The sequence below is a fragment of the Lepidochelys kempii genome, chromosome 4 (assembly GCF_965140285.1).
Source record: "Lepidochelys kempii isolate rLepKem1 chromosome 4, rLepKem1.hap1, whole genome shotgun sequence".
Taxonomy (NCBI): domain Eukaryota; kingdom Metazoa; phylum Chordata; order Testudines; family Cheloniidae; genus Lepidochelys; species Lepidochelys kempii.
In genome coordinates this window covers 135,092,567-135,380,924 of record NC_136383.1, presented here as the reverse complement: position 1 = coordinate 135,380,924, position 288,358 = coordinate 135,092,567, and the positions used below count along the sequence as shown (strand labels likewise).

The following is a 288,358-nucleotide window of genomic DNA, read 5'->3' as shown; positions in this document are numbered from 1 at the left end:
TTTGTAGTGATGATCAAGATGAGCCATTTCCAGCAGTTCACAAGAACATGTGAGGAACAGTGGGGTGGGGTGGAGGGGGGGGGAATAAACATGGGGAAATAGTTTGTTTGTGTAATGACACATCCACTCCCAGTCTTTGTTCAAGCCTAATTTAATGGTGTCCAGTTTGCAAATTAATTCCAATTCAGCAGTCTCTCCTTGGTGTGGGGTTTTGCACTCACCACAGTAACCTTCAGTTGGGCTGTTTGTGATATCTTTTGATCTAGGCATCTAAATCCGTAACTTTTTAATGTCTCCAGGCATATCTTCTGAGATTTAGTCAACTCTTAAATCATAGTAGTTGTCAGAGTCTTCCATTTTATGTAAAACTTCCGTTCTAGTCTGTCTTTTGTCCTGCCATTTCACTACCAATGCTGTCAATTATGTCTCCCTGCCTGATCACGAGTCATCCCTCTGAGATTTTTCACTCTGTCAAAGTGGTATCCCAGTAAGTAACCCCTTCTTCAGTGATACCATTCATACGTGTAATTCTGCTTCTCTGACTGTATCCTCATACACGACTCCCACTCACCTCCCCTAAGAGGCTCAGGTTTCTATTCTTATGTGGTGGTGGAATTAATGGTTTATATTATGGTAGTATGCAAGTGCCCCAGGTGAGACTGGGTCCTCTATGCTAAGCACTGTATATGCACGTGGTAAGAGATATTCAATATAAATTCTACAGAGTAGAGATTATACTCAGGACTGACAAAGGGTGAGAAGAGAAAAATCCAGTAAATTCTCTTGCTAACACTAGTTCAATTTCACAAGTAAGGCATGGTGTAGATGGGTCACTGTGTTTCAAGCAGTATGTCTGTTAGTCCTACTCAGAGCAAGGTTTGATGCTGTGGTGCTAAAAACAGTGGTAACAGTCCAGCCTAGGGATCCTGATATTCCGAACACGGGTGGAGCTCATCCTAGATTAGCAATGGGTGGAAATCTTTGGGAAAACTTTCCCTGTCTAGGATAGATCCAGTGTTGCTTTCAACGTCGCAAGATAAGGCAACAAAACGGTGAAGGGGTTAGTTAATGCTGCTGCTATGTGGCAGGAGATCCTTTCTCTGCAAAGCTGAGTTAGCCTGGCAGCAATGCATTGGTTTGCACTGTGGATGGCTACCGCTTGGCAACTGGAAAAGACTTGTATCTTTTTTTTTTTTTTTTTTTAATGAAAGATTAACACTTTTTGGAAAATGCAGCAGAAATTGAGGGAGTTCTACAAAGCCAAGATCTGCAATATATATTATAATTATGTGAGCAAAAAATTTTCCCTCATGATCATGGGATGGCACTTTGTCTTTGGAGGACTGTGCTTGGATGTGTCATCAATCCATTTATAATCTTCCTTGTGCAAACTGTTCCAGCAGTCCCTGGCTGGCTGGACAGGAGAAGGTACATTATGATACCAAAGATGGCTCTATTTATTTAAAAACCTTAGCTCCTCAGGGACCACAACTGACTCACGGTTTTCAGAGTTCAGCTGTGTTTGAGTCATCTGTGTATTTGGAGGGGTGGGAATGGGGGGCTGTGTGTCAATAATCTTTTTTTATAACATATGATTCAGAAAGTGACAGAGTTTACATTTTTACAGAGTGAAATAATCACTTGTAATATCCTGTCTACTAGTGCAGTTACATGAATCCAATGAACCAGCCTCTCTTTCTGACACGATTGTACCTCTTTGGCACATCTCACCTGTGATATAGCTCCCCTGTACAGTTTCTGAATATCTTTCAGGTATCTATCTGTAACAGGTGCAACTAACCCCATGTCCCCTTCCTGGTGTCTCTGAGAGCACCCCTCCTTCAGGTGCTGGGCCTCCTGCCCTTACCTGTCTTGGGATGGAACCTCACAAGTCTTCCACTCAGACAGGGACCCAAATACACTACTCCAGGTAACAACCACTTATCATCCTGCAGGTCCAGCTGGATTTCAGGCATCTGGAGAACCTGTGATCAGTGACGTAGGGACCAACTGCCTGCTGAAAACATACTAATTTATGTTAGCAATTGGAACAAAGCATTAGAGAAGAAGGATTTTAAAACAACAAACAGCCTGAACATGTATTTGGTCTTCTCTACTCTTATGCATCCTTTCAAGCTTAGATAGAGAAGCTTTTCTTTTTAGTTACAGAAATAGAACTAAACTAACTCACATTCTCCTTTTGTTCAGCCCAGATCTTCCTGTGGGTCTCTCTGGTTATCTGTCTGACTCATCCTGTTCAAACTGGTTTGGGTGCTCCTGAGACTTTATTTAAGATTTTCTCCAGGACAATGTGGACTAGCCAGTTGTTTTTAATATTTAAGTTAAAGTTGAGACTCTTGCATAATAGAACTCCAGGAGTGGTGGCTTTAAGGAAAACCTCAAATATCACAAGAATCAGCAAAACTATGAAAATGAAAGCTACAGGTACGGTTTGCTGGGGTTTTTCCTTATGTATAATCCCCAGTTGTAGAATGTGTAGCCAAATAGACTCCTATAACTTTCAAAAAAAGAAAAGGAGGACTTGTGGCACCTTAGAGACTAACCAATGTATTTGAGCATAAGCTTTTGTGAGCTACAGCTCACTTCATCAGATCTGTAGCTCACGAAAGCTTATGCTCAAATAAATTGGTTAGCCTCTAAGGTGCCACAAGTACTCCTGTTCTTTTTGCGAATACAGACTAACACGGCTGCTACTCTGAATCCTATAACTTTGCAACCCTATTGCCTTCAATTACATCTGTGTGGTTACATTACCCTCTATGGGATCACACAGAAATAACTAAGGGCAACATTTGGACCTGCAGTTGGAACGTCATTTAAAATTCTGTTGCTGATGCAGGGAAAGGAACAGCGAACCACTCAGTCTCATAACCATGTGGCTCAGCAGTGCTAGAAGTAAGAGAGTGGCAAGTCTGTTGTTAAATTATTCAGCTATGATTATCCTAAATACACACTGGGAGGGAGCAGCTCTGAATCAGACAGTGCCATATCTACATGGTTGCTTCTCTGAGGTCTTTAATGCCTTCCTTTAGTAATCTAGAAGAGGGACTAAACTGGTACACTAATGAAATGTGTAGATGGTAAGATGATTTGCATTTACTGGTTCCTGGCCAGACAAATAACACTACCTAATGAGATTAGAAATATGAGCTGAAAATAACAGCATTTTGGGGGAATGCAAAGTAATACATACAGGAAAAAGAATCCAGAAGACACATTTTCAATGCAAGGGAGAAACATGACCAGCCATAATCTTGAAAGCGCTGGGGAAATAAGACATTAGTTAGTAATGTGATATAGCTGAAGAAAAGGCCAGTACAATTCTGGGCTCCATAAAGGCATCACAGAGAGAAAGGAATAATTATTTCTGGTCCATTGGCTCAATTTTCAAATACAGGCGTCTAAATATTTGATTGAAGACCCTAAAATAGAATGAGAGACTTTTTAAGGTCAGAAGGGATCATTATGATCGTCTAGTCTGACCTCCTGCACAATGCAAGCCATAGAATCTCACCCACCCACCCCTGTAATTTATGTCTGAGCTACTGAAGTCCTCAAATTGTGGTTTAAAGACTTCAAGGTGCAGAGAATTAGGCATCCATGTTTGAAAATTAGAATTTATATGACTCTGGTGCTATTGCACCTGTATAGTTGTCCAACTCTGCCTGCAATGGCACCTGTGTAATGCTACTGAGGATAGTGGGGCGGTAACAGTGTAGTTTTGACTGTCTGGGTTCAATTCTGTGCACTAAATCACCAAAAAGATTAGAGGAAGTTCAGAAAAGATAAGTGAAAAAGATCTGATTCATTATCAGGAAAGATTAAAGAACAAAACACGTGTTTTAGCTCAAAAACAAAGGTGGCAAGAAGGGAAAATGTGTTTAAACTTACAAATATTTGAATACTGAAAACTCCAGGAACGAGGAGGAATTATTTAGCCTAACACATAGGCGTAGAATGAGGTGCAATAGGAGGAAACCAAGAAAGGGGGAAATTCATTCTGACAGTGTGATTCTGGCAGTGGAATAGGATCCTATGAATTAAGACCTCCAAAAATAAACTTTTATGATTGATTGTTGGGAAACAGGCACCAAAATCCATGGGAGTTCCTTTGTATATTCTGGGGGAATATATTGTCAAAGCAATAGAGAATATACCATAGGGACTATTTCAGCAGTTGTGGGAAGATGAGCTGGGTGGATTTTGTTCTGTAAGCCTTTCCCATCTCTAACTTGTATGATTTTTGTGATCTTTGATAGTGGCACTGGTGAGGCCACACCTGGAGTAGTGCGTCCAGTTTTGGGGCCCCCACTACAGATGGGATGTGGACAAATTGGAGAGAGTCCAGCAGAGGACAACAAAAATGATTAGGGGGCTGGAACACGTGACTTACGAGGAGAGGCTGGGGGAACTGGGGTTATTTAGTCTGCAGAAGAGAAGAGTGAGGGGGGATTTGATAGCAGCCTTCAATTACCTGAAGGGGGGTTCCAAAGAGGTTGAAGCTTGGCTGTTCTCAGTGGTGGCAGATGACAGAACAAGGAGCAATGGTCTCAAGTTGTAGTGGGGGAGGTTTAGGTTGGATATCAGAAAACACTATTTCACTAGGAGGGTGGTGAAGCACTGAAATGTGTTACCTAGATGATAGAATCTCCATCCTTAGAGGTTTTTAAAGCCCAGCTTGACAAAGCCCTGGCTGGGATGATCTAGTTGGTGTTGGCCCTGCTTTGAGCAGGGGATTGGACTAGATGACCTCCTGAGGTCTCTTCCAACCCTAATATTCTACCGAAGAATCTGGCATTTCTGACTTATTTAATAAAAAGATAGCATTTTACTTGGATGTTGTCCCCGGTAAATTCCTGGCTCCAAAGAAGTCCTGCAGGCAATGGTGGTACTGGGTGATAAGGGTCTGATTCTTCATCTATTTACCATTCCTCAGACCCCAGCAGGTCTCATTTTGATGCAAATGTATATAGAACATTATATATGTTACTCATGATTCTGAAGTTCTTGTCAAGGCTGATTCCCCACTCTGGCACTTGGAGTGCAGAAGGTGGAGGCCTGCAAGGATTCTAAAAATTAATACTGGCCACTCCAGCCTTGTATTAAACTCCCAAGGTTACAGCTTCTCTCTGAACTTGGATGGGTAGATGCTGCTGCCATCACCCAAGTGCAAAAATCCCTTTGAGAACCCAGAAAGGCGCACTTGGGAATCCCTTCCTGTGGGGGTACCTTCAAGCCCTTTCCACCACCACCCACTCTGGGGAAGAGCTGAGAAAGAAACCAAGGAAATCAGCTGTTGCCACCAGCTAATTAAACAACATATGCACAAACCTCTTATGACACAAAACTCCAGTCCTGTTCTTAGAAAAGAAAAAAAAATACATCTGAAGCCTCAGGCTATTGCTAGATTTAAAAAGAGCAAATACAAAAAATAAATCAAGAATAGCTTTCTTGAGGTCCAGCTTAAAGTTACAAGCAAAACAAAAGCACCTCAGGTTAGCACAGAGGAGTCCACTGGCCATAAATTAAAGAAGAGATAAACCTAATCACATCTTCCTAGACATTTCCTGATTTCCTTAGAGATCTGGGGTTTCAAACGAGTAGTTTCTAGGTATGATCTGATGATTTTTTCATTCCTGGCCCAAGCTCTACAGCATAGTCCCAGCCCTATCCCTGCTCTTCAGGAAAACAACACAGACAGACAAAAGGGAAGTGCCCCCCACCCCAATTTTAAAAAGTTCTAGCCTTCCCATTGGCTCCTTTGGTCAGGTGCCCACTCCCTTCCTTTTACCTATGCATTATAAGAAGTGGAAAACAAGAAGTTTCAGCTTCTAGACAACAAAAGCTACCTCTTGGCATCAACTTTTTCAGCTTAATCACAGTCAGGAGGAAAAAGTGACTTTACAGTAAGCATTTCTTTAGAACATAAAACAATTAGATTTCGTAAGCAATTGTGCTGTTGTTGTTGTTGTTGTTGTTAAAGAATTTTATATGGATAGCCAAGCAATGAGACAAAAGAAGTTGGTTGTTTTCTAGAGTAACTTTCTGGATTTTTTTCAGGTCTGGATGACTTAAGCCTTCCTTTTTAAATCTTCACTGATTGACTGTATTTTATTTGGTGATGTTAGGACATTGGAATGATGATGATAAACAGATTTCCTTTCAACTATGCACATATCTAAAATCATGTGATTTTTAAATTGCTTTATGTATATTTCATTATGTGCTCACGTAACGTTTGAGCTGGTTGTGTAAGTTGGTTTAGATTTGGCTACTTGGGAAAACCTAATAAATTTTAAGGCAAGAAGAAATTTGGAGTATAAGTCCATGTCTGTGTAAAACTTGAGCTGGAATAGTCACATGATGCTGATGTCAGTAGAGTTGGTCGGGATTTTGGGCAAAACACATTCCCGTTGAAAAAGGTCTCAACCAAAGCTTTGCGGGAAAAGCTTGACGTGTTTCAGCAAATTTCTTGCCTCAAAACCTTGAAGAAAAAGTTTCAAAATTGCCAAGATATGATGTTTTGACACTTTCAAAATGAAAAATTCCAGTTTCCTGCTTCAAAATGACTTTCTGAAATTTGAGCCAATTATAGTGAGTGGGAGGGGGAACAGGCAGCACTGTGGAAAAATTGGGACGGAGGTCATAGGGGCAATAGGCGCCTTATAAGACACAGCCCTGAATATCGGGACTATCCCTATAAAATCAGGACAGCTGGTCACCCGAGTGGGTGTGGGTGTGAAATGCACAGGCAGAGTCAACTCAAAATGTATAGATTGACCTGAACCAAATTTTATCAATTCATGAAAATGTTTTGATTGGTGATTGGTTTTTGGTTTGTTTTGTTTTTTTTTACCCCTCATGATTTGGGATGTGAAACTTTTGAAATCTCCCTGCTTGCCCATCCGTCTCTTGTGGCCAATTTTATTTGTTACATGAAAATGCAGTTATTTTTGTATCCTTAATGTTCATAGGCCTTAGAACTTCTGGTATGCATTTCCCTCTTCTTAAGCATGATTTATAGGAAAATAAGAATTGTGTTGTCTCTTATGCCTCACATCCCTGACCAGGCTGCTAGTGACCATTACCCACAGTGACCAAAAATCGGTGATCATGGTGCATAATTGTACAGAAACCACCTTCACATTCAAGTGCATGTTCACAACCCGACAGGGCAGTGTTGTTGACTAGCATCACTTTCATATCTCTGAATTGTAGGTCTACTGGTGGCTCTCATTTAAAATGTTGAGAATAAGAGTTTAGTCCTTGATAGTCATGTTCTTGACTTTTGTGTGAGGTAAGCCGTGAAGGGGATCACTCCCTGCCAGTGCCACCTAGTTGTCAGGCTGTGGCGGGGCAGGTCGCCTTCCTCCCAACTGTTCCCCCTTCTCATTATAGCTATACCCTGTGCGGCTGTCCTTTAAGTAATTCAGCCTTCTAGCCAGGTCACAGGTTCAGGGCCACTTGTTTTAGGGTACACATAATGAGTCCAATAATATGGAAATCTTCAGAAGTCATCAAGGGCTTCCCCCACTTTGTCAGGGTCTTGGGGTCTGGACCCTTGTAACTCCAGGGTCTTCCCCCAACTAGATTCTGTGCCACGAGAGAACCTTGTATTGTCCCCTCTTTTTAGGCATTGGTAGGGGAGCCAGAGCTCACTCTCTCCCATTGGGTCCTGGATTGGAGCCCAGTGTAGGCATCTGAGCCATGCCTCTTGGGGTGCTATGTAGCTGACTCCCTGGATCACTTCCTACCAGTGCCCTCTCTTCCCCCAGGATAAAGGAAAGAACTGAACACAAACATAAAGTTTCTGACCTTCAGAAGTCACCAGTCCCTCCTTTTCAGGCTTGGTCAGGTCAGTATCGCAAGGTGTCAGGCAACAAGAGATCCTGTGTTGCTCCTTCACAGAATTCAGTGCACAGGTCAGCTACCTCCCCTGTCTGCCCAGCCCTGAGCTACTTTGCTTCCCTTGATAAGTTTTCCCACCAGTTTGTCAGGCTTTGCAGATGCAGTGGCATGGGGAGGTTTGGGCCCAGAGCAATTCCTTCACCACTTCTCCAGTGTGAGGTTTGCATACCTCCATCACGTAAGTGCGTGGTTGCTGACTGTCTGGGAAAAAATATGATTTGGTCTGGAATGTAGCATTGTTCTCCTTCAGCCTCTAATCCACTGTTGGTATAAACCCCTTATTCCACTTTTATCCTTTAAAAATGACTTAGGTGAAATCCAGCTGGGGTGTTTGCATCACCGAATCACTTAACAGTAGGTTGAAAACTTGCATGTTCTTCACTATCTAATAAATGAGGAGGTGACTGGCAAGGTTACTACACACATGGGCTTATGTAAATGGTTTAATGCAAATCTCAGCATTCTAATATGTGGATTTAGGGTAAACCTTGGAGGATTTTAGTTCTATAACTTTTTATTTTTGCCAGAAGCCTGCTTTCACATATTGCATATCCAGTAACTTTAAAGGGAAGCTGTATCCATGTGCTTCAGTCCAACACTGTGACATTTCAGAAGCTAAGAAACACATCTCTATAAATAGGATAGAGTGGAAGTTTTTATAAATCTGTTGCAAGTCACAGGTACTTGAAGAGGGAGTAAAGAACAGAGGCACAGAGATGTGACTTTGACTTCACTGATGCCAATGCCATGAACTCTTGAGACCTTACAGGCCATGATACAGTGATGGCAATTTTGAATGACTGAGCTTGTCTCAGTTTTATGATGCAAATTGCTTGGATGACTGAAAGAACATACAGCACCCTTCAATCGCATGCAGCCTGTTTGCCGCCCTGGTGGTCTGTGCTCCATGGGCCAGTTTGCGTTGATTGGCCTTTACAGAGAGGCCGGTGGCCTGCAGTGTAGACCAATGTACTGAGGTGGTGGTATTTGATTATGTGCTACTGCTTGGTAGAAGGGTTGAAGCAAGTGTATTTATGTCCTGCGGGGGGAGAGAGGGGGGGAGAAATTTTTAACAATTGGAGGGATGCTCCGAGCCTGTGTGCGGATACTTTTTGATTCAAATCGAAAGACAATACGTTCTTACGTCCTTAATATGTTGCATCATTCGTTGTTATTTCTCTTCTCCCCACCCTCTGGTGCACAGGACATTTACCGAGTTCCACCATTTATTTCAGTCTTGCATTGTTATTAAGTCTTGCACTATTAAGTCCTCAAGACTAGTAGCACATGAAGTCCAGGGGAACAGAATATTTGATCAACTTTGACTCCCTCCAGTCTCTGTATACAAACTGTAGCCAATTAGTTCATTCTTGTTTAGTGTGATGGTCAACTCATGCTATTTCCTATATAATCAATGTATGCTAAATAGATTTCAACTGTGCGATTATAGAAGTATAAGACAAGTATTTAGGAGTGATGAGTGTGTATTGCAGGGCCTACAGGCTGAGGATTTACAATGCAGGGGTAACTGTAACTTTAATAAAATTTGTAGTACAAATACGACTTTACTTTTGCTTGTTTCTGTGTCGCTATCCTCAGACTTCATGTGTATCTGGAGTCTCCAAATTTGAGAAAAGTAAGAGAGGTGAATTTCACTCTGTCAAGTTGAAACTGCAGCTGCAGGAGATGATCTCATTGTAGTTTAATACAAAATCACTGAATTCAATTTAAATAAAAACAGGCTACAGAACCTGTTATGATCCTGAAGGTCTCTCTCGACTTGAAAATCTTTGAGCCTATTGACCAAGTCTAAAACAGTTTCTACATCAGCTCTTTGAAATCTCTCTCCTACAGAGAGACAAAAGGAAGCTACTTGCATTCTTTTTTACTCTTCTTCACGGCCTTAATCTCTCAAAGCTAGAGATGATGCCCGGTTCTGGACAGATGTTCTGCAAACTTTATTTACCCAGCACTCCACTGGCCAGGGGTGCCGGAATAGAGTGGGCCAGGGAGCCATGACCCTCCTGCTTTCCAGCAGCGCGCACCCCCCCGAGGACCCATCCCTCCCACCTCAGCCAGGCCAGCAGCCACAGTCCCTCCACCTGTCCAGGGTGAGGGGTTCGAGAACAGCCCCCGGCCCATGTCCCTGCACCACAGCATGCCCCCGTCACACCCAGGGCAGGAGGGTCTGTTGCTTCCCACAGCTGTCTGCAGATCTTACCTGGACCCAGCTCTGGCTGGGAGGTCACAGCCCAGCCATGGTAAGAGATGTGCAGGCAGCTGTGGGGAGCCGCACCGTGGACTCTCTACCTGCTCTGGACAGGGGGCCCACAGGGTGGGGACATGGATCGGGGACTGCTCTCAACCCCCTCACCCTGGGCGGGTGGAGGGTCCACGGCACAGCTCCCCATGTGGCTCTTACCATGGCCGGGCTGTGGCCCCCCAGCTGGAGCAGGGTCCAGGTAAGAGCTGTGAGCAGCTGTGGGGAACCATGGACCCCCCTACCCTGGCAAGGGGCTTGTGGGATGGGGCCATAGACAGTGGGCAGGGCCTCAGGCGGAAGAGGAGGGGTGGGGAGCTCTGCCTCCCCAATTTTGGGCAGGCTGTGCTGCCCTTGCCATGGACCCACCTTCTTTTGGGTAGTATTTCTGCTAGTTAATGCCCCAAGAAGGGGATCTAGTTCGAAAATACTTAAATGGAAACTAACCCTTTTCCTCCATTAACTCCTGATTCGTCTGAGTAGCTTGTCAGTATAGATTCACTTGCCCCATCTGTTCTCGTGTGGCGTATTTGGCATGAAATTTGATTGTGGATGGGAGGGAAGGGATTTGGAACTGTAGCTTGTAATAAACCTTAGTGGGCAACTGGAGCGTAGTCCCGATATTCCCTCTTCCAGAGGGTTCTGACTTTGGTGCCAAGGTATACGTCCAGTGTGGCTGTATGCTGACCATCTACTTGAGGGATTTTTAACTGATACTGAAATGCAGCAATTAAGTCTGCTAAAAAAAATAAATTGGAGAAAACAGTATTCCTGGCTTTTACTTGTTTTCATGGACGGCAGACTGTTAAGCAGATCACATGATTTCAGTGTGAATTGTGCCAATCATGTGGGTGTTTTGTGTTTGTTTTTGAACTACACAACACATCCACAGGAAGGTCATGGGACCATAAACTCCTTGTTGGCCCAGTTTGGAACTTAGCAGCAGGATAAACACACAATTGCGTCAACCACCCTGACCAGGTTATCGACTAGTTGGCAAATTTTTTTTCTTGTGCAGTGTGCTTTTTTTTTTTTTTTCAGGCAAAACAATAAGCTTTTTCTTCTAATGATCAATGGATGGTCACAGGGAGGAGTATATGAAGGAAGTTTTATTTCATGTGTGACTTTCTGAAGACCCTTCAGGGCTGAGTTGATCGGTGTGTATTTAAACACATGGTAAGAAGCCCCTGAGTTTGAAACTGGCAGGACTTAAGTGGTTTTTAAACTAGATGAGAAGAGGGATCAGTGGGACCTTTCATTTAACTCCCTCTGCCACATACTTCCAATCTTAATAAGAATCCAAGAATATCAGGGTTGGAAGGGACCTCTGGAGGTCATCTAGTCCCACCCCCTGCTCAAAGCAGGACCAATCCCCAACTAAATCATCCCAGCCAGGGCTTTGTCAAGCCTGACCTTAAAAACCTCTAAGGAAGGAGATTCCACCACCTCCCTAGGTAGATTTTCTGCAACAAAAAATGAAAGTACTAATGTACAGGGCGTGGGAAGTGAGTATCACAGGAAACAGCCAGGTGTGGCACCCCCTCCCCCCGCTTCCTCTCTGGCACCCCATGTGTGGTGGCCCTGGCTCAGGCTGGGGCCGCGCCACGCGCCCTCCTGGCACTCCAGGGCTTGGGGGAGACCTGGGGGTGCTCCAGGGCTGGGGGTACTAGCCTGGGGGTGGGGGCCGGCGGCCACTGTGCAGGGGTTCTGGGCTCCGGTGGGGGGGGCATGGAAAGGGGCGGGGCTCTCAGGTGGAAGGGGCGGGGTTAGGGGCTAGCCTCCTCCAGCCATCAGTTCACGCGTTGCCCATGGTATAGGAGCGCAAGACATGTATGGGGAATGAACCAGAAGTGATGTAGATGATAGGAAAGGCTGACCTAATGAATCTAACTGAAGTTCAGTGGACTGACTTTCACAAGTGGAATGTCAACGCTGATCGGTACAATATAGGTAGAGGAGAGGAGGAATTAGAGCATGCTCTGAAAACTATTTACAGACCCAATGGAATAAAATTTCCATAATTGAGGCTAGTGGCAAAATATTTTGGGAAGTGATAAAATGGAAGAACAAAGGCTGTAAGTAATTGCTATATATGTCCCAGGATTGAAAGGGAATGGACATTTCCTAAGCTAGCTGTTCAAGTTGGAAACCATTGGAAAATATATTTGAATGCTCGGGCATCTCTGACAAATGCAGATAGGCCTGGGTCACTGCAGAGGTGCTTAAATTACTCTCATTATTATTAATCTGTATTTCTGTAGTGCCTAGGATCCCATGGCGCTAGGTGATGTACAAACACAGAACAAAAACACAGTCCCTACCCCAAAAAGCTTACAATCTAAATATAAAACAAGAGGCAATGGGTGGATACAGACAGATTGTTTGCTTGTATTCCCCCATCAATCTATGAGACGTTCATCCTCCGATAGGCTGTGGTCTCCACAGACCAGCAGCCTAACTGTTAAATTTTTTGTAGGCATCACAGCAAAGAAGGGTTTTAAGGAGGGATTTGAAGGAAACCGAAGTAGCTTTGCAGATGTTCATAGAGAAAACCTCCCAAGTGTAATGGACAGCAGCCATATATCCATGTAGGGGACAGATGTTTGGTGGGGTGCCGCTGGGACTGATGTTAATCTGGGTTTTCTTGGACGTATTTATCTGGAAGAATAAGTAAATGACGTGTTAACTAACTCGTACCACCACAACCGAAGTGAACTCAGTAAAAAGTTAATTAATGTCATGCTTTTAAATCTGGTTAAGCAAGGTTCAAAGGCTGGTGTTTCAGACAACAATTTTAGTCCTTTGCGTGTCTTCTACTTTAATTATCCCCCAAAATGCAACTGTATTAATGTTCTCATTGTAAAGTCAAGCACTCAAAAGATAGAAAATGCCAAAATGAGGATGCCTGTGCATATGCACTATGATAATTACATGATCACAAGCTCCTCTCAATCCCCTCACTCCTCCACTATCTTTGTGTGCAACTTCCTAGGTTTTAAAAAGAGCCAACTGGAAAAAAACAACTTCCATCATGTGGCATTGTATTGACGAGCACGTGGTTCCTTAGCAGGGTTGGAGTCTTTATACCCGCTGCACAGACTTCTGACATTTGAGCTACTGAAGTAATTGTTAGCAGTAGTAGGTTGCTACCTTTAACACGTCTTATCCCCACTCTAGTTCTGGTCCCCATAGTCAGTGGGTTTCACGTATTTGTGACAGCAGAGGAATGGTGAGACTAGGGCATCTTGGAGTCCCTTCCAGGCGCTGGCTTTGGAGGGGAGTGTTCTCTAGTGCTCACAGACTCTTCTGCTCATTACCTGCAAGGTTCACCACTTTCTGCTCTGTCCCCTCCAACCTGTCCCTGTCCAGGTCCTGGGTCCTTCTTCCAATACCAGCTTCCTTGACTAGACAGTCATAGTCTCCCCCTCCATGCTAGTCACCCAATCTCTGTCCCTCTGATCCCACTCTTCTCCCTCAAGCTCCTCGTCTGTTCTGTGTTCCTCCCCTCTTTCTTCCTGGCCCCCGACTCTTGAGCATGCTCAGTGATGATGGAATCTTTGGAGATGTTAGCTGTTAAAATTGAAGAGTTCTGTATGGAGCATGTGAAAATTGTGACTTTTTCCCCCCACCCCCACTCCCCGGGCTTATAACTTGGGTGGGTCTCATGGGGATGGCAAAAGGCAAATCCCTGACACAAAGGCCACTCATGCCAAAGTTCCAATCCCTGCTCCAAATCATAGAATATCAGGGTTGGAAGGGACCTGAGAAGGTCATCTAGTCCAACCCCCTGCTCAAAGCAGGACCAATCCCCGATTTTTTTCCCCCAGATCCCTAAATGGCCCCCTCAAGGATTGAACTCACAACCCTGGGTTTAGCAGGCCAATGCTCTGAACTATCCCTCATGGGGGCACTAGAGCTTTTCAGAGAGGAAGTCACCAGAATTTTTTTAACATGGACAAAACATATTTCTCCCTAGTCATCTTCTCAGAAATGGCAGAAGCTTTTGGCTAAAATGTTCCAAAACAATTCATCCCGAGACAGACACCTGGCATGTGAAACTTCAGCTTGAATGGTTAAAGTTTGACAAACTTTTATAAGCAAGTGAAAATGGGTTTATGTAACGGGAGGTGTCGGGCAACCTTAATATTGTTTCAAAATCAGTAGTTTACGGGACAAATATTTTTAGGCTTCTTTTCAGTAGAAAATATTGTTATGAGCTGGATGACACTTTTGTTATGGGATTGAGATTGAGAGGTGTGAACTCACCATTCAGTTAACATAACTGTAAACAGAAGCCCCACCTAACGTCAAAGGAAAGTGTGAAGGCAGAACACAAAGAAACTGAGGGCATGTTTACGCTGGCAGAGTTACAACGCTGCTCAGAGAGCGCTGAAGGGAAACCGCTGTTGTGTGTTCACACTGTCAGCTGCCCGCGCAAGAGCATGTTCACACTTGCGGCACTTGCAGAGGAATTCGGAGCGGTGCACTCTGGGCAGCTATCCCACAGAGCATCTCTTCCTCTTCTGCCGCTAAGACTTGTGGGAAGGTGGTGGTGGGGTGTCGTAGAGCATCCTGGGTCCTGTCTCAATGCCCCATGATGCATTTGCTTCACATCCCAGCAATCCCTGTGCTTCAGTCTGCATTTGGCGCCAGCTTTCAATGGTTTGTGTATTGCGTGCCCTGTCCTGCCTCTTCTGTCTGCAGGAATGGATCCCGCACTGTTGACCAATATGCTGCTCGCTCTCCCTAACACGTCACGAGCGGCAGTGGAGTTATTCCTTAAACGACAAAGGCAAGAGGAGCGTGACATTGATCTCACCACGCGTAGTAGCTACGATATGAGATTGCTTGTGGCATTCACAGAGGTGCTGATCACAGCAGAATGCCGCTTTTGGGCTCAGGAAACAAGCACTGAGTGGCGGGATCACATCATGATGCACGTCTGGAATGACAAGCAGTGGCTGAAGAACTTTCGGATGAGGAACGACACATTCATGGGACTGTGATGAGCTTGCCCCAGCCCTGCGGTGCAAGGAAACAAGAATGAGTGCTTCCAGTTGGAGCTGTGGAAGCTGGCTACTCCAGACTGCTACTGATTGGTCGCTAACAAGTTCAGAGTGGGGAAGTCGACCGTTGGACTCATGTTGATGGAAATATGTAGGGCCATTAATTGCATCCTGCTCCAAAAGACCATAACCTTGTCGACGGCTTTGCACAAAGGGGCTTCCTTAACTGCAGAGGGGTGATAGATGGCATGCATATTCCAATTCTGGCACCAGATTACCTAACAACTGGGTAAATTAATCGCAAGGGGTATTTCTCAATGGTTCTCCAGGCGCTTTTGTGGATCACCATTTCACAGACATAAACACAGGCTGGTCCAGAAAGGTGCATGACGCACGCATCTTTTGGAACACTGGCCTGTTTAGGAAGCTGCAAGCCAGGACTTTCTTCCTGGAACAGAAGATCACCTTGGGGAAGTCGAAATGCCCATTGTGATCCTGGGAGACCCCACCTACCCCTTAATGCTGTGGCTCATGAAGCCATACACGGGGCAACTTGACAGCAGGAAGGAGTGGTTCAACAACAGGCTGAGCAAATGCAGAATGACTGTTGTGTGCTTTTGGCCATTTAAAAGCCCGCTGGTGCTGCCTCTATGGGAAGCTGGACCTGGCCAATGACAGTATTCCTATGCTTATAGCCATGTGCTGTACGCTTCATAATATTTGTGAAGGGAAGGGTGAAAGCTTCACTTAGGGCTGGAGCGGAGAGGCTGAGCTTCTGGTGGCTGAATTTGAACAGCCAGAGACCAGGGCTATTAGAGGGGTGCAGCATGGGGCATAAGGATCAGGGATGCCTTGAGGCAGCAATTTGAAACTGAAAGCCACTAATTGTTGCCACACTCAGGAGTGCAGTACGTGTAATGCTAGGAGGTGTTTGGTGCCGATGATGCAATCTGTGGATTTAACATAATTGTATGTTGCTTTGCAGGGCTCTTTTTGCTTTCAATTAATAGAATAAAGATTGCTTTCAAACCAACACAATTCTTGTATTAAAAGACAACAACAAGAGGAGAGAATCGAACAAAAAACAAACAGCAGTGAGGGGGATGGGGGAAAGGAAGGTCCCAGGCAGAGGAGAGAGGGTCCGGGATGGCTAAAGATTTGTGTATGTTCAGGTATCATATCTAACCTTCTCCACTGGAGTACAGTGCAGCAGGTACTGTACTGCAGCAGGATTAAACTGCGGAGGGCCGGGCGTTGAGTGCAGTGGGTACTGGGAGTCCGCAGTGCTGGACTATGACGGGGGAGGAGTGGAATGCCGCAGGTACAGACTGCAGCCAGGAGGTTGATAACCATGTGTTGGCCGTGTCTGAGGAGCACATGGGAAAGAGTTTTGTGACAGCAGCTGCAGGGGAGGCCGAGCACAGAGCTGCTCGGTTTGAAGAGCTAGTATCGTCTGGAGCGTGTCCGCTTGGCGCTCCATAATGTTTAAGAGCTGCTCCATGGCTTCGTTCTGGCGCGCCACATTCTCCTTTTGGTCCCACTTCTCGCTGTCCCGCCACTCCTTCGATTCCTGTTTCTCGGCAGTGGAGTGCATCATGACCTCACGCAGAAAGTCCTCCTAAGTTCTTCTTGGCCGCTCTCTAATTCTGCACAGCCTTTCAGCCGCCGATAACAAAGAGGGAGGGTGGGCTCCCAAGGTCATCCCTGTAAAGTTTAAATGCAACATTTTACGAAGCAGTATTGTTTGCAACACACAGAATACTGATTCAGTGATTTAAAACACACCAGTACTCTCACACCTGTCGCTAGCTGGCTGACCCCAGGCAAGCACACATGAGCCACAAGATTCCCAAAATGGTGAGTAGCCCCAGGGGTAGGGGGAATCGCTCTTCCCGGACTGTGCTGTACACGGGGCATGTGGCTCTTGGGGAGAGCCAGCACTGTAGTGGCGGGGGGGCTGATCATCATTCCTGTCCCCACACTTTCCACAGGATGCGATCATTATGGAAGGTATCTCGCTGCTGAGGGTCAGCAGGAAATCAAGGGAGGGTCTTCTCCAAGACTGTGGCTTCCGCCCTGGCCCCTATGCAGCTTGCCCGTGTGTAGTAATGGTTTTCCCCACCCCTGTAATGGCACAGTGGCGTGGGAAAATTACCATTAATGGACGAAGAAACAAAGCAGCTCTGCCGAGGAACCTGCGGCAGCGGATTGCCCAGTGTCTCCATGAGAGCGTCCTGGAGATCTCTGCGGGAGATTCCCGTGAAGTGCGGGAGTCAATCAGCGGCCTGTTTCGCCGCTCAGACTCGGCATGCGGTGGGAGACAAGCCTGCTTTCTGCAGCCCTCTTTTCCCCCAACTCCTCGCTTCAGCACTGAGACCACTGCACGCGCCACCGAGTAAACAGGAAGGCGACTTTCCGAAGGAACGTGTGGGGTGGGGCCCACGGTTGGTCACCTGAGGGCCAGGCAGTAGAGTTCAAACCAATGACCAGAGAGGCGAGAGCAGGCATTGTGGGACACCTCCCAGAGGCCAATCGCAGGGCTGTAACTGCCTCCGTGTCCACACTGGTACCACAGCACTGGAGCCCGAGCACGGAAAGCTGTCTGCCTCTCGTGGGGGGGGTGTGGGTGGGTGGGTGGGTGTGGTTTTTTTAAAGCGCTACAACTGCACGGTTTCTGCACACTAAGTGGGTTGGCAGTATGTAAACCTTGGGAGTTACAGCACAGACAGCTGCTTTACTGCGCAGAAACTTCCCAGTGTAGACAAGGCCTGAGCCCAGCAACAAAAACCTGATAGAGGGGCAGCCTAAAGGAGCAGCTGAAAACACTGTGGCTTCCCCTGGAAGAAACCTGGGGAGAAGGTTTGGGGTCAGGGTGCTCTTGGTGCTGTGAGCTCATGAAGCTGTTTCCTGCTTTTTGATTCCTTGCGTGTTCAGAGACCCAGAACTTTGTACGTTTCTTTGTAAATAAACAAAATTGCACCAAAGAAATGCCTGACTACCACCAATTTCTGTTCCAACTGGCGCACGATCAGGGCCCCAAACTTTGACTAGCCACTCAGGCTCAAAAGGGGCGACAATATTTTGCAGATATTGAGTCCTACTGAATTTTCTAAAAACTTGTTTGACAAATTCAGATCTCTCTGGGTTTCTGTCTGCCCAGAATTGTAGCTTTGTTGCATCTTTCGAGGTTGCATCATCTGTGTTGAAAGAGTACATTATTCTTGACTTTACTGCAATAGTAGAAAAGACAAATAGTGACTGTCTATTAAAAATACACTCATAACGCATAATTCAAGGGTCATGGGTCACGTGATCCTCCCATAGATATACAATCAGTCCCTGAAAGAACATTGTCTGCCTGAGAATTTCCTCTGACACACCACCCTGCTGAAACAGCATGACAGCAGTCATGTTTCATTTTTCAAAGAGCAGTATTCAGCCAAGTTTGTAATTAGGACAATGAGCCTTGCATATCTGTAAAACAACATGTCTTTTAAGGGTTGATTTATTTTTAAAAGCGGATATGATTCCGAAACATTTTATTCCCATTTCACTTACTCTTCTTATTGAATCTCAAAGGATAAATGTGATGTTGACATACCGAGATCCTTAAATGGAAGCCTACAGTTGGCTGGTTTACTACTTCTTCAAATCTAGTCTCCTTATCAGCACTACATCAGTGTCTTTTATTTTTTGAGATTTGCTGTTTGGCACCTCATTACTATCTGGGGTTATTTTAGGTTCTATTCATTTGACCTGCTAAAGCAAGCAGCATATTGTAAAGAGATTTCCCCTTGACATAGGCTGACCAGATGTCCCGTTTTTATAGGGACAATCCTATTTTTTTGGGGACTTTTTCTTGTATAGGTGCCTATTACTCCCCACCCCTTGTCCCGTTTTTTCACATTTGCTATCTGGTCACCCTACCTTGAAGTCTATTTCATTTGAAAGGTTGGGAACATTTCTCTAATCTGCCATCCATGTAAACAATGCACAGTAGTCACTTTCCAGGTCTCTTTCAGTTGGGCTATAACAGCCTATTAAACTTTGGAGGGAATACTATCAGGTAGTCTAAGCTCTAAATTTAGGACTGTTACATAGTGGCTAGAGCAGGACACTGGATTCAAGATCTGAGTTCTCTTTCAACTCTGCTGTCTGTCTCTATTTTTCCCAGTTGCATAATGGGTATAATTCAGGGACAGCTTTACAGTGAATTTATGGGTTCAACTGAACCCACAGAAAAGACACCTATGCCACTCTAGGTCTTGCAGCCTGGAGCATGGGATAACAGTGCCACTCCGCTTTGACCCAGATGCTCCTGTCAAAGTGGTCGAGCCAAACCTGAGTGATGCTGCAACCTCATGCCCCAGGGTGCTGTCATGGGACAGGAGCCACCGCTGCGGGATGAGTGTGGAGCAGGCTTGCTTTTCCGCCTTCCGCCTCACTGGGTGGGGATTAGGGTTGCAGTGCTTGGACATCCCACAGTTCGGGACCACTGTGCTAGACAGTCCATTTAAGTCCATTAGATCACTTGAACCTACAAGATTCTTGACCCCTCAAAAGAAACGGGCGTTCCTTGTCTCCTTTCTCTGCGTTCTTTTCAAGTTGGGCACTTGCCTCTGGTATTCCGGACAAGGTGGTGTTTTATAGAGCCAACACACAGTCGTTGCATTATGCCATGTGTCTTTCACAAATTGTATAGAATTCTATGTTACTGAAAGACTAGATGACTTGCTATAGGCAAGTTAGAAAAAACATTTTGTTTTAAATCACGCTTTGTCTACGCAGTCTGTTTTTTGTTTCACTGTTCAAATTTCTCTGCTCCTTCCTTACCTGATGCCTTAATTCTTGTCTGTGACATCAAAATAGATTGTCATGGAAACAATTGTGATGTCACAGATTATTATTTCAGGTAGGGAATACGCAACAAAGCAAAAATCAAAAGTATAATAATCACAATAAAGAACTATTCTACCTTTTTATGTGCATGCATAGCTCCTATTTTGTTGAGGAGACTTAAATGTACAGGTCAAGGGAAGAAAAGGCCTTTAAATGTAGATGTTCAAACTACAGGAAGCTTGGAAAAGGAGAAATTTTTGTACCAAAAAGCAACTTGCCCATTGTTTCTAGGTATCTTTGCTACTGAAATTTTTTTGTGCTATTCTTAAAATGACTTTCTGGCTTACAGGCCTTTGTGATAGCCCTTAAATGTCACTTTATCTTGCCTGCTCAATGCTTTCACATTACATTCATCCGTGCTGCCTCTTGTAGTGAAATCATATTTATGTCCAGTGGCAGCAAGGGATTGTGATGGCACAATTCAGTATTATGATTTCACTGCACATCAAATAGGAGAAAATGGGCCATGATACATGGAGAACTATGTAGCCTAAGTGTAGAACAGACACAAAATAGGGGGAAACAACAAAAATGTCAAAGGAAGCTTGAAATGCTGTGGCCCTAATTCTTTGAAATAGTAAGGTTTCTATAAACCTAGTTTTTGAGAATCAGAGTAACTAACCTTCAGCGATATTGAGCTAGCCATGGGTATGTCTGATGCATAAAATTGGGTCTAAAATGAGTGACAAGCATATTGCAAGCTATGAATTCAAGGAAAACTGCATTATGAGGAAGGAAAATCCTTCTTTATGAATGCATACTGTTAGTTAGCAAATGAGATCAATACAGTAATGAAAACAATCAGAAAAAAAATGAACATAATGTTTGTCAGCTATATGAAAGTTTCCTCAGGGTAAAATTACTTTGTTCATGTGAAGATCCTGTTGAACATTTGCTTTTCAAAGAGCATTTTTTTTAAATGAAAGGAATTTTAGTGAGAAGTTCAGTTTTCATCAACACTTCTCATTTAATTTTGATGGAAAAAATCACTTTTATCCTATGGAGGGGAAAAGCATGGAAGGCAATAAATCCCTTTTTTCCACAGAAATTAATTTTCTCAAAATTTTTTGTTTTTTAAAAAAACTTTCAGTGAAAAATCTTAGATTTTTTTTTTAAATCACAATTACTTCCAATGGTTATCTCAAGTTATAAATACAGGGACATAAAGTTATAATATATGTGATGAAAATCTGACTTCTAGGGGAAATAAAAGTTTCATCTCTTAAAAATAAATAATACCCAAACCAAAAAGTTCTCCTGTAGAATGGGGGCTTTTTATTCAGTTGTAAAAACTGTGAAACAAAGTGCTAACTGATCTTGGAATACTTACAAGAGAGTACCTGCAATATCTGAAAGAAAACTGAGCCAGTACATCTACCGCTGGAATACTGTCCCCAATTCTGGTGTCCACAGTTCAAGAAGCGTGTTGATACATTGTAGAGGGTTCAGAGAAGAGCCATGAGAATGATTGACTAAGAGATTAGAAAACATGCCTTACAATGATGGACTCAGAGTTCAGCCTATTTAGCTTAACAAAGAGAGGGGTAAAGCTGAGCTGATCACCTCTATAAGATCCTACTTGGGGAATAAATACTTAATAATGGGCTCTTCAATTTAACAGAGAAAGGTACAACCTGTTCCAATGACTGGAAGTTGAAGCTAGACAATTTCAGACTGGAAATAAGGTGTAAATTTTTAACAATGAGAGTAATTAACCACTGGAACAATTTACATAGAGTTGTGTATTTCTCCATCACTGACGATTATCCAGTCAAGACCAGATGTTTTTCAAAAAGATCTGCTGTAGGAATTATTTTGGGGAAGTTCCATAGCCTGTGTTATACAGGGAGGTCGGACAAGATGATCGCAGTGGTTCCTTCTGGCCTTGGAATCTATGAACTACTGTCTCTTGCCATCCATGCGTGCTCTCAGCGAGTGTGTAGAGCTGAAAGGGAAGTACCCTTAGCCATTAGTTCACTACTGCAGGTTAAAGAGATCAAAAATTTGAATTCTGTCATTTAGGGCAACAGGATTTCTCAATAGGCTTCTATGTGTGTGTAATATATATTCATTCTCTCTAGCTTGATGCCATATATATATATATATATATACTGGATCTTAACTTCGCTTTTTCTGTGTTTGGAAGTCAGAATTAACACTAGGTGCTACCTTACTTCAACAGTCTTACCCCCCTGTGCTTATGATCTTATCAAATCTCACAAGTTATCAAGGCCTGGATGGGCCAGTAGCTGAAAGGGAGAACTCTAGAAGCCTCAGGCCCCGACCCTGCAAAGACGCAAGCACATGTTCCACTCCGCACAGCGTGAGAAGACATTGAAGTCAATGGGATGCTCACAATGCATGAGGTTAAGCGCAGGCATAAGTCTTAGCAGGATTTGGATGCTAGTTTGCCCCATGGAAGCCGTATTGGCAATTCAGGTAGCACTCTACCCACTGAGTCAGTACTGAACCAATGCCCCCCAACACAAAGGGTACGTCTACACAGCAAAGAAAAACCCACGGCTGGCCCGTGCCAGGCAGTGTGGGCTCTCGGGGCTGAGGCTGCAGGGCTGTTTCATTGCTGTGTAAATTTCTGGGCTCAGGTTGGACCCTGAGCTCTGGGACCCTCCCACCTCACAGAGGGCTAGAGCTTGGGCTCCAGCCCAAGCCCGGACGTCTTTACAGCCTTGAATCAGCCCCGCAAGCCAAACTGGCTGGCACAGGCTAGCTGCAGGTTTTTCTTTGCTGTGTAGACCTACCCAAAGTTGTGAGACACTGTGCTTGCTGCTAGAGATTCTGGAAAATTGATTTCCCGGCCAGATGTGGTTATTAAAGTCACTGCAGCACTTCTTGAAAGAGCAGGGATATTAACTCCAGATCCTGGCCAACTTCTAGTTGAACACTAACATTCTGCCTGCCTAAATGTTCTGAGGTGGTTGTATATTGTGTCTGCTTGATGCCTTAAACTATTGTGTGACTATTTCTGTGTGCTGTTAAATGTTGTCTTGTTCTATAACAGAGGTGACTGCCATATACAGTAGCTTCTTCACTCACAAAGTGCAATGTTAGATTTGTTAGGTTTCAGAGTAACAGCCGTGTTAGTCTGTATTCGCAAAAAGAAAAGGAGTACTTGTGGCACCTTAGAGATTAACATCTCTAAGGTGCATCTGATGAAGTGAGCTGTAGCTCACGAAAGCTCATGCTCAAATAAATTGGTTAGTCTCTAAGGTGCCATAAGTACTCCTTTTAGATTTGTTAGGGGGGTTTTGTGTTGGATTCTTGTAAGGCACCCTACATTGTTCCATATGTCATGTCAATTACTCATTATTGATGCTGTTAAATAATAGTCTTGCTATTAACACCGTTATTGTAACGCTGGTAAAAATGCCATCAATTATTTGTGTAAGTTGTTATTCTTCAGTTAAAATCTAATTTTGATAGGCTTTAAAGAAAAATGTTCAAATTTAATGTTAAAAGTATCCCTTTGTCATTTGATGCTTTGATCTTTCTGCTTCGGAGATGAGAGAAAACAATGACTGGAAATTACATGTTCTGGACAACTTTTAAATAGGGCAGACTGGCCAAGCATTTAAATTTGCACCTGGGGAGAAGGATGTGGCTTGGAAAGGAATGCATGCCCACTAGATCACTGGGGGATGAATTGCTTGAGCCGCTGTCTGTAGCATGAAATATGAATTTGAATTGGATTTAATAATGTTGCTGGAATAGCTTCCATGACTATAGGCAGATGTCAGTGTAATTTATTGTATAGACCACTCTTTCATTTATTTAAAAATGTGCATTTGAAAAATAAAGTCTTAAAAGAACTGATGGGTCTGAGGAAGCGACTTAATTATATAAACCCTGATAGTTCTTATGAAGCTTTCTGAATTGCAGCTTTCTCTCCCTTCTCTTCTCTTCTCCCCCTCCCTCCCCCCCTTCTAATTTTGGCTACATTTCAAGAGCTTTTTTTAATATAAAAGAATTGAGATGATGGTGGCATGTCAGGGAATTCACAGGAAGAAATTACCTCACTGCAGTGATCCATGCTTTGGTCACGTCAAGTCTGGGTTATGGCCATGTGTGCTCTACACAAGGCTACACCTGTGCATCCCTTGGAAACTTCTGTTAGCGCAGAATGCATCAGTACATTTGCCTAGCAAGGAAGCACCTCAGTGCTCCAGTTTAGATACTGATTTCTGGGTGCACCTTGAGGTGCTGGTATTGACTTTTATTAAGGGCTTGTCGTGTTTTGACAGTAGGTGAATAGGGTGTAATGCTACACACCATCTATCTATGCAAAAAATCTAATCATTTTGTTCTCTGCCATGTGCATTCAGTTCTATTAGAACATAGAACTTCAGGGCCATTTAGGAAAACTTGAACTTACCTGAAAATTTTACCCTTCTTCATGAAATTAGCTCCACAGATCTGTTACAATGGGAACTCAGCCTGTTCACAGCTGGGGGACAGAACCAGCCCTGTCAGTCACTGGCAGTCAGGAAATGTCCCATCTCTGGAGTTCCCACTTGTTGAGACACCTTCTAAGGCCAGGATAATTCCATTCTAATATCCTTAATAAGAGATTATTAACCGGGCTTTAAAAAAGACACAAGCTTTTCCTAATGCAGAGAACGGGAATGAAGTCCCCTAATGAAATAAACCTGAATCTTTGGATGTCAATTTTCATCTCTGATTCTGGGTGATCCCTTTGTTGACAGGGTAGAATCTGTGGAAATTATTTCTTCAGAAAGGGAAACTTTTCAGGTAAATTTTTTTTCTAGTCATTGTGATGGGGTACGCAGGTTGGTTACAATGGGAGTTGTTGTTTTTTACAGCAACATGCCTTCCAGGGTGGGAAGCAGGATCATCTTTTAACTACAGACATCTAAAAGTAAGGTCATCTATACACACTCAATCTTTCCCTTACTAGGGCAACACAGTGTGGAGGTGACTTCTGCTGAAAATGGTGGCACTGGGTAAAGTTTAGAAGACCGATCTGTAGAACTGGGTCACATGTGCAATGAAGCCCCATGAAAATCCATGAAATTGGATTAAAAATCATGAGATTTCTTCTCCGTAACCATTAGGAAGGCAAAGAAAACAGGAGGGATATTCAGGAGGTGGGGCTTTCCCCTGCTGCTAACGATTAACAGGTCAAGCAGGCTGATCTATGGACTGCACAGTGAAGAAATTGATGCCGTTAGAGACCAAGCCCAAACTTGGGATGACTTGTACCCTATACAATTCTATTAACTTCAAAAATCCATAATTTGGCCCATACAAACTACAGTGATTAGCTTTATGCTTGCCAATTGCCGACAGAAGTAAACATTACTTCAGTGTTTGCAGTAACTTCCTATAGCAAGTATAGGGAATTATTCTGATACCAAGGTAACCGAGGAAACTAATAATTCTGTTAACAAGGTAACAATTATCTGGGAGGTAATAGGCAAATTTCTAAAGGTGACCACTATAATCAATTTTGCATGTCACTGTCAGTTTAAAGACTGCCTTCTTTTAAATCCTGTTCAACAGCCTTTTTACTGTCTTGAGCTAGATGCTGCTGCTTGGGAGGGGAAAAGAGAGAGCAGTCCATGGACTAAGCATCTCCTCCCCTCCCATCTTCTTCCTCCCTCACTGTGAAAAGAAAAGACCAGTCTGTTAGAAATGTTATCAGGAGGAAGCAGATGAATTGTTCTGCAAGTTAAAAGTATCTCACCAAAAACAAAGCAAATCTGTCTCTGAGGCTTCTGATGGATCTGCTAGACAGTCCCCTATTCTTGCAGCACTTCAAGATTCTCCATGCTTCTAGTTTCATTCAGAAAGAAACTGCAGATACTACCATGTGAGGCCCCTTGCTCAATTATCTGTAGGGCTATGAGAATAGAATCATAGCATATCAGGATTGGAAGGGACCTCAGGAGGTCATCTAGTCCAACCCCCTACTCAAAGCAGGACCAATCCCCAATTTTTGCCCCAAATCCCTAAATGGCCCCCTCAAGGATTGAACTCTCAACCCTGGGTTTATACCCTTTCAAATCTTTTTACAGTACCAAGATTTGAGTGATGAGATGGACCCAGAGGTGCTATAACCATACAAATAACATTACTGAGAGCATTGCTGCCTCAATGAGACCTGTCTGAAATGACCACTCAGGGAACCAAGAAAAAAGGTCTAATAAGGAATGGGGTCTCTTCTTTTTCTTTCTTTCTTTTTTTTTTTCTTTTTTAATTCAAGGTATCTGAGACTGTTACTGGAACAGTTCAGGCGAGCCCAGTGTCTAACACAATGGGGCTCTGATTCTGGATTGGGCTTCTCAGGCACTATCTTGATACCAAAAATAAAAATAAGACTGAACCATACTGGATATAAAATTATCTCTTTTGTACAATATTTGAGGTATTTGTATTTACCTGTGTTTTAAGCATCTTGGATGTAAGCAGAGTCAGGATGAGCTCCACCCTGACATCTGGTGGTGAGGTGTGGCAAGTTGTGGAAAAGAACTTCAGGGGCCAATCTCATTTGCATAGGCACACCCACCCCACCTAGAATGAGGCCATAGCTGCCCAAATGGTCACTTTGGCTGCTGTGGGATCCCCAGTGTCTCTGTTATTACCCTGATTATGGGAATCAAGGACAGTGGAACTGTACTTGGCCTTTTGTTATGATGGAGGGACTCGCCATCAACTAAGTAGCACTCGCTAGGCAAGGGACATGGGTTCCAAAACTCTAAATTGGGAGAGGCTGGGGACAGGTATTAATACTTGATGGCATGGGCCCCCTGATGAGGGCCTTACATGCTAATTGCACTTCCTCCTCTCTCCACTGTGGAATATCAGAGCTAATTTTGTTTCAGAGTAGCAGCCGTGTTAGTCTGTATTTGCAAAAAGAAAAGGAGTACTAGTGGCACCTTAGAGACTAACCAATTTATTTGAGCATGAGCTTTTGTGAGCTACAGCTCACTTCATCGGCCACTGAATGCATCCAATAAAGTGAGCTGTAGCTCACAAAAGCTTATGCTCAAATAAATTGGTTAGTCTCTAAGGTGCCACTAGTCCTCCTTTTCTTGGAGCTAATTTTGATTCCATTAGGAGTCTAGTTACAGGCTGCTGAGCTGAATTCACTTTGGGCGAATGGTGCACCAGCACTGAGGCTCCCCTACTACAAGCTGAAATCACAAAAGAGCTAAACTTACTTAAAGCTGAAATCACTGAGTGTTGTGTTAAGTAGTGGGGGAGCCTGAAGATATATGGTGGGGCAGTTTGCGGGACGGCGAGCAGAGCAGTTTGTTGGATGCCTAGAGCAGCTCATGGGGTGGCTGGCAGAGCGGAGCCCTATGGAGAGGTGGGGCCATCAGCTTTGGACCACGTAAGGTGCCCCTTAAACCACACACCCTCCCCAGTCTCCACCCAGGTTGGGAGGTAAAACTCTGCAGATAAACTTTCAAACTCTGGGGCTGCCCTGACCAGGGACAGAGACTTTTGGGTTGTTGGACTTTTGGGACTTTGGGTGATTTTTGAGTTGCTGGATTCAAGAACCAAAGGGAAAGGACATACCCCAAGCAAATTGGGGCGGGTTTTTTCCTCATGGGTTGTGTTATGAATCCTGTTGGTGGTGTTTCCCCAACATAATGCCACATTGTTTCTCTCTGTTATTAAAGGGCTTTTTGCTACACTCCAGACTATGTGCTTGCGAGAGGGGAAGTATTTCCTCTTGGAGGCACCCAGCGGGGGTGGTATATATTTGTCCCAGGTCACTGGGTGGGGGCTCGAGCCGGTTTTGCATTGTGTTTTTGGAATGGAACCCCTAGATACTGAACCCAGCCCTCGTTGCTGCCAACTCTGACAGGTAGAAGGGTTGCATGTATTTAAAAACATTTGTAATTGTAGTTTTGCAATACTCTTACAGAACCTCTACTCTCAGTGCATGTAAAATAATTCCAAAGGAGCAAATAAGCCAATAAAAAGTTAGATTTAGCTGGTCCCTCAAGAACATCCGTATCCATCAGGGTCTTCAATAATGTCATTGACTACACATACCCCTTCCTTCCCCTCCGCCTTCTCAAAAGCCTGGGGAAACAGATCAGCCCTGAAGGTGGTCAAATTCAGACTGTCAATCCAAGGCAGGAAGCTTATTCCAGATCCAGGCTTTGTGTGTGTATGACCGTGTAAGTTCCCTCCCTTTTTCTCCCCCCCCCCCCGCCTCCTTTCGCTGATGCTTCATCTGTTGTTGCAGAGAGGATGTGGGTGAGGAATACTTTCGCTGTTTCTCCACTTGAAAAATGATCTGGCGTGGAAGAGGTGGCTTAGGTACTTAACAGCATACGTCCCATTGACCTTCCTTCACTGACTGGAAGGGTAGAGGATATGTGATGTTAGTGGCTCAGTGTTGTATATCCTTGCTTTTGAGGGTTTGTCAGGTTTGGGGGGGTGGGAATTAGAGCTGGTCAGGAATTTTCCAGCTAAATGGGACCATTTTTTATTGGAAACCGAAGTGTTCATAGAAACCGAAAGTTTTCCTTTAAACTTCCACCAAAACACAGGCACAGGGAGCCAGCATCAGAAACCTGCCTGGTTTCCCCCCCAAGCTCATCCAGCAGGCTGCTAGGGAGGCTTTCAGAGTTGGTGATGGTCCCATCATGAGGACTGCCTCAGAGCTGGGGATCCCAGCACTTCCCAGCCAGGAGCCTGGGAGCTCCAGCTGGAGCCGACGTACTGTGGCGGGAGGGCCCCCCGGATGTTAGTGGACTCCTAGGGCTGCTCTCCAGAGGCAGGGCAGGATGCGACTCAGGGCAGCCAGATGCTCCAGTGGGTTTCAGAAAATTTGAGTAGAAGACTTCAGATTTTTTTTTCCAAAATGAAAAATCTACGGAATTTCCTTCCCATGGGAAACTTCGAATTTTTTAGTTTCGTTCCAAATCAGAACAAAAAACTTTGTTTCAAAGTGTCACAATTTCCCATGAAACAGAAATTCTGAGCAACGAAATTATGACCAGCTCTAGTAGGAACCATAGCTGCTTCACCAACTCAGATTGTACTGCCTGAATTTCCTAGAGGTTTTTTTAATGCGTAATTGGGAATGAGACTGGACAATGTGTGGGGAAACATGGACTTATGGGGGGTTAGAAGGGCAGCTCCTGACAAAGAATATTTCATGCCTGCAAATCCTTATGTTACAGCAACAGCCCAAGAGCTCTCCTATGCTTTCACTGTTGTTGGATAAAGTCTGACAGGATAGCGTAGCTCCTAACAATGAAAGTTTTGTGTGTACCCAGTCCCGGTCGGTCAGGCTTGTGTGCCCAAACACAACCCGTTCAGCTGTAACGTGACCAGCAGCTAAAAATTACTCGAAATCCAACATTAAATATTTGGATTTAACCCTCCACCCCCTCCCCCCCGAAAGGATGTATTCCCCAGTTCTACTCATTTGTACCTCTCCAATGTATGTAAACAGACCATAGTTTTGAGAGATACCTGTCAATAACTTAAAGGAGAAGTGCCACTGAAGAATTTTTGCCAGACTCCCTACCTAGAATGAGAAACCAGACAAAAAAACCCACACAGATCATTCCAAGTGCATGGAAATCCTGAAACATCAATTGCCTGCCTGCCTGCCTGCCTGCTTTGGGAGAAAAACAGGACTTTATGGCCCATTTTAGAATGCATCCCTATCTATAGAGTTTTTGTCAATAGCCTCCATAATAAGGCCCCTTCCTCGAAGACCCTACTTTCCATCTGATTGGAGAGAAGGTGCAAGGAGTGGTTGTGACAAACAATAGGAAGGCGGGAGGGAGGAAGTATGAAGATAAAAGTTATAAGAATATGTGCTTATAGAGGCCAGTGATATACATCACTTCAAAGTTCCAAGTCATTTAATTTGTTGCCTCTGTTGAATATAACTTAATACGGGCAATATCTGCTGGCCCTCTCCTATGACAGAACTGGCTGGGTCATCTCCTAAGACTCCGTGGCTATAGTAGCAGTGTATTCTTCTGAATAACTTGATTTATGTTTCTTTTATTATGATCCCTCGTTCTTCTGGGGAAAATAAATTTTTGTTCGCTTCTTGTGCGACCAGAACAGCCTCCAAGATGCATTTAGAGGGTATTTATACTGAGGTGGCTTTTTCTATTGAAAGACCTAAATTGTTTCTTTTCAAATTACCCAACTTCAAGACATGCAGAACAAGAACATAAATCATATTGGAACAGGAGTCTGATCATAAACAAGAACATATGTATTATGTACTCTGCTGCCTTTTGCTTTCTCATCGTTCTGTTCCAAAAATCATTCATGACAGCAGAAAGAAATATACTCCACTGAGTGCCTCTTCTTGTTTGGGGGAAAAAATTTAATTGCATCGTGCAAAGAGAGACTATTTTACCATTTAAGAATTGTATAAGTTAATGACAAGAATTTTGTAATCCTCTTTCAGTGACGTTACAGAGTAACTTTTTCATTTTAAAAAACTGTTAGTTAAGAAGGCTGCTGCTGAATATTTGTTTGGTTTTTGATGCGGACAAAATGTATTCCTAATGAAGTAATGTCATGTCTTTTACAAACCGCATCTAACCATAGATACCTGCAGAAGCTGGTCACTCACCACTGAAGTGCAACTGTCTCTGAGGTGGAACGCAGCAGCTCCTTCTCTTGGGTCCTCTTTAACTGCTGGTACTGCTGCTGAGGACAAAGGCTCAGTGTTCTGCATAGAGTGGTTCCTGCAATTGCTCCAGTGTGGGAGTGAAGAGGAACAATGGTCAGCAGTGTGGGATGGCCTATAGAGGCCACTGTTGTGTTCTCTCTCTGGAGTAAATATTTGGAAATGAGTTCTGAAACATGCATGCAGGCCACCAGTGGGAGTTAGGAAAGGCAGTTTCAGGTAGCTCTGTTCCTATCTCATCACAGGAAGAGAAAAAGGAAGGGTGAAGCTTGGGGCACTTGTCTCCCATAAGCACAAAGCAGGTGGCTACCATCTTTAATCTCCACTCATGGCTGGATGCCTTCCTGCAGGAAGCATGCTGAAGGAGAGAGGAAGCAGAGGCCTTTTCTCCCCTATCCCCTCCTTTGCTGTAGAATAGTAACCAGGAGTCCCTACTCCTTGCCTAATGTTAATCACTTCCCCCTCCCACCATTAGACCTTGCCCAGAGATTCTGAGCATCCAGAGCTCCCACTCACTGGAATTATTTAGGTGCTTAAACATCAGTTTAGGTGCCTCACTTATGCATTCAAATCTATAAATGTGGCTTACATGCTTTTTCTTGTTACACATCCTGAGTTGTATCCAGGGTCCATATCTTCAGCCTTCGCTATTTGGCTCCTATGTTCATGTTCGTTCAATACTTTTTGGAAGTTGGCTTTTTACTGGTGGTGCGAATACTGTGAAATTCATTAATAGCTACGGGCAGGCTAGTATGTAATAGATAACTACAGCAATTCTTAAAAGAATTCTCTATCATCCTTAAGCCAAAATTTGATATCTTTCGTTGTTGTGTTGTAGCTGTATTGGTCGCAGGAGATCAGAGACACAAGGTGGGTGAGGTAATATCTCTCATTGCACCAACTTCTGTTGCTGAAAGAGACAAGCCTTCGAGCTCCACAGAAGAGCTCTGTGTAAGCTCAAAAGCTTGTCTCTTTCACCAACAGAAGTTGGTTCAATGAAAGATATTCTCATCCACCTTGTATCTCTAATCTCCTGGGGCCAGCATGGAGCCAACATAACATTCAAAGTTTGCAACGCCCATTGAGGGGAGGCCATTTGACAACCTCCTGGGTTTGAAGACCTGAAGTACCCACGTGGACACTGGTCATCTCAATACGTGTTTATCTGTCACACCAATTGAACTGGTCCTCGGCGGTGAAATCTTGAAGTCAGCAGATCAATGCACCGAGCCTCACATTAGGGAAGACCTTCTTCTGGCACTCTATAATTTGCTACATTCACTGAATTTAAAAGACTATTTCCAGAAGGGATGACTGAATGACATACAACAGGGAAAGATCACTTCCTGGTGACTTCACAGAAGTTTTTGCTTCTCCTATACTACATTCCAACCCCCTGCCCAGTTCAGGGAGTGCTGCTTGGAACAAAAGCATATTGGGCTAGATGGTGTCCCTAGTCTCTGTTTGCCAGAAGCTGGGAATAGGCAACAGGGGATGGATCACTTGATTACCTGATCTGTTCATTCCCTCTGGGGCACCTGGCATTGGCCACTGTGGAAAGACCACATACTGGGCTAGATGGATCATTGTTCTGACCCAGTCTGGTCATTTTTATGTCTACACATCTAAATCCCCTTCATCTCTCTGCTATGGAAGTCTCTAGAACTGAAAGGAAGGGGGCATGCAGGGATCTGTGGACTATGAATAACGAATAGAGTTCACATCCTGTTTCCTAACAGGTGGAGGTATAATGCTGAGTGGGTTGCCGGGTGCGATGGGAGAAGAACCCATAGAGGTGAGGGAATTACCACAAAGTAACCTTCCTTCCCTCAAATGTCAATAAGCCTGGATACGTTGCTCCCTCATTAAACTCCTCAGTTCCATTCATCCTCTGTTGCCCTAGGTTGTACCTCCCTGATCTATCTAAACTGCTTTGTATTGGGTGACCAGACCCGGATAGTGCATTCCAAGGCTGGAGTAACTAGCGCTTTATAAAAGGAGACGCATGGTATTTTAGGATTTATAGTCCTCTTGATACCAGCCAGCATCCTACTAACCTTTTTGCTGCTGTCGCTCACTGAGTGATGATTTTAACGTTTCGGAGTAGCAGCCGTGTTAGTCTGTATTCGCAAAAAGAAAAGGAGTACTTATGGCACCTTAGAGACTAACCAATTTATCTGAGCATAAGCTTTCTGAGCTGCAAAATCTCATGGTCCCTGAGAATCAGGGAAGGAGCAGTCCTCTTCTTCATACCCTCTGCTGAGTCTGTCCCTGCTGCCTGCCAAGTGATTTGCCCCTGGATGGGGAAGCCAAACATCAGGAGGTGGCGTAGCAAGCTCGGCAGCTCTTTGAAGCTGTGCTACCCTGTAGCTGAGCACGGTGTGACGGGAGAGAGCACCTCAGGCAGCCACTACCAGCCTACAGACCCTGATGCTTTGACCCAAACCCAGCACCCCTACTGAGGACCCGCCATTCGCAGCACCCTCCGTTACCTCCATCCCCATAGGCCCAACTAAAGCCAGCACCTCCATTACCCACCATCCACAACCCCCGTCCTTGCACTTAAATATCTGGGGTTTCTTTCCAGGACCAGGACCCCCTTTGACTGTGGGATCTGGGTGGGGAAGTCATGCCAAGAAACCATGAATAATTAATGCATCCTGGGTAGGAATAGATTGAGCATGGCTGGCATTCATTAGCATCCTGATCTAATACATAGCCCAGTGGAACTCCACTCCTTGCTAACATCCATGAAGGATACCATATTTAAATTCTACTTTTTGCTTTCTGGCTACTAATCAATTCATTATCCATGTTAATAATGAATTAGGTAATTTAGAGAATGAGGAGTTGCAGTTGATGGATTATTGTATCCAAAGCTTTCTGATTAGCCATATTGGCACTGCCCATGCTTGTGTTTGCCCTGTGAATTGAGAACTTCACTTCCCAGTGGCATTAGCTTGGTGTCTCTCGTAAGCAATAAAACTAAAAACAGCCCTATGGATCAATACACTGACTGGCTTCTAGCTTCTGGGGACTTGGGTAATGCTAGTCTAGGTTATGAGTGAAAATTGATTTAGAGGTTTCAGCTAAATTTGTCCTTGTTATCACAGGGTTGTACTAGTTTGACGTAACTTATCATGATAGATCAGGAACGGAAGCGGTAAGAGAACTTCCGATAGAGGTGTATGGATAGGAGATGCTTTCATTGCACCTGCCTACGTTGTCCCTGACCCTAGCAATACCTATAATCCCTTGCATGACATTACTTGTACTGACACCACTCCTTTTTTGTTTTTATTGACACCTTGAACATTTTATTTTGTCTGATTTAGTGATGTTGGCCAGCCATGTGGCAACACTGAGAGATCTTCTAGTACCATTCATCTGGTGGGTTTTGTGCTGCTCCAAACATCCTGAGGGGTGTCCATGCTTCCCTGCTAGATCTTGACCTGTCCATTTCCGAGCTTACTTTTTTCCCACTGTGCTCTTCAGGCTGCATTCAAGCTCTCTAGGAGGAGGTGTTTGGCTATTTCTGGATCACTGGATTTTTTTATACTGTCTGTGGAAGTTTGCACATTCCTTGCCAAGAAAATGGTTACATAGGTTTTTGACAGTCATATGGGATGGACTTGGGGCGGCCTTAGAATCATAGAATATCAGGGTTGGAAGGGACCTCAGGAGGTCATCTAGTCCAACCCCCTGCTCAAAGCAGGACCAATCCCCAATTAAATCATCCCAGCCAGAGCTTTGTCAAGCCTGGCCTTAAAAACTCCTAAGGAAGGAGATTCTACCACCTCCCTAGGTAACGCATTCCAGTGTTTCACCACCCTCCTAGTGAAAAAGGTTTTCCTAATATCCAACCTAAACCTCCCCCACTGCAACTTGAGACCATTACTCCTTGTCCTGTCATCTTCTACCACTGAGAATAGTCTAGAACCATCCTCTTTAGAACCACCTCTCAGGTAGTTGAAAGCAGCTATCAAATCCCCCCTCATTCATCTCTTCTGCAGACTAAATAATCCCAGTTCCTTCAGCCTCTCCTCATAAGTCACGTGTTCCAGTCCCCTAATCATTTTTGTTGCCCTCCGCTGGACGCTTTCCAATTTATCCATATCCTTCTTGTAGTGTGGGGCCCAAAACTGGACACAGTACTCCAGATGAGGCCTCACCAATGTCGAATAGAGGGGAACGATCACGTCCTTCGATCTGCTGGCTATGCCCCTACTTATACATCCCAAAATGCCATTGGCCTTCTTGACAACAAGGGCACACTGCTGACTCATATCCAACTTCTCGTCCACTGTCACCCCTAGGTCCTTTTCCGCAGAACTGCTGCCAAGCCATTCGGTGCCTAGTCTGTAGCGGTGCATTGGATTCTTCCGTCCTAAGTGCAGGGCCCTGCACTTATCCTTGTTGAACCTCATTAGATTTCTTTTGGCCCAATCCTCCAATTTGTCTAGGTCCCTCTGTATCCTATCCCTACCTGCCTCCGTATCTACCACTCCTCCCAATTTAGTATCATCCGCAAATTTGCTGAGAGTGCAATCCACACCATCCTCCAGATCATTTATGAAGATATTGAACAAAACCAGCCCCAGGACCGACCCTTGGGGCACTCCACTTGATACCGGCTGCCAACTAGACATGGAGCCATTGATCACTACCCTTTGAGCCCGACAACCTAGCCAACTTTCTACCCACCTTATAGTGCATTCATCCAGCCCAAACTTCTTTAACTTGCTGACAAGAATACTGTGAGAGACCGTGTCGAAAGCTTTGCTAAAGTCAAGAAACAATACATCCACTGCTTTCCCTTCATCCACAGAACCAGTACTCTCATCGTAGGAGGCGATTAGATTAGTCAGGCATGACCTTCCCTTGGTGAATCCATACTGACTGTTCCTGATCACTTTCCTCTCGTGTAAGTGTTTCAGGATAGATTCCTTGAGGACCTGCTCCATGATTTTTCCGGGGACTGAGGTGAGGCTGACTGGCCTGTAGTTCCCAGGATCCTCCTCCTTCCCTTTTTTAAAGATTGGCCTTTTTCCAGTCATCCGGGACTTCCCCATTCGCCACGAGTTTTCAAAGATAATGGCCAATGGCTCTGCAATCACAGCCACCAATTCCTTTAGCACTCTCGGATGCAACGCATCTGGCCCCATGGACTTGTGCACGTCCAGCTTTTTTAAATAGTCCCTAACCACCTCTTTCTCCACAGAGGGCTGGCCACCTACTCCCCATGCTGTGTTGCCCAGCGCAGCAGTCTGGGAGCTGACCTTGTTCGTGAAGACAGAGGCAAAGAAAGCACTGAGTACATTAATTGCTCAATGTACATTAATGTACTCAATTACTTAATTGCCTTAATTGCTCCATACTCATCCCGCAGCGGTGGCTCCTGTCCCATGACAGCACCCTGGGGCATGAGGTTGCAGCATCACTCAGGTTTGGCTCGACCGCTTTGACGGGAGCATCTGGGTCAAAGCGGAGTGGCACTGTTATCCCATGCACCAGGCTGCAAGACCTAGAGTGGCATAGGTACCTTTTCTGTGGGTTCAAGTGAACCTTGAATAAGCTTGCTCTGTTCACATGTTATATGGGATACAGACTATATATTGGTCAATGAGCTTAGTGTAACTTTCCCAGTCTGCCTTTCTGTAGTTCCAACATAGCCTGGGGCTAGTAGTCAGCATATCTATGAAAACCCCTATTTTGATGAGCATGGGGTGATGCTAGCTGTGGGGGAAATGTTTAAAGACCCGGTAGATGGCTGGCAGAGGGCTGTCTCCAGTAGAAGTGACCCAGCTGAAGTCAGGGGAGTAGCCCTGGTTCCAGCAGGCACAGTGAAGAAGTTGTTTAGGTTCATGAAGATGTCATTTGTTGAGGGAGGCCCAGTTTGCAAGGTCTATCCCACCTTGATCAGATTCTCGGTAGCCCCAGATGGCATGTTGGGTTTAGTCTCTGAAATAGAAAAGGTACTGAAATCAATGAAAACAAGGAAATCCTGCAGTTTTTGACAATGTATTGCCAGAACAATGTAAGAAAGATAGGGTATAAAACAATTGATTACCAGTACCGCCTTCCTTCACATACTTTCAATTACTTAACTAAAGGAAAAGGATTCTAGAGTTGAAGTTAGTTTTTAGAGAGTTTTATTAAATATCCTTCACAATAACAACTAATAGTATAGGATATAAGAAGGCACAGATAGTATTGGACTATAATTTGGCTACATAAATTAGAAAATTGGTCTACATAACAATTCACGTTTTCAGAATCAAATCCTACAACCACAATAGAAAATAACACTTCTACTCAATTACTGCCTTGGGAAGGTGACTCTTAGATTTTTTTGATCAAGTCCCTCAGAATAGGGCCTCACTTGTGACAATTGGTTATCAACTCTGGTGTTGCTAACACAACAGAGGAAAGAAAATCTAAAGCTAGATAACAAGACAATTTGGCCAGTTACTGATCTGCCGATTCACCAAGGTAGTCTTCCCAATGGATCTACAGTAGTCAACTTTTGTTATCTATTTTCCTACATATTATATTAGCCCCAGGATCTAACTAACACTCCTAAGATAAATGCTTGCATTTATGACAAATTGTGTAGACTGTGTGCAGTTCAAGAAGCTTGCATGCTTGATCTCATTTTATGTCTGATGCACGTTGAATATGAAAGGAGGTATGAAAACATTAACTGTGGTAGATACATTTACAGTGTTCCACAATTTTAGTCAACAATCATAATTTGTTAGTTTCAAAGTTACTTTACAATAATCTGAACTGGAACCTGTCACAGTTAGTGTCTTTATTTTGTAAAAATCTTTAAAACGCATACGCAAGAGTATGTATACTTTTTTACTAATTAGTTTCAGGAAGTGGTTAATGATTGATTTTTTTGGGTCAATACCCACAGGTATATCTCTGTGTTGTGTATCTCCAGATCTTGCTCAGCTGTCAGCTTTCAGCTCAGTTACTGTTCAAAGCAGGAGATGACACTGCAAACACAGATGGAGCAAAGGATGGACACAACTCTAGTCTTTCTCTGGTCCGCTAGCAGGCAACTTGAATAGCTGGAAAATAGGCACTTTTAACTGTCTCTTTCTATCTGAGATAGGTACCTGAGAGCACCAGCAGGGCTCCCAAGCGGCCATCCCAGGACCTAAGTTTTCTCCCTTCCAAGTCTCTTTGGCTTTCAGGATGTGCTGAAGGAGACAGGCCATTTTGTCCTATTTTGTTGGGCAGTCCAACTTGGTTCCTCCTCTTGGAGGCATTGGTGTGGAGCAATTAGATTGTGATCTATAATTCTTCCAAAGATTCAAAATGTCCAGACAAAATGAGTCTCCCCCTCTTACAATCCAGTCAGGGAATGAGACATCAGCTTTTGAGTTCTTGTGATTTAGGATTGGAATTTTGCAGTCTCTTTGGCAATGCATCTTGTCACACCAGCTTGTGTAAGACAAGTTAGACCGTAACTGCTGGTAAAACTATCTTGGGACATACCTGAACACCAGCTGGTTTGCTCTGGTCAGCAGCTTACCTCTGCAAGTTGCTTTCTGTGGTCCATTTTGTAGTGCATCCCTTGGCCATCTTTGCAATTATGCTTGTTCAAGTTGCACTTTCTCCATCACACACTCAGCTGAAATGTCTAGTTCAAATTTTGTGTAATTTATAGAGTCCCTCCATATTTTTGAGGCTGTTTAAATTAATTTAAACTGTCCATTATACAATGCAAGAGAAGTTATTCTCCAGTGGACCAGAACAGCTGTATAAATATTCCATTTCTGTTCTATTTGTTTTAACAATGCTGGTGGGACCTTAATATGTATGGCTGAGCTGAATTTGTGCACTAACCAGATACATTTCTGATTTATTCCATTCTGTGGTCAAGTGTCCTTATAAACATGCTGTTCTGTTTTAGTTCCTTTTTATTTACTGCCCATTTCAGCACTGATGTATTTTACTGCTTGATGGCAAATATTGGCCATACTTGTTCACTTTATGACTTAAACTAAAAGAAATTTCTTCACACAGCGCACAGCCCACCTGTGGAACTCTTTGCCAGAGGATGTTGTGAAGGCCAAGACTATAACAGGGTTCAGAAAAGAACTAGATAAATTCATGAAACATAGGTCTGCCCATGGCTATTAGCCAGGATGGGCAGGGATGGTGTCCCTAGCCTCTGTCTGTTTGCCAGAAGCTGGGAATGGGCGACAGGGGATGCATCTCTTGATGATTACCTGTTCTGTTCATTCTCTCTGAAGCACCTGGCATTGGCCACTGTCAGAAGACAGGATACTGAGCTAGATGGACCTCTGGTCTGACCCAGTCTGGCTGTTCTTATGTAAATCAATATGAACACAACCCCTTTCTTCCTAAAATGATTACCCAGGAAGTAAACCCTGTCATTAAAGTTTACAGTATTTTGCCGTGAGTTGTATCATTTATAGTTGACTTTGCTTTTATACACATTTGACTTATAATATTCCATTAAGATTCCTATTTACTACTGTATCTGGGACATCAGATAATATTAGTTTAATATTTATATTTCATTTCTTATTCACAGACAGGGAAAAAAGGAAGTCTCTTTAGCTGCACCAGCAGTATACTCTTGCAAAAGGCTGCAGCAGCTCTGAACTTCCTCAGACTATTGAAGAAATCCAGCCATTAGCCCTTGGGTTTTTATTCTCTTTGTCCTCCAGTCTGTCTCTTCTAAAAGTCTTGATGCCTGACCAATTTTAAATCCTAATAATTCATAATTTTGGGGCCATAGTTACTTCAAGTACTACAACATCTTGGGAAGAAAAGCCAACACTAGCTGTCCGTCCCACATTGTACAGGATAACATGATACCCAAGATAGGTCAAAAAGCTAAGGTGATAGCTTTACCAAAGCCAGGTAAAGATCACTCTTTAGCAGCTAGCTATTCCCCAATGTCACTTCTGAATTGTAACTACACATTCCTGGAGTGGATGATCCTGCAGAGAATTATGCCCACAACAGAGCAATTTTTGAGTGATGATCAAGCAGGTTTCCTACTAAATCAGAGCACTTGAGACCAAGTGTTAGCACTTGGAATCCATTCTCCATTTACATACTAAGAAAAGAAGCAAACTGGAGCTCTCTTTTTTTTGACCTTACCTATGATGACATGACATGTGGCACACTGGTCTGCTGTACAAGATGTCAAGAGGTTTTCCTAGATGGGTTGCCATGGCAACTGAGCTGATGTTCCAAGGTAGATGTTTTCAGGTGGCTCTCGGCCACAAACCCAGCACCTAGAGATTCCAAAAGAACGGACTTCCTCAAGGTTCAGTGCTGACATCACCTTTATTTAAGGTATTGACCAATAACCTCCCCCACACCGTCTCCAGGGGGTTCATGTACACTGATTGACATCTGGTTGGCCTCGAGGGACTATGATTTCCAAAAGTTTGAAGAGAACCTGCACTGTGATATGGTTGCCGTGAGTCCCTTAGGTGAGTGATTCATTTAACTAACTTGTCTCTGCCTTAGTTCTCCATCTGTAAAATGGGTTGCGTACCTCACTGGAAGCTCGTACCATTTAATGGATCAAATTTTGCCCTAACTTTCCCCACATTCAAACCATTTGAAATACTGTGGTTGCATGGCACTTCTCAAGAGAGAATTGGTTTGTATCTTTTCAAAGGCTATTGAAAGAAATGGAGACTGAAATCAAGTACATCAAAGACCATGCCAATATGCTTCCACCTACACTATGTTTGGAGTCAACTTGAGATTAACATCTTTTTGAATGGTCAGCAGTTGGCACCACTGGCTTTGGATGGTTTCTTTAGATCATATGCTCACATACAAATGCCATCTCACTAAAGTAGCTCAAATGATCAAAAACAGAAACGGTCTCTTAACAAACTGGTAGGATTCTCGTGGGGAGCCAATACACAGACATGAGTAGTTTTGGGGTTCACTCTCTGCTACTCAATGCTGAGTACTCCCTTGGCGAACACTGTTCCCCAGTTTAACCAAGCTCTGCACTACACTAGACTAGCAGACATATAGCTCATTCATATTATCAAAATAATCCTAGGCACATTGAAGCCAACAAAATTTGTACGGTTACCAGTCCTAGCCAATATTTCTCCACCAAACAGCTGTTGTTAGAATGCAGCCAACAAACTGATCACAAAGGTAGAGCAAATACCATGCTTGCCACTGTTCAGGGATATATGGGATGTTCCTCGCTACTCACTGGATAGCAGGAATCCTACGTGGACATTGCTTGTCCAATTTCCCTCCAGCTAATAACATTATCATCTTCCTGTGGCAAACAGAATAGGAGAGAGCCTCTGCCATTATCAGGAACAAACACATCATCATCAGGCCAGATGAATGGCTACCTGGCTTTGGTTTCCATGCCATCTCTAGAGCCTGTTTAACAGGTTCAGGTGTGGCCAGGTTCACCCTGCCAAGACCAGCCATGCTGCGGGAACCACGTGTGTGGTGCTGTGCAGAGGATGTTGCACCTATGCTGGATTGTTGTTCTTTTCATTCTGGGCTCCCTCGAGGTCTTCCCAAGCTGAACACTGCTGACTAAGGAGCCGTTGACTGGATCAAGACTATTTAGCTTTTGTTTTTTGATTTTGTCTTTTTCCCAGCCTTGCTTGTCTTCCCAATATGCAATTGCACTCATGCTCGCTCTCGCTTTCTCTCTCTCAATAAAATATAGCACAACAGTTACCAATCTAGGCAAAGAACAGTCTCCTCACTATTCCAAGAGCCTTTAGGGCTTTGTGTCCAGTTGGGGTCCCAGGACACTCCTGCACCCCACTCCTCATTCTCTGTCTTCCTGTTCCTGGTGATGGATGGCCAGGGAGAGAACCCCTGCCCCTCAAGAAGATCCAGTTAAATAAAGCTCTGGTCTCCTTTGTCAGGTGATGCCCCCTTCCCGAGCAGCTTCAAATCCCAGGCTGGGTGATTAGGAAAAACTTTTTCACTAGGAGGGTGGTGAAACACTGGAATGTGTTACCTAGGGAGGTGGTGGAATCTCCTTCCTTAGAAGTTTTTAAGGTCAGGCTTGACAAAGCCCTGGCTGGGATGATTTAATTGGGTATGGGTCCTGCTTTTGAGCAGGGGCTTGGACTAGATGACCTCCTGAGGTCCCTTCCAACCCTGATATTCTATGATTCTATTATGTTTAACTCCAGTCAACCTTCCCCTCCCATCCTAATAATGGGTGCCCTAGATTGCAGAGAGCCTGTTGTTCCAGCTCAGACCCATTTGAGTGGATGACCATTGACGCTGATGTCCGCTCCCTCACACGTAAGGATTTCTCCTGACACCTTATAGGTGTCCTAGCTCAAGACTGAGGCTCAGGGCTTGTCTATGTGACCAGTTAGACCATGACAAGCTGGAGTGTGAACCTAGCGGCCGCTAGTTTGCCATGCTCTAGATGTTCATGGCACCCTGCTAACGCGCTTTAACCGTTCGTTAGAGCGCTTTGATCTAGTGCTCTTTGGAACAGGACTAGACCAAAGCATGGTAGCGGAGTGTTAAAAGAAGATCAGCAGGGTGCTCACAGTTAGACTGCAGCAGGCTAGTGCAGGCTACATCCACACGCCAGCTTGGTGTGGCCTAATTGTTCATGTAGGCAAGCCCTTGGTACAAAAGTGACAGGCATGGGACAGTTTACAATCAAAATGGCATTCGGAAAACGGAATGGGGTTAGAAGATTGGTGTAAACATGTACAGACATGCTAATCTGTCATGTGACTGAATTCCAAAACCAAAATCCATCCAAATCAACTGTGCATTTGAACATTTTTTGTTTGTTTGTTTTTTAGAGGTAGGAAACCACTAACTCTTCATTGAAGGATATTAACTGCTAAATTTCAGTCTTCAAACTTCAGCAGTTTTTGAATCAATCCTGTCAAGTAGAAAGTGATCTATCGACTTTATATATCTTGTTTATTGTATAGTAGAGTTTTGGGGTATTTTTCTTGAATAAATAATAAAGAGAAGATGGTTTTAAAAGGGGGTGAATGAAAGATGAGTATGGGACACCCCAAAAATGTGGCTAGAATTTTTTTTTAAAATGTATATTAAACAGCACTAGATATCTTTGCAAGCTGATATCAAATCCAGCTTGGAAGTTTGAAAGTTGTGTATATAGAGTGATATGTTGTCAGAAATCTATCAATTACACATTTGGGCGGGTTCCTGTGTCTTTAGTATTTCACTTAAAATGTTCCTGATGTACCAGATGTATAGGTAGGATAGTGCATGAGTAATAAGGGCGTAGGGTTCACACCTTCCATTTAAAACAAACCACACCTCGCTGCGAGAATCTTGGAACACAAGCACAAATAAAATATATGGAGGCATAGCTGTCCAAGGGCCGATAGTTTTAGGAAACCAGAATCCTGCACATCTCCATTGACTGGGCAGGTTGTTTGCACCCCTCAAATACACTGATTATTTTATTCTGGGGAAAATGATTGAATTTAGAATCTCAAGGCACAGAATTAGAATCGAGCCATTGAATTTAGAGAGGAGACCCACTAACTTTTCCAATCCATTACCTGGAGACTACAGGTTTGCTTAGACCTGACAATTGTTACCATTTTTTCCCCCAGCCCAAGTTTTGGAATAACTTTAGTTTTTTGGAGGGGGAAGACTAATTCATAATTTAATAGAAATTCCTGATGATTAAATCATTCTCCTGATATTTGCCATAAAGTACCTTCTTCAGTTGTGTTACATTACTTCTCGTGTTCTCTGTGAATTGCCCTGAATGATTCTTCTCCCTTCCATAACGTTGGCTCCCTTCAGACACTCAGGCTAATATTGTTTCACTCTTTTCCCCATAGGTACCCTGAGACCTTAATCACTGTATTGTTCATTCTCTGGATTCTCTCCAATTTGTCAATATGTTCTGAAATGGGGGCACACCAATTTGCAGCCATTAAACATACTTAAATCAATGCTGTATATTAAGTAATGTCTTGGACATTAAAACAACGTCCACTATTGCTGCAATGCACCATCTCTTATTAATGAAAATAAGGCCACAACAAGAGACTCTGAAATGGCAACTTTTTTAAAGCAAATGTTTAAAAGGTTTGACTCAGTCTGGTTCACATTCTGTGGGCATTTCCGGAAGCTTCTAAATTGTAGGGAAAGTATTAGGTAGAGTGGTTTGTTTTTGTTTTTTTCCTTTAAAAAAAAATGGAATAGCAAAATATAGTACATCCTCTATCACAATTTCTTTACTTCATGATTTTTCTATTCTGTTGGATTGTTTAAAAGAGGGATGTTTTCTAATGCTAAGAAACCGTAATTGCATCGGTGAAACGTGTCTGTTTCTACAGATAAGGGCTTGTACTGGAATATAGCTTGGCTTCTTTAAAATCAATATATAAACCAAACAGTATAATTAGCCTGTGCATCCTTTTAGGCATAGTATACTTACCTTTGAAAAGCTTTGCAGGAACTGTGTTTTTAAAAGGCAAGGATCAGAAGAAGAGTTGAGAATTTCAAGGATACGGATTGTAATGTTTAAGAAAGCAGGGAGAATCCAGAAAAACACACACACACACATATGATTTTAAGCACTTTCCTGGCTGTTACTCGGGTCTGTAGCAGTACAGGTGCCATCAATCCAACAGCACCACAAGATCGCTTCATGATGATGGAGGACAGTGCTTTGTTTCTACCACAGTCCTCTCTCGCAGACAAGTGAGTGAACAAAGTGCCTGGTTCATATAATTGCAGTCTCAACCTCTAATCTGTGGCTGCTTCCTGAGGAAACCCATCTTTGCTGGAGTCTGTTGTTCCCCATCTCAGGGTGCCTCTTGGGGATGGCTGGTTGGTTCCATGAGTTCTTTGGATTATTCTTGTTACCATCTATGATGGAGTTTGGAGCAAAGCAGGGGACACTTAGCGATGGGACCTGATCCTTAGTCTGGGCCTTCCTACTCTATGCCTAGGAATTTTCTCTGTCCTCCACTACAGCAAGGTCGAGGAACCCTATGTGAGCCCCACATGCTTTGTGTTAGCCTTCTGGGAAAGTTTTGTGAAGGCTGCAAAGACCAGGTGTTTCTATTTCCTTGTCTCAGGATGTACTATTAGGATACCCACTGCCACTTCTTTTGTCCCATCCTACTATGACTATGCACATGTCTGTGCTTATGCAGGTGCTCCTTCTGATTGATTTGATAGTGCAAGATTCTGACTAGTGTTCCTTATCTCCTCCTTTGAATGCCAATATGAGTTCATCTTCGTCATCTCAGCCAGGTGATTTCCAGAGCTTTCAAAATCTGCTTGGACGAATGGCAAGGACTATGGATCTCAGAACTTTAGTGGTTCAGGAGAAGATGTGCTGCTTAGTTGAGGTATTTGAATTATAATGGAAAGGGAAAATGATCAGGACAATTAATTGGGATAAACCAGCATGCTATCTTCCTGTTCATCCTGATCAGGAGAGCAGATAAGATGTCTCCAGCATGGATTGAAGTACTGCTATCCTTACCCTGGATCACTTGTCCTATCAGCAGTCAGATCAGAGGGTCAGACGAGGAATGGCTTCCAGAATCTCCTGCAGAAGGAGACAAGATGGCTGGATTTATTTGCACTGTTACTTATCAGCCAGCAACACTGTAGTTGCACATTGCAAATTCTTAGGAATTGTAAATAAGGGATGACTCCTCTTTGCAAGGAAACTTTCTTTGTTTTGAATTTTTGGAACACCAGACAGAGAGGTGATGGGCCTCAAATCCATCTTGATTGTAGGATATCATGTGTTGAGAGCCATAAATCACTTATCAATACTACAATTTGGGTCTGCTGACGCAACTGAACAAGTTGTCAACAGAAGATGTACAGTTGTCAGAAATTTATTTGTTCTTTCTGTTGATCTCTCACCCACACAAGCCTGGTCCTTGGAAATTTCACAAAGTTCATTAGACCTCTGGTCAACCCTACCGAGACTGACAGATGATCCTGAGGTTCTAATGCTGTACTGAATGTCAAAACTAGGTATACTAAGTCTTGGTAAGGGCTCCTGAACAAAGCACATTCAAATAGGTTAGTCTGTCTCTCAGATATGAAGGGTTAAAACAGGATTGAGAATTTCTGAAAACGTGATTGTCCCCTATATTTGTGAGTCTGGTATCTCTGACATGGCTTATCTGATTAACCTAAAGAATTTGAGGTTTCCTCAGGCCACACTTGCAAAATTTTGAGTCAAAAGGCCATTTCTGAGGAAGCTAGAGACTGGCCAAAAACTGGTTTGTAATGGAAAATGTTTAAGACTGTCTTAATTGGGTATGGGTGGGTCTAAAATGTGGGGCAGCCATAGCTGTTTTGGTTAGTGTGCAGTTCCACAGCATGATTATCTGTATTAACCATCAAGAAGCGTTCACTTGAAAAGCAATGTGTGGTTTAGAAGCATTAAAAATAGACGTACTTCCTTTACGCCTTCTAGCTAATCTGTATTCAAGCCAAGCAATGGACGTGCTGCCAAAAACAATCATTTACGTTCTTCTTTTAAACAAAGAAAAAAGTATTTTTGCGCTACTACTGAGTCGTCATCTAATGCAGACATTTTTTTTTACATCAAGTGCTCCAGGCAATAGGATTCATACTTGCCTAAAATAGCTTTGATGCCTAAATGCCATTTAATACAATTTGTGGTTGTAATAGTTAAAAATGCAACTTTGTAACTTCAAAAGAACTTGGTTTCATTTAACTTGCACAGCAGTGTGATTGTTTTTGAGGCTGGGAGTCTGATTCCAAAATTCTAAGTAATTTTGAATTTATTATTATTCGTTCCTTTACTTAAGTGTTTATGTTTAAAATTGTGGTTACAGATATAGACTGTAATGTCCCATAAGCAGTGTAAGCTGTTAATTTCTGGCCATGACGACATCTATTAAGGCTACATAAAGCAAAGCTTCCCAATAGTTTCAGGGCCCAAATTTTGGGCTCTATGCCATTGATCACTCAGCAATTTTCATAATTTATTTAAATGGAGAGTTCGCTTTAACAATCAATAGCCTGATATAGCCCTTTGATTTTGTTGGTGTGTATTTAAAAAACAATGTCTTACAACTCTTAATAGGGTATGTTTAAATTTAAGTAACTCTGAAACTGACTATAACCAAAAATTAAACCAATTAAGTTATTTTCATTGTCCAAGATAAGTGATCTGTAGAAAGGAAGTATAACTTGTCATCTCTAGTGAAGTCAAGGAAGCAATGACAATTTACACCAACTGGTGATCTACCCCATAAATGATGAAAATGAAATCTGTGTGTCTATATCAATCCATTTCCTATTTTACAGTCTAAGATGTTACTAACCTAGATTTACTCTTGATGGTATTCCAAAAATTCTGCTTAAAGGAACTCCATCCATTTAAAATGTGAATAATTAAAAAAAAAAAATTAAGCTTCAGGCCTTACACCTGCCCTCGAGGTGCTTTACCATTTTGTGTGTATTTAAACTATCCTGTTTAGTTTCTTAGTTTAAAGTGCTTTCCCCTCCCGTGTTGCTGCATCCTACAAACATACAGACAGTGAAACTGACTATATAAAGTGCTGCAGGAAGTAAACAGTTACAGAAATCTTTGCTGTTTACATTTTTGCTTTTGATACAAGTGTCAGGCATTGTGGGGGAGTTTTTTGTTCGTTTTTTACAGTTGATGTCCCCCTTGAAGTGACACCTCGATATGCATTGGGTCAAGTTCCCACCTGAAAATGGATGCAGCAATCATTGTATTCAATAGGAGCTGAGAGAACAGAGGTGCTCCTAAGTACCTAAGACAGAATTGAGCTAATTGGATATGGTGCAGATCTAAAGTGAAACTGTGATGCCAGATCCTGCAAAACAAGATTTTGGGGCTGGTTATCTTGGCTTCCTCATCTTTCTGAGGCCTGTTTTTATTGTATCCTATTTTACCAACTATCACAGTGACATGGAATTGTAGAGTTTTCGGATTAAATATGTACAGTTACAGCCACTTAGCTTGGGAATCCAATGCATCCCCACTACATGTACCCCTAATCTAATACTAGTGTCTAAGTGCAGCCTATAGAAAAGAGAAAATTAAAGAATGGACTTTCACCTTGGGTTAGGGGAGAAAGATCCGACAAAATGTTCTCAACAAACCGCAATGTGGTGTGTTGGCAAGTGAACCGCTGTCAGACTTTGACGTTGTTTTGTACCGAGCACCTTGATGTGAGTTAGTTATTTTGCTCTTCTTGCACTCACTGTTAGCAGACTGCCAGCAGCTGTTAAGTCTCCTCAGCAAGATGAAAGGCACCATTGCCAAGTACGAAGATGTTTCAAAACCACATCCCAGCATATGATTCTTCTTCGTCTTAGATGAGTATTTAGCTGATCTAAAAACTGCTCGAGTTGTTCTGTGACTGTACTGCTTTTCTTCATTGCAAGTCCTTGTGAACCTGCTGATAAGGAGCCTTGGGCTGCTGCAAGCATCGTTTTACATGGAAGATGTCTTTCCTGTTTAGGTTTTTGCTCGCCATTTTCAATGCATTCTTTCTGCTCCACATAAAAACGCAGTGTTATATGGCTCTCGGCTCTCCCTGATGATGTTTGTGAAGGTACCAGGTAAAGTCTGTTTCCTCCTCTATCTTAATTTAGTATAATCTGGCAAGGAAAACAAGTATTTTTACACACAAATGTTTTAATATAAGAATAGAAGTAGCAATTTTTGTTTGTTTTTTTTAATAACTAAATAAATTAGAATCTTGTTTTAGGTCATCAGATGTCATTGCTAATAATGTAGTGTTCTTCCAGTTATTTATCACTTTTACAGCTGGGTTGTTCTTTAAGTTGCACTAGTATATAAAATACACATGACATCATTTTGGACTTGATCTGGTTGTCTGAACATTGAGCTTTATAATACCTTCAGTAAAGGCAAATCTTAGATAAGGACCATCCTTTATTATTCCTAGATGATGCATTACCAAGTTCTAAAATAACTAAACAAACTCCACAGTAACTCCTTAGCTAGATCAAGCTGCCTCCAGCAATAGTAAAAGCCAGCCCATAGTTGGAGCCAAAGCTAATAGGAACGAAGAACAGATTGCTGACAACAGGACCCAGGTAATTTGAAGTTTTAAATTCAGCTTTTGCACAAGAACAGCTGGTGACTTCTTTTCAGAGTAAGGGAAAAATTTTCTACCGCTGCCCAAAATAAGGTTGAAAAATCAGCTACCCGCCTTGTGCAGTTGCAGCTTTTGTACTGGGATCTATATTGTTATCATTATGAAGGAAATAGCCATATTAGGCTAATTTGACTTCACCCACAAGAAGCAGCATAATATAAACTTCTTTTTCTTTTCTGGATGAGAGACTATGCCAGACAAAATAAGTGGGAAGTAACTTTCCTTTAGGCTACATGTAAGTGGTAATATGTAATTTACATACAGTATATTTCTCAAATATTTGAACTCCAGTTGATACATTAGACCGTAATAATGAGAAGCATTAAAGCTCTCAAGAGCATACTAATGGCAGAGAAATGGAGCCATTGGCATCTATCATGTCGATAACCTGTATATTTAAAGACCCCTTCCCCCTTATAGCAGCTGCTTACAGGATATAGTGAGTTATGGCTCAGATGGAGACCCTGTATTCTATTGTGTCAATCATCCATGAATATAGACGTGCCTCAAAGGACTTGATAGTGGCTGTCTTTATTAAAATACTAAAAACATCTTAGTTAAAATAACAGCTACAACAAGGAAATGTGATGTTCAAGCCTGTACTCTTGCCATGGTGTGTAACCCATGCGGTTGTTCCTACTCTGTCTCTAATGTTTCCTTAAGCCTAACTATGGGCCAAATGTTGCCTTTGTCTGGAGATACAAAACTAGGAGTCAACCATATCCATGTATCTGAGGCCAGAATTTGGCCACTGGCTGTTTTCCACGAGTATATCCTGCAGCAGTGAGTTCCACAGGCTAGTTATTTTTTCCCATTTTATATGTTCTATAAATTTGTTGCCTTTTTAATTCCATTGTATCCTTTCACTTGCCTAATACAGAGCAGGGCAAAGAGGAACAGCAAACTGACCACCCCTTTTGTTGTTTGACTCATCCATTTATACCCCTGCCACAACATGATGGTTCTCTACAAATACCCTTCAGTGTTTTGTCTAGTCCAAGGCTTCCTATAACAGGTGGCACAAGGATCTTCTACTTTGTATAAATAAATATTCAGTGGGCCATTGTAGAACAGCATCAACAAGAAAGTTTGAGACACACACTAGAATATCCAATAGGCTGGTGAGTTAGGGGCCTAAACTGGGGTGTGGGAGATTTGAAATTCAAATCCCTGCTCCGAATCAGGCAAAGTGAGGATTTGAACTCTAGCCTTCTACATTCCTAGGCGACCACTCTAACCACTGTGCTCTTGGGAGCGATGCCACCTATTGGGTAGGTTGTGTATTCACAGCACAGCTGATCAGACCCTGCAGGCATGATAGGTGGGGGGAATGCCTAGCTTGTGACTCCCACCAAGCAGCTTGGTGGTGTCAGGATCGTGGCAGCTTTGTGCAGAAATGGAGGTGCTGAGGGAACGTTGCCAGTGGAAACACAGGCACCCAAATTCCGGAGTCGGGCAGCACTTGAGCAGTAGTTTTGTGCATGGCCGTAGCACCTAAATGTTGGACGTGAGCTCCTAAGTCCCGCTTGTGAATCTAGCCCCTTGCTGTAAGCTGCTTGTTTCAGAGGGAGAGCAGAAGCTGACTGCACAGGGCTATTACCTTGTCACATATCGCTAACGAAGATCTGGCCTGGCGAGTACTCACTTGACAGACTGTCAGTGAACAAACCTGTCCATAGCATACACACGTACCTCTTGCGTACCAAAAGGTAGCTGGTATTTTGTCTCCTATGGGACCACTCCTTGTAGTAGCCATTGTTCCTCCATTTTCCTTCATCCCTTATTTTTCATGTGTAATAGCATCTAGCGCTTCCAAGTAGGCTATGTATCCAAGTAGGATAATGGGATATCTTTCAACGGTGATAGTGGGGAATTCAAGGGTGTTTTGTCCAAGTAGAAGGCAGTGCTGATTGGGTTGGGAGTGCTTGTGGTCCCCTCACCCCTTGCTCCTTTCCTTCTGAGATTTGGTGTGCTCTATTTGTAAATGAAGGACGTTGACTGTGTTCTAAGAGGGGGCAAAAAAGTCAAGTTAAGCTTGTGAATTTAAATACAAAAATGGTGGGTAAATGTTTTTCAACTCCTTTAACTTTTCCCCATGCGTATACTTAGCAATAGGATCTTTTAATTTATGCGGGATGTGTGATACCACGTGTGTGTCTAAACTCACAGAGAAATGTACATTCTTCTGCGAATGAACTCCCAAATCCTACCACTTACACGGGAAAACGTAAGCTGGTGTTGGAGTGCTAAAAAAGTCTTTATCCAAATATTCTGTTCAAGAGGATCGTAAGCCCCTAGCCACTGTGTTAAACTCTCTGAAGTAAGCTGCGTTTTTGTCATCCTCCACTCCGAATCAGTGATATGCTGAAGAGGGTAAAGGGGTCTCACTGGATCCTGGAGTTAAAACTCTTCTACTGACCTGAAGGGGTGGGGACTGGGTTGGGTTCCCTGTCTCTCAAGGAGCTTGCTCCCCTGCATTGAAATGACTCAATTTACCCCTATGTGGATTGTATCTTGGGGCTCATAGAAATACACATGAAGAGCAGGATTTGAGCCTTTTGGAATGGACCAAATTGAAGGTGGAGGGTTTTTTTTAAGAAAAGAAAAAACCTCTCCACTTCAGTACCCAGCTTTAGATGACAGATGCTGAACATGAATTGGAATTCATTTGCAAATTGGATACTATTAATTTAGGCTTAAATAGAGACTGGGAGTGGCTAAGTCATTATGCAAGGTAGCCTATTTCCCCTTGTTTTTTCCTACCCCCCCCCCAGATGTTCTGGTTTAACTTGGATTTAAACTTGGAGAGTGGTCAGTTTGGATGAGCTATTACCAGCAGGAGAGTGAGTTTGTGTGTGTATGGGGGTGGGGGCGGGGTGTGAGAAGGCCCACCTTGATTATCATGCACATTGTAGGGAGAGTGGTCACTTTGGATGAGCTATTACCAGCAGGATAGTGAGTGTGTGTGTGTGGTTTTTGGGAGAAGGGTGAGGGGGTGAGAGAACCTGGATTTGTGCAGGAAATGGCCCAACTTGATTATCATGCACATTGTGTAAAGAGTTGTCACTTTGGATGGGCTATTACCAGCAGGAGAGTGAATTTGTGTGGGGGGGTGGAGGGTGAGAAAACCTGGATTTGTGCTGGAAATGGCCCAACCTGATGATCACTTTAGATAAGCTATTACCAGCAGGACAGTGGGGTGGGAGGAGGTATTGTTTCATATTCTCTGTGTGTATATAAAGTCTGCTGCAGTTTCCACGGTATGCATCCGATGAAGTGAGCTGTAGCTCACGAAAGCTCATGCTCAAATAAATTGGTTAGTCTCTAAGGTGCCACAAGTACTCCTTTTCTTTTTGCGAATACAGACTAACACGGCTGTTACTCTGAAACCTATCATAATCTAGTCACTCTGGAGCGCAGGAAGAAGGCTAAACATTTCCAGCAATGTCTGACAGGCCAGGGGGAAATTTTTATGGGAGACCCATGTTGAATTATTACCAGCATATTACTGCCTATTTCATATGGTTAGCAAAGAGAAGGGGACTGGACTGTTCAAAGGAAGTCATTCTCCAGAATTAACCAGCCATACTTTGACCTACTGCAGATGCAGCATTTCCTTTTTCACCATTTCTCAGGGTGCAGTTTTCCCTCATTCCAACACCCTCCCTCCTGCCCCCCTGTTTCTGGATGAATTTATTGTCCAGGTTGATGTCCTGTCTCCACAGCTTCTCACTCATGCCGCCTAACTTTCTCCATCTTACTCCTAAGTCTGGGTCTATTCTGCCACTCACCAGTTTAGCTAATTCTCTAGTTCCCTCAGTCACTGAGTTGCATCTTTCTGACCACATTTTCCCTACAGTTTTGCTCTCTCCTCACCTGATCACTCAGTCCTCTTGTCCTTCAGTCCATAAGTACCTCTGACTTCTTTGCTGCTCTCTATCTGGACCCTTCCTGCAGTCAGTCAGCTGAGCACACTGCCCCTCTCTCTGAGGCTTAGTCCACACTGGCAAGTGAAAGACACAACTTTTGTCATGCAGAGGTGTTAAAAAAACACACACACACACAGACAAAAGTTTTGTCGACGACAAGCGCTGGTGTGAACAGCACTTTGTCGCTCGTTGGGGGTGGAAATTTTTTGTCAGCAGGCGAGCTGTCTCTTGCCAACAAACAGCGGCGACACTCCACACCTTTTAGCAGCACAGCCATGTCGCTAAAAGCTGCGTAGTGTCTCTCTCTTAACAGATTCCCGCCTTTTTGATTCTTTCCTCAAACCTTCTCCTTCGCCCTCCTGACTGGATGCCCAGGATCATCTTGGGAGGCAGCCATTTTCTTATTGAAGAAGTTGACAAATACTTACCCATCTCTCTCTCCCATCTGTCCTTTCCTTCCTGCCCTGCGTTCTTCCTTCATTCTTCCCAGCTTCTGATAACCTCTCCTACCGCTAGCCATGCCTCACCAGTCAGCCTTTAGCCATGACCCTATCTTGTCTATCTGTTGACCACTCATGTGGTCTTTCATTTGTATCGCAGGCCTTGTTTACATGAGAGAGGTTCCACCGACTCCTTAAGGTGATTTTTTAAAAAATCACTTTAGTTAAACTGCAAAAAAAGAGGCTGTGTAGACACTCTTATTTTGGTTTAGCTTAGGTCGATTAGGAGCTGGTTTAAGGTAAACGGAAATAAGACACTCAAAGTATATCAAAGGTCCACACAGAGGTATTCAAAACCGACTATAACAGGGTTCAAAAAAGAACTAGATAAATTCATGGAGGACAGGTCCATCAATGGCTATTAGCCAAGATGGACAGGGATGGTGTCCCTAGCCTCTACTTGTCAGAAGCTGGGAATGGGCGACAGGGGATGGATCACCTGATGATTCCCTGTTCTGTTCATTCCCTCTGGGGCACCTGGCATTGGCCACTGTCGGAAGACAGGAGACTGGGCTAGATGGACCTTTGGTCTGACCCAGTCTGGCCGGTCTTATGACTAAAGTTAAACCTGCAACTTTCTGGTGTGAAGCCTTCATGGCTTTTTTTTTTTGTTTACTCCTGCAAACATTCCCTGGTTTGCCTTAATCTAAAAACCCCTCAAACTCTTTCCTTAATCCTTCCTACCCTTCCAGTTACAGCCCCGTCACCCACCATGCTACCTGAGCACGCTGTATTTTTCACTCTGCATTGGCTTTCTCCTCGATTCCCCTGCAGATTTGCTTCTGCCTCGTCCCCGTCACTGAACCGGTTATCAGAAGTCTCCCACCTCCTTTTAACCAAGCCAAAGTGTTTGTACTGGAAGTTAGAGAGAGAATGTTGGAGGAGGAAAGTGACAAAATCAGAATGGCAAGAGGAAATTATGAGGTGCAGAACTTCAGATTGGTTGGAAGCGGGAGAGGGTGAGCCCAGAGAGCAGTAACTTAAAGCAATTAAGATCAAAGGTGACCAAGAAGTGAACCAAGTTTTATCACTCTGGGTGGAAAGGAAAAAGGAAGTTGATCATTTGTCACCAATATAATTTTAGTTACCAAATAATAAAGAACCCTGCTCTGCTTTCGATGAAGTGCACATGCTTCCCCTTCACCATCAAAGAAAGCTGCCTGGTGCCTGAGGACGGAATTGGCTCTTGGCACTGTTACATGAATCTTTAAGTTATTTGCAATGTTCTTGTAGCTGTGTTGGTCCCAGGAACTGAGAGAGACAAGCTGGGTGAGGTAAAAGATATTCTCTCTCCTACCTTTCAGAGTAGCAGCCGTGTTAGTCTGTATTCGCAAAAAGAAAAGGAGGACTTGTGGCACCTTAGACTAACCAATTTATTTGAGCATAAGCTTTCGTGAGCTATAGCTCACTTCATCGGATGCATACCTTGTCTCTTTTTGATTTCATTACATGAAAATACCATACAAGTAATACAATTCTATTTGACTGTCTGATGTCTGCTGGCTTTCTTTTGGTCCATACGCTATCCAAGGGACTGATTTCTGCAAGGCCATTAATACCCACTGAAGTCAATGAAAGCTAAGAACTCACCACTTCCCAATATAGAACCCCAGGTGATTCTGAATACTTCCACTAAGTAGGTTCAGGTATAAACCAGATCCAAACTGGAAATGAAGGTTAAATTGTTAAGACCGCAGGTTTTAAGCCATTAAACTAACAATCATTAATTTATGCAACATCAGAGAAATGTTAGTGGAACCACAAATCAGTATTTTAAATGAATTCATCAGCTAAAACGAAACACGATCTGATCAAAAACAGAGCACCCAACTCTCCGTCCCATGTTTACTTTGGACACAAGGAGTCTAGATTTTTCTTGTGTGCTGGAAGTGGTTACGCTTGTCTGTTTGGAGAGTGAACTTCTTTGCCATTTGGAGCCAAAAACTAGTTGACTCCAAATGGATTTAGGTGCTAGATCGGTGTGGGTTTCTTTTTTCCCCCCAGTACCCTTTACCAGGATGCTATGGGGTCCCTATGTTTTCGTTGGACTAACACCAGGGCTATTTGCTTTTTTGGATGGTACAAAAAGTTAGCTGGATCCAGGTGCCAGATCAGGGTTTTTGTGGTGCTGTTATGCCAGAATGTGTGGGGGGGCCTGGTTTTTCAGAGATTCATTTTTCAGGTGGACTCATACTAGCCGTGCTTGGCTAATTTAAGTGAGTAGAAGTTTGGGGTTCCAGGCAAAAACTCCCCACAAAACTGGTTGGATCCAGGTGTTTGATATGAGTTTTTTGTTGCAGTCTAGTGCTAGGATATGTCGAGGTCTGGATTTTTGTGGTGTAGTTGCTGTAGCTACATGAGGTCTATTTAGAGAATATGATTTTGGGGTCCAGGGCCAAAAACTGGTTAGATCAAGCTTTTATGTAGACCCTGAAACTCTCTAACTTTACTTCTATATATTTTAAAGATGACATCCTCTTTCCCTGGCCAGTCCTTAAATTCAGAACTTATTTCATTTCAGAGTCTGAGTGTTAAGTTTCCTTCCATTTCTTTATAGTGCAGCTTTGAATGCAATACTGAAATGTAACAAACAGACCTTTAGCCACGCCCTCTGTCTTTTATATTCCGCACTCCCTGGAGTTATTCATCTATCTATATTCTTTGGTGAGAATGCATAATAGCGAGGCAAATCAAACACTGCTCAGGTGGCAGACAAATAGATCATGATGGTGACTGCCAAACGAGTTCTCTTGAGTCCCAGGCATGCAAGTTAAGACCTGAAAACGTGCCTGGGTGTCCTGCTTTTTAAAGTGAAAGGGGCATTGTCAGATTTAAAAGCACACGTGTGTCCGAGCATTTAGTACCTGCTGTTGTTACAAGCCGCACTCAAGATCATGTTTCTGTTGTTTTCCGTTCTGTTTTGTGCATTTGATTGCACTTTGTGTGTAGTCGGTTTCACCATTTCCCTAGTCGTTGGCGAAGGGGAAACTGATTACCCCCAAAGACCTTTACAAACCTGAGCAGGAAAACAAGTCCTGCAACAGCGTCTCTTTTCAAAAGACAAGACGCTATTTCCGGAACTGCTATTTAAAGGGGGGGGGGGGCGGCGATCGGAAAACGTGATTTTTGTTGTAATTAGTCGGTTAAAAACATGCACGTTGCCGGTGCCCCTTCAAGGAGCGGGCAAGAATACTTAAAGGTAGGGGTGGGTTTGCAGATGAGCTCCTCCGCCCATCGCTGCGGTCCTGCCGATGGAGTGGGGAAGGGGGGGGGGGCGCGGAATCGCCATTCGCCAGCGTAGGTGGGGCTGCCACCGCCTTTCCGCGCCAGGGGCAGAGGCGAGCGAGGAGGGCTGGATCCGGGCTCGACCGGGCAGAGGCGCGGCGCACTAGGACCCTGGCCGGGGTTCGTCCCTGCCGCGCTCAGTCTCTTCCCCTTTCAGCCCGCGCGAGTTCGCGCACAGGGACTTTCAGTTTTGGCTGCGCTTCTTTCTTTCTTTTTATTTATTTATTTATTTATTTTTACAAGTCTTCAAGTGTCAGGGACAGGATGGGGACGATGGGGTGAGAGAGACGCAGAAATGGCAGCAACAAAGCGTGTTTTCCACCTCCAGCCATGCGGTAAGGAGCAACGACCCGGGCGCTAATCCGGGATGAGACGGCGGTCGCGAGTTCAGATCGCGACGTGCAAGGCTGGGGGGTGTGTGTGGGGGTGTGTGGGGGTGTGCACGCGTGTGTGCGCGCGCGTGCAACTCACGGGCGCGACGCGCAGTGCGGACGGGGGAGGGTTTTCCTGCATTGCACCGAGACGGGCTCCCGGGGCGGGCGGTTTCGGCAGCCTCAGCGCGAGCGTTTCGTGGCCGTGTGCAGCTTGCCCCCCCCTCCTTTCCCCTGCCCCCGAATTGCAAAACCGCGCTTAAAAGTTTTGGCTGAGCTGCATCACTGTTTACAGCCCTTTTTGCTTATACGCGGGCTGTGGCCTGATGTAAGGTAGAAGAGACCGTGTTTGCAAAATGGAGCTAAACTTGACAGCGGTTCAGGCTATTTAAACAAAGCTGGTGCAGACATGACATTGCAATAAACAACCGCTTCCTTCGGACGAGCAGGGGGATAAATTAGCAGTCGAAGCGTTCCTGTTGTGCTTGCATATGTTGTAGTGGAGGGGAAGGAGCATTAGCATCGGGTGTCTTCTAACTAAACTGCAAGACCGTAGGGAGAGATGAGAGCCTGGCTTCTCAATTGAGGTAGCGTTTATAAAAGTAGTCTGAATAAAAGTTGTGAGGTGACCGGTTTCGCCTGGTTGCAGATGGTTAGAAGGTGCGCGGGTGTGCTGGCGGAACCCCAGTCATGCTTTCTGAAGTTGAGTTTTGGAAAGGCTGTTTGGAAACACATACATAATTTTAAATGCAGTTTGAAATAAGGTTCTTGATGATCCTGAACTCTTCACAACCAAATGGACGACAAATTTAATGTTGTGCGATTGGGGGTCCCCCCCCCATCCATTAAAAATAAATCATCAGCACTTCCTTGAAAAGCACTATGCACTATGCTCTAATGTTGCTTTTTATGTGAAATTCAATGGGGTTGGATTTACAGCTGTTTCTCAATGGAAGTTCATTCCGGAATAAAAGGAATGGTTTAGTTCAGAGGTTGCAATAACGCTGTCTTGGAACTGGGACTCGGACTTTCCTGTAGATTTTTTTGTTTTGTTTTGTTTTGGTGGCGTTTGTGTTTTTTCTGATCAGTTCATCGGTGATCTTTGTGTATCTCTTTAAATTGGTTAGTCTCTAAGGTGCCACAAGTCCTCCTTTTCTTTTTGCGAATACAGACTAACACGGCTGTTACTCTGAAACCTATCCTTAACCTGCTTTGAACACCAGTTTTCCAAAGAATTATGCTTCCCCCCCCTCTCTCTGGCTACCTACTCATCTCTTTCTTTACTTGTTTGCTCTGTTAAAAATCTTGTCAGGGTAGAAGTTTGGGGACCCGCCTGTGTTAAATGGGAGTTTGGTTGGAGTTCTGCTGTTATCCAGATAGATGATGATGATGGTGCTAGAAGCGTGCATGTGAACAATCTCTATCTGATGGCATCTGGATTTTTTCCAAGCTTTCATCCTCATCCTTGTAGATGACCGGAAAAGTTGCAGTGCTTGTTAGTATAGAAGTTTACTATCGATCATTAAGTCTTTTAGCTGAGATTTGAAATGTGTTTTAGCAGCCCGCTAAACAGAGTGTATTATTCTTCCACATAGGGTCTGTAGTTATGAAAATAAATTACTTTTACTGCACTCATGGAATATGCTGTCGAGCATGCATTTATTTTGTTCCTTTGACTCTTCTCGCCTCGATTTCTGTTGGAGTCTGTCATGTACACAGATCTCAGGCTTTTAAATACTGTGTCATCTATCACTGCTTGGAGAAGGACAGTGCTAAAATACTTAAGCCTCTTCTACACTACAACCTCTGCCATTCCCACCACCGGTGGTGGGCTTTGTAACTTAACTTGTAGTGTAGCTCTCTCCCCTAAGTCATGCCAGCCACCACTCTCTCTAACACTTCAAGTCTCTGAGCGGCTTTCGTGAAGCTGCCATTTTGTAACAATTACCTGCAATGGAAATATTTTCTTCACCCTTGCTCCAAAGGCAGACAGGTTTGAAGTCCCAGAATTGGCAAGTCCATCCTTGACAGCTTGAAGGTCTGATATCCCATGATTAAACATGGTTAGAAACACCAGCTTTACACCAGAACTGTGCTTCTGGCTTTCCAGATAAATACAGAACTTATTTGTAGGGCTGATGGGTCAGGAGACGTTGGCCTTTAAAATGGTGATGCCTTGGCTTATAGCAAAGCTATAGTAGAGACCTTGAGGCTTTCATAAGTTATTAAACCAACTTTTTTACACTGAATGAGGCTCACAATAACTAAGGCAACCCGGCTTTAGAAGCAGAGGGGTACAAAAGGAGTACCAGTGAACTTTTCCAAACTGTGGAATAAACAAAATACATGATGCTTTTATTGACGCTTACTGGGGATGATCAGCAGACTGGATCACGAGTAATGTGTTTAACCCAGAGTCATGTCAATGACTTTTCCTGACACATCGTATATTTGTGTGCGATTATTTTTATATAATTGCCCCCCACGCCCTCATTAGTCACAGTACATATGCTTCTAAGTGAATTATGAGATTGTCCCTCCTCCACACCGTTTACCTGGTACATGTGTGTGCTAAGTATATATGGGACAAAAGCGTTACGCTATATTACATAAATTGAGATTTCCAAAAAATAAAAATGCATATGACATTAACCTTTAGGGGTCTAGGACTCTGGGAGGTATTTGTGAAACCTAGTGAATTCCAGTAGTGTCCTGTCAGCTAATGCTCAGGAGTTATTCTCTGAACACCTGCAATGATGCCCTGCTGACCAAGAATCCCATGGATACAACAAATGTTTCTTTGAAGTCCTGATTCCTTCTGGAATGTTTCGCTGGGCATAACCATGTCCTTTAGGGCAAACTGTTTGGATATTTTTAATGACACATCACTTGAAACTAAGTCCTCCGCCCTCTAATTACATATATGTAAAATCGCCATTAATTACACCATGAGAGGTGAAATATGTGCATGTATACAGTATATCTGTAGTGATAGCCAGATAGGGAAACTGAGGCACTGTGGGGTGGATTTAGCCTATTATTCATATGTGTGAAAAGAGGCATTGATATGTGTCCTTTTATAAAGGGCTTTGTGATCTAAGGAAGAAAAGTGTTAGATGGGAGTACTGTTGATTTGACTACTATACTAATGCTAATATGCATTTAGGCTTGCAGAAATCTTCTGCATCTGTCATCCGCCACTGTTGGAAGACCGGATACTGGGCTATACGGGCCATTGGTCTGACCCAGTGAGGCCGTTCTTATGTTCCTATGTACTGCCTGTATTTGAAAAGCAGATGCTTGATAGCTCTGTGCTGAGAGCTATTGCAGCAGGTGGTGAAGATTTAGCAGAGGGCAGGTTTTCAATTTACAGCAGAATAGTTTTTTGTTGGAAGCGAGTCTGTTTTGTTAAAATATTCCTGCCCTGTGAACAGGAACTGTAACCATGGCACTGTGGGGTTCCGTGTCTGTCAACTCTACTCGATCTACAGCTAGAACAATGTCTTTTTCTAGCTTCCAGCCCTGTAACCTCACCCTGGGTTCTGGGAGTCCAGCTGTATTCTTTCCTCCTTTCTCATCATCATCTGTAACACAGATCCTGCAAACAATGGCTGTACTGACAAACACCAGTGCAACCCCATTGTCATCAAATTAAGCTGAGTGCCACCTGTGCAAACCTATTACTTTCAGTGGGGTTTGTCCAGGTGTAACTAATCTTGTGTCCTGTCCACAGAATTGTTTACTTACTTAAAAGGGATTGGAATCCAGTTCCCTCTCTCATAGTGAAGCTGGCTCTTCAGAGCTAATGGTTTTTGATTTTGTTTTTAAGGCAAAAAAACACTGAAAGCTGACTTTAGCCATTCAAGTACATGGGAAAACTTTTGCTTAGATATGGACAGATACGTTTACTAAGAAGTATCCACGTTACACAAGCAACTGTCAAGTAGGCATCCCACTTTAAGGAACTTTGTTTTTTTTACAGTAAATAACTTGCCTGTTGTGGTTCCTAGGCGTGCTCTGGTGTGATGTGTCTTACTGTGGCAGAGATTGGCCTGGGGTAAATTCGAGAGAGCCTTGGCTGGCTGGCTCACAGCATGGGTATGGAATCCAACTTCGAGAAGGTTACAGAAGATGCCAATGGCAGCAGGGTGAATAAGTAGTACAATGTTTTGTCATGGAGTGGAGTTAGCTCCCTCCGAGCTGAAACTTGCTTTCCATTGTAACCTGATTTTTAAAATTACTCCTCTCTCTACATTGCACCGACTGTCCCTAAGGTAGTCAGCTGTTGTATCCTGCAGATTTTCACACATCCCATATCATCCCACTGTCGAATCTTTCAGAGGGACTTGGGGGCACGGGAGAGAAATCAGAAAATGTGTTTTTAAAGAGACCCTGCATACTGAGTAAAAATAGGGAGGCTCCTTCTGTATTTGACAATGGTGCGTTAGGACTATTTACTCTGTCACCAGTTCTGGTGCCTGCAATTCAAGAAGGAGGTTGATAGATTGGGGACGATTTAGAGAAGAGCCGTGAGCATGATTGATTAAAGGATTAGAAAACCTGCCTTCCAGTGATAGACTCACGGAGCTCAATCTACTTAGTTTAACAAAGAGAAGGTTTGGGACCCTTAATGCAGGGCTATAAAATGAGGCAGTAGAAGGCTGAGAAGGATGCCTGGGGATTACAAGGATGTTCTCTCTCACTTCCCTTCCCCTTGAAGCCAGGGAAGAAGCAGGGCCAGGAAGCTCTCTGGATCAGGCCAAGGAGCAGCGAGGAACTGGAGAGGGGGGATACTGGCCATCTGCTTCTTCCACAGAAGGACTGTGTTCCTCACAACTCAGAAGACCCTGTAAGTTAGGGACTGATGTTTTGTGCCCCCGCCCCCAGAGCTGGGGCAATCCATCCCTTAGTGTCTTTTGGAACCAGTCTATCTAGTAGGTAGCCCCTGTCCTGTATTCAGCCTGGGTGGCGAGACGCACCCCTGCGTGAAAGTGGCAGGAAGGCTATTTTGCGTGACTCCCCTCCCACCCTTTTGTTGTCTGTCTTTACCCTGTCACCCCTGGGTCGCACTCTGGCTGCTTCTTTTAAACGTGTATATTGAGGAATAATTAAAATCATGTTAAAGTGGCAAAGAGTCCTGTGGCACCTTATAGACTAACAGATGTATTGGAGCATAAGCTTTCGTGGGTGAATACCCACTTCGTTGGATGCATCATATTAACATTCAGAAACGTAAATTGACAGACCGACTCCATTTTGGACTGAGCCAGAGGCTGGTGGTGGGGCGGGTACAGATCGCAGTGCGGTAGGAATCGGTGTTGAAATGGGGAGGGACAGGGTTCGGAGCAGGGTCTGTGGATCCGGGGATGTGGAAGGGGAGATGCGCAGAGGTGCGGCTTGGGGACTTGCTGCTTGACTCTTAAAAAGGGGGTGGCAGGCTGAGGAAGGAGTGACAGGAGATGGTAGCTAAACGGTCGCTGTTGGTACAGACACAAAGAGTATCGTTTGGATTGTAAGCTGCCACGTTATCCCCACTGTATATGCATGGGGGAGGTGGGAGAGAGGGAGTCTCCTCTCCCATCCTTGAGAAACGGCTGTAGTCTGGCTGCTTGTACTCCGGCGTGGCTGGGGACAACTGCAGTACGACTGGTGGTTTTCTCTTCTCCGCCCTGGACCCTTTTGATCAGATCCCCCCTGCCAGCGTGTTGGGAGGAGCAAAGAGGACTCCTGTTGTAATGGTGTCATGTTGTAAGAGTGCCATACTCTGCAAGTAGTTCCATTTTAAGGGTTGCATATTTATTCCTGGTCTTCCCTTTATGATCTCTGCTCTCCCAGATGCTGCACTCGTCTCTCTCATTCCCTACCTCTCCTTGAGGTTAATTGAGCCCCAGGGTTTAATATGCATGTATAACACAACAAACATGTGCGCAGCCCATTCCAGTGGGAATAGATAGATGGGTTTTTTTTAGGGTCTATTTTATGCTTATTGTACACAACAAACATACGCCTTGAGATATTCCTGAAAACTACCGTAGTGCTGCTAACTCTTGAATATATTAACCGGGCTTATCAGGCTTTTCCTGTGCTGTCTCTTTGCATTTGCACGGTGTTTAAACGTAGGCTAGAAAAGCAGCATTTCCAGATACTTTGCCCTGTTGTGTATTGGCATGCAGGATGTGTTTTGTTTTGGTTTTATATTATTCCCCTCCAGAAAACTTGAACTGACAGCTAAAGGTTGCTAGATTGCATATCCTACCAATACAAACCATAAGCAAGTATTCCACACTCCATCAGTTTATTCCAGACCCTACACTCCGTTCTTCAGTTTCCCTTCTTAACCTGAACTAACCCCCCTCCATATCTCTCTACATTCTTCCTGAACAGCCAGGCAGGAGTTCAGTCTTAACTCTCTTGACCATGTTTATCAGTTACATGCTTATACATTTTCACAGAGAGCTACCTGGGTGGTGTTTGATAGGGCTGGGGGACTGGGAGGAGAGGGTTTTTGGTTGGGGAGTGGGGGGGGACTGTATAAGTGGCCTGGGTTGTGGGGAAGCCCAGTGATTTTGCTGTGGCATGCATCGGTGCCAGCTGGCAAAGGGCTCGCTACTCTGCATGAGTAACTCCCAACAGGCTGAACAAACTCACTGCACCTAATGCCATTTTCATTGTATTTATCAGTCAGGGGTGTCTTGCAAGGTATCAAATGAAAACTTGTATCATGCTGGTCATGGATATCTTTGAGAAATGTACATACTGATGATATTTTTAAGAGATATGTAGACCTACTGGCATTGTGTTTTAAAGCCTGTAACGAGGTGTTAACTTGCAAGGCAAAGAAGGGGCTAGCCAGAGCCCTGAGGAGATTATGTAGGTGGCGAACAGCCTGGGCGGCATCAGGGAGCTTGATACCCTGTTTAGCACCACAAGTCACTCTCTTTCTGAGGCGGGGGGTAACATGATGACTCTCAGTCCTAGATGCCCCAAGACGGCGTCATGTCTGGTCTGAGGGATTGGTACTTGAAAGTTCCCCCGTACTGCTGGCTATTGCTCTGGGGAGCAGAGCATTCCTGCACCAAGCACTGGCCCTTGGATGGCTCCTGACTGAGCTGCTGTTTGGGCGTAGCAGAGAACCACGGCCGTGGCACCGGAGGAGCCCTACAAGCCTCAATGCCTTGGCGCAGCCATATTGAGCTTCCCCGCACAACCCAGGCCTCTGCTCTCCCCTCTATCTTTTGCGTTTAAACCTCGTCTGTCTCCCTCAGCCCCCACGTGCATCCCTGCCAAACCATTTAATCCTTCCTTGGCCTTGCTATCTCCAGCTGTTCCCACAGCGCCTTCAGAGTCCCCTGCCATACTCCGGCTACTGAGCCTGGCTCAGTAGAACGCAGCAGGGGAATCTGGGAGTCAGAACCAGTTTATGAAAACAAAATCTCAGCCAAAAAAAGGGCAAAAAATTATAGACCATCTGTATGTTTGTGTGAAGCTCAAATATCAGCCTGGCAGTGTTGGAAATGAGAAATACCTGATAGATCTGGGCAGTACTGTTGGTTAATCTTGGTCAAGCTCAATTAGTATTTGGTAAAACTCAAGTCAGTATTTCATTTTAGAAGTTCAAAATGGTCTTCTGTCCCAGATTTTATCAGAAGACCTTAGTGTGGCAGCCTGTGGCTATTTAAGTGGAGGAACCCTAATAAATGTGAGGAAAACAGGAAAAACGGCAAAGAGGAAGCTTTTATAAGATATTTCGGGGCTAAAACTTGTAAATTTGCATACCATGGAAAATTCAACTAGCAAATCAAATTCAACCACGAATGTGTGAGCCGGAGGGCAAATTTAAACAGACCATTAAAGATAGTGTCACTACCATAATTAAATCCTTAATTGTTTATTGCCTATTCGCTTTTAAAAACACAGGTTTATCAAGATTTATCTTATAGACAAAAGCCTCTGCTTCTATTTTGAGCACCTCCTATTTCGTGATGACACAACGTGCTCAGGGTTAAACAAGAGAGCCCCAAAGAGCTGACCTAATACACAGAAATGGAGAAGATGTGATGTTCTGGGATCCTGAAAGGGAAAACAACTAAGGAGGGTTGTTTTGGTTTTGTTTTTATAAAGAAAACAAAACAAAAAAGGCATTTTGTTCATTTACATGCGGTATAGTGCGTAGGAAGTACCTGTACAGGAGGGACTTGCCTGTGGGTTGCTGGGGTGTGTGGCTTTCACTTGAACCTGGAGTTGATTTCAGAAGTGCGGCTGCCTTTAAGTAAACTGCGCGTGCAAAAGCAAGCCTGAATAGAGAAGATCTGTATTCTCCTCCTGTCTCTCTACAGTAGATCCTTTTGTAGTTCTGGTGGATCTGGTCCTAGAGTGCAATCTCTAACAAACTCAGACTTCCGTTGAGACACAAATACTAAAACATCCGATGAAGTGAGCTGTAGCTCACGAAAGCTTATGCTCAAATAAATTGGTTAGTCTCTAAGGTGCCACAAGTCCTCCTTTTCTTTTTACAAATACTAAATACTCTAGTTGTGCATATGTGGCCCCTTTGTTTTATCTGAACATCGGCTAAAATAATTTAACATGAGCTAGAAACAAATCTAAATTAAATATTTCTTCAAAATTCTCTCTCAATGGTAAACATAGCCTTTGACTATATGAAATGAATTTTGGTCATCATAGGGCATTTCCTAATGGACATCACAAAACTCTCTCTTTACTGTACTTTATGTGTCCATTAACCCCCTGTGTACTGTCAATAGCCTCTCTGCATCCAGGAAATTCTGATTTGTTTCTGAGTTTGTGTATACACATAACTGTATGTATTGCTTTCTATGTAGCAATTTACTATAATACTGTAGGTTACAAAACGTCTGGCAAAGAACACGTTGTCAGACTACAGTGGCTGTGTCTTTAAGAGATCTCTGCTAGATCTACCTTTTGGCAGCAGTTTTTCCTCCTCTTGCTACATCTTCACAACCTTTTATTGTCATCTTTGTAATTCTGTTTGTCCTTCTGTCTGTAGCTCACGAAAGCTTATGGTCAAATAAATTTGTTAGTCTCTAAGGTGCCACAAGTACTCCTTTTCTTTCTGTAAGGTACAGTAACTCCCCACTTCAGTCGGTGCCTGAATGCTACCAGGTTTCTTAAGGAGGAGAGCTAGCTTTCTCAATACGGTATCCAGCAAAAAGCATTAGCTCGGAAGTGCAGGGTCACTTTAATTGAATTGTTCTATTTTTCCTCCTCTGTACCAGAGGCAAATAGCTCTGAGAGACAGTAAACCTCGGTGGCTGCAGGAGAGAGATTCCAAGTTTAGGATAGCTGAACCTGCCGTGGAATGTAGATTGCTTTGAATTAATTAGCTTACTGGATCTCCAGTATCTTCATTCCCTCGTTGTTTTACTTCTGCAAACGGTGATCTCTCTGAAAGCAGAGTTGGAGGATATCCCTCTGGAATCTAATGGGGCATGCTCTCACTCCACCCATCTGCCACTCTCCAATGGGAAGTGAGGGAGAAAGATGCACTGGATTCGTTAATATTGGAGCCACTGCGCAGCCACGAGCCATTGCCTCTCGTGCCACCTGAACATAAGTGGTGTTAGAAAACAAGTGTTCAGGCTTATTGAAAGCTTTAGGGAAAGCAACAAATGAGCTAAAGCTGTTTGCAGTTTAGCAGCATCTTTTTGTTAAAGAAGTAGTGCAGGTAAGTTAGTCTAAAAAAAAATCATAGCCTGCATAGAGGCGCTGTTGTTGCTGGGTGATGGATTTAACCAGGAAATTTAGAAATCAAGTAATCTGTCAGCTCTTTAATTATTTAATCGACCAAAGAAAGGCAATACTTGTTGTGTTTCCATGGGTTTTGCTGCTTGGTAATGAAACCTATTGCTTGTTTCTCATGTGCTAGATGCCTGTGTGTTTAGGGATGCAGAATGCCTTTTTTTAATCTAATTAGACATCAGTTTACTGTATGTATCCAGAAAACAGTTACAGAAATTGCATGGGGACATACCAGCAAGGAGACAGGTTTTGTTTTTTAAAAAAACTCATAATGCTAAAACATTGTAACAATCTGTCCTAGGCTTTACATATTGTGAAGTGTAAAAAGAATGAATATATAAAAAACGAATGAATGAAAGTATTAATATATCTATATCTGTCTAAGATGCTGGTAGAACTTCCCTGCTACAGTGGCCGTGTAACCGATTTTGATGAACTTAAATAAATCTGTCATGTTTAAATAACATTCCAGAAATGTATGTTGTTAGTCTAACGACATTCTTTTACCTGAATATCAGGCCGCCTCCTCTTTCCACTGTATTTTTGTTTTTTTTTTTGCTGTTGCTTCATGGAGGTTCATAGTATGTCAGGATGTTGAAATTCCGTCTATGTGTAGTGTGGTTTTGTTTGTTAGCCTGCCTAGTTGGTTGCTTACTATAAATTTTTCCCATTTCTCTGGTTTATGTAGTTTTTTGAATGTGCTGAGGCTGTCTTGTTTGCTTCCATAGGCTGCTTTCAGTTTTATGGGTAAGGAAAAATTCTGCCTTTCCACATGCTGTATTTATATGTCTTTTTTTTTTTTTTTTTTTTTGTTCTGAAGCAGGGCTGAAGGTACTTTGGTCAGCTCGTGAGGTAATTCTGTCGGCACTCGGCAATGCTGCTCTAGTTTTGATCCTTTCAGTGTTTCCGTTATAAAACTTGTTTTATGTGGGTCTACAGACTGGTCACTTTGAGTTCAGTGTGAATTATTGTATAGTTGGCCACAGGTTCAGACCAGATGGCTTTTTTGGTTTGCAGAATGTAAGTTTTATAATAAAATTTGTCCAGCCACAGTTGAAGATGGAAACGCCTTTTGGTGCTCTTCTCCCTTTTTTGTTTTGGCTTTTTGTTTTAATTAAAAAAGGTTTTTATTTTAAGAATGAATATTTCTCAGTAACACATTATATGGACTCAAACACACACCAAAAATCTTAGGACCCTGGGTGACTGTAGTTTTACAAACTGTTCTATTCTGTGAGTCCAAGATGAGGACTTTAAGGCCCATATTTTATTTTAAACTAAATCAGAGAACAGTTTTAGCTGTCTTGCACCACTGTTTTCACAATACTCATAACCACAATAGGAGAGTTACACAAAATGAATGACTTCACTGAGACTTTCTCAATTGAGACTTGCCTTTTACCGGATTGTTTGGAGCTGGTAAGCGCTTGCATTGGGTCCTGCGTAGTAACAATAGAGCACTCTGCACATGGTGGTCCCTAATATGAAAAAAGGCCCGTAGGTAAAATGACGGCATGTCATAACAAATTTGTACGCAATACTGCCAGAAGTCGGATATTATGCTTGAAGAACCCCAAATCCCCAAAGTCAGTTTTTTCCGAACAAAGTTAAAATACCATTACGAGATTGATAGGCCTCTGTAAGTACAGTCACTGGATGAAAGAGGGACTTTCAATGGCACCTGTGCTCCTAAGTCACTTAAGTGCTGTTGAAAATTCCACCTGAAGTGAAGAGCTTTAACTTGGACAGTGTTTGGGTCTTGTTGGATGGCTGTATCTCTGATGACTGGGTTTTTCCCACCCTCTGAATGCAGCATTATGTCTGGAATTCAAGCCACAGATCCCAGGACACCGTGACTATGTTTTAAGGATTGAATGAAATTGTACTAGACAGCAGCACTTGCTTTTCCTTTCGTTCCGAGAACAGTAAACGGCCCAAAGCTTTTATCTGTGTGTCAGCCAAATCCTGGGCGGTCATTGTTCCCTGGCTCCTCTTCTTTTTCCTGATCACCTCATAAAAGCCCCTCTTGTGCGTAAACCCCACGCAGTTGTGCTGGACAGTAACTGCTGTAAGAAGCGCAGGAAGTATGGCGGTGCTATAGTTCCTCTTGCTGTGGTGGGAGCTGTCGCTCCTACGTGACACCTGTATGGGAATGCTGGCCAAGAGAGTGAATTCCCCTCTTTAAAAAAAGGAAAGAGTAGACTGTATTCTGCTCATTAAGCAGCTGCACGGATCTCGGATTCTGAAAAGGAAGTTGTTCTGTAATTACCTCTGGGCGGCACCCTTGCGTGTTGAGCTGTCTGGTGGGCTAACTTGGTGACTCCGCTTGGGCAGTCTGGTGCTTTTTGGAGAAAAATCTATCAACACAGCCTTTTTGCTTTGTTATTACTGCAGACGGTGACCTTTTTAAAGTGGTTTTATTACTACTAAGGGTGCAGTCCAGCAAGCTCTAAAAACTCCCGCCAAAAACCACAAGAAGGAACAGTAAGGAAAACACTTTGATACCAGACCAGGCTGATCCCTGTGTTTGTGTGTGGGTGTATGTTTGCTTGTGATTGTGCCATTATGAGGGGATTGCCTGCTGCATTATTTCAATAGGATGTTTTCTCTCTTCACAGCCAGCAGTTGTGAAAATTAAAGCTCCTTGGCGCCACATACACATACTCACTCACTCTCACTCTCTTGTGGGTTGGGTTTTCACACTTACCAGAAGGATGTCCACGATCAATAAGATTTAACAGCCTTTTCTTCTTGCAGTTGAAATGGGGGATTTTAAAAAGAGCATTGAATGTACTCTTGGAATAGAATCCCCAGCCTAATAGGTGAATGTCCGATAGGCTGTAAAAATACATTCATTCCCCCCCCCCCCCATATTCATGTGGTAGACTTTAGGTCAAAGATGTAACTATGGGACATGGTGATTATGGTGGTGGGTGGGTATCGGGCTCTGGTTGCCTGCCATGTGCTCTTGAAAATTGTAGCTGCTTTTGCAGTGCACTTTCTGGGGAAGCCTGTGAAATGGGAGTGGATTATTCTGAGACTGACTGACAAACCAGTTTAAATCTTCTAGTTCTAGGTGAGCGAGGTCACTCCTGCAAATGCTGGAAGTAGGTGCATTCTGTATTGGGTGGGTTCATTATGGGATTGGAGCCCATTGTTAAGAACGGTGAGGAGCATTTTACATAAAGGGGGGGAACCCCCCTAGGGAAAAGGCTAGAGAACATATTAAATGTATGTAGATATGGCTGTACGGGTATTCGATTTAAAAGTGCCCAAGATGTATTGAAATGTCTGCTTAGTTTTCAGTAACAAACACATTTAACACGATAGGCCCGTTCCTGCCATAGCCCCATCACTTTTTACTAGCCATGAGGGTGAAGGGAGTGAGAGGGGCAGGGCGTGGCGGGGGCATGGCCATGGTTCGGGAGCCAGTGGCCCCCTCACTTTTAGGGAGCTTCTGTTGCCTCTGGGTATAGGTGAACACTGCTCTGGGCAGGATTCATGGAGGGAGGGCTAAGGTGGCGTTCCATTCTGCCCCCAACCTTTGCATGTCCCTTGTTCTAGGGAAGGGAGTTGTGCTGGCCCTAGGTGTAAGTTAAAAGAGCCTAAGGAGTGCCCTAACTTGTACCTGGCAGCCTGTGGTTCCAAGAGGCTGTTGATTTAGAGGAAAATGAAAGATGCACGTACATCCAAACACATCTATGATTCACAGAAGGATCAAACGCTCTAATTACTTGTCACATTGAATTGGGCTATTCTAAAACCAAAGTTCTTTTTGGTCCATGCTTTGGCTGTCGCTTAATTGGTAAAAGATGCCTATAGTACCTTGCATATAAATCTCACTATGCAACTCTTTCATAGAATTGTAGGACTGGAAAGGACCTTGAGAGGCCATCTAGTCCAGTCCCTTGCCCTTGAGACAAGACTAAGGGTATGTCTATGCTTACAGGGGGTCAACGCTGCGGTGATCGATCCATCGGGGTCGATTTACTGGGTCTAGTGAAGACCTGCTAAATTGACCACAGATCGCTCTCCCGTTGATTCCGGTACTCCACCGGAATGAGAGGTGTGAGGTAAGTCGATGGAGTCTCCTGTCGACCCAGCGCAGTGTAGACATCTCAATAAGTCAATGTAAGCTACATCCACTCCACCGACATTCTTCACAAAGCTGGAGTTGCGTAATTTATGTTGACTTAGGGCAGGTCTACATTACAGGGTTAAGTATGATCTAAACCCTCCCTGGCAGATAATTTTTTTTTAACCTGCTCTTAAAAATTTCCAATGATGCGATTCCACAGCCTCCCAAAGCAATTTCTTCCAGTGCTTAACCACCCTGACAGGAAGTTTTTCCTAATGTCCAACCGGAACCTCCCTTGCTGCAGTTTAAGCCCATGGCTTCTTGTCCTAGCCTCAGAGGTTAATGAGAACAATTTTTCTCCCTCCACCTTGTCACAAAGTAATCTCAAAACACTTTCCAGAGTTAACGGGCAGACACTATTTGTATCTGCATACGGATCACTCACCGAAATGAGCCACCTCTGAAATAGAATACCTAACGAGTAGGTACCATGTTACTATCACGGGAGTGATGTTGCAAATGAGGTGATGTGGTGATATTTGAGGAGGGGGCAGAAACTACCATCCTAACAGGCTCTAAGCCTCTGAGCATGCCAAGTAGGAACGTGGTTTTTCTAGAAGCCTGAACGGACTCAGTGAGTTGCATCAATACATTTAGTAGGAGAAATGTAGTGCATCTTCCCTACTTGAGTACTTACAGAACATAGCAGCTGATGAACAGTGCACAGCACCAAACTGTTTAGGGCATAAAATGAAGACCAGAATAGCCAGTTAGAACTGCAGGAGGAATTTGGGTAGGTAGAACGTACCGAACACCCTACTGTTTCAAAGAATGCCATAAGGTATTTGAGGAGCAGTAGGGATCAGGAATGTGGTTTTATCTCTCTCCAAAAAGACTGCACCTCCATCAGCTCATCACCCTCTCACAGCAACATATTGGGGTTTGATACTGACTCGGGTCCTGTCTTTGCTGACAAAGGAGTGGCTTTTAGTGCAGGATAACTTGCTGCAAAAACACAGTGGAGACAAAGCAGTTTAGTTTTACCACAAGGTAGACGAGGTGAGGTCCAGCAGGGAGTAGAGGGCTGACCTTGCGTAGTGACCTCTTAGTAAACAAAAGTGCCTCGTCACCAGTGATTTTTACCAAGAAGTAACTATCCCGTGTTTAAAACAACAACACTGTTTAAAACAACAACCACCACCTCTTTTGTGTCAGTGAAGAGCAGGGCCGGCTCTACCATTTTTGCCGCCCGAAGCAGTGGAAAAAAACCTTTTGCGGACGGCAGAACGGAGAAGCTGCCGCTGAATTGCCGCCACCGTGGAAACTCTGCTGCCCTTTTCTGACTGCCGCCCCAAGCACCCGCTTGGAATATTGGGGCCCGGAGCTGGTGAAGAGACCGTCCCAGAGGAAGAGTCCTACCTCTGAGTGACTAACACCGCTTATTGTAGTATCTGAGTGTTTCTTGGAGGGCTCCCATCCAAGTACTAACCAAGCCCAATTCTTAATTTGTGAGGAATGAGGAAGTGTTATATGAGAGAGCTGCCCAATTTTGAAACATGGTACTGTTTGTTTCTGGCCTGTGTGCCAATCCTTTTTCGTTGTAAGGTAACTATGTACAGTAGAGCGTGAGACTTGTAGGGCTTTGTCTTTGTACCTAAGTGTAGCCTGTGAATTTTTGGACAATTTTTTGTGGATATTGTAGACTGTGTGTATGTAGCTGTCTCCGTAGAGACAGAGATGCATTCATATACAAATCTCTAAATATGTGTCTGTATATTATAGACAAATAATATTGTTGATAGTGTGTTGCCTGTCTACAAATGTAGAGGATGTAGTCCTTGCACCAATGGTCCACAATCTAAATTAGATGCACAATATAGTCAAATATATAAAATACATAAGCTGTGGGTTGAAAGTTTGAGTGGCGCAGTATTTAAAGGTAAACTGTAGAATTTGAAATATTTCTTAGACGTTAACTAACTCAAGAAATCAGCAAAAATGAATCACAGAGTCATCGGACTAGAAGGGACCTTGAGAGGTCCTCTAGTCCAATCCCCTGCACTCATGGTAGGACTAAGGATTATCATTCTAGACCATCCCTGACAGGTGTTTGTCTGACCTGCTCTTAAAAACTCCAATGATGGAGATTCCACAATCTCCCTAGGCAATTTATTCCAGTGCTTAACCACCCTGACAGGAAGTTTTTTCTTAATGTCCAACCTAAACCTCCCTTACTGCAGGCTGCGGCCAGTATTTTCAGTATGGGATAGTGCTCTCATGCTGGTCAAGAGCCTGAAAATAGTGTTTTACAGACATGTCCAGCTTCTCTTGCACTTAAGTAGACAGTGCTACTGTACTGTTACCATGTTGACCCAGGTGGTTAGCCAGTGTTTGGGGTCTTGCAGCTTGTTTCCATTTAGGTAGAGAAATTGATAGAGTCCAGTATTTTGTGTGTGTGTATGTGTGTGTGTACACAGCTTTGGTAAATAAGCAGGAATTATTAGTCCTGTTTTCTTGAACACAGTATGAATCAATCAGGAGACGTTTTCTTTGTTCACAGTTCCAAAACTCTTACATCCAGCACTCTGCCCTAAAAGCTCTCTCTAGCTTTTTGCTTACGGTCTTGCTCCCAATGCTTGTTCTGGCTGTCTCCTCGGCTTTCTGCTGCTCTTCCTCAGCTTCTCTGGTGCTTCTGCTGCATCTCTCCCACACATACAGCTGGAAATGAGATCAGTCCTTTGCCCCCCCGTATTTATTATCAGACCCCTGGAAAAACCCTAGTGTTAATCTGTATTCGCAAAAAGAAAAGGAGTACTTGTGGCACCTTAGAGACTAACCAAAACCCTGGAATTGCATGGTGCAGCCACTGGCCAGGCTTGCATGAGGTCTAGTCCTTGAGTGGTAGTTTCCTATAGTTACAGCTACCCCTAAACACAGGGGCATTTGTTTCCTCATTTTGCCTGAATGGAAGGCAGTCACCATGCCCAACAGCCTCAACCAGCTAGCCCATCCCCAAGCATAGCATACATTCTACAATAGCTGTCTTACTGATGAAGCTGTGTATTTCAGAAAGTGACTAGTGCTTTTAAGGTGAATGGTCCTGTGTTTTCAAAAATTACTGTGCATTTTCCATATATAAATGAGGCCCCTTCTTAAGGTGTGCCAAGCAGAATAGCTAAAAACTTAAGACCCTCCCCCCAAATCAATAATAACTTCTGAAAATTTAGGCTGAAAGGTTCTCCAATTAAAGTTGAAGCTTTTGTCAAGGTTACCACAAAGGCTCTTGCATCCGATGAAGTGAGCTGTAGCTCACGAAAGCTTATCCTCAAATAAATTTGTTAGTCTCTAAGGTTCCACAAGTACTCCTTTTGTTTTTGCGAATACAGACTAACAGGGCTGCTACTCTGAAACCACAAAGGCTTTGACATTCAAGGAATCTGCATATTTTAGCAGAAGTTCCTTTTTGTTTTGACTTGGTTGGCCTTTTTTAAAGTTGCTTGTGATGATGGGAGTCAGTAATCTAATTATCAGAGACCCAACCATCTTATCTTGGAGGCATTTTGGCAAAGAGCGAGTTTTCTAGGAGATCTGATATTAAAGCATATCCTTGGTCAAAGCTAAGTGCTCCCGTCCGTTAATTTTAATGATTTGAAGCAAATTAAGGTTATTTAATGGCTTTTGATTGACCTGAAAGGGTATTTTTGTGGTACAAAAGAAGCACATATCTGGATACTCTTTATCTTCTATTGCAGGCAGGCTGGAGATGCCACCAATGAAGACATATCAATATATACTTAAACATTTGGCATGCAGACATCCTGTTTCAAATTTGTGTGTAGCCTGAGTCTTATTTCTTCTTAAGAAAGCAATTCTTTCATTTTTAAAAATGAGGAAACGTGATATATCATTAGCAAAACTTATGGGAAAAACTTTCAGTATTTATTGAGCAGATGTAAGAAGTCTGCAGTAAATTTTGGACATTGCTTTCTTTAACATGGAAGGGTGCGTGCTGGCAATCCATTAGACAGAGAATTATGTTTTACATCAAACAAGATGCTTGGGTTGGAGGAAAGCTGTTGCCTCAGAAGATGCCAGCAGCAGAATTTTTTTTTTCAAAGTATCCAGAGAATGTGTTTTTATTTGTAATCTAGTAATATTGCGGGGCTCAAGAGAGCTTATTACTAACCTTGATAACAAGAAAGTTAAAACTGGTTATTAAGGGAATTGCTAGGACACATCTCCCCGAGGAATTTAATAATGGGAGATGGCATAATGGATTTTTGTCTTTTCATTGTTGTTACATGCAAATGTAAAAATGTAAGAAATCAGGAAGTACAGATATTATTGTCCTGATCTCTCTCTGCTGGGATTGGCCTATTCATCTTTATTGTGGGCTTTTCTGTTTTTTGTTTTTGAGACCAAAAATCCTAAACAGTGACATAAGTTAGTTTCCTACCTGACCGGCAGTGCCAGGAATTGAACCATCAAATTCTTTTAAACTTTGTACGTTACATCTGAGTCACTGAAATGGCTTGAAGTCAAAGGGCGGTTGTTTTTCTGAATGTGTATCTTTTAAATCTACAGAATGGATATTACCATTTGCAGCTTTTAATTAGAGGGCAATAACAAGCTGTGAACTGAATGTACATAAAATTAGTGTTTCAAAAAAAAGTTAAAAAGCAAGGAAACGATACTTCATTTTCTAAATTAATCATAATTTAAATAGATACTCTCTAAAGAGCAAGAAGAGTTGGTTATGGATGTTTTTGACTGATGAAAAGATTGAAAAATAAGAAACACAGTTAAATTGCCAAAAAATTGAAGCATGATTAGTAGGATTTTGTTGGCAAATAAATAGGAGGAAGGTAATATTTTCCTTTAGTGAGCAAAGAAGCCAAAGACAATTGTTTCTTCCTAGAGCAGCTGGAATAATCTACACATTTAACTGTTAGAGGAAGAAAAGATTTTTTTTTTCCTATTGATATTGTCTTTCCTAAATACTTGAATTTAGTATGTTGCTTGCAAAGTCCTTGTCTGTAAAACTGAAGTGGGCAAGGTAGTTTCTTTTAATGTCATTGAAACCATTTTTCTTTATGGATCACTGTGTGTGTTTCTCTCTTTTTGTCTCTGATCTAATCTCTCATTTTATAGCATTCATAAGTATGCTACTTGCTACACAGATGAGGTTTTTCTTCTGAGTTTATAACTTGGGTGACCAGACAGCAAGTGTGAAAAATTGGGACGGGGGTGGGGGGTAATAGGAGCCTATATAAGAAAAAGCCCCCAAAATTGGGACTGTCCCTAAAAAATTGGGACATCTGGTCACTCTATTTATAACCTAAATTTTAGACTCAAGACTGGCAAACAGCAGGGACGGAATGGGGAGGTTAAGAAGGACCACTGTTCTTGATTCTGTGTGGATTTTATTATTTTGGTCTTCTTTTTTTCGGGGGGGGGGGAGTGTTAAGAATTAATACATAGTAGACTTGATGGAAATCTTTTAAATGTTTGAAGACACAACAAGAAAATTATGGCAAACTATTGTGCTAAAACCTATCCCCCTGACAGAGCTTGTTCGTTTCCACTGATCTCAAACAAGCTAATACAAAACTGTGGACACTTCAAGGGAGAACTTAACCGTTCAGTTACAGAGCTGAAGAAGAGCTCTGTGTAAGCTTGAAAGCTTTCTCTCACCAACAGAAGTTGGTCTCATAAAACACATTACTTCATTGTCTCTCTCATATCCTGGGAGCGATACCACTACATACAGTTACTTCCCTGTACACTTTGGATTGTGTTACTGTATTATTTAAAATATTTGTCTAAAACAGGACCTCTTGCTTCCTGATTCCATCTGCTTCTGCTACTTCTATCCCCACCTGCAATCAGTCTTTCCGCAGCTATGTCATAACTGGTGTCTGCTTGTAGGACTATGATGTACAAATAGAGATTTGTACCTTCAGATGAGATTAAAGCAGGAGACGCAGATGAACTCTCCTTGCTTTACCCTCAGTAGCAAAGAGTAAAAGGGAAAAACATAGAAAACATCTATGAGCAGATTTGTTTTAAGTCGCAGGTTCAATATTTTCCATAAGACACTGCTGGCTCTTTGGTGTATTAGAGGGTGATGTGAGAGGGGCATTGTGGGATTGTTCCCTACAGTATAACTGGCTAGTGTTTCATTGTCAAGATTTAATCGTCTGAAGTGATTGTGCTGCCATCATTACCCTTTGAAGATTATTCTTATACTCTGTCAAAACCTTTCCATTTCTTGGTTTCTTGTGCCACCCTAAATAATTGTTCTCTCTTCACTGTTTACACCCTGCAAATACTTGCAGATAGATCTGTTCCATCTGAGTCATTGCTTTGCCGTATACTGTATAAAGAAGTGTGATCAACGGGTAAGGTTCTAGACACAAATTATCCATATACATAGGTTTCCGTATAACGAAAAGAGACTATGCTTTGTGTACCATCTTAAACAGAATTTTTTAAATATTTATTAGATGCAGAATGCTTTTAGAAAATAAGATTATGCTGAAAATGTACTGATCCCCCTGGATGCTGAGAGAGAAAAGAGATGGACCCTAATTCTGCAAACATTTATGTAAGTGCTTAAATTTAAGCACATGAGTAGTCCTGTGCATGTATGTCGTGCGGGACTGGGCCTATAATCAACACGTATGTAAACATGTTTATCTCGCAGGCTCCTAAAGCATATTCCAAACATATTGGGATACAAAGTAATAAGTTCAGCCACTTCTGTGTGGGTTGTAATAGCTGTTCATTGCTATGCAATAGTTTTAAGACTTTACCCAATTGAAACTGTAGGACAATTTACATAATGAGAAGGCAATTACCAGAGTTGAAATTTAGCCAGGACATTCCAGGGTTAACACCCAACTTTTTCAAAATGTGCCATTGGACCTTTAATTATGAGGTTAAAACCTTGGTTTTATGACTCATCTGAAAAACAGCATTTCCAGTATAACTGTCCCCTAGGCCTAGGCAACATGCTTGAGCATTGGTTCATGATTTACTCAGGGGAAATAGTGCCACCTAATGAAAGACAGCTGCTTATTGTAGTGCCCTGGCTTTTCCCTTTTGTTTCCCATCCAAGTAGTGATCACAATGCTACTTAAGTTGTGATAAAATCACAGTCCAGGAGGGATGCTGCAGATATGAGGCACTTTTAATATAGAATGCAACGGACTTTGAACTCCTTTCATTCATCAGGTTTTATATAGATCAAGTATACAAACTCCTTACTCTGCTAGACACTGAACATAATGGATTGAACAGAGACACTGAATTTATGGCTTATTACAACAATCTGTAACCCACTAAGGGCTAGTCTATACCGGCAACGCTAAAGCCCTGCCGCGGCTTGTGTGGTCACGGCGCAGTACTGGGAGAGAGCTCTCCCGGTTCTCTAAAAAAGCCACCTCCACGAGGGGCGCAGCTCCCAGCGCTGGGGCACTGTCTACACTGGCCCTTTACAGTGCTGAAACTTGCAGTGCTCAGGGGGCTGTTTTTTCACACCCCTGAGCCAGAAAGTTGCAGCGCTGTAAATTGCCAGTGTAGACCTGCCCTAACCCCCTCTTTTGTCCTATGACTGCAGAGGTGTTAACAGGCCACTCGACCATGAATACTCTCTTACAATATGTGCTAACTACTTTATGCTAAACAATCTGTTCCACCTTGCATTTTGCTGTGATGCTAGGAAGCATGTTTCCCAGACCTGAAGAAGAGCCCTGTGTGGCTCAAAAGTTTGTCTCTTGCCATCAGAAAGTTGGTCCAGTAAGATGATCTGATTGCACTCATCTTGTCTCTCTAATACACACACACATTTTTATCATAAGTATAAGCTTTGGTTAAAATAAATGCAGACTCATATATTTATGTTATTACGGTGGTCATCAGAGGATAACAATGTTATTGTTAGTCTCTAAGGTGCCACAAGTACTCCTTTTCTTTTTGCGAATACAGACTAACACGGCTGTTCCTCTGAAAAATGTTATTTCAGGAATGCAATGGAAACATAATCAATGTGATGTGGAGCAGGCTAGAGAGTTGAAACAGAGAAGAGCCCTTTAGTTCACACTCTGTCTGGATTTGGCCTGCGTTCCGCCTGTTGACTATCCCTGGTCTAGGCCTTCACTATTTTGTGGCTCTTCCATCAGGATATCTTATTTTTTAACTTATGTTTCTTAAAATGTATGTACACAGCAACTGAAAAGAAGTGCCTATCGATTGCTCTAGGTGCTTGACAGTGCCTTAGAAATGGACAGCTCCTAAATCACCCTTCAGTCATTTAACATAAGAACCATAGTTTCTGGTTCCCTCCCAGCCAGATAAAACAACTGACTCATTTTGGGGAGACCCTGGTTCATTGCTTGTCCAGCAGCCTAAGTGTTTTTCTTACTCCTCACTCTCCCTCTTGGGGAAGCACATGGTTATTGCTGCTTTGTCCTGGGCTGGTCTCCAGGTTCATCCTTCTTAACTTGTGTTTTTTAAATAGCCCCAAGGATATGCACACTTGGAGCAAATGCAGCCAAATGGAAGTCTCTGGGACACATTTGGCAGTGACCGATGTGCTGAAGTTATAAACTGGATGAAAGTTGGTTAGAAAATGAATATAAGCAGTGAAGTAACGTAACTTGTACCCTTCTGGCATTTAATGTGCCCGAGTTTCTGCTGGCATAACTCGGCTAAGTCAAATGGAGTTCTGCCAGCAGCAGATTTGGCCCTAATTGTGCAAAATGAGTGTAACCTCTGTTCTATGTAGGCTGTGGGAGAAGTGTGATGAGTAGGGTATTTGTAGCAGCAAAATTAGGTACCAGGATCCTATACTGTAAATTAGAGACCTGCTTCACATTGTTTTATATTATCTCTAATACCCCTAGGCCCAAATTTCTGTCTATGGCACTTATTTTGCACACCTGCTGAATGCAAAATTACTGCAGGTTATGCCCTTCTGCCTCTTTCACCTGTCTTCTGACTAACTTACACCACTATTTACAAACCAGTGAATTTGGCCCTCAAATGCTGCATGTGGCTGCTATGTGAAGTGTTGTTCAGGAGAATGTTCTAATGTATTCACGAGTATTTAGAGCTCCATTTCCACACCTTTTATGGCGAGTTGAACTGAAGAAGGGTTGCACCTTAGCCAGTCTCTGCTATAAAGCAGGTCCTCAGTGGCCCTTAACTGGGGTGATCACCCATCCCAAATTGGACGGGACAGTCCCAAAATTCAGACTTCAAGTCCGTGTCCTGGGCTGAATAACTTCGGGACAGCAATTGTCTTGGATTCCCTGCAGCGCCACCCTATGCCTGCCCGAGGCTCAGTCTCTTCTCGTGGCGGGGAGGGCTGAAGTGGGCAGGTGGGGGAGTCTGGGGCTCCCCACAGTGTCCTGGGCTCCCTGGGCAGCGCAGCTCTTACTGTGGCCCAGCTCTGGCTTCCACCTGGGTCAGAGGGTGGGGTCTCGGTGGGGAAGAGGAAGGGTAGGGGGCAGGGTCATGGGGGGGCAGCGGGGCTCCTCCTTGAGTCCTGCTTTCACCTTTTGAAAAGGCAGCTGTTCTATCCTAAACCAGCAGTCTGAATTGTTTAGGGTGGGTTTAAAAATTCAACCTGGCCCAAATGCCAGAATTACACACAGATGTCTAAGAGTAGGCAGCTAGCCCACATCATCCTTCAGAACGGATAGGGCAAATTTCAGCTGGCTGTTAAACCCTTTTGTCCTATGTCTGCCAGGTGTCAATCATACTTTGAGTAACTGCTGATAATGAGGTAAACCTAGCCATAGTGGCGAGTAAACTGCTTTAAGCACTGGTACGCAGGGACCCATTCCTGACATCAGTTCAGTTCCCTAGTTGTTTGCATGTGAATGTGACATTGCCTCTTTTTTGGGACCCTGTTGGAACAAACGGGATCTGTCCGCTATATCCGGGGTCGGGCAGGAGAAGACAAGAGCATGTTTGTCATGGGGCAGCTGAACCAGAGCTTTGTCCCCCCGATGGCTTGTTAAAAGGAGCAGAACGGATTGTAAAATCAAGCTCTCATTGAGGTTAAGGTTTCATTAGAATTAATTATCCAAGCAAACGGTGCCATATTTGTACGTACCGTCTGGATGCCATTATTTACTCATTTTAATAGGATCGTCCCTTAGCAGACTTTTGTGTTAATTCTTGCACCCATGTGGTCCTTCAGATCTGACGTGTCACGCCGATGTAATTAGGCTTGCGCAGATGTTTACTCATGTGGTATCTTGTGCTGGAAGATCTACATGCATACAGGACAGCTGAGCACAGTTTTTTATTTATTTATTTTTAAACACTTTTTTTTTTTTTTTTTTTTTTTGCAGGAGATGGTGACGGTATTGAACATTCTGGGAAATGTTAAAGTCAATAAACATAAGGTTAAACTTGTCGGTACCAGAATAAATCATTAATGTCTGTAATAGTTTTCTTCTTCTGTCTGTCTGAGAGCTTTTATGATGATGAGCTAAGCAGTTAAACCAAAGTATTCATATTCATTACGGTTCTCACACTTGGACTTAATCTATCTTTCCCCCTTCTTTTTGTTTTCTTTTTAGAAAGTCCACCGGCAGCGATGTCCAGAAATGGGTATTTTTTTGAAGAGACTGGCAAGTATAATTTTCTTTTCTACTAATCTGTTGCATGTTATATTGCATATAAAAGAAACTACCACAGTGACCTAGCTGTATCAGTACAAAAATAATTAGGTTGATTTTGAAGATGGGAGTATCAAATCCATTTCACTTATAACCTAAGCTGGCTTTGAACCCAAGTTTGTATGGGTGAAAGGAATGTTGTGTATAGGTCTCATGCTACAAATAGTCCGTACAATCAAGTCCCATAGATGCTAATGCCTTACTGCTTTGAATATCTGTATCTTCAGATTTTCGGTGTTTCATTGTCTTGTTCTGTTTCAGGGTGTTCTCTGTTCCCTTGATATACCAGATTCAGCATGGCCAGTATCCAGGGGTCACTCTAGCTATAGGCAAACTAGGCAGCTGCCTAGGGTGGTAGATTTCTGGGACAGTAGACTTCCCCCATCTGGCACAGCTGAGAGCTTGGTGTATGTTGTGACCCCTCTTTCCTTCCCCCCCACCCCCCGGCACTACAACTGTCCAGCTCTCTGGGGCTAGCCTCCCATTGTAGGGCTGCTCAGGCTGGGGCCAGGCTCCCTTGGGAGAAGATATTGGGGCTTTGTCCCCTATCTGGGCAGTCTTATAGCAGCAGAGGCCTGGAGTGGGAGGCGCATTGGGAGCGACTTGTGCCCTCCTCAGGGAAACCAGCACTAGCTCAGAGGTAGTGGAGAGGCCTGCATGCGCCTGCAGTTTCCACACCAGATAAGCTTTCCACCCTGGGTCCCTTCCTCAGCAGCGGCGGCAGCAACGGATGCGGCTGACAGGGCTGCCCAGCAGAGCTCGGTGGCCACAAGTTGGGGCTCTGAGGAGCAGGAAGTGGCCCCCAGCCAGGCTGGTGGGGAAGCACTCCTACCCCCTCCCCAGATGCTCCCCACCACCAAGGCAGGTAACATGGCAGTGGCAGCTCAGACGCTGAGTGGCTCGGAGTTGCTCTTGGCAGCACCACAAGAGCTTGCTGTGGCTTCGGCCTCAAGCACAGGGACCTGCCCAGCTCAGTGTCCGTATCCAGCCCGGACCTGCTGTCCCTCTTCCATCCCTGGTGGGCCCTGCTGCCCCTCTGGACTCTCCTTGCAGCCGCTGCTTCCACTCCACCATGTCTGGGCTCTCGAGGTGCTGCCCCCACACAGGCTAGGAGCCCAACAGCTAGGAGCTCCTCTGGAAAGATGCAGGGAAGGGCGGACTGTAGGGGATGCTAAGGGCCAGGTGGAGGGTGCAGGCTGACATGGGCTGGGGATACAGAGGGCATAGGGCTGGATGTGGGACTGAAGGTGTGGGGCTGTGCTTGGGGCTCCTGGGTACAGCGACCCCTCATTCTGCCAGTGGGAAGGAGCCCATCACCCGCTCTGCAAGGGAGATGAGTGCCCCCAGTCTGAGTGGCTTCGTGGGGGCCCTTTGGGTGTGAGCTGTTACTTGCCAGTGTGTGGGTCCCTTTGTGGTTGAACTGAGTATTTCCTGGGGTACTGAGCTGGGGCCCGCTCCGCTCTTGAGCCCCAGGCAGCTGGTGCCAACCTGCCTGGAAAGGGCCATTGGGAAGGCTGGCCCTATCTGGGAGTATTGGCCACCCAAGGAGCGGGCCTTGGCCACTTGCAGGCCCTAGAGCAGAACCTGGGGGACTTTCATCCTGGCCTGGCCAAGCTCAGCCCGCCTAGGTGTCACTGTTCCCACCCTGCAGGGTCTGTCACTGAGGCCCAAGGGCCTCTGCAGGCCCAGGCCCAGGTCTGCCCCATCAGCCTCCATCCCAGCTGCGCGGCTTGTGGGGGTGGCCGGGTGGCAGCAGCCGGGGAGGCAGAGGTGAGCGTTTCACCTCCTGGAAGGAAAAAGAAGAGCACCTTCCCCAGTGCCAGCAGTACGTCCCCTTTCAGAGCATTCAGCTTTCAGCAGTAGCAACAGATGCCAAGGGCTCTAAGCTTCTTTCTCCAGATGCCAAAAACAGAGACTTTTCTGGGATTTTGTTAAGACTCCAGAACTTTTTAGTTCATCTGCTACTTTCAGCAATCTTCAAGAGTGGGAGGCAGGCTCCCAGCAGTTTGTTCTCCAGATGGCCCATGGGCACCTTGAACACACCATGTCCTGTCCGTTCTTTTTGTACTACGCTGTTAACTAATCTCCTCCATCCATAGGGGATACTTTCCAGCTCTAAGAAATCCAAGGACTTGAGCTAATCATGCAGACTCTTCTTTTCCCATTGTTTTGTTTCTCTGGTTTTGCTTGCACGTGGTTCTTTTAATGCTCTTATTATATTGCATCCTGGCTGATTATAATTGTAAAGGTGGTGGATCTTTTTTGTTACTTTGCCCTTAAACCTCCTGTCAGTCATTTTCCTTCTAGCTTTACAGTTATAAAATCTGACCTTTTTAAAAAGTTCACTGTTGCTGCTAATCCTAGATGAATCACCTTCTTCTCTGTGCTAATTGTGATGTGATCACAATGAACCTCCTGCACAGAATTTAGGAAGAATAATCATCACAGCACTTATCTAGAGTTTTACAAGCATTAATCCTTGCATCACCCCGTGTGTGAACTCCTTATGCTTAACAATCTAACCTTTTATTGCCCACTTCATTTTAAGTGGTCTCTGAAAGCATGTGCGAACCTCTTACGTTTAACAATCTGACCTACCTTCTATTTAGCTCATGGGCTCTTGTTACCTTCCCCAGACCTGAGGACCCACTCTGTGAAGCTCAAAACCTTGTCCCTTCCACCAGCTGAAGTTGGTCCAATTAAAGATATTAATTCACCTTACTGTGTCTCTTCTCATCACCTTGTGAGGGAGGAAAGATTTGTTAGCCCCCTTTCATGTTTGGGGAAACAGAGGTGTACAGAAGTTAAATGACTTGCCCAGAAACTCAGGCAGAGTCCGAACTACAACTCAATTTAGAGAAAGCAATATTGGAATTCCTTAGCCCGCTTCCTCCCTCTAAAGTGAGCCACCTTTCCATTTAATATAAATGGCTTTGTAAAGCAAGCGCATCATTTTAAATTGCTTCTTCAGACCATGCCCCAATGTGTCACTCGACCAGTTAATACTGAGATAGCTAAAGTTGCCCGTTGTTGTCATTCCAGCAGCTTCCTTTACTTCTTTCAATATGTTAAGGACCTTTTTGTTGCGCTGTGCTGGAGCAATACTTTGGAATTCGTGTTTTTTGTTACTTAGATTTCATAACCATGAGCTGGAACATAAATTGTTATCTCCATCCTGGAATGATTGTTGATAGTATCTCTAGGTATAATTGCAGTCTTTTCCTTCCGCGTTCCCAAGCCCTTCAACATTGTCTTTTAATTAGGGATAACAATATCTCGTTGGCTTATGGTTTATCTCACCTCATCTTTAAGATACCGATCTGAGAAATTGATAGTCTCTCTTGCCAACCCAAATATTTCTGCTCTTCCCTTCTAGGTTTTAATTTTTTTTAAAAAAATGAAAACATTAATATTCTTTATTTTAGCAGTACAGCAACTGTTAGCTCTATTGAGTTGAAACCCTAATTTTGCTTTGATCTATAGGCCTTTACCATGGGAAGAGTAATACTTTCTAACAGATTCTTCCCTTGGGTCTTTGATATTCCCAACTTCCAATAATTTCTCCAGCACCTTTTATCGCTTTTGTAGCCATCTGCTCCTGTCTAGTACTTTGGAACCCATCCTTCATTGAGGTTTGTACATTCTGTGGTCCTGCATGTTGACTGGGAGAATTTCAAAGAAAACTACTGCCGAGACCTTGGATTAAGTATCATTGGGGGGTGTGCATGAGAAACAAGGAAAAAATATTCTTCAGAAGTTTTAACTAGTAGCTTTGCAGAGTCAAGAGCAAGCTGGCAACATGAGAAATAAATTCCAATTTTCTCATCAAAGTACAGTATGCTGGTATCGAGCAGTAACATTGTGTTTTGACTTGTATACTAAATTGAGCAGATTTAATGGACATTAATAAAAATCTCCCTTGCTAGTAAAATACTTTTTTTTTTTTTTACATGATCATTGCTGTTGCATTGCCTTTTTTCTTTTCCTTTCCTTTTTGCCATAGATGTCAGTATTTTTTTTCCCTAATCTGGCAAATAGCAACAGTGTTTGACACAGATTGTGCTTTTGAGTTGACCAGTTGGTATCCTGAATGAGATTTCGTGTCAATTAGAGTCTTTCCTGGCAATTTTAAATGACTGTTTGAGTGACTGTAAAGACTAAGTCCAAATCTGAAGATAATTAGAATCTTGATGATATGCAGCTCTGCAAGCAGTGTTCAGAATAACTCATTAAGCTAGTTATCTGCTCATTGTTAAAAGGTGTACAGATACCTAAACTTTCACTGTAAGCAGATTAGTTCTAACAGAATTAGTATTAGTAGAATATAATTCTATTTGCCAGCATTATTAACTTTTTAAATGATCAGGCAATATGTGCTGATACTGCATCTTCATTTTATCTGAAGAGAATCTTGTTTTAATTGTGCGTGGTTATAAATCCTAAAAGAAACCCTAGCAATTCTACGCAATAACTGAAACCTGGCATTGTTTTAAAGCTGGCTCAGCAAGTACTTCAATACAAGTTTCACCTTCCAGACTGAATCTTATTGTTTGCTCTGCTGATTTATTAATTGGTTTTGCTGGCACAATAAATTGCAGTTCTGCTGGAGGGACATGCCTGGCTGGGGATGTTTGGACATATTTTATCTAGTTGTTGGTTGTTGTGTTTTCGGTTTTGTATTTAAATTTGGAATGTGTGTCATGGTTTTGCTTTTTAAAAAATTTGTAGTTTTTATCTAACCATGAAATTTAATCTAAATGTGTCACTGAAATGAATCCTTTCACAATGGGAATTGAATTTTCAGGGTACAATGTCTGTTTGCCAGCCGCGAATGCACCACAACTGCTGATGACGACAAGCCAGAAATCAGCTTGCGTGTCTTGCTACAGATTTTTATTTCTAGGGCCTATTACTAAGATAGCTATAAATTAAAATGAAGGTTTCTAATTTAGCGGCTTGAAGTACAGAGCTGAAACTTTGCACACTGCTGTGTTTAAACCCCCTCCCCCATTGATTACTTATATTAATTACAAGACGACTTAGATAACTAGCTGTATAATAGAATACTGGAATGTATTCAGAGGAGCCTTTTTTCTTTTGTAGTAGCAATCAGTTTGCTTCAAGTCTGTTATGAATTATTATTAAGGCAGCAGGGAAAACTTTGTATTTCCATCTGGCTTGTTTTATGACCAAACACCCCCCCGCAATAGGGTTGGAAATCATGGCTGTACAGTAGTAAAGAAAAACCATTAATCCCAAGACAGTATCTCGTACGCCTCCTTGTTAAAATAGCTATCTTCAAACCCGTGGGAAATAGTGCCTTCCCTAATTCTCTTTTCCATTTTCCCCAAGTGGCTGTGAGTCATGGGGATTGGCAGACAGAGCCCATTACCTCTGGAGCGAAGAGAGCCCTGAGATGGAAGTAAAATGCTGCTTCTTTAACTCAACACTGACGTTGTCTAAAGGGCTTCCCCAGTCCAGAGGTCCATTTAGCATAGTTACCTGTTAGGGGTTTGTTGTCGTTCATTTTCTAATAAGTTAAATTGGCACAGAGCTGCTAGGGAAGGTCTCAACCCATGACGCTTAAGTAAAGCTTAACATTCTAGTAAAGAAAAGTTTTAAACGTTTGTTCTTTTAAGATCAGCAGATGCAGTTGTAAACACAATCATTAACTTTTTTTTATGCCTTTTATTAATCTCCCCCATACTGCTTTAATGTTTTAAGTCCTAGTTCCTGTGGGGAGTCAGCTGGAAAAATAACATTTCTCTTTACGGCTGCTGGGTAGAATGCCAGAAGTATTTTTCATTATCCTCCATTATCATGACAAAGGGTGTGGTGAGTACAATTTGTAGCTTGATTTGACAAAATTTTCCTGACAATTTTGCAGACTTTGTTTCAACTGGAAATGAATCAGAAAGAAAGGATTGATTTTATTTATTTATTTATGTATTTAATTTACCTGTATGTCTCCCGTTGGAAGTAAGATACAAATGGACAGTTTTGATCACCCTGCCTTGAAGGAAAAAGCCTCTTCTCCATGCTTTGGGTTCCTGTGGTGATAGCTGACTCAGAAATTGCACTTATGCATTACCTTTGTTTTGGAAGTGGGTGGTCATGTGTAAGTGTGCATGTTAAACATAATGACGGCATTTTAAGTAAGTGTGTGTGTGAGAGAGAGAGGTTTTTTTACAAACTTTGTTTCTGGAATGCAGTGAATATACACATGTTACCAATTCCCTCTATTTTGTAAAGTAAATTCTTCCCTGTCTGTAAAGTCCTTTGATTATTCTCCCACTAATATTTACAAAGCAGAAAGCTCCCTACCCGTTGGAGGCAATGCTGAGCCTGTATATTTTTGCAAAAAGAAAAGGAGGACTTGTGGCACCTTAGAGACTAACCAATTTATTAGAGCATAAGCTTTCGTGAGCTACAGCTCACTTCTTCAGTGAGCTGTAGCTCACGAAAGCTTATGCTCTAATAAATTGGTTAGTCTCTAAGGTGCCACAAGTCCTCCTTTTCTTTTTGCGAATACAGACTAACACGGCTGTTACTCTGAAACCTGTATATTTTTGTAATCCCGTTTTCAGTGTGGAGATGCAGGACATGACACTCCATAGTTAAAGTTGAGTTCCATATGGCACTTTAAACCAGGGATTCATTCTCTTTTGTTTTGTATGAAAAATACACTGTCGTCTCCCTGAATTTACAGCAGTCATTCTCCAAGCAGTCAAATTTTCTGAGCCTTTACAAGTAAATTTGTTAATTACTCTGAGCTAAAATTAATTAAAAATTGGGTCCTTTAAGCAGTTTAGCATCTGTGTCGGTCTTTTTTCTTTGTCCTGAATGGCACAAAGGGAAAAAATATGGAGTAGCAAAAGAACTGTCTTTAAAAATCAGTTTAATCTAATCTGAGACCATAAACACTAAAATGTCTTTAACCATGTGATGATGGTGGGCATCACTATGGGGCAGAGTTAAGTTTGTTTAGGTACCTTTAACTATGCATTTCTTAACTTTTTATAACATGTCTGGGTTTTAAGTGTAACTTTAACTTTAACTCTGAATTCCCTGCATTAACAGTGCTTGGTTTTAGGATGAGTTTAATGAGTTTTACCTTAAATTATTAGGGTTGCCAACTTTTTGGTTGGATGAATTCCCGGAGATTTCATCATGACAATCTTTAATTAAAAGATTAATCTTTAATTCCTGGAGACTCCAGGACAATCCTGCAAGGTTGGCAACCGTATTAAAGTTATTGATGCATACTTTCAACCTTACCTCCATTTTAACATAGCTGTCATGTGGGAATAATAGGGATCTGTCCATGAGGGCAGAAACACGCTTCACAACCATTTTTGTATTGTAACAAACTTGGTTCAGTTTAGGCCTTTTTATTATCAACCATACTAACAGAAACTATGCTGTAGCCTAACTGAACTGATCAGCATGTGTAAGGGTTACAGTTTGAAACCCTAAAAACAGGGCCAATGGTTTGATTTATTTATTTTTTTTTTTTGGTTTGTTCAATGAATTGGAATCTATGATGAACGTGTCCCAAGGAGTGATGTTGGAGAGAAACCATCCCTATTTTGGGGGAAAAACCAATCTGGGTTGCTAAATTAAAACGGGAATGGAGTTCAATATTTGGCCGCATTACCACAAAGACTAGTTTGCCAAATCAACAAAGAGGGCCTATCCTGTATTTTGCAGTCCATGCTGTATGCCTAGAAACAAATGTACAAAGCAATCTGAAATTTAACAGGGCAACTTTCAGTATTGCCAGCCTCAAGTGCTCAAAAATTATCCAGGCCTCCCAAAATCTTGAGTGGCTTCAGAACAACCCCAAAAGTATTGTATTGGTCTTCTGGTTTTTAAGTCTGTAGCATTTCCATTTCTTCAAGCTTTTTCTCCAAACCACAAGGGCTAGAAGCTTATTTTAAAAAAAAACAACAAAAAACAACACTGAAATTCTTATGTAATTGCATGAATGCAGGAGCTGATGTCTTAAGAAAAACGCCATTTATCGTAAGACTTGAAATTAAATTATCAGAGTGGGGATCATCAAGCTTGAGTTGCTAGTTGAACACCAGTGCTTATAAACACTGTGCTGTTACATTTTTTTGTTTTGTTTTCAGGGTTATATTTTTAAGATTTACATTGCTTGGAATGCTTGAGGGTAAAATGTAACTTGAAAGGGATTTTTCAATAATTGGCCTCATATTCATGGCATTAGCATATTGAGCATGTGAATGCCACCCGAAAACAAAACCAGTCATAATTTTACAGGTCCTGTGTAGATATTGACTATATAACTTTTGTTTACAGTTTATCAATTTTTTTGTCTCCCAGTTTCTCTTCTTTCCCACCCCCCACAAATATAATGACTAGGGAGAAAGTTTCTTATGTAAACAATATGTCAGTTTTCAAATATAGGGTCACAAAAATCTGTCTTTACTTAGCATCTGTGTTCTCCGTGCAATGCAACATCTAAATCTTGCTACAAGGAGGAATGACTGATCATCCGAAATGCAGTGCTGTTCTCCCTTCGGTGCCATTTGCCTGCTCCAGTTAAGGTTGTTTAGAATTGTGCCCAATACACTGATGGGAATAATAGACGTGTTCACATTAGACGGCCCTTAAATTGCTTGTGCTATTGTGTAGTTCACACACTTGTGGTCCCAACTGCTGATCTCTACAAAGTCCATCATACAGTGTTTTCTGTACTTTTACTTTGTACACCCACTTTTTGAGGACTTTATGTTGAAAGTGGATCTCATTAAATGAGCTATGGTCTAGCCGCACGTATCTCAAATAGGCTGGCATGTAAAATGAAGCAATTATTGATGAGTAGTCTTGTGACAGCGAACCTCTCATAGTGAGAATTTAAGGCTGTGATTTTTTTCAAAGGCACAAAGGACAATTAGGTGCATAATTCCCACTGACTTTCAAAGCATGATTTTCAGTGGGAATTAGGCAACTAGCTGCCCTTTGTGCCTGTGAAAACCTCCCACTAAGTTGGTGCAGTTAGCAGGGATGCTAGCTTTGTTACATAAGAACGGCCATACTGGGTCAGACCAAAGATCCATCTAGCCCAGTCTCCTGACTTCCAACAGTGGCCAGTGCCAGGTGCCCCAGGGGGAATGAAGAAACAGGTAATCGTCAAGTGATCCATCCCCTGTCGCCCATTCCCAACTTCTGGCAAGCAGAGGCTAGGGACACTCTCCCTGCCCATCCTGGCTAATAGCCATTGATGAACTTATCCAGTTCTTGTTTATCATGTTTATTAGATTTCCTATTATTGGCAGGGCTGATTGTGCAGTTAATTATTACGGTCGCCTGACACTTCTGATTGTAAGGCACTGTTTTTTGTTTTTGTTTTTTCCGCAGTTGCTTATAGCATTGCCAAACCTCAATGGATTGGGTTGAAATTTCACATGCAGTGTGTTTGGAAAATTTCAGCCAAAGCAGTTCACTTGTTTCAGAGAATGGAGACAATTCATTGTTTTTTGCCCATGTTCAAAAGTTCAAGTGACCTTTCCTATAAAAGCTTTAGCATCCCCCACGATTTGGAGCATGGACTTGAAATTTGGCAAGGTGTGGCCTATGTCAGGGATGTAACTTTTGCCATCCCCATGAAAAGCTGCACATTTTGGCCAAGTTATAAGCCTTTGAAAAATAGCTGTTTGCACGTGCTCAGTAGAGACTGTTTTTTAGCAGCTAAAATCTCCTAGGATTCCATCCTCACTGAGCAGGCTCCGGTCTCTTACAGCTCCCACTTGTGACCAGGCTGCATGTGCCATCCCTACAGAACTGTGCATTCTCCAGCCAAGGCTAAGGGCCAAAGCAGGACATTTCCCTATAATGGCTGCTCTGTGTTAGGTACTGGAATTGAGAGCAAGTAGCCTTTCTCTGTGCTCTCGGTGACCACCTGTGCTGGTAGCCAGGGAGCATGGAGGAGGAAGCTGTCTGATTTTAATGCAGAGGGATGAAAGCTAGACAAGGAGAAAGGAAGAGGAGTAGATTGGGATCAAGTCTGGTGAGACTGGGACTAGCTGGGCAAGGAGATGGACTGGGAGTTGGAGAGGTGGGTCTGGGAGCCAGGGAGGGGAGAGAGAAACTGGGGCTTGTTTCCATCACCAGCTCCAAGTGGCAAGACTTGGAGCCAGGTGGCTGGGGTGCGGCAGGGAGAGCATTGAGATTGGACAAGGATCGGGGCAGGGGGAGTGGGGGGATTGGAACTGGCTGGACGAGGAGACTGGGACTAGGAAACGGGGGGGGGGAGGGAATGTGGGCAGGAGGAGGGATGATGAACCTGACAAGGAGCCGGCATGCTCAGGGAGAATTGGGACTGGCTGGGTAAGGAGACTGAGACAGGATGCAGGGAGGGGAAGAGACTGGGAATGGAAGGGAAGATTTGGACTTGGACTTGGACAGTAAGCCCAGAGCAGAACCTGGGCCTGGCTGGGCTGGGAGACTAGGGCTGGGATGAGAAGCCTGAGGAGTGGAGACTAGGAGATGGAGTCAATGTTGGGGAAGAGACAGGACTGGGAACTGGACAGGTTAGAAAGGATGGGGCAGAAGGAGTTAAATTTGGGATAGGCACAAGAGTGTGTGACCCCCTAGAGCACACCCTCTCCAGAGCCTGGAATGGAACCCCTGGTTCCTGAGCCTGATTGTTCTTCTGCTGTCAGCAAGTATCTGTGAAATCCCCTGGCAAAATTGTGTATATCGTTCTCCTCTCGTGCTGATCCACATAGAGGACGACAACCTACTATTGCTGTCAACCTTGCTGGTTACCAATATGGGTGTCCTTATGATGCCACACACAGGGATTTTTTTTATTTTGCTTTTTAAAATCCTAGAAAATTGCACCCAAAAATGACATTACAAGAACAGTACTAAGATAGGAAAGACAAGCAGTCAAAACTTAGGACATGGCAGAATTAAGGATTCTTGTGCAACCTTAATCCAGCCCCCGTGTGCGTATGTGTTCTGATACAATTCTTAATTACGTGACCGGATAACTGCATGATCACATGCTATTTTTCCCATAGGACCCCAGACTTTTCACATGTAGTCATTAACACTGACCCGAGGTCTCATTTGCAGAAGGGCTGAGCACTCGCAAGTAAAGTCAATGGGAGCTGTACTTTAAACACGTGAAGTGCTGTATAATGCTAAGTACTGTGAAAAATCAAATCCTAGGTGTCTGAAATTGGGTACTCAAAATTTAGTGGAGATTTTTTACCTTTCTCTGTGTCCCTCAGTTTCCGAGCTCCCCATCTGTCAAATGGGGATAGCACCTCCCCCCCGGCCTCCCAGGGGTGTTGTGAAGATAAATTAATTTATGTCTGTGGAGCACTTGGCTACTATACTGATGAGCACCATGGAAAAGCCCATGAGGAAAACAACAATTCTGTCTTCAGAGCAGAGTTTGAATAGTGTGCAGTAAATAGGCCCTGAGGCCATACGTTGAACAATGAGGCGAAAACAAAATATTGAATAGGCACTCATTTAGGGAGCACCACCCATCCTGTGCTCTGAATGAGGCAGGGGTCCTGTGGGGGATAGATAGCATGTGATCATATAATTAAAGACTGTATCATAATGCATACCTACCAGGGGGCCAAACTAAGATTACACAGGCATTTCCTAGCTTTGGAGTGTTTGACTTGATTAAGGTTGCAGTGTTCTTTAACGCAGCTTTTTTGTGTGTCTATACAGCCGTAGGCTGAGGAGGCATAAGGACCTCCTAGATCATGAGTTCAGGGGAGAGCAGAGGACAGCAGATTCTCCCACCTTGAGCAAGTGAGCAGCGTGGCGAGGGATGGGCAGAGCTAAGCTGGCACAAGGGCAGCAGTGAATTACTCTCCCTCCAAGGTAGAGAGTAGGAGCCGGGAAGGCATTTGACACAATGGTGATTGAGACCCAATTTCTTTTCTTGCCTCTTTTGGACAAGGACTTTCGTGCCACCTCTTTCACTCCGGGGTTGGAGTGAAGGCTCAGTCAAGCAGTTTTGACAATACTTCAGCTCTACATGGCACTACCTATCTTCAAAGCACGGGCACAGTTATTTTGCTGGTACCGATGGTGTCTCTGATGGAACAATTCAGGAAAAATGATGTAGATCGGTACAAGTGACGTGCTGGGGACTTACTGAAGTTTGTGTCTGACTAGATACTGAACGGTCTGAATCTTATTTCAAGTCCAGGTCAAATTAGATGTAAATGCATTTTATATTTTTGCAGCGAAATCTTCTTCCATTCTTTGTTTGAAAGTGGTGTTGGGTTTTTTTATAGCTTGTGCAAGACACAAAATTGCTTCTCTGTACTGAAGCTTGGTAGGATATTTTCCATTGTGAAAATGTGAATCTCATCGAGGGCAGCGGAAATCTGCACCACCACCACCAAAAATCCCTATCCCTAAACACCGTTAAACAAAAATCAGAACTCCAGGATAATTGAACAGATTCTGCTTCCTCCTGCAGCCTCATATGCATTTTTTACAAACATAGTAGAAACATCACTGGGTCTCCCTTTCAAATCTGGTGCGGGGGAGTGGTTTTGTTTTGGGTTTTTGTTTCCTGTAGCCGTTCGCTCTTGGGACTAAGAGGGACCGGACATCAATCCATGTTCTCCAAATCTTTCTGAACAAGTCTCTCTTATTTCAAACTTGTAAGTAACAGCCAGGCATGGCGTATTAGTTTATCTTTGTTTTCTCAACTTGTGAATTTTCCCTTTGTTAGAGGGAGGTTTATCCCTGTTTTGTTGTAACTTTGAAACTAAGGCTAGAGGGGGTTCCTCTGTGCTCTTTGAATTTTCTGCTACTCTATAAGGTTAACTACCAGCCTAAGTTTGCAGAGGTGATTCTTTTACCTTTTCTTTTTAAATAAAATCCTTCTTTTTAAGAACCTGACTGCTTTTTCCATTGTTCTAAGACCCAGGGGTTTGGGTCTGTAGTCCCTTTGTAACCAGTTGTTGAGGAGATATAGAATCATAGAATCATAGAATATCAGGGTTGGAAGGGACCCCAGAAGGTCATCTAGTCCAACCCCCTGCTCAAAGCAGGACCAATTCCCAGTTAAATCATCCCAGCCAGGGCTTTGTCAAGCCTGACCTTAAAAACCTCTAAGGAAGGAGATTCTACCACCTCCCTAGGTAACGCATTCCAGTGTTTCACCACCCTCTTAGTGAAAAAGTTTTTCCTAATATCCAATCTAAACCTCCCCCACTGCAACTTGAGACCATTACTCCTCGTTCTGTCATCTGCTACCATTGAGAACAGTCTAGAGCCATCCTCTTTGGAACCCCCTTTCAGGTAGTTGAAAGCAGCTATCAAATCCCCCCTCATTCTTCTCTTCTGCAGGCTAAACAATCCCAGCTCCCTCAGCCTCTCCTCATAACTCATGTGTTCCAGTCCCCTAATCATTTTTGTTGCCCTTCGCTGGACTCTCTCCAATTTATCCACATCCTTCTTGAAGTGTGGGGCCCAAAACTGGACACAGTACTCCAGATGAGGCCTCACCAATGTCGAATAGAGGGGAACGATCACGTCCCTCGATCTGCTCGCTATGCCCCTACTTATACATCCCAAAATGCCATTGGCCTTCTTGGCAACAAGGGCACACTGCTGACTCATATCCAGCTTCCCGTCCACTGTCACCCCTAGGTCCTTTTCCGCAGAACTGCTGCCTAGCCATTCGGTCCCTAGTCTGTAGCTGTGCATTGGGTTCTTCCGTCCTAAGTGCAGGACCCTGCACTTATCCTTATTGAACCTCATCAGATTCCTTTTGGCCCAATCTTCCAATTGGTCTAGGTCCTTCTGTATCCTATCCCCTCCCCTCCAGCGTATCTACCACTCCTCCCAGTTTAGTATCATCCGCAAATTTGCTGAGAGTGCAATCCACACCATCCTCCAGATCATTTATGAAGATATTGAATAAAACCGGCCCCAGGACCGACCCTTGGGGCACTCCACTTGATACTGGCTGCCAACTAGACATGGAACCATTGATCACTACCCGTTGAGCCCGACAATCTAGCCAGCTTTCTACCCACCTTATAGTGCATTCATCCAGCCCATACTTCCTTAACTTGCTGACAAGAATACTATGGGAGACCGTGTCAAAAGCTTTGCTAAAGTCAAGAAACAATACATCCACTGCTTTCCCTTCATCCACAGAACCAGTAATCTCATCATAAAAGGCGATTAGATTAGTCAGGCATGACCTTCCCTTGGTGAATCTATGCTGGCTGTTCCTGATCACTTTCCTCTCATGCAAGTGCTTCAGGATTGATTCTTTGAGGACCTGCTCCATGATTTTTCCAGGGACTGAGGTGAGGCTGACTGGCCTGTAGTTCCCAGGATCTTCCTTCTTCCCTTTTTTAAAGATTGGCACTACATTAGCCTTTTTCCAGTCATCCGGGACTTCCCCGGTTTGCCACGAGTTTTCAAAGATAATGGCCAATGGCTCTGCAATCACAGCCGCCAATTCCTTCAGCACTCTCGGATGCAACTCGTCCGGCCCCATGGACTTGTGCACGTCCAGCTTTTCTAAATAGTCCCTAACCGCCTCTATCTCCACAGAGGGCTGGCCATCTCTTCCGCATTTTGTGATGCCCAGCGCAGCAGTCTGGGAGCTGACCTTGTTAGTGAAAACAGAGGCAAAAAAAGCATTGAGTACATTAGCTTTTTCCACATCCTCTGTCACTAGGTTGCCTCCCTCATTCAGTAAGGGGCCCACACATTCCTTGGCTTTCTTCTTGTTGCCAACATACCTGAAGAAACCCTTCTTGTTACTCTTGACATCTCTGGCTAGCTGCAGCTCCAGGTGCGATTTGGCCCTCCTGATAACATTCCTACATGCCCGAGCAATATTTTTATACTCTTCCCTGGTCATATGTCCAACCTTCCACTTCTTGTAAGCTTCTTTTTTATGTTTAAGATCCGCTAGGATTTCACCATTAAGCCAAGCTGGTTGCCTGCCATATTTACTATTCTTTCGACTCATCGGGATGGTTTGTCCCTGTAACCTCAACAGGGATTCCTTGAAATACAGCCAGCTCTCCTGGACTCCTTTCCCCTTCAAGTTAGTCCCCCAGGGGATCCTGGCCATCCGTTCCCTGAGGGAGTCGAAGTCTGCTTTCCTGAAGTCCAGGGTCCGTATCCTGCTGCTTACCTTTCTTCCCTGCGTCAGGATCCTGAACTCAACCAACTCATGGTCACTGCCTCCCAGATTCCCATCCACTTTTGCTTCCCCCACTAATTCTACCCGGTTTGTGAGCAGCAGGTCAAGAAAAGCGCCCCCCCTAGTTGGCTCCTCTAGCACTTGCGCCAGGAAATTGTCCCCTACGCTTTCCAAAAACTTCCTGGATTGTCTATGCACCGCTGTATTGCTCTCCCAGCAGATATCAGGAAAATTAAAGTCACCCATGAGAATCAGGGCATGCGATCTAGTAGCTTCCGTGAGCTATGCTCAAGCCTTCCCCAGGAAAGGGGGTGTAGGCTTGGGGGAATATTTTGATGGAATAGGACTCCAAGTGGTCCTTTCCCTGATTGTTTGTTAAATCACTTGGTGGTGGCAGCGATCCCAAGGCAAGAAAGGAATCTGTGCCTTGGGGAAGTTTTATGCTAAGCTGGTAAGAATAAGCTTAGGGGTCTTTCATGCGGGTCCCCTCATCTGTACCCCAGAGTTCAGAGTGGGGAAGGAACCATGTACATTGGTCAGACCATACAGTCTCTATGTAAAAGAATAAATGGACACAAATCAGACGTCAAGAATTATAACATTCAAAAACCAGTTGGAGGACACTTCAATCTCCCTGGTCTCTTGATTACAGACCTAAAAGTTGCAATATTACAGCAAAAAAATTCAAAAACAGACTCCAACGAGAGACTGCTGAATTGGAATTAATTTGCACACTGGACACCATTAACTTAGGCTTGAATAAAGACTGGGAGTGGATGTGTCATTACACAAAGTAAAACTATTTCCCCATGGTTATTCCCCCCTCCTCCCCCCACACTGTTCCTCAGGCGTTCTTGTCAACTGCTGGAAGTGGCCTATTTTGATTATCACTACAAAAGGTTTTTTTTTTTTTTTTTTTCATTTCTCTCCTGTTGGTAATAGCTCACCTTAACTGATCACTCTCGTTACAGTGTGTATGATAACACCCATTGTTTCATGTTTATCTATCTACCTACCTACTGTATTTTCCACTGCATGCATCCGATGAAGTGCGTTTTAGCCCACGAAAGCTTATGCTCAAATAAATTGGTTAGTCTCTAAGGTGCCACAAGTACTCCTGTTCTTTTTGCGGATACAGACTAACACGGCTGCTACTCTGAAACCTTTGGGGAAGGATTGTTGCCAGACTTAATAGCTCAGTGGTTTGAGCATTGGCCTGCTAAACCCAGGGTTGTGAGTTCAATCCTTGAGGGGGCCATTTAGGGATCTGGGGCAAAAATTGGGGATTGGTCCTGCTTTGAGCAGGGGGTTGGACTAGATGACCTCCTGAGGTCCCTTCTAATCCTGATATTCTATGACTCTATGACTTTTCAGTAAATTCTTCCTAATCAATTGCTGAACTACAGAGTTGGGAGAGAATGCAGTGTATTTGCCTGCCAGACAGCTAACAGGAAAATAAAAAATGTTTAGCTGAGATCATGGGCAAAATGTGAATGGATTTGAAGAACAATTAAAAAAGGAAATGGAAAGTGTTATGTCTGCTTGAATAAATTGATTAAGGGATCCCAAGTGATTGTGGGTTCCTAAGCTACACAGGCTTCTATTTTGAGGAAAAAATAGAAATCTGCTAAAATACTGTCTGTGTTGTTACTTTCCATGAGACTTTTATAATCCAAATGTGTTTGTCTTATTTGTAACATTTCAAGAGGCACCAAATTTTGGTTGCTTCCCCTGCCCCCCAACCCCTTTTCTCTGAAGAGGGAGGAATGAGGAAACTGGATATTTTTCTGATCAGGGAGGGGATGGTAGTGGTCCAAGTTTTGAGGCTGGATATCTTGCCTTGCCAAAAACAGACCCACGCTACGTTTCTGTTTTCATGGATTCCACATCCCCCACTGCTTTCGCCTCCCCTCGGTTTTGCTGATCCCTTCAATAGAAGATCAACAAGATTCATTCACTCCTTCCCAGTCTTAATAGCCTCCCATCCCTCTCCCGTGTCAGGTCCCCACCAAAACTATATGTCTGCCCTTCACCAGCCGCTTTAGCCCCACTCCTTTCTAACTGTTGACCTCCCTTTACCTTCTTCCTTCACCCCTCACTTTTTTTTAATGAAAGCTGGTCGTGGTCTTTCCCACTCTTTAAAAATCCTCTATCTGAATGTCCCCTCCATCTATCCTCCTCCCTCTGCTGCTTTCCCTCACTTCCAAATCTTCCCAATACCGTGGTTGGAACTTACACCAAGTCAACAATCACATCCTTCCTTCCTTCCCAAAATCTTGTCCTCTGTTTGTTTTCGGGACCAAATGCTGCTGCTCTGTTCTCACTTAGGCCTTGTCTACGCTGGGAAGTTTCTGCGCAGTAAAGCAGCGTTCTGTGGTGTAACTCCCGAGGTGCGCACACGGCCAAGCCACTGAGCGCGCAGAAACTGCACAGTTGCAGTGCTGTAAAAAACCCCACCCTGACGGGAGGCGTAGAGCTCTCTGCGCTGGGGGTACAGCGCAGCGGTGCCCATGTAGACACCGTGGTCGATTTACAGCGCTGCCATTGGCCTCCGGGAGGTGTCCCACCGTGCCTGTTCTCTGCTCTTCGGTTTGAACTCCATTGCCCTGCCCTCAGGTGACCAAGTGTGAGCCCCACCCCTTAAATGCCTTGGGAATTTTGACCGTCTCCTTCCTGTTCACTCAGTGGCGCGTGCAGTGGTCTCGGCGCATCTTTCCAGATCATGGACCTCATCAGCATTTGGGGGGAGGAGGCTGTCCAGTCCCAGCTGCACTCCAGCCATGGGAATTATGATACCTACTGACAGATTTCTCGATGCATGACAAAGGGGCCATGACCAGGACACATTGCGGTGCAGGGTCAAAGTGAAGGAGCTGCGGAACGCCCACCACAAGGTGCGGGAGGCAAACCGCCGCTCCGGTGCTGCGCCCACGAGCTGCTGGTTCTACAAAGAGCTGGACATGATACTCGGCGGTGACCCCACCTCCGCTACGAAGGCCACTGTGGATACTTCGGTGGCTCGCGTGCCAGTCGAGAGTGGACCTAGCCAGGAGGAGGAAATCTGGGATGAGGATGTGGAGGGGAAGCGGGACCCAGAGGCAGAGGATGACTTGGAAGCAGCCAGGAGCTCTTCTCTACCTTGAAGGAGGCTAGCCAGTCCCAGTGATCTGAGCTTGGTGAAGCACAAACAGGAGAGGAGGCCCTTGGTAAGGGGCTTTGAATCCCTGAAGCGAGTTGTTGGGGGCAGGAGGGTTGCAGAAAGCAGGCTTGTGTCTGTATGATGCGCGTACCACCACATTCCCAGTCTGAGTGGCGGAAGAGGGTATTGATTGACTCCCTCACTTCACGGGAATCTGCCTCAGATCTCCAGAAAACTCTCATGGAGATACTGGGCAATCCGCTACCACAGGTTGTTTGGCAGAGCTGCTTTGTTTCTTGCCCCATTAAGGGTAACTTTCCCGCGCCACTCTGCTGTCACGGAGGGAGACCATTGTTGCACACGGGCAATCCTCATAAGGGCCAGGTTGGAAGCCGCAGTCTTGGCAAAGACCCTCCCTTGATTCCTTGCTCACCCTCAGCAGCGAGATGTCTTCCATAATGAACACAGCCTGTGGAAAACGTGGGGACCGGAATGATTATAAGCGCTCCCCCCGCCACGAAGAACTAAAGAGGACTCCGTGTGATGTCGCGATGCACTCCACATCCGGAAAACAAGACCTGAAGGAGTGGCAGGACAGCAAGAAGAGGGACCGAAAGGAGAATGCGGTGCGCCAGAACAAAGCCACGGAGCGGCTCTTAAACTTTATAGAGCACCAAGCGGACACGCTCCAGGCACTGCTAACTGAGCAGCTCCACGCCAGCCCTCCCCTGCAGCTACTGTCCCAAAACTCTTTTCCATCCCCCCCCCCCCCGACACAGCCGACACACGGTTATCAACCTCCTGGCTCCAGTCTGTACCCGCGGCATTCCACTCCTCCCCTGTCATAGTCCAGTACTGCGGCCTCCCAGTACCCACTGCACGCAACACCCGGCCCTCTGCAGTTTAATCCTGCTGCAGTTCAGTACCTGCTGCACTGTGCTCCAAAGGAGAAGGTTGCATGTGACACCTGGACATACACAAATCTTTAACTGTCCCGGGACCCCACCTCCTCCTGGGATCCCCCATTCCCCACAGTGCTGGTGTGGCTTTTTGTCTCTCTCTCTCTCTCTCTCTCTCTCTCTCTGTCTCTCTCTCCCCCCTGCAGTTATTTTTTTTAATAAAAGAATTGTGTTGGTTTGAAAGCAATCTTTATTCCATTAATTGAAAACAAACAGAGCCCTACGAAGCAACAGGCAATTTTCTTAAACCTTCACAGTGCATCGTCTGTACCAGTCACAATCCTCTCCTAGCATTACAAGCACTGCCCTCCCGAGCACAGCAACAGATATTAGCAGCTTTCATCTTTGAATTGCTGCCTCAAGGCATCCCTGATCCTTATGGTCCTGCGTTGTGCCCCTCTAATAGCCCTGGTCTCTGGCTGTTCAAATTCAGCCTCCAGGCACTGAGCCTCAGTAGTTCAGCCCTGAGTGAAGCTTTCACCCTTCCCTTCACAAATATTATGGCGCGTACAGCACACGGCTATAAGCATAGGAATATTGTCAGTGGCCAGGTCTAGCCTCCCATATAGACAGTGCCTGCGGGCCTTTAAATGGCCAAAAGCACACTCAACAGTCATTCTGCACTTGCTCAGCCTGTTGGTGAACTGCTCCTTACTGCTGTCAAAGGGCCCCGTGTATGGCTTCATAAGCCACAGCATTAAGGGGTAAGCAGGGTCTCCCAGGATCACAATGGGCATTTCGACTTCCCCTATGGTGATCTTCTAGTTCGGGAAGAAAGTCCTGGCTTGCAGCTTCCTGAACAGGCCAGTGTTCCGAAAGATGCGTGCGTCATGCGTCTTTCCAGACCAGCCTCCTTTAATGTCTGTGAAACGCCCATGGTGATCCACAAGCACCTCAAAAACCATTGAGATTAATGTACTCGGTGGCTAGGTGGTCTGGTGCCAGAATTGGAATGTGCGTGCCATCCATTGCCCCTCTGCAGTTAGGAAAGCCCATTTGTGCAAAGCCGTCCACAATGTAACGCATGTTACCCAGAGTCACGGTCTTTTGGAGCAGGATGTGATTAATGTCTCTGCACACTTCCGTCAACACAAGTCCAATGGTCAACTTTCCCACTCCGAACTGGTTAGCGACAGATCAGTAGCAGTCTGGAGTAGCCAGTTTCCACAGTGCAATTGCCACATGCTTCTCCAACTACAGGGCAGCTCTCATTCTCGTGTCCTTGCACTGCAGGGCTGGGGCGAGCTCCTCACACAGTCCTATGAAGGTAGCTTTTCTCATCTGAAAGTTCTGCAGCCACTGCTCATCATCCCAGATGTGCATGACAATGTGATCCCGCCACTCAGTGTGTTTCCTGAGCCCAAAAGCAGTGTTCCACTGTGGTCAGCAGCACCTCCGTGAATGTCACACGCAATCTCATGTCGTAGCTACTACACGTGGCGAGATCAATGTCGAACTCTTCTTGCCTTTGTAGTTTAAGGAATAACTCCACTGCCACTCATGATGTGTTAGTCAGAGTCAGCAGCGTATTGGTCAGTGCGGGATCCATTCCTGCAGACAGAAGAGGCAGGGCAGGGCACGCAATACACAAACCATTGAAAGATGGCACCAAATGCAGACTGAAGCACAGGGATTGCTGGGATGTGAAGCAAATGCATCATGGGGCATTGAGACAGGACCCAGGATGCCCTACGACACCCCACCACCACCTTCCCACAAGTCTTAGCGGCAGAAGAGGAAGAGATGCTCTGTGGGATAGCTGCCCAGAGTGCACCGCTCCGAATTCCTCTGCAAGTGCCGCCAAGTGTGAACATGCTCTTGCGCGGGCAGCTGACAGTGTGAACACACAACAGCGGTTTCCCTTCAGCGCTCTCTGAGTGGTGATGTAACTTCTGGTGATTAGCTCTGCCAGTGCAGACATACCCTTACTATCTGATTGCTTCCCTTGCCCACTGCAATTGGCTTAGTCTTATCTGGAAGTGAGTATCAACCAACTTGTGGCCATCCATGCCTCAGCTGCACTCAAACATTGAAAGACACTCAACCACATTCCGTTGGGCTGGGTGAGTCAGAGCCAAAGCTGTGAGTTAACAATGTACTTAAACAATTGTAACCTGAGTATACAGCCTTACTAGGCTCTCCTCACTACTTCACACATTGCATAAGAGGGGTGACAACAAAGAACCAGGAAGGAACTTGGGGAAGAATAGCACTGCCCCAAGCGATCCGCTGCAGTATCTGTCAGACAGAAAAGAACAGTCAATTGTGGGCAGCCCTGTCCACTTCCACCAGGGACTGTAATGAGTCAACAGCACCTAATTATCCACAGTATCTAAGGCAGCTGATAGAGCTAATGATATGTGCATGGACATTAGGTATTATCCATTGCTGGAACGAAATCATCAACCAACATAAAAATTGCAGTATCTGTGCCTGACTTGGGTCAGAGCCTTGATTGACAAAGTTAAATGTAACCAGCCCAATCTCAATGCTCTGAGAGTTTTCTTGGCACAACCAGTTCTATAACCTTAAACAAAAATGATCAATCAGATACCGATTGACTAGATGATTTTCCTTGAGCACAGGCCAAACACGTGCTTCCTTTTAAATCAATTGACAGCCTGCCCTCCTCAAAGGAGGCACTGATAATTTCAACCAGCCGAAGACTCCGTGCTTGCCACCCGGCCCATACCTGCATGGGAAGACCAGGATTCAAACACAGATGGTGGCATGAAGTTCTCCCAAAATGTCCCTAAGTGGCATTGGCTGAAATTCAAGCAGTAAAGACCTAGCTTTTTGTCTCCTCCACGCGTTACCACATCTCCCTGGACACAGACAGTTTAGTCTAACCTGGATTGATTTAAATCCACAAAGTTACCTGCACTTTTCCTTGCAATGGATGGACTTGCATCAGAAACTGTGGGAAGACTGTCCAGGTTAACTGGGCATTCCACCACCTAAATAAAATTTGCTGATGGAGCCACCACCGTGCAATGCTATGATGGATACAGGATCCCTCAAGGATTGTCCTGGAATCTCCAGGGATTAAAGATTATTTAGACTATTTAGAAAAGCTGGACGTGCACAAGTCCATGGGGCCGGACGAGTTGCATCCGAGAGTGCTGAAGGAATTGGCGGCTGTGATTGCAGAGCCATTGGCCATTATCTTTGAAAACTCGTGGCGAACCGGGGAAGTCCCGGATGACTGGAAAAAGGCTAATGTAGTGCCAATCTTTAAAAAAGGGAAGAAGGAAGATCCTGGGAACTACAGGCCAGTCAGCCTCACCTCAGTCCCTGGAAAAATCATGGAGCAGGTCCTCAAAGAATCAATCCTGAAGCACTTGCATGAGAGGAAAGTGATCAGGAACAGCCAGCATGGATTCACCAAGGGAAGGTCATGCCTGACTAATCTAATCGCCTTTTATGATGAGATTACTGGTTCTGTGGATGAAGGGAAAGCAGTGGATGTATTGTTTCTTGACTTTAGCAAAGCTTTTGACACGGTCTCCCATAGTATTCTTGTCAGCAAGTTAAGGAAGTATGGGCTGGATGAATGCACTATAAGGTGGGTAGAAAGCTGGCTAGATTGTCGGGCTCAACGGGTAGTGATCAATGGCTCCATGTCTAGTTGGCAGCCGGTATCAAGTGGAGTGCCCCAAGGGTCGGTCCTGGGGCCGGTTTTATTCAATATCTTCATAAATGATCTGGAGGATGGTGTGGATTGCACTCTCAGCAAATTTGCGGATGATACTAAACTGGGAGGAGTGGTAGATACGCTGGAGGGGAGGGATAGGATACAGAAGGACCTAGACCAATTGGAAGTTTGGGCCAAAAGGAATCTGATGAGGTTCAATAAGGATAAGTGCAGGGTCCTGCACTTAGGGCGGAAGAACCCAATGCACAGCTACAGACTAGGGACCGAATGGCTAGGCAGCAGTTCTGCGGAAAAGGACCTAGGGGTGACAGTGGATGAGAAGCTGGATATGAGTCAGCAGTGTGCCCTTGTTGCCAAGAAGGCCAATGTATAAGTAGGGGCATAGTGAGCAGATTGAGGGACGTGATCGTTCCCCTCTATTCGACATTGGTGAGGCCTCATCTGGAGTACTGTGTCCAGTTTTGGGCCCCACACTTCAAGAAGGATGTGGATAAATTGGAGAGAGTCCAGCGAAGGGCAACAAAAATGATTAGGGGACTGGAACACATGAGTTATGAGGAGAGGCTGAGGGAGCTGGGATTGTTTAGCCTGCAGAAGAGAAGAATGAGGGGGGATTTGATAGCTGCTTTCAACTACCTGAAAGGGGGTTCCAAAGAGGATGGCTCTAGACTGTTCTCAATGGTAGCAGATGACAGAACGAGGAGTAATGGTCTCAAGTTGCAGTGGGGGAGGTTTAGATTGGATATTAGGAAAAACTTTTTCACTAAGAGGGTGGTGAAACACTGGAATGCGTTACCTAGGGAGGTGGTAGAATCTCCTTCCTTAGAGGTTTTTAAGGTCAGGCTTGACAAAGCCCTGGCTGGGATGATTTAACTGGGAATTGGTCCTGCTTTGAGCAGGGGGTTGGACTAGATGACCTTCTGGGGTCCCTTCCAACCCTGATATTCTATGATTCTATGATTCTATGATTGTCATGTGATGAAACCTCCAGGAATACATCCAGCCAAAATTGGCAACCCTGGTGTCACACACCCTAGGCATACCACCCCCACCCCAACTCCAGCTCCCAGCTTCTTTGCTGCTCCCTCTCCCCATGGCTGCAGCTTGCAAGGAGCTGCTGCACAAGGAGAGGGCCCGGCTGCAAACCCTGGCACAGATCTGGTGGGGCTATGTGACCCTGCATGCCCCCCATGCATCGCCTCTGCGTTTTCCTTCCCTCATGAGCTGTTGCAGGTAAATCATGGTGAACTGTGAAGAAGCAGCTGGGGAATAGGGTTACCTAAAGGCTGCTGCTTTGACAACGAAGCACAAAACAATATTATCTAGTCCTGGGAATAATACATTCTCCCCCAGAGCCCTCTGGAAGCCTTCGGGTAAGATAATTCAAAATTGTAGAAATGGTTAAGCATGTCCCTTATTCCATTTGTATATGGTAAAGTGTGTGTGAGGGAGGAAATAAAGTACTTAACTTGTTTCTCATAGTGGGGAAGGACAATGAAGAGTAAACTTTGGGGTTTTTTTGGGTTTTTTTTGCTGTAGATAATCTTGTACGTTCTTGTTCTAGAAGGTGCACTCAGACTCATGGTAGCGTTCCTCTGAGGTGGTGGGCCTTACATAAAAACCTGAATAGACCCAATGAACTCTACTTTCTGCAGAATGGAAGCTGGCATAGGCTTCTGATCCTAAACCAAAAAATGCAGAATAGGTATCTTCTTAGTCAGCACATTGTGCAAGAACAAGCCTCGAAAGATAATTTGCAACAGGAAGTGCTGAAGTTCAAGTGTCACAGCTTAGAGTTCCTGTTGTGGTCTTGAAATTAGGGAGTTCTTTGTTTTGTGGTGGCAAACTGTCAGCCTGATGTCCTGAAAAATTTATTTGAGTTTGAGTTTAAACTCCTCTTCTTGGCAGTCCTTTTTTACATCTAGATTTCTTACAAGGATTAAAAAAAAGTTCCATCAATATGATATTAGTTTTTATTCAAGAGGCTTTTGTTTATGTTCTGAAACTAGTTGCTTTAGCTTGCTGTTGTCCCTAAAAACACACTAATAAAATGTCAGTATATTTTGTCTGTGTGCTATATATAACTTACCACTAACGGGGTGGAAATTGCCTAAATAACTTTCTGGTAATATAAAACTTGTTAATGCATCACATTTGATTTGAAGAATTACACAGCACCAGGGTATTTCAGTTGGTTTGTAATAAAATGAAATGGTGAATGAGACTAGATTAAGCTATAATTATAATGCTGCAAAAGGATCTAAAATTGTCTCTTGTAATTAAGAGATTTGTCTGCCTCTTTGGTATGTCAACTCATCTGATCAGGTATGCCCCTGTTCCTTACCCCGTTAGGACACAACAATTAAGACTTGTCTTCTTCTCACGTATCTGCTACCTCCTCCCCTGCAAGGCAAAATGCTGTCAGTTTTGAAATAAAGAATCCAAAGTGAAGTTTCTGTATTGCTGAGAGCTAGATCCCATGGTAAAGCCTGGCTTTCTGATTTGGATGGTTTCACTGAAACATGAATGGAGCGATCAAAATGCTCACTTGTAGGTCATCAGTTTGGTAGCCCAGAAAGATAGTGACCGACGCCCCAACTGAAGTGCATTGCTGAATAGGGATGGGTACATTTGTGCTTTGCAGATATGGGGCCTACATTATTATTATTATTAATTTTTTACTGTCTCATAGCTTTTGAGTGGCATGTGTAAGATGAGTTGTTCTCAATCCAGCTTCAGTTGGACAAGTTTCAACATCACAGCCCAACTACCCCAACGCATGTTGCATTAATTAGCATCATTGTTGGCAGTCTGATAATAGAGATCAAGTACTGAATGCACATTGGCATTGAACTGCCCCCTCATAACTAGACCCAGCCTCTAAAGAAGGACGTTATTTAGGTTTGTAGGGACACTTGCGCTGCTGCTACTAATTCTATGTCTGTTCTGTGGCCGAATGGGAAGCTTCATTTTCCATGACTGTTGCTCCTTCCCCTTTCACCAGTGCTATAGTAATGCAATTAATGCTTGAAAAAAGGAATTTCATAACATAAGCAAATACGTTTTTGATTCTTCCATATAGCGTATATAAATGAATTTTACTATTTACTTAATGTGTTGTATTTTTTTTTAAAGATTTTTTTTATACCAGTATTTTTCAATACCAGTTCCTAGACTTCTCTGAATTGTTTGCTACTACATCCTGTGTGAGAGTCTTAGGGCTTGTCTACATTTACCGAGGGATCGACATGCGGCAGTCAATACATCGGCGGTTGATTTAGTGGGTCTAGTGAAGACCTGCTAAATCAACGTCAGATCGCTCTCCTGTTAACTCCTGTACTCCACCTGAACGAGAAGCGCAAGGGGAGTGGGGAGATGCTCACCCATCAACTTAGCATAGTGTGGACCCCGCAGTGAGTAGATCTAAGTACATCTACTTCAGCTACATTATTCATAGAGCTGAAGTTGCGTAATTTAGCTCGATCTCCCCCCGTAGTGTAAAGAAGATCTTACAGGTTTACTAATGTTAACATATAGGGCAGCATTCTTCTTCAAGGCCATGGTAGAGCTCTGGTCTGGTCTGCTGTGCTTTCTGAATGTGGGGAATACTATAACGTAACAATTTTGAAGAGCAAATCATAGAATCATAAAATCATAGAATATCAGGGTTGGAAGGGACCTCAGGAGGTCATCTAGTCCAACCTCCTGCTCAAAGCAGGACCGATCCCCAGTTAAATCATCCCAGCCAGGGCTTTGTCAAGCATGACCTTAAAAACTTCTAAGGAAGAAGATTCCACCACCTCCCTAGGTAACGCATTCCAGTGTTTTACCACCCTCCTAGTGAAAGTTTTTCCTAATATCCAACCTAAATCTCCCCCACTGCAACTTGAGACCATTACTCCTTGTCCTGTCATCTGCTACTGCTGAGAATAGTCTAGATCCATCCTCTTTGGAACCCCCTTTCAGGTATCAAATCTCCCCTCATTCTTCTCTTTCGTAGACTAAACAATCCCAGTTCCCTCAGCCTCTCCTCGTAAGTCATGTGTTCCAGACCCCTAATCATTTTTGTTGCCCTCCGCTGGATTCTCTCCAGTTTTTCCACATCCTTCTTGTAGTGTGGGGCCGAAAACTGGACACAGTACTCCAGATGAGGACTCACCAATGTCGAATAGAAGGGAATCCTCTTGCAGGCTTGAGGAGATGTCACCCACAAAGTAAAATTGCAAAATATTCTTTTTTGTTTTGCTTGTGAAAAAGGTTTGATATAATGAGGGACCTTTTCATTATGTTCTTGGTTCTATTGCTTGTGAAGGGCAAAGAGTATAATGAAGACGTGTTATTTTTATTTACAGGTTATCTTAAATGTGACACCGATGACGGCTGTGAGAACAAAGAAGAAGTAGGAGGAGAAGAGCTCTTTGACACTGTAAATTCCTCAATTGTTTCCGGGGACAGCATCCGATTCTTTGTGAATGTCAATTTGGAAGTACAACAGAATGTAACTGGTAAGTGCATTGTGTTCTCTACAATCCTTACTGAAATGTGAAGAGGTCAAACTATGCCTGCCTTGATCTCCCTGCTTTTCTGATACAGACTTCCCCTGGTAGGTATTTGCCCAACAAAAGCTGTGGTATCCAAGGGAGATTTTCAAAGTCACAAACATCAGTTAGGGATCTAACTACTATTGACTTTCAATGACAGGTACCTAAATACTATTCGTGCCTCTGAAAAGCTGACCCCATATGCAAGCCTGGAAGCACTCATTGACTTCAGTGAGAGCTGCTGCCTGCTCAGCATTGTTGAAAATCGAGAGATTTTTATGTTAGTGCCTACACGTTTTATGTAGATGTAGTTCTAAAAATGGACTTGGGAGACCAATTTAAAGGACCCATTTTTTTGAAAGTATATACCTCGGTGTACACTAAGTTCTCTCTCTCTTTGTTTTGTTTTTTACTTTCAGTGAGTGTGAGGGGGTGGCGAAATGAGGTTGAAGTGGGTTTTCTATTGAGCTCTGAAAGTTCTGAGGTGGACTATCATAATGACCAATGAAGTGGGTTTTAGCCCACGAAAGCTTATGCCCAAATAAATTTGTTAGGTGCCACAAGGACTCCTCGTTGTTTTTGCTGATACAGACTAACATGGCGACCTCTCTGAACTTCTAGAAGTGAGTTCCGTAGCTGTGGGCTGGATGCCAGAAAGGCTCTGTTTTGCATTTTTCAGTGAAAGCTGAGTAAAATAAGGTGTTTTCCACTATCAAAACTTTTCTTCACATCAGCATTTGTAAGGCTTTGTCTACACTACAGAGGTAGGACAACATAAGGCACTAATTATTAGGACTGTCAAGAGATTTTAAAAAATTAATCGCGTGATTAATCGCACTGTTAAACAGTAATAGAATACCATTTATTTAAATATTTTTGCATGTTTTCCACATTTTCAAATATATTGATTTCAGTTATGATACAGAATACCAAGTGTACAGTGCTCACTTTATATTATTTTTTATTACAAATATTTGCACTGTAAAAAAGAAACACACTAAATAGTATTTTTCAATTCACCTAAAACAAGTACTGTAGTGCACTCTTTATCATGAAAGTTGAACTTACAAATGTAGAATTATGTACAAAAACTAACTTTTATTTTTGAATGTAGCGTAAAACTTCAGAGCCTGTAAGTCCACTCCGTCGTCCTACTTGTTCAGCCAGTTGCTCAGACAAACAAGTTTGTTTACATTTGCAGGAGATGATGCTGCCGCTTCTTGTTTGCAGTGTCACCTGAAAGTGAGAACAGGCGTTCTCATGGCACTGTTGTAGCTGGCGTCACAAGATATTTACGTGCCAGATGCGCTAAAGATTCATATGTCTCTTCATGCTTCAACCACCATTCCAGAGGACATGTGTCCATGCTGATGATGGGTTGTGCTCGATAACAATCCAAAGCAGTGCAGACTGGAGCAAGTTCATTTTCATCATATGAGTCAGATGCCACCAGCAGAAGGTTGATTTTCTTTTTTGGTGGTTAGTATCTGTAGTTTCCGCATTGGACTGTTGCTCTATTAAGACTTCTGAAAGCATGCTCCACACCTCATTCCTCTCAGATATTGCAAGGCACTTCAGATTCTTAAACCTTGGGTCAAGTGCTGTAGCTATCTTTAAGAAACCTCTCACTGGTACCTTAGAATCATAGAATCATAGAATATCAGGGTTGGAAGGGACCCCAGAAGGTCATCTAGTCCAACCCCCTGCTCAAAGCAGGACCAATTCCCAGTTAAATCATCCCAGCCAGGGCTTTGTCAAGCCTGACCTTAAAAACCTCTAAGGAAGGAGATTCTACCACCTCCCTAGGTAACGCATTCCAGTGTTTCACCACCCTCTTAGTGAAAAAGTTTTTCCTAATATCCAATCTAAACCTCCCCCACTGCAACTTGAGACCATTACTCCTCGTTCTGTCATCTGCTACCATTGAGAACAGTCTAGAGCCATCCTCTTTGGAACCCCCTTTCAGGTAGTTGAAAGCAGCTATCAAATCCCCCCTCATTCTTCTCTTCTGCAGGCTAAACAATCCCAGCTCCCTCAGCCTCTCCTCATAACTCATGTGTTCCAGTCCCCTAATCATTTTTGTTGCCCTTCGCTGGACTCTCTCCAATTTATCCACATCCTTCTTGAAGTGTGGGGCCCAAAACTGGACACAGTACTCCAGATGAGGCCTCACCAATGTCGAATAGAGGGGAACGATCACGTCCCTCGATCTGCTCGCTATGCCCCTACTTATACATCCCAAAATGCCATTGGCCTTCTTGGCAACAAGGGCACACTGCTGACTCATATCCAGCTTCTCGTCCACTGTCACCCCTAGGTCCTTTTCTGCAGAACTGCTGCCTAGCCATTCGGTCCCTAGTCTGTAGCTGTGCATTGGGTTCTTCCGTCCTAAGTGCAGGACCCTGCACTTATCCTTATTGAACCTCATCAGATTCCTTTTGGCCCAATCTTCCAATTGGTCTAGGTCCTTCTGTATCCTATCCCTCCCCTCCAGCGTATCTACCACTCCTCCCAGTTTAGTATCATCCGCAAATTTGCTGAGAGTGCAATCCACACCATCCTCCAGATCATTTATGAGTACCTTCTTTGTGTTTTGTCAGATCTGCAGTGAAAATGTTCTTAAAACAAACCAGAAGTGCTGGGGGTCATCATCCAAGACTGCTATAACATGAACTGTAAGGAAGAATGTGGGTAAAACACAGAACAGGAGACATACAATTCTCCCCCAAGGAGTTAAGTCACAAATTTAATTAACATGTTATTTTTTAACTAGCGTCATCAGCATGGAAGCATGTCCTCTGGAATGGTGGCCAAAGCATGAAGGATATACGAATGTTCAGCGTATCTGGAATGTAAATACCTTGCAATGCCGGCTACAAAAATGCCATGGGAACGCCAGTTCTTACTTTCCGGTGACATTGTAAATTAGAAGCGGGCAGCATTATCTCCCGTAAATGTAAACAAACTTGTTTGTCTTAGCGATTGACTGAACAAGAAGTAGGACTGAGTGGAATTGTGGGCTCTAAAGTTTTACATTGTTTTGTTTTTGAGTGCAGTTACGTAACAAAAAAAAAAATCTACGTTCGTAAATTGCACTTTCACAGTGTAAATTGCACTGTAGAGATTGCACTACAGTACTTGTATGAGGTGAATTGAAAAATGCTATTTTTGTTTGCCATTTTTATAGTGCAAATATTTGTAATAAAAATAATATAAAGTGAGCACTGTATGTTGTGTTGTAATTGAAATCAATATGTTTGAACATGCAGAAAAAAAATCCAAAAACATTTAAGATTTCATTTGGTATTTATTGTTTAACAGTGCGATTAAAACGGCGATTAATTTTTTTGGGTTAATCGCGTGAGTTAACTGCAATTAATTGACAGTTATTGTATCACCCACTAATTGTATCAGCTTACACACTGTGTAATGTGTATCAGCTTACACATGCTCCCACCGATGTAAGTGCCCTTCTACACTGACGTAATAACTCCATCTCCTCAAGAGGCCTAGGGCTTATGTCAGTGTAGTTAGGGTGACGTAGTGTCTGTGAAGACACTGTGGGTGTAAGAGTAGTTAATTAGCGGGATGGCATTTTCTGATTTGAATGTCACTCTTGTATTCTGTTGTCTTGTTTCTAATTTGTATTTTTATTGTAATATATAAAAGGAGAGAGGGAGAAACATGCATAAAGTTACTGCATCCAATATAAGTGAATGTGTGATAAAACAGAACACAGGATTTACATGTATTCACATATTCCAAGGTCAGGTCTTCATTTGATAAATCTGTGTCGCATTTCTGTGCAATTGTAACTTCAAATACGTTTGTCACGTTCATGGCAGCAAATGTAACTGGCACATCATAAATAGTTCTGGGCAAAAAACTGATTTGTTTTGGTTTGCTTGCCATTCCAAAAAATAAAGAGGAAAATAAAAAATCCACACACCCAGTAATTGGAAAAAAATCCATTCTAGGATCTCAGTCTTGCCCTGTCACGGTCATTATGATTGACTATAAATTGCCACTGTGAATGACCATGAATAGCCATTGGGCCAACAAAAGAAGTGAGAATGACTCTCGCCTGGTAGTTAGGGACTCCTGTAGGATGTGGGAGGCCAAGTTCAAATCCCTGCTCCAATGACTGTTTATACCAAGTGGAACAACTTCAACAAGAGAGATTGAGAGCCCCTTTACCAGAATATCCCAGAGCCTAGTGGAAAGGGCATTCTCCTGTAGTGTTGGAGACCTGTGTCCAAAGCCCTTCTCCAGATCAAGCCAATGGTGGAGTTGAACCTGGCTCTCCACATCCCAGGTGACTGTCTTAACCAGGGGGCTAAAACTTACAAGTAGGGCACCTCTTCCTCTCATGTTGTGAATGGGAGCTAAGTCCTGAAAAATATTTTTGGCCAAAATTCTTTGAATTCATCTCAGTTTTGCAAATAGCTTTGGGTTGATTGAGACTGCATTTTTCAGCAAACTAATTTGTCCAAAAAAATTCACCCAGCTCTAAAATTCACCCAGCTCATAAACACTGAAGCTTTAGTAAGCAAATCACATTAATCCTGGATAATTAATTGTGTACCTCCAAGAAGAGTGGTCAGATGATTCTGCTTCCTTTGATTAGCTATTCTGTTTCTAGGCTGGCCAGCACAAACTATCCTGTGTTCACACAGGTTGTGTATAATCCACACCACGTATGTTGTTGGGAGGGCCAAATGACTAATTAATTAATAGGTTTCAAGGCCAGAAGAGACCACTGTGATCATCTAGTCTGATATCTTGTATAACACATCCTAGAGAAACCCACAAAATTCCTACAGTATATCTTTTAGAAAACATTCAATCCCGATTTTAAAAATCAGTGATGTAGAATCCACCACGACCCTTTGTAAATTGTTCCAATTGTTAATTACTATCATGGTTTTAAAAAAAAACAAAAAAACAAAGTCTTATTTCCAGTCTGAATTTGTCTAGCAGGAGAATCTTAAGTAGGAATAGAGAGGTTATTTTTACTTCTATATTTGGCATTAGTAAGACCACTACTGGAATGCTGTGTCCAGTTCTGGTGTCCACCGTTCAAGAAGGATGTTGATAAATTGAAGCAGGTTCAGAGAAATACCCTGTGAATGATTAAAGGATGAGAAAACATGCCTTATAATGATAGACTCAAGGAGCTCAGTCTATTTAGCTTAACAAAGAGAAGGTTAAGGGATGACATAAATACAGTTTATAAGTACCTACGTGGGGAACAAATATTTAATAGTAGGTTCTTCAATCTAGCAGAGAAAGGTAGAACCCAATTCACTGTCTGGAAGTTGGAGCTAGACAAATTCAGACTGGAAAGGAGGTGCAAATTTTTTATAGGGAAGGTAATTAACCATTGGACATATTACCAAGGGTCATGGTGGATTTTCTATCACTAATAATTTTTCAATAAATGTTGAACGTTTGTCTAAAAGATCTGCTCTAGGAATTATTTTGGGGAAGTTCTGTGGGCGGTGTTAGGCAGGAGATCAGACTAGATGATCACAATGGTCTTGTCTGGCCTTGGAAGCTCTGAATCTAGGTTACATGTACAGACTTCAGATCATACTTTTATGTAACCGTTCCAGCTGTGCCTTGAAGTTAAGATTCATAAGAATTATTAAGGCTCTAATACTACTAAAAGCATAGAAGACAGCTACACCTGGATTTTGCTCACTGTTTTATTTATCTATTTTGTTAAAGCGTAATAAACCTCTTGGTAACTTACTCAGTGACTAACTTTCTTGTGGGTCGGGCTATTTTGTCATACAACCTCTGTTGCAGCCAGTGGCAGTGGCTGAGCGAACAGCAGCTTGACTCGAGAAATTAATTTGGGGAAGTTCTATAGCCTGTTTTCTGCAGGAAGTCAGACTAGATGATCACAGTGGTCCCGTCTGGCGTCAGAATATAAATCTCTGAACGGGAGCTTGCAAAACCCTTTCCAAGATGTCACGCCACCCCTTGTTCAGAGGGAGCCTGGATCTATCATCTGTAATGCATGATGAAACACTTATCTCTTGTGCTAGCCATTTGCTGAAGAGGTATCAGACATGGTGGTTTTCATTTTGACTGAATAATATTTTAATCCTCTGTACCTGGAGTTCTTTGCAGTACTAATGACATGAAGCAAACTTTAATAAATAAATAAATAAATAAATTTAACCACAATGAGATGTCCAGGAGACAAGATTGCAGTAACTATTAAGTTATGTATATAAACTAGTCTCCTCTATTGGGTGCTCATCCTGCCCAAATTCTAGATTGCAGATTCTTTGGGGCAAGGATCTTATATACCTGATATTCTGTAAGTGTTTCAGTCAGGGTCCAGACACCCCAATTGGAGAACAGGGTGTCTGAACCCCAAAGCATAAGCAGTTGAATCAACTGGTGGTATACAATGTTGTGTATGAACACATGTGGAGTAAGATCTTTTATGAAAGCCTGTAATGCTCTGAACATGTGGTTATGAATTTGTGTATTTGAGTAGGTATAAAACAGTGCTCATAATTTGTGCTGCTACATTCAGCTCCTCCACACAACGGGGCGGTCATCAGCCAGGTTGGGGAGGAGCTGTCTCCCCAGACAGATGAGACTAGCTCCAAGCACCTAGCATTGTATAACCCAGGAAGAGACAAATGGTTGGCCTTTAGGGTTAATGGGAAACAACTGTGCTAGATTTCCCCACCCTAAGCAACCATGAATCACCATGCCAGGAGAAAAGAAAAGCCGGGAGGGAGCCCTTAAAAAGAAACTGAAGTTTTCATTCTGAGGGGTAGCCTCTAAGCAGGTAGCTGTCGGTGAAATGCTGGATGCTGTCTATGACAGAGTGTATTCTGGGAAAACTGCTCAGTGATAACGGGTAACTTTTATATTAGACTAATTCCCTTTTCTAATATAAGTGTAAAGCCTGAAGTTGGGTTTTTATGTTTGTTTTTTGTGTGTGTGTAGTTTGAATGCATTTGCTTTTTCTTATGATTTCATCTCTGAATCTGTGATTTTTCTATTAAACACACTTTTTGTTAATTTTTACCTTAAGCAGGTCTGTGTGTGTGTGTGAAAGTAAGCTGGTGTCTGGGGAGCTGGTTTCATGCCTTGGGAGGGTGGTGGTGGTGATGAACCAGAGGGGAAAAGTTGGAGTGTCTGTTAGTCAAGAACTCAGGAAGGATGGATTTGGGGAGACTTGAGAGCAGCAGGACCGTTGGGGTCACCCTGCAAGGAAAAGTGGGCTGGTGAGAGCCAGGGTGAAACTTTATGCTTGGGGGCTGTTTACTGGTATCCTGGCTCTGAGCCATGGCAGCATTAAGGCATCCAAAGTTACAAGTGAAGAGGTGACAGAACTCCTTACTGCTCTGGGCAATCCCCAGAACATCAGAATAAGGCACCCACCCCACTTTCAGTCTAGTACAAATAATAAGCACTTATAAAAGTACCAAGAGCCATCGGGGATAGGAGCTTGAAAGAAGTATAAACTAATAGAGTAGAATTATGGACCTGGTGACAGCTCTGCTACGAGCCCTTCTAGTTAATAACCTCAAGTAATGGACATACAACTCAGTACATGCATAATTAGATACTCTTTGCTATAATTTTATTTTAAAATATCTTTGCGTGGGATTAAACAATGTTGAGCAAAAGGGCATAGCATGGGCCATAAAATTATGGCAACTAATTAACTATTGTCATATAATTCTGTACCATAGGGAATGGTGTAGCAAAAAAATAGAATATACATTTAAAAAAAAAACCCTCATTTTTAGCTAGCCCGGTCATTACTGTCTAAACCAGCTTTCACCCATAGCCTAAATCAGTCTAGGTGCCCAGATACTAAAGGTTGGCTCAGTTTTGGCACTTGGGTCACTGAACCTGTTCACATATATGTGTGTTGTTTCCTTGTGGTTGCTGGAGAGCCCCCAATATAACTCGTTCTTCAGCCCCTGGTATTATTTGAATATTGGATGCTATCGTCTTCGGCAGAGGTAGAAAGGCTGTACTGTTGAATGGCTGTGTTTATTTATGGTAGGAAGGACTTGGGGTGATTACAGGTACTTGCTCATGTCTGCCTGGGGCCTTGCCATTGCTCATCGTGTAGACAAGGTTTTTTGGGAAGGTTCGGGGGAGGGGGTGATCTTCAGGCTGAATAAAAGAACAATCTCAGCAACGCTGCTACCCTGTAGGATACTCTGGTTCTTAAAAACTTTTTTGGGAGATGGAAAAGTGGGGAAAGGTTCAGACCAGGAGTTGGTGGTGATGGTGGTAGGGAAGTCTGTGAGGGGTTTGCAGTGGAGGTTATACAGGGTTGGCAAGATCTCCTATAGGCTTGTTTTCAAGACTCACTTGAATATTTGCAAACATAAAAGCACAGGAGTTTACAATGTACTTACATCTCCGGGTAGAAATGCACAATAAACACAAAGAAATGCCCTTCTTACCTGCTTTCTCTATAGGCCTCTGTAGCAATTCTGCCCCAGTCCAAGCCATTCCTCCTCTCCCCACTTTCCCTCTCTGATCTCCCATGTGGGGAGCAGTCTGTCCTCCACAGAATTCGCACCCCCTTTCTGCTCTGTATCCAAGAGTTGCAGGTCCCAACAGAGCTTTCACCCTTGTGGAATTGGACTCTGGCATTGTTCCCTGCAACCCCATGGTACAGAGGCCACAATAGAGGATCAAAGTAGGCAAAAAATGCCCAGGGAGAAAGGAGAACTCAAACCAGAGCGATCCATTCAGTTGGAGGTTCATGAGCCTCATGGCTCTAGTTGCTATCATTTTATAATCTGTTTGCAAACTGTACATTTCATAACCGCAAATACGTATTTATGCCCCTGACTGCAACAAGGAGCCTGAATGTTTGTGCTTAAAAGTTGAAGGGAAAAAATTCCTGGTTATTAGTGACTGGTGAAAAATCAATCTGAAGGAAGGATGTGGCTTTGTTAGAAATAATAATGGAACACAATTTACACTTCACAAGAAATTATAAAGATTGTTCCACCCTCTAGACAATAGACCATTCCTAGATACCGAGAGCCAACAGTTTCCTGTAATACACTCCAGAGACACACACGCGTGCACACACTCGCCTGCTGCTTTACTAGCAAAACACAGCTTTCCAGCATGCTGTCAGGCCCCTGTTAAGATAAATTTTTTTTAAAAAAAGGGGATGGGGAACGCTGTGGTGGCGCCAAGGAATTCCAGGGAGAGTAGTGGCCAGAGACAAGTGGTCTGGGCCTGACTGGGTATCCTTCTACACACAATAGTCACATTTCCTCACATGAATACCAAAGGCCTTTTTATGTCTACTGGCACAATGCTGACCCAGGGATTACATCTGATAACTCCTATTTTAGAAGTGTGATGTCAGTGTGGGATGTTGGGCTCTTAGGGTTTCCTATACTATAATGGAAAGTGGACACACCAATTGTGTTGTCACATTGTGGAGAGGGGTGGCTTCCCTTCGAGCTTCCTGATCAAGGTATTTTCAAAGCACTGTTTACAAACTTAACCGCCCCCCCTCCACACCCCACCCCACACACACACCCTCTTTTTGTGCCTAAGGCAAGCATTTATACAAGAGGTATGTGCTAATTCTAGCTCCTTCACAGTGGATTTGCTTTGGAGGCGGCTGGGAGCTCAGATGTATTTGTGAGAGGTTTCTTTAGTGCCCTATTTGAGCCAATTACCATTTTAAATGGAGTATTTTCCAGCACAAGGGTTAGGGCCAGATCAGTAGACGATTTTTCTTGCAAGTATCAGAACCTGTTATTTCAAGAGAATCGGCTCTGCATAGTGACTTGTGTCTGAACGTTTCAGTTAATAACAGGAGTGGGGTGGTGTCTTTCTCTAGTCACAAGTACCTTTGTGCTTTTTCCCCTCTCCCGCACCTTCTATGAGAGAAACTTCCAGTCAGAACTGATCAAGCCAACACCTTACTCACCATCCAGTTTTCCCTCAAAACTAACAGCTAGACAGACAGTGAGCTGTGTTCACCTGGCTAAGAACTAAGCACATCCCATTAGATTTGTTACCCTGCGACCTTCCCCCCCCCCCAAGCTCACTTGTTTCTCTCATTCACTCGTTATGGCTCTTAAATTGTAAGCTATTTGGGGGCAGGGTCATTGCTTATGTCAGAGGTTCTCAAACTGGGGTCCGCGGATAGTTCTAAAGTGCGCACCCAGGCGGCCCACCTAATTAGTGGAACGGGAGTGGCTCCACTAATTAGGTGCCTGGACCCTGGAGAAGATGCACGTGCTAGGTGAGGTGGTGGCCTTGGGGGGAACAGGGGGTAGGTGGGAGGAGGCAGTGGGGTGAGAAGAGGGGGTGGATGGAATTTGGGATGTGCAGGGCTGCAGAGGCCAGAGAAAAAAGGTGACTTTCCCCAGCTCCAGGGCTGCGCCTGCCGGGGAGAGACCCCCACTTCCCAGCCTCAGCTCGGAGACAGGGCACATCCATCGCATTAAAAAGGTTAGGCTAGTGATACTAAAATATCAGTTGTGTGCTTTGAAATGTCTAAAACAAAAAAACATTTTCTAAGGGTTTTTTTTTTTTAATATAGTGCTTCTATCCAAAGCGCTTTACAACAGTTAGCTAACGGTACACACAACATTTGGAAAGTTAATGTACTCAATGCTTTTTTTTTGCCTCTGTTTTCACGAACAAGGTTAGCTCCCAGACTACTGCACTCTGCAGAACAACATGGGGAGGAGGTGAACAGCCCTCTGTGGAGAAAGAAGTGGTTTGGGTCTCTTTAGAAAAGCTGGACAAGCACAAGTCCATGGGGCCGGATGCGCTGCATCCGAAAGTGCTAAAGGAGTTGGTGGATGCAGTTGCAGAGTCATTGGCCATTATCTTTGAAAACTCATGGCGATCAGGGGAGGTCCTGGATGACTGGAAAAAGGCTAATGTAGTGCCCATCTTTAAAAAAGGGAAGGAGGAGGATCCGGGGAACTATAGGCCAGTCAGCCTCACCTCAGACCCTGGAAAAATCAAGGAGCAGGTCCTCAAGGAATCAATTTTTGAAGCACTTAGAGGAGAGGAAAGTGATCAGAAACACTCACATGGATTCACCAAGGGCAAGTCATGCCTGACTAACCTAATTGCCTTCTACGGTGAGATTACTGGCTCCCGGAATAGTTTGTCAGAGTTGGCAACCCTACTAGGGGGCTCTGATTTTATTTGGGGTTTAAATCCTCAAACTCATTTTTTCTCCCCAATGCCCAATCCAAATGTCACAATTAGAGTTGCGCTGGGGGTGGGAGGGAGAAGTTCTTGTGAAGCTGACTGCCTTTATCCCTTGTCCGTTTGCTGCTGTTAGTGCACCACTGAAAACTTGAGCCTCTGTCTTCCTGATTTCTAATGCTGGCTGTTGACCAGCTTGCAAATGAGAGGCCCTCAGCTAAGTCATGGAGTGAATACTCATGGCTAACAGCAAAGCAGAAGAGCCGTTTGAGCTCCCCTCTCAAGAACAGTGGCGTGAGTTGAGTTCCTGTCACCGCTCACAGTGCCCCCACAAAAGTGTTGTCTACAAACTACAAAATGGTGGGATGGCCGTTGATGCTGCAGTCTAGGATTCATGCCAACTCTGTTAGAAATGTGTTTTAATTTGTTTGAGTCCTTGGGGGGGAAATCACCAGCCCTGATGCAGAATTATTAGCTTTTGTCTAAGTGCCCAAACGTTATCGCTTCAAAAACTGAAAATAAGACTTTTAACTAGAAAATAATGAAATTGCTCTTATTTTGCTCAACTTTATTAGCTGGAGTTGACTTATTTTATTATGCTAGCACTTGGAGCAGGTTCTGGACCCTTTTGCTGTGGCTGCTGTACTAAAAAGCCAGTTCCTTCCCCAAAGATCTTAAAATCTTAGAGTGGGTTTACATACAACTTGTGCACTGTCCCTTAATGTGGAGACATCTCAAAAATGTGTGGTTATGATTTTTGCAGACCCCAAAGGCCAGTCCTGGGGGCATAGTAGGGGGAAGGACATTTGAGTAAATTAATAGCTTTAGAGAAAGCGAGTGACAAGCATGCGACAAGCTTTCAAACCTATCATTCATTTTAAATGAGTTTGTTTTCAAGGCTGCCTTTGCATGGGAAAATTCTAGCAGTTCCTTTTTAAAAATGAAATCGGAAACTTTCTTTTGCGTTTCCAGGTTGTCCCGATCATGGGAGGTTAGCAGGTTATGCGGAGAAGACTTTGCCTTCAGGTGCATAGAGTAAATGTCACAATAAACATCAAATCATCCTATTTATAGGTTTCAGGGTAGCAGCCGTGTTAGTCTGTGTTCGCAAAAAGAAAAGGAGTACTTGTGGCACCTTAGAGACTAACCAATTTATTTGAGCATAAGCTTTCGTGAGCTACAGCTCACTTCATCGGATGCTGTAGCTCACGAAAGCTTATGCTCAAATAAATTGGTTAGTCTCTAAGGTGCCACAAGTACTCCTTTTTGCATACTATTTATGAATCTTTGTCACATCAGACCCATTCTTGTTAAGCTATAGAAGCTTACCTGTCCTATTAAAGTCTGCTTGCCACTGCTGATGTTTGGAAAGAGACTTTGTCCTAGGTACTAGATAATACTGTAACAAAATGAGAAAAGCGATGGTGCTCTGCTAGAAATTCTGAATGCCCATATGCAAAGCCACAAGTGCAAATTCAACATGGTGCAATTTGTCACGGTCACTGTAATAGTATTTTAAACTCCCGATGAACTTCTCACAGCTAATCTGAGCAAACCAGTAAGACGTGTTGAATATCATACAAATCATAATGTGTGATACCTAAGCACAGGTTCTGATGTACATCTGGGGTTTATTTGCTGATTTGTATTAATTAATTTTATAAAAATCTCCGGACAAACTGGAGTACAATTTAACAAATGCAAAGTTAGAATCCTTGTACTATTATTGGTTTCTGTTTGCTACATGCAGAGATAGGTAGAGGTAATGAAAGTACTATATTTATTAGATTTTTCTAACAGATTTTCAAACCACATTCTTGTTCGGGATTTTTAAAATTTTATTTTCAGCAAGGAGGAGCATAACAAATAGAAATGAAAATACAAAATGACAGTGGTATATTTTTTTTATTCTTAGATATTTTCTAAAATCCTATTTTCCCCCCATCCTCCTGTTTTTTGTATGGAATTATTTTATGTAACTGCCTCCAGCTGTTCAGATTAGTTCTAATTTGATGCGTTCTGTCTAGCTCTAATTCTATGCTGTGTCTGCTCAGTCTGTTTACCTAGATACCCATCACTGGGGTATCTAAGCACCAAGAGCCAGTAATCCAAGAAAACACACAAAGACAAAGGCCACTAAGAAGCTCCTGCAACACATGTGCCCCAGTGTGTTAACTATGTTCATTCAGTATCAGAGTCAAGAATTCCGCTCGATCAGGACAGTGTTATTAATAAGGAAGACTTGCATGATATGCTTCCTTTCCTGGGAAAGAATCCAAGCTGTGTGCTTGGATACTGTGATGAATGAGGCTCCAGGCCTTATAAAACTTCCATACATTCCTTAGGATATTTGATGAGAAATTTAAATGGCCCTGGTCCAGAAGATGTAATCAGAGATGCTTTTGATGATGAAGCAAAAGAGTTCATTCAAGAAGATTACTTGAGAGAATTGCTGATGGTAATTGGACTGGTTTACTGCTGAGTTAGTAGATGAGCTGAACAGAGGGTCGTGAAGTGACAAAGGGTAACTTCAATTATATTAGATTAATGCACATCCTTAAGGATGGAGCAAAGGACAGACTGCAGATAATCAAACACCGACAGATATACTTTATTTTGAGTCTCACTTCATTTCTTTGGGTGTTTTTTTTGTTTTTTGTTTTTTGTTTTTACTGGAGCCACCAATTGCATGCTTTCAGCTTTTGCATTCCTCTTTATTTTTACTGATTCCAGGTCTCTCTAGCACACTTCTACCTGTGTAATTAGACTGTCAGTGGAGGGTATTGTAAAGGGAAAGCATTTGGGAATAATGAAGAGCGAATATAAAAGCCTACGGAAACTGCTCATTGTTTCTGGTCACTGGAGGGCTTGCCCTTTTATACTACATATCATTTTTAAGTAAAGATGACTTATAAATCAAATATTCCTGGCAAAGATATTTTAACAATCATAACTTTCATATGGGGACTTGGATAATCTATAACACTTCAAAGTTAATTCCACTTTAATAACTAGTTGATTGATGAAAGAAATGGGTGTAGCCTCTGCACTCCGAGAGTTTCTATGGTAAATAGTAGTTATGACATCTGAACTGCCTTATAATATTTCACTGTGCTTAAAGGAGTGCATGTGCGGGCTTGTCTTCCCTGTAGAGTTAACTTGAGTTGTAAACTCACGTGTTGCCCCAACTCAAGGTCCATCCACACACACTAAACCCTTAACTCAAGTGTGGGAGTGCTTTTAACTTGAGGGGAATATAGGCTAAAGCTCAGTTGTGCACAACTTGTCAGCTGCTAATAAAACCATTCTGTGCACCGAGCCATTCGCTTTCTGTAGCTCCATTGTTCCACAGAGTGGCAGCTCTCTCTAGCGCATGGATAACTCAAGTTAACTCTACAGTGAAGACATAGCCTGTATGTCCGATGGACCGCACTGCTCGTGTCAATCAGCTTTGCTTCCACTGAAGATCATGGGGTTAAGCAGAGCACCAGTTGAGGACGTGGCTGGTAAATGAGAGGGGGGAGTGGATCAAAAATATTTTGCATATAAAAATAAGATAATAGAAGCAGTTCAGCCATTTAAAGATGTGGTTTTAAAAACAGCCAATTTAGAAAAGATTTCTAGCTTTTAATGGCCCTGATTGCAGTCTACGCAGTCACGGCTCCACATACAGAAGTTCTCTTGCACTTTTTGCTACTTCAACAAAGACGTGTTCCGTATTTCCATTGAACTCCGTGGCAGTGTGGAAGAGTTGTTTCTGCATTTTCACTGTATTTTGTGTCCTAAAACAATAAAGTACTGAAAATACAGTGGTGCTTTTGGTACTGTGAAGAAGAAAGGAGGAATTTTTAACAGAAGTGCAATCCCGACAGATATGAATTCAGACCTCTGAAATATAGGGCAGACATTTTTTCCACTGGCCATTCAACTGTCTTTGGTTAACATACAAGGGAAATTACTTGTTACTTGGTACACAAGAAGTAAATACTTTTTTTAATTTATTTTTAATACTACAGTACAAATGTATGGAGGTCTAGAGTATTTCCTACTTCATGCCAAGAGCTATAGATATGCAAAATTTTCTTAATTGGTTATTAATTTATTTTGCTGTTTGGAGAGGATTGAGAGTAGGAATTTCCTATGCTTTGCTTTTCAGTTCTCCATAATTTAGGCAACCAATTAAAAATTGCTTTAATATATATTGTGTGGCTAGCAAACAGAGGTAAGAATTTAGAATACAAAATCTCATAAAAATGACTTTCTCAGTGCCTTTTTAGATGTTCATAAGTTTCCTATCACTTTGGTATCTAATGCGTGTAATATTACAGACAAAATAAGTCTACAAAAACTCCAAAAATAGTTTGCAGTGCTTGGTCTTGTCAAGGCAATGCCATAAAGTTCGATCTTTTACAAGTAGGTGGTGGTGGTGGTGGTGTTTTCCCATCCTGTCTCCAAGTCATCATGTCACTTAGTCTGTCAGAACTGCTCCCAAAGTGGGAGTTTTTTGCATTAATTACTGTGAATGCATGGTTGGATTCTAAATGAGGAAATATTCTTGATCCTTTGAAATATTTTGTCAGTAAACCTGAATGAGAGACAGATGCATGGGATACAGTTACATATTTTACCTACTGGATTGGGGATTAGGTGAAAATAATCTTGTCACTAATGGAAAAAAATCATATTTTTGCAGAACCTTGAAGCATTTTGCTGACTTATTTCCATTTTTTTTGTTGATTTCAATAGTAAAGAAAATTTCTGCACACTGAATAGCTCTTTCGTTGCTGCAGTCACATATTTGTCTGCAAAGGTTATTAAATGTTGCCAATGTCAGACCAAAAAAGCTTCATTTGTCAGCAGAATGATAAACTTTCACCTTACATTATATTGTAGCATATTTGCAAAGCTTTCATTTGATGCCTGTTGCTTGTCAGATACCTATGATTGTAATGTTTTTCTCAAATTCTTTTCCAGTAGAAAGTGAAAGTGCTGGCTGTGTTTTATTACATACATCTAGAAAGGTAAGTTGCAATTCTGTTTACCTGGTTAATCCTTTTTAACTCGCTCCTGTAAATCATAACACGTTAATAGAAAAAGTAAGGTTGATCATTTCTTCTTTCTGGCCTAATCAGAAGACATTTAAATGCCTTGCTCTCTCAGAATACCTTTGTTTCTATTTACCTCCAAAAAGCCATGTACTGTCCTCCTTTTCCAAACACAATTTCTTTTGCCATCAACATTTAATATCCTTCTTATTGGGCCATATTAATTCATTACTTGCTCTCATGAAACTGCCTGAAAGGTGGTCCACGCCTACACACAGCAGTACAATCTCCTTAGCTTGCCTCAGACTTAAAAACAAAAGCACCCAATAGACATTGTAACTGTGTGATTCAGTTTCCTGTTTATCCCAGCTAATCAGATCTGCCTTCAGGAGGTTTAGCGGGAGTGAACTCCCTTGAAGCAGTGTAGCCAAAGAGGATTATTGTCGAATAATGTTTATTTTGCACTTAGTTATTAGGCCATAACACGTTAGTGCCAACAGAGAAATGAAAAAATTCATATAGAAACCGCATTACTGCAAACAATTTTAATAAATAGGTAAATCAACCAGAAAGAGTGTTGCAAAGGAAATGTCAATGCCAATATCACTTACAATCTAGAATCTTGGCAATCCGGAGGGATCTGGAAACTGAGAAAGACAGTCTAAATTTGTGGTGTTCCTTTAAATCTTCTTGACTCATTCCCCAGTTTCCCACCTGCCCACGAGCTCTGAAGTAAGACTCGCTAGCCCTTCAAAACCCAATAGGTTACGTGAATATAATTATTAAACCTATTAATTTTGGGCCAGATTTTGAAGTTTGTGTTCTTTATGTGCAGAAATATGTATTTAGACACTTAAGTGCCTGTTTTAGGCACTTAAATGCTGATTTAGGTGCTTGAAACCATATCCGTGTTTAGGCACTCTAATTTAGCATTTACATACCTAAAATAGGTATTTAGATGCCTAACTTCAGGCACCCATGTTTGGAAATTGGTTTAAATGGTTTAAGATTTCCCCTCTCCACAAAAAAACCCAAAAATGTTTTGGGTGGTAAACAGAATAAAACAAATAGTCTCTTAAAACACAAACTATAACCACAAAAGAGAGTTTCTTTTTAGAAAGAAGAAACAAAAGGAAGGCAGCAATGAATATATAGCAGTTTGCTTTTTGAATTGAAAGATGTAGCTCACTTACTTGTATACAGGTAGCACTTAAAGGATTTTAGGGCATAATTACCATTATTTATTATTCAGTCTGTCATATCTACTTTGGCCAGGATTAGCTAAGGATTCTGTGCCAATTTGCTTGACCCCAGAGGAGGACTGGTTCAGAGGCCTTGTGATGCTGTGCTCAGATGTGACGGTGTAAGAGACATAAATGCACCTAGACCAGTGGTTCTCAACCTGTTTATCATTGTGGGCTGCACATGCAGTTCTCCATGTTTTAAGGGGGGAGAGGGTGCATCCACACAATATATACACTACATGTGTGGCCCTGAGGATGTCACATGGGCTGAGAACTACTGACCTAGAGAGAATGAATGTATTTCTCTCCCCTCTACCCTTTTTTTTTAACTGGATTCTCACTTTTGTTCGGTATTTGCTTCCTTCACTGTGAATGCCGGAGTAGTCCGCACTCAAAGCATCTTGCAAGTCACGGGCCACCACGTTATTTGGGTTGCTCGGGGTAGGGGTGAGGAGTTGCTTTTCTGCCATTCTCCCACACTAACCCTTCTCTGCAGCCCCAAAGTCCCCAGGTAGAATGCATTCAGAGCTGTCACCGTCTTGTTTTCTGAAAGACACTGCTGTCCTTCAGGGCACCCTTCCCCGGCCAGCCACCTGCCATGCTGGCTGAATGCGTGCCTCCTTCCCCACCAATCAGGAGCAGGCAGAGTTGGCTTAATTTCTTTTTTTGACGGAGGTGATGCAAGTGCCACTGTCCTCTACTAAAGTCTCCTCCTCTGCGGCTGGAACCGCCCTTCTCTTTGTGTAGCCCAAAGACAAGAGAACGCCTGAAGGCAGTGGATGGAGGGGTAGCAGTGCAATGGGAGAGGGGGGTTGGGAGACCAACAGAAGGGCATAAAGAAGAGGAAACGTGATACGTTGTGACCTTTTTGACTGGGGGCATGTGGCACCCCTGCCGTGACTCTTGGTGAGTCATTTAAAGACTGGCCACTTTTCACTGAGGTAAATTCCAAAGCCTTGTACCTGCTAGAATGCACAGGCAGATTCCGATCTCCCCTGGGATAGGTGATGGCATCACAGATAGCTACAGCAGAGCAGCATTTCCTTATGCTCTTGTAGGTGTTCTGCCATCAGCTGCTGGCAGGGAAAATCAGAACGCTGAATGTGTTTTCTCAGCAGGTATGTCAAGAAAGAACTGATCTGTTTTTTCCAAATTTTTTTTTTTTTTTTTAAATCTCTCTCTGGTCCAAGTTGCATGCGGAGCATTGATCACTACTAGCTGTTGTCTGTCATTCAAATCTGCGAGTATATTGAAGTGATTTTTAAAGAAGAATTAAATTCTTAATGCTTGCTTTCCAGTTGAACAAGTTACAGCTGTAGACTGGATACTTGTCATCTTGCTATTGAAGTGTTTTCAATTCAGCCCGTTCTCTGGAATGGACCAATGCCTCTGCTTTTTCTCTATTGAGGCATATTTTAGTATCCAGTCTTGGACAGTGGCTCATGGCAGATACATGAGAGGAGTACATAAATTCCTATAATGCAGCTATTCGTGTAGTCCTCTACCATCTATAGAGAGGAAATACTTCTTGCCTCCAGCTGGTGATCATCTTATGCACTGTAAGCATGAGAATCAAAGAAGCCAAACATATTGTTGGCAGGATTTGAACCTGCTTATGAGAACCCCAATCAATTGAGTGAATTGCCTGAAGCAACCTCGACAATGGGAAAACTAGGAAATAATGCTCCTGAGAATAAATTTTTGGAACACGTTTTTGAAACTTTCTTGCAGCATTTGTGAGCAGATGTAATCACCACAGCAGCAGTAGCCCAACAGATAAAACTCCTTTTGGGCCTGGTTGATAATTCATATTTATTGTTGTTGGCTGTGGAGCCATGGATATCACTTGTGAAGGGGGAAAGCAATTTTAATTATGTTCTTTCATTCCTGTAAACACAACACATTCAAAGACTCTTTGTCTTCATTGTAAGAGGGAAACAACTTGGTTTTTGCAATGTTGTAATTGCACTTTAGGAGTATAAAGAATTATTTTTTCTTCCTCTTATAACCACTGTCTTGTTATGAGGCTTTTTCAGTTTTCATTAGGAAGATTCCAGCATAAAGCATCCCATTGTGACTTACACATTCTCTGTCTAAATTATTCTATGTAAGAAATTGATTGATGCAAAGTAAAACAGTGTTCATTGCAATGGATGTGTTGCTTGTACTGACAACTTGATAATTAAAGTCATTAGTAAAATGTTACTTACACGTTGATTAATCTATACATGGAAAAGGAAAAGAGGTTGCATTTGTCATGTATGAGACAAATGTGGACCCCCAACAATAAGGATATAGGGTAACATTTTTGAAAGTGCTCAAGTCACTTTTTCAAAGGTGACTTAGGAGCCTAAATCTGATTGATTTACGATCAGATTTAGGCTCCTATGGGCCTAAATCACTCTTTGAAAATGGGACTTAGGAACCTTAACCATTCATTTAGCACTAGTATTTAAAATTTGTATTTTTATATATGTCCTTTTGCCAGAACTTTGCCTGAAGCACCAGTAGAATTGTAAATGTATTGCAGTATCTATTTGATTGTGTACATACTGTGGTCTGATTATTTTTTTCTTTTAACAAGCACCCGCAATTTCCACTGACGTGAGCTGGAACTGCAGGTCCTTAGTTCAATGATAACTGAATTATTTAACTAACAAAAAAATAACCTACGGAGTTATCACAGTGCTGCTGCTCAGCTGTGGTCAAGCCTGGTTGTGTTCTCAGTCTCTGACTTTCCTGTCTTGTGAGTGGGATTCTGTGGAACTCCTACTGTCCCGTGGGATGTGTGGCACAAAATCTTCAGTTTTGTGTCAGTTTTACAGCCCGAACAAACTGCATATGTGTGGCTAACTGTACAGGCGGTCAGGGTGCTCTGGTAGTTCATTGGTACATATAGTGTGAGTATGAAACATCTAATGAGAGAACCTTTCCCTAACGCAGTACCTGAAATTAAAGAATTTTGAGGAAGAAGTCAGAGCCCACCGTGACCTGGATGGGTTCCTGGCCAGAGCTATCATCATACTGGATGAGACAGCAACCTCCTTGGATGATGTCCTTCGAGAGATGCTGAAACACTTTGCTGAAGATTCTGATAACACGGAGCCAAGCTGCAACTTTGACAAAATAATGAGCACTTTATTCACCGATTCAGGAGCCCCCAGAGAAGGGAATGGTAACTACCTCTTCATTTATTGTAGCTGTGGAGTTTCTATCTGAGCTGCATGTTTTGACTCTTATGAACAACATCTAAATTGCTTTGTATCATTTTCATTATTGCTTATATTCACTGCTCGTTCCCCGTGACCACACGCTCCTATGTTGTGTGTCATGTCGCTGGCAACATTTATATCTGAGTCATTTATTAATGTGGTAGCTGAGTTATCCCATGTTGTGTCTGTCTGAATTGTTAAGATACGTTTTATACTTAAACTGGAATATTGACTTTGTGTCTAAGTTAAGTCATATTGGTTCAGTCTGAAGGGATGGGTCATCATCAGCATTGAAGTGCTCTTTGTATTTCATTACCCTTTGGTCTCGAATATTTCTCTTTCTGTAATTGAGCTTGTTTGTTTGTGGTGTTTGTTAGAGTCCCTTTGGGGCTGGTACCGCTTGCTCCCAGAAATACTCCACTTTGCCATGGGAATCTCTCTAAACCTAAAATCACCCAAATTGACACATGCTTGTGAATTCCTCCATGGCTCCGCTGAAATTCTGCGTGGTTGCAAATATCTAACTAGTTGAGGAGACCTGGACAGAACTTCCCTTGGAGCCATTTAACATTGTTTCTTAGTCAAATGAAAACAACGAGGAGTCTGGAACATATGTAGCTCTGCAGATTCTCTTCATTTGCAAATTTAACATCATTAATTTGGGCTTGAATAGGGACTGGGAGTGGCTGGCTCACTACAAAAGCAATTTTCCCACTCTTGGTATTGACACCTCCTCCTCAATTATTGAGTGGACCACATCCACCCTATTGAATTGGCCCTGTCAACACTGGTTCTACACTTGTAAGGTAACTCGCTTCTCTTCATGTGTCAGTATGTTTATGCCTGCATCTGTAATTTTCGCTCCATGCATCTGAAGAAATGGGTTTTTTTTAACCACGAAAGCTTATTCCCAAATAAATCTGTTAGTCTTTAAGGTGTCACCGGACTCCTCGTTGTTTTTGTGGATACAGACTAATACGGCTACCCCTCTGATACTTGACAATCAAATGAAAGTGACAGGAGGCAGTTCCTCTTCTCCAGAAATTCGGTGTGATGCCGTAGGAGCAACACTAGCTGGCCTTCGGCATAAGATGCTGGAGCCAGTGATCAAATCGTACTCAACCATGTAACAGTACACGATCTGGAGGGCTGGGTGCTGGTGCCATTACCCATGAAACACTAGCAGAACGAAGATGCATTGATTGCAAGCATCCTTGTGCATTTTCGAATCTCTTCATTGAGAGTAAAATATTTACATGAATATACAAATGTGTGTTACTTAAAATACAGTGGTCCCACCTTTAAGTAATTTAATTAACAAATTTGACAAGACTCCTGAGTGAGTAGCACATAGGTTCCTGCTTTGGTTATTCCATGCTAAGCTTTCATTTGTTCATATATGTATAGCTATATGTAATACAGATTTTCTGCCTCTTTTCAATGACAATTGAGCATAAAGTTTTATAAATTGTTCCACAGAACAAGCAATGGGAATAAAATAGTCCGACCAAAGGATAAGATTTCCTCTTTTGATACTTGGAGTCCACTTAACCTTATTTTCCTTCTATAAGAGAGGCCTTCTAGCCTGACGCTGTCAGCTTCATTACGAAGAGAAGACCACTGCCACTCCAGGCTGTAAAATGTCTTTTAAGGACAGTATTTGAAAACATCAGGTTGAGTGTTTCTATCTTTTGTCCTTTTTTCATGTGCATCAATCCAATCAGCAGATAAGTGAATAAAAGTGCAGTATTCCTGCCAGTGCTTTGACCGTGTTTTCCATCAGAACTCTGCACGAGTCTGCTTTGATGAGTAACAATTTCCAGTACATTTCTAAGTGTGTCATTTTTTTTTTCTTTTTTCTAGTTCACCTCCTATCCGATACAATTCAGGGGGTCACAGCAACTGTCACAGGGGTTCAATATCAACAGTCCTGGCTCTGTATCATGTAAGTACATCAGACTATTGGGAACCCTTCCTGGGCTGCTCAGAACCAGAAACATTTTTTCCTGTACAAAACAATATGTATTGCACTTTATAAATGAGAATTTACTCCCTTCTGCTCATGGACACATAATAATAATAATAATTAATACTTTGCACTACCTTCCATCCGAGGGTCTTCAATTGCTTTTTCAAACATTAATGAATTAAACTTCTTAGCACTGATATGATGTACTGTGAATGTTCCCCATTTTACCGATGGGGAAACTGAGACAGACAGTTTAAGTAATTAATGAAGGTTGCACAATATTTTTTACCTCTCTGTACGATATTAGACAAAATATTGCTGGAATATCGTGTCCAGTTCTGGTATGCACGTTTTTAAAAGGATATTGAGAAATTGGATGGGTTCATGGTCTGGAAAACATTTGTTACAATGAGACACTTGAGCAGCTCAATCTGTTTATCATATCTAAGAGATGAGTAAGAGACAGTTTCATCATTGTCTACCCACTACCTACCCAGAAGAAGGAGATCTGACTCCAAAGGGCTCTTTAATCTGTCAGTCAAAGGCATACGGAGACCAGCACCTGGAAGCTGAAGTGAGATACACGTATTTAACAATGAGGGAATTAAATATTGACACAGAATATCAGGGGATGTGGTCAACTCCATCACTTGGCATCTTTAATTTAGGACTCGGTGTTTCTGTGAAAGATATATTTTAGTTTGGCCACAAATTGTTGGGCTGGCTGAAATCACTGGGTGAAATTCTATGGTCTGTGTTATGCAGGAAATCATACCTAGATGATCACACTGGTCCTTTCTGGAATTAAAAAACTATTACTCTAGAAGTCACTGACTGATCTGGGAAATGAACTCTGGTCTTCTAACTTCATCCTCTGCATTACCACACGCTCATGTGTCTTTCAAACAAAGGTTTGGAAAAGGTTTAATAATGTCACTGGTAATTATATGTGCGTATCAAGAGGAGAATATATATCCCTGATTAGTCTGATAGATTGCTGAAGAGTGCCTGAGAACGTTGTCATGAGAAGTCTTCTGTTTCAAATTGAAGTGGCTATTGTGGTGGCACTGAGGATTTCCATTCCTCTGGTAATATTTGTCCTCATCTCTGGACCCTGCCACTGCATCCATGCTATGATGTTTGTTCTTAGCTCATAAATCTATCAGAGCTTTGCTTTGGTTATGTGTGTTTGGTTGGGGTTTTTGCCTGTTGTATAAGAGAGAGAATGTTACAGAGAATGATTCTTCAGAGATAATTAAATATATTGCATATTATACAGCTTTCCGGTGTTAATTTGTTGTATGAAATTAAGAGCAAGTTACTTGTAGCATTGTCCTATGCAAGTATATGCACTGTTGTTTACTGACCAGTCTACAAGTTGGACATGTATATAGAACCTCACATCTAGGCACATGGGTATTTGATGCACAATTGTTTTACTCTAGTAAGTTGTTAAGTGCTACTGATTCAGTGTGGTTGAAGCAGTGTTTCGTCCAGGGAACACTGGGGGCTGGGAGTTGAATTGTGAGATTGTAATGTAATGCATTTTCAGCCTGTGTTACCACCTGTAGACTAGAATAGTGCTCATGGCCCCTCCAATCTCCCAGTATGAGTATTTTGGATCACTAGGTCTACAGAAGTGCCACGGTGACCGAACACGTTGAGAAGACTAACGATATTTTTACTTACCTGTTGGGGAAAGGATTTACTGTCTTTAGGCAACTGAGCAAATAGAATTTTTCAAGGCTTACATTAACCACATCTTCGTGGAAGGGTTTTCTCCTTTGAGCCATAGTTTGGTGATGCATTTCCTTGTTGCTGGTGACTTGGCAGGTTTTGGAGAACAGATAGTTTATCATCACAGCTGAGGGATTTATATATATATGTGACCACAATGTTCGGATCTGTTGAAGAAGATGGGCTTGGTAACCTGCTTGCCAACATCCTTTTCAGCAGAGGGTAGAGCCTGATATAAATTCATTAGTAATTAACAACATGATTGATTTAGTTTAGAATTCTCTCCCTAGCGGTGTGCACAGTTTGCAGGATGTCTGTCGAGAAATCATCACTTTTGGCACCTCGAAATTCTGGTAAACCCTAAGAAAGCTCTTCTCTTCTTTACCTAGTTCTGTCACATGACACATCCACTCCCTAAGTTGAAGCTGTCTTTATTTGCTGAGTTATCTGCAGAAATAGGCACCTGTGTGCTGTATGGGGACCATACAAGTACCTAGACTGTAAACTCTCCACCTATTTGTACAGTGCCTAGCAGAATGAAGTCCTTGTAAATGACTAGGGCTTCTAGGCCCTATGGTAATACAAATGATAAATCATCATAATACTGTCAAGACAGTAAATTAGATAATAAACTCTTTTGGGAGAGAGACCTTGTTTTTTATGTCTATAAAATGTCATGTACACTACAGGACTGCATAAATAATATAGTTCCTTTACTACTATTGAGAGCTGCACAGAGAATGGTAATATGTCCTTTAGAAAGGTCTGTGTTTCTGAATGTTTGTGGTTCATTTCCAAACAGACCATGGTTTGCTGTATGTTTTCACAGTTTCAAGTCTGAGGGTTGATATAGAGGCATCCATGGTTTTAATGTGTTTGATCTATAAAGTGTCCATAAATGGCATTGATTTCAATGAGGAAGCTGGAAGAGCTATTCCTTCCCCCCACCTCAATAGAAGTCCCATCGATATGTATGGAACAGTATCTGATATCCAAACGAGGGATAATAAACAAACAAACTAGGGAAATGCAACCTAGAGGGAGCTACTATAAGGTGGGTGCATAACTGGTTGGAAAACCGTTCCTAGAGAGTAGTTATCCGTGGTTCACAGTCAACCAGTTCTGGGTTTGGTTCTGTTCGATATCTTCTTTGATGATTTAGATAATGGCATAGAGAGGCGGTTCTCAACCAGGGTCCGGGGCCCCTTAGGGGGTTGTGAGCAGGCTTCAGGGGGTCCGCCAAGCAGGACCACTGTTAGACTTGCTGGGGCCCCGGGCAGAAAGCCAAAGTCCTTTTGCATGGGGCTGAAGCCCAGGGCCCTGAGCCCCCGCCACCTGGGGCTGAAGCAGAAGCCTGAGCAACTTAGCTTCATGGTGCCCCCTGTGGCATGGGGCCGTGGGCAATTGCCCTGCTTGCTACCCCCTAACACCAGCCCTGGCTTTTATATGCAGAAAACCAGTTGTTGTGGCACAGGCGGGCTGTGGAGTTTTTATAGCATTTTTGGGGGGCCTCCAAGAAAAAGCCCAAGCATAGGAAGTACACTTACGAAGTTTGTGGACAGTACCAATCTGGGAAGGGTTGCTTTGGAGGATAGGATTATCGTTCAAAATGATCTGGACAAACTGAAGAAAATAGGATGAAATTCAATAAGGACAAATGCAAAGTACCGTAAAAACTCTTTTATCCAGTACTGCACCAAACGGCAAGCTCTATAAACCAGCATTGCTAATCTGCACTGAAAGTCCAGTTTATAGTGCGGTTGGTGTGAGGCCAGCAGGGGGCTGAGACATAGGAGGGGCTGTCGGGTACGCTCTGGGAGGGAGTTTGGGTCCAGGAGCGGGCTTGGGGAGGGGTTTGGGGCACAGGAGGGGCTCGGGGTGCCGGATCGGGGGACGCTCACCTCCGGTGGCTCCCCATAAGCACCTCCCCGTCCCTGCTGTTGCTGGTGGAAGTGCAGCCAGCTGGCTCTGCAGGCACATTGCCGCCGTCCCCCATCCCTGAGCGCTGGCTTCACAGCTCCCAGCCCATTGGCCAGGAACTGCAGCCAGTGGGAGCTGCAGGGGGCGACGCCTGCAAACCAAGGCAGCAAGACCCAAGAAGTAATTCTTCTGCTCTACTCTGCGCTGACTAGGCCTCAACTGGAGTATAGTGTCCAGTTCTGGGCACCGCATTTCAGGAAAGATGTGGACAAATTGGAGGAAGTCCAGAGAAGAGCAACAAAAATGATTAAAGGTCTAGAAAACATGACCTATGAGGGAAGATTGGGGGGGAAAATGGGTTTGTTTAGTCTGGAAAAGAGAAGGCTGAGAGGGGACATAGTAACAGTTTTCAAGTACAGGTTGTTACAAGGAGGAGGAGAAAAATTGTTCTCTTTAGTCTCTGAGGATAGGACAAGAAACTGCAAGGGCAAGTTTAGGTTGGACATTAGGAAAAACTTCCTAGCTGTCAGGGTGGTTAAGCACTGGAATAAATTGCCTAGGGAAGTTGTGGAATCTCTGTATAACTTGCTCTTTAAAATCTCCAGTGACGAACACCTGTCAGGGATGGTCTAGATAATACTTAGTCCTGCCTCAATGAAAGGGACTAGACTAGATGATGTCCTCTCGAGGTCCCTTCTAGTCCTATGATTCTATCTTCCAATCTACTAGCAGTTTTTATGTGGCCTGCCTGCTATTTGGTGAAGTCTGGGAGTGCTTGCGCCCAGTTTCGTGCTATCTGTAGACCTTGCTGGAGCCCTAGGCATAATTAATTGTGAACCAAAGGCTGTGAACCAGAGTAGGCCTGGCCTTGGCAAAAATAATACACTAGGTATTGGCTACCCAAGTAAGCGCATTCCTGACCTGAGAAGATGGTACAGGAACACATACCCAGAGTTCTCAAGTCAACTATGTAAACACATCATTAAGAGATGGTGCAGGAACACAAAGACCCCTCATAAGGTAAGAATGGGTTGATAGAACAATGGATAAGGATGTTTTGCTTGAGCTAACAGGCACATGGATAAGGGTAGTAACTAACAACATCTGGAGTGTCATATGTAACTTGTTTGTATCAATGTAGGAGGGACATCTTTGTTCAGCCTAGGGGACAAGATCCCGGTGTACTGACTGAGCAGGTACCTTGTCATGGGCATACATGTGTGAGTGTACCTGAATCATAGAATATCAGGGTTGGAAGGGACCTCAGGAGGTCATCTAGTCCAACCCCCTGCTCAAAGCAGGACCAATCCCCAACTAAATCATCCCAGCCAGGGCTTTGTCAAGCCTGACCTTAAAAATATCTAAGGAAGGAGATTCCACCACCTCACCTATGTAACCCATTCCAGTGCTTCACCACCCTCCTAGTGAAAATTTTTTTTCCTAATATCCAACCTAAGCCTCCCCCACTGCAACGTGAGACCATTAATCCTCGTTCTGTCATCTGCTACCACTGAGAACAGTCTAGATCCATCCTCTTTGGAACCCCCTTTCAGGTAGTTGAAAGCAGCTATCAAATCCCCCCCCTCATTCTTCTCTTCCGCAGACTGAACAATCCCAGTTCCCTCAGCCTCTCCTCATAAGTCACGTGTTCCAGTCCCCTAATCATTTTTGTTGCCCTCCGCTGGACGCTTTCCAATTTTTTCACATCCTTCTTGTAGTGTGGGGCCCAAAACTGGACACAGTACTCCAGATGAAGCCTCACCAATGTTGAATAGAGGGGAATGATCACATCCCTCGATCTGCTCGCTATGCCCCTACTTATACATCCCAAAATGCCATTGGCCTTTTTGACAACAAGGGCACACTGTTGACTCATATCCAGCTTCTTGTCCACTGTCACCCCTAGGTCCTTTTCCGCAGAACTGCTGCCTAGCCATTTGGACCCTAGTCTGTAGCTGTGCATGGGATTCTTCCGTCCTAAGTGCAGGACTCTGCACTTGTCCTTGTTGAACCTCATGAGATTTCTTTTGGCCCAATCCTCTAATTTATCTAGGTCCCTCTGTATCCTATCCCTACCCTCCAGCGTATCTACCACTCCTCCCAGTTTAGTGTCATCTGTAAATTTGCTGAGAGTGCAATCCATGCCACCCTCCAGATTGTTAATGAAGATATTGAACAAAACCGGCCCCAGACCGACTCTTGGGGCACTCCACTTGATGTCAGCTGCCAGCTAGACATGGAGCCATTGATCACCCGTTGAGCCCAATGATCTAGCCAGCTTTCTATCCACCTTATAGTGCATTCATCCAGCCCATACTTCTTTAACTTGCTGGCAAGAATACTGTGGGAGACCGTGTCAAAAGCTTTGCTAAAGTCAAGGAATAACATGTCCACCGCTTTCCCCTCATCCACAGAGCCAGTTATCTCATCATAGAAGGCAATTAGATTAGTCAGGCATGACTTGCCCTTGGTGAATCCATGTGACTGTTTCTGATCACTTTCCTCTCGTCTAAGTGCTTCAGAATTGATTTCCTTGAGGACCTGCTCCATGATTTTTCCAGGGACTGAGGTGAGGCTGACTGGCCTGTAGTTCCCCGAGCCTCCTTCTTCCCTTTTTTAAAGATGGGCACTACATTAGCCTTTTTCCAGTTGTCCGGGACCTCCCCCGATCACCATGAGTTTTCAAAGATAATGGCCAATGGCTCTGCAACCGCATCCGCCAACTCCTTTAGCACTCTCGGATGCAGCGCATCCGGCCCCATGGACTTGTGCTCGTCCAGCTTTTCTAAAGAGTCCCGAACCACTTCTTTCTCCACAGAGAAAGCTCCTCTGAGGCGCTAGTACTGTGCTTTGTCGACAATAAACTTGGCCAAATGCCTTTGGCACTGATCCGAGCCAGTGGTTTTTCCTGTGAATAACGTGGAGGTCTGCTGAATTAACCGGCTGCACTGTCTGCGAGTGCTGCTGATGTTGCTGCTCTTGGAGCTCCAACAACACTCCAGCACCCGCAACAACATTCCACCGCACTCCCAACGCTATCCTGTGGAAGCTTGTGTTGAATTGTATTCCCCCTCCTGTAAACGAGCGTCCGAAGATGAGTAAGCTTGTGAGGAGTGTCAGGAATAAGTACTCTAAAGAGGGGCAGGAATCATGGTAGGAGCTTCATCTGCGAATGAGTTGGGAAGGATAATAGAATCAGTGAAGAATCAATTATTCTACTGGGAAACTTCACCACAGAAGGTTTTCTAAGCTGAACGATTTGTCCTGTAGATTTTAGTTGCAATTCTGTTCTAGGACTGTCTCTTCCCGCCCCCACTCCCCCCGCCCCCGGGGCATAATAAATCAGCTAGCTGAAGGTGTATTGTTCAAGGCTTTCAAAAACAAATTCACTCCCAGGCTGTGGACAGTCATGGAAAATTTTAGCCCAAGAAACCAACTTGTCAGAAAGCTGTGAGCAACTGAAAACTGAGTTTTATAGTGAAAGGATACAGTCCCTATATAGGTTTCAGAGTAACAGTTGTGTTAGTCTGTATTTGCAAAAATAAACAACAAGGAGTCCGGTGAACACCTTAAAGCCTAACCAATTTATTTGGGCATAAGCTTTTGTGGGTAAAAAACCCACTTCTTCAGATGCATGGAGTGAAAATTACAGATGCAGGCATTATTATACGGACCCTATATAAGCTTTACCATAGTAGGTGTCATCAAGCATCCACTACAGTCACTTATGACATGCCTATTTGGACGTGTTCACAGAGCAAGTCACTTCATAACAAAGCACTGATCAAAGGCAAAATTATGGTACAAATGTTCTGATTAATTAAATACAAATGGTTTTATGGCATAAATTCATGCTTTCTCTTCCACAGAAGGGAACTCTAAGAGTTGAATAATAGCGTGTGTGAGTAATACTTATCTCCGTGGCAATCAGGATTTGAAAAAATAAGCTTATAACCCAAAGGTGTATCGTGCTATTATCTGCAATTTTCCTTATTTCCGTCTACTTTTGTGACTTTAATTAAAAGAGAGGGAGGAAGATTATGAGGGAAAGAAGTGGATGAGTTGTGCCCTATAATTATAGCTATTATTTTACTGTATTTTTGCTGTAGCTAGTGTAGAAAAGCTTTTAATAGAGCTATATTTTTAGAGCATGTGCCTTGCCTGAAGAAAAATTACAACTCACTTAATTTGAGTGGAGGATTTGTCAGGGAGAATAATCTGTTTTTACTGTAATATTAATCGGAAAATAACTTAATATCTTTTGCCATTATTCTTCTGCAGCGTGTCATTCCTCATCCTGACCCTCAGCTATCCCTTAAACTGATGCTGCTATCTTTGTTTTCCAGAGCTTCATTTTATTTCTCATTTCTACTGCTGGAGTGAGAGTAAGACTGAAAGAGGCAGGCATTGTGTATAATGGTACAAGTTTATGTTAATTGTTTAAAACCTCTAAAGCAAATGAAAGGATGGTGATTGGAGTAAGAATGTAAAAGCTTAACTAAGGGAAACATTCAAGATCTAATGTAAATCCCCCAAAGTAAGAAAAGTGAAGTTTGACTGAACCCTTTTCTTGCTGTGCTCTGGTACAAAATGTTGCAATTGAAAAATATTTTTAGATAACCTTTTAAATTCATATCTGCAAAAATTAACTGTACAAAATGTGTCCTCTCCTGCTAGGAATTTGGTCTACCTCAGCTGTTTGTTCTGGACTCTGGGGGAGTATGTCTTCTCTGTGCCTCTCCTCACCCTCAAATTCTAAGAGTGAGGAAAATCAAACAAGCTAAAGCCAAAGTTATTCTGATTGCCCAGACCTGATCAAAAGAACAGCAGTTCTCAGATCTACTGCAACTATCTGTCTCTCCCCACAATTCCAGATCTATTGACCCAGCAGAGGTGTCGGAGTTGCCATCTGGACCCAGACTCTCTCCACTTGGCAGCATGGGCCATAGGACTTTGAGAGATTTTGAACTGTTCTGTTCAGACAAGGTACAGGAGATTCTATTGAACTCTAGGAAGTATTCAACTTGCCTGTCTTATGATCATAAGTGGAAAAGGTTCTCTTTGTGAGTAATCAACAATAATATTAAACCCAGCTTCAGCTCCTGCTCGGTCCATACCAGAATACAAACTTAATTTGAAATCTCCATATTGTTAGTAAAAGTACATCTCGCCGCCTTCTCTTGTTCTTTGCTGCTTAGCCCAGCGAAAGACTCTGTTTGGCCACAATCTGAAAAAAGATTTTTGAAGGGGTTAATGAACATCTACTCTCTGGTTAGAGAGCCCACACCTACGCAGGATCTTGGTCTTGTACTCATTCAGCTCGTGAAACTTCCCTTTGAACTCATGAAAGAATGTTCCCTTCTTCATCTGTCAATTAAAACAGCCTTTATTATAGCAATTGCATCCACAGAAAAAGAGAGAGCTTCAGGATCTCATGGTGAGACCCTCTTTTACAGTTGTTTGCAGAGATAAAGTTATCCTTTGTTTGCATCCAAAATTTCTCCCCAGAGTGTTAACAGAATTACGTCCTAACCAAACTTGCCAGTAGCTTTTCCATAGGTCTCACTCTCACTCACTCACAGAGAAAACTAAGCTACCTACCCTGGGTGCTAATCGAGCTGTAGATTTCTATTTTAATGGGTCTATGAAATACAGGAGATGCCCTGTGTGACACAGCATGGTGGCGTTGGTTTAAGTACTAGTTTTAATGTGGGTACAGCCTCTCTGATGTACCAAGTTCATAGGCAGGTCTGGACTGGCTCTTTGCACCATGTGACACAGAGGCTCACTGGTTGTTCACTACGCTGTGTCAGCAACTCTTGTCAAGCCTGACACACTCACTGCACCTTGACCTAGACAAAGGAATGGTTCTGCCTGCTTGAATGGGTCTCCAGTGTAAACTGAGCAAGGGGAGATAGTGAAGGTATATTTACATAAAAGGTAATCAAAGCCATCCAACTAGTGAGTGGGGGAGATAACCACAAACTGTCACCACAGGAGGAGGAGACTGCAAAAATTAACCTGGCTCCAAGCAAGCTGAGCCCCCAGGAGGGCTTCCTGACTTCGAAAACAAAGATAAAACTTCAAGGATATGAGCAGAGAGGAAAAGCCATTTTTGGCATTCCTCACTTGAGGAGTCAAAGAAACGAAGCACTTTGAGCTCTGCATGCCGGGTCCTGGCTAAAGACAGGCCAGCCAGGCTGGACGAATGACAGCGGTGAGAAAAGTTCTTTGAACAAAAGACTCTAGTTTGTCGTGTTTTAGCTTTAGAAGCATATTTTTACCACTTCTTGTTTGGGACCATTTCGTCCTTATTCCCTATACTTAGTATCACTTAAATTATGTCCTTTTGCTAATAAACTTTTTACTTTGACCATAAACCAACTCAGGGCTTTGATTGAAGTGGTGGGGTTTGTCAACCCCCGCCCCCCTCTTAAGTGATTTAGCTGCTTATTACCATCTCTTTAAAGGAGCAGCAAACTTGATAGGGTTTTGTGGTGCTACAGTAAGAAGGGTGGTTTGGGGGGAGAACGAGGGGCTGGAAGGGTTGTCGAGGTCCCCCTGTAAAGAGTAACTGGGTGGTGGAAGCCAGGGGGAGATCTGTGTGCTATAGAAGCTGGCTCTTGGTATCAGAGCCCCGAACCAAAGCTGCACAACACACAGGCACTTAGAGCAAGGGGTGATACAACCCCTCACTGGTCTAGGTTGAACCCCAAAGTGTGTCACCAGTATCCATGCATGTCTGGAACAGTTTAAAAGAATTCTGTACCTATTGCACTTTGTCTGGCAATCTGAAACGGTGCATGCCCTTTTGAACATCAAAGTGAACAGGAAGGCAAGATACTTTACAGAGAGTCCCTGAAGTATGTTTCTTTTCCAGTTCAGATGACTTAAGATGCTGTCCTTCAGAACAGGAGCTACCAGAGGTCAGTGAGCTAAACTGTAATCTGCCTCAGTCAAGGGTGGAATAAGTCTTGTTAATTCACTCACTAACCTATTTGGCCTGTTTAGCTGGGATTTTTTCATGGTCTGTGTGTCTAAAAATATCCTCACTGCATTTTCTACTTTTATGCATCTGATGAAGTGAGCTGTAGCTCACGAAAGCTTATGCTCAAATAAATTGGTTAGTCTCTAAGGTGCATAAGTACTCCTTTTCTTTTTGCGAATACAGACTAACACGGCTGTTACTCTGAAACCAATCACTTGATGATTACCTATTCTGTTCATTCCCTCTGGGACACGGGGCATTGGCTACAGTCGGAATGGCCAGTATGGCCGCTCTTATATTCCTTGAGTTTACTACTTACAGAAATCCACTGCACGGTTTCTCTGCCACTTGTTGCTTGTTTGAAATAGGCAATGGCTTGTGTTACCTTCTAGTTTTTGTTAGAACAGAAGTCTGCAGTCAGTCTTCCTTGGTGCTGTCTCTGAGAATTCATGGAGAGAGTGGCCTATTAGATACCAGACACAGAAACCAGAGTAAATAAGAGATTGTTGTCAAAATCTGGTTGAGTGAGTTTGTTCTTGCTTCGCTCTTGCATCTGGCAGTGTTCTCATAGGAGGCGATTTGCTGGGTACTTAAGGCTGCAGGAGAGGCAGTCCCCAGCTGACAGATCCTGACTGATGTGGTACAATCTCGTACTTCCATGCAAGTAGAAATCTGCATTTTGAGTGTTTTCATCCATGAGCTTGAGACTTCTGAGCCAGAATGGATAACTTTTGGGACTGTGGTCATTGACAGCACCCTTCTGTCAAAAAGCCCCTCCAAAGATAGTCACCCGAATGAAAATAAAGGGGCTGATCTGGGTAAGACCTGTTTTATAATGTACTATATAGTTCTAAACCAGATGTCATCCCTGAAATACGAGTGTCTAAATGTTTTTTCTGTCTCATAGGAGCCAGTTGATTTTGATAGTGAATTCAAAATAGTGTAGTGGACCTTATCCCAAAACCAGGAATTAATCTAATCCCCAGCTTTCATGAATCACTTGGCTTGTAAAAGGTGCCCTGCTTTAATGGGAGCTTTGGGAGGCATTGGGTCTCCTCAAGTCTCCCCTACATAGTATCCCCTCTTTGTCCAGCCAGCTAGCTCCTCCATGCCCCTGAGGTTAAGGGATAGATCATGCTCTGTACCTGTGTAGGTTCACATACTAATGCTTGCTTACCTCCTAGGACTGTGATGAGGCTTAATTATCCAATGCTTAAGAAAGAATGTGCCATGTAAGGTGTCAGTATGCAGTAGCAAGCAACAGCCTGCAGGTCTCTCCTTGCGTCTCTGTCCTTGATGTTCTTCCTGGTATGATTCTTGAATAACTCCCGTATTTTTATACGGGTTACTTAAATGGAATTCTTCATAGTATTTTTATTAACTTGAAGCAATGTTGGCACCAAGCTATTCCTTTCTTGCCAGGATACAGCTCCTGTTTTTAAAAGGGCTGAGTTTGGAAAAGATGGGCCATGAGGAGGCAAATGTCAAGAGCCATTTCCTTTGATTGCATTTATAAGTCACATGAAGGATTTGTTTTGAAATTGTTCAGTTGATTTGATAAAGCTCTCGTGACTGACGAAGCAAAGGAATAATCTCTCAACAAGATGGGAGTGTAGCTTGATATTTCATGAAGTTTCTTGTGGGCGCAAACTGCTGCAAATTTGCTTATTCTAATATATTAATTATGTCATCATAATGGTCCCTCTGGAGGAGCTAACTAACTCACTCAAATTCCCAGGTAACATTTTAAAACACGATGCATGAGGCTATTTTGGATGCTGAGCAAAACTGCTGTACAAACAATAACTTTTAAGAGTAGTAAATAATTTTTCAGTTTTAATGTCTGTAATTAATCAGAGCATGGGACACTGATGCGTCTCTGCTTCATCACTGGACATAAGTAGGAATATGGATTGGATTTTGCACATTTTAAAAAGTAATTGTTAGTCTGGACTCCAAAGAATTTCTCTGTTATGGTCTTAAAGTTACTATGAAAAATCCCTGTCATTGCTATTTTAGATTTTAAAATAGCACATTTTCAAATCTGAGATGTTTAAAATACAGTAGTTGGTGCAAAACTATGCCTCATAATAACACAATTCATCACTTTTAATAATGAAATGTACCCTTCTGCCATGTTTGTTCCTTGACAGCTATCTATTTTTCTGTAAAAAGAAAGGTTCCTTTAGAGGAATGATTACAGGACTTTATTCTATTAATGAAACACTGTGTATACAAGTGCCTTTGTTCCCATACTTACAACAGTAAGCTTTCAAAAGTTCTTAAACACCTATCTTTTCTGTATAAAAAATCTGCAGCCACCATAATCAGCCTTGCTTGTGTAGTACTAGTTATTTCTTTGCGCACAGGGATGTTGTGGAACCTTTCTCCACCTTCAATTTACTTTTCCATTCAAGCTGTCAAGCCAAAACCTTTTTGACCAATAATTTAACTCTCCAAAGATGAATTATTGGTGATTGAGGAGATGATCCAATTTCTACTGTGGCCAGTTCTTCATTGCATTCTGTTCTGTAACCATTCTTTTGATTGTGACTGGTAAGGATGGGATCTACTTTCACCTGGATAGCCCACCAGGAGAGGTTCAAGACTATATCAAGAAGCAAGTCTGTGGGACTGGGTATTCTAGTACATTACCAGATATTCCTCTTGGCAGGGTGTCAATAAAAGCCCAAATGGACCATCCAGGTTGTCAAGACTGCATCCCTTACAGGTGGTTCTGGTCTTAGAAGGTTTAAGACTTGATATATCACACTTGGGGCATTGTTTTCTTAGATGTACCTGCAATGCAAAAGAACCAAAATGATGATGTGCTACTCTAGGACAGGAAAAGGCTAGCTGACTAGCTCTAATGAGCAATTGTGGTTCCGTTTTTCTTACTGGGGAAACTAATTAATTTCCTTTCTTGCCCTGATGAGATTGTTTGTTTGTTTTTCTTTCTGATGAGTGTGTATATCTTAAACATTAATAATTTGTGTGAGACATGTCTGTTATTGCTTAGATAAGATCTTTGGCTTAGGTCAGGTCTTCAGCTGGCGTGAATATGTGGGTCTTCGCTGATGTCAGTGGAGTTATGCCAGTTCACGCCACCTGAGGACCTAGCCTCTTGTCTTGAACGCTGCTTTAAATGTAACCTTTAAAAAAAGAAATATATTGGGCAGTCATGCAGAAATAAGCCCTGTAATTTTAAAGAGCCTTTTATGAATACCGTGTTAGAGACTATGGTATTATGGCATCTTCATAAATAAGACCTGGTATTTAAACACAATTAATCATTTCATCTAGATCATTTGGTCATGACTGCATTTCAGACCAATCTTTTATTTTAGAGGGCTTTCACGATTTAGAAATTGTAAAGTGTCAGTTTAATGTGAGATTTTCTTTTTGGTTCATATCATCTCCTTGCTTTTATTCCATCTTTTTCCATCAACCACTTCAGCTCTTTCATCAGTTCACTGGCTTGTTGGCCCTGTGTCCACAATGGTGTCCTGGCAGGAAGAAACTTCTATGTTACTGAATAAATTTGTTAGTCTCTAAGGTGCCACAAGTACTCCTTTTCTTTGTTACTGAAGGTTTTTTTTGGAAAGAGAATCTAACCAGTATCAACTGTTAATCCCAATGCCTGGCTCAATAGGCACGACCTCTTCTTCTGACCATATTACATCCATACAATGATCACCATTTAGACAAAGTCAGCAGTTACTCCACCCCAGTATAGACCATAATTGTTCCCTCTTCTAAGTCTTCCATAATGTGTTTACTCTTGATATATGTTGCCTTTTTGATGGTGACCACTGAAATTTTGTGTGTACATCAAACTTGTAAGCTTCAGATTGAAAAGTGAAAGCTGCAAGTATATTATATGAGGAAGAAGTTGAATGTAAGTATTTTGCCTGCAGTCAATGCCTACAATAATTTATTCAGCTAATGATGGTTAGGTTGAGTGGTAGTGGAAGATTGCTGTGTGTGTGTTTTGTCTGAAGTAAATTAAAACTTCCAAAAGACTTGGAGCCATCAAGCTCTGCACATTGTTGTCCGAGTAGCTGCATGATCTTACTATTGTTAATCGTCTTCCTTCCACATATAGCCTCCTGTAGATTGGAATGCGCAAACGTAGTATCCTGTTTCAAATTAGATTGAAAAGCATATGGGTGCACCCTGCACCTGCGTAGAGCCCCAGGCATGCCTTAATGTAAGATCAGGGCATTGTAATGTAGGCAACTAGAAACAGATAGCGTCTCCTTAGGAGTTTGTTCAGCACTTTACACAATTTGACGGTGATCCTGATTGAGGCCTTTGGCCACTGCCAAAATACAAATAAGAACTTTCAGAACTCCAGGCAAATCTTCCTTTTTAAAGAACTGAGTTAATCACTGATCTCAAAGGCTAAGGAATAAAAGTGTTGACTCAGTGAGCAAACAGAGCAGAATAGAAGAGGATAGATTTTGCTAACAGTGCATTAACTGTTCACCTCTCCGTTCATGCATGAGATTTTACCAATTAATATGGGTGAAAGTAAGATGATCTAAGATGTTGGACAACTTGACAGATATCCTATGTGCTTACCCCAGTTATTTTACTGAATTGGAACCCATAATTGACAACAGAAGATGATTTGGGTACATTCAGGCTCACCCACCTCAGTGACTCTAGATTAAGATTGATTTCAGTTTGCTGCAAATTGTTGAATTCAGTTTTAACTCTGTTTTCATTTGATCCCTGTTTGGAAAGGTTTAAAGTAGATTGCTATCAAATATGTCCTTTAGTATGTGTAACCTTCAAATAATTGTCACTCAGGAAAAGACTGTATATAAACAGATTAAACAGTGTATGGATGCATCCCGAGGGGATGTGTGGATTTTCTGTTCTGAGTCTGATTCACATAAAAAGGGGAATAAAGGGAATATAACTAATACAGTATACATTTGTGAAATCCTGCACCCTTCCATATATTCTGTATTGTGCAAATAATAAAATGAATGTAACCATCCCTTGCATCAAAATAAGCATGTCTAACAATAACCTGTCAGGTTGTTAGCTTGCATAAATCAAGTAACTTAATTGTCAGTGTCCATCAAAAACCTATTCACTAGTAAAATGCCACTTACAAGCTAAATATTCAGACCTGTATGGAAGAATTATTAATTCAGCTCTGGTTTGCACCTCCCCTTCTCTCCAAGCTGTTCAGGGGCTGCTGTTGGCATGTCATTTAAGCTGCTAATTAAGGTGATATGTTAAGAGAAAGGAAAAGAGAGACTGGACCAAAGTACTGAAGCCCTGTCCACATCCTTTAATTGATAATCATTAATTTGGCAAATATTCACCTGAAATAAGCAATGGTAATAACAGTAACATAATCTTCCTTATATTTATTACATTAAAAATACCGTAACCTCTCATGTTGCAAAATCAAGCCCTGCAATTAAGATGGAGTATCACTGTTCACACCAATAGTGTGATCAATAGTGTAATCACACCAATAGTGAAATTCTCGTGCATTATCTGCCACTCTGTTTCTAAAGAGCTGTAAAGTGTATCAACAGAATAATTAGTAGTGGTTTTATTGGTAGTGTGAGGGTGTTATCCCATGTCTGCCATAGACTTGGTGTGTAATGTTGGACAAGTCACCTTGCTTTGCCTCAGTTTCTCCACTGGTAAAATGGTGAGAATTATGGCTACCCACCTTGCCAGCATGTTGTGGTAGTTGAAGTAAACAGCAAAGAGAAACTACTGCTCTTTTGTGATGCCCAAAAATGGCTTCCATGTTTTAATAAAAATGTTTTGTTTTTAACATCAGAAATGTCAAGTTCTGGCTTCTCTGTATTGGAAGTCTTGGCAATCTTTGAAAGATCTAAATGACTGCTTAATTCTTCAACAAACCTTCCTTTCTCTAATGGACCTGGGAGACTTCCAACTCAAGTCTCATCACTGAGCTATGATGTCACTCATTTTGGTCCTCCGAAGGTTGTCTGACTTGTCCAGCGAAAAGAGGGTGGTTAGGGCCTGATATTTGTAATGTATTTAAAAATAATCAAAACCAACCAAGCAGGGAGCGAAAAACCTGTTGAAAACAAAAACAAATATTGAGGCATTCCTTAAAGGAGGAATAAGAGAGAGAAGCAATTTATTTATTGGCCTCTACCCTTAAATTGTTTGCAACAGCACTTTGAGACCTCTGGATGAATGGATCTACGGAAGTGCAAAGTACTATCTGTTCATTATTCTTTTTAAAAAAATAAAGGGAGCCCTCTAGTTAGAACTCCGTGCAATACTGCAAATTAAGGGTAAGTTTCTTTATTGATTTACTGGCTATTATACAGCTGCTGGGACAAGATGAAGCCAAGTAAGGCCCCAACTCTGCCAGCTATCCCATGAGCAGGGCCCTGATGTCACAGAGTGCCTTTCCCACTGAGCAGCTCATAGGATTGAGGCCTAGAAAGGAAGGAAAATCACGACCATTAAAATGCCATTTTTGTCTTTTTTACCATCAATGTTTAAGACACCTGTTTTCACCCATGCATATTATATCAGAGCTAGAACAGGAATATTTAAAACTTTCATTCGGCAGAAGGGAGAATGTGTCTCTTGTATTGTCTAACCTAAGCCATAACACTTCCATCTCTCTTGACAGTTGCACTATAAAGTCTCTTCAGCGACGTCATGTTTGCATCAGCCGACTGGAGCGGCCTCAGAACTGGGGGGAGAACTCCTGTGAAGTGAGATTCGTCATTTTGGTTCTCGCACCTCCTAAAATGGTGAGTGTTTCTCCATCATTCGCTTCTGATGCCTCAGAATGCTTTTCTGATGGTTCTCTTGTGGAGCTCTACCGGGGTGCATGACCACCCGTTTTCTAGATGCAGCAGGAAGAGAGCAGGACTGAGGTCACCACAGTGGTTGTCTGCCAACATCTCCTTCTGACTCAGCAGTGAGCACAAGGTATAAAATTATGACAGATGACTTTCCTGTTCCCCAGGCTCCTGCAGTCTCATTATAGAGCAGAATGGCTTCCTATCTAGCATTGGAGCTGGAACCTGGCATAGTCTGTAAGTCTGGCTGTGACTGATCTGGTATCAGAGCTCTTGCCCCAATGTGTAGCCTATACCAATAGGCTGTTTGCTAGGTAAAGCTTGGGTATAAGTTAAGGTGGTAATGTAATGAGCCTGCAAGGCCTGAAAGACCATAGCTTAGCTAAACAAGGCTTAAGGCGCATAAGCAGCTAATCAAAAGTAACCCTAGATCGGTGATACTCAGACCTCAGGTGCCAAATTAGCCATCAGCATTACCCAAAAGAGCCACAGTCATGTGAATTCAGTGTTTCATTTACTATAGTACTATAGATTCATACAGTAACTCCTCACATAAAGTCGTCCCGGTTAATGTTGTTACATTGCTGATCAATTAGGGAACATGCTCATTTAAAGTTGTGCAATGCTCCACTCTTACATTGTTTGGCTGCCTGCTTTCTCCACAGCTGGCAGTCTCCCTATGCCCCTCCCCCCCATCCCCACAGTGCCTCCTGCCCCCCGGCAGACCCCGCGGATCAGCGCCTTCTCCCTCCTCCCTCCTGCCCACGGCAATCAGCTGGCTTGCGGCGTTTAGGAGGAAGGGGGGAGGAGTGAGGACTCGGTGCGCAGGCTCCCCCTCCCTCCCCTGCCTCCTGAACAACGCAAACCAGCAGATTTTCCCGGACAGGAGGCAGGGGAGGGAGGGGGAGCCTACATGCCAAGTCCTCGCTCCTTCCTCCTGCCCCACAAGCCAGCTGATTGCCCTGGGCAGGAGGGGTGGCGGGGGAGCGAGGACTTGATCTGCCTACCCCCTCCCTACCTTCCCTGCCTCCTGCCCAGGGCAATCGGTTGGCTTGCAGTGTTCAGAAGGGAGTGGGGAGGAGCGAGGACGCACTGTGTGAAGTAAAGGAGGAGGAGGTTGGGGGGGAGAAGAGGCGGGTGAAGGATGGGCGGGCTTGGGGGAAGAGGTGCACTGGATGGGCTGAGGGTTGAGCCCCCTACCCCCGGCAAAGTCAGTGCCTGTGCTTGCAAGAACAGCAAGAGGAGCAGCCGGACAATCCATCCTCTTCCACTCTCTGACTCCACCACCTCAACCAAGCTTCATACTCAGCAGTGATGATTGTAGTATTAAATTGCTTGTTTAAAACTTATACCGGTATTAAATTGCTTGTTTATAATTATTTAAAATGTATATAATGCTTTTTTGTCTGGCAAATTTTTTTTCCCCTGGAACCTAACCTCCCCACCCCATTTACATTAATTCTTATGGGGAAATTGAATTAGCATAACATCGTTTCACTTAAAGTCGCATTTTTCAGGAACAGAACTACAACATTAAGTGAGGAGTTACTGTATTTAAACAGTGTGACAGGAAATCTGTATTATTCTCACAGCAAATAAGTTAACTTAATGCAAGTTAATAACTGGTCAATTACATAGTAAAAGCATCATGATTGGTTAATAACTTAGACTGGTTAATAATTAAATCACACAGTGTTTTAATATCATGAGCTGCAAAGAGCGACAGGAGACACGTTAAAGAGCCTCTTGCAGCTCTCACGCCCTGGTATCGCTGCCCTAGATCACAGCATGGAATGCTGTAATGACTAAACTGCAGACAGGTAACCACAAGATGCTAGTTTATACCATCTTGGGCTGTTTTAAGGTGGTAACCTCAGCTGATGTCTGACCACCAGTGTGTCATGGTAACTAATTGACGTACATGCTAATAAGCATGAGGTAAAAGCTCTCTTAACCTACAGGGGAAGGGCACGCCAAGCTTAGGAGGGTGAGGAAATACAAAGAAGGGAAAGGGGATGAAACCCCTACTGAACATGCTTTAGGTATAGTGTGTCTGTGTAATACATTATAGAAGTGGTATCCAGGGCTGTGTGCCTTGGGAGACGGCAGGACGATGAGCGATGGTGATGAGGAAGGTGGTGATAATGAGGGAGTTAATGACTAATGCTTCAGGTTGTTCTGCAAGGGGTAGCCTGAGTGTATGGGTGCGCAGACGCTCAGTCTGTATGAGCTCTCTCTACCTGGCTGGGTTGGAGTGTGTGTAACTTTGCTAACCGTATTAATAAGCCTATGGCAGATACAGAAGGTTTTTCCTAAGTCTGAGTATTGCAACTGTGCATGTGGGGGTTCCCAACTGAATGGTAATTTTAATAATTAGTCTTGGGACAAAGACCTACCAAACCTCAGTCTGTTAATTGGGAATTCTTAGGTAATCAGTATAATTAATACGCAATCAATAGATTGGGCAACAAATTCACTGTCATACGGGAGATCTGAACTCAAGTTCTACTTGAGGATCCCAATAATTGGGCCTGCGGAGATGAGGTTCTGAAGTGATGCACTTGTGGGGGCATGAACCAACTTGGGAACTGCGCTACCTCGTGCTCGTTAAACTGTAAAATTCTGCATCTTTCTCCCACTTCAAGCTGTTTAGCCCCACTCTAGCCATACTAAGTCTGTCCGCAGTCTAGAGGTGGCCTTTTGAAGAAGGGAGGATTGTTCAGTACTTAACGTGCTGGTCTGGGACTTGGGAGACCTAGGTTCAAATCTCTGCTCCACTGCAGATTGCCTGACCTTGGGCAAGTCACTTAGGTCCAGGTTTTGAAAGGTGTTGCTGAGCTCAGCATGACAATTCCTAACCGATTTGGAAGCCTGAGACTCTCTTTCAAAAGGATTTAGGCACTTAGGAGGCAAAATCCCCATTTGAAAATGAGTTGGGTACCTAAGTCAGTTACGTGCTGAAATGCTAGGCTTGGCGATGCCAAAATATCTTTAAAAATCTGGGCCTTAATATCTCTGCTTCAGTTCCCCTTCTGTAAAAATGGGGATAATAGTGTTTCCCTATTTCCCAGAGGTGTGTGAGGGAAAAATACATTAAACATTGTGGGGCTCTCAGCTGAGGGTCATAGAAAGAGAAGTGATTTTTTTGGGAGCATTTATGTCCAGACTGATTCAGTGGTTTCCGACTTAATTTTTTCCCATTGTTTATATAAAAGTGCTTTTGGCACCAATCACATTGATGCCTGAAAACTGTACAGACTAAAAACAGAAATACAGATGTTGCCCATGGAATGCAGCAAACAAACTGAGCCCACTCAGCTGTATTGGTTTAGTTTTTCAATGTATACAACCTGTATTCGTATAGAGTCAGCAACATGCTAAGGAAAACCCAGCTGCTGCAGGGAGCAGTGTCAGTGACTCAGTAGGGGGCACTCTTCCCTCAGAGTCGGTACTGACCTCACTACCCCCTGGCTGTGGAGCAGAGAGTGATGCTGGTGGCTAGCGGGTGCTGGGCACTCTGCGACAGGTGTGAAGATGACTCCCAAGTTGCAGACGGTAGAAGTGGACAGCATACAAATAAAGGAAGGGGAATGGGAAGTAGTAGCTGTGTGACTGGTAAAGAAAAAACATGGTTTATGCTAGTCCATGATTTTTTGTTTTGTTTTTTAAATGAATTGATCCTCCAAGCCCGAAGTACATGCTGCGTACAGTAGTTAAAATAATAAACTCATTGACAAGATCCAATTAAATCACCTTGCAAAATTGTCTGGGAAATGGCATAAAATCCATACCCCAATCTTTCCACGATGATGGTGAGGATGAAAAAATTGACTAGTTCTTACTCCCTTGCCTTGCCCCAAATCAATTGCCTGATCCAAACAGCTCTCTTTCCTCCCTGCTGATTCCCACCCACACAGCAAAAGCCTGAGTAATAGTGGTGGTGGTGTTTATTCCGTTGTGTATTACAATAGCTCCTAGGAGCCCCATTGTGCAGTACAGTCATGAAGTAAAGAGCCCTGCCTCGCACCATTTACAATACATCTTAACTCCAGTCTGTCGATGCAGCAGATTTGTGGACCAATGGAACCAACTGGCTGAGCACGCTCAACCTAGAACAAACCATCTGCTGTGTCTAGATGTTGAAATCTATGGAGTGCTAGCAATATTGCCTCGGGTGATCTCAAGCAGTGTGCAGGGTCTTTTTGATAGTTGGGACACAAACTCTCTCTTTAGGATTAAAGTGAAGACGCTGTGGTGTGCCCACAATGTAAAGTATTCTGAATCTGTGCTCCTGAGTGGTGCATCCAAAGAGCCCTGAATTCTTTGCTGATGTTAATTAAAAAACCACTTGCCAATCTCACTTAGCGAACTGACCACAAAAATTCACCACAAAGTGAAAATATAAAAGCAGTGACTGTACGTTTGCGTTATAGCCAAACAATACTGTTCCTGTGAGGCTTTGGAGCTCTTCAGGAGGAGAGCCTTTTTGGACTGTCTTGCTGGATTGGATAATAGGGGGCAATCAGCATATGAAGGGTAGAGGGGGTTGAAGTATTGTGAAGTAATCCTAGTTGTTGGGGTTTTGTTTTTATTTTTCAAATGTCTGTGGAATATACTTCAGAAATCACCTTAATGTAATGTTTCCTATGAGACTTGGTCACGGTAGTCTTTAACCTTCTGGATGCAGCTTTCAAAACCTATGTCTTGTTCTTTGAATCTAAAGTTCTACAGTAATCCATTGAGACAAACCTGTAAATATCACAATGGATTTTGGATCAGTCTCCCAATGCTAAAATCTACATTAACGCAATGTTTTGCTTGAGATTACAATGCACAAACCAGTTCACCTTTCAATATTCCCCTGCAAGAAATGGTCTCTCAGCACCAAAGCCAGGCTGGAAGCATTTACTTGCTCTTCCTGCCCTGATTTGGGTGTTTGTGCTAGCAGTGATTTCAGGGGAAGTGTGGAATCTTGTGTTCTGGTCTTGACAAGCAGGGAAGAAAGATTGGTGTTTTGGATGGTATTTTGTTTTGAAGTTTTACAGTTTTTAAATAACTTAAGAGTTTTTGGTTATGATCCCTAATCTGCACATCATTTGTTTTCCACAGAAAAGTACGAAAACTGCCACCGAAGTGGGCCGGACCTTTGCCACAATGTTTTCGGATATAACTTTTCGGCAGAAGCTTCTAGAAACAAAAACGGAAGAAGAGTTTAAAGAAGCCTTGGTACATCAGCGCCACCTGCTGACGGTGGTGAATCAGAGACCCTCAGCAGTGAACGAGGGACACAAAACACAAAGCCACAAGCCGCTCAAGGTAGGGTGAGAAAAAGTCTAAGTCCTGGCTTTCCACTGTTGTTTCTGTTGAAATAAAGCACAGGAACCTGATGATTATTCATAGTACTGAATTAGCCGTACTTATATATTCATGATGCATTTCAGTCTTCAAAACACAGCTGGGTTAGGTCTACACAGCTGCTGGGAGCGAATCCCACAGCCCAGGTTGACAGACTCGTGCTATCCGCTGGTGCGCTAAAAATAGCCACGTAGACATTGCTTTGACGATCGGGCTTGGGCTCTGAAGCTCACCCTACTCCTTAGGCTTCAAAGCCCGAGCTCCAGCCTGGGCAGGAATATTCAAATTGCTGTTTTTAGCGCACCAGCAGAAGCCCTGCTAGCACAAGTCTGTCAGCCTGGGCTGCGAGACTCGCTCCCAGCAGCTGCGTAGACACACCCTTCATGTCACCGCCAGGCTAGTTCTGCTAAAATGTTCTTGTTTCTTATGCCATTTAACTGAATCTCTTTTGCAACAGTGCAAACAGAGTAAAAAGCACTATTGCCTCTTTTTAATACCTGATAACTGCAGTGAATCTTGTGTACATATACTTCCATGTAGCAACTTCCCATTGAAAATTAAAGGAAAACCCTTCAAATGATGATGCTTAACGTGGGCTAGGATTGATGGGTTATTGTAAGTTGCCAAAAAGAGGCAAATGAACTTTAGCACCCTCAATCAGGAAGATAGCTAGTCTGTCTCTGAAGAACCTTAATCTTTACTTGGGTGGTCATCACTCGTACCAACTTTGCATCTCCGCTTTCTCTTCTGAAGCTCCCTTAATGTCATTCTTACACCCTCTCTGTTCACACACAGGTTTTATTATCCAAGCTGAAAAGCTGCACACCTAAAAATAAATTGGTGCATGCCACTTCTAATCTCCTACTCTTTTTTCCCTAGACTACAAGTAATGTGAAGCTTTGAGCAGCCTACAGGGTTCAGAGTGTAAACTTTCATCACAAATTCATAGTTTGGCTAGTTTTCAGAGTTTAAAACGTAATGGTTTAGGAATACGTAAAGATCACGAAGGGCAGCATCTCTGCCCTTTCTTACCTTTATCGCAGTCCTCTGCAATTTAAGCATAGAATCCCTTCTTCCAGAGACAAGTCTATAGTCGGTGACTCCTGAACTCCTCTAAATTCCATTCACACTGTGGTTCAGGTTTGCAGAACCAGTTTAAAACACGTCTTTAAGCTGGTTACAAGTGATTTGCAGCAATGTTTTCTTCCAGTGCAGGTTTAACCCTTTGCTCCCTTTCCTCTGAAGCCATTTCTGTAAACACTGGGGCATGTCACGGTAGGAAACCACAGCCTCTGGGTGAAAGGTTTAACGAGACTAGGGGTATGTCTACACTTGCAGACTTACAGCCCCAGCAGTTACAGCGCCACTCAGAGAGCGCTGAAGGGAAACCACTGTTGTGTGTTCGCACTGTCAGCTGCCCGCACAATAGCATGTTTACACTTGAGGCACTTGCATCGGTATTCAGAGCGGTGGATTCTGGGCAGCTATCCCACAAAGCATCTCTTCCTCTTTTGCCGCTAAGAGTTGAGGGAAGGCGGAGGGGGTTGCGGGGCATCCTGGGTCCTGTCCCAATGCCCCATGATGCATTACTTTGCATCCCAGCAATCTCTGTGCTTCCGTCCACATTTGGCGCTATCTTTCAACGGTTTGTGTACTGCATGCTCTGCCTCTTCAGTTTGCAGGAATGGATCCCGCACTGGTGACCAATATGCTGCTCGCTCTCACTAACATGTCACGAGTGGCAGTGGAGTTATTCCTTAAACTAAAAAAGCAAGAGGAGTGTGACACTGATCTCGCCATGCGTAGTAGCTATGACACGAGATTGCTTGTGGCACTCACAGAGGTGCTGATTTTAGTGGAATGCTGCTTTTGGGTTCGGGAAACAAGCACTGAGTGCTGGGATCACATCGCAATGCACATCTGGCATGACGAGCACTGGCTGCAGAACTTTCGGATGAGGAAAACCACATTCATGGGACTGTGTGATGAGCTCGCCGCAGCCCTGCGGCGCAAGGACATGAGAATGAGAGCTGCCCTGCCACTGGAGAAGTGTGTGGCGATTTGCACTGTGGAAGCTGGCTACTCCAGACTGCTACCCATCGGTCACTAACAGTTTGGAGCAGGAAGGTCAACCGTTGGATTCGTGTTGATGGAAGTGTGCAGGGCCATTAATCGCATGCTGCTCCGAAAGACCATAACTCTGGGCAACGTGCATGAGATTGTGGATGGCTTTGCACAAATGGTCTTCCTTAACTGTGGAGGGGGGATAGATGGTGCACACATTTCAAATTCTGCCACCAGACCACCTAGCCATGGAGTATATTAATTGCAAGGGGTATTTCTCAATGGTTCTTCAGGTGCTTGTGGATCACCGTGGGCGTTTCACAGACATTAACGCAGGCTGGTCCGGAAAGGTGCATGATGCATGCATCTTTCAGAACACTGGCCTGTTCAGGAAGCTGCAAGCAGGGACTTTCTTCCCGTTCCAGAAGATCACCATAGGGGAAGTCGAAATGCCAATTGTAATCCTGGGAGACCCCGCTTACCCCTTAATGTCGTGGCTTATGAAGCCATACATTGGGCACCTTGACAGCAGCAAGGAGAGATTCAACAGGCTGAGCAAGTGCAGAATGACTGAGTGTGCTTTTGGTCATTTAAAGGCCCGCAGGCGCTGCCTATATGGGAGGCTGGACCTGACCGATGACAATATTCCTATGCGTGCTGTATGCTCCATGATATTTGTGAAGGGAAGGGTGAAAGCTTCACTCAGGGCCGGACCGCAGAGGCTCAGCACCTGGAGGCTGAATTTGAAAAGCTAAAGACCGGGGCTATTAGAGGGGGGCAGCATGGGGCCATAAGGATCAGGGATGCCTTGAGGCAGTAATTTGAAGCTGAAAGCTACTAAAATTTGTTGCTATGCTCGGGAGTGCAGTGTTTGTAATGCTAGGAGATGGTTGTGATTGGTGCAGACGGTGCACTGTGAAGATGTAAGAAAATTGCCTGTTGCTTTGTAGGGCTCTGTTTGCTTTCAATTAATAGAATAAAGATTGCTTTCAAACCAACACAATTCTTTTATTTAAAAAACAACAACCGGAGGAGAGAGAGACAAAAAAAACATCAGCACTGAGTGGGATGGGGGAAGGGAGGGTCCCAGGACTGTTAAAGATTTGTGTATGTCCAGGTGTCACATGCAACCTTCTCGTTTGGAGTACAGTGCAGCAGGTACTGTACTTCAGCAGGGCTAAACTGCAGAGGGCCGGGTGTTGCGTGCAGTGGGTACTGGGAGTCCGCAATGCTGGACTATGACAGGGGAGGAGTGGAATGACGCAGGTAGACTGGAGCCAGGAGGTTGATAAGAGTGTGTTGGTGGTGTCTGGGGGGGCACATGGGAAAGAGTTTTGCAACAGTGACTGCAGGGGAAGGCGGGTGCAGAGCTGCTCAGTTTCCAGTCTTAGTAGCGCCTGGAGCGTGTTCGCCTGGCGCTCCATAATGTTTAAGAAGCTCCATGGCTTCGTTCTGGCGCACCGCATTCTCCTTTCGGTCCCTCTTCTCACTGTCCCTCCACTCCTTCGATTCCTGTTTTCTGGCCGTAGAGTGCATAGTGACATCACGCAGACAGTCCTCTTTAGTTCTTCATGGCCACTTCATAATTCTGCGCAGCCAGCGTTAACATAGAGAGTGGCTGGACTCCCAAGGTCAAATCTGTGAAACCAAAATGCAACATTTTACAGAACCAGTATTGGTTTCAACACAGAGACCACTGATTTAAAACACAGCCATTATTCACATACCTGTCACTAACTGGCTGACACCAGGCCAGCACAGATGAGCCACAAGACCCCCCAAAATGGTGAGTAACCACAGGGGCAGGGGAAATCCAATGTTCCAGGACTGTACTGTACACTGGGCACATGACTCTTGGGGAGAGGCAGCACTGTAGAGGGGGCCTTATAATCATTCCTGTCCCCACATATTCCACAGGCTGTGTTCATTATGGAAGATATCTCGCTGCTGAGGGTCAGCAGGGAATCAAGGGAGGGTCTTCTCCAAGACTGCGGCTTCCACCCTGGCCCTTATGCGGCTCACTTGTGTGCAGCAATATCTGTCTCCCCCCCACACCCCCCGTGATGGCAGAGTGGCATAGGAAAGTTACCCTTAATGGGGCAAGAAACAAAGCAGCTCTGCCAAAGAACCTGCGGCAGCGGATTGCCCAGTATCTCCATGAGAGTTTTGTGGAGATCTCTGAGGCAGATTCCCGTGAAGTTAGGGAGTTAATCAACACCCTGCTCCGCTGCTCAGAGTAGGCACTTGGTGCTACGCGCACCATACAGACGCAAGCCTGCTTTCTGCAACCCTCCTGCCCACAACAACTCACTTCATTAGTTCCCAAAATCAAAGCCATTTACCAGGGCTAATCCCTGAAGGATTAATTAATCCCTGAAGGAGCAATCCTAGAGGTAGAAGGATGGAGTCGCAATCACAAAAGGAATAACTGGAGTTGAACAGTGTGTGTGGCGATGGTGTCTAAATGAAGTGTCCGCCTTGAGCCTTGACCAGGAAGAGGTCATTGGAGACCTTGGTGACAGCCAAGGGTAGGATGGAGAAACCAGACTGAAGAGGGTCTAGAATGGAATTAAAGGGGCAGCAGTTACAGACTGTGCTCAATGAGCTTGGAGATAATGGGGGGGGAAGAGGCAATAAATGGAGCGGGAGTGACTTTTTTTTTAATAATGAGAGAGACCAATTCATGTTTATGTTGTGAGGGGGCAGGAAACTTTGGGCGACCGAGAGGATAATGAGACGTGTGAGTTGAGGAGCCAGGGGAATTCAGAAGTCACTGTGTAGGGAGTGATGGCTTCTATCTAGTCTCCTTCTTGGCCATCCATGTGAAATCGCTGATACTGCTGTTATGACGGTATTAGAGACCAGAAGGGAAGCAAGAAGCTGATTTGAAGTTAGAAGTATAATTTTAGCTGAATAGAGATCTCAATATGGTTATGAAGAAGACAGGGATCTAGAGCCTTGATGGACAAGCAGGAAAGCGGGATTATGTCCAGCCCTGAACTTCTAGGCATGTAAGCAGGCTGGGCTTTTCTTCTCACGAAGGTTCTGGGTGGGTCTGAGAGCGAGGTCTACAGAAATGTACGTAGGCTGCCACCCCTGGAGAGGGAAGATCATCCGCAACAATAGAAGCTGATGGCTGACGCCAACTCCTTTTAACAAACCCTGTCCTAAACTTGTCCAATACACAGTTAATTAAAACCCAACGAAACCAGAACTTTAGTTTCCCCAATAAACTTTTTAAAAATAATAGTTTCATTTCCTTTGGGCAGCTGTTTTGTGTTCCATTGTCCACTATGACATTTTAGCCCACCAAATAGCCCAGTGATAACATTCATCATTCAGGTAATGTGGTGCTTCTGCTCATTTATTCCAAATTTTTCCTTAATTCACCACATGCATACTTTTTTTCCTTTTAATTTGTTCTTTCTATGCTGCCGCCACCACTCGCACCCAGACCAACCTCCATTCAGGTGCATGAGGGCTGCAAAGGGTGCAGTCACTTTCTCTTTCTCCCCTCCGGGTAACCATTCTGATGGTTGTTCCCCTGTGCTTGCTGCGGCAAGATGAGTAAACGTACTGCTCATTAAAGCAATTGTGATTCTCTGTCTGACCTGTGCCTTTGGGAATGTTTACTTTTAAAAATATTAACCTTTCACAATACAAACCTCTTCAACGCTCAGATGCTTCTATCAGAAGGTTTGGGGTTTTTCAGTTCACATTTCCCTAGTTGTTTAGACCACAAACAAGGTGCTAGAGTTCAAATCTCCAACACAAACAAGCAAGGGATCTTTAAAAGAAGGCTTAAAATAAAGTCCTGTGGACACGTCACAGTGGTACAGCTGTGCCAGCACCATGCCAAGAGAAAAAGGCAGTTGACCAAGTAGCCGAAGGCCAATGGGAAGAATAAAGACAAGTAAATACAAAGAAACTGATCCTAACATTTATTTTTTTAAAAAAAAACATGAGATTTTTTCAAAATAATAAATCCGTCTTATGATGGGGGTGGGTGGGGCTGAACTAATGATTTTTGAACGTTTGGGGTTCGCAATGCTGCTGTAGTCAAGTGTGACCTCTGTGTATCAGAAGCCATTTGTTTGATGCAAAAATAGTTTGGGTCCTTCAGAGTTACTGGCCTGGATCATCTGGTTGGATGAAAACCTAGGGAAGCGGACTTTGTGGGAGGAAATCCCCCAGTCGCTTCTTTTGGAGACTCGCCACATCATCCCTTTTGGGTAGGAGTTTGTTTGGAAAAGGCTGTAGGGCCCACCCCAAACCTGCAAAATCCTGAGATCTACAGGAGGCTAGGTTGTCCGTTTGGAGGCTTGTGCCTTACTCGGCATTGGCTGTGGCCCCTGGGCTACGCCCCTAAACTTTGTCTCTCTTTCTCTCCCCTCACCTTGGTAACATGGCTCCATCAGAGCCTCCCTATTACCACAGCAGCCTCCAGAATCAATTTCCCCATCTGTGAAGTGGGATAAAACTAATTGTGTCTCACGGAAGGGGGAAGGGTTCCAGTGCTTTGGATTATGTAAATGGCTATAGATGTGCTAACTGTTTATCTTTATTATTATTACAAAGTCTGGATCTGAATGGCCCATTCAAAACAATTAGTTTTAAGTGCCTATCAGCACTGAATAAGGAGGTTAATCTTTTTAACAATACACAAGCCTTTAAACTGACACAACATTTCCTTCCTTTCTTTTAGTTGCATGAGTTTTTCAATGTTGGCAAGGGAATATTTGATGACATAGCACGAAGATTTCCAGTGTACGCTTTGGACTTCACTGACGGTATGTTGGCCAATGTTTATAGAAGCACTGGCCTGCTTTTAATTCTTGTGATATGATGTCCTGTTTACAATGTGAATTGAATATATTCTTTGATATCTCTATTGGCCCTTTTTATTTAAAAGAAAATCAGGATAGAAACCTATAAATAATTTCTGAGCTGACATGACAGATATTTAAGGACTTGAGAAACTTGCAACGTTCTCTACTTAATGAAGATGTTTAGTTTGATCCAAATTAATTCCCCATTAAATTGTACGTTGATGATTACATTGATTTATTGTTGGTATCTGCAAAGGGAACATGAATCAAAATTGATCATAAACTAATCAGTTTTAATTGGTACAATAAACTCCCCTTTTCCTGCTGTCTGTGTAAGCCCAACAACATCTCAGTTAACTCACACGATGAACTAAAAAAAAAATTAATCGCGATTAACAGAGATGTTGAGATGATGTTGGGGGTTGAGCACAGTTACTAACTGCAGTTATGGGAGCTTCAGCAAATGTCTTTTACGAACAATGTGGTCTCATTAAGATTCATAAGCAATACAGAGAAGCATAGGGTTATAGGCCAAACTAGTTGTTATACTAGGGTTTAACTACCTGGTTTTACGCACCTATTATTATAGTAGCATCAATCATAATTTGTAAATGGTCATGCAGTTGTGTCCAGTATAAATGGCACTAGTGTGACCACTGTTGGAATACTGTGTCTGGTTCTGGCGTCCGCAGTTCAAGAAGGACGTTGATTCATTGGAGAGGGTTCAGACAAGAGCCACGAGAATGATTAAAGGATTAGAAACCTGCCTTATAGTGGTAGACTCAAAGAGCTAAACCTTCTTTCTGTTAAGCTAAATAGATTAAGGGGTGACTTGGGGCTTGGCTATTCTTGCAAATTAGAGCGCATTAAAGCAGCCCCAGGCATCCTAACTCATGATGCGTCCACGCTGGCAAGGCACGTACAGCGCCCGGACTCCGCGGCTGGAGCACTCCTGGTAGTCCACCTCCATGAGAAGTATAACGCTTGATGCACCCCGGTTGGAGCGCCGCAGCACCAGTATGGACGCCCTGGTCTATTGATGCGCTCTGATTGGCCTCTAGAAGTGTCCCACAATGCCTGTTCTAGCCACTCTGGTCATCACTTTGAACTCTACTGCCCTGCCCTCAGGTGGCCAACCGTCCCACCCTTTAAATTCTCTGGGAATTTTGAAAATCCCTTCCTGTTTGCTCAGCGAGGCGTGGAGTGCTGTCATCGAATCTTTCCAGGTGACCATGCCTCCACACGCCAGGCGAGTCCCAGTATGGAGCAATGGCGAGGTGCTAGACCTCATCAGTGTTTGGGGGGAGGAAGCTGTCCTGTCCCAGCTGCGCTCCAGCCATAGGAATTACGATACCTTCAGGCAGATATCCAGGACATGATGGAAAGGAGCCATGACCAGGACACACTGCAGTACAGGATTAAAGTGAAGGAGCTGCGGAATGCCTACTGCAAAGCCCGCGAGGCAAACCGCCGCTCTGGTGCTGCTCCTACGACCTGCCTTTTCTACAAAGAGCTGGATGCAAAACTTGGGGATGACCCCACCTCCACTCCGAAGACCACCATGGACACTTCAGAGCCCAGTTCAACAAGGCAGGTGAAGGAGGAAAGCAGGAGCAAGGGTGCTCCGATGGAGGAAGACACCCCGGAATTCCTAGATGCATGCAGCCAGCAGCTGTTCTCAAGCCCAGAGGAAGGTAGCCAGTCTCAGTGGCCGGTGCTTGGGGAAGGACAAACACCAGAGGAGGTGCCCAGTAAGTGGCTTTTATTTTGAGAAGGAAGTTGTTTGGTGTGGGCTCTTGGGCAAGGAGGGTTAGGGCTGCATGCATGCTTAGATGTGGAATAGGGCATTGATGTGCTCTCTCACAATGCGGTAATTGGCCTCAGTGATCTCTTCAAAGGTCTCATGCAGAAGTGCTGTGCTCCTTGTCCCAGTCAGGCTAACATGTCCACGCCACTGTGCCGTGAGGGACAGGGGGACCATTGGTGCACATAGGCAAGCTGCATATGGGCCAGAGTGGAAGCTGCATTGTAGTAGAAGACCCTCCCTTGCTTCCCAGGTCATCTACAGCAGCAAGATATCTTACAGGACGAATTCCTGTGGAAAATGCGGGAACAATGTTCAGTATAGGGGCCCCTGCAGCTGTTGGCTCTCCCAAGGCACAGAACCCCTTGCCCCTGTGCTTACTCACCATTTTGGGGCTGCTGTGGGTTATGTGCATTCGCTTTGGGACGGGCAATTTCTGCTACTGTATAGACTGTGTTTGTCTACTTTAAGTATGGGGGAATCATTGCTCTGTCTGGTGTGAACAATGCTGCCTCTGTTAAAAGTCTTGCATTTTGGCTTTACAGATGCAGCATTGAGATCCCAGCCGTGCTTGTTATCACCGACCGAAAGACTCCAAAGAATTAGGAAGCGGCCATGTAGAAACAAAGAGGACATGCTGCATGAAGTAATGCAGCAGTCCCTTAATGAAAATCAAAAAGTGCAGGAATGGCGGGAGGGTGAAAGGAGAGTCCGCCAGCAGAATGCGGATCGCCGGCATCAAAGCACAGAGCGGCTGCTAAGCATTATGGAGCACGAAGCGGACTCGATACAGGCACTCGTAGCAATGCAGGCGGAGCACTTCCATGCCCGCCCCTGCCCCCCCGCAGCCCTTGTCCCAAAACTCTTTCCCTTGTGCCCCCATGTCACCTCCAACCCACCATCCCCAACATCTGGGTTCTTATCGCCACCAGCTGCCTCCAATACCTGTAGCTTCACCACCCAGCCCTGAAAACTACGACCCTTACCCCCTGCACTCAACCCCCATCACCATGCATTTTAGCCGGCCAGAAGTGCAGCACTCCAGACAAGAAGGCTCAGTATGATAACAGGACATACGCAAATCTGTGACTGTACCATTCCCCACCCCACCCCCTTGCCCTTTCTGTTCCCCAGGCAGTTGTGTTTCTTTTCAATAAATGAATTTTCTTTTCAATAAATGGACTTTTTGGCTTTGAAAACATTCTTTATTATTGCATTAAGTAAAATATACCTTAGCCCAGGAAAGCAACAGGCACTGCAAGTCAGTGTAGCAAACACAGATTCCTACTAACATTGGAACCACTGCACTTCACTCCCATGCAGGGCACCAGACATTACTGGTGGGTTTCAGCCTTAAATTGCTCCCTCAAGGCATCCCTAATCCTTGCAGCCCCGCACTGGGCTCCTCTAATAGCCCTGCTCTCTGGCTGTTCAAATTCAGCCTCCAGGTGTTGAACCTCCAAGATCCATGCCTCAGTGAATCTTTCACCCTTCCCTTCACAAATGTTATGGAGGGTACAGCATGTGAATATAACCGTGGGGATGTTGTCATCGGCCAGGTCCAGCTTCCCATACAGACAGCGCCAGCAGCCCTTTAAACAGCCAAAAGCACACTCGCAGTCATTCCGTACCGACTCAGCCTGTTGTTGAACTGCTTCTTGCTGCTGTTAAGGCTCCCTGTGTAGGGTTTCATGAGCCACGGCATTAAAGGGTAAGCGGGATCTCCAAGGACCACAGTGGGCATTTTGACTTCCCCTATGGTGATCTTCTGGTCTGGGAGAAAGGCCCGGCTTGCAGCTTCCTGAACAGGCCTGTGTTCCGAAAGATGTGTGTGTCATGCACCTTTCCGGACCAGCCTGCATTAATGTCAGTGAAACGCCCACGGTGATCCACAAGCACCTGGAGAATCATAGAGAAATACCCCTTCCGATTAACATACTCAGAGGCTACGTGGGTTGGTGTGAATTGGAGTATGCATCCCATCTATCGCCCCTCCACAGTTAGGGAAACCCATTTGTGCAAAGCCAGCCACAATGTCATGCACGTTACCCAGAGTCATGATGGTTCTGAGCAGGATGCGATTAATGGCCCTGCAAACTTGCATCAACGCGATTCCAACGGTCAACTTTCCCACTCCAAACTGGTTAGCGACTGATCGGCAGCTGTCTGGAGTTGCCAGCTTCCAGATTGCAATAGCCACCCGCTTCTCCACCATCAGGGCAGCTCTCAATCTCGTGTCCTAGCATTGCAGGGTGGGGACGAGCTCATCACACAATCCCCATGGAAGTGGCTTTTCTTATCCGAAATTTCTGCAGCCACTGCTCGTCATCGTAGACTTGCATGACAATGTGATCCCACCACTCAGTGCTTGTTTCCTGAGCCCAAAAGCGGTGTTCCACGGTGGTGAGCATGTCCATGAATACCACAAGCAATCTCATGTCCCATGCATTCCGCGAGTTGACATCGTCGGCGTCCTCACTGTCAGTTTGGAGCTTAAGGAGTAACTCGACTGCCATTCATGATGTGCTGGCGAGACCCATCAGCAGACTCCTCAGCACTTTGGGCTCCATTCCCACAGACTGAAAGGGAAGACAGAATGCGTAGTATAAAAAATGTTGAAAGATGGCGCCAAATGTGGATGGAAGCACAGGGATTGCTGGGATGCGAAGCGATGCATCTCAGGGCGTTGGGACAGGACCCAGAATGCCCCGCACCTCCCCCCTAGTTGGCTGGGTTGGCGATTGGAAAAATTAATTTTTCAAATATATTTGGCAATTTGTGAATGGCACAACCTGGTGGAGCCAGATTTTGCAACCACGGGGGCCGATGGGTCATTAGTGCTGGGCTGGAAGAGCAAGTCACCTGGCAGCAGCTGCTCCTGTCCCACAGGGCAGGGCCCAGCTCCCCATTGCAACCTGGCGCATGGGGTCGTAGCACCAGTCAGGTTTGACCCAGCCAGTCATGACAAAGGGGCAGCTAGGCCAAATGTGAGTCAGTGGCATTGGAACGTGGCACACCGTCTGTGTCACAGCGCCCCTGTGTGCCAGATCACAACACCCAGAGTGGTGAGCCAGGCAGTGGGGGCTCGCTCTCCAGCCCCATATGAACATTGGTGTCAGACCCTTTCTTTTGTCCATTTTGTAATATGCTTGAAAAGGCACCTAAAGGTGGGGCTTTCAGCCCGCAGCCCTCCTGTTAGCTCCCACCACTGAGGGCAAGGAACTTTTTGCCTTCTGCACTGCCATTCTGCTGGGCTGAGTGAAATGGGTCTAGTTTCCTTTATCCTTCATGTGCTCTATACCCAATTGTGCTTGAGTGCTGAAGGTGTATCCAGGCAGGCTGTGACTGTCAGAACTGTTCAGCAGCAGCTAAATGTTTACAAGATGGTATAAAGACAGAGTTTCAGTCTTTCCTAGATTGTCCCCACTTAGAGCTAGATATTCAGAGTGTATCGTATGAGCCAATTGTGGGCAAAGACATGCAGAGAAAATTATTTTCAGAAGTGGAATTCAAGTGCCTAGTGCAGCTACAAAAAAGTCATTTCTTTGCATATGCATTTTTGTGTTTGTCTGGTGGCCGGGGAGATACTTTATCAGAGTTTCAGAGTAGCAGCCGTGTTAGCCTGTATTCGCAAAAAGAAAAGGAGTACTTGTGGCACCTTAAAGACTAACCAATTTATTTGAGCATTCGATGAAGTGAGCTGTAGCTTACTAGTACTCCTTTTCTTTTATCAGAGTTATGACCCCAGCTCTACCTGTGACTTGCTGTGTGACCATGGGCAAGTCACTCCATCTCTCTGTGCCTGTGAGGATTGTGAGGAGAAATTAACATTTGTAAAGCACATGGAGTCCCTTGGATGCAAAATGCTGGATGAGTAATATGCAATGTGTAGCTAACTACAATGATCCATGCCTTTGTCACCTCAAGACTGGACTATAGCTGCTCACTCTACCTAGGATGACTCAAGCTGCATCTGGGGCAGCACCCAGATGTTTGCAGGCAGGAACCCATCTTCCCAATGCGCTCCACTCTATGTTTACTGCAAATTGAAATCTGAATCCAATTCAAGATCCTTGTTCTCACATTAAGAACATTGACTGGGCTCTGAACCCTGTTTTCCCAGAACCATCTCTCTCTCCTCCGCACTGTGCTACGCTGCTCTGTGACGTCCGCTGACAGATCCCAGGTTTCTTTTGTGTTGGGCAGAACAGAGAATTTTCAGTGAAAAACTCCTAGGATGGAACAGACTTTGGCAGCAGACCAAACTGAGCCCAGATCTCTCCCCTGCAGACCATGCTGCACATCACACCTCTTAAGTGAACTTTTCCTCAAAGCAGCCATGTAACAATGGTACCCAGCTCTAAAGGAATCTACCACTAGCCCCTATCACTGTGAAGAACTGGCCTAGTAGAAGGCAATAGAGCTGAGCCTTCAAGAGGTGATGCTTTATGTATTTTTTTGTGAGGGGCACAGAGACTACAACAGGGAGTGCTGTACAAATGCCTATAAATGAGAGTAATGCGGAGGGTGGAAATTCCATCTTGTGAAGGATTTCAAGATTTCAAAATCTGACGTTTTAAATTGGAATGAAATCTGAACTTTGAAATTCCGTGAAGAAAATTTTTTTTATTTTTTTAATAAATAAGAACACTTTTTGGTTTGATTTTTACTTTATTTTATATTATACAAAATATTAAAAAAATGGAAATGGAAAGTCATTTTTAAAAAAAAGAAACATTTTGTTCCGATTTTCTGTATCGGGGTGGCCAACCTGTGGCTCCGGAGCCGCATGCGGCTCTTCAGAGATTAATTTGCGGCTCCTGGCACAGGCACGGACTCCGAGGCTGGAGCCACAGACGCCAGCTTTCCAAAGTGCTGTGGGGTGCTCACTGCTCAACCCCCTGCTCTGCCCCAGGTCCTGCCACCACTCCACCCCTTCCCCCAAGGCTCCTGCCCCTTCCCCCGAGCATGCAATGCCCTCGCTCCTCCCCCCTCCCCACCAGAGCCTCCTGCGCACTGCAAAACAGCTGATTGCAGTGGGAGGGAGGGGGAGGTGCTGATTGGCGGGGCTGCCGGTGGGCGGGAGGCACTGGGGGCTGGAGGGGGTAGCAGATGGGGGGCTGCTGACATATTACTGTGGCTCCTTGGCAATGTTCGTTGGGAAATTCTGGCTCCTTCTCAGCCTCAGGTTGGCCACCCCTGTTCTATATTGTCAGAATTTTTTTCCAAGTTTTTCTCCAAAACAGAAGTTCACTAAAATGACACAATTTTGCAAAAGCATTTTGATTTCAATGGAACTGTGTTTTCTGGCGAGCTGTACTGTAATGTATTTTTGTAGTTTGTGCTAAAAATCAGTGAAGAGCAGGAACACAATGAAAGAGGAGTAAGTATGTGTTTGATGAGTTTAGGCAAGGACCTTTTCTTATTTTGTGTTTGTGAAGTACCTTGCACATCACTAGCTCAAATAATCAGAGAAGTTTTGTATGAGTAGTGGTCAGAGCTGAAACTCAGTTCAATGATTCTCAGCACTGCATGTCAATATACTTAGCATTTATGAAATAACAGTAATGGTGACTGACGTCTGTACAGAATATAGATGGAGGGGCTGAAATTCTTGCAGCAGTCAAGAGTGCAGTGGTGTAATCCTTTAAGGATACGTGGGATGAAAAACAGATGAGAAACCGTGAGCATCTTCCACAAAGCACCAGGTCTGAAGGAGACCAAGGCCATGAAGTTTCTGGATCATCTCAAAGCAGCATGGTACTGCAAATGGGGTATTTGAATTATCCAAACTAAGAAACAGCCATGCATGCCTCATCAGAGGTTCACGTGACAGCAAAGGCATTGTTTTTTATTGAAGTGGAGTGTGCAGTCTGAGCAGAAGACACAGTAGCAATGTATGAGCAGGCCAACAAGACCAGCCGTTAAATTGTCTTTGGAATGTCATGAAAGGGGGGATTTTGCTGTCCTAGTGGCTTTGTCCTCAAGTGAAGATAAGGGATCTGCTAGTGCTAGCTAAAGAAGAGTGCTTTAGTGCATAAGAGGCTTGTGTTTTTGCAGCAGAAAGACTAGGGGTGAAATCCTAGCACCTTTGATGTCAATGGAACCAGGATGTCACAACAGGATTCTAGGGGTGTGTATGATTTGTATAGAGATTGTATTTCTTGCCTGAAGCACTTGGGTTTGATACACTTGAATTATGCAAATGACTGGGACACTTGTAACTGTCCTTTAAAACTGGGGGTAAAATGAAATGCATGGTGAGCTATGAACTGTTGAGCTCCTGCAGTTTGGCTTGTGGGATTTTGCTTTGTTTCTATAAACTTTGGTCCAACAGCAGTTGTCTTTTAATAACTTTATTGAAATATTTGAGTTACTCTCCTTTTGATTTACCAGTATCATGTATAAAATTAATAAAATAATAGGGCCAAATTCAGGATTTTCCATTGCTGAACTTGTCCCTAAAAAATTCTGCAGATTTTAGTTAAAATTCCTGATGAAATCATACAGATTTTGGAAAAACTGCCTACATTTTCCCAAATAAATAAATAAATATCCCTGGTTTTTTTTTATCATACATAAGATTTACACATTCTCTGTATTCTTAAATGTTGTTTTTCCATTCCTTCAGTATGTTTTTTTAAATGTATAATGGTTTTTTTTGTGATTTGCTATTTTACTCTACCAGTGCAATACAAAGAGAGAACTTTTGAAACAATTTAAAGATGTACACTGATGATTAGCTAAGTGCACTGAAGTAAGATACAGGTGTTCCTGGATTTTGTTGTCAGCAATAACACTGACCCTCTGTGTCCTTGTGATGATCACTTAGCATCTCATTGCTTCAGTTTCTCTGTCTCACCGGAGTTTGAGATTAATTATTGTTGACCCTATTCTGCCACCCTTACTCATGTTGAGTAGGACCTGGGAATGGGCAATAGGGGTTGGATCACTTGATGATTACCTGTTTTGTTCATTCCCTCTGAAGCACCTGGCATTGGCCACTGTCAGAAGACAGGATACTGGGCTAGATGGACCACTGGTCTGACCCAGTCTTATGTTATGACCTCACCATGCAAGTTTTTTGTAATTAAAATCAGTAGGATTGCCCTCATAGGCCTGGATCCTGCACAGCACTTAAGCATGCATGTAACTTTGCCCAAGTGAACAGTCCTATTGAAGGACTACAGACGTGAGCCGAATGATGCATGTGTTTGTGTTTTGCAGGATCAGGGCCATAGTGAGGTACAATAATACTCACCAGGAACAAGATGTTTATAAAGAACTTTAAAGGTAAAAAGCTTAGTTTAAGTGCTGTCATTAATCTGACTTGTTGGAAAAGGGTGTGTTTTGCAAACATGCAAAATGCCTTAACTGATCAGCACCTAAGCCTGCAAGTGCAATTTGAGCCCGCAGCTCGCCTTTGGTAAATACTCACGTGAACTTAAATAGGTGGCCACTCTCCTGATCTGTCTGTTTTGCTCTCTCACTTTAAATGCTTGATGGGTTTTGCCTTCCTAAAGCCCCATCTCTGGCTATGTTCAAGTGCCAAATTGTACAGACTCTCGGCATTTCCATACCCAGCTCGGGCCCTCTTGTTGAAAGTGAAGCCCATTAAAAAAATATGGATGCGTGTGAATATACATCCTGCCAAGCGGACAGAAGTCGGCAGGAAATAATAAATAGCCAAAAGAAATACAAGATATTAAGTTGGTAGAATCCCCCTGAGCATTCTGTTTGTTTACACTCAGGTTCAGGAAACTGAATTTGAGAATTTTCCCTTTACCCAAGAAAGAATCTGTTGAATATAGAGCATTCCAGCTTAAAGAACGTGTTCTCATAAGCAGCCTTCCTCTAAGGAGAAAAAAATTCTTCATTCTGGCCATCTGTGCTGTTCAAGAACACAAAGCAGACTCGCTTCTCCCTTTCACTTCTCTCTTTCGCTCTTCCCGCAAATTACTGTGAGATTACGTTATTCTTAATGGGGATGGATCTGAGAGGTAGATCAGAAAGCCGGGTCTACCCTAACAATTCATAATACAGTTCAAAAATATCTCTAATGTGGCACTGCAGCATGGCATGTGTATATGTTGCCCTTCTTTCGGAATGACTCCGAGGATGTCATCTGCCAAGTATATTTTATAATTTAAACCTGACTGATGCTTTGTTTGCCTTGGGTTTAAAAGATGTGGCTTTGTCTGTGAAGCACATCCGTGTAATTGAACTTTTCAGCTGATTTTTATTCAACGGCTAATACACTTGCTTTACTAATAGCTATGCCCACACGTCTCCTTGCATGCCTCAAGTTTATTCAATAAATGTAAAATTAGTAGGTCTAAATGTGTCAGCCTCCGACTGAGCCCTTTTTATCAATTGTGTTATAAACATGAATATGAAAGTAAATTGAGGCCAACAGTACTCTAATCTGTGCATTCTCCAGAAAATTCTGTGTGTGTTTTTTTTAAAGTCAGATACCAATTTTTATTTATTTATTTATTTATTAATTAACTTTTACCTCAACACAGTTAACTGAATATTTTGGAAATTTATAGAGCGCAAAAAATAGAGCAATGGTACAAATAAACATTGTCCCCGGCAGTTTGAATTCATAGAGGTACCTCCGTTTTAAGTCACAGTTTCTCTAACAGTCAATCACTCAAATGTCACAGCTGGACTGCAAGCTGATTGTGCTGCAAACGTACACTGCCCAGTCAGAGGAAGGTGGTTTGTTTTTCCACTCGTTTTATTAGGCTGTTCCAAATGATATACTGTCATGATGCATCCTGCATTTTTTTCAGATGAAGTGGACTGGGTCAGTTTCTGGGCTGCAAATAAACCTGTTAGATCTCTCATCAGACATTGACTTAAAAGAAAAAACATCATTGTGATAAATATTTGAAGTTAAAAATGCTAATTTTACACATGGTATATTTGTATGTACAGAAAGAAACAGCAGCTCAATGAATTTGCAGCGTTGCTGTAGCTGTGTTGGTTCCAGGATATGAGGCCATGTCTATACATATAGCTGAAGACGCTCTATGCCGACGGGACAAGCTCTCCTGCCGACTTAGTACTGTGTGCAGGAGCTCTTATGCTGGTGTAATTTATGTCGCTTGGGGGTGGAATATTCACACTTCTGAGCGACATAAATTTTGCCGACATAGGCTGTAGTATAAACATGCCCTTTGAGACACAGGGTGGGTGAGGTAATGTATTCTGTTGGACCAACTGCTGTTGGTGAGAGAGACAAGCTTTTGAGCAACAAAGAGCTCTTCTTCAGGTCTGGGGTATGTAAACAGAGTGACACAGTTAAATACAAGGTGGAGCAGATTGTTTGGCGTAAGTAGTTAACAGCTGTTCTAATCTAAGGGGCCATTCAAGGTGAAGTGACCCATTAACACCCCTGCAGTCATAAGACAAAAAAGGGGGGCTTAGCGGGTTACCATTGTTGTAATAAGCCAAAAATCAAGTGTGTTTATTTTTAAGACCATGATTTTTAGTGTCTAGCAAAGTTATGAATTTAAACTCCCAGGCTTTGTCTTTTGAAGGTTTTATGTAGGTTTCCTTTGAGGACAAGGACCGAGAGGTCAGATACCGAGTGATAGCTTTGTGAAAAGTGTTCGCCCACAAGTGATATAGTGTTTTTGTCTTATCTTGTTTTGTGAGGAGAGTTCATTCAGTTCGTCCAATATAAGATATTACCTCACCCGCCGGGTCTCTTTAATATCCTGGGACCAACGCAGCAATACTGCATATAACCTTAACATGGGCATTCTTGTATTGTATCACTTGTTTCTGTAAAATTATCAAATCAAATAAACTGTTTTTTCCCCTGTGTGTTAATGATTCAAGCCTATAACATTATCAGATTTCCGTTTGGGACAGTGTAGTTCCTGGTGGTTGTTTTTCCTATCAAAAGTATTATGAGCTGAGAAGACCATTGATTAGCATATTGAAACTAAGAGCTTGGCTACTCTTGTGAGTTAGAGCGCATTAAAGCAGCCCTGGGCGCCCTAGCTCACTACCTGTCCACACTAGCAAGGCATGTAGAGCGCTCCTGGTACTCCACCTTGGCGAGAAGATTAACGCTTGGTGTGCCTTGGCTGAAACACCCGGGCCTCAGCGTGAACGAGGTGTTGCATTGCTGCAATCTGATCAGCCTCCAGAAACGTCCCATAATCCCCTTAAGTCAAGTGGCCACTCTTCTCATTGTTTTGGAATCGCTGCAGGAATGCAGATATGCCCTTTGAAAGCTCTGTTTCTGACATCGGGCTGCTTATCTGCTCCGAGACAGAGCAACCATTACTGTGGAATGCGCTATGTGTGTGTGAGAGAGAGGGGCTGCGGGGGGAGGTGTCTGCTGCTGTCTGAACTTACAAGATAGAATGCTGACATGCTCTCAGCCCCCCGAAACCCCACTCTCTCTCCCCCACACACACAGAACACACTCCCTGTCACACTCCACCCCACCCACCCCTATTAGAAATGCACGTTGCAGCCACTTGCGTGCTGGGATAGCTACCACAATGCACTGCTCTCTGTGGCCCTTGCAAGAGCTGCGAATGTGGCCACGCCAGTGCGCTTGCAGCTCTCTGTGTGGACAGACTGCAGCGCTTTCCCTACTGCGCTCTACGAAGGCTTAACTCAAAGTGCTCTACATCTGCCAGTGTAGCCATGCCCTAACAAAGGACAAACTGCAAAATGTTCATAAGCTTGATTTTTAGTTAAGAACCCCTAACATGTGGCTGCGGCTTTGATCCTCGTCCAAACTGTCCAAACTTCTTGGGTCTGGAAAATTAGGCTGCAGGTCTAACAAAACCATGTTTTCCTTTGAGATTTCCAGTGTTTCCTGTTTCTGATGATGCTAGAATGCCTGTCTGCTAGAACAGGCTATCTGGTGGCATTTTTGGCATTTCCAATTCTGGTCTGTTTTTAAAAAGCTGCCCTAATTGTAAGCTCAACAGTAAAAAGTATGTGAAAGTTGACAAAATGTTACAATAACCTATAGCAAATGTGGATGGAAAAACCGGTCAAGTTGTTTTTCATAATGAATGTTGTAAACAAGTGCAAGAAAACCAGACAAAGAGACTAAATGAGTCCAAACAAAAAGGTCATGGTGATGCATTTCAAGGACTGTGTTAAGATCATGTTTGGTAAAACAAGAAGCCGTTGAACCAGAAATTAATGTACCAAAATGGGCTCGTCGGATATTGGGCCTAATTGGAGGACAAAATGATGAAGGGATGGGCTATTCCACCCATCACTCTCTTTTTGGGTCCTGAAAGAGAGTTATTTTGGGGAGGAAGTAAGGAAGAACAGACAGAGGCTACTGAAGCAAGCTTCATCATCATGGCTGCCAACCTCACCATTTCCTAGGAGCCCTGGACCTTCATCATCCTGATTCTGAGAAATGTCCTGACTAGACCGAGCCAGAGAGATGGATCCAGAAGACCTTGCCAACCCTACCAGTTACAGATGAATCCCAAACACCACCAGAGATCAAACAGGGTTGGACTTTAACAACAGCATCCACAACAATGGCTCCAGCCCATCTCAACTAATATCTTCTCTTTTCCCCACCAGGACAGTTATTACCATCTTTGATACCACCTGAGAGACTGTCACACAAGGTATTTTCCCCTGTAAAGACCCTTTCCAGGAAAAGGGGTAAAATAAAAGTCTTGCTCAATAATTTACATTTCAAATGCTTTAACTGGTGTCCCTTCTTTCTTTTTTTTTTTTAACAAAAGGTTAAATGGATTTTTAATGGTGTGTTGGCTTAGGTACTAAGCAGGCTGAGGGGCCTCTATACCGAACCCCAAACCATGTTTAATGTTGGATAGTGACTGGATTTATGTTAATATCTTTGGGCCATATAATTCATCTAAATTTAATACAGTAAGTCCCGGATGGGAGCGCAGAGGTGCACTAAAATGAAAAATAATTTACCCTTTTTTTTATTCAACCCTCCGAATAAACCTTTGGCTTGAGGTTTGGTTGTTACTTTATCCCAACTGGTTCAGCTTCCTTCACCTAAGTCACTTCCTTGGTCCCTAAGAAGTATCTGTAAATAATTTCTAAATGGGAACGTAATGAAAAATCAGATATAGTTTGTAAATAACAAACAAAAAACCCACCTCAACAGAAATGGAATTTTCCTTAAGAAAGGTAGGTTTTCAAGTTGAAACACTGAACATTCTTTCATACCTATGTTCACTACTTATGGGTTATCTGCCATCGCTTGCCTTTGTACTATAGCTGGGCATAAACCCCATCAGGAAATTGTATCTTTTAAATGGATGCAGACTACGTTTCCAGTTTTTCATTTTAGCCATTAAATTATTGTCCCCAATAACTAATGATCTGCATGACTGTCTTTTGAGCAATGTTTTAATGCCATAGAATCAACTGTGCTATTGATTATTAATACCGCTATTTTTGGTTTGTTTCAGGGATTATTGGGAATAACAAGGCCATAGGAAAATACATCACAACGATGATCTTTTTATATTTTGCCTGCCTCCTGCCATCCATTGCATTTGGTTCCCTAAATGATGAAAACACAAGAGGAGTTATTGGTGAGCTTCCCACTCTTTTTGGTTTAAAATCCTATCTCCATCTGTCAGTCAGGGTTGTTTTACGTCTGTTTGGGGGAAATAATGAAATAAGCGAGGTCTGGTGGAGGAGACGTCGGTAAGGACTTCTTTTCCAGTAACAATATGGACAGTTGTTCTCCCACCTTATTTCTTTTAATAGATTAGAAAAACGAATCTGTATCTATATACAAACTTTTCTGGTGTCCCTAGGTACATAGACAAGTACAGACCTATCATTGTGTTCTTGCTACCTGTGTTGCAATGACAGTAAAGGTAATCCTGTGCAAAGGGTTGTAAGTCCACGCTTATGTGTTTGTACAACACCTAACACAATGGGGCCCCGCTTCTGACTGGGGCTTTGGGGGACTATTGTAATACAAATAACTAGCCTGGTGGAAGACATTTGCTCACTCTTCTAGTTCACCCAACCTATCCCTGCTGTAGGCCTGATTGCTCTTTGCACTAAGGCCCCTTTACGTTGTGCTTGCAATTCAGCAGCAGCTTAGTGCAGATGAGAATCCAACCCTGTTTTGTGTACTACTTATGAATGAAAAATTGCTCTTTGCTTCACTTTCAAACAGTGGCTCTCAAACTATGAGGCATGCCTCCCAAGGGAGGTGCAGGAATGTGTCAAGGAAGGTGCAAGCTGTGCATTTGTTTGTTTTTTTTTAAGCACTCCAGCTGTCAGCCCCGGGCAGCAGGGCTGGGACTGTCAGCCCCAGGAGGCTGGGGCTCATGCAGAAGGGCCATGCACACCGGGGAGGCGGGGGCAGGGATAAAGGGGACAACCGCTGCCTTGGGCTGACAGCTGGAACCCCACTACCCGGGTTCAGGCTCTCACCAGGAGGCAGTGGCGCAGCTGTCGGCCCCAGGGAGGCAGCAGCAGCAGTGAGGTTGGCAATGGGTCGTAAGTCTGCTGTGAAAAGTGATATTGACAAATGTCCCTTTTCACGTTGCAACCCTTACTTCTGTGCTGCCGCTGTGTACCCAGCCAGCAGCCATGGCTCTCTGCTCTGCCTGTCCGGCAATGGGTGGGTGGGTGTGTAAGGGGGGGGGGCGCAAACTATTACAGACACAAAGAAGGGGGGTGCAATCAAATAAGTTTGAGACCCACTGCTTTAAAAAAATTCCTCTACTCCCCATGTGAAAGGGCAATTCCCTGGGATCCCAAGTCTCTCTTTAGACTATTAATGTAAGTTTGGTTATGTACCATCAATTTGAATTCCCTAGTAATGATTGTGCCCTTTGTGTATTAACTGCTATCTGTGGGTAGTCCCTTGTTTGGAGTGTCTTGCTCTCGGTAAGTGCTGTTAGTGGCTAGCATTCATGACTTGGGTGGTTTACATTAGTGCAATAATAATCTAATTGATCGCTAACGGCATGTGTATGCTGCAATTAAACACCTGCAGCTGGCTTGTGTCAGCTGATTCGGGCTCACGGGGCTCAGGCTTAGGGACTGTTTAATTGTGTTTTATACCTTCAGGCTTGGGCTGGACACTGGACTCTGAGATCCTCCCTCCTCGTGGGGTCCAGAGCCAAGGCTCCTGCCTCAGGCAATTGCAGTGTAGCCATACCCTTAGTAGGAAGTGCATTTGTAAATAGTTGGGCTTAAAAAAACTTACTTTTTCATTATTTTTAGATGTGCAGAAGACAATTGTTGGCCAGTGTATCGGTGGACTTCTTTATGCTCTGTTTTCAGGGCAGCCACTAGTTGTACTCTTAACCACAGCTCCTTTAGCTTTGTACATCAATGGTAAGTTTACCAAAGTACAATGCGGATGGAAGAGAACATACTGCACTCAGAATCGGTGAGATAACACTCTGAGAGCCTTGCGTTCCTTAGAGCTGCGCTAGGTAAATCTATCCTAGGCCTACAACTACGCAAAGCTAAACTTTACAGACCTGCTTTCAGCCCTGGAAAAGGGATTTAGGGAGTGTTGTTTCACTGAGATTTCTAACAGAATAATTTTAAATGAAAAAAAGTATACAGCTTTTTTATGAGAATAAAATTGAATTTCCGTGGGATGTGTTTTTGTTCTCACTTGGGAATAAATATTTGTATGCATTGAGGATCAGGGACTGCAATATGCATCGTTAATATATAGTCCTGATCAGGTGTGACAAGTGGATTTTCAGCAATGGCTCACCAGTGACGGTAGCCTTTTCTTAGCTGAAGGTACAGGGGAGTTGGCTCCACCAGTGTTTCCATTATAGGTCCAATAAGTCAAATTACAGTGGGGTGGTTTGGTGGCTTAGCTCTCCACTAGAGAGATACTTATTACTTGGCTACCTTCAGAAGAAACATTTGAACAGTCTCCCCCCCCCCCGCCCCCATCCACCCAATTATCATTCTTTAAACATTGGTACTGACATTATGTTAACACTTTTTTGACGGGTCCTCTGTGTGTGCTATGCTACCAGTGGTCGTTAACAAGAACGAATGGAATGTTAAGATGTGCTGTATCAGATTTGGCTACATGGTACCTAGAAAATTCAACAGCAGCCAAAGGGTCAAGCTATGTAATGCAAGACCTCTCTCTCTTTCTCTTTCCTGTGAGCGTTAAACCTCCATTTAGATCTGGAACGGTCCGTAGTGTTGACAGATGGAATCAAAACTATTGCCCATTTATTGCCTTTGAACGAATTAGTGCTTTAGCCAAATACAATTCATTGGGCTCAGTACAAGGGTAACTGGATGAAATTTAATGGCCTGTGACATGCAGGTCAGACTTGATCTAATGGTCCCTTGTGACCTTAAACTCTATAAATCTGAGTGGTTTATCTATAATGTCTTAAAAACGTGAATCCACCACTGAATGTTTTACTGTTGTTGCAGTGATCCGAGGGATCTGTGATGACTACAGCTTGGATTTTAGTGCTTTCTACGCCTGGATTGGACTGTGGAACAGTTTTTTTCTTGTGCTGTATTCTCTCTTTAACTTCAGTCTTGTAATGAAGCTCTTTAAAAGGTACCTCTTGCTTTTTTCAAGGGAAGTCCCATTTTGATTATATTATTCAGCAAACAGAAAATCATATGTTCCAGAAATTCCTAAATGTGAACTTGCTATAAAATCTATGGGCTTGTCTACATGAACAATTAGTTCACAGCAAGTTGGGGTATGAACTGAACCGACGCTACCCTGCCATGGACTAATTTTCCATGTGGACCTTGCTGATGTGCATTAACAGCTCATTAATGAGCTTTGATCTAGTCCTGTTTCAAAGAGGAGGAGATCAAAGCACATTAATGAACTGTTAATACACATCAGCAGGGTCTGCAGAGACCGTTAGTCTTCAGCAGGCTGGTGCACTGTAGATTGGTACCCCCACTTTCAGCAAACTAAATGTCATGTAAACAAGCGCTATGTTACAAAACTAGAATATTCTCAACTGAGAATATAGTTTTGGGTTTGGACATTCAAGTTTTTAGTACTTCTGCTTGCAAGATGTTTTCAAGACTTGCTAGTTCTATCATCCAAATCAGTGTTTAACTAAAATCTGTACACTTTCCTCATAAAATAACAAGTATATTAATATATTGGGGGGTATTCAGACTTTGTGACTCTGACCATATTAATCCATGGGAGCTTTTTTTTTTTTTTTTTTGGTAGATCAACAGAAGAAATCATTGCACTTTTTATATCAATCACATTTGTGCTTGATGCACTCAAAGGGATTATTAAAGGTAAGCACTGAAAGAAGGTGGTGTGTTTCAGTTCTGATCCATGCTTAGTTTTGCTGTAGAAAGAAAATAACTAGGTTTCAACCATAAATTCCATTTCTTTTCAAGGCAAACCATCCTATAGAACTCCCAGCAAAATGTGATTTGCAGTATACACAGCATTCGTTGTCTATTAAGTATTCATGAAGGGTCTTCAGTTTTTCTAAAATGTGTTGATGGGAAGATGATTCATGACAAGGTTTTATTTTGGATATGTAGGCTGTATTATAGACACTCTTGTTTCAGCTGTTCTGTTAGGATCAGACACTCAAATCGAAAGGAGAAGGTGCAATTTAGTGACACTGTAGAAATTTTTGCTTCCTGCCACCCACGTACATTTTACTGAACCGTTTCATTTCTCTTCAAAGCCCTGTTCAACAAAAATTCACCATCATTTTAGATTCAGTGGACTGGCTGCACCCATCCTCCCTTCCTCCATCAATAGCACAGCGAACTTTGGGGCAAGTGGGGCATAGCAGGGGGGGGGAAAACCTTAACCCTTTGAGTAACCTACCTGGGCTCTGGAGTCCACGTCAGTTGTACTGGGCTATGTGAAAGTTGCTCCTTGCAGTCTATGCCCGGGCTGAAGGGATGTAAAATGCAGAGCGCTCTGAAGCGTTGTGCTCCAGCTGCCCTGTGTCGATCCTGCTGGTGCACACTAAAAGGTACCTAGAGCACATTAACGTAGTCCTGTTTGAAACGGGACGTCCTCAATGCGAACTGGGTACCGTTTAGATTGCGCCCCTTAGAGCAGGTCGAGTACAGCCCCTCTGAAAATCGCCAGGGTTCACCTCCTGTCAGCCCTTAACTGTGCAGTGCCCCGGCACCCTCGAAACACAAGGCACCACGAGGTGCTGGGTAACATAAAGACACTCCACCTGTGGCCAGATACGGAGGGAGACCGGCACAGATGACTTCAGAATGAGCTGCTATACCAGTCCAGCTCCCTTAAAGGGAAACATACAGGTTTTGTAGCAACGCCTGTCAGGATGCATCTAAACTAAGCGTTTCTGGTCTCTCGGCCAGACTGGTCACAGTTCATGAATTCTCTGCTGTACACCTCTGCAGTGTTTGACCATGGGTAAGTAAGAGTAACAAATCTCCTGCAGTCTTTACCTTCGCGTGAGTCAGGCAACAGGATGGGGCACAAACCAGATGAAAGCTCCTTACAGAAACTGCATGCTAAAGGCAGTGTTCCTTTTGCTTTGCCTTGCCTTGCCTTGAAAACTCTTTGAATGAGGGATTAGCTGATGTTATTACCCCCCACCCTTTTTTTTTTTTTGCCTGATACTAACAGGGCGAAAGGGGTTTTGAGTTCTGCAGCCTCGAATCCTTTATAATGAAGGTGGTCCCATGGTGTGATTTGCAGTTCTTAGAACCTGCAGGTTCTGCTCTTTATATCGCACACTCCAGAAGTACATTTAAAAAAACATTATCCGGGCTGCAAAATGAAGCACTGAAAAAAGTTAGGAAATGCCAGAGTTAGGGTTGCTTGAGCATTAATTCGAACCCCTTGTGCACATGCATTATGACACAGGCTTCAACTGCATGACCATGGACTATTTTTCCCACAGGACCCTGGCCTCGTTCAGAGCACAGAATGGGTTGCTCTCACTCAATGAGCAGCTCTTCTGTATTTTTTCTCCTCGTTGTTCAGTGTGTGGCCCCAGGCCTTATTTACTGCACACTATTCAACCTGCTCTGAAGACAGAATTACTAATTTACCATTTTCTGTGGTGTTGTGACAGTAGTTTGAGTGCTTCCCAAATGTTAAAGTTCTATCCCCATTTTACAGATGGGGAACTGAGGTACAGAGAGATTGAGGCCCAAAGTATCCACTATTTTTGTGTGTCCATTTTCATGCCTAGGACCTGATTTTTTCTAAGAGTACTTAGTACTTATTTTTTGCTAAGAGTACTTAGCATTTTGCAGCATTTCCTGTGTTCAAAGCCCATTGACGTCCGTTGCAGCTGCGAGTGCTCAGCACTTCTGCAAATCAGACTTTAGCATCTTAAGCTGGTCACCCAGAAAATGAGGAGTATGCAATTAGTGATTACCAATGGAAAATCTGTGGCAGATGCAGGGATAGAATCCAATTGTATGCAGGATGCTCCCTTGGGACCTTTACAACTCTCATCCCCATCAAAAATAAAACAAAAAAACCCCAGCCACCTCTGCTACTCGAACTAATGGAGTAATCGATGGTAGTAGCTGTCCTCCTCTATGTGGACCAGAACTAAAGGAGGTTCACGGATATTTGCTGACAGCAGAGGAATGATGAGTCACAAATCCTAGGTTCCATTCCAGGCGCTGGAAGGGATGTGATCTTGTGGACACAGACTCTTCTGCCCATTCTCCCTTTTTGTCCTCTCCAACTTGTCCTTGTCCTATTGTCTCTTCCCCATCCCTTGCTCCCCATCCCCTCACCTGACCAGTCCCAGTCTCCACTCCTCAGACTTCTCACCCCAATCCCGTCACCTTGCCCAGTAAATCCTAGTATCATCTCTTTGGACTCCCCTGCCAACTGTGTCAGTTTCCCTCCCCACCAGCTCCTTATCCAATCTGTCTCTTCCCAGCCTCCAGTCATCACCTCTTCTGACTACATTCCCCATCCCTACTTGCTTCCAGTTCCAGTTCCAGGCTCCTGCTCTGAGCTCCGCAGCCAACCTGTGCTGTTATCCACTCAGTTTCTTGTCCAGTGTCTTTGCCTAGCCAATACCATTTCTCCCCCTGTAACCTGGCTCCTCCCCATGGGATACACTGATAGATACTCCGAGTCTCCTTGACCAGCCACTCCCAGTTCCAGTCTGCCACCCCAGCCCACTGGTTCCCAGTCTCTCTCTCCTTGGTTTTCTGTTTCAATCTCTGACCCCACTCCCAACTCTCCCTGCCAGCCTCTGGTTCCAATCTACTCCCCCTGCTCCCTGCCTTGAAGGTCTGTCTCTTGTTCCTTCTGTGTTCAAAGCAGGCAGCTTCCGCCTCCATGTTGTCTGGGCTCAGCAGCGGAGAGGGGGCATTGACCGTATAGGAAAGGCACGTTCCATGCTCTCGAGTCGAATGCCTGGCCCACAACAGCCCAGAACTAGAATTGCAGGGAAAGCCCTGCTCACCCCCTGGCTGGAGCATGCCCAATGCAGACCGAATCTTCAAGAAATTTGTATGCAAAGCAAAAAATAAATTTCTACTTAGCATGTGTGAAGTGCAGTTGTTAAATGGCTTATAACTTGGCCAAATGTAGGCAGATTTTCACAGGGATGCCAAAAGGCACATCCTTTGCCAAACTTCAAGTCCTTGCTCCAAAGCATGGGGGCACTAGATCTTCTCAGAGTAAAGGTTCAACAAAATGTATTTTTTCCCCTAGCCTCCTTCTCAGAAGTGGCTGAACCATTTTGGCTGAAATTTTCCAAAAGAAATTCAGCCTGATGTGGACAAGGAACATTTAAAACTTCCACCCCAATGGTTAACATTTGGCAAAGTTTTATAAGCAACTGAAACCAGAGTCTTATAATGGGGTGGTATCAGGCAACTTTAATATTGGGCAGTGCTACCAGCCCCACCTATAACAGCTGTAGACATCTCACAGTCCGCTTTCAGCACGGGCCATGGGAGTTTAGGAGCACAGGTCTTTCACACTGAAGGATGTTCTGCATTAGAATGTGTTTAAAACTGCTATGGTCCTCACTGCTCAACTCCATGGTATTTCTGGCTTTTCTAAGTACATCCTGTTACACTCTTCCAAATATCTATCTCCCCATCTCCTTGGATATTTAGGTTCACCGTTGCTATGCCCCCTCTGAGATCGGCTGATTTTACTACAGTATAAAAAATCCCCATGTGTGTCCAGTATACCATATTGAACGTTGGAAGGGTGTGCGCAGCATCACTGAAATGAGGCTTTCACAGACCCTTTTGATCCTTTGTAAATTCTCCTGTGGACTGATGGAGTGATGATACTCGGGGGTTATGAGAGGCTGCATGGACTCCAGACTACAGGACCTGTATCCAGGGGCTCCAGAGTTCTAATCCGGGCTCCTGTTACCAACTTGCACCATAACCCCAGCAAAACACTTGACCTTTCTATGTTAGTTTTTGCCTGCCTTATTACTGAGGTACAGTCATGCATCTAGGGAGATCATAAGGGTGAGATCAGAAGACTTCTGCATGCTGGCGAGTTGCATAACACGTCAGCTGGCCAGACACTATGCTGCTATGACTTTCCTGCTACCTTAAAAGCATTGTCAGGGAGTGCATCCAGCAACGCACTGCTCCCAAGGAAGAACATGTTTGTTTTCTTAATTTGCTAAGCCATGTTGCTTTTATATATGCTTTGCAAGGTATCCTTAAATATGCAGGAAATTAGGGAGAGGGGTATTATCACATCTAGTAATTCAAACACATGCATTCTTCTTAGTATCCTAGTGACCATTGTTTTCAACTCATGGCCCAACCACCTAAGCCATGCGTTTGATCTTGACGTTTGCACTCTACAGAAAACAGTTCTGTAACAGCTGAAGCAAACAACAAAGGTGAACTAGAGGGATCAGAGGGAACTAGAAATTAAACTGCATTCTAGGACAGTTCAATTTAAAGCATACAATCTTCTAGTTTAAAGTGTTTTCTCTACTGAATTTGTGCGAAGAACTCAGCTGTTGTGTAATGTCTCTGAAAAGACTGCTTAGTGTGCAGCAGCTGAATATTAAATACTAAATCCTTGTTACATGGCAGACTGATCTATCCAACTGCCAATCATTCCAATCAGACCACACATTACAATAAGTAAAATACGGGTGTAAAATCAGCTACGTTTCCCCAACATTTAATCCAAAGTGAATACGTATAATCTAACTGCTATGTTTAAGTTAAAATGTGAAGTGACACAAATCAGTAACAATCTTGAAATTCATTTTAAGATCTATGCTCAATTCTAAACCTACTCTGTTGTGTTCCAGTATTACTGTAGTTCCGAATGTGAAATCACTTACTGTTCCCAGAACATCTATGGCAACTAGACCAAAAGGATGACTTAAAATGTCAGCATTATTTTGAATTTCTTGGACTTTTTTGCTTTTTGGATCTGAACCTTGTCAGTAGTCATCAAAGCAAAGAGTGTTTATTTCCATTGAGTTAACAGTCAGTTGGGAATAATTGAGGCTGTTACAGGTCTTTAACCCCAGCTGGCTATTAATCCTCCTGAATTATTGCCATTGCTATTATTAGGAGTGTCCTTTTAATGGTCAGAGCAGTAGACTGCAGGCCAAAACTTCTCGGTTCTGTTTACAACTCCAGCACTGACTTTCTGCCCAGTCATTTCAGTATTCTGTACCTATCTGTAAAATGGGCATGACCATCTCTACTTTACAGGGGTGTGGCAGGTGTAATTAATGTTGTAGAACATTTTGAGATCCTCAGATAAGATGTGCTAGTGAAATGCCACGTACACCTCTACCCCGATATAATGCGGTCCTTGGGAGCTAAAAAATCTCACTGTCTCATAGGTGAGACCGTGTTATATCAGGGTAGGGAGAGGAACCGCTCCCCGCCCCAGCTCACCTCCGCTCTGCCTCTGCCTCCTCCCCTGAGCACACCGCCGCTGCTCTGCTTCTCCCTCCCTTCCAGGCTTGCCGCACCAATCAGCTGATTGGCGCGGCAAACCTGGGAGGGAGGGAGAAGCGGAGCTGCGGCGTACTCGTGGGAGGAGGCGGAGGCGAGCTGGGGCAGGGAGGCTGCAGCAAGTAAGGTGGGGGTGGCGCGGAGGAACTGCTTGCGGTAACACGAATTCGGATATAAAGAGGTAAAGCAGCCCCGCTCCCCGGAGCACTGCATTACCGTGTTATATCCGAATTCACGTTATATCGGACCGCATTATGTTGGGGTAAAGGTGTATTATCATCGAGGTATTATTTAATACCTCTGTGATCGTTTTCCTGCTGAGTTTCTGAAGTTGTTGTCATGCGATGTGTATGAGAGATCACGGGCATATACTTTTGGCTGTACTGGGCATTGTCGGGATATATAATGGCTAGTTAGTACATTATCCAATCAGATTTCAGACTTCTACTTTAAGGAAACTCCAGTGATGGTTCAAAATTTCAGAATCATCCAATCTAAAGGGTTGGTCTTTATTATTAAAAGGAAACTAGCAAGACAATTTTTGCCCAGAATGCCATTCTTTAAGAAAAATAATGTATGCATTAACCTAAAGCCACTAGAAAATAATAATAATCCAAGAGAAACTTATTGTAATAAATATTCTCCTGCCGTGTTTGCTGCATTGCAGAATTGTGTAATTGCATTAGAATCGCACTGAAACTGACAGTGCAAGTCATTCTAGCAACAAAAGCAAAATGTTCAATCTCAAATCTGAGAGAAATTTAGAAGGTAGAACATGAATTATGCAAATTATTTTTTTTTAAATGTGCTAGTTGAAACCTCAGTATTGAAACTTATTTTAAAAATACACATCTGGGTAGCGAACTGAGACCTCTGTTATTGCATAACAATTTGCTTGTTTTATAGTTATCCCTTATCCGTTCCTTTATCTCGTCCACCTATTGCATCTTCTTATAACCTAGATTGTCAACTTTTGAGGAAATCTTTTTACTGCCTGTTTGTACAGTCGTGCCCAGCACAATGAAGTCCTGTTCTTTGTCTGGTGCCCCAAGGCACTACTGCAGTAGCAATAGAATTAACCTGGGAGTCGTCATTAAAATGGCAGGGTAGTTAAAAGAGGGTCATAAGAGCATTTGGGTAGGCTCCTAAGCAGAACGGAGAAGTCAGCACCACGCTCCTGTGGAACTAGAGCTGGTCAAAAAATGCCAATTCCATTTCACAGGATTTTTTTTTCTATAAAAACTTTACAGTTTTTGTAGATAAAATGTGGTTTCTAAACACCATTTTCAAGAAAAATGTTCAGTTTCTGAAAACCAAAATGTCACCCCAAAATTTTCATTTTCTGGGTTTTCATCAACCCGAAAAGGTTTTGACCAAAATGAAAAATGTCTGCCAAAATGTTTATGGTTTTAAAAAAACATTCAGCCCCTGAAAATATTTTGAGGAAAACATTTCAGCCAGGTCGACACACAACTTCAAGGTCTCCTAAGTCCCATTCCACCTTTGCTGGCTGACTTTCTTCACAGTGGCTGGCACATACCTCTCCCCTTAATTGACTTCCTTTTCCATTGCTCCTCTCGCCCTGGCTGGTTGCTGTCTTTATCTTCCTCTTCGCCCATGACCCTTTCCTTGCTGCCTTTTTTCCTAATGAGTTTCCCAGACTCTTGCTGATCACATCATCTGAGACCATGACATCTTCCATCAAGTATGGTCAGACCCCTCCAGCACCAAACCTTCCAGAAGTATGCCCCTAGTACTATTTTGATTTTAATTATAGAATGGAATAGCATCTTCACAGCAGCTACTCTCTTTTATAAATACTTAGATGCAGTCTCTTTAATGTAGATTATCTTACTATGTATTTTATGGACCTTATGAAGCATTATAGGGTATTTAACTTGGATAGTTATAGAAGGCATGTTTGCGTTTGTCATTTTATTGAGGTAAATTTTTAAGCTAGTTATAGTAGCCCTGGTAAACCATCATATCTCAATGCATTTTGCAAATTCAGATTTGGAGCATGTTTACATATGTATGATCTCCCAGTTAATTTGTCTGTCCTATAAAACCGTACTTGGACATCTTCAAAAATATGCACTGGTGAGTGTCGGAAAGTACTTACTGGATGTTCATAATAGTAACTTTCCTGAGTATACTCTACCTTGGATGTTTTCAGTTATTGCCAAGTGCATATTTTTAGTATACTAGAGCAAGAAATTGCCACAGTTTTACTTCTTAAAATTTAAAGCCATGATTCAGTGCATGGAACAAAACCAGATAACAATCTGAGGGTGGGGAGGGACTTACATTTCTGTATTGTAACTTACAAATGGCCTAACTATTTTCTTATATTTATAAAACAAGCTACCGTTTTGTTCACAACTAAATTATAAACTCCTAATAATCTGGTTTCTCTTACCTTCAGTAGCGTGAATGTGCCATTAGAGTATTAGACTGTGCACAGACACCAAGTTCCTGTGCTCCTGTGGGGGAATGCTCCACCCCAGGCCCCGCCCCCACTCCACCACTTTCCCCAAGCCCCACCCTTGCTCTGCCTCTTCCTGCCCCATTCCGTCTCCTCCCCCAAGTGCGCCCCACCCTCACTCCTCCCCTTCCCCCCAGTCCCTCCTGCATGTTGCTGAACAGCTGATCTGGGATGGGCGGAGCTGATCAGTGGGGCTGCCAGTGGGTGCTGAGTATCCACTCTTTTTTTTCCCCGTGGGTGCTCCAGCCCTGGAGTATCCACGGAGTTGGCGCCTGTGTGACTACAGGTAAAGAAAGATTGCGCTGTGAAAGTTACTGCAAGCTCAAGTTGCTTTGAATTGTTACAGACCTATCCTAACATTTGCCTATCGGTTGTTTCGTGCAGTTTTTAAGAAATATTACTACCATGAGCACCAAGGAGACAGTTATTTGGAAAATACACGTGCTGATGTAATTCCAAGCCTCAGCATCAATACCAGCTTCTTGATGAATTCATCAGTGAGCAGGTCTATGTCGCTGGAGAATCAGACGGGCATGAATGAGGTCGTGCATTATGGACGTGAAACTGCTGTCCTTAGTCTCATGTTGATGCTGGGAACCCTTTGGCTTGGTCATACACTTTATCAGTTTAAGAAAAGGTGAGTCACTTCAGCCTTCATTCTACAGATTCAAATCCCTATCTTGAGTCTAGGATATGTCTACACTGCAAGTAGAGACCTGTGGCTGGTCCGGGCCAGCTGACTTGGACTTCCAGGGCTCGGGCTAAAGGACCATTTAATAATGGTGTAGACATCAGGGTGCAGCCCAGCCTCTGGGACTCTCCCACCTTGCAGGGTTCTAGAGACTGGGCTCCAGTCTGAGCCCAAACGTCTTCACTGCAATTAAACCGCCCCTTAGCCTGAGCCCGTGAGTCCAAGCTAGCTGGCCTGGGCCAGCCAGCTGTTTTTAACTGCAGTGTAGAGAGACCCGTAGTGAAGTTAGTGAGAGTTTTGCCATTGACTTCAGTGGGAACAAGAACAGGCCTTAATTTGGCTGGCAATCTGGAAAATCCCAGTCACCTACAGCTGTGGCGCAGCTGCAGCGATACAGGTTGTCGAGGAGTGCCTGCTAACCAAATTCAGAGGTGGGCTCCGAATTTGCTCGGCTCCGAATTTGCTCAGCTCAGCAAATATGCAAATACTAAATAAATCTTGTTTAATCAGTGGAAGACGTGCTTCCATGTCTGGCTGGGCGTTTTAAGACATTAGTAGATTTTGAAAGTGTTGACAGTCATATAAGCTTCCTTTGACCCTCTCTTGGAGGGTCCGTGGCTAAAACTCAGTTAATCTCATAAGGACGGCCACTCTGGGTCAGACCAGTGGTCCATCTAGCCCAGTATCCTGTCTTCCATTGGTGGCCAATGCCAGGTGCTGCAGAGGGAATGAACAGAACAGGTAATCACTGAGTGATTGTCCACTCCCAGCTTCTGGTAATCAGAGGCTAGGGACACCCAGAGCATGGGGTTGCATTCCTGACCATCTTTGCTAATAGTCACTGACAGACCTATTCTCTAGGAACTTATCTAGTTCTTTTCTGAACCCATTTATATTCCAATGTGCATTACTTTTCCTTTATCGGCATTGACTTTCTTCTGCCATTTTGTTGCCCAGTCACCCAGTTTTGTGAGATCCCTTTGTAACACCTCGCAGTCTGCTCTGGACTTAACTATCTTGAGTAATTGTGTATGGTCGGCAAATTTTGCCATTTCACTGTTTTCTAAATGATCTGGAAAAGGGGTAACTTTTTAGAAATATACTCCCATATTGTAAATGATAATTTCCTGGAAAGGTACTTCATCTCACTTTCCTCCAAAAGCACAAGAGGCAGTTAACTGGGCACCCAACTCTCTCTGAGAGTCCATGGGAATTGGTTGCCTTAACTCCTTTTGGAGCCTTTGACAAATCTCCCACTTGAATGGTTAAAGAATGGAAAAGTTCTGGAGCCGGAAATTGCAGACACAACCCACACTGGGGGGGGGGGGGGGAGAGGAACTGGAAATAACAGCTAGCTGTCAGCTCTTGAGGACTGTGTGTGTTTTTCAAAGCCTGAATCTTAAATTTTGTTCCCTTTTGGGTTTCACACTGATTTTCATCAAACTTCAGAGCCTACATTTCCCATAAACGGAGATTCTGCTGTTTAGCTTTCAAAAAACTAGTATGTACATTACATGATTAAGGACTTTTTAAAATAATATTGAGAGTGAAGAATGAACAATAGCAGCACTGGACTGAAATAGCATTCAGTATAGAGCTTGCCACTGCCTGTGGTTTGAATGATTACTCCATTACTGTGGTAGCAGGAAAACTGAGTATGTTGGATGCTAATGGAAAGTTGTTGGTTTTTTTTTATAATTGCAGCCCCTATTTGCATGCAAGGGTCCGCGAAATCCTGTCCGACTGTGCCTTACCCATATCCGTTCTAACCTTCTCCATCGTAGGCTCCTACTTCTTCAAGGAAATAGAAAGTAAGTCCGCTTGTTTACTCTTCCAAATTACCAGGAGAAAGGCACTTAAGATGGAATCAGAAAAGAAAACCAGTTTATTGCAAAGAATATTAACATAAAAAAAAAAGCTCTTCAGTGTATTGTCTCCTAAATACATGCCTATACATGCATAAATATGCCTCCAATTCCTTCAATAAAAGTTAATTTATGCAAACACCGAATCAAATGATATTGCATGTAGTTTTTCTCAGGGAATTATTTCAGTCTGTCATTTCATTTAAATGTCATTAAAATGTGCATCTGTTGTTAGAAAGAGTTGATCCTATTATTCTCCTAAAGAACAAAAGGGCAGGGCAATTAGTAGGCAGGAAGGGTTGTCGCCAGCTGTACAGATGTGGTGTTGATGATCTCGGCCTGTTCTTTTAGTCTCCTCTTTATATTTTCCTAATTAAAAATGTAATGGCCCAAAGCATCTGGGCGATTCTAAGATACACAAGGAAATCTAACAATGATACACCATTCATTGGACAAACGGATCAGCTTTTCCATATCAGGAAGAGAGAATAGGGACAGGAATTGCATTGACCTGTGATGACGTGCGTGGACGATGTGAGGAAATGTATGGAAGTAAATAAGAAGTGGCACTTTTGGTGTGACTCTCACTCCATCCAACTGGATTTAGAAGTGGTGAATTGTAGCGTGTGATCTTTCCCTTAGTGACGATGGATTTCTTGTCACCAGCTGAAGCCAGCCGCGTATTATGCTAAAGCCCATTGTGCAGCTCATTTGGTGTTGAGAGTATTTTAAAATGCCTATACTAGCAAATTAACTATGAAGTAGGACTGTATGATGAAGATGCCAAATTATTTATAATTATTTCAGATCCAGAAACATGCTCTAAAATTCTATGTCTATAATAAGAATGTTTCTTTTTTTGTTCTTTTTCGCATTGTCTTCAATTTAAATTTTCATCTCCTTTATAAAATAAAAATTTTCAGCGTGACTAGCCATTATCAGTCAGGGCTAGAGTGATAAATACATTTTTTTTTAAAACAGTAGATTTATAGACTTCAGCACAAGAAGGGGCCATTATGATCCTCTTGCCTGACCTTCTGCATAATGCAGGCCAGAGAACCAGTGGAACCTGCATTAAAGCCAGTAACTGGTGGTTGGGATAGAACATAAGTTTGCTTCATGCAGGTAGCTAGAAAACAGTACAATGCCTCTTTAACACTTTTCTCCCCCCCCTGTGTGTTTACAGTGTCCAAGTTTAACTACAACCCATCTGAGAGCTTATTCGTGCTGGCCCCAATCCGATCTCTCTCAATTGGCTCTGTAATGAGTGCCATGGGCCTGGGGTTCCTTCTGTCGATGCTTTTCTTCATAGAGCAGAATATAGTGGCGTCACTCACAAATGCTCCAGAGAACAGGTAAAATTCTTAACCCCTTTCTTTCCAAACCAGGGCAGTTCTTCTTAGGGCTCCTCTATGTGAACAATGAGATGGCAGCAAGCTGGGGTGTGAATCTACCCCATCCTAGCCTTACATGCATGTTAACTGTTGAATAGACTTCTTTGACCTAGTACTCTTTGAAATGGGACTAGCTCAAAGAGCATTAATGAACTGTTAATGCATGTCAGCAGGGCACATATGGAGAGGGCTGGTAGATTCACACTCCTGCTTGCAGCAGTCTAATTGTTCATGTGGAGAAGCCCCGAGATAATTTCACTTCAGTACTATATTACAGTGTTCTGAGTAAAGCCGGACTGGGACTGAATTACACAACCTTGCTAGCTCTGTTTGTGTACCCCTTATATATTTACATGTGGAAGACTCCCAATTCTTCATACTTGGAATGGTATTTTATGCCAGTCCCAGAAATACTGCCTCTAGCAATGTGTTCTTTTGGGAGTGATTTCATAGGTAGGGGTCTATTTAAATCCTGGAGAAATCACACACTTTTTTGCAGGTTGGTCACGGCATAAATAGCAAATTTTGCATGTGTAACACATCCACGAAATTTGCTATTTTATGCTGTGACCAACTCACAAAAACTGTGTGATTTCTCTGCAGCATTTCTCAAGCTGGGGGCCCCTCCCCAAAAGGAGGTCACAAGCCAATTAGGGGCTTGTGGCATTGCCACCCTTAATTGTCCGCTGCTGCTGGCAGCGGTGCTGCCTTCAAAGCTGGGCACCCAGCCAGCAGCTGCCGCTGTCCACTCTGCCTTCAGAGCTGGGCGGCCGGAGACCAGATTTCACGAGGGAGACCAGATTTCATGAGTCTGTGACCCAGTTGTCACAGCCGTGAATTTGGTAGACTCCCTATTCCCAGGTTATGCCTACGCTGTCATCAGGAAGTGTGATTGCAGCACACGGCGATGTACTCACGCTAGTTTTGATCAAAATTAGCTCAAAGAATAATAGCCATGAAGCTGCAACAGCACAGGCGAGCCCTGCCCACCCAGGACCCTGGGTATGCGCTTGAGCAGCTGCCAGCCTGCACTGCTTTGGCTACACTACCATTGTTCCTCGAACTAGCTTTGCTCTAGATATAGATCAAAGCTAGCTCAGGTATTTCTGCACGTGCTGCATTCCCACCTGCAATGTAAACATACCCCATAGTGCCAATGGACTGTAGAATTATTCCTAGAAATTTATATGTGGGGATTACAAGGCGCAAGATGAGTGGCTACCACCCATTTTGTTTGTTGGGCCAACAAGTTCTCAACCTACCTGGGAGCTTCCAAAAACACCAATGTCTAAAGCAGAGGTTCTCAGGCTGGGGGGCAAGGGACATATTCTTGGAGGGTGTGAGAAGGCAGAGCAGAGAGCAGCGGCTGCTGGCCGGAAACCCAGCTCTGAAGGCAGTGCTGCCACCAGCAGCAGTGCAGAAGAAAGGGTGAAATGGTAAGGTGTTGCCCCTCTTACTTCTCTGCTGCTGCCGCTGTCCGCACTGCCTTCTGAGCTGGGTGGCCGGAAAGCGATGCGCTATATACTTAAATGGCTCTGTTTGAATCAATGATGCTTTACTGTTTTTAATATGTAGTGAGAGTTGAATGTTGATTTTTTTTTTTTTAATCGGTATATGAACTTGTGTGGTCAGGGGAGTGGGAGCGAAAACTACTACAGACATGAACAAGAGGGGTACAATCAAATAAGTTTTCGAGAACCACTAGTCTAGAGAGACCAGAGAAAGTCAGACCCTCTCAAATTAGGTTTGTTGGAACAAAGAAGGTTATTTCAAGCTTCTATTAAGAAAATGAATTGTCCGGACAGAATCTTCAGAAGCAGTCTCTTATATGACTTCTGACAAAGACAAAGAACCAGCATTGCATTGGAGCAGTGAGCAAAGCTTCTGAAAATTGGTTACCTCACCCTGCTGCTTTGCTGTTCTTACTTTATGGATTTTACATTTATGATCTCATTTATTCTGAAGTCAGTGGGTGCATCTCCCATTCTGATATGTGGTTGGCATCTAGTCAGCCTTGTGGTTTCTTGATGTCTGGGATACAGTGAATATTTCAGAATATGGAAGCAAAGGAGGTCAGGCTCAAAATAGGACAGTATATGTAATCTAGTATCACTTTTATCTAAAAGCTCTGATTTATGCACAGGCTTGGAAACAAGAAGCTACAGTCTTCAAATATTCCCTTTGATGTTTCTACCAACTACAATCAGATATGGCATCAAGGGTGAATTTATTGGATTTCCCCCCACCCCCGCCCCGGGAACTACCATTTTCTCAGTGGATTTTTTTGCTGATGTAACACATGGGAGGTGGGGTTTTTTTTTTCCTTGCAGAACAATTCTTTGTTAGTGTTTTAGTTAGTCTCACACTTTATTTGATAAAGGACCATTAGCTCAGGAAAGCAGAGAGAGATGGACAGGCTCAAAACAATTGGGTTATGCCTGTTCTGGGATTTCTTCTCTATGCCATTTGAAAATTTTCCTCTATCCTCATTGAGTCCGCTCTTTAATTAAATAGCGATTGGCATAAATGTAAGTTGTAAATGGGTCATGAGTACTTACTTTCTTCTTAAATGGGAATTTTGCCATTTTCTTGATTTGAATTTCTTGTCATTTTCTGCCTATGTGACATTAGAAGAACATGTGATGGGGTGACTTTTGGTATTGAGTAGGGTTATAGTTAAAGGGTATGTAGCTGGGTTCTTCCTTAGATATCACAGCCAAACTGCTGACTCCCACATCAGTGTCTTTTTCAAATGCAATGGAGCCTTTCAGCTGTGGTACAGAAAAGCAAAAGATGCTGCTCAACTGAAAGTAGATTGAATTGCTCAGTTATAAGACTCTTCAAAACTGGATTGGGTAAAGCATTAGCAATTAAAATCTAGATCTAGCTGGTCCTGCCTCAGCATAGAATCATAGAAGGTTAGGGTTGGAAGAGACCTCAGGAGGTCATCTAATGCAGTCCCCTGCTCAAAGCAGGATCAACCCCAACAAAATCATCCCAGCCAGGGCTTTGTCAAGCCTGACCTTAAAAACCTCTAAGGAAGGAGATTCCACCACCTCCCTAGATAACCCATTCCAGTGTTTCACCACCCTCCTAGTGAAATAGTTTTTCCTAATATCAACCTAGACCTTCCCCCACTGCAACTTGAGGCCATTGCTCCTTGTTCTGTCATCTGCCACCACTGAGAACAGCCTAGCTCCATCCTCTTTGGAACCCCGTTTCAGGTAGTTGAAGGCTGTTATCAAATCCCCCCCTCACTCTTCTGCAAGCGAAACAGGCCCAGTTCCCTCAGCCTCTCCTCATAAGTAATATGCCCCAGCCCCCTAATCATTTTCGTTGCCCTCCCTCTCTCCAATTTTATCACCATACTCCAGGTGTGGCCTCATCAGTGACAAATAGAAGGGAATAATCACTTCCCTCGATCTGCTGGCAATGCTCCTGCTAATGCAGCCCAATATGCTGTTAGCCTTCTTGGCAACAAGGTGCACACTGTTGACTCATATCCAGCTTCTCATCCACTGTAATCCCCAGGTTCTTTTCTGCAGAACTGCTGCTTAGCTAGTCAGTCCCCAGCCTGTAGCAGTGCATGGGATTCTTCTGTCCTACGTGCAGGACTCTGCACTTGTCCTTGTTGAACCTCATTAGATTTCTTTTGGCCCAATCCTCCAATTTGTCTAGGTCACTCTGGACCCTATCCCTACCCTCCAGCTTATCTGCCTCTCCCGACAGCTTGGTGTCATTTGTGAACTTGCTGAGGGTGCAATCCATCCCATCATCCCGATCATTAATGAAGATGTTGACCATGCAGGGGTGGACCCGATGACCTCTCAAGGTTCCTTCCAGCCCTGCTTTTCTATGATTCTATGATCAGTGAAGAGAAAAATGATGGGTTGGCTGGACAATGTACAGGCTGTGATCTGCTTGCTGTCAACTGAATACTTCAAAAACTTGTCAAAAAACCTAAGGGCAACATCCCAGGTTGGGACTGAAACAAGGCTAGAGAGTAGCCAGATGGATCTAGGCTTTGAAAGAGAGCCTACAATGGCATAGGCAATGAAATCCTTTTTTGTATAAGCTAACAGGAAAATCCAGATAGGGAAAGAAAACAATAAAGGAAGCCTCAGGTGTTCAGGTGCTGCTTTGGCAATGTGGAAGAACAGGACATGAACTGGGACCGTGCCTGCTCAAAGCTTGCACATAACCCCAATGGATGCTGCTGATTAAAGGTGTCTTTCCTCAGAGTCGGCCCCCTTACGGGCCATTAGTACATATTTAAGCATGTAGCTAACTTACCAGGCACACACATGCAATGCATCAAAAACAAGGCCTGGAAAACTTCAGCTCGATGGATAAAAGTTTATGAGCAACTAAAAAGAGGAGTTTAAAATGAAAAATGCCTTGGCAACCCTTGCTATGGCTGTTGCTAGTGCTCCAGCTAGAACAGTAGTAAATCTGATGGGAATATTAATTTTGAATGAATTGAGGTATCCTGTTTAATATTACAGTAATAAATGCTGACAAAATTGAGGACTAGACCATTATTATAATGGGAAATGTTTCTCTTTTCAGTTATTTCAAACTGATTGCTGTCCCCTGGCAGCAATCACGTTTTCATTACCTTTCAAATTCATGTACTGTCGGCTATAAAAGAGGAGGTCTGTAAAATTCTGTGCTTTGAGATGCACAATCAATGTCCATCCATGAACATTCTAGCTCAGTCATAGCAAGGGCGGCATTGTTACTACATGGTTGAGTGCACATAAAAACTTTATTAACTAGAGTTTATTTCAGGTTAGTGAAAGGAACAGCTTATCACTGGGACCTCCTCCTTGTAGCTCTGATTAACACGGGCCTGTCTGTCTTCGGATTGCCATGGATACACGCTGCGTTCCCTCATTCCCCAATGCACGTCCGAGCACTGGCCTACGTGGAAGAGAGGGTTGAAAACGGGCACATCTATGAGACGTAAGTTTTGAGGAGCCCCAGTAACAAATCCATATAAGGAAAGAGAGATGTGAATCTGGGGATCCTGAGGGGTTTTCCAGAGTTCTTTAAACGCTACAAATGGTTGTTCTGAATGACGTGAATTAATCTTTCCTGTCAGTCTCCACCAATCCAGACGGCTGGTGCTAGGAATGGTCTGCCCGCATCAACACAGAGGCAGCTGGGATGAAGAAAGATGGTTTGGGGGGGGGGTCATTTATTGGTCCCAGAACCAGCTATCAAACCTTGTGGTTCGCTGTAACTACCACCACTGTTCTGCATCTTTGGAGTAGCTGGCAGCTGTACTGCTCTGACAGGGCAATTTCTTTCGGTGCTCGCCTCAAGCTATGCGGCTGGGAAGCCAGGTCTTCCATATCTCAGTATTTTTTCCCCTACTTTTTTGGGTTCATCTGGGAATCCGTGAAGAAAAAAAACTTCTTGTTGAACTCTGTCTCCTCAGAGTTGTTCGTATTTCTAAGCTCTCTGCTGAAGCCCTGCTGAGCAGTGAGACAGTAATTCTGGCCAGACGCTGCCTGCTTGTCTCATTAGAAAAATATCCAGTGCGACTCCCCCATGCCTGTAACCTGCGAGGTCAATAGTGCAAAGGGCAGAAAACTGTATCACGGTGGATCTATTTCAAAGATTGCTGCAGCATCTTCCGTTGTACCTCAGGAAGCTGAGAGACTTCTGTTACACAGATACCTTTCCTGAGGCCACCCCTCTGCCATTAGGTCCTTTTGGGAAAACACTGACAGGACTGAGGCGGGTAGGTGCACATGACCATAAGCTGCTGCACTAAGAATCATGTTCATTCTGCCCAGACGTGATTAGATACATAAATGACAACTTTGAACTAGATGCTGGGGAATGGGAGTATTTTCTGCCTTCTACAGCCCCCATGGAGATTCCAAATCTCGTGTTCCTCACAAAGCTGTAAAATATAAACAAGAGGTTCTATATATTGTTGTCTTCCTCCTCCTCAACTGCCTTATTGTGAGAGGGAAGCTAAAGCAAAGCTTAAATAGAAAATCAAAAAAGGGTCGTTCACCTCTGGATACGGAAAGCTCCCACCTCCTGCTCTCTGAAAGAAACCAAGCTACAAACTCAGAACACGATGGATACAAGTAAACACAAGAATCAAGAACCTCCCCTGAAGAAGGCAAAATATTTCCTCTTTCTTGTCTGCGGAGAAATCTGCCTCAGAGTTTGATCCAGGCCAACCTTGGAGTCTGATTGTGTAGCCAAATTAATTCAGGGTGCTACGCCTCATATGGTGAGGAGCCCAGTGATCCAGCGTTGGTTTAAAGATTCTTTGAAGACGCGCTAGGATTATATTCTGGAGTCTCCCCCATTTCCCTGTATTTCCTCAGCTGATGACAAGCCTTCTAGGGCCATAGTCTTAGCTGCCAGACTCTAAAAAGTCTCTGCAGAGCCTGTGTGAGCTGATTTTGAAGAGCTTTTTATATAACGGACAAATTTGGTTAGATTTTCCCAGCAATGGGCACATTCCCTCTTGCCCCCCCCCCCCCCCCTCCTCCCCATTGCCTAGCTAGATTTCAAGCCCTTGCTGCAAAGCATGGAAGTGCTAAAGCTTCTCAGCCAAATAGTTTGTAAGGATTTTTTTTTAACATGGGTACAACATATTTTTCCCTAATCTTGTTCTTGGAAACAGCTGAACCTTTCTTGCAGAAACTTTTCAGAATAATTCAACTTGAGGCAAGACACCCGGGGTGGGGAATGTCAGCCCAAATGTGTGAAATTTGGCAAGGTTGCAAGCAACTGACAAGTGTTCAGGTAAACTTTGCTATAAGCAGTGCTATGAGCACTGCCTATAAATAGTGTCCTCGAGCTGGAAGCAAATTCACAGTATGTCTCACATCGAGACCATTTCCCATGTACCTAACAGCATTAATATCGCCAGCAAACCCATCAATGCTGTTGTTCCTAAAGCATCAGGAGAGGGGACCGGGAGCCTATATTTACCCTGCTAGACTTTCAAGTTGCTTTGGGTAGAATTATATCTCTTGGCTCTGAAAATAATCATCTAATCCAGTTCTGCACATAAAGTTTAAACCTCTTATCCTCGCTTTTCTAATTCATATAGGCCCTACCTCCCTCTCTGACCTGGTCTCCATTGGAATGCCCTCTGGCTCGGTCATGTCCAGATCAGGTTGCAAGCTCTCTTTTACATGGTTTATGAGGCACTTAGTACGCCTTGTGAATGCTCAAAATAACAAATATTCAGATAAATTTGTGAACCATGAGATTGCCCAGTAATTGACCTGTTTACATCAAACAAATTCCCACTGTATACTGTCTGCTGAAGAGAGCCTGGGGCACTTTTAATAGGCATGTTCACTATTTTCCTGGACAGGCCAAATTAACTACTGTATTCCATCTGTCGTGTTTCACTATTAACAGAGGGTCATCTGAGAGGCTAGAATAGAACGTTACTGGTCCTAGAAGCTCCTGAATGGTCACAGTGATGCTGGGACACAAACCATCTAATTCTAGCTGTCAAAGAATCAATTATGCTTCCAACTTGCCTGGGTCCATCATCTCAAGGATCTTTGTTCCACAATAAGCCAGGCCTGGATGCAGACCAGTTGGGAATGAATTCCATCCACCTCAGTGACTGCTGGCCATCCCAGTTCTTCCAAAGGTCCTTACAGAATTTGGGGTAATAGTCTGTAAATGGCAAAATGGGAAGAACTTCTCCCTTAAGAATCTGGATTTTTGCACAAGGATCTGGCCAGTGGTTCTAGGTTTTGCAGGAGAATCTTGACCAGTGGTAGCAGATTCCAATTTCTGCTGTGCAAATGCAGTTGGGAGATTGAGGGTAATTCCTTTTAATGACCCTTCTGTCATCTTTAGGCTTGATCCTTAAACATGGCCGTCAAAAGACTTTGCATTCCCCCCTTTTAACAGATGGCCTTTATTCTTTAAATCTTATAACTGATCTATCTTAATTCTGCCATGTTATCCAAGTATAATATTTTCCATCCTTTTTCCCTTATATTTATTGGTATGGAAGGTCACATTACCTGAAAAGCCTTCACTTTTGGGAGTTTAAGTCTGGATCTCACCACAACCTTAAATGTTGCATTTATTATATAAAATAGGAGGTTTGAAATTGAAATTCAGTCTGTCCTACAGTAAGGGAGTGTTTCCATAATATATAATTTTTTTTACAAGAATTCAGTTTGGAAAGGATCCACCCCACAAGGCAGGAAGTCTCCAATAGGCCAGAAGGAATTGCAAAGCCCCAGGAATGTGTGTGTATAAAACAGAAAAATGTGTTCAATTGGATCTCCATTCCTGTGACTTTAAAATGCCTTGTTACCGGAAGCTTGGTTGCAGTTCATCTGGAGTGTACAAGGTTCTACATCCTTGTAGATAATGTCACCACAGGATGGCAGTAATGGGGTGGATAAACCCTACAGTGTTGAGAGGGGTGCACAGAAAAGATGCTGGGCCCAGGAAGCCCCACCCTGGCAGGCCTGCTGGGCATGCTTTAGCTAGAGGAGGAGTTTGAAAGGGAGTAGTCACTTCAGCACAAGTGGGCGGCAGGCAGAAAGACAGGAGCTGCGCTCATTGCAACAAAGGAGGGTGTCCCCAGGAGAAGGGCATCTGGAAAAAGCCAGGACTACTTAGCCTGCAGATGCCCATAGAGCAGATGAGAAGGGATAACCACAAGCAAGCCACAACGCATCCAGGGGAGGGACAGAGTTGTTGGAAGAGACCATGGGGAGGGTATCTGACGCTTTTCGTACACTACCCAAGTGAGCCCCTTGTTTGGAACTTGGTGGAGTGGGAGTACCTGGATTCCCCTCCCTCCGCTTAACCACGAGGCGTGGCCATTTACCACTAGGTGTGAGTTCCCACACTCAAAGGCACCGAAACAATCTTCAGTCCAGTTGTCTCTGTGCTGATATAGGCAGGCCTGCACCAGCAGTTAACCTCTGGATTGGCGGTTAGATTTCCTTATAAGGAAACAAAATTACAAGTAAACTATCCATTTTTTTGATAATCCTGGGAGAGGAGTTTCCCCTTTTCGCAGTTTTTGGTAGGCATGTGGGACAATGGCAGAGATTGCTCACATTTAGGGTAGCAATGTCCTTTTTTCTTGTCTTATTTTTCAGCTTACTGCATGGGGCACTCTGTTTCCCATTCGGGAATGTTTCTAGACTGTGTGTTGTCCAGTGTGTTTTAAAGTTACTTTGTCCTTTCTCACTTCCTGTCAATATTTTTCCAGTGACAGGTCTGTCAGTCTAAAATCTGTCAAATTCTGGAAATTTGCATTAAGTAATTATGTTTTTAGCATGGTTAATGGGAAATTTGCAGAGTAACTCCCATACTCCACCACAGGATTAAGTTCTTAATTCCCTACATAATTCTCTGAACATTTTCCCTGGTGTATAAACAAGGGGATTTTTGTGTTTATCAAAAATGCTGACGACTTAGTCAGGAGAATGTGTTTTCAAGTGGATCACAAGTTAGATTCCACAGAAGCAGCTTTCTGACTTCCTTTTCGTGGGGGGGGGGGGGAGAAGAGTATGTATATGTATAATATAACATGCATGCACACATTGGTGCAGTCTGAAATCAGGTAGTTCTGGAATGCTTAATGTGCAGAAAGGGGGCTCAAGCATGTTTTAAAGTAATTCTGTTTAGCAAACTGCAGATAACTAAATTAATTTAGTTTAAGCTCAGATAGGATCCACAGAGCTTGGGAGAGAACAAGAGTAGAGACAAAAAATTAAATCACCAAACTTGGCCCTGGCACTTATCCAGCTGCTCTATTTGAGTGGTGGGCTAAATGCCTGGGCTGAGTCCAAGAGGGTTTGTCTTCTGAAATATTAGCGTTTGGCTGGAGATACTTGATGATTGTTGTTTTGGAATGACACGTCCCATAACAGGCTCCCAGTGTGAGTGAGCCCCAGTGGTAAGCATGGGTGTTGACCCATCATTGTCCTTCTCAGTCTTTGCTTCCATGTCACTGTGTGTATTTTCCCATCTATAGGATAGTGAGCGTGAAGGAGACACGACTGACTACACTGGTGGCCAACTTCTTGGTGGGTCTCTCGCTCTTGCTCCTGCCATTCCCACTGCAGTGGATCCCAAAGCCAGTCCTCTATGGCCTCTTCCTGTACATCGCCCTGACCTCCATTGATGGGAATCAACTCTTCGAGAGGGTGGCCCTCTTGCTGAAAGAGCAGGTATAGAGAGTCGTCCTGGAACTGGAAATTTGCTGCACAGGATATGGAACAAGAAATAGCGCCCTACACTCTGTTTCCTGAGGAAATTCATATAATGAGTTGATTACTACAGCTTCAAAACATTGCCATTAAACAGTCCATGATTATGTGTGTTTTAGCCTCCCCCTTCCCCAAGCCATCCTCCACGCACCCCCACGTGCCCTATATAAGCTGTCTTGTGCGTGCAGCCACCATAATAATTACAAGGGCAATAGGCCACCGCAGGATTCCCAACAGTCTCGCCATTAACCCTGACAGGAAGGGTGCTTCAAAAACCTTATGTTCCTCTCCTTTGCTTGATACACTAAGGAGCTTTTATTGCCTGCCTTTGCAATCACACCCTCATTTTATGTTCCCATTTGATATTTGTCGTGTGGTTTTTATTTCCTTGCAGGGTGGCAAACAAGGCATAAGCTCTTTGAACCTTGAACTCTCACCCTTCTCACAATGATGGGGATGGCATGTTTTATATATTTTAAAAGCCGGCCACAGTGTTTACATACAGGGATAATATCTGCATGCTGTATAAATCCCATAACATACCAGGTGCATAATGACAATGAATTTGAGAAGTGAGTGATGCTAATGGCATAGTGAAACATTTTTCTTTTTATACAACAAAGGTTTAAAATCTCAAATCGTGAATAGAAATGTTCAGTTTGTGCAAGTCTAAAATAAACAAGTGCAGTTTAAAGCTAGCAGGTGAAAAATTAGTTACTCCTTCACTTACTCACCATGTCCTGAGTTCAGAATTACATTGTCCAGCTACAGAAGATATCCCTGCCGTGTTCAGTGAAGTTATCAGTTATTGCAAGAGAGAAACAGAACCCTTATCTCAGGTCATGGCATGTGAAAATGCTTTTCAGTTCGCCTGCTAATGGAGTATATTTAGAAACCAATTACATTTCACAGCTGATAAGCAGTTGACTTCCAAGGTATACTGTCATTCCAGAGCTACTGATTACAATCCACTGAAAATTTTTCTGTAGAATAGGTTTCCATTGGAAAATGCAGTTTTGCCGAATTTGCATCAGTTCTCTGGGGCGTGTTGATTTTGACCAAATTTTCATCAGGAAAATGTGGAAATGATTCATTTCAATTTTCTCATTGCATGTTAACAATATTGACACTTGAATATTTTATTCTGGCTAAATTATTTTAATATTATATTACATTTATATATGTTATATATTTTAATATAATCTAAACATTGACACCAAATTAATCAAACTGATGAAGTTGTGATTAAACATTTTTACCTTATGGGAAAACATTTTGATGGTCCTGAACAGAAATTTTTTGGAATTTTTGTTAGGCAGGAAATTTTGGTTTTCTGATACAGGATGGAAACAAATTTCAAAGTGGAGCAGAAATTCCATTTTACAATAAGTTCTTCTGCTCGTGTTCACAGGACAGAAGCAAAGCCAGTCACTAGGTTAGACAGTAACAACTAATGATGTGAATCTCCACCTTATACATTATGATATTGTAATAAGGGCCAAATTATGGTTGTCCTTCAAGAGACTGTACATGCACTTTCCACTCTTGGTGAGCATGTGCCCAGCTCACAGTTGTCGAAAATTTTTGCTTCAGCGGTACCCACAGGGTAGCTCAAACGCTCTCCGCTGCCACGCGCCACTGTGCCCAGCGGTCCAAGAAACCCCTCAGAACTTTCTTACTGCCCAGGATGATCATTGGAAGTTCTTGGCTTGCCTTAGCAAGTGCTCTGTGTGCTCATTATAAACTTATTGTAAATAGTTTTCTAATTGATCGGTACTTAGTTCATAGCGTAGATAGGATTAGTTTCTTTTTCCGTTCCCAGTTTGGGGTTTCCATTTCTTGGTACCAAAGGGTGCCTCAGTCACCAGCCTTCAGACTATGCATTTCCTGCATTAGGCCGATGTACCTGAGCAACCCACACTCAAGTTGCTTGAATTGTTTAGGGAAAGCTCATATTTGAGGATGTTGCCAAATCTCCAAAGACTTTAAGCCTAGGACAAGGGAAGACAGAGAAACCAGGCTAAAGGTTTTGCGCGTGCCGGGAGACCTCTGGCAGAGCCCAGCTGTTTGGACTCAGCAGTGACTGCTTCATCATTGGTTAGGAGTCTTCTATGTTGCTCGAGACCCAGCACTGCTCACTCTCCCCCATGCCCAAAAAGCGGCATAAAACCTCTCAGCAGATCATCAAGAAAGGAAGGTTACTGGCACCAAAATCCTCTAGGCTTGGGATAAGCATAGAGTGCACTGAAACCCAAGCACTCCTCTGATGCCACACAAACGAGCACCGTTGACTCTGGCGCTGAGAGAGGTACCATCTAGTTCAGGGCCTGACGGCGCGCCTTCTACGTCTGCGGAACCGCATCATTCCAAGACCATCTCTGAACTGACAATGCTGGAGGCGTCTGTGGCAGCGAGAGGTCTGCTGACCCTGTTGGTATCCGTTTCCCCGGCAGTGCAGGAGACCACGCAGTTGGTACCGCTCGACACCAGTATCGTCAGCGCGGCGTCCAGTACCACCACAAACGCCGTTGCGTCAGACATCGTGCCGGATGGTATCATCGAAGGGGAAGCCTGCAGTGTTGGCTCTGCAGTGCTCTTCTCTGACTCGCCACCCGTCTTCAGCACCGTCAGGAGCAGCCTCTCCTTGGCCAGCAGGGGGAGACTCGTCCTCCTCTGAATCGGAAATTGGCACCTGTGCTTCCCAGCCTCAGAGCTGCTCTTGCCAATATCCACCAAGGCACTACTACCCTGCTAGGGATCATCCAGTGGGAGTAGGACTGCGCGTGTGGGCTTGGGGCCCACCACCCATTCAGTGGCTTTTTTGGAACCTAAGGGGATTCCCCCGGTTTCTAGGTCATACACAAAGCGTTCGTGCTCTGTGTCCTTGAAGAGACACAGGAAATCTACTCACCAGGTGTCACCTGTTCCTGAGCCCGGTACTGGGCCTGGTGATGAGCAGCAAGAGTTACTCCAGGAGGACAGTGCTGGACAACTTGTGGAGGAGGAGCATCCTCAGCCTGTGCTGGCCTCTACAGTCTCCTCTCCCGGTAACGCAGTCTCCTCAGGGGGCATCTCACTCTCTCCCCCAGTTACTATATGGCTCACCAGGAGCTATTGAAGAGGGTGACCTCAAGCTTGGAAATTCAGATGGAGGTGGCTAAGGAGTCCTTCCTCTTCCTTGTTGATATTTTGGCCACCACAGGGCCTCCACAAGTGGCCTTAGGTATTAATAAGGTAATTATAGACCCCCTTAAGTCTCTGTGGCCAACCCTTTACTACATTTCTCCCACCTCAGAAAGTATTATGTCCCCTCCCAGGGATTTGAATTATCTATACTTTCATCCCTACTGGGATCTCTGGTGGTGTCAGTGGCCAGTGAACAGGAATGGCAGAGCCAACAGGCATCATTCCCCAAATCAAAGGATGCAAAAAAATCTAGATTTATTTGGTAGAAAAGTTTATTCTACTGGGGGCTACAAGATGGGATTGCCAACTAACGAGCTCTTTTGGGACATTATGATTTTAAAGGTTTCAGAGTAACAGCCGTGTTAGTCTGTCTTTGCAAAAAGAAAAGGAGTACTTGTGGCACCTTAGAGACTAACCAATTTATTTGAGCATAAGCTTTCGTGAGCTACAGCTCACTTCATCGGATGCATCCGATGAAGTGAGCTGTAGCTCACGAAAGCTCATGCTCAAATAAATTGGTTAGTCTCTATGATTTTAAAGTTTGGGACTGCATGTTAAAGTTTAGAGACATGCTGCCAGAGGATTCTAGGCAGGAATTCTCCTCATTAGTTAATAAGGGGAAATCTGTAGCAAGAACTTTGCTGCAGGCTGCACTGGACAACAGTTACGGAAGAGTAGTAACCGTTTTTTTTCACTGGCAACACTCCCATTGATTTCAGTTGAGCCCAGGATTTGGTCCTAATGGAAAAATAGACTCCTAATTTTATTTGGCCTCTATTGAAACCCACTCCTACCTAGGATATCACAGGTACTGTAGATTCCATTGACTGAATATATTCATTGGTAAATAAGGAATGGATATGGATATTGTATGCAGAGTACTCTATTTCACTAGGAGCGTGGTGTAGCACTGGATGGGTTACCTAAGGAGGTGGTAGAATCTCCTTCCTTTGTGGTTTTTAAGGTCAGGCTTCACAAAGCCCTGGCTGGGATGATTTAGTTGGTGATTGGTCCTGCTTTGAGCAGGGGGTTGGACTAGATGACCTCCTGAGGTCCCTTCCAACCCTGATATTCTATGATTCTATTTGTTCTCTTTTGTCTTATACTTAGGTTGTAAGCTGTTTGGGACAGGGACGGTCTTTTTATTTTGCGTTTGTAGAGCAGTTAGCACTGTGGGGTCCTGGCCCATGACGGGGGCTCTTAGGTGCTTTGATAGTACAAATAATAAATATCTGTTTTAGTACAGATTAGACTGCTGTGCCTAGGTTAGGAAACCTGCATAACTCATGCTGCGATCCTAGATCCATTCGTCAATATCAGCATCAGCGGCTAGTCACTCCTACTCACACTACATTGCATTCTGCTTGTGTGGGGTCTCTTCTAGCCTCTCCCAGCTGAACACCACAGTTGCTCTATCTCAGATTGGGTTGAAGTCTGCCCCCTAAAGAGAAGATGGAAAGTTCTCAAATGGTAAAGAGCCTGTTAAAACATAAAAAACAACCTGAAAGGGGAGCAGCACACAAACAGATCTGCCTAACACGGCATCACCACGTGATGCACACACTCTCCCTCGCCTCCGGATATTTTACATGTTGCTACACAGTGCTGCTAATCATCCACGGGGGAATATAATTATGGCATTTATATCAGTATTTCTTGTGCTCCAGATGTTCCTCCAGGCAAATCTATCTCTGGTTTCCCCCATTTTTTATTGCCCAGTCATTCTCTGTGTTCTGTTGCCAGTACCACAGCCGGAGGTATTAGCTTTAACCCTTGAAATCCTTAGTTCAGCCCTTTTGGCTTAAGGAACAGGCCAGTACTCAGCTTAGAAAGTCCTTCAACATCTGCAGTGCCATTTGTGTATTTCTGATATCTACCCGTTGACCTGATGTGTGAAATGAATGCTTACAGCTGTGTGTTGATGGTTTCCCAAAAATAATTTCTTTAATGGGCACACTTCTTATACTTTATTCCCACCTGGACTGATTTGTCTATTGCTGTCTGACGTATACCTCTTTTCTCTTTCACAGACGGCTTACCCTCCAACGCATTACATTCGCAGGGTCCCTCAGAGGAAGATCCACTATTTCACAGGCTTACAGGTTCTTCAGCTCCTCATCCTCTGTGGGTTTGGGATGTCACCGTTACCGTACATGAAGATGATTTTTCCTCTCATTATGATAGGAATGATCCCGATCAGGTAAGTCGGTCTCTGTATTAAAGACACCTCCCTGAGTGGCCAAGCTGTTTGGCTTCTGACTAGGCAACTACATACTACTTAAGGCAGGTGTACGCTACCACTGAAGTTGATCTAAATTACATTGCTCAGGGATGTGAAAAAGCCTTCCACCCCCTGAGTTATACAAGTTTCGCGCTGTCCACACCAGGAGATGGTATGATGGGATAACATGATTTTGGCAATTAATTGATCTTTAAATATTCATGGTAAATAAGCCCAATGGCCTGTGATGGGATGTTAGATGGGGTGGGATCTGAGTTACCCAGGAAAAAATTTTCTGTCGTATCTGGCTTGTGAATCTTGCCCATATGCTCAGGGTTTAGCTGATTGCCATATTTGGGATTGGGAAGGAATTTTCCTCCAGGGCAGATTGGAAGAGGCCCTGGAGGTTTTTCGCCTTCCTCTGTAGCATGGGGCACGGGTCACTTGCTGGAGGATTCTGTGCTGCTTGAAGTCTTTAAACCATGATTTGAGGACTTCAGTAGCTCAGACATAAGTGAGAGGTTTTCGCAGGAGTGGGTGGGTGAGATTCTGTGGCCTGCGTTGTGCAGGAGGTCAGACTAAATGATCATAATGATCCCTTCTGACCTTAATATCTATGAGTCTATGTCAGCGGTAGACACTCTTCTGCCAACATAGCTTACGCTTCTTGCCAAGGTGGAGTCATTATAGTGACGGGAGAGCACTCCTCCATCGGCAGCTGCAGTGATGTAGCGCTGTAGCGTAGATTTGCCCTTAGATTTCTCTGTGATCCTGTGCCATGTTCTGCACTGGCTTGAGTGGTCACACAAGGAAATTAACACTGCACGCAGAATTTCCTTGCCCACACAGAAATGGGCTGCAGTGGGGGAGGGAGAGGGAGAGGAGTGGGGGAGGGCTGCAGTGGGGGAGGGAGAGGGAGCCGCTGGAAGCAGCGGCCAGTACATCCCTCAGCCCGCACCACTTCCCACAGCCTCCATTGGCCTGGAGCAGTGAACCGCGGCTACTGGGAGCCGCGATCGGCCGAACCTGTGGACGCGGCAGGTAAACAAACCAGCCCGGCCCGCCAGGGGCTTTCCCTGCACAAGTTTGGGAACCACTGCTCTAGCTCCCTCTCCCTCCCCCATCAGTATCTTGTGTGGGCAAGCTGGGCTCTGCTGAATCCAGTGGTCCCTAGTGGTAGCTAGCAGCACTGCAGCCCATTTCTGTGTGGGCAAGGAAATTCTGCGTGCAGTGTTAATTTCCTTGTGTGACCACTCAAGCCAGTGCAGAACATGGCACAGGATCACAGAGAAATCTAAGGGCAAATCTACGCTACAGCGCTACATCACTGCAGCTGCCGATGGAGGAGTGCTCTTCCGTCACTATAATGACTCCACCTTGGCAAGAAGCGTTTGGGAACCACTGAGCTAGAGGGTTTCTGGCAGCTGCAGTTCCCAGCATGCCCTGAGGGAAGGAGATGGTGGTGCACAGGAAACTGTGCAAGCCTGGGACCCAGCATCAGGCTGTATCTCCCTCTGGATCCCTTGGCTCGGGGGGGCTGCACAGTTGGGCTCTGGGGAGAAGGGGTGGGGGTGTCTGGCTCCCTGGACTCTAGTGGGGAGAAGAGGGCAGAGAAACAAGAACTGGTTGTCATAGGAGTAATTATTTTGGGAGACTCTACCCTGGCTGTAACGGAATATACCATTCAGAGAAAATGTGATCTCTCCTAAAGCTCTCACAATTCTCAGCAGGGGTCAGAGCTTTGGGGAAGCATGGATGCTGCTGACTAAACATGACTTCTCTGGCACTGTAATCCCCATGGGTAGGAGAGTATTTTAAGTATCCCTTTTCTTCTTCGCACAATCATTTGTGTTTCACAACGTGAATTGAATTTAGATCAAACACAGTTTGTGTTTTCCAGGATGTTTTCATTTTTCAGTGTTTATCTCATGTCCGATCAATTTGAGGAGTTTAGGGCATTGCACTGCAGTTAGTGAGATTTGAAATTTCCTCCTTTCCTGGCTACCTATTGAGGAGCTCTAAATCTAAACCAGGCTTATTAAATTGTTGTCTTTATTATTTAAATAGCTGAAAAGTAACTTCCTGTGCTGTTAAGGAAGCAGAGGATTAATCTACAAATGTCCAGTAGCATAGATGAAGGAGAAAGCTTTTTAATGTTGACTGCGGTGCCACTTAGTGTTTGTTTCACTCAAAGGAAATATCATTATTAAGTAGATTCCAGAGGCCCCAATCTGTACCGTGCCCAGCAGAATGGGGTCCTGGTTGCAACCTGAAATAAGGCAAACCCTCCCCCAAAGACACCTTAGGGACAAGACATGTTGAACGCAGTGGAGTGGGCAGTAGCAAAAGACAAGTGAATGTAAAAGCAGTGGTGCTAGCTCTCACAAGCAATATTTGGTGTGTTTTCTTAAAGCCCCAGCTCTTGGAGGCATTGAGAGTCTGAGAATCTTAGCTTACTTTTGTTTATTTGGGTCCTTTTAAGAGTAAAAGGAACCCAAATGTATTCTTTTCTTTAAAATGTCATCCTCTTTTAAGCCAGTCTCATAATGTTTTGGGTCCTGCTTTGTGATTTTTGAATAACAGCTGTTTCAGAGATTCCAGCGATGTGAGCAAACATGGCTGTGTTTTCACTCCAGCTTGACAAACCTGATGTAAATCAGCAAGTTGTATGAATTGCCCCAGACATGCCCAGCTCCGAAGAGCCTGGAAAAGGATGAACATAACCCTTATTGCAGCAGTAGCCTGTATCTAATTATCTCTGTTGTTCACTCGTAGGTATAACCTGCTTCCTAGGATCATTGAAGCAAAATACCTAGATGCTATGGACGCGGAGCACTAAAAATGAATCTCTGCTCTCAGAACAGCGAACCGCTTTTCAAATCAAAAGGAAATGGCAGCCTTGCTGAGATGTAGAATTATTTATCTGAAGTTCTCTTTTGTTTAGAACCTCCAGGACTTTCTTTCTGCTCTAGTCTGGCACTTGGAGATACATGGTTGAAGACCAATAGGCCATTCAAGTTTCAGATCAAAACAGTCTTTGACTGAGAGGGCAGTCATCTTCTGAGTTTTGAGGCAAGCCGGCTTTATGGAAATGTTACCTTCTACATCCTAAAACTTGAAATCCCACAGATCAATGTGTTTCTCTTGTTGGATTGTACTGTGCTAGGGTTCCCTCACATGCCCTTTTTTAAGGGGGATCCCTTTTTTATACACTGTGTCCCTTTTCCCAGAACACTATTGATATGTAAGGACAGTAATCAACCCTTGCTTTACAGAATTACGGAATAATTTGGAGCTTTAATGCAATTACCTATATCTCCAGTTCATCTTCCAAAAGGATAGCCCTATGTCAGGGGAGACGTGTAGTGATCTCGTCAAGTTATTGATTAGTGGATGGGCTGGGAAGCAAAAGAATATGGTTGTGCTGATTCTTCTAAAGCTGTAGATTGTGTGTTGTTTAATTTCTTCATATGTACCAGAAATGTTTAGAGGTTGGATTCACTTCGTGATGCTGATGTAATTACAGCTGGGTCTAAGCTGCTTGGGAATTAGTTGAAGCTATTTTACACTGTTACTTCTCAGTAATCAAATATAGAATTGTAGGTCTGTACAGCAGCAAGCTTCTTGGTTGTGCCCAAATTCACCTGGATGCTGAAATGTGGCAAAAATCAGTCATGTGCATTAATGTTTGCATATACATATGTACAGAACTGCCTATGTGTACATATATACATACATAATTTAGATTTGTGTATATATTTTGCATATATATTATACATATATTGGATATATAGGCATATTCTTTCAAGATATTGAAAGTGTTCTTGTGCAATCAGTGTTACCTGTACTGTGTTGACATACATTTGTTCTTTGCTTCAGTGCTTCTTTTTTCTTATTCAAAGCCATTGCGTGTCAAACTGCATTAACCCAATTACTGATTATTATTTTTAAACATACAGCTAAGTTCAAACATTCCTTCATTTTCCTCTAGTCCTTTGGCTTTTGTGACCTGCATCACCCTGTCTGAATGCGTTCCGACATGCGAATTTTCCATTTAATTTTAATGTACAGTAGGTAGTGAACGTTGGTTGTTTCCTAATCAATATTTCTGTTTGTCACTTCACTGTTTCAGTTTTGTAGCTACCTCCCGTTTTCCCCCACCCCCAGATATTACATTATATTTCTGTATGAATTCTGACTCTCCTGCTATCTATTTTATCTTTTGGTTTATTTAATTTAGCTGGTATTGTGGTCAGTTTTTCTATACTTGAAGTACTGTGAAACAAGCTATCCTTTAGCGAATTCCGCGTTGATCTGTAGTGCAGCTAGGGGCAAACTTTACAAGAAAAGAAAGTGGAGCAATGAAGATAGATTTTAAAAAGCAAAAATTAGGATCACATTACAATAAATGCAAACAGACAGTAGATTAGTGCAGAAAAGTGTGTTGTTTCAAGCAAATTGTTTGCACAATAATTGGTGGTGAGATTTATCGGAGAGAATACATTGGCGATTTGGCTTTCTTTACGAAGTGTAAAACACATCTCTCCATCACTAATGAGAGGAACTGGGGAAGAAAGCTCATATGCTAAAACCAAGCTTATAAACCCAAACTCAATAACTCATTCAATAATTAGTTTACCTTTAATAACCCCCAAAGGGATTCCATCATCATGCAATTGCCTACAGCTTGGAAGGAAACTACTGAGAGCAGAGTGTTCAGTTTCTCTTTGAAGTTTCTCATTGACAATCCAGTGAAGGAGCACCAGGTTGTTCCTAAGGGTGTATTTGTTACTGTCGGGGATAAACATTTAGCACAGTAATTGCAGGGAAATAGATTCTCTACTTCATTAGCCATCTAAGCAGCATTGTATTACCTTGAAAATGTAACCTTATGTTCTACTCAACTCCTGCAGATGCGCTGTAAAGGGCATGACCTAAATTTGGCCCTCTTAATAAATGAAACGTGGGCATTGCCATTAATTTGTTTTCACTAGGAATGTCTTAACATGCCAAAAAGACATCGCCGTAGTAACAAACATGGCTAACTAACAAACAGGTCTGACGCTATTTGCATGATCAAGAACAAGAAGATAAGAATTAAAGGCAACTAAATTATGCACATTGACTAATATTCTTAATCCTGGAATCAGATCTTATTAGAGTCACTGCAGAGGTTTCAAATTAAAGTCCCTAAAGATGAGGTGAATGTTCAGCAAACAAGACTGTGTTGTCTGGGCCAGTCCACACAAAAAAGGCGAGGTGACTCAAAAAGAGAACAGTACTGATAGCCGTGCTCAGATACGAACTGCAATAAGACAATCATCTGACCCTTTTTAAACAAAGTCCCTCCTGCCCAGTGTGAAACGCATCGAAATGAGACCCCCTGAAAAGAAGGCTGGGTGTCCTTAAATACTTTGGTGTGTTGAAAGCGTGGGCGTTCTGACGACACGTGGGCTGTGTTCTGTCACTGGTGCCTGGGCTCCCGGTGTTTGGGCTCCTAGCAGCAGACCTCACGCGGTGAAAAATCAGACGCTGTGCAAGAGAGGGTTTAAAGCACAGGATGGACTCCCCCTGGCTGGGAGAGGGGCGTGAATGCTGTGTGCAAAGCAGCTGTTTCGAGTGAATAGGTGAAATTCATCTCTGTGCAGTCTCATGGAAAGCAAGTGGTCCGTGGGTCTTGAGTTGACCCTCTGCACAGGAGGTGGATTTCTCTGTACACCTATATAAAAAAAATCTAGTTACAGAAAAGCCTAGAAGCATACCTGCAAACTGCATTAAAATACTGTAGAGCTAAACAGAAAAGAAAACCCTAAAAAACTATGTGCAATAGGACAGCTACCATAGGGTTCATTGTTCGCCTTGTAAACTGACATGAGATACCACAACCTGTCATTTTTGCATTGACAGACTATGTATGTTGCACTTAACAAAAGCCCTTGCAGGAGTAAAATATTTTAAATGAGCTCTTTCTCAGTTTCATCTTGAAAGAACCAAAAAAGCCCTTTACTTTTCTCTGTCTCTCTGAAATTAGCAATCCAGATGCAGTGACAAATGTTGCTGAGTTAAGCAATGTAAAATATAGAAGTTGTTACAAGTTGTTACATGATTGGAGGTAATTTAACCCTCACAGCTAAAATAAGCCCCCTAACTACTTTTATGTTAAGTTGTTGTTTTGGAACAGTTTGTGATGTAATTTCAGTCTCACGTGTATTTTCTTTTTAGCATAAACATGACTGTTAGATCCCCCCCCCCCCCCTCAGGGTTTTCACTATATAAATCGTGGGCCAGGGAATCAACTGATGTAAATCATCAACGGTCAATAGCACTGTTCCTATTTTTGCTAGCTGAGGATCTGGGCCTACATTCTAATCTGTGGGTATCAGATGAAAAGCTGGACTATGTCGGAATGTCTCTTGTATTACATAAGGCTCACAAGATACTGGTAATGATGATCCTATTTCAGACCAAAAAAGGTCAGGATTTTCATACAAGTACCTTTCCCTTCCTGTTACAAATGAAAGTTCTTTTGCTTCTCTTTTTACTGACATAAGCAGGCATTTCCAGGAAGTAGGCTAACTAAGAAAAGAGAGTTTGATAAACAGAACTATTTCTGCACTTTAATACCTGTGTGAAGGTTAAGACCATTAGAATGTAATAACCAAAAGTTATCTTTTATTATAAGCTCTTTAGATAGATATGCACAATGTTATGTATAAATATTGCCAAAGAACTGGATCTGAAAAGATGATGATTGCTGTTAATTAAGAGGGCCTTATGCTGTATTCTGCTGGAGTCAGAAGGCAGTAAATGCTTGTGAAATGACTGGATTTCTGTAACCTAAATTAGTTGCCAACATCTGCCAAAATTATGAGGGTACTGGGAAATATAATACACTTTTTTTAAAGGCTGTAGCTTGTAGGCACTTAATGGTATAGCTAGAAGTCATCCTGATCAGGTAGAGATGTAATCTTAATTGATAAATAGGTCTGCTGGTCTGAAAGTTCTTTTTAAAGCTGATTAAATGCTGTTGATACGTTACGCATTGAAATGGATATGTTGAGGATTGTTGTGTGTATTAAAGAACACTGGTGCTGTACGGGCTGCTGAACAGGGTACAATGTGCTCAGAAACTAACACACACAAATCTCCACCAAGCAGTAGCGAAGTTTGAAAGCCTTATTGGATGTTAAAAGCTAGCTGGTTACATACCACCAGGTCACTGTCAGGGTAGTGACATAGAAAACTTAAAACTACTTTCTGGCCAAACACGCTACTTGGTGAAACATCTCAAGGTAAAATCAGTTAACTGTACTGTGAGAAACACACATCACTGATGAAGTGCCCATGAATTAGGGATACAATATAAAAACAAATACTATACACTAAGATGCTGAAATATGACCATTACAAGCCCAGTGCTGCTCCCCTTGACTTCACTGCATCTCACATTAGGTCCACACAAAAAACATCTGCTTGTTGCACCCAGCTTCTAAAACACACATCTGCAACTGAACCACCAAATTAAGCCAACTTTTGGAGAGGTGTGCACCTTCCATTTCACGGCATTGAAACCATCATCAGGAAAACATAGTTCAACGGCATGATCTTGGGAGAAGCAGGAATTTGGTTCAAGCTGATTGGATTGTAGATCTAGAGTTAATTGGAACAAATATATAATTTGCCATCTCAAAGAGAGAGGAAAGAAATGTCACTGGGAGAAGATACACCGGTCTCACCTCAAGAACAGCCATCATGTTCCAGATTTCTGCTAAGCATTCACTTTCCACGTGTCTGAGTAGATACAGATAAGAGTCACCTAGAACAGTTAGAGGGTCACTTCTTAAAATGTGCATTTATACCTGGAAGCTAGCTGGCAGCAGTAGGGATGATTTAAATTAATAAATTGCCACGTCCATTTCCCATACCATGGCATGAGCTACTGCTGCTAAATTGTTGCTCTTTCTTCTCCTTGTGTTGACCATCACACATTCCTTCCATGGATCATACATCAGAGGCAAAATCTACTCTTCTACTCTCCATTCCAAAGACATTGGCAATGTGTCACTATAGCAGGCTACTCAATCTTCGCTGGCCTGTACAAATTCTGAGCTAGCTTCTAGGCATAGGCATGGCAACTCATGCCATCTCAGACAATTATGAATCATTCATCATTTCTGTTATATGATTGTTGTGCTGATGTATGTCACACCTCTTTAGATGTTTAGCTTTCTAGTGCAGTTCTTGACCAGAGCAGGCCTTTCTTTCATCTCCCGAGCTTCCAAAAATACTGAAGTGATGTGATTGTCTAATTTTCCTGGGTGTGTTTCCAAGGAGGCCTGTGGATGTTAGAAGTGAAAAGCACATAGCATTGCCAATTTGATATCAAGTTGCTTAAAGAAAACTTGCCTTGAACTCCCAGTCCCATCCCCGTGGCTACAGGCCTGGCTTGTGTTACAGCAAAGAACTGGCAACCAGGATTTTGTCAAGAGCTGATGATATCGGAGGTTGCCAGAATATTTTAAGAGGTTCCAGAAATGCCTGACATCTTCTAATACCTTCTTCTTTCACTGTGTTGTGTCCATAATCCTTATGGCATCTCCAGCATTGTTGCTTCTTCACAAATGAGCATGGTTGCCCTTCAAGCTAAGAAAATTCATCTATAATTTTTCTACAGAAAAGTGTGAGAACATGGAAAACTGGGTACGATTCTGAACTGTATTTGATGGAACATTTATGATGTCCTGGGGAATGTATTGCCTCTCCCTCCCCGTCTCTGCCTCTCCTGGTGAGAGAATTCAGTTTCCATTATAAGAGCCAAAGCCTGGATGCTCAATGAGCAGAGGTTGCCTGTTGTGCCAACATGCCTATGGTGGCATTTGTAATGCTGATTCTTTTTGTTGTGAACCAAGCTAGATCATCAAGCTCATTTCACTTAGTCTTGAGCTGAGAGCCCAAGTGTTGATAGCCACCAAATCCCCCTGCCTAGTATACACTTCTAAATGTAACTGCTGCTTGACTTCAAGCTTGAAATGCACCAAGCCCAGTGACTTCCTGTATTGTGTCATGGTTGCACTGCTTTCTTGCTATGGTGCTGTCTGCTTTGTGATTGAGCAAGATGGCAGCCAGGAGGAAAATTGATTAAATGAAAATCTTTTAGGTTAATAATCCTTGGCACTCTGTTCTCAACACGCAAAGAGAGGAGCTGGCTGACAGTACCTTCACCTTAGTTACATGACCGGGGTCCTACAGAAAATCTGCACATCAGGTTCAACATCCGATTTATCTGTTTCCGGACTTGGTTTACCAAGTTCAGCAGGGCAATGAGACGTCTGTGAGCTTTGCTGGAAGTAGCTGATCCAATGCATACAGGAGCTAGTACAGTAGGTTATTAAGTACCGTGGTTTGCAGGTGATCCATTTTCAGGGCGTGATTAATTATGTTCAATGAGTGACACGGCCCTCTCGGTATAAACTATTAACTTCATCGTGCGGTGTATCTGTTTCAGTGAAATACATGTCTGAGCAGTAATGTTCTATACACCTTTCAATTATCAATGTATCCATTTCAGTGTGTAATATTTTGTAGCCCCAGACTTCTTGAATTCGGGACATGGAGCTAATTCTGGTTGGCAACAACCCACCCTTGCAAACCTGAGTGCAGAAGTTAGGGGCTTAACTCCATACTTGGGCACTTAAATAAGTGACCCAGTTTTTCAGAGGTGCTGAGCACCTGCAACTCCCCTTGACTGCACTGAGATTTGTGGGTGCTCAGAACCTCTGAAAACAGGTCACTTCTAGTTAGATGCCTAAACACAGAGTTAGGAGCCTAACTTTAAGCGTCCAGGTCTCACCATTGAGGCTGAGGTGCGCTTCCACAACTGTGACCCTACTTGGCAGATGGCAAAGAGACCCAAACAGCGAGAAATGAAATCCAAATGCAAGAGTCTGGCAAGCAGACAAGCCCGTCATGTCACTCGCCAAGCATGGCGGTTGGTGGAAGGTTTGAGTTGTACCTACCTACACATCAGCTGACTGAGCATGTGTAATGTCAGCAGAATTGCACACGTTTAACTGAGTAACTTGGGTTAGAGCGATCTTCAAGAATATTCTAGTTACAAATAGTGTTCTGTATTTTCTTCTCCCTTTCCCCTCCCCCATACCCACTCGGAGTAGTACCTTATTCCTCAATCTCCACTGTGGAGATTGGCACTTTGCCATGTGGGTAAGGCAGAATCTGCCCTTTAATTCTTACTTCCCTAAAGTATTCACCCCTATAGGTTATACTATGCAGCTAAGTCTCTTTGCCTGTGTTGGACCTGCAAAGAGCCTGTACGGAAATGACAGAGTACAAATCCCCTCCGCCCCCGCTTTCTGGGAGATACAGGGTAATGGCATACAGGTAAGCTTCATGGAGCACCCAGAACATAAAAACAGAGGAGCTTTAATTCTCTGTTCCCTGAGATATTCAGAGCTGATTCTTAAATCCTGTATCCTGCTTCCATACAAGCTAATGCTAGGAAAACGGCTGAGCTCAATCTGTTACATGCCAGGAGATTGCTAGCGGTGGTTTTATTTTTCTACATGTCACTTGGAATGCAGCCAGTTAATATATTGCTGTACTTGGTGACCAGAAGGTTTCCTTGGCAGCTCGGCTAGGAACTAGTCTATAAATATTTTAAGTGGCAAAACACAAATGGCTTGTATTTAGAGATGGAGCCTATAGATAGTGCACTTGCTAAATAGGATTGTAAACGCATGCATATTAACTAGTGTTGATTACAGTGAATGATTTTCTTTTGATAAAAGAGTTGCTTCTTGGGGGAAACCATTCCTTTATTGTATAAGGAACTCTGTTGTATTTTGAAACATAAAAATAAAAAGAGAAATATACTGTTTATATATTTCTATGCTGTGCTCTGATGTGTCCTTTCTTTCTTTTTTCGTGATTTAAAGTTTCCTAAGGACTGATTTCCTCTTCTAAAACAGCAACAGACTACCATGGTTTAACAAAGGTGGCTTAAGGCTCAGGGGCTGATCTGAAACCAACTGAATAAATAGGGAGTCTTCCCATGACGTCAGCTGGCTTCAGCATCAAGCCCGTAATGACGAGACATCGATACAGAATTATGCTGTGCTCTGAAATAGCATTTCTGTATGGAGCATGTGGAAGGTAGACATGCCACCATTTCAAGGGGAGAATCTTGCTTTTTTTGCAACAAGGTACTGATTATTTTTAAATAACGTCTCTCTACCGGAGTTGCTTATAGGGACCCCATTATCATAAAATCTGAGCACCTCCTTATCTTTAATGGATTTAGCCTCACAACACATCTGTGAGCTATTTACCCCTATTTTGCAGATGGGAAACTGAGCCACAGAGAGGCTAAATGACTTGCCCAAACCTGCCAGGAAGTCTGTGGCAGAGTAGGGAGTTGAATCCAGATCTCTTAAGCCCTAGTGCCCTAACCATTGGACCATCCTCCTGCCTACATCACTGCTATGATATTGCATATGTACTAATGAATCCTGAACGAGGTGCCTAGTTCTGTTACCCATGAGAAGGTAGCCGTGTTCTCTGGTAACCTAAAATGGAGATGATTGTGACAATAACAAAATTTCCAGTGAAATTCATTCATTTGGGAGAATGGAAGTGACACCCTTTTGTGGATATTTCATTCCATCATCATCAGCTGAACTATGGAGCAGCTATTCACCATCCTCCTTGGTGTGCGTGAAGGACAGTGATTTTGAGTAACAGCATTCCAAAGAGGTTTAAGTACGTCAGTAAAAGGGCAAAAAAATTGAGGATCTATAAGGGAAGAGTTTGGCCTTCAGAAAAGGATGTGGGGAAAAATGTTTGTGCCCCACACACTTCATACACACACCCATTCACTGAGACACTGTGCACAATGGCAATGATTGCATGCGCATATGGGCAAATACACATCCAATTGGACACTGCTAATTAGGTGCTTAGGGAGGGATTCCCCTCACACCACACACATTCTCATTCCTGGTTGGGCCATTGTAGTAGTATTCCTATTATAGCACCCAGGAACCCGAGTCATGGAACAGGACTCCGTTGTGCTGGGTTGCTGTTCGAACAGAACAAAAATGTTGTTGTCAAGGCATAAACACAGAGAAGTTAGGTAAAAACATAAAATTCTCTTGCTGGAAGGTTACACCAAAACAGTGCTTTGTTTCTGAGAATTCAGAGCAATGATGCACAAGAACGCAAAATCAGAATGAGACAAAACAGGCTCCTCCCTAAAAACAGAGGCACAAGTCACCTCGCCATACTCTAGGCTGTCTGGTTGGCTGCTGACTGCCTCTGATTGCATGCTTCCCTACACAGCCTCCTGCCTGCAAGCAGGACCAGAAACCCTCTCCCCTCCTCCCCACACACACACACTCTCTTAAAGCGATAACTGGCAATTCCAATACAGTCCTCAGTGGAACGCCCTGTCCCAAGCTCTAAAAGCCCCCTGGTCAACAGCGGAATAATTCCCTTAGGGTAGGTAACTCTTGCCAGGCCCCTTTCAAACAGCGGCAGGGTCGCAGTGGGTTGTCGTGCTGCTCAGAAGCAGCCCAGTCAGGGTTGCTGAATCTTGGAGCAGCTTCTTGAGCTGCCTGTGTTACACCAGAATCCATTTTGGCCTTTTTGCTTCACCTTCCTCCCAAGGGCAGGGCACACAATCTCATCCCTAAATCCAATTGCAAGGGGTGTATTAGAAACAACTGAGGTCGAGAGAACTGCGCATGCGAATTTCTGACAGCGTGGCCTATAGTTTGACATATGAAGAGCTTCCTATCTCCCAAACTTTCCTCCCATGCTGGTGCTTCATCTTCCTTAATTAGAGAATGATGCAATGTCTCTGCTGCATCCTCAGTTCCAACATCATCTTTCTCCTCCACTCCGGCTTTCCGTACCACCCCTGAGGTGCTAATTGGTGTTTTCCTGTCATGCTCCCAATGCAAGGATTATGGCAATTCAACATGTAATTTTGTGATGTCCTGGCCTGTAGTTGACCGCCACCTCTTCTCCTTGCTTTGCTTGGACTCTCCTTTGGCATGTCCTTCAGTAACTGCTCAGGATTGTGAGCATCTCCATTAATTTACATTGCAACAAAGCATTACCATTACCATCTACTCCTTCCTTTTACATGCCATTTCCTAAATCTGCCCCTATTCCAGCTGTCATGGGACGCACCCCTCACCACCAGACAGGCGCTGCCTCCTGGTGCTCTGGGGATTAGCTCGAGGCCGACGCCCCCCTGTCCGTGGTTTGCACACCGTCACTCCGTCCGCCTGTAGCCCCTCTTGCTCCTCAGGAACCACAGTGTCCTCTTTGTGGCTCAGCCCTCTGGCCATGTCCCTGTCCCTGTCCCTGTCCCTGTCCTCCCCCTTCCAGGGGAGGTTTAGCTCCTCAATAGCCCTAGGCAGTCCTCTCGCTCACTGCCTCAGTGCCACTCGCGCAGTGGCTGGTGGGGGAACCCAGGCCCACCCTGTCCTCCGGATTCCAGCCCAGCGACCCTCAGCTCAGCAATCTGGGCCTTCTCTCTCTGGCCTCACTGCTCCTTCCCTAAACTTCTTCCTTAGGGTGACCAGACAGCAAGTGTGAAAAATTGGGCAATAGGAGCCTATATAAGAAAAAGACCCCAAAATCAGGACTGTCCCTATAAAATTGGGACATCTGATCATCCTATTCTTTCTACTGTTGGTTCCCCTTTTCTTCTTCGACCTACCTGTTCCCCAAAACCTCCCTCTTCCCAGGGAGCGATTGCAGCCTGCCATCTCCATTCACTCCTCCCTGTCACCTGGGAGTGTCTGCCTTTTTCCAGCAGCCCCTTCTGCTTTCAGCTCCTGGACTTTATAGGCCCCACCTATTCCTGCCTAGCTGAGCCTCCTTAGCCAGCTCCCTAATGGGTTAAGTGGCCCATGTGGCCTGCATTCAACCCTGCTGGGTGAGTGTGGGGTAGTCACCCCATCACACCAGCAAAGCACTTAAAACATGTTTGTCTCATTGAAGCTGATGGGAGTGAAGCACATGCTTATGCCCTTTGTTGAATCAGGGGCTTTGTGCAGAGCAACATGGTAAACCTGGGGGTTGGGGCTGAGTAGAGCCTATGGTTAGTGAGGGGTAGAAAGGGAAGAGAAGAAATGTTAATCGTCAAGTTACTTATGGCTCTTTCTCCCACTGGATGAATGCCAGGGGAGGAGAATATCTGAACAATTGTAGCCATGTGTGTTGTATCAGATGTCCTGAGCCTTATCTTCTACTAGGCAGCACCTGTGTGTGGGTGACAGTTGGGGCTGAGGGAAGGATTCTCAGTAAATAATTTCCATGATGGTTTTGAGTATCTTGTCCTGTTTGCAGAATGGCTGCAGGCAGTTTGTGGTTTCCTACATGTATTATTCATTGGTTCGATTGTTTGTATTCACAGTTGAGGAAGGTTGATGTCCATGAGATTTCTCACATTCTTGACATTTATGCACTTGCTCGTAAGTACTTGTGGAATTAGGGGCATAATTTAAAAGGAGGGCGTGGAGAAGCCAGAATCTATAACGAGCAGAGGCCAAGTTTGGGCAGATCCTGGGCTCTTTTCCAGCTATGCTCTGCAGCCTAAACTTTCCTTTAAAACTCATTAAGTCTCTAAGCCTTATGGTGGTGGAGATAACTAGCCAGGTATCAACCAAATATAAATGGATGCAGTGCATCTGTCTGAGACTTCAACTGGCCTAAAACAATAGTTCTGTGTGGTGCCAGGTGTCCCCATTCAATACAAACTCTGAAGCCTAATGATAATGATTTAAATGTCAACATTGTCCGTCATTGATCAAAGCATCAAAAAGGAAGAAGGCTCGTATATGAGCACCAGGACAGTCTCCTCCATCCCCAAACAAGTACATATTTCATGCTGGGCATAGTCTGTTGTGAGTTTACCTCATTTTTGGCATCATGAGTGGACAGAGTTTTGTAGAGTTACCGGCACTTGCAGTTTGCCAGGTCATTCAGACAGTGTGTCAGGAGCAGACCTCATATCATGGCCTCTGAGTGGCAAAAGGAGAGAGAGATGCACACACAATCTGCTGTGACTGGCATTTGATTTCTGTGATCTCAGGTAGATGGAGCTTGCTTTTCTAGGGGGAGCTTGAAAGTAGTTATCTCTCTCCTCTTCCCCCACCTTCCAGCGCCCCCATCTTCTGAATCTTTGGAAGCAGATAAAGTGTAGTATGAACTTTGAGGGAAAAATATTTTTTTCCTTTCTGCACTGCCCTTCGCAAGGCACCACTCGGGAAAAAAATTATCCTGAAATTTGAGATTAGCCCGTCTCTAATATTTATGAACGGCGCAGTAGCAGTAGTTAATTCACCGTGCCTTATATTACGGCAGCGTAAATGAACTCTGTTGAAAGGTAGAGCAACATGGCAAAGCTCCCATGTTCTCAAGGGATAAAGCAGTTGATCATCTAGTGTATGTGTATGCTGCAAAGAGGCTATGGTTTCAGAGTAGCAGCCGTGTTAGTCTGTATCCGCAAAAAGAAAAGGAGGACTTGTGGCACCTTAGAGACTAACCAATTTATTTGAGCATAAGCTTTCGTGAGCTACAGCTTGGCTAACTCAGTTTAAAATAGCAGTGAAGTCCCGGCAATTCGGCTTCAAACCCAAGTTCGCAGCTTGAGTTAAAGCTTATTGGGTTGCAGTTGTTGGAAACACTGGGGCATGACCACTAGGTAACTCGAGGGGATGGAAGACCACAAGTGTCGATGAAGCCCCCTCGCACTAGGCCCCTGTGTCCTTGCCCCTCCTGCCTGGAGGCACTCGCAGCAGCTCTGCGTGCTAGGCCCAAGTGTCCTTGGCCCCCCCGCCTGGAGGCACAAACCAACTCAAGCTGTTGTTCAGCCTCTCGGCACTGGGTGCCAGCAACACAGTCAAGCTGCTAACCTGCCTTAAAAGACAAGTTGCCATGTCTTCTTTGCTATATTATCCCGAGTTAGCGAACCCGAGTTAAGACCCCCCTTTCCTTGCCTTAGGTGTGTCTACACAGCAATCATGGAGTGTGACTGCAGCTCATGCAGGCATCCTGAGCTAGCTTGAGCACTGGAGTGGTGAAGTGGCAGAGGATTTGGAGTAATTACCCAGGGATCTGGGTGGGCTCGTACAGTCCCGTGCCGGCGTGAGCGAGCTCACAAAGCTAGCACCGGGGCGTCAGCCCGAGCTGCAGTCCCGGCCTGCCATCGCAGCAGAGGTGTATCTTTACCCGCTGAGGCCAAGAAAAGGGACAGATCAGCACGTGCTTTTTGAAAAACCGGTTACCATACTGTGGGCTCAGTGGTCTAAAATACAAACTCGCATGTAAGAAAGATCAAGAAGCCGCTCGTTTTAATCACGCCGTCCCTAGGAAAGATTCTCGTCCCGGACGCTGGCAAACGGCATTTCCTGTGCACTAAACATGCAGTGATCTTTTAAAATCAATCTTCTATTGAGAACATGTGCCACCTAGAGCAGGGTCGGGAAAATACTACTGTCTCTTTCTTGTACAAGAACTCCACCGACTTCGTGACCCACTTCAAGGGCCACCTTTCTTCTTCCGTGGAGAGATTTGGTGTGTTGCTTTTTTCTCTTGGCATAGGAACTTTTCCGGGCCAGATCTTTAGTGCATGTAAATCAGCACGCTGCCATTAGTCAAGAGAGCTATTCCAGTTGACACCATCTGAGAATCTGGCCCATGTTGCAAGGGAACTTTATATTAACAAGCCGAAAGAGAAATGCCGCCAGTGAGCAAGTTCAAATGTTTTCACTTGCATGAGCTTTTCTTAGCTCCCTGTAGGGGGATGGTCACCCGCTCCGGCCTTAAAGGGCTTAAAACAGCCCAGGAGAGGGCTGCGGCTGGGAGCAAGCAGTTCCCAGGCTGATTGGGGAAGCAGGCTCAGCTGGGGCCATGCCCCAATCAGGGCTCAGCTGGCCCTTATAAGAGGGCAGTGGGCCAGGAGCAGAGACTCTTTCTCTGCCTTTAGAGGGAGAAGGGCCTAGCTGCTGGGGAGCGTACCTGGGGTACAGTAAGGTGGAGCAGGGCTGGGGGAAGGCCAGAGGAGCCAGGGAGCTCCAGCCTGGAAACCCCCCAGGCTGCAGGCCTAGTGGAGGGCCAAAAGGGGTATTGGAGTTGCAGGGGGCCGCCCACGGGTAGGCAGAGGCAGCAGGTCCAAACCCCCCTTGCCTGTGATGATTGGCTTATACCCTGCAGTCCACCCCAGTGTGCGGGGGCTCAGTGGTGACTGGCAGTAGCCAAAGACTGAGGCGAGGTGGGGATAGTGAGTGGGGGTTCCCTGGGCAGGGGAGACCCAGAGACTGTGGGGGTACTACCAGGGGGCAGCACCCTGGGGAAAAGGGGCACCGGGGTCTGGGAGGGACACAGGGGCCAGCGGCAGCGAGACACTGGCCTGCAGAGGGCACTCCAGAGGCTGGAAGAACTAATTCCCTGAGAGACCAGCAGGAGGCGCCGCAGGGGTGAGTCGCTGCCCTGCTACACTCCCATAACCATTCAAACCATTAGAATCCTGTTACCAGATTAGAGCACCAGGCTATTGCCAAATATTATGTCAGAGCGTGCATATTCGTGTGCGAAAGAGCTGTAGCAACTGCACCTGGGCTGAAATTTCATGTGCTCGGCACTTCAGCCATTCCCTTAAGTAAATAATATAATTATATTGTCTCGTTAATAAAAGATCGTCAAATAGACACTATCTCTTTTCTGCTACATTCACGTTGAGAGCACCAAGCTAAAGAATGTGATCTGGAATGCCTGTTGATTTTGGCTCACTTGGGTTTTTGTTTGTTGTTTACTGTGGAGTTTTTTAACATCTTTAAGTGTCTTCCCCCATTTCTGCTTGGTGATTTCTTGATGACCGTTCTATGTGAACAAATTTCCGCCCCATAATGTCCTGTATTGATAAATACGTGTGTCTTATGGAAAGGGAATAATACTTCAGGGCCTTCAGTTCGGTTGGAGCAACAACCATAATGTCACCCAATAGACACAAGAATGGCCATGCAGGGTCAGACCAATGGTCCTTCTGGCCAAGTGTCCTGTCTCCTAACAGTGGCCTGTGCCAGATGCTCCAGAGGGAATGAACAGAACAGGGCAATTATCGAGTGATCCATCCCCTGTCCTCCAGTCCCAGCATCTGGCAGTCAGAGGTGTAGGGACACCCACAACATGGGATTGCGTCCCTCACCATCTTGGCTAAAAGACATTAATGGGCCTATCCTCCGCAAACATGTATAATTCTTTTTTGAATCCAGTTACAGTTTTGGTCTTCACAACGTCCCCTGGCAATGAATCGCACAGGCTGCATTGTGTGAAGAAGAACTTCCTTATGTTTGTCTCAAACCTGCTGCCCGTTAATTTTATTGGGTGCCCCCTGATTTGTGTGTTTATGTGATGGGGTAAATAACACTACCATAGTCACCTTCTCCACACCACCCGTGATTTTATAGACCTCGATCATATCCTAGTCGTCTTAATCTCTCCTCATATGGAAGCTGCTCCATACTCCCTATCATTTTTTATTGCCCTTCTTTTCATCTTTTCCAACTCCAATATATCTTTTTTGATATGCGGCAACCAGATCTGCATGCAGTATTCAAGATGTGGGTGTACAGGGACATTTTCTGTCTTCTATCCCTTTCCGAATGGTTCCGAACAGAGAGAGCTTTTTTGACGGCCGCTGCACATTGAACAGATGTTTGCAGCGAACTACTCCCAATGCCTCCAAGATCTTTCTTGAGTGGTAACAGCTAATTTAGAGTCCCTTATTTTGTATGGATAGTTGGGATTATGTTTTCCAATGTGCTTTACTTTGCATTTATCAACATTGAATTTCATCTGCCATTTTGTTGCCCAGTCACCCAGTTAGTGAGATCCCGTTGGAATGCTTTGAGCTTAACTATCTTAAGTAATTTTGTATCATCTGCAAAATTTGCCACATCACTGTTCACTCCCTTTTCCAGATCAATTGTGAATATATTGAACAAGTACAGGTCTTTGGGGGACCACACTATTTACCTCCCCCCATTGTGAAAACTGACCATTCTTACCCTTTGTTTCCTATCTTTTTAACCAATTACAGATCCATGAGAGAACCTTCCCTCTTAACTCGTGACTGCTTTACTTTGCTTAAGAGCCTGTGCTGAGGGACCTTATCAAAGGCTTTCTGAAGGTCCAAGTACGGTATATGAACTGGATCACCCTTATCCACATTCTTGTTGCCCCTCTCAAAAACTGCGAATAGATCGGTGAGGCATGATTTCCCTTTACAAGAGCCATGTTGACTCTTCCCCAACATATTGTGTTCATCTATGTGTTTGATACCCATTTTCCTGGTACTGAAATTAGGCTCATTGGCATTTAATTGCCAGAATTGCCTCTGGAGCCATTTTTAAGGATCAGTATTACATTAGCTATCCTCCAGTCATCTCTACAGAGGCTGATTTAAGCGACAGGTTATGTACCAGTTAGTAGTTCTGCAATTTCATATTCAAGTTCCTTCAGAACTCTTGGGTGAGTCCCATCTGGTCCAGGTGTCTTCTTAATTGTTTAATGCGCCGCTTTAATCTGGAGCCTGGTTTGTATTGTCACTCCCTGCTATTCCTCCCAACGGTTGAGGTTCTCAAAGCAATTTATAAACCGTAACTAAGACTCTCACCACCTCTGTGAGGTTGGGAAGTTTTTATCCCCATTTTGCATAGGGAAAAGTGTGTGGCACAGTGGGGTGAAGTGACTTGCCCAAGCTCAGAAAGTGATGGGGCTACTCCTTTCGGTTATTGGTTCTTATACTGTGCTCCTCACCAGTATCTGAGCACTTTCCAGCAGCGCATCAAGCAACGTGACTGACATCTGCCATCTGTTCTCCCAACCTCTCGTCCAGGGGGAGTGTGTGCAGTGGAATGTCTTATTTTTGGTAGCATGTTTGTTTTAAATATACGTATTGGTCTGTGTTTGAAGGCAAGGTCAAAGTACATGACCCTGAACTTAGAGCAGAAGGTGGTGAGGTTTGTGATGGCACTTGATTCCTGGGGAAGTTTATTCCCTGGTCAGGGACTGGCCACTGAAAGTTCTCTCTTCTGTACGGATAAGCTTTAATCTCACCGGGCAGAGCTTAATGGTCCCCGAGGAGCAGAGTTGTTGACCATGGTCTCTATCTCAGAACTTTAGGCCATGTCTTAAACCCCTGGGCCAGGGCCATGGAATGCCTTGAAGATAAGGACTGAGACCTTTGACTTTATTCAAAATTCAGTGGGAAGCCAGTGTAGAGAGCAAAGGATAGGCTGGAATCCAGGAGTCTTGGTGCTCTAACCATTGAACCAGATGGTCTAATACAAGGATGATCTAGATAATACTTTGTCCTGTCTTGAGTGCAGGGCACTGGACGAGACAACCTCTCAAGGTGTCTTCCAGTCCTACGATTCTATGCACCTCTTAACTTTTAATGAATTGTCACTTCTGGCTGGCAGGGTCATGATCCAAGCTGAACCTGCAATCACCCAGTCCTTCAGACTGCACCAGCTTGGGAGTCCAGACTGCTGCGTGGAATTGAGATGTGTGTTCCCATTGTTCAATCACAGTGTCTGTACACTGGTGCATATAAAAGTATCCAGCAATGGTCTCCTCAAAGGGGGTCTCCTACATGCTGATAAAAAAAAATCTTTAGCTTGTGACAAATTATTTTTAATAGTCAACGTATGAGAAGGGGACATGGTTGTTTGTCTGGTATGTCAAAGGAGAGAAGGATGGTGTTGTGGTTAAGGACCTGAAGGGGGAGTTCTGAGTTCAAATCCTGGCTCTGCTTTTTTCGGTTTGATTCCAGTACGCAAATTTTCATAAAACCAAGATCATCTTCTGTGTGTCAATTCTTCTTAATTCAGAAATGTTATGTTTAGACTCTGCGTTCCAAAATGACATTTCATTTTCTGACTTGGCCAACTGAACGAACAAACGAACAAATCCAAACAAACAAAGGTGGAAAAAATGGCCAAATCAAAATGAAAACCTTAACTCAATTTTTTTTTTAATTTTTTTTTAACCCAAAACCTTTGGGTCAATTCAAAATGAAAGTTTTCAATTTTCAAAAGTTTTCGGGGGTGGGAGGCTTTTTCAGATGGAATCTAATGGATTTTTTTTGGTTTGAGCCCGAACCAAAAAAATCATCATTCACTCAGGAACAATGTATCCTACTTCCTTTCGCCCATCTTTTGTCTGTTTACTCAGACTGTAAGCACTTTGGAGCAGGGATTCTTTTAGTACGTGTATATCCAGGAGCTATCACAATGGGGCCGTTTTCCTTCACTCCTTAGGCCATGTCTACACTAGAGACCTTACGGTGGCATGGCTGTACCGATACAGCTGTGCCATTGTCAGATCGCTCGTGTAGCCGCGTTATGCCGATGGGAGGGAGCTCTCCCATCAACATCATCAAACCAGCTCAACGAGGGGCGGTAGCCATGTCGGTGGGAGAGCGTCTCCCGCCACCATAGCGCCATGCACACGAGCGCTTATGCCGGCAAAACCTTTGTCGGTTTTTTCACATCTCTGAGTTGTCAAACGTTTTGCCGGCATAAGTGCTAATGTAGACGTGGCCTTATTCTGGCAAAGGCCCAGGGAGCAAGAACTGAGTGAAACCCTGAGGATCTGGCCCGAAGAAACGTCTGCCTGTAACTGGATTACGTAGAGGAAACGCTTCCAAAATGTGAAGTAAATAGCAAGTGACTGATGCTGTGTAAAGCACTGTGAGCTTCCAAAGCAGCTCTGCGCTCCAGAGCCAGTACGAGTCAGCAGTGCGTCGACTGCTGCTCTCACCCCAGAGGCGGCTGCCTTTCACATACCGTCTACACGTAGGGAGTCAAGAGAGCAGAGAAGGGAGGAGGCCGAGCTAACTCAGATATCACCAGGCCGCTAAGCCGTGATTGTTTTTGACAGGTGCCAATTAGTTCTATTAGGAACGGGGCTCACTCCCAGCCCCAGCAGCAGCCTGCCGGGCTGAAAGCTTCAGTTCCGATGTAAATCAGGAGAGATTTTAAAGGCAACCTCGACCGACATCAAAAGCCTGTGTGTGGGCTGTGAATCCAGCAGGGGGAGCCTCGCCTATACATTTAGGCTAAATGAATCCTATTATTGTCTTTAAGCAAATGCCTTTATTGCAGTCAGTGGGGTCCTGGCGTTCTCTCTTTGTGCTGGGCTCTGCCTTTTCCCTGAGCGGGTTGGACCATATTTCCCAAAGGGAAAATGGGACACAGTGTGGGGCTAGCCTGAGGGCCTCCCACCCCCCCCCACCCCCCGTCAGCCCCACGCATGGGCCTGGCCCGAGCGGCTCATCCAAGCCCTCCCCGCCCTGGGCAGGGTGCCTCCCTCCCCACATGGGGCTGGAGTCACTGCTCACCCAAACCCTGCTTGCCCCACTGCATGAGGCTGGAGCTGGCATTGCTGCTTGCCTGAGCCCTCCCTGCCCCCCTTGCGAGGCTGGGGTCATTGCTTGCTAGAGCCTCGCCTGAGCTCTGCCTCCCCACCCCATGCAGGGCTGGCATCACCGCTCACCCCCCTAGGGTTGCCAGCTGTCTAATGCACAAACCCAAACACCCTGGCCCTGCCCCTACCCAGCCTCTTCTCTGAGGCCCCGTCCCACTCACTCCATCCCCTTCCCTCCATCACTTGTTCTCCCCCACCCTCACTCACTTTCACCAGGCTGGGACAGGAGGTTGAGGTGCAGGAGGGAGTGAGAGTTGCAGGCTCCGGCCGGGCGGCACTTACCTCAAGCAGCTCCTGAAAGCAACCAGTACATCCCTCCAGCAGCAGCTCCTAGGTGGGGGAGACGGGGTTTTCATGCGCTGCCCCTGCCTGCAGGCACAGCCTCTTCAGCTCCCATTGGCTGCATTTCCCAGCCAATGGGAGCTGCGGAGTCGGTGCTTGGGGTGGGGGGGCAGCGTGTGGAGACCTCCTGCCACCCGCAGGGGCCGCCGGGACCCAGCGGCCACTTCTGGGAGCAGCATGGGGCCAGGGCAGTCAGGGAGCCTGCCTTAGCCTTGCTGCGCCGCTGGACTTTTAACAGTTTGAAATCTCCCGGATTGGCCCCAGTAGCCTCTGGGAGATCGAGCCCGATTCCAGGAGACTCCCGGCGAAACCAGGAGGGTTGGCAACCTTACACCCTGCCCCAAATGTTCCTCCATACCTGCCTTTTTTGACAAAAATGGGCATTTGTCCCATTTGCTCTTGCCAACTAATCAAGTCGACAAGAACAAATGTCCATTTTTGCCAAAAAAAAAAAAAAAAGAAAAAGAAAAGTCGGGACGGCCAGAATAAGCCTTAAAAAAGGGACTTTCCGGGACAAAATGGGACTTATGGTCACCCTATCCAGGAGGCCTGGTCACCATTTCAGGCCCTGCACTCACCAAGCTGTCTAGATGGATAGCCCACGCTTGTTGTCACGAGCCCCATTGTACCTTGCTGCTGCACATTGGCAGGGTGGGGATGGGGGATCTTGCCGTGCCACTGTCTGTGAATTCACTGGGTTTTGTGGATTCAGTGTCAGGACAGGGAGAATGTAATTTATCAGCAGGACTGTATAGAATAGAATCTGTTATGGCGGGCGGGGAGAAGGGGCAGTCTGTGGCTTCTTGTCACTATTAGGTAAGAGCTGCTCGTTGTGAGATCCTGAGAGAGGCTGAGCGCTTGTGGCTCCCACAGAAATGAAAGGGGGTTGTTAGATCCTGCGTGTGCTGTTCAGTGATCACCCGATGCTTACAGTGCGTTATTCTGCGGACGGTTCCAACTGGCCAAGCCTAACCACAAAAGCTTTGCAGAACCCGCCCTGGCCCCTCTCTGGGAAGTTCAGCCCTTACAGGCATAGCACTGGGTGCCTCTCAGGATCTGGCCTGCTGTACCTGGTTTTGAAAGTGCAATGGATTCTCTTGCCAGACGGGGAGCTGCTGTTGGACTGCAAGCTGCCACTGTCGGACTGCAAGCTGTTATTCAGTGGGAATAACCCAGCGATTTAATCCCGTGACCGCAGTCAGAGCAGAAGCGGATGTAAATAGCAAACAGACCCGTGGGCTCCCCGTGCTGTACTCTGATGATGCAGGTGAAGCTGGCATTTCTAGCCTCTGCTAATTTTCTAATCTGACAAATACCTAATACAAAAGTTCCCTCGCCCTACAACACACACACTCCTCAGAGCTCTATGCACTAGGAAAGGGTCCCAGATCAGGATTAATGGGGTAATGCAAGTGGGATCAGAGGGCCTTGGCAGAGCTGTGTGTGAGATGAGCTTGCTTTTATGACAACCAAGCCCAGCTTGCCTGCTCTTAGCCTGTGTTATGAGAACCTCATTGAGCGCCTGATCCCAAGTCCACTGAAGTCAATGGAAAGATTCCCCTTTACTTCAACGGGCTTTCGTTCACTCAGAAGGAAAGCAAGAAACAGCCAGGGTTACGGGGCAGGGCCTGTTTGCCTTTATAGATACAGAGCACCTGGCTGTTTTTGTCAGACACTGAGAATTTCAGACCTTCACTTATTTGAATGAGCGAATGCTGCATGCAATCGGGAGCCTACTTTGCACGTGCAAATCAGGTGACAGGCTGCTCCTCACTAGCTGTACACATGTGCAACAACTTGATTTCCCCATGCAGGCTTCCCGTTCCTCATGCAAAGTAGGCACGCGGTTATGCCCATAAATTTCCCGAGGGTCTGGGGCTCAGTGTCTATTTTCCAAAAGTGGTTGATGCAAGTTTCAGGATTTCACTGTGCAGCCATGTGTCCATCTGTCCGTCCTTCAGTGCACGTGTGTGAGTGTGTGGCTGCTGCATCCCATTTTCTCCTGGCTGCCAAGTGCCCTTTGCCATTTCTCCAAGTGATTCCAGATCTCCTCTCCTTGCAGTTGATGGGCTGGAAAATTAAAGGTGTAACCCACTGGTGAGGATGCATTTCAAGTCCCCTGCTGCACCAATCTGCAGTGGGTATGAGCTGTTATCGCTCCTAGCTATGGCCCTTTAGCTCAAGCTGTAGCAGCTTGTGGCTTTCAGTTCTGCCTGCTTTGATCTGCAGAGTGGCTCTCAGTGGGCTTCTTATTCAAATAGTGCCACCAGCACCAGTTTCCTCCTTGCCCTGGGGTGCTCAAGCCCCGCCCCCCACTCCTCCCGTTCCCCCAACACCCCGATACAGGGTTATGGTGTAAACACACTCCCCAAAGATGATACAAGGACACACTGAGCCGCTCTGAAAGATAAGGTCAGGATGACAGCGTGCTGGATGGAGATGTCCTGATTGAACTAACACATACAAGGTAAAGGGTGGTAACTAGCCACGTCAGAAGGGTGATACATAACTTGCTTGTATCAGTGTATAAAGAGGGGTCTCCGAGGGAGTGTCTTTGTCTGGCGTAGGGGGGAACGGAAAGTCCCGCTGTTCGCTGAGCTGGTCCGTTGTTAGGGGCATCCATGTATTAGTGGTCTGGCAGAGCCTGGGGGGTACTAGTACCATTCTTTGTTGACAATAAACCCGGCCGGGTGCCTTGGCTACTAAACCAAGTCTTGTGGTCCTTGTGGGCAGCGCTATCGAGGTCTGCTGTGTCGGCTATCTGTGCAGAGCTGGGACAGCGCTTGCAGAAAGTCGCTGGCTGCGTGAGTGTGTTCCTACTCCACTTAGTACCCCCCACCCCCGTGTACACATCCAAGGATCGCATTAGCCCTTTTCACTGCGCCCCCGCTGCAATGCTCATGTTGAATTGCTCATTCACGATGAGCCCTGAATCCTTTCCACACTCAGCTTTCCAGGGTATGGTCCCCTGCTCTGCAGGTCTGGCCTGCATTCCTTGTTCCTAGGTGTATAGCTCTCAATTAGGCTGGATTAAAAGGCATTTTGTTTGAACGGGTCCAGTTTACCCTGCAATCCAGTTCACTCTGACAGCCCTGTCCTCCACCTCATTTATCACTCTACCAATGTTTGTGTCGGCCGCAGTGATTATATATTTATTTCCAGATCCCTGATGAAAACATGGACCAGTGTCAGAACTAGTACCAGGCCCTGTACAAACACAGGACAACCTGAGGACCCCTGTCCCAAGGAGCTTAGAAGCCAAGTATTTCCAGAAGGTCAAGACTGGTACCAGGCTGGAGGGAGGCTTCTCATTTCTGACTATTTTTCCGCCTGTTGGGCCAGGTTGGAGACCTGGAGAATGGTCTCTCCTGTACACCACAGGGCAGATACAGCACAGGCAGCAGCTGGGCAGGTTTCCTGCTAGCATGGCCCAGTACTGACCTGGGAAGGGGAGTTGAGTCATCTTAGGCTATGTAGTCCCTGGCCTCTGTCATGTGACGGCCATCAAGAGAGGGCACTGAGCTCCAGTTCTGCCGGTGGCTTTTGTGGGGTGGACACCTTTGCGCACAAAACTTGAATGTGACCATCAGACTTATTGCCCACAGGCCACTCACCAGACACATTTGGGGGGAGGGATAGCTCAGTGGTTTGAGCATTGGCCTGCTAAACCCAGGGTTGTGAGTTCAATCCTTGAGGGGGCTATTTAGGGATCTGGGGCAAAAATTGGGGATTGGTCCCGCTTTTTGAGCAGGGGGTAGGACTAGATGAGCTCATGAGGTCCCTTTCAACCCTGATATTCTAGGATTCTATGACTAACTTGGCCTGGATTTGACTCGCTATCACATTAGCAGAGCCTGACGCCATCCACATCACCCGCAGCACTCTGAAAATCTTCTTGTGCTTTGACTCTTCTAAACAGACCGCACACCATCTTTTTGCATCAGATGGTTCCCTTTTTACAGACACATGCAGCGAGGGGGCGGGTGTGGAGAGCAGTTAATCAGAGCGGTAAAGGAATATATTATACTCCTCCATATTCAATAAATACCACTTCACCTTTCCAATGCAAGGGGTTTTTTTTCAAGCCACAGGCCAGAATCTGGAAATAATTATGGGTATTATTTAAGGTTTATATTAATTTAATAAGTGGCTGCTTAAAAGATTGCACTGATCCATATTTCTGGAGCTCTGGAATGTATTTCACATGGAATTTTAGAAGTCCGGACGTGCCTGGTTCGCTGATCAAATCATGGTATACTAAAAGCTGGCAGTCCAGAGGCCTCAGGTCGCTTCTTGCTTGTGCATGTAGCTGTTGGGTAAAGTTTTTTATCCTGGACGCCTGTTTATAGAGAGAGTTGGAAGGCTGGGTCAGATGACAGACAAACCTCCCTTGTAGACACTGGTGGACGGATCCACCACTGGCCTCACTCCAATGGAGCTGCACTGGCTAGGGCCAGCTCTGGATTTGTCCCATAGCACTTTAGGGGACCGGACGGAGAGTGACCACAAGGAGTAGTCAAGTCCTGCCCAGCGGAGAAAGGAAGAGCCTGGGATAGTTCCCAGCAAAGGAACGTGTGGGATTGACTGGCATTGCTGTGACGCTCAGCCGTGTGATTTCTGAGCACCTCCACAGGGTCAGCCAACTGAGTGGGGAACTGCATGTTGTAACAAAAGCCAAATGAGCACAACAACCTGGAGCTGTAGCCTGCCCTTCGGGTAGATGCGTGAAAGAGAAGGTCAGGCCAGCAAACCCGTGCAGGGCAATCCATAGACTCTGACTCTAGCAAGAATCCAGTCCCGACATATCTGGGAGGGGGCTTGTTTTCAGCCCCACTGTATATCTCTGACGCAGAGTCACCAGAAGTGGACCCTCTAAGTGTGTCCAAAGTGAGGATACAAGGCTACCTTTCCGATAGGGTTCCAGTTCGCACTCATTTGGCGCTGCCGGCGACGACTGCCCAAGGGTGTCAGGCCCATATCGACACACTGGATCCTTTCCCAGTCCTCTGTCTGAAGTGGGAACAAGAAACTGCTCCCCCTTTAAGGGCGGAAAGCCAGCACTGCTTTATGGATTGTCCTCGGAAACAGGCCATGACTGCGATTTCATCTTCAGACACAGACTTGCTGCCGCAGCTTTGAATCTTCCTTCCCTGAATTGCGCGTCTCCTTCTCTTGCCCCCCTAATCTCTGTCGCTGATGCCGTTCCTTTGTGGGCTGCATGCAGATATTCCTTATCTGTGCCCAGGCCTTCCCTGGGTCATTTTCAATACAGTTCTCTACTCCTGGGGTGGCGTGGCACCCTTCGGTGGGCGAAGCCTCATGTGAAAATTCGTATTTTATACCAGGAATGTTAAGTTGTCTTTTAAAAATCAAGCCTTAAGACATTTTCTAGCCAAGTGAGTTTTTTGTGAAATTTCTGGGGGTTGTTGATATGGAAGCAGCCACCCAGCAGTACGAGGATGTAAACAGTGTCAGAATATATTTAACACAACCCCCGGGAAAATATACAGAGGTAAAGAAAAACACATTCCTTGTCGAGGAAGGTATTGAGCAAGACCGCTTTCCTTGGCTTCGCCTTGAGAATAAATCCACGCAGCTCACCTCCACTCTCTTAAGCCAATCTCCCTGCCCCCAACCTCTCATCTAAGTAGATATTTAAAAGCCACCTTTCTAAGTGTAAGTGGGTGGCAGAATTCCAGTACACAGGTTGAAGGGTTGACATGACCCTTGTGCTGTTGGGCCCTGCTCTGTCATGGGGGGAAAGAAGGTGGGAGTGTTGCCCAAGCTTGCTGTTGTTTATGTCTGTTACGCTAGTGGTGAGGAACCCCACCCCTAGTCAAGGAACAGGACCCCATTGTGCTAGGGGCTGTACAGACTCCTAAGAAAGAAGATCTCACAGTCTCGGTGTCAGACAGCCTGCGGCAGGTGGACATCACAATGTTCTCCTTCACGTGCTTGTGCGGGTATCCAGTCCACTGTCGGTGGTGGGTGTGTGCCTACGGCAGTCAGTACCGACAGTCCAAAGCCTGCATGCCCCAATGCCCTCATGCTCTGAGCTGAGGGCATAAAGTGGGGAGCTGACCTGCCTCCCTCCCCATTCCTCTTACTACCTGTGGTGAAAGTCAGAGCTTCCCATTTCTCCTCACAGACTCCGTTTTTTCTCTGTATAGAGAATTTATTCTTCCCTTTTCTAAATGTAGCTGTGCACGATATGTCTTGAAGAGCACCACTTACTGTACAGGTAAGTAACCGGGTGTAAGTATCTGGTGTTCTCTGGCCCCGCTGCCCCATGCCTGACACAGGGAAGAAAAAAGGCTGCTATCACAGTTAGGCAGAGAACGTGATCCTTCAGCTCAAGCTGTAGAGGCATGTGCTTTGGCTTGGAAGGTCCTGGGTTCCGGCGCAGGAGGTCAGGCTAGATGGTCGTGGTGCTCTTGTCACAGACTGGTGGCCTTTTAAGAGGGAAGAGGCCGGTGCACCTGTAACTGGCCAGTTGACCCCCAGTCAGGCTTATGAGACACCATCCAGTATAAAGCTTCCATTCCTGTCCCACCCCTTGTTTGAGCAACTAGTTGTTAGACGTGTTGGTCTCAGCAGTCTGGGCAGCAAGTCCCGGCCTCCTCATCTGGTTCCTAATCCTTATCCCTGGTTCCTGAGGCTTCACCTTGCTTCCTGTTCCTGCTCCCATGTCGTGTTCCTTCTTCCTTGCCCCGATCCCCACTGCTGACTCCATCTTTATCCTGGGCATGGCTCCAACTCTGGCTGTGATCTTTAACGTGACTCCTGACCATGACCCTGACACCACCTCTGGCTCTGACCGCTGGGTCAGACAGCCCTGTTATGGGCCCTGACAGATCCAGAGATATCAATCATGCATTCACTGACAGGCCAAACACAGCTGCTGTCTGCTTTCTTCTGAGTGCCAGGGATTTGTAGTTGAATTCTTCCCTAGGCTGCATGGAAATGAGACCTTGCCACCAAGCTTCATCCCAGGCTGCCTTTGTCCTCCACCCGCCATTCACCAACAGGAATTTCTCCTCCCTAGTGCATCACCCCGCCTGCCATTAGGCACTGCCATGTCTTTACTAACCACAACCCTCCTTTGTTCTGAATCCCAGATCTGCTAATGTCACTGGCGGGGAGATTTATTCTTTGCATCTTGCAAAAGGCCCCTATATTAAACTGTTGCTCTAAACCTATTGACCATTGGGGGCCACATCCAATGCTATTTGTATGGCCCTGGGGATGCCACATGGGCTGCAGCTGTGTGCTGATTAGGCCACCAGTTGAGAACCACTGCTCTAAAATATTTCTCTCACTCCCAGCAGTGCAGGCAGAGAAGGGTAGAGAAAACTATCAAGGCAAATTATTGCCTTAAGGGTGTAAGGTCAGGCTCTAAATGCCTAGGTTAGGTAGAACGAACAAGCTAAGGAAGGCAGGATTGGGTTGGAAGGGTTCTTGGGTGTGTGACCTCTAAGAATCAATGAGGTCATGCAGGAATTTGGTACAGGTAATGCAACAGCTGGCATTCTTTTCTCTGAATCAGCACTCATTCAGAGCTCTAGCAAGGCCTTACGGGGCTTAGGGCCAGTGGAGGGGCTGGCTTTCAGATGAGTCATTAAGCTGTGGTCCTGACCAGTTGTCCTCAAAGCCCCTTGGCTCTGTTTGTAAGAGTACAGATATGAACTTGTACTCTGAGCCACACGGTGCAGGTGACTCATGGCATACAGCCTGGCAAAATTCCCCTTGCAGTTTCAGCTGGACACAACACGAGTCTTTAGTTTCTCTCCTAACCTGTTGTATCGTGCTTTGAGAGCCTCACTTGAGAAGTGTTATAGAAGTGCAAAGTAGGAGTAGATCAAAGGCAGTGGAAATGAGACGCTCGGTAAATTTCATGGAGAGGCTCCTCTATCTGGAAAAATGCCATCAAACAGGGGGAGAGAGAGAAGATTGCTTTTGAAGACTAATCCTAAAAACATTGGGAGGTTAAAGACCTGGGAGTTAATGAGATTTTTTCAAAATTTGCATATTAACAACTATGCACATGACTTTGTCATTAAAATGGCTAAACCCTATTAACTCTAATGTATTTATCTATCTGAAGTGTAACAAGGGGACTGCATGGAAAGAACCAATGCTGGGGGAAGACCGCATCTCCCGGAGGATGCCCTATTTGTGTAGCAAGAGCTTTCGACTCTCATCTCTGTCATCTGAAAATGAACCCAAGAGCCAGCATTTGATGGAGGGTCTGATTCTGCCCCCCCCCATGACAGAGGGCTGGCAGGAGCATGCTGGGCGTGAGGCTGCTGCAGCGCAGAAAAGGCTGCAGATTAAATTGGAATCAATCAGGATTACTGCCACTTGGTGGGCCAGTGAGATAATTGACTTGGCAACGTGGCAGGAACAGGCAGTAAAGGGGAGAGTGAGCTGGATGGAGGAGAGAAGCTGCAAGCAAGGCTCTTCCTGCTGCGTACCTGTGCTACGCTCTGTCCTGTTTAGAAGCTGAGGATTGAAGGTGCCTGTGGTGGAAAAGAAACACTGTGTGTATTTGGGAGGAGGAGACCAGGAAAACAGGCTAAGCAGCAGTGCTCACTGGGGAGCTGAAGAGGGGATGTGATAGAAGTCTATACAATCATGAGTGGTGTGGAGAAAGTGAATAAAGAAGTGTGATTTATCCCTTCATATAACACAAGAACCAGCGGGTCACCCAATTAAATGAATAGGCAGCAGGTTTAAAACAAACAAGAGGAAGTACTTCACCCAACGCACAGCCAACCCGTGGAACTCATTGCCAGGGGATGTTGTGAAGGCCAAAACTATAACAGGGTTCAAAAAAAGAACTGGATACATTCCTGGAGGACAGGTCCATCACTGGTATTAGGCAAAATGAGCAGGGATGCAACCCGATGCCCTCCTCTTGAATCCGTCTGGCTAACTACAGGATTCCATCAGCTGGGCTCCTCATTATCGTTAATGGCTATATCCTCATAACCTCCCCACCCCCGGGAGGGAGGAAAGCATCCCAGCTGTGTCACGCAAGAGGAACTTGGGGGCCCAGAGATTTGAGAGCCAGATTTTTCAAATGTGACAGGCCATTTTAAATGGTGATTAGGCCCATTAAAGGTGTTTCAAGTTGGACACTCAGGAATCCAAAATGACAAATCTGAATCAGTGCCAGGAATTGAACCCGACCTTCTGAGTCACCAGTCCAGTGACTTAACCACAAAGCCATCCTGACTGGTAAAGTTTGGTAGCTCTCTGCGTGACTGAAGGTGGCAGAATGGGACGATATTGGTTTTGCTCACGGTAGAAGACTCCCTCTGACTTCGGTGAGAGCAAGATCAGGCACCTTATTTTCGTTCTGTGGTTTGTCAGCTGGATAACTCGGACCCCTAAGGAAGTGTGTCGCGGGGTCCGCTCACCGCTGGTGTGGAACCACCTCCTGGCCACTCTGGGGATTAGCTCTTGAGGTCGTTGTCCCCGTCCACGGTTTGCACGCTGTCACTCTTTCTCTCTCCCTCTGGTCTGCAGCCCCTCCCTCAGCCCCAGGAACCGCAGCATCGTCTTTGTGACTCAGCCCCCTGGCTAGGTCACTCAGTGTCCCCGCTTCTGCGGTAGCCAAGTCCCTTTTCCCTAGCAGTCCTAGGCAGTCTTCCCTCTCCCTGCCCCATGGTGCCACTCCCTCAGGGGCTGGCTGGGGAACCTGGGCCTGCCCTTTACTCCGGGTTCCAGTCCAGGGACCCTTGGCTCAGCAGTTCTGGGCTTTCTTCTCTCAGCCTTCACTGCTCCTTTTCTGGACTGCTTCCTACCACACCTGGTTCCCCTTCTCTCGCAGGGTGTACCAGCTCCAAAACCATCCTCCCTCCTGCTTTCCTGCAGCCCCTGTCTGTAGCCACCTACCTGGCTGTGTATAGGCTCCACTTGTTCCCGCACAGCTGAGATTCCACCACCTCCCTAAGTAACCCATTCCAGTGCTTCACCACCCTCCTAGTGACATTGTGTTTCCTAATATCCAACCTAGACCTTCCCCACTACAACTTGAGACCATTGCTCCTTGTTTTGTCATCTGCCACCACTGAGAACAGCCTAGCTCCATCCTCTTTGAACCCCCCCACGCCAGGTAGTTGAAGACTGCTATCAAATCCACTGTTACTCTTCTCTTCTGCAAACTAAATAACCCCAGTTCCCTCAGCCTCTCCTCATAAATCATGTGCTCCAGCTCCCTAATAATTTTTGTGGCCCTCCGCTGGACTCTCTCCAATTTGTCCACATCCCTTTTGTAGTGGGGAGACCAAAACTGGACACAGTACTCCAGATGTGGTGTCACCAGTGTCGAATAGAGGGGAATAATCACTTCCCTTGATCTGCTGGCAATGCTCCTACTAATGCATCCCAATATGCCATTGGCCTTCTTGGCTACAAGGGCACACAGCTTCTCATCGACTGTAATCCCCAGGTCCTTTTCTGCAGAACTGCTGCTTAGCCAGTCGGTCCCTAGTCTGTAGCGGTGCCTGGGATTCTTCCGTCCTAAGTGCAGGACTCTTAATTGAATTGGCTCTGTCAACACTGGCTCTCCACTTGTGAGGTAACTCCCTTCTTTTCATGTGTCACTATATTTATGTCTGCATCTGTAATTTTCACTCCATGCATCTGAAGAAGTGGGGTCTTTTACCCACGAAAGCTTATGCCCAAATAAATCTGTTAGTCTTTAAGGTGCCACCGGACTCCTTGTTGTTTTTGTGGATACAGACTAACACGGCTGCCCCCTAATATTTTAAGTGTGTTTTTTGGTAACAATACATTTTTACTGAAAATGTGTTTCAAAAACTGAACATGATCTTGGGAAATTTTTACCCCCACCCCAAATGATGGCCATATTTTGACCAGCTGTATCCAGTCACCATCTGCCTCCTGGGCAGGGAGACCATTGCTCTGGTTTTTATATCAGACAGTCCTCTTTTTGGCTTGTTTGTGCCCCATCCAGTACTGGGACTGTGGTTTTGTCTGGTATGAGATGGGGGAGTTTTGAACAGCGCACCACTCCGACTCCCCTGCTGTGACCTCGTACACACGCTGCGTGCATAGTCAGGCTGGCAGGGGAGAGTCGGTGCGCTCTTGAAAATGCTGCCCCCCATGTGGCATGACCTTGCAGGCACTGTGCACCTGAGGTCATACAGGCAGGGGCCGGCCCACGCCATTCCCGGAAGTGCTGGAATGTGGGAGTGGCCACCCTATTCCTGGGCTCCTTGCTGCTTTGGGGAGGAAATCCCCAGGCATGGTCTATACCCAGTATAGTGTATGTCCCCCTTTGCATTGGTCAAGCCTGCCCATGGGAGGGTAGGGGATGCAAACCTCACGCTGGTGGATAGGAAGGGGTTAAAGAGCTGCCACCCCTCCACTCTTGCAAGGCAGGTGAAGACAGGAGACCGGCTCCATCAGGGACAGCTCTGGGAGGAGGACAGCCCTACAACGCCCAGCTCCTGGGCTGAAGCCTGCCTCAGGACAGAGCCTGCTCATGCAGCTACAGGCTGTCTGAGCCCCCTGAGAAGAAGGGAGGCTGGTCTCCAAACCATCCCCCTGTGGCACTTTCTGCGAGCTTGCCTGAGGGCACAAAGTCAGGCAGCAGCTTGCCACCCAGAGGCTCCACAAAGCCAGCGGGCTGAGTGTCCATCCCCGGACCTTACCAATGAGAGGCGGAGTGAATACAGGACTCCTGCCCATCCCAAGGGGGAGCTGTGGAGGGACTGAGCCTATGACAGGGTGTGGTGCTGACACCTTGCCCTGTCCCATCCCACCTGCTCCTGACCACCTTCCTCGGGAGAAAGATGTCGTGGCAACAATGCTGAGCCTGCTTCTCCTGATGTGCTGCTAGTCGGGATATGGGCAGCCTACCCCAGGGAGTGAAGAGTGTCTTAGAATCATAGAATGTAGGGCTGGAAGGGACCTCAGGAGATCATCTAGTCCAGCCCCTGTGCTGAGGCAGGACCAAGTAAACTAGACCATCCCTGCCAGAGTGTTTGTCCAACCTGTTCTTAAACACCTCCAATGACGGGGATTCCACAACCTCCCTTGGAAGCCTATTCCAGAGCTTAACTCCCCTTAGAGTTAGGAAGTTTTCCCTTATATCAAACCTAAATCTCCCTTGCTGCTGATTAAGCCCATTACTTCTCGTCCTACCTTCAGTGGCTATGGAGAACAAGTGATCCCCATCCTCTTTATAACAGCCCTGAACATAGTTGAAGACTGTTATCAGGTCCCCCACCCTCAGCCTTCTGTTCTCAAGATCAAACCTGCCCACGTTTTTTAACTTTTCCTCAGAAGCCGGAATTTCTAAACTTTATTCTCAACTTTATTGTTATAATGAGGAGAGAAATTAAGACAAAGAAGAGAGATGTGTCCAAATGAGGTCTGAAAATTGATGGAGAGAGACAGGTGGTGCTGCTTAGAAGAGTTTTGGGGAAAAAGAGCCACTCCCTTCACTGCCAATGCTGCAATGTTGCTTGGCAATGGCTGTTTGGTGGATTAGATGAAATGAGTTGAGGAGGCCTCAGGTAAATGCCGAACTGTGGACAGGTGTCTGGAGTGCCAAAAATAATCCCAACCTCACCACCAATACATCATCATCACTGGCATTCTCAGCAGAGAGGCAGAGGACTGAGTGGGTCACAGAAATCAAATCCCCCTCTGGTGGTGTTCATAGTGTGCTTACTGTATTGAGGCCTACGCTGTTCCTGTTCTGTGGGATAAATACAGGACACCAGCTCTCTAGAGCTGTCAATCTGACTCCATTACTGATGATGAAAATTTGCAGTAAAAACAACCCCCCCCCCCATCTCCAGCCATTTATCTACAGTTCAGAAAATAGCAATCAAACTGATTGCAGCCTGACTCTGCTGTTCTTTTCAAAGGGAATACACAGAGATCTGCCCCATGTTCCTGTTTAGCTCACGTTGTGCAAGTCACATGCTTTTTATTATGCACCAAAATCCCTTCAATGGACTCTTTTGAAAACCACTCTTTCTAAAAGCCATTGACATACAATTATGCATAGTTCAGACAGTAGACAATGTGGACGCAGAGTACTTGTGATTCATGAAAGACAATAATGGGGAAGCCGTTACCTTCCTTTATGGAGTCTGAGGGCCTATTCTGCAGAGATGCAGGGCCAGATTCTGCAATCTAGCGGTTAGATTACCATCCAGTTTACAAGTGAATTTGTAGAAGTGACACTAGATGCAGAAATGGTGACATGCACCTGTCCTTGCCCAGTATATGCATGAAACGGATATTCCGCAATGTGGATTTTTGTTTTTACCGGTGCTATCAGAGGCCTTTCTGTAGGTGCAGATATTCTTAGCCAGACAAGCCAATATTTTCAAAAGTTTCCACACATTGTGTGGTCCCTTGTCCAGAAGGTGATTAAAAGCAGTGGTACCATATCCAGAGTTAGGGGATAACATGCAGCGGGGAGTGATTTTCATTAAAAAATTAAAATATCAAACTGGACAAGACAATGGCAGTGTTGGCAGCTCTTGTGAGTTTCGTCTTGTGGTGTTTAATGATTTTGCTTAAAGCTTCAGCTCCTGGAGTCAAGTGATTCTATAACAGCGGTGGGCAACCTGCGGCCCGTCAGAATAATCCACTGGCAGGCCGCGAGACAGCGTTTACATTGACTGTCCAGAAGCACGGCCGCCCGCAGCTCCCAGTGGCCGTGGTTCACCATTCCTGGCCAATGGGAGCTGCGGGAAACAGTGGCCAGCCCGTACCTTCTAATAATCAAGGCAGCCTATCAGAACTAACTGGGCCATTGTGACATCATAATATAAAGAGTTTAATTGCCCCTTCACACCCATGAAGAGCAATGCAAAAAGGCTTGTCCCATCAGCTTGAATTCTGGAAGAAGGAAATAAAAATAGCTGACAAGATTTTTTTCCATTTATCTTTTGTGTTTGAACTCTCACCGAGCTGAAGGTATGAAACCCAGGGTCAAGTTGGGTAAGCCCTAAAAGACATTCAGAGCAGACAGATTTCTACAACTCTTGTCATCTTTTAAAAACCATACACTGTAACTCATTTGTGTACATATGTTTGCCAGCTTTAACCTTGTAATAACTCATTTCTTTTTCCTAGTTAATAACCCTTTAGTTATTTTACTGCAGAATTGGCTACGAGCACTGACTTTGGTGAGAGATCTAAGGTACAAATTGACCGGGGGTAAGTGACTGGTCTCTTGGGACTGGACGCAACCTGAATCTTTTGTGATTTTTGGTGAATAGCAACCAGCTATCACTGAGTCCAACTTGCCTGGGTGGCAACATAGACTGGTGGGACTGCCTGTGACTCCTTGGTAAGACTGCTACAATGCGTTAGCAGTTCACATTTGTTTCTGGGTTGCTGAAATCTAATTCTAAAACACACTTCGTTTGGGATGTCTGCCCCGCTTCTTGACAATCTGCCCTGAGGTTGGCACTCACGGTTGTGACCCACTCCAGACAGAATGAATCCAAAATGTATTTTTAAGCCAATCTTGTGGGAGGTTTGGGGCCCTGACTCATTATTTCTGAAACTTTGGGATCTGCAACATAAGGCTGACAAAGGAGGTGCTGTTGTCATCATGAATAGGTCGGAATATGAACAAGAGGCTGCTCGGCAGCTCTCCAACACGAGTTTCTACAAGCCATTACCCTATGATCCCACTGAGAGTTACCAAAAGCAACTACAGCATTTGCTCAAGAAACTTCCTGAAAAAGCACAAGATCAAATCCGCACAGACACACCCCTGGAACCCCGACCTGGGATATTCTATCTACTACCCAAGATCCATAAACCTGGAAATCCTGGGCGCCCCATCATCTCAGGCATTGGCACCCTGACAGCAGGATTGTCTGGCTATGTAGACTCCCTCCTCAGGCCCTACGCTACCAGCACTCCCAGCTACCTTCGAGACACCACTGACTTCCTGAGGAAACTTCAATCCATCGGTGATCTTCCTGATAACACCATCCTGGCTACTATGGATGTAGAAGCCCTCTACACCAACATTCCACACAAAGATGGACTACAAGCCGTCAAGAACACTATCCCCGATAATGTCACGGCTAACCTGGTGGCTGAACTTTGTGACTTTGTCCTTACCCATAACTATTTCACATTTGGGGACAATGTATACCTTCAGATCAGCGGCACTGCTATGGGTACCCGCATGGCCCCACAGTATGCCAACATTTTTATGGCTGATTTAGAACAACGCTTCCTCAGCTCTCGTCCCCTAAAGCCCCTACTCTACTTGCGCTATATTGATGACATCTTCATCATCTGGACCCATGGAAAAGAAGCCCTTGAGGAATTCCACCATGATTTCAACAATTTCCATCCCACCACCAACCTCAGCCTGGTCCAGTCCACACAAGAGATCCACTTCCTGGACACTACAGTGCTAATAAACAATGGCCACATAAACACCACCCTATACCGTAAACCTACTGACCGCTATTCCTACCTGCATGCCTCCAGCTTTCACCCTGACCACACCACACAATCCATCGTCTACAGCCAAGCTCTGCGATACAACCGCATTTGCTCCAACCCCTCAGACAGAGACAAACACCTACAAGATCTCTGTCAAGCTTTCTTACAACTACAATACCCACCTGCAGAAGTAAAGAAACAGATTGATAGAGCCAGAAGAGTTCCCAGAAGTTACCTACTACAGGACAGGCCTAACAAAGAAAATAACAGAACGCCACTAGCCGTCACCTTCAGCCCCCAACTAAAACCCCTCCAACGCATTATTAAGGATCTACAACCTATCCTAAAGGATGACCCAACACTCTCACAAGTCTTGGGAGACAGGCCAGTCCTTGCCTACAGACAGCCCCGCAACCTGAAGCAAATACTCACCAACAACCACATACCACACAACAGAACCACTAACCCAGGAACTTATCCTTGCAACAAAGCCCGTTGCCAATTGTGCCCACATATCTATTCAGGGGACACCATCACAGGGCCTAATAACATCAGCCACACTATCAGAGGCTCGTTCACCTGCACATCCACCAATGTGATCTATGCCATCATGTGCCAGCAATGCCCCTCTGCCATGTACATTGGTCAAACTGGACAGTCTCTACGTAAAAGAATAAATGGACACAAATCAGACGTCAAGAATTATAACATTCATAAACCAGTCGGAGAACACTTCAATCTCTCTGGTCACGCAATCACAGACATGAAGGTCGCTATCTTAAAACAAAAAAACTTCAAATCCAGACTCCAGCGAGAAACTGCTGAATTGGAATTCATTTGCAAATTGGATACTATTAATTTAGGCTTAAATAGAGACTGGGAGTGGCTAAGTCATTATGCAAGGTAGCCTGTTTCCTCTTGTTTTTTCCTACCCCCCCCCCCCAGATGTTCTGGTTTAACTTGGATTTAAACCTGGAGAATGGTCAGTTTAGATGAGCTATTACCAGCAGGAGAGTGAGTTTGTGTGTGTATGGGGGTGGGGGGGATGTGAGAAAACCTTGATCTATGCAGGAAATAGCCCGACTTGATTATGTAAAGAGTTGTCACTTTGGATGGGCTAGCACCAGCAGGAGAGTGAATTTGTGTGGGGGGGTGGAGGGTGAGAAAACCTGGATTTGTGCTGGAAATGGCCCACCTGTTGATCACTTTAGATAAGCTATTACCAGCAGGACAGTGGGGTGGGAGGAGGTATTGTTTCATGATTTCTGTGTGTATATAAAGTCTGCTGCAGTTTCCACGGTAAACATCTGATGAAGTGAGCTGTAGCTCACGAAAGCTCATGCTCAAATAAATTGGTTAGTCTCTAAGGTGCCACAAGTACTCCTTTTCTTTTTGCGAATACAGACTAACACGGCTGTTCCTCTGAAATAGTCAACTAGACTCTGCATACAGGAGAAATCTGCACAATGAAAAGTGCCTTTGAGCAGCCTACCTCTCTCCAGCTCCTGCAAAGCTAACCCCAGCCTGACCACTGGCAAATATGATAGGACCCTGTAACAGGGCACAGACTCACTACAGCGGCGCCTCCTGCTGGTTGGTTAGGGAATTACCCCTTTCAGCAGTGTGCCTTTCCTAGTGGTGTCTCGCCCACCGTTACTTTCTCGGTCTCCACCATCCTCACAGTCAGACCCATGGCACTCCCGGACCGTGGCGTCCACTTCTGGACACTGTCCTCCAGCTGAGCCCGCTCCGCTGGCTCCCCTCCCTGCCCCCACCCCCCTTCCAGGGAACCGGCAGCTTCTGGTTCTATCACTCGCCTCAATGGCTCATTGCAGTCCTCAGTCTAGCCCCTTCCTCCAAGGGCAAACTACAGTCTGGGTTAGCCACTCATCACTGGCAACTGTAGGGGGCACAGGCCTACCCACTACTCTGGGCCCCAACCCAGGGACCCTCTAGTGGCAGCCACATACTGCCCCCCTCCAACTCTCCTCTACTGCCTGCTTCCCTGAGCCGCTTCCCCGTCATCCCAGCACCTTCTCTGCCCCTTTGTGTCAGGGCCCCAGTCTGGCAGTCATCAGCCCAGAGCTTGCTTTGCTTTGCTTTGAATCATAGAAGGTTAGGGCTGGAGGGGACCTCAGGAGGTCTTCTAGTCCAACCCACTGCTTGAAGCAGGACCAATCCCCAATTTTTGCCCCAGATCCCTAAATGGGCCCCTCAAGGATTGAACTCACAACCCTAGGTTTAGCAGGCCAATGCTCAAACCACTGAGCTATCCGCCTTGCCCCGCCCCGCCCCGCCCTGCCCTGCCCTGCCCTCCAGGGAGAGACTCTGCTCCTCTCTGCCCTGCAGCCTTCTTATAGGGCCCAGCCTGGCCCTGATAGGCTACTTTTAAGCCTCCACTTGATTGGCTCCCAGTAAGCCCTTCCAGGATTGGCTGGGGTTCTTCGCGGCCTCTTTGGCTTGCTGTAACCCCTTCCATGCCAGAATGGGGCAGCTGCCCCAGAACAGACCCTAGCTCATCTCCTAATTAACAAAACAGCCCAGAGGAAGGCATCATTCTATAAATGGAAAAGATATAAAACATTTATCTTTTAGCCTTTTGTGAGTCAGGAGGCATTTCAGATCTTCCTTTTACAACCAGGAAGAAGCAGACTGTGGCTGGGGAGTGGAGGAGGGAATTTAGCTTGTCTAGAATGTGTGATTACTCAGGAATTTGGAAGATCACCTGCGTTAATATCCCCAACTCTTACAAAAAAGAGCCATGGGCATTCTTACCCTTGGTTGTTTGTTTTTCTATTACAGTGGCACCTAGAGGCAGGAATTTACCAGGGAAGGCCACTTCATGGCCAGTGATCACATGGTCTCCAGAAGGTTTCATGGCATAAGATCGCCAATGATGGGCGTAAACTGGACATCCAACCAGAGCACCTTAAGGACCTAGCTCGAGATTGAGCTGGGTTGTACTCGATCTTCAAACCTTTGGGGTTTGCATGATGATGATGGTGAGCACATAGAGGACTTAAGTGCGATCAGGGCCATATGGTTCCAGGTGCTGTATAAACACATAGTGTGAGGCAGTCCATGTCCTGTCAAGCTGATGATCTCAATAGACTAGAGGGATGCAGGAAGCGGGGACGCGCTACCAATGTTGCCATCCCACGCAGTCACTGCTGAATTGCCGCCGCGGGACATGGACGGCCGCCCCCTTCTGAAGGCCGCTCCAAGCACCTGCTTGGAAAGCGGGTGCCTGGAGCCAGCCCTGGCAGGAAGGATGTATTGTCTCCATTTTACTGCTGGGGAATGGAGGCTCAGGTGAGATTGTGACTGGCCTAAGGTCGGACGGGGAGTCTGTACCAGAGCTTGGAATAGAAGCCGGGTCTTTTGAATCCAGTGTCTTAACCATAAGGCTGTCCTTCCTCTCACCTCTAAAAGAGAAGCAAACCTCCTTCTATTCTCCCTCCTTTCCTTCCACCCTGCTCCACGGATTTGAATGCCTCTTTTCTACATCACTTGTAACTGTTGGCAGGGCTTCTGGTGACCGTCCTGATCACCTCCGCCGGTTTCCCAGGATTACACCTCCCTTCTGATTCCATGCCAGAGAAAGTTCACGCTGTGCACTCATCTCCATTGTGTAGATTCCCTCTGTTTACATTGCTCCCGATGCTCCTTCTGTTGGGGCTAGTCACCCTGGAAGCTGGGCCGGCTTGAAAGTTGAACCTGCCATGACCATAGTTCCCAGTATCCCCCTGGGACTGCAACTCCGCTTAATGGGCTTTGCTTTAGTAAATGTACCGTAAAGTTCACCGGCTTTTCAAAACAACTCTTCCCTCCTGCCTTCGCTGTGAGATGCTGACAGCCTTACTTCAGGCCGGGATCTCTGCAGTCTTGAGCTACCTGGAATCACAACTGTTGTTTGCAAATGGTGCATTTGAAAAAAAAAAAAAAAAACACCATAGCCACTCAATGCATAGTCCACTCAAAATACAGGCAGTGTCATCTGCTCCAATACTGTATTGGCCACAATAGGCGACTCCAAGACTCTGGGGATGGGCGGGGAGGAAATATTATTCTGAACATCCTATAAATCTCTGGCCAAAAATAATCGCGCAAGGGAAAAGCAAAGCAGAAGCTTGCACTGTGTTTGTGAGACTTTGTCTGGTTCTTTGCATCATTGGTGAAGTCAGAGCCTTTGCCACCTCCTCTCACTCCCGCCCAACATCACCATTAAAACAATCCTTCCTGGAAGCTGAGGGAAGCAGAACGGAACCCAGTTTGGCTGCGCCTTTCATGGAGAATGTTGTGCGTGTAGCATGTTCAAATGACAAGCTGTCATTTTAATTTGTAAGTGGTTTCCTGGTCCTGCTTGCAGGCCAGGGGCTGTGTAGGCAGCCTGCAATTAGAATCAGTTCTGCAGAGAGCCAGCTTAGAGTAAAGCGGGGGTGAGTTGTACTTCTGTTTTTAGGGAGCAGTCTGCTTTGTCTCTCTCTGCTTATCTGAAGTCTTTGATATAAGGTAGTGTTATGGTGCAAGCTTCCAACAAGAATAACTTGTTTTTAATCTAACTTCTTGGTGTGTATACTGTGAACATAACAATGAATGTGAGCAGCTATAACGTTGGGCCTGGATAAAGCTGGTGTGAACACTTAAGGGACAGATTTGTGAATACCTTTGTGAACGAATGAGTTGAGTTTGATTTGCTGCTGTTCGCAGGGGTCATTTTTACCGCTAGTGAGTATTAGGAAAATGTTTGTGAAACCCCAAAGTTACATCCGGAAGAGCATCATTTGCTTTTTACCATTCATTATTCTCACGTTTGGAAAAATTTCTTCTGTCCAGTTGGAGAGCAGAAAATATAACCTGTGACCAATCACCCACCACAGACAGTGAATATTAGAAATGAACTCTTTGGGGACAGCCTGTAGCGTGGAATGTACGTAGTCAAGCTAGTTAGCACATACTTCTGAATAACAAATACAGTCACAGGAATGGCTCATGGTCCAAAAGCAAGGCCTAAATTTTTCAAAGGTTCAACAATACTGTTTGACCAGCTCTACCTCTTCATGCATTCGCGATGGGCACTCTAGACAATGTAAAAAGAAAAGGAGGACTTGGGGCACATTAGAGACTAACCAATTTATTTGAGCATGAGCTTTCGTGAGCTACAGCTCACTTCATCGGATGCATCCAAAAGCTTATGCTCAAATTGGTTAGCCTCTAAGGTGCCACAAGTCCTCCTTTTCTTTTTGCGACTACAGACCAACACGGCTGCTACTCTGAGATCTAGACAACGTGTAACTGATGGGGAATCATTATCCAGTATGTCAGCCAGACCTGTGTGTAGGAGCGCTTTCTATCTACTATAAGTGTAATCAACTTAGGTTGAGAGATTCAATGTTTTGCCGTCATTCGTGTGCCACACTGCTATGCAAGCCGTACCTTTAGTCCTTTAGGCAACGTTAATGGAAAACCCCACTGTCCTGAAAAGAACAGACAGTCGCTGAAGTAAAATAGAACTTTCTCTTCTTTGTGAAGGAAGGATACAACCCCTGAAAGAGGATCTGCTCCTGATTCTGTAGGCAATGAGAATGCTACCAAACATCCACAGTCACATTGGTGTGGCACATTTATCATTCTGCAGAAGTGAGGCTGCCGGTTAAGAAAGGCAAGTGCAGTTGCTGATCAGTAGCAGTTCTTTCAATCAGAGCACAGGAAACACAGGAGACGTTGCTCAGATAAAAACAACAAGGAGTCTTTGTGGCACCTTAGAGACTAACAAATATATTTGGGGGTAAGTTTTTGTGGGCTCAAACCCAAAGCTTAAGTCCAAATAAATGTGTTAGTCTCTAAGGTGCCACAAAGACTCCTCGTTGTTTTTGCTGGTACAGACTAACATGGCTACCCCTCTGAAACCCATTGCTCAAATAGTTTCCTAGGCAGAATCTTGAAGAGATGCAATGAAAATCAATTAAAAGCAATGAAGAGCCTTCCTGTGGCTTGAAGTCCCACTGTTAAGTGGTGGACAACTGCATCTCAGTGGTAGCTCTTGTTGTTGGCCCAGTAGAGTTGCCCTTGCTACCTCTTTTCCCTTTATTCACTGTTCACTTGTCTCCTAGGGCATCTGCATTCCCAAAAGTTCCTTTTCTGAAGATTTGATTTGACTAGGAAAGTTAACACAGCACAGGAATATTGACTAGGAAAGTTAACACAGCACTGGAATATTACCCCCAATCTGTTTCTGAAAATCTTTCTTCTTTTCCCTGTTAGCCCTTGTGGCTCTCATTAACTTGTTGGTGAGCGATGAGTCAAACTGTCCAAATCAAACAAGTTCTTGGGGTGGTTTCCAGTTCTCAGTGGGTCCTGGGAGCTGTTAGAGTTTGCTCTAGGTATACTTAATCCTGCCTCAGGTGGTGGGAATGGACTAGATGACCTCTTGAGGTCCTATCCAGTCCTACATTTCTGTGATTCCATAATCAATGAAGCACAGAATCTACACCCATGTGTTACCATGCAGACACGTCCTCAGGTTCTCCATCGCCCATTTAGTATTATCCTACACTGTGTCACGTATCCTGCACCGTTCACCATGCAAACAGTATATAAGTTCAGTATTAGCTGGACATCCACCCAGCATTCCATCTAATGTTCCCCAGCTATAGGGCAATTGAATTTAAGCTACGATTGTGGCATTGTAAACTGATATGCGTCTCTCCTCCTCTTATCCACACGTCTTTCTGTGTGCCAAAAATGGTGCTAATGGCTGCTCGGTACCATTTTTCTCCCCACATGCTCGCAAAAGCTGTCGGGCTCAGCAAACCCATGAGACAGAAATCCTCTGTAGATTCACCACAGTGTCCAGGGACAGTCACGAGCAGTGCAGGCTTTTCCACGCCACCCTGTGACGCTTCAATCAGCTCTTACGGGGCGGGATTCCAGTTTCACTGTTCCAGCATTCGCACCCTGTTCCTCCTCCTCCCTGGATACCTCTGAGGAGACAACCAATGAGGAGGGTGGTTTTAAGGCTGCAAACCCCTTTTCATTATGAAGTAGGATGAGAACACCCACTCGGTTACTGTTCATTTCACACTCCCCATCATTACCAACACGGGCAGCATTTGAACCAGCCACCGTGAGGCGAAACCTGCTAATGGCTATGCCCAAACCTTCTACCTTCCAGTCATACACCCCCCTGAAGGTGTATTTGATGTGGATTTCAAAGCTGTCCTCTATTTTACATCATCGAAGGGAAGAGCATGTGTCTCACTGTAAAATGGTCAGTGCCGTCCCATGAGAGGGCACCTCCACCAGTAGTCGGGCACAGCATCTTCCAAGAAGATGGACAGTAGAACTGCCTCAATGGAGCCCACATCTCCTTTGCACCTTCTTGGGAAAAAGAAGCTGAACACACCCTGGCTATTCCGCCCCCATCAGCATGCTCGGCGTGTACAAAAAGACCCAGCCATGGGGAAGTGCGCCAGACACTATCCACTGCCCGATGGCACTGCAGTCCCAAAGAGATTTCCATAAAGACATGGCTGGCCAGGAAATGGGTTTCGTTGACTTTAAACACATCCCCTGCTCAGGATCACAAAATGTCTTCCCCACTGGTAGGATGATTGAAAACATTGCGGCATGGATCTTCAAAGGTATCCAGGCACTATTGAAATGTGTGGGAATTAGATGCCTAAATATCTTTTGAGGAGCTGGGCCTCTCTCTTGAGCCAGGAATCTTTGGAGAGATGGTTGTTCAATGGCCCCCTGGGCAGCTGGTTCTATTATTTAGCTGCTCTTTTATAGTCGCACAGATAAATCCCGCTCTCGGTTATGCCTGGACTTTGCTTGGAGTTGCCTGGGTGTAACTGAGCGAGCATGGTCCATAAAATATTTCCTCCCGTTTAACCTGAATTTTTCCAGCTGCATCTGAAGCCCGTTTCATCTGTGTTTTGTGCGCGTCTTGCTGAATGACAATAACGGCTCCCTGTGTCACAGCTGGACGGCTCCACGTATTCCCCCTCCATCTTGCTCCAAACTGCATCTGCTCAATTCCTCCTAACCTCCCGTGGCAGCTTGTATTTTCCGGACTCCTGATAATTTTTGTGTCTCGCCTCGGGAGCCTCTCCAATTTGTCAGGCCTCTATCTAGCGAGCTGCCCACAGCGGAGCTCCGCATTCTAATGGCATCTTGGCAAGGCTGCCTAGAGTGGAATAACCCCCTTGCTTGTTTTACACATAATACAACCCAGTGTAGCATTTGCCTTTTTGTGCAGGGGCATTGCCCGCTTAATGCAACATCCTTTCTGTGGGCCATATCTCCAGCATTGTTTTCTTTTTCCATTGTCTCCAGTCACACTGACTCCCCTCCCTCCCGCCTCAGGCCATCCAAAGGGGAGCCATCAACATTATCTTCCTGACCTGTCCATCTGACCACGTCCCACCCCTCTCTGGATCCCTCCACTTGCTTGAGCACCGCTTCCAGCTAAAAATTCTCAGCCCTTTTCCACTCAGCCACTGCCAACAGCTCAGAGCGGGTCTCTTATCAGGTTGCCTCACCCCCCTGAGCCCTCCACTCCATCCCTGACGCCAATCTTGATGCTCAGTTTTGTTTCTTTCCTCCATTCTCATGATTCGAATAATGGTGGGGCCAGCTGAGGTCAGGGCTCCATGACACCAGAAGCTGTGCTAACATGTAGTCAAAGACAGCATTGCTCTGCATTTTTTCCATGCTTCCCTTTATGCCCCTCTCATCCCAGGCCACCTCCCTTCTCCATTCAACTCCCTGCTAGTCATTTAATAGTTTTCTTAGGAGACGTATGTTGATTGCATGTTTTGTCCTTGTCTCCTTAGACTGTGAGCCCTCGAGGACAGTGACGGGTGTCCTGTGTGTGGACAGTGTCTAGCAGATTGTGGGCACTGCTGGAATTGAAATAATAATTAATAGCACCCTGTAAAAAACCCCCACTTCTTTCGCAGTGTTCACAAGCAGCAGCATTAAAAAAAAAAAAATAGAAACCCCACCCTAGGCCTTCCCACTTGAGCCTGTCTTCTCCTTCTTAGGTCTTTCTAAGGAGGCCATTACCAAGGTATCTGAGCACTTCACAATCTTTGATGACTTTATCTTCATCCGCTGTGAGATTTGTACAGATGGGAAACTGAGGCACAGAGCAACACAGTGATTTGTACAAGGTCACAGAGAGAGACCCTGGTGGAACAGAGATGAACTGAGATCTCCCAGGCCCTAGACTAGTGCCCTAACCACTAGTCCATCCTTCCTTTGTCTAACTCTTAGGGCTTGTCTGCATGGGGCATTATTCCTGATTGACTCCATATATGGATGCTGTAATTCCAGAATAAGAGCGTCTTATTCTGAACTAGCTTAATCCACAGTGTTGTAACCTAATTCAGAATAAGGCACTGTGATCTGGGAATAAGAGCGTCCACATGTGGCGTTAATCAGGAATAGTTAATCAGCTTTAAATTCACACCCTACCTTATTCTGGATTCATGCTGAAGTGTAGACAAGCCCTTAGATAGTAGCCTCTTTGGAGCAGGGGCCATCTTTATTTTGTGCATTCAGCACACAGTCTACGCTAAACAAATCTATAATAAGCTTCACTGGAAGGGAAGGGAATAGAGAGATTAAAAAAACCTTGTGTGGTATCATGGGCCAGTCTCTGTGGCCTAGTTCAGCAAGTGCTTCGGTTCATCCCAGTTCAGTGCTAAGTGCTTCAGTTCAGCACAGTTCAGCAAAGCACGTAAGCGTATATTTAACCTGAAGTCCCACTGAAGTCATGATGACTTAAGCACAAGCATAAATGCTTTGTTGGCTCAAAATTAGATACCTGCCATTGTTGTTTGCAATGTAGTTGTAGCCGTGCTAGTCCCAGGATATTAGAGAGACAAAACTGTTTCTCTCACCATCAGGAGTTGATCCAATAAAAGCTATTACCTCGCCCACCGTGTCTTGCTGAATCAAGACCCGTAAAACCAAAGGTGGTACCCTGGTCATCAGGGTAAATTATATCTTCCAGCTGTAGCTTCACTAGGATAAGGTGTTCGTAATATCCCAGGGAACTTCCCCCTGCAGATCGGGGTACAGCTAAAACAGAGACTCCCTCCTACAGATGCTATCTTTGAGCATGGTATAAATAGAAAGAGAGCGTTTATACGCTGACCCTGGTGCATGCTGGGATAGATCTTTAAGCGTTTGGCTAGTGCAGAGTGAATGCAGCTCACATCTGCACTGCATGAGTATAGCTCAGAGGCGCATCAAGGGTCAGTGCTCTGACTTAAAGAGTGCCCGCTAGTCTTCTTCCCTTTCTGTCCTAAACTCCCTGGGTGGTTTTGCCATGTGCTGTTTTTCACACACACAACCCCCTCACCCCAGACATGGCTCCACTTCAGCAGCAAACGAAGGGATCTTGGTGCATGTCTGGTCAAGTGCCACTTTTTGATTATACTTTTACAGCGCACATGAGGCCTGGTCTACAGGTGGTGTGCACCTAAAACATAGCTTGAGCTAGCTACATTGCTCAGGAGAGAAAAAGTGACACCCCTGAGAGATGGAGTTAAGCCCCTGTATAAACACCGGTAGGTCAATGGAAGAATTCTCCCGTTAACCAAGCTACCGCCGCTCTAGGGGATGGATTTACTACAGTGACAAAAAAACCTTTCTGTTATTGTAGCAAATCACTGCAAACAGTCTACACTGAACAAATCTACAATGGCACAGCTGCAGTCCTGCCACTGTAATGTTTGTAGCATAGATATGCCCTGAGTTTCACCCAGTTTGGTCCATTGTTTGTACATCTGTTTGTTGTGTTGGCAAAGTGCTGTGGGATTCTTTATGGTTCAAAAGTGCCCTTTCTGCACCCCTGGACTGGGCAAGAATCCTACTGCAGTGAATGGGCATGTTCTCTGAGTATGGACTGCAGGACTGGGCCCATGGCATTTTAAGAGGGAGCTTGACAAGTTTCTGAATGATACGATGGGGTTGCCTGTGATCGCTGGGGCCTGGGCTTCTGATGACCTTGCCTGTCTTATGTTCCTAAATGTAAGATCAGGCTCATTTCCTGGGAAAATGCAGCAGATCCCCAGATAATCCCATCATTAGCTCACTTTGGTAGCAATCAACTACAGCAACAGCTCATCGGTGCTGTGTTCAAGCAGAAAAAGAGTTAAGTTACAACTGCATTTCTCGTGAACTGATGTCTTCCCGTGGTTAAGTACGGTAGCAATCATAGACTCCATCAAAATGCATGTGAAACGTCTGACAAAAAGGGAAGGTGGGTAAATCCGATCTTTATTCACGTGACTGATTCATTTGTTCTACTTGTTGAGATTTAAAGGACACCCATTAATGAGCACCTACCCCAGGCTCTAGATGCCCTTCCCACCTGTTCTCATTACTGAACCAAACCAACAGCACCTTCCCCCACCTCGTCGGACAAGCACACTGGCAGTCAAACAATTAAAAACCTCCAAATTCCTATAGGTAACCCCATCCCCAACTCCTCAGCCCTACTGTGCAAACACAAGGACTATGCAGTGCACCATGAAGGTCAGTACGGTTGGGCTATTTCTGCCCCGTGTGCAAAATGAATTGCAGAGTGGAGTGGCTCTCGCGGCCAAAATCCTGCCACCATCTCTCCTCTGTGCCAGGGGAGCTCCAGCTCAGGTATCTCCGCTGTGGTAGTGGGGCAGGGGCAGAAGGGCATCTTTCAAGTAGGAAGGTCCCAGGCTATTTTAGGACAGTAGGACAATATACAGAACAATAGCAACACCTTAAACTCCACCTGGAAGCCAACAAGGCTCTAGATGGGCTTAGGGTCTGTCCACGTGGGTCTAATTGCAGGAGCAGGGCCTAAATTAAGACCAGATGTAATGACTGGGTGTAACAGACTTAGAAGGCATGGGAGAGGGAGGCCAAGTGGATAGACTCAAGAGAACTGGATTCTACCCCTGGCTCTTCTGCTGCCCAGCTGGGTGATCTGGGGCAAGTCACTTCACTGCCTTGTGCCTCAGTTTCCCCATCTGTAAAATGGAGATAATGATACTGATGACCTTTGTGAGGCACTTTGAGATTAACTGATGAAAAGTGCTGTATAAGAGCTAGGTGGTATTATGAGGGTAACAATGACAGGAACAACTGGCTACATAGACTCTGCACAATTAGCAGGTTTCAAGTCAGAAGAATTATTTTATAACTAAGAAATATTCAAGCGCTCAGTAAGCCCTACTGCCCACCAGCCTTGGCAGTGGGGTCCAGTGGCCAGAGCAGTGGTCTGGAATTCAGGAGAGCTGTATTCAGTTCCCACCTCTGCCACTCACTAGCTGGGTGACCTTGGGCAAGTTACTTCTCTTCTCTGGGCCTCTGATTCCCCTCACAGAGGTCGGCTGCCTTGTCTATTTAAATTGTAAGCTGTTGGGGGCAGGGAGCATGTCTTACTGGGCGTATGTACAGCGCCCAGCACACTGGGGCCTGTAGGCACTACTGTAATTATCATTAAGGTGCCGATTTTAGAATAATCAACGAAATGTGGATGGGTCCTTGAGAAGTCATCACGTCCAGCTCCCTGTGCTGTAGCAGGACCAAGTAAACCTAGACCATCCCTGACAGGTATTTGTCCAGCCTGTTCTTAAACACTTCCCATGATCGAGATCCCACAGCCTCCCTTGGAAGCCTGTTCCAGAACTTAACTACCCTTACAGTTGGAACATTTTTCCTAATATCCAGCCTAAATCTCCCTTGTGGCGGACGGAGCCCATTACTTCTTGTCCTACCTTCAGTGGACAGGGAGAAGGATGGATCCCCGCCCCCTTTATAACAGTCCCTACTGTATCTGAAGACTGTTATCAGGTCCCGCCTCGGTCTTTTCGCAAGGGCCAGGTTTTTTTAACCTTTCCTCAGAGGTCAGGTCTTCTAAACCTTTTATCATTTTTCGTGCTCTCCTTGGGACTCTCTCCAGTTTATCCACATCTTTCCTAAAGTGCGGCACTCAGACCTGGACACCGTACTCCAGCTGTGGCCCCACCAGTGCCAATTACCTCCTGTGTCTTCCATACAATATTCCGGTTAATAAACCACAGATTATTAGCCTTTTTCACAGCTGCATCACGTTGTTGAGTCTCATTCAATCCGTGGTCCACTGGAACCTCCAGATCTTTAGCCGTACTACCACCTACCCAATTATTCCCTGTTCCAGGGCGTGCATTTGATTTTTCCTTCCTAAAGGATTTTGGTGCAGAAGTCACATTTTCATGGTAAGCGTGAATTTTAATAAAGTTTGTGATCCCTGCAACGGCAGCTCCCGTGGGCCTGGAGTCCTGCTCCAAGCATTGCAACCTACCACCTCGGTTGCAACGCCGCTCAGGCCTAGCATGTCCGCCCCTCTGTAGGTGGGGGCTTCCCCCCCTCCTCTGCCGTGAAGTTGACTAACAATTTGCGTGACAAAATCACAGCCTTAACTATGACATAACACACAGAGCCAAATAGTAAAACATACCTAGGAAAGGACAAACCGATTTTAAGCTGAACCAGCAGCGAGCCGCTGTGTCAATCAGAGCTGCGTGAAATTATTTTCATTTACGTATATTGGCTTCTGCTTGATCTGCAGTCACTTCCAAGTAGTGATGCTCTCCCACAGAACAGCTAATACAGCCGCACTGTTCATGAGTGTACTCTTTTCATGGAGCTGCGTTGGTTTTTTTTTAAAAAAAAAAACAAAAAAACAAAAAAACCCCAAACCCTTCTGTGTCTTCCTTTGCTGGCCCAGGGATTATTCAGCAGGATAATGCTCTGATCCTCTGGCCTTGCTTCTGATGAGATGTCTGTGAGTGGCTTCACTTAACAGACACACTGTGCTCCCCCGGGGGGCAGTTTTTATTAAGAGCTTTTCCTTTAATAGTCAAAGAAGCTGCTATTCCTTATTTCCATTGCTTGTGTTCCCTTGCTCCTCTTCACAACCCCCCCCTCCCTGCACCCTGCAGGCTTAGAGGCCAAGGAGGGGCTAAAAAGCACCCTTAGATACCATCATCCTCATGGGATGATTGTGTCTCTCCCTAGCCTCAGCTAAACTCCCAGCTGACCAGGGACCCGCCTGTGTAAACCTTCTCCTGCTGCCCCCTGGCTTCAGACCCGCATTGCCCCTGCTCATCCAGGCCCTCCAGGCGTCTCTTGCCGAGGAGTTTCAAAGCAAGGCACTTTTCTTGGCTTTTTAGTCGTCCTTTCAGGAGGGCTGAGGGGGAAAGGGAGGAGAGCCTCGGATCCCCGGGAAGGCACCTGCAAGAAGGGGGATTTTCTTTTGCAAGATTCCCCCTCCCTGGGAAATGTCTTCCCCTGCTGGGGTGTCCAAGAGGAGGCTGGGAGGGTGGGGGAGGAGTCGAGGCACCACCCCAGCCCGGGGGAAGCGGGGGAAGGGGGGGGGGGGGGAGACTGTGCCGGGGCGTGAAATTGACACGTACCCTCGGCTCACCGGCCGCAGCCGGGGCTGGCTCTGGGGCGCGCGTGGCCCCGGCAGCAGCGGGAGGCTGCAGGAGGGTTTCTCCGGGGGGGCTGGAGAGCACGGGGAGGGGCTCGCAGGGGAGGCGGGGCTGCGCTCCGGGGTCCCTCTCGTCCTGCCCTGTGGAGGGAGGCTGGGACCCGCCTCAGCAAGGAGCCGGGGGGTGGGGGGGGGGACCTGGCTGTGGCTGGAAGATGTCCCCGGCAGGAGGGCGCAGAGTCTCCCTTTGCAAAGGTAAATCGCTGCGTGGGGGGGGGGGGGGCTCTGCGGGGCGCGGTTCCTCTGCTCCCGCTCAGCTGCGGGGAGGGTGGGAGGGAGCCGGGGGTCAGGCAGGGGGGTGGGTGGGTTGCAAGCATCAGCTGGGGCTGGCACTGTCAGGGGGCAGGAGTTCTCCCCCCTGAACCCGGGACCGATCTCACGGGCTGCTCGGCGAAAGCCAACCCCCCCCCCCCACACACACACACCCCTTCCCCCCAGCCCAGGGTTAGCCAGGGCCAGGGTGGTGGTCCCTCCGGGTGAGACCGAGGGAAAGTCAGTAAGTGAGCAGAAAGGAAAGGCGGACTTGTGGCACCTTAGAGACTAGCCAATTTATCTGAGACGCTGCAACTGATGCAAAGTGCTGTGTGGTTGCATCAAGCGCCTAGGACGTTGTGTATGTGTGTAGCACATGGGATTTAACCTGGGGGTGTGCATAGTACTTTTAATATATTTGTGTATATGGTTACAGGAGATATTCTCATTCTCTCTCTCACACACACACACCCCAAGCCACACCTTGTGTATTGGTTGCAGTGTCTTTTCCAAATCCATTCGCATGCCACCAACTGACCTATGGAATAAGAGGTTGACAGTTATGCAGCCTTTGCACAGTAAATGGTAAGGTTTCTCTTTGTTGTTAATTTAGCATTAACAACGAGGAGTCCTTGTGGCACCTTAGAGATGAACGGATTTATTTGGCCATACGCTTTCGTGGGCTAAAACCCACTTCATCAGCTGCATGGAGTGGAAAATACAGTAGGAAGAGAGATATACAGAGTACATGAAAAGATGGGGGTTGTCTTTAACAATGTAACAATTTAGCATTGTTCACTCACCCTCTGGCAGACTAGCTGGAGGATAACCTTTTCCAAAGCCAGGGGGGGCGGGGGCGTGACTTGGGCTCCCCAGTCCCATTGCAAGTCATTAATCAATACGAGCCAATGTGGCAAATTTAAAGGCAAAGGAGCGATTGAAAAACAACAAATCACGTGGAATAAAATGCTGTGTTTTGTAGGTGTCGCCCGGGAGAGCTGTGGGAGAAAATTTGGGTCACTCCTCCTTGCCATGAGCCGAAAGAATGATGCTGAGGGTCATCCCCAATCAGTTTCTCGAGCAGCATCCTCTCTTTGTGGAGAACACAGAGCACGAGTATCCCACACCGAAGTCACTCCCAGATCCATCCATGACTGAGGGACCCTCTGTTCCAGTTGAGCCAGAACTGCTGTCCTCCAACCTAACCAACTCTACAGACTGTGGAGAGGAGATCCTCCTCTATGGGGACACTGAGAAAATCGTGATTGGGACAGTGCTCTCCATCATCACCTTAATGACCATCGCGGGCAACGCCTTGGTCATCATCTCTGTGTGCATTGTCAAGAAGCTCCGGCAGCCCTCGAACTACCTGGTGATCTCCTTGGCAGCGGCCGACCTCTCTGTCGCCTTTGCGGTCATGCCCTTCGTGATCATTACGGATCTGGTGGGAGGGGAGTGGCTGTTTGGGAAGGTGTTTTGCAATGTGTTCATCGCCATGGATGTTATGTGTTGCACCGCTTCCATCATGACCTTGTGTGTCATCAGCGTGGACAGGTAAGGATGCCCTGACACCCCTATATGTAGTGCGTAGCCAGTAGTACGTAGCTGAAGGGTGTTCTGCAAGGGCTGGGAATCTGTGACAAGGTGGGTAAATGCTGCCATCTCCATCCTACAACTGGGGAAACTGAGGCACGGAGCGGCTAAGTCACTTGCTCCAGAGAAGTCAGTGGAGGAAAGGACCCAGGTCTCCTACTGCCAGCCTCCTCCCAGGAAGCTCCCTAAACGTGGAAGAGCCACTGGTACCCCAATTATGGCCCACCTCCCATACTGCCCCTTCTCCCCGAGTCTCCGCCCCCGTGCTGCCCCTTCCCTGGGGCCCCACCCCCACGCCACCTCTTCCCCCCACGACCCCGCCCCTGATCGCTCCTCCCTGCCCCCACGCCCGTTGCTCGCCCTTATGGCAGATAAAAAGTGGGAGGGTATAACCCTCCCACTTTTAAAAGTGATGGGGCCATGCCCCATTCTGGCACCCCTGCCTCCTCCTCTATCCAATGCACAAGAGTCACTTAACTTCTGTGCCCTAGTCCAACCAGGTGTAGAACAGTGTTAAAAAGCAGAAAGTTAATTGAAAATCTAGATGCTGCATTTGAGCTGAGCAAATAAGGAACAACGTATGTTCTAAAAGCCTTTTTGAATATTAGCTGGCCTCTCATGCTAATTTACCTTTGCATCTGAGTAACCAGTTTTGCTCAGCATTTCTTACACAGCAAACTGCCCTGATATTAAAAATAAAATGACTAGAAAACCACTTTTATAAATTGAAGACTTCATTAGTCCCAGCTTTAGTGTGTAAGTGTTGGCGTTTTTTTGTGTGAGAAAGCCAATTAATTAAAGGAAGTACATTAAAATACAGAAGCTCATATTGAAGAAGAAAAAAATCCTTATCAGGTGTGTGAAAAAATAAAATGCAATAGTGGAATATATGAATTTCTGCTTTTCAGGGATTATCAGCAAGTACAGCTTTAAAACAGAGATCGATAAAATGAAACAGAATTGCCTTTAAAACACACCCACACACTCTCTCTCTCTTTCATTAAATAAAGTGGACAGACTGGAATTTGAAAAATGTGTGTGTGTGTGTGGGGGGGGGGGGTTTAAGCCACCGTTGCAAGGAGCAATAGAGCTCAAGATGTGAAAGTGAAAAAGAACAGACCTCTTACTAAAATTAACTGCAATTGATTGCACCCATTAATTATGACCATCTGGGCCAAACTCACTGCTGGCGTAAGCAGGCACAAATCCAGAGCAAGCAATGAGTGTGTGGAATTTGGCCTGCCCTCTTTCATCACTGATATATGAGCAGACATGGGATTTCAGGGAAATGCTTATTAATCTGGCCAGAAAGCATTTAAACCCAGAAAATGCAACGGGGCCAAATCCTGAGAAGGGCTGAGCTCCTACAGCAGTCATTGAAGTCAATGAGGAAGCAGTTGCTCGGGATCTGGGCGATGGTGATTATAAAGCAGATTGTGAGTTGCATCTGAGTGCTCAGCACAGCTCGGGTGTAGAGGGAGAAAGGTGCTAGTTCTATCTGCAGTGTAAAATAGAGCAACCTCAGGGCTACTCTAAATTACATTGGTTGCCAGTGGCCCTGAGGGGCCATTCTGGCAATTAGGTTCTCTTAGGTACCAGCAATCCCCTAGTTATTGTCCCTTTCTCCTAACTACTCCCTGCATAGGTGGGGTGGGGGGAAGAGTGGGAAGTCTGTATATAAGTTGCTGCAGCAGCTCTGCATCGCCTACGCAACTGGGAACAAGCTTTACCTATGCCATGAATGACGCAAAGCTGTCGTAACGCAGGGCAGCATCAGGGCCTGTGATCCATCCATTGAGAAACTCTTGATGCCAAAATCAGTTGGTGTAAACAACCAACCCACCCTTTTCTCTCCAGTCCTGCTCCTCGCCCCACCCCCCCAAATACATCCTCTCTTTCATACTCTGCGAAAGTCAACAGCTGAGTCTTCTGGTATGGACTGAAATGAATCATTCATTTAGCCTTGATTGCTCTTTCCCGCCTGTGAGCTAGGGAGCTGTGTTTAGAGCAAGAGAGTAGAAGACACGAAATAGCAGGATGCTGATTTGGAGGCTGAGATACTGGGTGATGTTATACAATGATTTGACCTGGGTGCTTTCAGTCAATTCAGCTGGGTGACCTGAGTAAAGAGCTGTGACAATCACATGCTGCAGTTGAGCTAAGCTTTCTTGCCTCTCTCTCCTGAATGCTTAATCAGACCTACTGTACCTTGTATCCAACCCATCTGGACTATTAAATTGCAGTCTGTTCACGATTATACTCCCCACTCCGTCACTGCTAATTTGTAAATCCCTTTGGATTTGGGAAATATGGAGTGAAGTGCAGGGGGGCTAACTAACTGGGAAGCAATTCAAGGGGAAAAAAGCTCACCAGCGGTTTAAATTATAACTGGAATGAGCTGCTCACCAGAGAATTGTACTCCTGTGAACAAGCCTTCTGTAGGTGTGTATAACAACAGGTGTGGGTCTCACTGTCCATGTGTCAGTGGGGTTTGTAATGAGGTCTGTTTCATTGTATCCATGAAACACAATTTTAATACATGTATGAACACACTAACAGCCACCTGTGGGCATGTCAAATGCTCCTTCTCTCCTCTGACTGCTCCTATAACTGTTTGATAGCTCTGTCAGGTTCATTCATAACCCTCCCCTGCGTGCAGGAATTGGGTGGGAGAGGGAAGATGTTGGTAACTTGTCCAAGCTTGGCTGACGTGAGTCTCCGAAACGCAACGCTGCTCATCTCAGAGAGTGCAGCTGTTCACAAGATGATTGTGCGTCTCCCTGGGCTTCCCCTTGGTGGAGTGGCTTGAATGTGCTTATGGGCTCTGCTTGGTTCCTTTGGCTTGGCTCCTTCTAGATGGGGGTGGGGGGAATACATGGTGTGTGGAGGATACGTGGTGGGTGTTTCCCAAATGCCACCCACTGGTGATACCAAAGGGAGATGTCACTTACTGTATCTGGCTCAGAGAAGTGTGACCTGCCCCATCTGTCTCTGTGGGGGTTAACTGGGAAGTGCGTTGATGGCAGTGTTAACTATTTCATCCCTCATGTAAGAAAGGAGTGGGAGGGTCAGAGACTTGCACCGTTCTTATGTCATTGGGCTTCCAAGTTAACCTCTTATAAATAGGGCAGTTCACACCTCCCCAATCTATTACTCCAGGCTCTCTGCAGACTCAGGTAGAACTTTTTGTATCACTTAGCCTTTCAAATGAGAACCAAGTGTTTCTTTTCAACCATAAGAGCTAGAGACTTCCTTTTTGCTTTAGATGACAGCTGAGATTCTGAAGAATAAGTTCTCAACTTTGGGGAGGTGCTGGTGTACTGTATCACTGAGTACCGCTGGCTCTGACTTCTGTCTTTGAGTGCCTTTAGTTTACAATAACTGTGCCAGGTGCTCAATCACATACCATTGAAGGCTTATGTCCTAGTGGCTTGGTTTCCAGGCACTGCTCAATTAGGCTTCTCTAGCTCCTGGGGAAATGGTCAGCAATTCCTCTGGCAGCCTCCTTCGTCTGTAGGTTGTCTTCTCTTTACAGACTATTTCATTAGCAATGAAGAGCAGGTGCCTTCAGTAGATCACGTTCCACTGCGACCCATCTGACTTCTCTCTTGTGTTCTGGCTTCTCCTGGAGCTCTCTTGTTCACTAACTAGGTCTATGCTGCTTTTCATGATGGGGCCCCGCTCCTCCAAAGAGGTGGCTGCATTTAATTGGTACATATAAGCTAACAAAAACATGTAAAGGACTTTCAGATCCTTCAGGATGGAAGGTGCTATAAAAATATAGAGTGGTATTTTGATTACTAATGCGTACCTTTAAAAAAAAATCTTTGGTGCAGCTGATGGAAATTTCTGTCCTGAATTTTTTTTTTAATGGAATATGGTTTTTTCATCAAAACAGACTTTTCCACAGGACATATCTATTTCCATGAAATTGTGGGAGTGGGTGAGGTCATCACAAATCCCAATAACCTGCAAATGTTTTGGTTGCCAAAAAAAACACAAGAGTTTTGGCTTTTGGGGATCTGAGACAACAACTTGAAAAAAAATTTTTTTTTTTTTTTACAAAAGTATTTTTGTTGTGTTTTGTTTTTCAAAAATGTTCATGGTGGGGAGAAAAAACAAACCTATTTCCCAGCCTTTCGTGGTCTTCAGCGATTCCCGTTGAACTCAGACTAAGTTATACTGGAGCCAGGCATCAGTCTCCTGTGAAAAGAAAACCCTGAGAGCACTGACATCTGAAACAGCTGCTTCCCGGGATTCCCTCTGACTTCTCCCCCAGCGATCACTCCTCTCAGAGTTCAGCGTATCCCTTTCTCCAGTTGGGCCTCTGTAGTTATTAAATAAATTCAGAACATCTGGAGCCAACTGAGTGGCAATCTGTCTATTTCCCAGTAATGGCTCAGAACCGCCTTGCTAATTTCAACATGTATCTGCATACCCCCAGAAATAGCAGCCTAATAATGTTAGTAATTAAGAGAGGATTTTTTTGTGGTCGTGATTCCCAGGACAGTACCTATGACTTTTAGGCTATTTTTACTAAAAAGTCATGGGCTTTCACACCCCAGCCAGCCCTGTGCTGAGCAAGCCTTCTCCCTGGGAGGCAGGGGGGTCTTGTGGTGAAAGAGCTAGCCTGGGGTTCAATTCACTGCCCTGTATGACCTGGGGCAAGTCACTTTAATCACAAAGGACTTGTCTACGCTAGTCACTGGATCAGCGGGCAGCAATAGATCCAGCAGGGGTCGATTTATCGTGTCTAGTATGGATGTGATAAATCGACTGCTGAGTGCTCTCCCGTCGACTCTGGTACTCCACCAGAACAAGGAGTGCAAGAGGAGTCGACGGGAGAGTGTCAGCTGTTGACTTACCGCAGTGAAGACACCGTGGTAAGTAGATCTAAGTACGACAACTTCAGCGACGCTATTCACGTAGCTGAAGTTGCATATCTTAGATCGACCCCGTGCGGTAGTGTAGTCAAGCCCTCAGTGCCTCAGTTTTCCTATCTATATGAGAATTAGCATCACTTCCCTATCTATCGGAGTGCTGGGAGGATGAAACATTAATGTCTATGAGGTGCCCAGATATAATATGGTAATAGAGCCCATATAAGTACCTGCAAAAATGAAACTTTAGAAATTTGTTTCTCTGTATGTTCAGTCTCCGGGGGGATGACCTGGTCTTTTAAATAGCTTTAAATCCTTAGTTAAATATTAAGTGGCTGTAATATAAAGGATACTTAACCTTAACTCTGACCCAAACATTTACAAATAGTTTCCACATATACATCACTAATACGTGTATATCTCAGACTAGACAGACTATGGAATCAGTGATGCATATGTTCAAAGAATTCCAAAGTATGTTTTGTAGGGCAAAATCTAGTCTGTTCCTGAAATAGACAAGGTGGATTTTTACAAAATAAGACCCTTAATGGAGCTCTGATTTCAACTTTAGCTCCGGAGTTTGAGACCCAGCGCCCTCACAGCATGCACTAGTAATAAATAAAAAAGGCTTTTACTTTAAATACTCAACGGCTTTTCCTTTGGTAGCCTGTGTTGCTTGCATCACGTTACTACTTAAGCCTTTGGAATGATATCGACTTTTATTAAAGGAAAGAAATAGATTTTGGGGGGGGGGGGAATTGCCCCTTTTATTGGCCAGCAACAATATGAGCCAGACATGTTGGGACACTAAGGACTGAGTGTGAAATTCCCTCCTGTGCAGAGACGCAGCCAAGGCATGTGTGATGAGTGCTATCCACCGCTATGCACCACTTTAAATGGTGCCTAGGCCTTGTTCTGACCCTCATTTCAAAGTGTCGAAATCCCCTGCAAGGCTTACATGATCATGGTATATATGCAACGGCATCGACGACGATCTTGAATATGTCTGGGTTTTCCTCAGCATACATCCGTACGTGTATATTATAGGCTGCATGGGTAGTAACACCTCTAGGCCTTGTCCACCCTTGTGGTGGCGCGGAGGGTACGTGTAGCTACACACGGCGGGGAAAGGCTCTGGCACTGGGACACTAAGTGGCTAAAAATACTGGTGTAGCGGTGCTGCTTGGGCTTGTAGAGAGGTGGGTAGGGAATGTACGTTCAGGCATGTCTATGTTCTGTTTGCCTAAGCAGTGCCTTGCTGTCTACAGTGCTATTTAGCCCCATGCAAGCCGGACATCCACGGCTCGTACTCTGCACACCGCCGTAAGTGGAGACCTACCTAAAGTTAAGGTTCCTGGGGCTCAAGGGATAGAAGAAGGGGAAACTAAGGCACAGCAGGGAAGTGGTTTGCTCAAGGTCACCCAGCAGGCTAATGGAAGAGCTGGGATTAGAACCCTGGTCTTTTGACTCCCAGTTCAGCATACTAGCCACTAGACCAGTGGTTCTCAAACTTTTTTTTTTCCTGCGGACCACTTGAAAATTGCTGAGGGTCTCGACGGACCACTTAATGATCTTTCCAAATGTTGTTTGTGCCATTAACTCACTATTGTAAAGCGCTTTGGATAAAAGCGCTATATAGAAAAAACCTTAATAATTATTAACTTTTTGTTAATTAATTAGTTAATTAGTGGCTCCACTAATTAGGTGGGTGGCCCTTCATTGTCTCATGCGCGGCCGCCCAGGTGCGCACCTTCAAGGGAACTATCCGCGGACCACCTGAATGGAGTGGTCCGTGGACCACAGTTTGAGAACCTCTGCACTAGACCACACTGCTCTAGTACCTTTGGGATTTCAGATGTCGACACTAAATGAACAGTCAAAAAAGTGGCCACATGATCTGCTCTGTATACGTGTTCCCCTGCAAGTAGCCCAAACAGCCAGTGGGCCACTGCGCCAGGCAACCGTGTTGCTCATTAACTGACAAATGTAATCAGAAAACAAAGCGGCACAGCTGCTTTTAGACTGCACCTTCTCTGAGGTAATGGGTGTGGAGAACCCAGTAAAATATCTCTGCTACTTGTAAAAACTGACCGATTTTTATTATATTTTCCCCATTTTACAAAAGCAGTAAATAAAGCCCTTGGTGTTCAAGTATCCATTTTCTCTGGTGGAGACAGCACAAGGCAGGTTGCTGCATCTGATCTAGAAGCTACTTCTAGTAACTCGCAAATGAAATACAACTACTGCCTGTCTTTTAGCGTTTTTGCCAGAAGCTGGGAATGGGTAACAGGGGGATGGATCACTTGATGATTACCTGTTCTCTTCATTCCCTCTGGGGCACCTGGCACTGTCCACTGTCGGAAGACAGGATACTGGGCTAGATGGACCTTTGGTCTGACCCAGTGTGGCCGTTTTTATGCGCTTATGGTTACAGCTGTCTTCACACCGGTTAATGTGTAACTTCCACTTTTTAGGGGGTTTTAAATGAATCCGAAATGTGTCTGCTTCTAAAGAAACTCAATGAGTTTCATAAGGTTTAAGAAGCTATTGGCCTAGATTTTCAGAAGCGACTAGTAATTTGGGTGCCTGAGTTGAGATTTCAGAGCTGGATGCATAGCACCCCTGTAAATCATCTTAAGTTGGGCACCCCAAAAATGCTAGTTGCTACTGGAAAATCTTGGCTGTTAATAATCAACAGCTGGGCATGACCGTTCTTGAGGATGACCACGTGCATTAGATCTCTGAGTGCATCAGGCCTGCCAGAGTGCTGAGCCATGCCCTTCATCCTGGTGTTAGGAGGCACTGGTGTTGCAATTGTGCTGTGTCTTAGATGACAACTAGTGGCAGATTCTGTGCTCTGATCCACTCCCTTCGCATGACTCAGACAGTGATAGGGTGTGGACGCCACCCCATGTGCCCTTCTGGACATACTCGTGGCATGGATGAGTCCTCAGTAGGCATTGAGCCAACTCCTGTGCCACCCTCCCCTAGCCCCTTGTTCCAGCAGAATGTAAGGGGCAGCTGGAGAAAGGGGCATGGATGAACCACAATGCACTCCAGTCATCCCCAGCTGGCTTATTGTCCTTAGGCGACTGCACTCAGATGCACAAGTTAGAGCAGCCCCAGGCCACAAATCAGGAAGCTGTAATCAGCCCCTCCACTCTGTTGCGCCCAATGGAAGCTGGCTGTAGCAGATAATATGTCCCCCGTATACTTTTCCCTCAAGCGGAGTTGTGTTCATATCCTAAACATAGCTGGGCCCATAGTTCATCTAGGCTGGAGAGCTCTTTGCGGTGTTTGGAACCATAGTGCCTAGAAGAGCATCGTCATCAATAAGAATCAGTGGCAGGTCTTTGTTTTATTTTATTTATAGGCATTTAAGTGAGAGAGAGAAAAACAGGACGGCCAACAAAGGCTTCTGTTTTGCCTGAAGATGCTGATTATTGCACCCCATTGTTATGCAGATTGCTATCGACCTGATGAATGCAGTCTAAACAGTAACTCGGAAAAGGCAGTCATCTCAGGAGAAGCCTGCTGCTTAGACAATACCCGAGAGACAGGTGTTGGTGGATTCATAGACCCAAAGGCCAGAAAGGACCATTGTGATTATCTGGTCAGACCTGTATAACACAAGCCATAGATCTTACCCAGAATAATTCCCAGAGCAGAGATATTAGAAAAACACTCTATCTTGATTTAAAAATTGTCAGTGATGGATAATCCACCACAAGTGTGATAAATTATTCCAGTGGTTAATTACTCTCACTGTTAAAAATTTACACCTTATTTCCAGTCTGAACATGTCTAGCTTCAACTGCCAGCCGTTGGATCATGTTATGCCTTTCTCTGCTAGATTTAAGAGATCTTTATTAAATATTTGTTCCCCACATAGGTGTTTATAGACTGTAATCAAGTCACTCCTTAACCTTCTCTTTGTTAAGCTATATAGATTGAGCTCCTTGAGTCTATGACCATAAGGCAGGTCTTCTAAACCTTTAATCGTTCTTGTGGCTCTTCTCTGAACCCTCTCCAATGCATCAACATCCTTTTTGAATTGTGGGCAGTACAATTAGATAGAGTATTCTAGGAGCCATCACCAAATACAGAGGCAAAAGAACCTCTCTACTCCTATTTGAGATTCCCCTGTTTATGCACTCAAGGATTTCATTCACCTTTCTGACCACAGCTTATGTTCAGCTGATTACCCACCATGACCTTCCAAATCTTTTTCAAAGTCACTGTTTCCCAGGATAGAGTCCCTCGTCCTGTAAGTATGGCCTATATTTTTGTTCCTAGATCTATACGTTTACATTTAGCCATATTAAAACACTTATTGATCGCTCTGCATTAGAGATTTGTCCTCTTCACTATTTACCAATCCCCAATTTTTGTGCCGTCTATAAACTTTATCAGTGATTATTTAGTTTTCTTACAGGTCACTTATTAAAATGTTAAATAGCATAGAGGCAAGAACCGATCCCTGTGGGACCCTACTAGAAATACACCTACTTGATGGTTCCCCATTTAAAATTACATCTTGAGATCTATCAGTTAGCCAGTTTTTAATCCATTTAATATGTGCCATATTAATTTTATATTTTTTCTAATTTTTTAATCAAAATGTCATGTGGTATCAAGTCAAATGTTTTAAATACATAACATCAACACTATTACCTTTGTCTACCCAATTTGTAATCTCATCAGAAAAAGATATGTTAGTTTGACAGGAGCTATTGTCCATAAACTCATGTTTATTGGCCTTAATTAAATTACTCTCCTTTAATTCTTTATTAATCAAGTCCAGTAACAGCTGCTCCATTATCTTGCCTGGGATCAATGTCAGACTGACAGGCCTTTAATTACTGGAGTCACCCCATTTAACCTTTTAAAATATTGGCACAACATTAGCTAGCTTTCTTCAAGTCTTCTGCAACTTTCCCACTGTTCCAAGACTTAATTAAAATCAACATTAATGAGCCAGCAAGCTCCTCAGCCAGCTCTTTTAGAACTCTTGGATGCAAGTTATCCAGTCCTGCTGGTTTGAAAATGTCTAGCTTTAGTAGCTTCTATTTAACATCTTCCTGAGATACTGGTGAAATGGAAAGAGTGTTCTCATCATCATATGATGACACTACTTCATCTTTCTCCCCCTCCCTCCTGGAGCTGGCTCTTTTCCTTCCCTTCAGTGAAGGGTCACGGGGGAAGTCTTTGAGTATGGCTCACCCACTCTCCAGCCAAGACGGCTCTTTGTCTGAGGGAGTTATGGGCTGTGGTGCCATCAGCAGGCTAATAGCACTCAGCTCTGCATCTCTCTTCAGTCAGAGACAAAGAGCACTGCTTTCCCAGAACTTCGCCGGGGCTGTGTCTACACTTAAACTGCAGCAGGGCTGCAGCTGCACTGCTATAGCGAATCCATATAGCCACTCATTACCATGAGGTGTTCTCCCATCGCTGTAGTTAGTTCACCTCCGTGAGAGGTGGTAGCTGTCTACACTGAGGGTTAACTGCATCGTTCAGGGGTGTGAAAAATCCTCACCCCTGAGTGATGTAGCTGGGTCAACCTAACTTTTTAGAGTAGACCTGGCCTGGGAGAGGGGAATGGAGGGTCGCAAACAGGCTGAAGCTCAGCACAGACTAGGTGGAGGTGATGCCAGTGGTTACAATGATACTTCTGTTGACGGGTCGTGCTCACCGGTTCTCAGTAAGTCTCTTGCTAAATCTTCCAGATTCTCAGGTAGTGGTGGGTGGGTGTCTGCATTTTGCTAGATGGTTGTGACTACTGCTGGCTGAAAAAATAATTCCATTCTCAAGAAAAAATTCCAAAGAAATGAACACTTTCATTTTGGGTTGAAAATGTTCTTTGTGGACTTTTGGGTTTATTTAAAAGGTTTTCTTTGGGGAGAGTTTCTTTTTTCCCCATGTTCTATCACTCCTTCCCCTCCCCCCCCTTTTTTATTTCTGTGCTGCACTGGAAAAGGAAGAAATGTGAAACCCCACAAACTTTATGAACAACAACAACAAAAATTATTTCAAATGTTGCAGTCAAAACCCCCTAAAATTTCACCCAATGTGAAAATTCTTTGCAGACATTTTCCTTTCGGTGGGAAAAAACATTTTTCATTGAAAAATCTTTTCAATTAAATTGTTTTGTCCTGCTCTAGTGATGACTTTTCCCCTCGAGCGGAGAGTTTGCCATGATAGATGGCACTCCTTTTGTTAATTTAGTGTATCAAAGAGGAGGTGACCTCATCTCGGTCTACGAATATGTACACGGTGAAGAGACGTCTGACAGCAGATAGATCTTTAATCGAACAGAAAAAGGCCGTAATAAGAGGCAGTGGCTGGAAGCTGAAGTTAGATAAATACAGACTAGAAATAAGATTCACATTTTTAACGTGATGGGTAATTATCCGCTGGGACAACATACCTAGGGATGTGGTAGGTTCTCCATCACTTGACATCTTTAACTCAAAACTGGATGTCTTTCTAAAAAATCTGCTATAGCTCCAACAGAAGTTATGGGCTTGATGCAGAAATTATTCGGTGAGGCCAGCAGCCTGTGTTATGCAAGAGGGTCAGACTAGATAATAATTATGGTCCCTTCAGCCCTTAAAACCTATGAATTCATCAATTACCCAGGTGGTTGGGAGCTCCCAGTTGGAACTTCTAGAATATGACTCACATGGGGATACCACTTGGAAGTTCCCTGTTGCCTAGAACATAGTTGCCTGATTAACCAGCAAGCGTTGGCTTGCTTGATGCATATAGCACCAGTTCTCTGCAGGGTGCTCTTGCTTCAATTGTGTTTCTGGGCACAATTTAAGATGTTGACATAGATCCATAGAATCTCTACATGTTTTGGTTCCTTAGAGAATGCAGGCTAAGTTGAGAGGTGAGTGGTTAGGTGGTAGATGTTTCAAATAGGTATGTGGGGGGCAGGAGCCGAAAGAAGGTGTAAAATAAAGGGCTTGTCTACACTACTGGCCAGATCGATGGGCAGCAATTGATCCAGCGGGGGTTGTTTTATCGTGTCTAGTATAGACACGATAAATCGACAGCTGATCGCTCTAGCGTCGACTCCGGTACTCCACCTCAATGAGAAGCGCAAGGGGAATCCCGTTGACACACCGCAGTAAGTAGATCTAAGTATGTCAACTTCAGCTACGTTATTCACGTAGCTGAAGTTGCGTAACTTAGATTGATCCCCCCCCACATAGTGTAGACCAGCCCAAAGGTAGGAAAGGATATTTAATCCTGCACTTTCTTTCACCATCCTGACAGGTTTCAGAGTAACAGCCATGTTAGTCTGTATTCGCAAAAAGAAAAGGAGTACGTGTGGCACCTTAGAGACTAACCAATTTATTTGAGCATAAGCTTTCGTGAGCTACAGCTCACTTCATCGGATGCAACATCCTATTAGTAGCATGTTCTGGCCCACCTCTTTCTTCCAGTCCCTTGGCATGCAAATTTCATGCCAGACTCTGTTACATTCACTTGCCAGATGTGGGCCTGCCACGCCCCACCTCTGCACTGTGTTGAAAGTTGAGGACAGCTGGGGCGCTTTTGCCAATAGTCTGTAGATTTGAACTTTGCGGGCCTGAAGGGATCTTAGCTCTGGAGATCTCTTCCACTGTGGGTTAGGCAAAGCCTGAGTGCTGAATTCTGCTCTCCGTGACACATGGGTGCAATGCTGTTGACTTCGCTTGGGATTATTCCTGATTTACACTGGTGTAATGGAGAGCAGAATTTGGCCCTGAGTCTGATGACTTTCTAGTCATTTTTGACTTGGGTTTTTGCCTGCTGGGGTGATGGGATGGTCTGAATTGCTGTGACTAGAGCTGGTTGAAAATTTTCCATGAAAAAATGTTCAATGGAAAATTGGGTTTTTGATTACATGAAATTTTTCACAGAGTAAGTCTTGATTTCCAGCTGAGTGAGAAATCGGATTCACTTTGTCAATGGGATTCCTATGGTACATCATGGTGGCTCTGTAAGAGGGAATACTGGGCTGAATGATAGCAAGAGTAGCCCACCTAGGGAGCCTGGCCTATAGAGGAGAGGTGAACACATGAGGCACCCAAACTACAACTCCCATGAGATATTGCACTGGCATTTCTGAACGGACATTTTGGGATTTGGGCTGAAATATTTTGATTTTTTTTTTCACCACAAAGCTGGAGTTTTGCACGGAAAATCTCAACAAACATGAAATAATTTTCCTTTTGGGGCAAAATATACCATGGGGAGCAAAAAAAAGCATTTTCCAACCAATTCTCGTTATGACTGAGGTGACACTTACCAATAGCATTTCTGCCCAATGGATAAGGCATTGGCTTCCTAAGCCAGAGATTGTGGGTTCAAGTCCCATTTGGGGTGCAAAACCACCTTCTTGGGGGGGAGGGATAGCTCAGCGGTTTGAGCATTGGCCTGCTATACCCAGGATTGTGAGTTCAATCCTTGAGGGGGCCATTTAGGGATCTGAGGCAAAAACTAGGGATTGGTCCTGCTTTGAGCAGGGGGTTGGACTAGATGACCTCCTGAGGTCCCTTCCAACCCTGAGATTCTATGATTCTATACGTTTGACAACCTTCACCTTCTTGTGAACCAAAAAGCAAACCTGATCGGCTTTGAAACTGTTTTGCAGGTACTTGGGGATCACACGGCCGCTGACATACCCTGTGAGACAAAACGGGAAACTAATGGCCAAGATGGTGTTCATAGTTTGGCTTCTTTCTGCCTCCATAACTCTTCCTCCGCTGTTTGGCTGGGCCAAGAACGTCAACGTTGAAAGGGTCTGCCTCATCAGCCAGGACTTTGGATACACGGTCTACTCCACTGGGGTAGCCTTCTATATCCCCATGACAGTCATGCTTGTCATGTACAGCCGGATCTACAAAGCCGCCAAGGTCAGTGCAGAGAAACACCGGTTCATGAACTTCCCCAGACACCAGGAGAAGGAGGGGGTGTACTGCATGGACGTCAGCGTCCGAGGCCATCACAGCTCCAAGCGCAGCAAAGCGGTGGAGGAGTGCGCCACCTTGTCCAAACTGCTCCGGCAAGATCGAAAGAACATTTCCATCTTCAAAAGGGAGCAGAAAGCAGCGAGAACCCTCGGCATTATCGTGGGGGCCTTTACCTTTTGCTGGTTTCCCTTCTTCCTGATGTCCACGGCCCGGCCTTTCATTTGTGGTATCCAGTGCAGCTGCATGCCCCTGCGGCTGGAGAGGACCCTGCTGTGGCTGGGTTACACCAACTCCCTGATCAACCCCTTGATCTATGCTTTCTTCAACCGCGATCTAAGGACTACTTTTTGGAACCTTCTGCGATGCAGGTACAGGAACATCAACAGGAGGCTGTCTGCAGCCAGCATGCATGAGGCCTTGAAAGTCACAGAGAGACATGAGGGCATCTTGTAAATCTCCAGGAAGGTCACGTTCCTTAGCCTACTGCAAGCGCTGAGCGCCTAATTAAAGAACGCCTGCTCGTCCCTCTGGCCTGTTGCAGGGTTCCCTTTTCGATTTCCTGTCCGGCTTGGCAAATATGGGCATTGTTCCTCTGCCAGAGTTAACCATCGCCAAAATTGCACAAGTGCTTGTCACCCAAGAGGTGCTCAAGTTTGAGTAGCTGAGGGCCACACCTACAGCAGAAGAAACCATAGCCCTTCCTTTTTCCTCTTTGATAGGAGGATGCAGCCCATGGAGACAGCAGTTCACGCCAATGTGTGGTGCATGAGAAGGCAAGTCAGGATCTCCTGGGTTCTCTTCCAAGCTCTGCCACTGACTGACAGTGTGACCTTGGGCCAGTCATTTATAGCTCCGTGCCTCCGTTTCCCAATCTGTAAAAACAGGAATACCACTCACCTTTGCAAAAGGCTTTGAGATCTGTGGAGGGGGAAAGCACTATGTGCTATTCTTGGATAATCTCATCGGCTGCATTTCCGTAGCAAACAGGAGAGCAGCATTATAGATGTCAACGGAACACATTGTAAGCCCTACACTTTGCATCCCTGCTTATAAACTGTTGTAACTGATTTGGTTCCATTGTACACTCTCAAGCCAGTTCTGAGTTTGCATGGCAGGGAACGATGCCAATGACCCTCTTTCCGCAAGCCCTTGTGTTACAGTACCTGAAAGTGGCATGCTTAAAAATAACAGTGCAAAACCTTGTTTAACAGCCTATTTATATCAGAGAAGTGAGGAGCAAGTAAAGACTGCTGTATTTACTGGGATATATTATATAGTTCATTCACAGCCTAGTGATGTGCTTTCCTAATTTTGTGGCTAACTGATTAATCAAAGCAGTACATAAAAGCACGCTTTGTTTGACAAGAGACAAAAATGTATTATTTCACTGACTGCTTTACAGTGATGCACCATAATGTACAGAAAACGTGAAAAATACCATACTGAACAAGGTGTCATTCTTTTACAAAGTTTCTTTATTCCTATCTAGATTTTTTTTTTTTTTTACATATTCAGACTTTTGGTGCATTTTTTCCACCCTTTGACATAGCTCTGTTTGGCCCTGATCCCAAACCTACTGAAGTCAATAGAAAGAACATCCACTGATTTCTGTGGGCTTTGGATCAGGTGCCCTTGTGAATTTAAAACTTAAGGCACTGGCCTCCTAAGCCAGGGATTGTGGGTTCGTGTCCCATCTGGGGTGAAAAACTTTTAGGGGGGGTGGGATAGCTCAGTGGTTTGCACACTGGCCTGCTAAACCCAGGGTTGTGAGGGGGCCATTTAGGGATCTGGGGCAAAAATTGGGGATTGGTCCTGCTTTTACTCAATGACCTCCTGAGGTCCCTTCCAACCCGGATATTCTATGATTCCAAGGCCGAAGAAGAGATTGTACTAACACACGGGGGTCATGGTCTCTTCTTTCCCAGGGATTTTGGTCTCTTCTTTCCCAGGGATTTCCTCTGTTAAGCCCTACGAAAAGGCAAGGCTGAAGTATGAAATAAAGGCCCTCCTATTACTTCGAGAGAGAGAAAATATATCAAAAGTTCTCCTAAGTCAAGATGAGTTTCCTTTAGGCTCATTGCCATCCTAGCTGTTAAACCTCAAGTCAAGGGAAATATAGTCAATGGACTTGATGGATCGTTGTAGCACATTATCTGCTCTGAACACGACGGGCGTTCACAGCTGGATTTTTCAGAAAGTATCCACAAAATGCATTGAATGATATCCTGGCCCGATTGAAATCAATGGGAGTTTTTCACTGATGGGGGGTGGGGGGAAGCAGAGTGTGGAGGGGGACAGGGTTTGAAGGGAAAGTAGTCCTCCCCCACTCCACCCCAATACCAGGTCAAATTACCAGCCCCACACATTCCGTGTCCAGCCTCCAGCATTCGCTGATCATTATTTAGAAGTTGGGAGCTCCCAAAATGGGCTAGGCACTTTCCAGACACGTAAGCAGACCCAGTCCCTTCCTCAAGAGCGTACAGTCCACAATGGCAAAGGTGGATGAAGGGCAGAGGAGACACAATATACAAATGAAGCCATGTGGCTATTCACAGGCAGGTGGCGAATTAGTTACACGTGTGAGTTTCTTTTAACATCCAATGTATTGTGCTCTCTGCTCAGCAACCACACTCCATAATTTGGCCCGCTTATCTTCTTGCCCCCCTGCCCCCCATGCATCCTTACATGTCTTACTCCTTCCTTCCAGCAGTTCACTCTCAAGATTCGTACATGAAATAGCTACCGAGATGACTTGCTGATCGAAGATGTGCAAGTCCCCCCATGATGGGCGCCAAAGTAAGGCCAAGATCCAGCTCCGATGTGCGTGTTCTAGAGCTTTAAAAAGACAAGGGATCCTCTTTCATTCTAGAGCCACATGGTACATCATCTTGACTGTTATGCAGATGTGCTGGCTGGGATGTCCAGTGGTGTTTCATGGTACACTAGGGTGTATAGTATAATAAGGGGGTGTGGCCAGGCCCTCAGCTCAACTGCGCACTTGGCTTAGAATGTGTGGATGGGTAAAAACACAGCCTCACTCCGAGGTTTTACAATCTCATCCAGGCAAGGACAGTACAATCCACACACGCCCAATGCTATAATTTGGCAGCAGACTCCGAATAGAAAAATAAATGTGATGTAACGGACGGTTGTTTTCTGTTCTGCTTCTTTCCTCCTGAATCTTTTCCACACGTTGTATTTTCCTTGCCTTACAAAACATCTCTGAAAACTTCCCTATGTTTCTTCCAGAGAGACACAGAGCAAGAATTCATTAGGCTGGAGGTTAACATGGTCTCCACGCTAACAGGAGTGGGAAGTATTCCCTTCATATCTCTTCCCAGCACTACCCGTTTCATGCCATTGTTTCTTGGACACAAGGGATTTTTAGAGAGGCAGAGTGGGCTGCCCAAACGGGAATTGGTTGCAATATCAGTGACGCCAACATGCCAATTCTGGGAGAATATAAAAAGAGTAATGGAATTTTCAGTGATCATAAATATTCACGTCCTTGGTTTTACATCTTACCCTGGAGATGACCTCGCCAGCCAGTGAAGTGATGCAACAATTTTAACACAGAGTCCGTTATTATTAATTATTTTTATTATGATAGCACTTAGTCATGTATCAGGACCCAGTTGGGCTAGGTGTGGTACAAACCCAGAACGGATGGTCCCTGCCCCATAGAGCTCATGATCTTGGACAAGAGCCAGCAGATTGAGGGACGTGATCGTTCCCCTCTGTTCGACTTTGGTGAGGCCTCATCTGGAGTACTGTGTCTAGTTTAGGGCCCCACACTACAAGAAAGATGTGGAAAAATTGGAAAACATCCAGCGGAGGGCAACAAAAATGATTAGGGGACTGGAACACATGAGTTATGAGGAGAGGCTGAGGGAACTGGGATTGTTTAGTCTGCGGAAGAGAAGAATGAGGGGGGGATTTGATAGCTGCTTTCAACTACCTGACATGTACTAACAAAGAGGATGGATCTAGACTGTTCTCAGTGGTAGCAGATGACAGAACGAGAAGTAATGGTCTCAAGTTGCAGTGGGGGAGGTTTAGGTTGGATATTAGGAAACACTATTTCACTAGGAGGTTGGTGAAGCGTTGGAATGGGTTACCTAGGGAGGTGGTGGAATCTCCTTCCTTAGAGGTTTTTAAGGTCAGGCTTGACAAAGCTCTCGCTGGGATGATTTAGTTGGGGATTGGTCCTGCTCTGAGCAGGGGGTTGGACTAGATGACCTCCTGAGGTCCCTTCCAACCCTAATATTCTAGGATTCTATGGATACAGGCAGGCACCTGCGGGGAGTACAAGGAAGTCACTGGTGAGCATGATAGTGAGCAGTCTTAGCACACCAGCAGCTTAACTCTTGTCATTAAAAACACTGCCTTGGTCCCTGAGCCATTCCCTGACTTTCACCCCTCAAAATCTATCAGCTCCAGACACTCGCCAGTCCATAAATCCTGTTCCCATCTAACCCCGTCTCAAGCGGTTTCCTCTTCTCCAGCACCTCCTGGGAGATCCTCTAGGGGGCAGCACAACCTGGCAGCAGTGCCCTCTGGTTATGGGGTGGTGGGTCAGGAATGACTCTCATCTCCTGTGGTGGTGAGCTGAATGGGAAATGGATTCCCTTCAGCTCTAGAGGTGGGTAGGTCTCCACTGAAGGTTTCTCCTAGCTGGTGTGGGGCAGAAGGTCTTGCCCTGGATGGAAGGGAGGGTGTTTGGAGGAGTTACAAGTCTCCAGCGAGTGTAGGTGAACAGGGCCATCTGTAAGCCCCTTCCCAGAACCAGCTGGGCTCGCAGGCTCCGGTGGAGAGCGGCAGGCTGCCAGTCTCTGGCTCTCTCTGGCTCCTGTGCTGTTGGAGGAGTGGCACTAGGGTGGTGGGTGGGAGAGGATGGGGGGCACCCCTACTGGCTCTGGGGTACATGACATTCAGATACAATCGCAAATGAATGGAACGGTCTGTCGTGCACACATACACGCTCACTCTGCTGCCTTGGTTAGGTGCCTATATTCAGGAAGTGATTAATTAGCAAAATAGCACGGTCCTCACCCAAGGGCAAGATCCCAGTAACCCTTCACCACAGGCTGCTGGCTTTCAGATTCACTTAGCGCTCCGCTGCTCACACCTGAAGTCAGTGCTGCAAACACAAACAGAGCTGGTAATTATAGTCTTTATGCCGGCATCTCCAGTAGACATTGCTTATAGGCAGGAAAATGAAGAGATCAGTTAACAAGAACCTATTTGAGATGAGGCCTTGATGCTAATCTGAAAAAAACCAGCAGGAGGCCACACCAGAAGGGTCCTGTGTCGTCTGATTGCCTATCCAGATGTTCTTTGGATTACAGCAAGTGATTCTGCAAAGCTGGCCCAGGTTTTCTGTTTGAACACTGTTACATGCAGCTGTAACTCACTGGTTAGCATGTTCTACACTGCACCAGGATATGAGTCTGTTACAGACTCTGCTAGAGAGCTAGGATCTTTTGCTGGCGCTGTAGAGTCTTGTGTCTTTAGCTGGAAGAATTCCCAGTTTGATCCCTGGTGTCAACAATATTTGTATTACTGTAGCAGGTAGGAGCCCCAGTCAGAAAGACCAGGATCCCAGTGTGCTAAACACCCGTCCCCACTAAAGCGGGGCAAATACTGGATTCTTTTTGGGTCACTGGCAATTCCAAAAAATCAGGGGGATGTGGGGGGGAGGAGGGGGAAGAAATCATTTGGGTTGAATCAAAACCGACCTATTTTGCACTTTTCAGCAAAGCAAAAAGTTGAAAAATAAAAAATTGTTTCAACACAAAGCAAAAACACTTCCTTTTGCTTTTTCAGCATTTTTTACATTTTTGAACCACATGGAAGGAACTTTCAAAACAGTCATTTTGCACCGAAAAGTCTGAATTTTGGGGAGATATTTTTTCCAAGAAAGAATGCAGTGAAATATTTGTGAGGCCAGATCTGCATTTTTTCCCCCGAAAAAAGTTTTTTTTCCAAAAAAGCTGCCACGTTTTCTCGCAGATGTTAATATAACAATTATGCTTCCTGGCCGTGTTTCCAAAGTCCCCTAGACAAGCAGGACTAGCGTGACCATGTAATGGGTTGTGTTTTACCCAGGGGTTGTGTTCAGGGCCTGTCCCAGTTACTTCTGTCTTTAAAGCAGTCTTGCCCTGGTTCTGTTAAGCCCCTGAACCCCCATGAGGGCCCCTTGTTGAGCTCCCCTCAGTCAGCACAAATCCGCAAGCCCGTCCTCCTCAAGTCACAAGGTGGAAGGGGAGAGAGCGGGAGGCATGTGCATTGCTTCTCTTGCAAATCTTTTTGTAACCCCTTCGTTTCCCCACCATCACCCCTCTGGCAGCTGCACTGCTCATTCCCTTTGAATACCAGCTCACCCTAAGCCGGACAATCACTTTGTGGGGGTTTTTGATAGAAGTTTGCCTTTTCCAGAGCAGCTGCACCGCAGTGAATTGCTAGCATCTTCACTGCCAAGTGAATTTCAATAGGGTTTTTTTCACTCCAATTTCTCTCGGACCACAAGCCAGCTACTCATCTTTGGACCTTCTTATCAAAAACGGCCGCTCTGCTTGGCTAACATAGTGCTGACCTTTCACAGCGTTTTATCAGATGCTGTCCTTCACTTCCAGCATGGTGCAGAGAAGCCAAGTTGTTTTTGGCTAACACAGCAAACACAGCATATGTTATGCACAGTTATGCAGCCCTTTGATCCATTTTTCTTTCAACGGTGTTGCTTGAAATTGGACTTAAGGGCTACTGCTTTTGACAGTCGCTCTAAGATGCAAAAGGGCCAAGCTAAGACGTTCAACACACGCTAAAAGGCGCAGTTGTTCTGAGATGCTGTGTGTACACATGGCTCTGTTGATACAGTTTTCTTATGTCCTAGGGTCTTTATTTACCTTTGAAGCTCGTCACGTTTTTAAATGCTACTTCACATTATTAACATCCATCCAGATTTTGTTGGTGTTTCGCCTACAGCCCAACGGCAGCCTAGAACACAGCCGGGACCAGACCTCACATCTCCGACAGGGTAGGGTAGGGCTGTCTCTTAGCCCCAAAACCATTCAGCCTTTTGCAATTAGGTTAAGTTTAGAGAAAATGAAAGCTACGGCCTCAAAGAAACAAACAGCTTGTCTGCACCCAAGCTAGCATCTATCGATTAGTTGAGGCTATGAAAATTTGAGTCCTTACCTTCCATGCAAAGCATTTTGAGATCTAGTCTTAAAAACTGGATGAAAGAAAATCAGAATTAACCTGCAAAGGGATTGCAGTTCCAAAAGGGATTGCAAAGGTTCCAAAAACCTGAGCCCTGCAACACAAGCTGGGGCATCCGTGCATGTGGCCTGAGTAACTACTTCAGTGCTACGTCTTGCCTGGCTTGAAATGTCCCACAGCAATCAAATCAAGCACACAGTTTCTAGGCTGGGAAGTTGGCAGACCGGTTACAGGAACAAGGGGGAAACGGCACCTGTTGCTGCTGTGGAGACAGACACAGATGAGAATTTCTGTGAGGCCCCCTCCAAGACGGTGGAGTCAGAGAGCAGTGTTTAAAGCAGAGGACTGGGAGCCTAGACTCCTCAAGACAGATTCGTCTACCACAGGAGATGAGTAACTCCCATACCGCCAAAGGACATTATATTGTCTTTGATGGAAGTTACTCGTAAATTGCAGAGGCCGGATTCTTTTCCCAGGTCTCACTTAGCCTTTCTGTGTGTGTAACTGACCGAAAGGTAGAGACTCCAGCCAAAAGCTGGAAGGTAGGCAAGGGCTGGCCGTGAATCCCCTCAACTCCCCGCTGCTGTCAAAGGCAGCTAAGGATGCTTAGCACTTATAGGAACAAGTCCTTGGGTCCTGATCTACTCCCACTGAAGCAAAACTCCCATTACTAGCAGTGGGGCAAGTTCAGCCCTTAAACTCTGTGAGTAGGGAGACCAGACAGCAAATCTGAAAAATCGGGATGGGGGTAGGGGGTAATAGGAGCCTACATAAGAAAAAGCCCCAAATATCGGGACTGTCCCTATAAAATCGGGACAGCTGGTCACCCTATCTCTGGGGAATGGGGCCGACTAGCTCCTTGGTGTTGATTCCGCTCTGTCTAATGCCCCCTAGCAGAGATGACCCGTACCTGCCGATAGTGGGGGAGCGGAGTGAGGGCAGCAGCTTCAGCAGATGTTGCTGAGCATGCTCAGTACAAGCCAAGCAGGAAATCTGGGGGAACAAGTAACCCTGCCTCACCCCCCACCACAAGTCACCTCAGCTCCCTAGCTTCCTGGTGACCATAGTAATTCTGCCTCTAATAAAAACGAGGGTCCATAGCAGTGCAGGTAGGCTGGAATTATTGTATTCATTGTTTAAATACTGGTGGCATAAGTATATCTTGTTAACTGAGAACAAAGACAGGGCCTCCTCTTTCTCCTGGCTGTATCCTGTATGCCTATCGGAGAAATAGCCACAGTCACCCACAGCACCTGTTCCAAAGTCCTTCCACTTTGTTTGAGCAACATTCCTCTTATGCTAAGCAATGAACTACAGGCTGGTCTGGACATAGCGATCAGAGTTGGGCACCAAACTTTCCCAGGTTCCTTTGCAAAGCCCTAAATCCCACCCCGGTCGCCTCTCCCAAACTTGAAGCAGGATCCTGCAGAATAGCGTTTCAGGGTAAATCATGCTTGACCAGTATTGTCTCCTTGTTTCCTTGTTCTCCCATCTCTGTCTGGCGCCACCTGTCGTCTCTTGTCTTATACTTAGATTGGAAGCTCTCTGGGGCAGGCACGATTTTATTTTGTTCTGTGTTTGTACTGGGGCTCCTAGATGCTACAGCAATACAGAGAAATTGTAACCTTTGTTACATATGCTGAGTTTGGAAGCCAAGATGGGCATGTGACACTTCCGGGGGGGGTTCTCAGGGCTCCCATGGGCCTTTAGCAGGAGGAAGCCATGTTTGTGCCTGCCAAGGGTCAGCTCCCCGCCTTCACTAGCCATGGGCAACACAAGCATGCCCCTCTGGGCCCCTCTCTCTCTACAGGTTAGCGATAGGCATGCTCCAACCCCCCGAGCTCTCTGACCATCTTCTTGGGGAGTCCAGCCCCTGCTCACGTGCAGCATTCCCAGAGTTGCTGCTTCCAAAGAAGCCCTACACCCCAGTGTACCCGTTCCACCTCAGACCACCACTCTGCTTAACACACAGCGCTTATCCGTGTATTTAGCAAAGCAGAGAGATTCCAGTAATAGCAAGCAGGAGTACTAGAAACAAATGGTTACATGTCAAAGAAAGAAAATCATAACATGCATGCTACAGTCTAGACTTTATTAACTAGATACTCGCACGTCTTGTGGGATAAGTTCACCTGAAAACCTTGGAGCGGTTTACAGTCGGTCTCGCTAGGCTCCTCCTTTCATGAGACAGGAATGCTGTCAGCTGGCCTCCCTGGTGAAGGGTGCTGCGTATGTGCCTCTTTGCCCCACAAGACAGACCAGTTCCAGTTTTTGTCTTTATTTTTAAACAGGACACACCCCTGCTGTTTGTTTCAGCCTGTGAAGTTCCTTGTGAGCGCCTCTTTTGCCTGGAGCTCAGCGTGAGGAACACAGTACACAGCCACCAATGACCAGACAAGGAGCAAGGTGTCTGGTACCATTGGCCTGTAAGAAACAGTTCTGAGATCACAATTTTCGTAGAGAGACATCGCTCCTTAAATAGTCCCTGTCCACACATTGTGCAATGATTATGATGCCCAGTGGGCTACTGGCTCTTGGTACAGCCCTCACATTCTGCCTGTCGGTGAACTGTGATGCCTACATCCAACTTAGGCATCCCCGTAAAACTCCTGCACCCGCTGTGCCAGTTGGCACCAAGGGGTCATGGGGCTACAGCCCCCTAGGTCCCAGGGCAGAGGCTGCTAGCTTGCACTCTCCACTCTGTTCCTAACGGCATATTGCCCATCTCTCTCTCCCCCTCAGTTGCTGCTCTTGGGCTTGTACACCTTCGTTTATTCACCATCGAATGTCTCTGTAGTCTCCAAGCCGACTACCATCCATTGTCCACTGTCTAACCCATAATTCGGTGACGCCTTCTGGGCTATGGTTTCTGCAAAAGATAATAACACCAAATAAATGGTCAAGCTCCCGTCATCCATTGGTCTCGTGGCGAACTATTAACTTAATGAGACGCTGCTCAGCGCTGACATATGGGAAGGAAATGGCCTGTGCGCAGAGGTTCCTTGATCCTTTTCTTTTAAACGGGTGCTAATGCTTTTATGCATCACATAAAAGGGAAAAAGTAAGACACTGTACAAATGAAGGGCCAGATCCGGGGGAATTGTGTGTGTGGGGGGGTGGTGGTGGGGTGGTGCAGAAAGCCTCTTGTGAGAGGCCAAATGCCCTCAGCGCGCCTTGAGATTAGTAGGAGTGGAAGGAGCTCAGTGCCTTAAATTCAATTGTATGATTTGATTCGCAGCATTACTAATCCCATCAGGTAGGTACTACGCAGGGACATGCATGTTTCCTAGCTACAGTATCCTGCTGTGGACATATGGTCCTCACTACACGAAGAGGACAGTCCAGTGAAAACAAATCACTCTATATAAAGAGAGACAGAGACTGGGCACACCCAACCGCCAGCAAGCAGGGTAGTTTAGGAGTGGTGGGGCCTAGCTCCTCATGTGCCCAAGATCTGGCTTTCAGCCAGCACTATCATTTGGTTTAATTAGGGTGACCAGATGTCCCATTTTTAAAGGGACAGTCCCGTTTTTTGGGACTTTTTCTTATATAGGCGCCTATTACCCCCTACCCCTCTGTCCCGTTTTTTCACAGTTGCTATCTGGTCACCCTAGGTTTAATGCCATTGCTTCCTTGTACGAGCGCTCCTCTGACCCTTCTGCCTGACTAATCACCAGCTAGATTTTGAAAGTAGAGTGGATGTTTATTCTGAACCTTTTGCAGCGCGGCTCTCCCAGCTTGCTGAACAGTGATACTGTTTCTGGATCCCAGTTTTGGAGAATTTAAGGTGGTGTCTGTGTTGCTGTAGTCAGGGGCAGTACATAGGAATTGCTAGACTGGCTCCGACCAGTGGTCCATCTAAACAGTGGCTGGAACCAGATATTTCAGAGGAAAAGGTGTGAAACAGAAGACTTTGCCCCTCATGAAAGTCTCATTCTAATTGTTAGGTACCGATTGAAGAGCTGAAGCATATTTTTTAGCTTCCTTCTCCTCCCCCTCCCCCCCCTTTTTTTTTTTAATCTACAAGCATTTACTGTTTTAACTCTGGTTATTCTTGTTAGCCAGGGACGTGTCCAATCCTCCTTTGAGCCTGCTAAGTTCTTGGCCTCAATGACCTCCTGAGGCAATGAGTTTCGCTGTCTAATTTTGCACAGCGTGACCTGGTATTCCCTTGCATCGGTTTTGCATTCGCCATCTTTCAGGTGAATTGCATGTCCCCTTGTCCTTGTGTTATGAGACAGGGAAAACAAAAGCATCTCCCGACCATTCAGCGTTCTATTCACTTTTATCAGCCCTTATTTGTTAGCAAAGACAACTTGGTTATGTGGGCATTGTGTGCCTCACATCCACTTCCAGCCGCTGTTGCAGCTGGAGTCATCACCCGAAAAAAGAATATTAATGTCTAATATTTAAATGCAGTGGGCCAGATTCTGTTCTCAGTTACACCCATGCTATCCCCCAAGAGAAGCATTTGCCCATTGTTTCAAGTTCACACGGTAACAGTTTTCCAACATTCAGCCTGTGCTAAGGCAGGCTACAAACACCTTTACAGTCGCTGACACTGGGCTCCCCGGAGAGCTCTTGACTTTTCTTTACAAGGCCAGCAGCCAGTTCAGAAATGCCAGCTGCAGAAGCCTTGTTTCTCAGGACATGCCATATTTTGGCCAGGACTGGATGCTCATTTACTTTGGTGTCAACTTTCCAGCTGTTGTGGGGAGTAAGAAGGAAAGAACAGAGCTTTCCCTTCCGCTGAACTCTGCTGTCTTCTCACAACGGTGTCAAAGGAGGATCCCACAGGTTCCTTTAAACGCTCCAGCCTTGGCTGTGCAATTGCCACAATGGCATCCACAACATAATCACATGCGTTGGACTGTGTGAAGGCCAAAGAAGCACCTCAAGGTGTAGCTGGGACCTGCACACATGCGTCCGTTGGATGTGTAATGACTGGCATATTGGCTGATACGGGGGATTGAACCAGGGCCCTCAGGTGCTAAAGCACAAGCTGCTATAGCTAGCGGAAAAGCTCTTTAGGTGGGGCTGTTATAGAGCAGGATCAGGCAACCAACGAGACCCATAAACTGCACCCACCACTGGGTTCCAGGTTTGGAGATTCCTTTTTCTAAGCAGGCCAGAGAGAGTGTGAATTCCTCCCTCCCCCACTCTAATGGGACGATAAAGAGAAAAAGGACAGGCTGTTTCTTTGAAGGATCACCTGCAATGTGCAAGCAGGGCTAGAGCCTCTCCAACTCCGGCTACACTTAAAACACTACAGCTGCTGTCCTGCCGCGGCTGCCAATGTAGCTTCAGCGTAGAAGACACTTACGGCCATGG

The 288,358-nt window shown here is 44.6% G+C and overlaps 2 protein-coding genes across 4 annotated transcripts; both read left to right on the top strand.

Moving 5' to 3' along the window:
* The first annotated feature begins 56,745 nt into the window (after nucleotides 1-56,745).
* Nucleotides 56,746-211,452, top strand: SLC4A11 (solute carrier family 4 member 11). Of its 3 annotated transcripts, none has more exons than XM_073342968.1 (20): nucleotides 56,746-56,988; nucleotides 81,478-81,528; nucleotides 108,869-109,021; nucleotides 125,231-125,274; nucleotides 129,486-129,717; nucleotides 131,618-131,699; nucleotides 149,018-149,141; nucleotides 154,302-154,508; nucleotides 161,317-161,401; nucleotides 175,697-175,822; nucleotides 177,480-177,593; nucleotides 178,677-178,809; nucleotides 179,452-179,525; nucleotides 188,041-188,293; nucleotides 190,052-190,158; nucleotides 191,399-191,567; nucleotides 196,398-196,571; nucleotides 201,613-201,808; nucleotides 207,064-207,233; nucleotides 210,030-211,452. In XM_073342968.1, exons 1-20 carry the CDS (start codon nucleotides 56,949-56,951, stop codon nucleotides 210,091-210,093), a joined length of 2,598 nt encoding a protein of 865 aa, XP_073199069.1. In that variant the 5' UTR covers nucleotides 56,746-56,948; the 3' UTR covers nucleotides 210,094-211,452. The 3 variants fall into 3 exon arrangements, with proteins under 3 accessions (XP_073199069.1, XP_078708737.1, XP_073199066.1); XM_078852611.1 differs by having other exon boundaries at nucleotides 125,228-125,274; nucleotides 210,199-211,452; XM_073342965.1 differs by having other exon boundaries at nucleotides 125,228-125,274.
* A 48,798-nt stretch (nucleotides 211,453-260,250) lies between these two features.
* On the top strand, nucleotides 260,251-278,946 carry LOC140910883 (5-hydroxytryptamine receptor 7). The gene is made up of 3 exons (XM_073342969.2): nucleotides 260,251-260,313; nucleotides 261,353-261,924; nucleotides 275,488-278,946. Exons 2-3 carry the CDS (start codon nucleotides 261,416-261,418, stop codon nucleotides 276,257-276,259), a joined length of 1,281 nt encoding a protein of 426 aa, XP_073199070.1. The 5' UTR covers nucleotides 260,251-260,313; nucleotides 261,353-261,415; the 3' UTR covers nucleotides 276,260-278,946.
* The last annotated feature ends 9,412 nt before the right edge of the window (nucleotides 278,947-288,358 follow it).

Bases quoted from the DNA above. Each gene is read 5' to 3' on its own strand.
- SLC4A11 (XM_073342965.1), top strand. From the start codon at position 56,949: ATGGCAGCAACAAAGCGTGTTTTCCACCTCCAGCCATGCG. The intron at 149,142-154,301 runs GTGAGTGTTTCT...TGTTTTCCACAG, and splicing joins TTCTCGCACCTCCTAAAATG to AAAAGTACGAAAACTGCCAC. The intron at 178,810-179,451 runs GTACCTCTTGCT...TTTTTTTGGTAG, and splicing joins GTAATGAAGCTCTTTAAAAG to ATCAACAGAAGAAATCATTG.
- LOC140910883 (XM_073342969.2), top strand. From the start codon at position 261,416: ATGATGCTGAGGGTCATCCCCAATCAGTTTCTCGAGCAGCATCCTCTC. The intron at 261,925-275,487 runs GTAAGGATGCCC...ACTGTTTTGCAG, and splicing joins TGTGTCATCAGCGTGGACAG to GTACTTGGGGATCACACGGC.